We start from the raw sequence: 287,042 nt of genomic DNA, 5'->3' as shown, positions 1-287,042 counted from the left end.
CCCCAGTTTTTATCCCACATTTTTATGTCATCTCATTAAAGTGGTATTATCGGGGAATATTAGTAGATGTTGGAAAATAAAGTCTCAGATAACGTGATTTATGTCACAACGCAATTTTTTATTTGGGCAATACTAAGTACTCCCTTACTGCATCCATAATATTAAATTTGGGTAGGTTTATTTATCATCCCTTCATGAGCTTTTCATCAGCAGGTGTGCAGAACTCTATCAAAGCTGAAGTTTTGATAGTTTAGTGGTCTGTGTGTGTTAACACGGTGCCAAGAAGGTATGACATAAGCAATGGCTTTGGACAAATGTTTCTACTGCATAGTTATCTGGAAACGATTGTAAAACCATTTTGAAATACACTCATGGCCATTTTATTAGCTAAACCAGGTTAGATATTTCAAACCGGTTGAATCACATAACCCAGAGTTTCAAGTGGAATAAGGTTTTGGTTCTGTAGGTTTAATAGCAACAACAGTAATAAAAAACAAACAAAAAGAACCCTTACAGGTATTGAAGTATTGTGCACTGTTCAGTAGCGGAGAGCAGGAAAAAGCCTGTGCAACTTCCAGTTACAGGAATCTATTTGCTTGAGGGAAAATATAAATATGAATTCCTGTCTGAGCTCCTCGTGTCTGTGGATCTTTAATGAAGTGGCTGTTTGTGCTGCTGAACGTGAGGAAATAAAAGGGTCTTCCTTGGTTTTTATCTGAATCTCTTTGCCTGCTTGCAGCTAGGAGCGGCTCTTCTTCTCCTAGATCAAGGAAAAACCTGACATAAACCTGTATCATAATATATATTTCCTGAGACGTGTTTTCTCTTTCTCGTTCTCCATTTCTGTGACATTCACTGGCGCAGTCTGGGTGTGCTTGTGTGAAATCACATAAACAAACATCAGCACCGCACATCAATGTGGCTCAGAGCTGCAGCATGTTCAAGCTCAAAGGTGAACATCAACTATTTATGCAGGTACTGCACGAACTTTGGTCTGCAGCATTTATTATGTATGAGGACAATACCGTTGCTGCAAGTGTTGCAATGCTTTGGGAGAAAAATAATTCATTAAAAGACACGTTGGGTGAAAGTTGGACCGGCCGGGCCGCTCTGATCAGCTGCTGGGGAGGAGCTCCTGGCTGGGGAGCGTCATCGCCCTTCGGGAGCCGCTCACCAGTCGGCATCGATCCACCTCCCCGGTGTCGGGTCCCGCAGGGAGGCGCTGCTGTAGTAAAGGGATATTTCAGGGTTTGTTTTTAAAAGCGGGCTTGTTTCGAGTACGCATGAGTTGTGAGAGTCTCACCTGCAGCAGACGTCCACTTTTCATCATCTATAGAAACTTTATAAAACTTTTATAAAATCTTTTAAATTTCACAGCAGCAGGAAAAGGTGGAATTAATTGTTTTTTTCTGTTTCATTGTGCCAAAAAGAAATAATCTAAGACACAATAATGGACCAATACAATGAGATTAATCTGAATGAAAATTCTTTAACACGTCCATCAGATAATCACTGCTGGAGGAAACAACCAATGAACCCATTGAGTTATGAGCTGTTCTGACCTCTTATAAGCAGTACTGGAGTTGAGGGGGGATGAGGGGGGATGGCATCCCCCCTGAAATAAAAACGGTCAAAATCATCCCCCCTGTAAAAATGCCATCCCTCCTTTCCATCCCTTATGTCATTTCATCAATGAATGTGGTTTTACTGCTATTTCAACATTTAGAGTCATCACCAGAAAAATAACACCAGAAAAATAACTTATATGACAATTTTCACCTGTTTCAAGTAAATTTTCACTTGAAATAAGTAGGAAAATCTGCCAGTGGGACAAGATTTATCTTCTCATTACAAGCAAAAAAAATCTTGTTCCACTGGCAGATTTTTCTACTTATTTCAAGTGAAAATCTACTTGAAACAGGTGAAAATTGTTGTTTTTTCCAGTGATGAGTCTTGTTTTAAGTGTAATGAGATTTTTTTTACTAAAATGAGACATTTTAACTAGAAATAAGACAAATATTCTTGTTAAGATTTTGTGTTTTTGCAGTGATCCATTTTACTTATCCTGTGAAGGACAGAGTCATATTGATAAGTTCAGAAAACTGTTTTTTATTTTTGTGTTTTGATGTATTTGATGTAAGCCCAGTGGATATTTAAAGCTTACAGAAGGCTGCATTTAACTGCTGCTATGTCATTCCTGCAGTATTTCTTCAGGTGTTTTGCTCAGTGCTATTATTTGTAATATATTATGTTATTTGTAATCAGCACAAATTATCTGTCCCCATATGATGAAATCCACCATCCCCCCTGATTTTATTTTACAACTCGAGTACTGCTTATAAGTTCAAGTGTTTTAGGATGTTTTTGTAGCCCTGGAATAGACCCGCACATCGTTCTTGAGGCTCTTCTGCAGGGCGTCTGCTGTGAAAGGCTCTCCTGACCTCGTGCAAGGCTTCTCAAAGTTAAGGTCTGGGATCTGACTGGCCAGATGTTCGTCTTCTGAAGCCATTCCGTGGGGAACTTCCTTCCATGTGGAGGTCGCTGTCCAAGCAAGCCCAGATCAAGGTGTTCCCTCCACCATGCCATACCATCGGGGTGATGTTTCAGTGTTGAGGGTTGACTTATCCTTCATCGCCAGACTGATCCAGGACGGTGATGAGTCGCCGTACAGACAGGAAGTGGAACAGATGGTCCGGTTGTGCAGTCGGAACAACGTGAAGCTTTAGATGACCGAGGACTTTAGGCGGAAACCTCCACCTCTCTCTCCCCTCGCCATCCTCAGCAACACAGTGTCCACTGTGGACACTTTTAGGTTTCTGGGATGCACAGTTTCCTGGGATCTGAGTGGGACCGCCCACATCGACAGAGGTTGTACTTCCTGAAACAACTCCAGCCCCAGGACCAGCTCCCGGAGCTGCTGGTCACCTTCACCTAAGAAATAGATTGATGTACTTGTTGATGGTTTTTATAAGAAATGTTATTATTACAAAAATGCCAAGACTTTTGTATGGAAAATTAACCTTCGGCTCAGAAACTCATAACTATTCAACAAGACATGCTGCTAGAGGTTGCTTTACCTTACCAAAATCTAACACATCTGCTGGCACAGTGATATACAGAGCAATGAAGGAGTGGAATTCACTTCCTGATTATATAACGCAACAGAAAAATATGCTAAGTTTTAAAATGAAATTAAAAGATTATTATTCAACACAAAACTTTAAGGATTAATATTTAATACATTAATTAAATAATTAAATATTTAACTCATATTGTTGGGTCATGGCATCTTTGCAAGGTAACAAAGTATTCGTGATGATTCAATGTAGGAGCTTGTCTTGTCTTGTATATTTTCTTGTTTATATGTTTTGTATGTGTGAATTTTTGTGTTTTTGTATATATTTGTGAATTAGTATTTCTTCTGTTTGGTCTGTATTATGTGTACACTGTATTGTCACTTATGAGTGTATGACGACCCCAGGAAGAATAGCTGCTGCTTTTTGCAAAAAGCTAATGGGGATCGTAATAAAACAAACAAACAAACAAACCTGTTTGTGTTCCTGTCAAACATCGTCAGTCGCCCCTGAAGTCCGGATCCAGATGTGTTCAAGCTTCACCCACTCCTTTCAGACGGAGACGCATCACACATTACAATCATTCTCACTTCAAACGTGTGGTTAAGTTAACCGAACTATACTATTTTACTCTGTTTGACACCTAATGCACTTTATTATAACAAGGCTGCAATTCTAAACCCACTAAAAACACATCATATAAATAAGAAGATAATAAGAAATAAGAAAACATTTTTGACAGGAGTCCATGGTCACATTGCTCAGTGTTTTCTTTCATGTTCAGTTAAATTATGTTAGCTGGTAGCTACGCTGTGCTCAGCTCCAACAGAAGACAGTCCGACGTGTGTCTGTTATTCTAATTTGAATGATTAGATTGTCTTTTTTGAAGCACATTAATACAGAAAACCAGTAAACTCCAGGTGGTTCAAAGCCTCATTTTGACCATTTATCAGAAGTTAACACCACATCACAGTTCCAACACCGACATCCTGACATCCATGCAAGTGAGCTTACCTTTAAATGCACGCCAGCATCTATAAATGCACTTATTCACTAAAGCAGATGTCAAAAGGCGGCAATAACAGCATAAACTAAGCGTCTGCAGGCGAGCTTCCATCAAAATCTAAAATGTGCAAGTTAAGCCTTAATTTTGGACCGCTCAGCAAAATAAAATGTTAATCAGTGCTTCTCATGATGGCTTTCATTAACTGTTGTGCTTTTATGCCATGCATGACCTGCATTTATTAAAAAGTCAAACCTCCAATACCTGGAAGTCTCCCACAGAGGAAATGATCAGTGTATTGATTCATTTGGACTCTTCTAACCTCGATATTACGATGACTCTGCCATATTTTTTTGCAGCATTTGCACTCACTCAATGCACAGTCTGAAAATAAGCAGGGAGCTGAGAGGCAACTAAAGACAAAAGTTTATGAAAGAAAGATTGGTTTACGGAGGATTTGAACAAACTGCCACTGCAACGTGGTCTTGATAAAAAGACCTGTGGTGTGAAAAAAAGGGTTTTATTACTGCAGGTAATCACCCTGCTGTGCTGACTTTAGCAGACAAAAGAAGACAAGATGGGCCACTGATGACAAAGTACCCAATTTTTCAGTAGCAGAGGAGCACATTGTCCTGTAAGGGCACCATTAAAATCAAATACCGGATGATAGCTGCGACAGAGACAGAGGGGGGGAGCGAGGAGCCGAGCCGTCGGGTCCTGGCTGAAGGACAGAGGCAGTAATCCAGGCAGAGGAGGGATGCTGATGCCTGTACGTGGAGCTCTAGCGACTACACTTGGACACCAGATCCACGCTGAGATGTGAGTTGGTCAGAGACTGAGGTGCTCGGTGATCGTAAAGCCTTTAACAGCAGCCTCAATCACCGTCAGCCGCTGCAGATTGAGGTATTCTTGTTCAATGAACATATTGAAAGGACGCCTCAGTGAAAGTAATAAAAGTCTGTCACTATTGCTACTTATTTCTTCTACTTTTCCATCCACCAACTCTGCTTTTCAGAGTTGGGGTCATGGCGGCAGCAGTCTTAAGCCAGGAGGACTAGACTTCCCTCTCCGGGCCTACTCCTGCAGCGCTCCTTCTGGGGGATCATTCTCAGCCCGTCTCTCCAGCAGAAGTGGACAGAGTACTCGACCCCAGTACTTGAGTAAGAGTACAAATACTACTGGTCAAAATTTACTCCGTTACAAGTAAAAGTAGCTCAGTCAAAATATTACTCGAGTAAGAGTAGAAAAGTACTTGCTTTTAAAGGGATTGTGACATGAAACATGTGTTTTGTTGGGTGTCTTGACATCAATTACACCCAAAAAACAACGAACTTTTAACATTCAGTGTATTGTGTGCTTTCTGGGATTTTCCGCATAACTGTGCAAAAACGGCTCATCTGGTTTGCTGGCGGATCGTTACGTATAGACCCGCTAAATCACCGCCCCCTCCACCCAGCTCCCTGCCTCCTCTCCTCTCCAGCGCACCATAAAGGCTGATTTATGGTTCCGCGTTACACCGACGCAGAGCCTACGGCGTAGGGTTACGCGGCGACGCGCACCGTACGCTGAACCTTACGGCGTAGACTCTGCGTCGATTTAACGCGGAACCATAAATCAGGCTTAACACGGAGCTGTTTAGAGCCTCTTTTGTTCTAATCACCGGAGGAAAACTGCTAAGACCCGCGGCCACTGACTGGACTTAAGATAAGGAGACACTGCTGCTTGCATGCCTTTATTTTTATGATTGTTTGCGGTGGACTGCTCGCCGTGCTGCTTTTCCGTGCATGCTTCGCCTGTCGCTCCCGGCTTAACTCTCCGACGCCGCTGTTAGAAGTCTGGTTCGGTGTGCGCACGGACTTCATCCCCAGGCTGTAGTCGCCCTGTCTGGGCTGTGTGTGTGGGTGTTTGTGGAGCCCATGGTGTGGAGACGCCAGCAGAAGTGTGTAGCGGTTGGTTGGAGGAGGAGCGGGGCAATGATTGACAGGAAAGGGGCAAAAGGAAGCGTTTTTCACGGCGCAAAAAACCACTGTAATAAAAAGCCAGGAATAGAGTACTAGAGTGAAGTTTTTCTTGTTAAAACCTTTTAGACACATTTGAGGGATGTTGGCCAAGACTTTTAATAGTGTTAAAAGCATTTTAAAAATGATGTCACAATACCTTTAAAGGTACTTAAGTATCCAAAAGTAAATGCTTTTAAATTTACTTTAAGTAAAAGTAAGAGTAAGAGTAAGAGTAAATTTCTTATTTTCCACATCAGTAAATTACTATATTTTTTCTAAATTAATTTAAGGATCTTTTAACTCTTGTTTCTGAGAATTAACTCTTTGAAACCAGCTGCACTGATGTGCTGCTTTTAGAACCACAATGTTATATAAAACCTGCAGAAACACCAAAAACAAATCAAATGAATGGGATCATAAGAGGACAGCAGATGATGCAGAGTTTATTAACTTTCTTCTCCCGACGCAGGCGTAGCCATTGTTGCGGCTATGTCTTGACTTGTTGCGGCTCTGTCTTGACAAACACAGGCTACTTTGGCGGTATCGTTTTGAGGAGGCTTGACGTATTTCAGCTTTACGTACATCCCAGTGGAGAGCGTGCACTGTGATAGGTCTCCTCCTTTGACAAAAACAGCTTGTGTCCAATAGGATTTTAGGGAAGAAGAAAAAAGAGCAGACCTGAAAGTAACGAGTACTTTTCAGCCTTCCTACAAATTTACTCGAGTAAAAGTAAAAATATTTGTCTTGGAAATGTATTCAAGTAAGAGTAATGAATACCAAAGAAATCTCAAGTAAAGTACAAATCCTCTGGATATGTACTTAAGTACAGTACTCAAGTAAATTTACTCCGTTACTGTCCACCACTGCTCTCCAGCCTGTCCAGGTCCGTCCCAGGGCTGCCACTCGGCTGGACTTCCCTTAAAGACGTCCCCGGGAGGCGTCTCACCCAGATGCTCCAACAGCCTCAGCTGCAGCTCTACTCAGGACGACCAGCCATCGCGTGGAGGAAACCCTTTCCAGCTTCTCGTATCTCATTCTGTCAGTCTCTACCACACAGCTCGGGACCGTAGATCCACCAGCATACTCTAGACTCTTGTTTTCTTGGCTCACAGGGCAAAATTTCATCCACATTACTGTGTTCCTGTCATGTAATGATCAGAATTGCCTCGTTTTGCTTTAAAAACATGAGGATTAACGTGAAGCGATAGTCAGAACTGCACTGATGCGTGGAGGATTAGACGCACGAGCCCGGCAGCCAGATCCACGTCTCCGACTACCACTTTGCCCCCCAAGACAAAGGTCACCGTATTGTAACTTGTCATGTAAAGCCGACCCTCTAACACAACAAGCCCATCTTTAATTGGTCAAATCCTCAACTAATTGCCTGTCAGATCTTCATAGCATGAAATCGAGTGCATGACACAGAAGGGGAGAATAAAGGGATGTGAGAAGAGATGAGAGATGGACGAGGAGGAGAAGCAGAGACGAGCTGGGGATGAGCTTTAGTACTGCCGTCTCGGCTGCTGATTAGACCGTCAGACGGCCCCTCGTCTGATTGTCTGCCAAATCAAAGATCGCTAAACAGCCACACGCTGCAGCTCGGCAGAGGCTAATTGAAAAGCAATTACAGTCGTCCATCACTCCACACCATCAACGCGGCTTCATAAAAACACCACACACTCATTTTCCTCCTTAAGTCGTCCCCCTTAACTTTTTTATATTATCGACTTTTTTTCCCATTACTGATGCACGATGTTTGACTTTTAACACCTCGGATGTTAAACTGGGTGCAGTCGCCGTTCTTATTTATCAGAGTAGGGGAAAAAAAAAAAAAGATTTATGCTTGTTTTTTTTAGGCCACAATCTATGAAAATCACAGTGCAACCGATTTAAATGTTACAAAAAGAAAACCTAGATTTAGAAACCAATCAGACTGTTATGAACCAACCAATCCAACATTTACTAACCTACATACTTATTGTTGATTATAAAGCTATTTAATAATGTACAAAGATGGCCTTCCTCACTTTATTCAGAAACTGTTTGAAATCAGTCGGTTTGAACTCACGATTATTCAAAAAGATCCAGATAAAAAAACAAACTCAACGAACAAAAGTGAATTTGTAGAATGACAAAGAGAATGAATTAAAAACGTGTTTAAAAACATGTCCATTAAATATAATGAGCACTTTGTCTTAATGGAAACGTTGAAACCTCAGATTCAGGTTTCTGGTATGTTTTGTTCATTTAATGTTTAACTTTCAAATATTCTTATCCCTCTTCCGTTTTGTATAACAGGTTGATGAAAGAGCTACAGCTTCAACCTACTCCTTGTTGTTTATGATTTGTATGCCTTTACAAGAACCTTGTGCTCTAAATAAATAAATAAAATCCTTAAAGTTCAGTCAGCATTCAGCCGGATTTTCCTCCCACTGCTTGTGAGGAAACTTGACACCCGGGGACGTAGAGTATTTTCACAAAAGACCGTCAGACATTTCATTAAAATATAAGGATATTGTTGATGTTGAGAGTTTATTTTCAACTAAAACCTGTGTTTTCTTTTGTTTGTTGTGTCGTGTCTTGGTTGTTTTAAAATTACACACTCCTTTATGAGTCATTGCACAAAGCTCACCCCCAACCCTGCTGTGATTGGTTCAGCTCTGCACCGGTAGAAACAGCTGAGAAAGGGAGGGTTCAAGAACTGTTTACTACTACCACTACTACTAATAATAATAATAATACCACCAGTGTCAAGAAGATGCTTTTTTCCAAAGCGACTTACATCTGAGAGAATGCCACAAGCAGGAAATTAAATATTCATTTGATATTTCAATATATTCAAACTTTGCTGTTTCCTGAGGGAGAGTTATTGAAAAGTTTGGGTCTGGCTGGCCAGTCTAGCGTAAATGTGGTGAGGATGTACTAAGGTGATTTTCTTTTTCTTTTTTTTCTCAGTCTTTAAACTTGACCCACTTGTCATGTAAAATGAGTGATTACTCCACTTTTAACCACTTTCATGGACATCTGGATATCAAGGATTCAATGCCACAGAGACAGTGAAGAAGAGCAATTAAGTTCCACCCGCTCCAGAGAAGAAAGCAACCTCTCTTTACACTTATCATTTTGTTGGAAAAAAGAGTGCATTTAGATAAAGATAAATCTGAGCCTATAAAGTGGTAATATTATGCTCCATATTTATTAATCCAAATCTAAACTTTCATACCTCTAAAGTAGCTTTGCATCCAGCATAACTCGAAAAGCCTGTTTTTCTTTTTAATTATTATTGTAGAACGATACAGATGTGGGAGGTTCTTCATTAAAAATTGAGTAGATTTGGCCAAAGTGTTCTCTGATTGGTTGAATTCCTGGAGTTGTACCAGTGGGCGGAGCTAATAGATTATGACAAATAGATTATACACGATTCCTTTTGCTGGTCAGGCGTTCATTTGACGCGTCGACGTGCACGTTCTCAAAAAGACACTGAACACGTACACGACCTGCAGTTCTCGCTCTAGCCGCGTGGGACAATGGCCACGGTTACATGATGTTTTTTTAATTCAGAATTCATTATTCCGAATTAAATAATTCCGAATTAAACTATTTTCCTTCGAGTTTACATGGAAATACTAATTCCAAATTGAGGTTCACATGGAAAACACGTTTGATCGGCTTTATCCAATTCCGCTTAAGGTCTGGGGGTTGGGAAGGTTCTGATTGGATAAGGGGGCGGACCGGAAGTTACATCTACCGGAAATTACATCTACCGGAAGAAAAACAAACAGCCGCTACAACTTTGAAAAGCTCACAATTTTTATGTCTCTTGCCATCTGTTTTAATTATTTCCAGGTCCTCCAAGCTATTTATTAAATAAATCGTCTCTGCTCTTGACCACCGTTTACTGCGTGCTGCCATCTTGAAACTTTGTTTCGAAAACAAGCCCAGCGCGGAATATAAGCGTCATCGCGACAGACCGGCGAGGGAACGAGCAGCGCAGAAAGACCGGAATTAATTTAAAGCGGAATGAGTGTATACATGCGGAATTATTCTATTCGGATTTAAAATCGGAATAAACCAGCCACTTACTTCGGAATTAAGTTTAATTCGGAATGGCCATTTTCATTCGGAATTAGGTACATGGTAATTTTTACTCATTTTAAATCGGATTTAATTTTGATTCTGAATTAAACTTCCCATGTAAACGTTGTCATGTCGTGCGATTGGTGCCACCTACCTGACAGTCAGTTCATGTGAATGCCAGGATGCAAGTTTCAGCAGCAGAATATGTACTAAAATATTATTAGCAGTGTTTACTCACATTACCTGGGACTACTACTGCTACTACTACTACGACCACCACTGTCATTTAGCAGATGCCTTTATCCAAAGCGACTTACATCTGAGAGAACACCACAAGCAAGAAATCACGCAGGAGGGTCCAGCTGGATCAGAGCTGGTCAGACTACTGAGAGTCCAGTTGGACACAGGTTGTTAAGATTGGTTAGCTGAGGACCCAAGCGCAGGAGAGCAGAGTAGGAGGCCGGAGGCAGGAGTTCATTCACAAAAAACAAGAACTAAATGCGCTGCAGAGCAGGATCAACAAAAAACCAGGATCAGAAAAAACTACAAGGAGACATGGAGGAAGAACCAGTACGGACCGACAGGGAACAAAGGAATGACAAGACCAGATATACACAGGGGATAACGAGACACGACGAGACACAGGTGCAGACACAATCAGGGCAAATGGGAAACAGGAGGGACAGAACTGAAACTCAAACTGGGAGGAAGTGTCAAACCCTGACACAGGTGCTTCCAATGCCAATGTTAGATGATTTCTTTGTTCTGGCAGCGGTCCGGGCAAAGGCAGCTGGTTGAGGGTTGGTTAGTGGTCCGGTTAGTCTAAAAGGGTCCCGGCCAACCTAGAAGGTGGCTCAACTGGAGGATCCAGTGCTGCCAAGGTTAGCAGCTCATGCACTCAGCATAGTTCACATACTTTTTATTTCCACTGTAGCTTCTGAAAAGGAAAGACATGTAAAATAAAAATATTTGTATCTTTTTATTTATTGAATTGGAAAGGAAAAAATCCCTACACTCCGACTTACAGCATTGGGTTTGATTCAAGTCCCTGTATCATGTCTGAGTGTCTTGAAGTGTCACCAGGGATAAGTCGGTTGGTGTCCTGCAGTATTCACAGCACATGTTTTATTTCAAACACAAGCCGACTCATTCCACTCTCATCATGTTGCTTTTCCGAGGAGTCATCACAGATCACTTTGGGTTATCTTGACCTCAGAGACTCACTTCCTGCAACATTGGAAGTTCATGTAGCCCTCCATCTCTACTGTCTCAGTTCTTTTTTTTTTTTACCTTGTCTGCACACATATTCATGGTTAATACCATGCTGGTAAAAACCTAAGGCATATATATGTGCATTGTTACTATATTTAATATATATACATATATATACGCATACACATACATATATATACACATACAAACCCAGTTGTTGTTTGTTTTTTTTTGGGGGGGGGGGGGGGGTGACATCCGCTGCTAAACCAGGAAGCAAGAACACATGGAGGCACACGTCAAGCACTGGAAATCTGCAACAAAAACCACAAACGAAACATGAAACCGACACGGAACCGGCAAAAACAGTTCTTTTCCTCCACAAACTGTCCTCTTTCTTCCTAACATAACGGCCTTCTTCTTCTTTGTCTAACGCCTTCTTCCCAGAAGCTTTTCAATCAACTCCAGACACGACTGCACAACTACCTCACCACCTCCCTTAAAACTCTCCCTTCTTTCTTCTGGGTTTGTTGTAGCTGATTGTTAGAGAGGTTGTGTTCCAATTAGAAGATCAGCTTTTCAATCCCCAACATCGCCGCGTGTTCAAGAGTCTACAGACGCAATATTGAACCCTTTTCTTGCTTCCGACGTGCTCATCGGCGCGTGATTGTAGAGAAAAGAAGCCGGTGCTCATCTCGAGGCATTCTGAATTTTCCCTTCTTTTCTATCAAGCTCCATTTTTCTGCATCACATCTCTCTCCATTACACGGTTTACACCCCGAAGGGTTTCACTTAAGATGCCTTTGAGTGTATCATGCTTGCATAGAGGTGGAAAATTAAAATGTAGCTTTCCTGAGCAGTCACAGGGATTTATAATTTGTTTTAGAAAACATGACGTTGGCATCAAAAACCGAAGATAGATCACCAAACATGTGGATTGTTATTTATAGTGTTGATTATTCTGAGCATTATTTGCTTTTCAGTTTAGTTGACACTTACGTCCGGAGCAGATGGAGGCTGATTATCATTTCTTGATTATGATTTATGATTGCACATGAACATCCCCAACTTACCACTGACTTCTAAAAAAAAACGCTATGCTTCATATGCATTTGTATCTCTGTAACACTTGTTTAAAACCTAAAGTCTAGAACTGTTAGTTTGACCATCAAAGACCGATTTCTTTATTTTTTCCAAGTCTAATAGTAAAGTGGCTGTATCTTTCTTTTCCTTATTTTCTTACCTATTTTCTTTACAATGTTAGCAACATGCCCAGATAGTGGGTTTTCAGGGAGCTGAAAGAACTTCATTCAGGAGAATTTTTGGTCTTTATGACATCAGAGGGTAAAATTTCCTTATATGGTCACATTTTTCAGGCAGTGTGCATCCAGTTAGATTCAGCAGCGATTTTTAAATTTACAAAATTAAATTGAAATTACAACTCATTTAATCACTTGGGCTTATTACTACTATTATTATTTTTTAAATTCTTTTATTGATATATCCCTGTTGAGACTGCTGCCCCCGCGACCCGGTTCCAGATAAGCGGCGGAAAATTGATGGATGAATGGATTGATATATGTAATTCAAAAGTGCCTCCAAGGAAATGGGATTTTAGTTGTAAAGGATAGTTGGGCAGCTTTTTGTCAGTGGATGTAGTTTATTTTTCCACACCATCAAAGAATTTTATATTTTCATATAGCTGCGACACGTAAGCGCTTTGTTTCATGGACACGGCCCAGTATGCTGCTTAACTTGCAGGGAGACGACAGTGTGGTGTTCCAGTAGTGAAAGTTCATGAGTCTGATGAATGCATTTTAGTGCAAACATTGTGGCTGTCACAGTTTTGGTTAGTTAGGTAGGAAGCAAGGGAAAGACGAGACAAGATATAGACAGAGGGCTTGACGAGCAACAGGTGCAAACAATCAGGGCAGATGGCAACAAGGGAAGTCAAGTCAGCACTGAAACACAAGGACATGGGGTTTCAAAATAAAACAGGAACCTAAATACCAAAACTGTGAAAAAAACGTGACATCAACCCAAAAACCGTGACAGTGGGTATATTGACCATAGTTGCTGAAACTCAGTTTTATCCAATCCCCTTCAATGCATGTCTCATACAAACAGTAACCAGTTTTACTGATTATTATCCCTAGACAGCAGTGGCGGCTTGTTAATAGGGGGCGCCGCCCCCATTAAAATTACAGGGGGAAAAAAAACAAAGAAATGTACTGTAGCAAGGCAAGTGCTACGGGGCCCGACCGACAGGATAGAGAGGACACGGAGTTTTGTGCAGAACCCTTTGTTGCCAAACACCCAGGACACACGTGCACAAGCACAGATTCACTCAGCTTCAGCTTCAGTCTGCCCCCCAGTCTCAGCAGCAGCTTCTCCTCTTATAAGGCTGGCAGGGTGGAGAGGCTGACGAGCCACACCTGTGTCCCGTCAGCCTGAGTGGCTGCACCTCCACCCTGCCACATGTACGTTTTACGTCTCATTTATTCATTCACACATGCACTAATATACTTGGGAAACAGTTAGGCACCGAATATAATATATTTCATTTTCTGAGAAGGAAAAAATAAGAACTTTATTGATCCCACATAGGAGTAATTCATCTTATGTAAGCTATAGAGAACAAGGTAGTGCCGAAAAACAGTATATATCCCCCCTCACAAAAATAAGAAAAATAGAGAAACATATTTTGTCATCAACAAAAATTTTTTTAAATTTTTCAAATAACAAAATAACATATTTGAACCATTTTTCAGACAATATCTGTCAATATCTCTATATAATAACTAAAAAAATCTGAAAAATGGTTCAAATATGTTATTTTGTTACTTGAAAATTTTTTTAATATGTTTATGTAAAATATGCTACATGTATATGTATATGTATATGTATATGTATATGTATGTGTATATGTAGTGATATGTAATAAAAAATAACAAAAAAATGTATGTTCAAGTAGAGTTTATAGTTGTGTTGTAATCCCCACTCGCCACTCGCCCAAAAAATTTTATCACCAGCCGCCACTGCTAGACAGCCTCAAATGCTAACAACTACAACATTAGTTTTTCTATTTCATGGCTGCTGATGTTTTCAGTCAGGGAGCACTTTAACACACCTGCCACATCTAATTATCAAAAGTAAATGACTGAAAGATTAAATTATCTTTAATTAATCTACACAACAGCAGGTCAAAAACACTTGAGACAATTCTGTTCAGTTTCTAGAGGAAACACTTGCCACGATTTGGTCTTTGTTATTCTGAAATAATTGCAGTGTTCTAGTCATGCTGGGTGCAAAGCTGCTCCAGAGTTACCCGAGAATAAAATCAACTGATTGAAATGAAACCAAGCAAAATACTTTATCTTCAAAGACTCTGATTGTTCTTACCTCAAACTTGACATTCATTATTGTTTTTGCCCTCCTTTCTAGCCTGTATGCAAAATAATTTTTACTTTTTGTAAAACCTAATCAATGAAAAGCAATGCATGCCCCTCAGCTGGCCTCCAGGAACTGGACCAATCAGAAAATACTTGAGGCAAATTGTCTTGTTGTTCATGAGGAGCCTCTCCTGTGATTCTCTCTTTACCATTCCTAAATGATTGCAGCATTTTGTAGTTATGCTGGATTCAAATCTACTTTATAGATACCATAAATTAAAAATGACCACTTTAATCAATTCCAGCTCTGATTGGCTTTGATGGCAACATATCATCTTGGTGCATCCACTAATTATTTTCAACGTGGATGCTGCACTTGTGAGCAGGGCTCACATTTCCTTTGGAAAAACACACAATAACTTACAACAATGTCTCACATGGACTTCCCTAAAACTGACAACAGTAACTTCCAGGAAAACAGGTTGATTTATATGGAGCCAAATCAAGGCCAAAAGTTTTGCTAATTTGAAAATAAAATTTGAACCTGAAAATTCTTTTTTACAGTTTCAATTTTATTTTTTTCAGTATCAGATCTTTTTTTCAGTTTCAAATCTTTTTATTTCAGTTTCAAATCTTTTTTTCAGTTTCAAATCTTTTTTTTTCACTTTCAAATCTTTTTTTTTTCAGTTTAAATTTTTTTTTTCAGGTTCAGACTTTTGGCCCCGTTCTGGCGTGGGGGGCGTGGCATCAACTGAGAGGGGCGTGGCATCATGAGTGACAGCAGAACAGAGAAGGCGGGGGACGTTCCTCAGTCATGTTGCCTTCAGGAAACGTAGGTTGCAGAAGTTATCAGTAGAAGTATGATTCAACACTGTATATACACCATATTCACGTGATTGGCAGTGGAAAAAACTGATATTAGTGACACATTTCTGTTTAAAAAGCTGTTTTAGACCGTACTTGGCACCAATCGCACGCCCCCCACGCCAGATCCGGGCCAAAAGTCTGAACCTGAAAAAAAAAATTGAAACTGAAAAAAAAGAAGTGAAACTGAAAAAAAAAGATGTGAACCTGAAAAAAAAGACGTGAAACTGAAAAAAAAGATTTGAAACTGAAAAAAAGATTTGAAACTGAAATAAAAAGATTTGAAACTGAAATAAAAAGATTTGAAACTGAAAAAAAGATCTGATACTGAAAAAAATAAAATTGAAACTGTAAAAAAGAATTTTCAGGTTCAAATTTTATTTTCAAATTAGCAAAACTTTTGGCCTTGATTTGGCTCCATAGATTTAGCCCATCTGTAAGACAGCAGCTCATCCTCAGTCCTGCTGCGAGAGCAGAGACTTAGCTGCTGGCCGAATTATCTCAGAAAGTCATGCTTATGAGGAAATGGTCCAAGACAACCTGTAGGACCTTCATTTTGTAGACTCGCTCCGTGGGAATTACTTAATGTTACTCCAGGGGCCTCATGTACAAAGACTTGCGTGGATTTCCTACTGAAACATGGCGTACGCTTAAATCCAGAAAACGTCCTACGCACAAATAAATCCAGATGTATGAAACTGTGCGTAGGCATGAATCCAAGCACATTTCCTTTGTACATCCCAATCAACGTGGAATTGAGCGCACATGTAGGAGTACCACACTCCTCCCTGTCCACGCCTCTATTTAAATATGCAAATGTATTTAAATAGGTCCTCGAGGGCCGGTTTCCCTGTTTAATTGCACCATGATACAAGGAGCTGTGTCATCAACAGAACTATCCAGACTTTGATGACAAGCTGGTGACGATCATTAATTAGAATCAGGTGTGTTAAAGCAGTGAAACATCTAGACATGCAGGACACCGGCCCTTCTGGGATTCTGTTTGACACCTGTGACATATTTTTTTATTATATTCTTTATTTCATTCAAAAAAATTAAATAATTCAATACAAATACAAATGTTCTTAACTCGTGAATGAAAAGCAAGCAGAAAAAAGAAGAATCTTATCTGATCTGCCCCTTTTTCCAAGAAATAACTTCACAAATAACATAAATTAATCATATAATCTGTACATTAATGGAATGAAAATGCTTCCTGTTAACGTACACATATTCATCCAGTGATGGTGCTTTTATAGCAATGTGTGTGCAGTCGATAGCTCCGATTACATTAGGAAAACCGGCTAAATATTCTTTCTCTTCTTACTGCGCCATTTGCGATATCTTCTAACACTCCCAAAGCTGCCCTTGTTGTTAACGGTATTTCTGCACCACTTTGCTTTTATATCCACTCGTGTAATTGCAGACAGGTGAATGTGTTAATTGTTCATCAGTGTGTCTCTGATGTGCACATCACTCTGAGGGCTAATTGTTTTCACACTATTAACAGTTTCCCAGCATCACCACTAAGTGTCGCCAACGGACCAATAGCTGTGGAAACGTGCGTACGCCAGCCATGAAGTTGGCGTCGGGCACCGCACATTTCCACGGTCATTTCACTCTTGATTCATCTGAACGTTTGCGTGGAAAAGGGCGTACGCCATGTTTTTGTGCGTACGCACCCTTTGTACATGAGGCCCCTGGTCTGTTCGTGCTTTCTATCACTTTGTAGAGCACTGAAGGAAAACATGCTACTGCTGGTAAGGATATGCGAGTTTTAGTGGCTGAAAAAATGGTAAAAGTCTTCAAAAGAAAAAGCAGTTAAGACTGATCTGATTATTTTCCCCCCTTTTTTCTTCATATTCTCTCTCTTTCCCCCCATTATAATCAGCGCCTACCTTTCTCTGACCTGGAGCACAATAGAACAGTGAGAAACATGATTTGACCTGATTTTCTTTTATTTATGTAATACTGCAAAGTCCCAGAGAGCAGTCGACCATGTCATCACTTATTCATGAGTCTCCAAACACAGTGTCTGCATCCACGGACATGCCAGCCTTGGATCCTCATTCTTAGCCTGAAAATAAAACACAAATTCAAGGTTTATGACACAGCAGGTGAGGTATGTACAGGATATATAACAGACTCACCAACAAATAAAGATGGAAAAGCAGGTTCTGTTGAACAAACACGCTCAAAGAGGTTGTATGTTTTCCAGACTACAGCAGCGAGTGAAGCCAGAGAAGCTCGTGGAGGGCAGCTGAATCATGACAAAATGAAAAATCAACTGTAGGAGTCCTGTGAAAATTAAATAGTTATTGTCATGGTTACCAAAAGTAAAGCTGAAACTTAAGACGATTAAAGCTGATCACAATGCAACACCAAGGAGGTCAGAAGATGTTGACGATGCAGAAGAGTTCATTCATCTCCAAGATCTCGTATTGATCCCTGCTGGAGAGTCAAACTGCTGCCTAAAGTCTTCTGCATGACATCCCAGAGATTCTGAAAGTCTGGACTCTGTGGCAGCCAGACGATGTCTGAAAATGTTTCAAGCTTGACTCCGATGACTTCCGGGATCTTCGTCTTTGGAAACGCCCACGCCATGAAGACTGGGGGAAAAACAGCTCCTTCAGGACTTTCAGGGAGTCTGCTGAGCTCATTTTTTGGGATTTACTAAGTGGTTTTCTTGAGCCTACAGAGCTGTTCAGTCCCAATACTTTGAATTATCTCCACATTATACCTGTGGAAATGCTCCTACTTTCACAATTAAACATACTGTAGCTGTGAGCTTAGATGTCAGATTAAAGTCGGGTCATTCAACTTTGTTTTTTCCTCCTCCAACCACATTTTCCTCGGATGATGCTTTGCCGCTGTCATTCAAGGTTTTGAGAATAGAATGTAGGTTTTAGTAGTGTCGTAGTAGTGTCAGTAATCTCCGTTATACCGTATTTTCTGGACTATAAGCCGCTACTTTTTTCATAGGTTTTCAACCATGCGGCTTATACAAAGGTGCGGCTATTCTGTGGATTTTTCTTCCACCGCTCGGGGCGCTCTAACCGGAATTAGAATCAAAACTAAGACAAAATAAATGCAAAGAAGAATACGCTACTTCTTCTTTAGCAGATAGAAGTAGAAGCAGATTTCAAACAGATAAATAGATACATAAATAGCGGTTATTTTCTCTTGGTTCTGTCCCGTTTTAATCAGCAAAGTTGCTGCCGTGTTAAAAGACACTGTTAGGAAAGGATCTATTTAGGTACAAACATGTACATCATTTACAGTTCAAAATCCTTCTGTACATGTAGTAAATATCTAATCTGACAACAGAAATATCTGGGGCTAAATATCTTTTTTTTTTTTTTTAAATAGAGCGGATGCGGCTTATATACAGGTGCGGCTTATAGTCCAGAAAATACGGGTAGTTGTTTTGACTGAGATGACAAATGTGACCTTTTGTGGGAATGAGGAAGATTAACGGTGAATAAAGATGTCGAATATTTTAAAAAGATTGTCCTGATTTGCAGTGATGCTGATGATGCTGATGACGATAACATGGTGTCCAAAATAAATGAAGTAATGATGATGGGATTATCAGTGATGATGCCAGAACGATCAACAAATCCAACTGCTTTTATGATGAGGATAAGGATGATAAAGCAGATAAATCCCTTAATTATGGAGAGATCCAAATGCATAATAATAACTGTAATATAGCATATAAAAGACTTTTTGTTTTCTTGTAGTGGACCGTTTGAGTTTCCTCGGGTAATGGTTGCTCTTCCCGAGAATACAGAATTTATGACGACTGATTAGTTCATAACAGCAGCAGCACTTGAAAGTCTGCCGAAAGCCAACTGGGATGGTTCTGAAATTTATTTACAGAAGTGTCAGTGTGCATTAGAACTATAATTTAAAATCCAGTACTGGAGAGGAAGTCATTTCGAGGCATCAATTCTGGCTCTGACCGTAAGCGTACATCGTCTGAAGATGGAGAAGGATTTTCTCAGTGGGGATTACTCGCCTTTCAGGCTGCGACGATGTTGTGCAGAGTAATTGGAGGCACAGTAACAGGGAGCAGAGGCTGTAAATTAATAAAGACTGGGATAATGACATGACCCGTCACCGTGGAGAGCTGACGCTGACCCCAGGTGCGCCATCAGGAGAATTGAAAAGGACACAGTTTGTTCAGGAACAAGGTGGACTGGAACAAGCTGACCTTTTAATACCAGCTGGAAGTAAAAGGCCAAGAACAGACAGAAAGGACATGAGATAGAAACAAAGAACGCAGACTTCATCTGAATTTTCTCCCCACTCTCACATCCAAATTGGCATTGTGTCATTTTGAATCTTAAAGCGGCTCCTCTGCCCTTTTCTGAGTACTAACTGTGAATGAAGGGGAAGGTTCTGTGGCAACAAGGTAACAATAACAAATATCTTTTGTATCAATTGAACTTATGAATTTACAAGTTTGTTTTATTTCTTGAAGAGAACATTTCTAGTAAAGAAAGTGATGCATTTTTTTGAATTTTTAAACTCAATTTCTGGTGACTTCTCTTGTCTAAGGCTGATTTTTATGAACCAAAATGCAAACTGGGATTTGTTTGTTTCAGCTGTGATGCCGCTCATGTTTCCAAGTTGCCGCCGGTACGTTTGCAACATGTGTTTTTACCCAACACCAACATTCAAACTTCCAGAACGAACCAACAGGGAAGAAAAAACTGCAGTTCATTGACTTGGAGCTGGCTCAAAATGTCCAAAATGTCTTCACAGCAAAAGTAAACATATTTACAGTCTGTTACAAATAACAGCTAGATTTAACATCTATGACAAGAGGAGTACATTTTTTTGTAATCAGGTAAAACTACGTAAAATAAACACAATTGACATAAATTGATAAATTGACATGGAAAGCTCATATATCTCATGTAAAATCAAAAGTGTGCAAAAATATTTTTGTTTTGAACAAGGCTAAGTTTGTGTTAAATTATACAGTAATGAGAATCTTATATTGTTCATTAATTTTGCCTTATTTATCTTATTGTGTTGCAATCTGGGGCAACACATATCCAATGAATCCTTTATTTTTATTACAGAAAAGAGCACTTAGAGTTATTTTCAATACACATTACAGAGAACACACCAACAGATTATTTTTTGAATCAAGATTACTGAAACTTGATGATTTGGTTAAGTTACAGACACTCACAATCATGTACACAGCTAAATGTAAATTATTACCAGAAAACTTACAATACATGTTTACTTTCAGTTTAAATAACGAAGATAGTCGCAGAAAATTTAATTTTAAACATTTATTTGCTCGAACAACCTTAAAGCAGATGAGCACTTCAATTGTTGGAATTAAGTTATGGAATTCATTAAATTATGATTTAAAGTGCTGTATAAACATATTTCAGTTTAAATATAAATTTAAAGAGAAAAAAATAGCAATGTATGTATGAAATAGTCTAAATATATAATATATGCGTATGGAGACAGACAATTTATTTTCTTGTTTTTCTTTCCTTGTGATATTAATTAAGTAATTGTGCAGACCATCTGTTATTATTGTTCAGTTTTCTTTTGAGGGAGGGGCAGGTATAATAAGATTTTCTTCTTCCTGCTCCTTTCTGGTTCTGGAATATGTTTTTGATTGTGTTGTCATTTTACTTGCTTGCTTTTTTTCTTTGCATATTTCCATGACCAGAACAAATAAAAATGAAATGAAATGAAATGAAATTGCATGTAATTTAGGGGCGTGGTCATTAGATCAGCAGGCAGCACAGCCAATGGCTAGCAGTCAAACATTTGCTACTTACCGCTGTATAAATTGTCATTAATTTACGAACGGACCACTGTGATTGGATACGAAAGGGTTTGAGGACGGAGTTAGGCAGAGAGCAGGCAGCTTGGGCTAACCATGCTTTGGCTAAATGCAGCAGTCGTTTCTGATTTCGGCACAACAACATTTGATGGTGCAAATAATTTCTAGTGGTTTTATATCAGCCATATCTTTGATCCAACTTGTGGATCAGCTAAAGAAGCGGGAGCCACAGCCGCCTAAAACTAGCTGCTTTGAACACAGCTGCAAAGACATCTTTGAAAAAGCTGCTTTTGTGCTGTCTCTCTGGTATTAGGGTAGGTTGGGGTTACAGCCACAAACATTTCAGTAGGGCTTCTTTAACAGAAATATTTGCACTTCTCCTTGAGTAAAGATTGTTTTTGTACTTTTGTCTGCTCTTTTCATGTAAAATTTATTCAGGTCTAACAGATTTTTTGCTCTGCCTTTGCTCCTTTTTGAACCGAAAGAAGCCTGTCCACTCCCATTTCAGTCTTATGTCTCTTTTTTGTTGATAATTAAACTTAATCCATGCATACACAGGAGCTTTTAGAGCATATCCACACGGCACAGTTAATATCCATCCATCCATATGGAGACGGAAAATATACCAACATGTTCTACTGAGTCGGCTGTACAGGGTACAAGTGTATCATACTTGTCCTATTATCTTCCATACCTCCAGCCTTGACAGTGCAAAGCCGTTCCTGCAACTTTTCTGACACAACTGACAGGCAATGTCTCCGGGTTAGACGAAGCAACTCACAGCAGTTTCTGAACAAACAAAGGAGATAATGGCACATACTCTGACATCTTAGAACTGCCTTCGCCGTCTGCATGACAACGCGGTGAACAGTTGCTAAGTATCTTCAGGCTGAATGGTCTTCCTAAAGATTCAATTAGAACAGCGTGAGACAACTGAAGCAAAACTGAGCTCCAGTTTGTTTTTACCTGTCCTTTCTTCTGCTTCTATAAAGAGTGTACCATACGCATCCCTTGTCACAACACGAGACATGACGGAAGGGAAACAGGAGTGCTGTTTTTCTCTCGCTAGCCAGAATGTTGTCTGCCCTTGAGTGAGCTCAGGTGTGTGTCGAGGTTTCGCTGCGATGCAGAGAAAAGGGAGGTCGAATCACAACAAGGCCTCTCTTTAAAACCCTCTGACAGCATTTTCTTTTTCTTTTTCTTCATGTTAATGCAGCTCAGCTTTCCCTTCCAAACCGGATCCTTTATCTGTGGAATGAAAGCATGCAGGCTGATGAGATGTGACATTTCCTGACAGTGAATAATTTATCATGTGGTAAATTGTCAAGTCTCTGATTTAAGGCCTTTCTTTAAAGCTCAAACATATTCTGCTGAAGCTACACTTAGCCACAACAGTAAATCCATGGACATGCCATGTTGTGCTGAGATAAATTAGGTTCTGACAGTCAGGGAGATTGAGTTGTTAACTGTGCCAAAAAAAAACAGCTGGATAAACATCACGAATACCCAAAATAATTGATCCAGCACCAAAAAAGCCCTGATTTTAATTTGTACGCCGCAGATTCAAAGCGGTCAACCCTCGTCAACATACATGTTTAACATATTCTAGCCTGGTTCTTTAGGTTTTCCTCCACGGAGCTCATTGTGGTTAAAAAAGGTGAGGGATGAGAGGGCTTGAGATTGGAGCACAGCTTGGATGTTTTTCTTGCCTCTGCCATCCACACTATCCTTCTAATCATCATGGATTACATTTCCTACTCACAGCCTCAGAGGTCAGCTGACGATGCATCTGCCAAGCTGCTTGAAGATAATAAGGCATGTTTCCTTTGCTGCGTGAATCTACTCCCAGGCAGTACTGGAGTTGAGGGGGGATGAGGGGGATGGCATCCCCCCTGAAATAAAAACGGTCCAAATCATCCCCCCTGTAAAAACTGCCACCCACCTTTCCATCCATTATGTCATTTCATCAATGAATGTGGTTTTACTGCTATTTCAACATTTAGAGTCATCACCAGAAAAATAACACCAGATAAATAACTTATTTGACAATTTTCACCTGTTTCAAGTAAATTTTCACTTGAAATAACTAGATCTTATCTTCTTATTACAAGCAAAAAAATCTTGTTCCACTGGCAGATTTTTCTACTTATTTCAAGTGAAAATCTACTTGAAACAGGTGAAAATTGTTGTTTTTTTTTTCCAGTGATGAGACTTGTTTTAAGTGTAATGACATTTTTTTTACTAAAATGAGACATTTTAACTAGAAATAAGACAAATATTCTTGTTAAGATTTTGAGTTTTTGCAGTGATCCATTTTACTTACCCTGTGAAGGACAGAGTCATATTGATAAGTTCAGAAAACTGTTTTTTATTGTTGTGTTTTGATGTATTTGATGTAAGCCCAGTGGATATTTAAAGCTTACAGAAGGCTGCATTTAACTGCTGCTATGTCATTCCTGCAGTATTTCTGCAGGTGTTTTGGTCACTGCTATTATTTGTAATATATTATATTATTTGTAATCAGCACAAATTATCTGTCCCCATATGATAAAATCCACCATCCCCCCTGATTTCTTTTTTACAACTCGAGTACTGCTCCCAGGAATGATCCGGCAACAAGGATTTTCAGGAAGTCATATGTAGTCGACAACACTCGCTGCCTTTGGTTTGGTATTTCAGCGCTGCTTCAATAAACTCTTGGGAGGAACCTGGTATTGATTCGACGATTGAGTGTACCTTTGAGTTCAAGTCTTCTCTTATTCAGCACCGCCACTGCATGCGTGCTAACGCGACGCAGACATGCAGGAACCGTTCCAGCTCGTCCCATCCTTATCTTGTTCTCGTTGTCCTGTTAACTTCGTCGAATTGCGATCTTGGGTTCTGTGGATGGTTGATGAGGATCACCACCTCCAAATCTGAGGGCAAAGTTCTCAGTTGGAAAAGGGTGGAGTGCATCCTTCTCCTCGGGTTTGGGATGAAGTCAGGCCTCCAGTGGAGGGGTTCAGGTGTCTCGGTTGTCCCGTTCATCGGGCAGGGCGGTAATGTTGACTCTATACAGCCGTGTTGTCAGACTCTATTTCACCCAGGGCCACATGAATATTATTACTACGATAAAAGCGCCAGTTATATAGAAACTGCAAGGGGATTTAAATGTCTCTGCATTCAATTATTAATAAAAGACATAAATTCATGACTTTCACAGTTGTGTGATGGATGAATCTCACCTCAGACAACTAAAAACACTGGTGAGATGCGCCATATCACTGTTGCTGGTGCTTTCATCCACAACTAATGGAAACGTTGCGTGACTGATTGCTTCCTCAACCAGTTGTCTGGCTTCTCTGCAAGCTTCTTGGACTTTATCATGCTGTTCTTGGTGGCTAGCATTGGCATGGTTAGCTCCTTGCTTGGTGCCAAAAGCTCCATCAACTGTGTGCTTTGGATGCTGCTGTTGCCCAAAAGTAAAGAAAGCATACTAGCTAAGCAGGAGCCTTTTTTTCTTCCTTTTTACTTCCTTTCTTTAAGTATATTTCCCTCTTTCTTGGACATGTTTGCCTCAAACGCATGACCCACCCATCCAACATTATGTGCGGTCCAGCTGATGTAAATTGGCCAATAGGAATGAATGGGCGATATTACGATTACCGTTCACGATAAACCGTCAAAAAAATTCCCCACGATAAGAATTTGTCATCTTGTGGTAAAAACGATAAATTCCCGTTGATGACGTTTTTGTGTAAAGCTGATTTATGGAAGGAAGGAAGGAAGGAAGGAAGGAAGGAAGGAAGGAAGGAAGGAAGGAAGGAAGGAAGGAAGGAAGGAAGGAAGGAAGGAAGGAAGGAAGGAAGGAAGGAAGGAAGGAAGAAGAAAGAAAGAAAGAAGAAAGAAAGAAAGAAAGAAAGAAAGAAAGAAAGAAAGAAAGAAAGAAAGAAAGAAAGAAAGAAAGAAAGAAAGAAAGAAAGAAAGAAAGAAAGAAAGAAAGAAAGAAAGAAAGAAAGAAAGAAAGAAAGAAGAAAGAAAGAAAGAAAGAAAGAAAGAAAGAAAGAAAGAAAGGAAGAAGAAAGAAAGGAAGAAGAAAGAAAGAAAGAAAGAAAGAAAGAAGAAGAAAGAAAGAAAGAAAGAAAGAAAGAAAGAAAGAAAGAAAGAAAGAAAGAAAGAAAGAAAGAAAGAAAGAAAGAAAGAAAGAAAGAAAGAAAGAAAGAAAGAAAGAAAGAAAGAAAGAAAGAAAGAAAGAAAGAAAGAAAGAAAGAAAGAAAGAAAGAAAGAAATGAGCCTGAAAGAAAAGAAAGAAAGAAATGAGCCTGAAAGAAAGAAAGAAAGAAAGAAAGGAGCCTGAAAGAAAGAAAGAAAGAAAGAAAGAAAGAAAGAAAGAAAGAAAGAAAGAAAGAAAGAAAGAAAGAAAGAAAGAAAGAAAGAAAGAAAGAAAGAAAGAAAGAAAGAAAGAAAGAAAGAAAGAAAGAAAGAAAGAAAGAAAGAAAGAAAGAAAGAAAGATGAGATAGATTTGTAGTTAAAAAGGTGGAGTTGAATTGTTTAGTTTTTTTTTATCCTCATTTTTATCGTTATCGGGATAAATGCCAGAAATTATCGTGATACATTTTTTAGTCCATACCGCCCATCCCTATTGGCCAAATGGGGCTAATTGGGACTGTCCACAGTTCCACATTGGTTCCATATTGGCTGCACATGAGTTGCCCACTTGGGGTTGTGTGTGAGGTTGGCTCAAGCGGGACCCAGATGAGACAACCATTTTAGGCTCATTGTGCTCCCAGATAGAGTTAATATGGAACCCTACCGGGTACTATTCATATCTCAGAAGAGCCAACCATTTAATGCTAGATGGGGAAGTAATAAAAGAAATGTATATGGTGGAATGTGTAGTCATGGTCCCTGGACGTCTATGATACATCAGCAAACCTGGATTCCACAGCACATACTGTATAAAGTATATTACTACCTCTGTACACTCTTGTGGGCCAAATGAAATGAGGTGGGGAGGAGGGTGTGAGCCGTGGGCCTCGAGTTTGATACGTGTGATGTTGGCTCTGAGCACAGTAATCTGTCAGGAAATTAAACACTGCAGACCATTTCCTTTCCACGTGAAATATGAAGCACCTTCATTCCTCTGTAAACTCCCCGTCAGGCCTGATGAAGCCTGTCCAGGTTAAACAAACATAAACTTGCGGAGGAGCATGGGCAATCAGGCAGCTGGGGGACTGGGAGAAGAAAAATCATGTGAGATTATGCAACAGGAGGAAGTGAACTCCCCGGAAATTAGAGTGTCAGTCAGTTTGTGGCTGCATCCTCAATAATAGATGAGATACAACCAAAATTCAATGCCTTTACAAGGACGTATAGCATTGTGAATACCAAGTACTCCTGTGTACCTTCATTTTGTTCACCGTGTGATCATATGCAGCCCACCTTGTCACCCAAAAGCCAGCTGCTCATCGAGAGTTATGCATCTCCTCACCTGACCGGTAAAAGGGATCTCCTGCAATCTAATGAGCTTGCTGCTGCTGTCACATAACAAGAGGCTGTTTCTATTATCCACAATATATATATGCCATCTTACTATAGCATCCCAGTGATAACCACCTGTTTACTTATTCATACAGCACGTATGAGGACTGTATATGGGGATCTGAGAGGCATTAAAAGTCTATCCGGTCTTATATTTTCATTCCTGCTAGGAAATCCTCTGATCATAACACTGTTAAGGAATAAACTACTAAAGCTCTGAAGATGCTCTTTTTTTTTTTCCTTTTTTTTTTCCGTCTGTCACCAAATGCCTTGGCATTGGACGTTTTTAAGATAAGAAATTCAAGCACAACGTCCGGTTAAAACGTGCACATTCCTCCAACCTCCGACCTGCAACACAGTTACGTGTTCATTGTAATGTAAGAATTAAATGTCATATCAAGACACATGTGCAGACAATCAGGACAGACTGGACAGCAAACGAAGAGCATGAAGAAGACTTCCAAAATATAACAGGAAGTCAAGAAACAGGAAACAGGACTGAAAGATGGAAAAACCCGATATCAAATCCCAAGGCCATAACAAGTAGATCTTACCAAGGATACGTGTGATTGTGGTGTGTTAGCACGGCACCGCCCCAGTGGCAGCACGCTGCAGCGGGGCTAATCCTAATAATCAGCTTCTTCCTGTCAAAAAAATTATTTCTGAAAAATATGATATGTAATCCTGAACATGTTCCTGCGAAGGAGCGCCTCTGCACCCCAGGGATTAAACTACTGACTGAGTTCCTGTTCCCGTCGGCTACTGAGCGAGCTCACCTGTGTAACCTGCCAATGCTGCATGCGATGTCATCAGCTCCCTGGTTACTAGGCAACCAAAACAAAACCCAAGTGCTTTCATAGGGAAGTCTGGAGATTTCAGCCTCTCTCTGCTGCAAATCCGACTTCAAAAGAGTTTTTCAGAATTGTTTTTGCATTAATTTTGCATTTATTGATAATTTCTCTATTAACATTGTTACTCTTTTCTGGTTAAAGTTTCATTTTTGCAAGTTTGATGCACATCTAGTCAAACTGAATGCCATTAACCTTTTGGGGGAGGTTCTCCGTGAAGATGGAGAACCTGGTCTATTGCTACAGGCAGTCCCTTCACAAACAGAGCCAGGTTTGGTTTGTACTAGTGATGCACCGAAATGAAAATTTGTGGCCGAAACCGAAACCGAAAATAATAATAAACACTTGGCCGAATACTGAACAATACCGAACATGGTTCTTCGCAGTTTTTCATTTATTTTGCCAATTTTTTCACCATTGCATTAATCAAATAAATTTGATTTATGCATGCTTTTAAAAGAAAAAAATCTTTTACAAAATTACAAGTTAGAAAACATTTGTTGAACATAAAAAACTGAACATCTTTTAATTTCCCAGCATTTCTTAAATATTCCAGCAGACATTATACCAGCAAAGAACAATAACTTAAAATAAATAAATTAGCAAAATAAATTTTTTGTCCATCTTTGAGCTTACGTTAGGCTTAACTGACTGAACATTGTAACATAGGCCTTAAAACAGTAAAAATGCATTAAAGCGCTCAGGGTTTTTTTATCATTTCAAATGATAAATCAAACTTGTAGTGCTGAAAGACTTTGCAGATGTGCCCCCTCTAGATATTTGAGCAGAACATTCATTGCAAACAGCCATTCTTGTATTATTCTTTGCCACTCTAAAATACTTCCACACTGCTGACATGTTTGCACCGCACCACTTCACTCCACGCTCTTCGCTGTTTGATTTCGTCATCTAAACGCACCTGTAATAGATTGATTTATGTTGTTTTGGTTCCACCTGCTGGTGAATGTTAGGTAAAATTCTCATGTGGTTAGTTTTTGGTTGGCCAACGATTTATGTTTGTGGTGCGCAACAGTTACGGAGCGGCCAGTCTATTTCCTTATATTACAATGCCGTTATTAATTGTTTCGTTTTTTTTCCCACTTATTCCACAGAACACCGAAAGTGTTTTTTTGCCATTTTCGGCCGAACAATTTCGGTTACCGAACAATCGGTGCATCACTAGTTTGTACTGCCAGTAGTGAGTTCTGGGTGGGAATTCAACTCCATTGGGGTTCCACTTTGTCATAGATTCTATATCTAGGTGAAGACAAGGGGGCAGTAGGGATCTGGTTTGGAGTTTGGAGTCTCTTTTTTTTAATAAAAGAGTTCTTCTGGCTTTGCCTTTTAAAAAGACAGCTAAGGAACTTCCTCCCACCATCTCCCGTGAGTCAAAGCAAGCTGGTAAGCTGGAGATGAATATTAGTGGCCAGCATGAAGCCCTGTGTTGGTCCGGGGACCAGTAACCACCCACTTTGAGGCCTGGTATGAGCTAGTCAGGGGGACTAATGTAGACAAAGCAGGCCTTCTGGAGCTGAGAGGATGTGGAGGGCTTGTTAATGGAAACCTATGCTGTCCTTGACAAATGGTGGGGTTGGAGCCAGCAGTCACACAGTTGCACTCTGTGGATGCAAATGCCATTTCACCTCATGTACTCATGTATAATGTATACGCTTTCACCGCCACACAGATTTTGTGTTTTATCTTGATATTTGTCTTTTTTTTCTGGACAGACAGTAACACGGTCCAGGAAAAGATGAGGTCGCTGCTGGTCATACAACTTTAATGGTAATCTGACTAAACTACAATATGCTATTCACAGTGAATCCAAGCGTCATAGATCCAGCCAGATAAAAATCAGATTAGCAAAGCTGCTATTTATAAATATTTCTTTTACATCCTTTACATTTTGACTGCAGTGTTAAACCACTGAAAACACTGGGCTGACCAGTGGTGGATGGGCTACTGAGCCTTGTAATACAGTTTCTTCCCACTAGAGGTGATAAATCATCAGAGTGTTCAGTCTACCTAAATTTCATATAATGAAATGCAGAAAAACAAATTACACCGGTGTTCTAGAGATGTCTAAATCCAGTCTTTGAAAAGACTTTGTCCCATTCATTCAAAATTTAGCAACTTTTCAGACCCATATCTAGCGGCTTCTATCTGTTATTGAAGACTTTTGTAGACTCTGACCTGAAAGTGTGTCGTTCACATTCTTCTCAGCGAGCAGCCGGTGCTGCCAGGGGTCCTTCCTTCGTATCAAAACGCTGACAGGCGGCCCAGTCCTGCAGCGTCCACTCCCAGCTCCAGCCAGAGATGTGCACCAACTGTGTTTGTCCACACAGCAAATGACTCGCGCGGCCATGAAGCCGCCATTGGCTGATCCTGCACCCTGACTGATGATATCATGAATTAATTATCATAATAATTCAATGGCACTGCATACATGGTCAGGACAAAGCAGGGCTGGAATTGTGACTTTTTTTTAATCGAGAAAACGTGTGGTTCCAAACGTATTCCGGGTGTTTCTTTTACTCCGTTTTTATATCTCCCATGACTCCTCTCTTCTACAGCATCCATTACAGGAACATACAAATCACATAGAACTCTTACTTTTCCTGCTTAAGGATAATTAATACTAATATTTTTGTTTTATGTAACATTGACAATATATCTGTACCTCTCCTTTTTCTGTTCTTCATTCTCTCTTTCTGATCTCCCTTTTCCTGCTTTATCGGTCGGCTCTATCAGGCTGGTCTTCAGCAGGAGGGTCCCCCCTTATGAGCCACATGCTGCTAAAGGTTTCTTCCCTCCTAAAGGGGAGTTTTTCTTGCCACTGGTTATTTTAAGGTTTTTCTCTCACTAGGGGAGTTTTTACCTGCCATTGTTTACGTTTATGTTGTGTTTATGTTAATGTAATATTTGCTCGGGGGTCATGTTCTGGATTTCTGGAAAGCGCCTAGCGGCAACTTCTGTTGTAATAGACGCTATATAAATAAAATTGAATTGAAGTGAGGAGTTGGCAGCACTGCAGCCAGAAACAGATTTTTATGCATTCTGTATTGGCAGAGATGTGCTTCCTTTGTATTTTATTCTAGGAAGAATGTTTTAATAGTTGATTATCATGTTGTGGAAAAGAGGAGCTTTCTCAAAAGGCCATGCTAGTTTATGTATAGTTGTCAATACATTTGCAGATATAAAGCTTTTCTAAATAAACTTCCATTGTTTGGCAATGCAACTTACCGCTGACAAAACAAACCAAAAAAAGATTTTCTTCCAAAAATAGGTGTTATAATTAGTCTGTTTATGTCATTATCTACGTGCACAAATGTACAACTATCGGGTGCTCCTACATGGCCAGAACTAGTTGTTTGGGTTGATCAGGCAGTGTGACAGTGGGAGTTAGAGGGATCATGCCAAACATCTGGAGCCACCAGGGGAACCACCGTTTGAGCTGCAGCCAATGAGAGAACAGGGGATGGGCTCCGAAGATCTGCCAAGATCTTTCTCACAATACAGAATAAAAGTCTGACATGCATCACATCTGGAAGGTAAATGTGCAAAAATGAAACAGAATAGCTTCATCAATAATACACAGAAAGTTGTTTCTTTTCCTCAAAGTCTGCCGTAGCATCCAGATCAAACGTCTACATCTCTGTTTAGATTGAAGTGGGTGTTCAAAAGAGGCATTTTCAAGATCATTTTAAATGAGGGAAATAAACCATTATTGTGATGTTGTTTTTTCTTTTAAGACTTTTTTGCAGATCTAGTGGCCTTTATTCAAGGTGTAAACAGGAAGGGGGTACAGAGAGACAATCGGGACGACATGCAGCAAAGGGCTGCAGGCCAGGACCCGAACCTGCGACTGCTGAAGGAGGACTGCAGCCTCAGAATATGGGCCGCTTGCTTTAACCACTGTGCCACACAGAGTTTTTTTCTTAAAAAAAAAAAAAAAACACCATCCAGTAATACCTGTGGATGTGCTGACCAAACAGTCACTGACAATACTGTGGTAATGAGTGAGACCGGGCCTGGCAGCTGTTGTAACCACTGTGTCCCACTAGAGGTGCACTTTGTTGCATCTTTCAATAGGGGCTGAGGCATGAGCTCTCTTGTCTTATGCTGCCCCCATGTGGCCAGAAGTATAATTGCTACCTCAAGTGGCTTTAAATTCAGGGAATCTTTCAATTATAGTAGACCTGCTGATGAGAGTTTGCTGTGAATAGCTTAACAGAAGACCATCTGCAACTCCAAATTGAAGTAATTAAAAATGCCATTTAAAGTCATCATTGTTTCATCGTTGCTTCACCTTCAGGATATAATTCGCATCACTTTTTACTGTTCCAGTCTGGTGTGTGTTTTCATCTCTGGAGTTTTTAGTCTTATTCAGACTAGAAATCCTGATGGTGCAGTAAGGACACACCTGATCAGCACAAATATTATATTGGCCAACCGGTATTGTGCTGAGTAAAAGTTTGTAGCAGTGATAATGCATATATATTAATCAAGTAGAAATCATTTGGAAACTTTTTTTAATGTACTACTTACTGGTGCACTAGAGGGAAGTGAAAACTGGACATTTAGTCAATTCCATTGTTGTTTCTTTTTCTTTCTGGCGAGGAAAAAGCAAGGCACGCAGGCAGGATTAGAGGAGAAGATGTATTGCTACTAAGAGTGGGCATTGATTGTTGGCTGTCATGCCACACATCATTCAGATGGGATGCACAGAAAAATAGCTGCGCGAAGGCTGACACAAACACACTCAGCAGGAAAAACAAATTACTGCTCTCCAGTACCCCCTATCCCCTCCTGCAGGGCAGCGGAGCGGCGGAGTGATGGACGGCTGGCTGTAAAAGACTCCACACCATTAGCTTCATTGATACCTGCCAAATGGCCGGGAAGCGGGGTGGGCCCGGAGGCGGCGCTGACAGAACACTGTCACAACAACATTATAAGGATGTTACCAGGAAGCATGAAGCATCCTGAGCCGACAGGCTCATATCACTCACCCTGTCATCCCCACCTTGCCTGCACAGGATCATCACAGCTAATAACCCCTGCTGCTCCGTCACAAGCTGCAGAAAAGCCACCCGACATCCTCAACGCCGCATCAAGATCACCGGGGAGGGGAACGCGAGCCCCACACTCTGCAAATATCTGTCACTTTGCATCTTTCAGATCATTGTTCAGCTCGTTGTAGTTTATTTTATTGTGGTTCCCTTGTGCCTCGGTCCTTTTGTAGTGCACGTAAGGCTTTTTGCATTTCTTCGCACATGGCTCGTGTCTCTGGTGGCGCTTTTGTGTCTCTGTTGTTTTGCTTGTCATAGTTTTGCATCTTCTTTTAGTGTTTTTATTGTCTGTTTGTGGTAATTTTGCATCTTTGTGGCGTTTTTTTCTTCCCCATCCGTTTCAGCTTTCTCTTTGTCTCTCTCTCTCTCTCTCTCCGAGGCTGTGTTACTTCTTTTGGGGATCATTTTGCATCTCTTTGTCATTAAAATTAAGGCTTTTTCAGGCGTTGCTATTTTGAGCCTATTTGGATATGTTGCTGTTTACTCTCTGATAATTTCTTGTCTCAGTCCATTATCGTGATTTAACATTTTTTCAGCCTTTTTCATACGTTTTTGTGGCTGAGCTGCTTTTCTTTGTCATTCGTTTAAATCTCCCAAGGTCCTTCTTTTTCTTCTCTGGTTATTTCATGTCATCTTGTAATCAGTGGGACTGACTTTGTTTGTTTGGGTGTTTTTTGTTTGTTTTTTTCAATTCTTTGGTTCAGCCATTTTTCTGTTTCATCTCACTCTTTGTCTTTTTTCTTGTGCAAAGTTTTTTTTTTTCATTTTTAAATTCTTTTGTGCTCTCTTGTTTGAAGCTGTTTTCCGAGAACATTTTGATTTTGTGGTCACTTTGCATCTCAGCTTGTCTTTCTTTCCTGAGCGGCTCTGCTCAGGCATCCTCCACTTGAGCTCAAACAATGTGTCCTTCAGCCGAGAAGATGCAACAGATATGATTTTAGTGATGAAGGGACGAGGCCAAGGCAGTTGCGTCTCACGTCCTCTTGTCCTGCTGCTCTCCTGGTTGTGTTTTGATATTCAAAAGAATGAGAATCCTTTGAAATTAACTGGTTTTGTTTATAACTGTCCATAAAATGTGATCTGCGTTTCATGCAAAAAGGAGATTCCTGAAGTATACAATCAAAAGCAGTGCCAAGCTGCACGAGACTATAAAGGGATATAAACTCACCTTAAAGTGTTTAGGCATCCATCGCTCCACAGTTAGAGAAACTGTCTATAAGTGGAGACAATTTAGTGCAACTAAGCTGCAGCTACATTTCCTAGAAATGGATGTCCAGCCTAAATGACTCCAAAGACACAACGTGGAGTCTTCAGGGAGGTCAGGAAGAACCCACGAGTAACAGCTAAAAGCTTGAAAACATCACTGGAGCACCTCTGTCCATGACAGGAGTCTTTGAACAGACAGGAACACCATGCTGAAGTTGGCCAAAGAACACCTTGGCAATCCACCAGGGGACTGGAAAAACTGTTTTTACACTTTTTGTCTTCCTACTGCAACAAAAGAAACATGAGTACTATAAGTGAGGTGATATCTCCTCTGAGTCATCTAATGGGGGGCTGTTGCAGGACAGTCACATTCAAGAGGACATCAGAGGCAGGAGAAGAGCTCAGATTCCCTGATGTCAATTCAACCTTCAAAAGGAGGTGCAGCAAAAGCTGTTATCAGGCCGCATCTGTAGCAGTAGTATGTCAGTGTAACACAGGGCGCTGGACAGCTTTTCATTACTATCTTATAATGTCAGGAGAGGAGGGAGGTTCCTTCAGAGCTGCCTTCTGTGCTCCCAGACTGCTCTCTAGTGGTGGACACATGGAACTGCAACGCTTCATCTGTGACTGATCCTGAGAAAAGAAAAGAAAATCAAATCCCGGTAGATCAGCTCCTGAAATAACAGTTAATGGTCCCACTGCTACATAATGATACTATAGATGAACCAGTATTCAAAGGACCTGATTCTGACACAAGGACATTTTTAGAGAGTAATATAGGAATGGGCGATATTTTACCGTTCACAATATACCGTCAAAGAAATTCCTCACGATAAGAATTTGTCATGTCGCAGTAAAAACGATAAATTCCCGTTGATGTTTTTGTGTAAAGCTGATTTTTGGAAGGAAGGAAGGGAGAAAACAAGGAAGGAAGGAAGGGAGAAAACAAGGAAGGAAGGAAGGGAGAAAACAAGAAGGAAGGAAGGAAGGGAGAAAAAAGAAGGAAGGAAGGAAGGAAGGAAGGAAGGAAGGAAGGAAGGAAGGAAGGAAGGAAGGAAGGAAGGAAGGAAGGAAGGAAGGAAGGAAGGAAGGAAGGAAGGAAGGAAGGAAGGAAGGAAGGGAGAAAAAAGAAGGAAGGAAGGAAGGAAGGAAGGAAGGAAGGAAGGAAGGAAGGAAGGAAGGAAGGAAGGAAGGAAGGAAGGAAGGAAGGAAGGAAGGAAGGAAGGAAGGAAGGAAGGAAGGGAGAAAAAAGAAGGAAGGAAGGAAGGGAGAAAACAAGGAAAGAAGGAAGGAAGGAAGGAAGGAAGGAAGGAAGGAAGGAAGGAAGGAAGGAAGGAAGGAAGGAAGGGAGAAAAAAGAAGGAAGGAAGGAAGGAAGGGAGAAAACAAGGAAAGAAGGAAGGAAGGGAGAAAAAAGAAGGAAGGAAGGAAGGAAGGAAGGAAGGAAGGAAGGAAGGAAGGAAGGAAGGAAGGAAGGAAGGAAGGAAGGAAGGAAGGAAGAAAAAAGAAGGAAGGAAGGAAGGGAGAAAACAAGGAAAGAAGGAAGGAAGGAAGGAAGGAAGGAAGGAAGGAAGGAAGGAAGGAAGGAAGGAAGGAAGGAAGGAAGGAAGGAAGGAAGGAAGGAAGGAAGGAAGGAAGGAAGGAAGGAAGGAAGGAAGGAAGGGAGAAAAAAGAAGGAAGGAAGGAAGGAAGGGAGAAAACAAGGAAAGGAGGAAGGAAGGGAGAAAAGAGGAAGGGGAGAAGGAAGGAAAGAGCAGGAGGAAAGGAGGAAGGAAGGGAAAAAAGAAGGAAAGAAAGAAAGAAAGATAAATTCCCGTTGATGACAAACATGGTGGATCTGAGAGTGTGATAGATTCATAGTTAAAAAGGTGGAGTTGAATTGGTATTTTTTTTTTATCGTCATTTTTATCGTTATCGGGATAAATGCCAGAAATAATCGTGTGAATTTTTTAGTCCATACCGCCCATCCCTAGAGTACTATCCTTGTTTGACAGCTGGGCCTCAATCACAGAAAGACATGCAGCGTTTAAGTGGATGGTTATTTTTCCACCTGCAGCAGGCAGATACCAGCAGCACCAACCAGGTGCACCTCATTTCCACTTCCGTCAATACCGATATGAATTATGGGCCGTGATCCAAGATTTCTTTACGGATCGGTTGGGTCAATTTAAATGCTAATGATGCAAAACTTTAATGCCAACTTGTTGCTGTCATTGGAAAGAAAATATTCTAAAAGCCTGCACTTGCTGCCTATACTGTTTCACTGCATGTTCAAACTGAAAGAAGTTTAATTCGAATCAGTTTCATTGGCGTAGCACCTAATCAGGACCAATGTCATCTGAAGGTACTGCAAGAACACAATTCAGCTAACTCCCACGAGTCCAGTTAATACCAAGCTGATTTAAAGTAAATAAATGAAACAGATTGTAATGAGACATTTCTAAATGCCCCGTCCTCAGAAAGCACACAGCGACTGTTGGGGGAAAAACTCCCTTTTAACGGGAAGAAACCTCCAGCAGAACCACACTGAGGAGGTGCAGCCATTTGCCTCCCCAGACTACAAATCATACCTGAACATTTTCAACAAATATGAAGAATCAAAAATGAGCGGAAGGAGGAGCTTCACAGTTATGGAGGTTCTTGTAGAGATGAAGGGACTTGTGGACATTTGACATGAGTGCAGAGAAGTAAGTTAAAACCACGACAAGTGAATAAAGTCGCTGTGTGAGTTCACTCATACGTTGGTTTGAAGTCTTTTTATTATTGCTCTTCTTTATTTTGGACCTGTGGAAACCATCATGCTTGATGACAGTTGGGACATGTCCACCGAGCCTCAATACCCACCAGCTCATGCTAACCTATGATGCTAACCTGTCCTACATTTCCTTTATTCTGATGGAATCAGGCCATCCAGCCGGTAACCTGCTCTGAAGTGAGGCCAGGGGGAGAGCCGGACAAGCTCTGCAGGGACCCTCCGATACTGTTACTGGAGCGCTGAGGGCCCCAGGGAGAGCTCGGTCCCGGTAAGGGTCAGGGCAAAGTTAAGCTTGAGTTATGGTTCTGCGTCAAAACGACGCAGTGCCGACGGCGTGTGGTACGCGTCGACGCGTACCACACGCCGTCACTGACGTGCACCCCCCGAAAATTGTAACTACGCGTCGAGGCGACGCAGACCACACGCAGACGGAAAGGGGTGTGATTGGTTCGCTTGGTAGCAACGCACTTCCGGTTTCCGGTTTGAAGCAGTCGTGAACTTTCAGCGCTCTTTTCTTCGTGTATATGTGATTTTTTTTGTTTTTGTTTTTTGCACAATAGTTGTCCTTATCTCTTTGATTCACTGTGACCGGAAAAAGTCAGATAAACCATTCAGGAAAAGATTGCGAATTAGCGGTCGCGGGGGTGCACCGCGAAGAAATGGAGTGACGGAGAAGTCCGAAGAGTTCATGACGGCGTCACGGCGACGGCGTGTGCTCTGCGTAGAACCATAATTCAGGCTTTAGTCCCTCTGCGAAGGTCCAGACCAGACGTGAGGGGGGCTCAGCTGGAGGACCCGGTTCCTCTGGTTGCTGCCAGGCCTGGAAGCCAATGAGCTACAGGATGTCCTCTGGTTACCCGGGGTAACAGCCATCAGCCACGAGCTGCTACCGCTGCTGCTGCTTAGCAAAGCTTCAACCTCGAACCCTTCCAGGTCGACCCAGAACCGTCACGGTGCTCTGTTAGAGCAATTACGCGGGACAACAAGCCCTATTATATCTGAAATGAGAATGATTCAGCTCATGCAAGGTGATAATGTTTTGCTTTATAAATTCCTTCTTATTGTTTGAAAAAGGCAATGAAGTAAAAAAAAGAAAGGAAATGATGCTTTATTAACTCTTTAGATCTGCATTTGCTGCTCAGAAGTCAAGTTTACCAAAACTGCTGATCACAAAGCAGCTAAAGTGATGACAGCTGGTCACTCAAACAAAAAAACCTTAGTTATGCAGAAGGTTGTAGTTCTATGCACTTTCCCCTGATGAGCTACGAGAATATTCCTCTTTTGTACAGCTGTCATGGATGTGAAATCCAACCAAAGGCTGTAAATATGTTTGTTTCCTCTGTAAAGGTCGACCTCCTCGAGCTCAGTGGAAGTGGTCTGGCTGTTGAGAGCCGGATGTTGCGTGGGCTGCAGTAAAATGAAGGATTTTTATTTCTTCTTTTGAGTTTTAAATTGACATAAAGATACTGTGAAAGTGTAAAAGTAGTCAGTCCAAGAACTACAAGCTTCCTTCCTTCCTTGTCGGCCTCGAGCTGGAAGCCTGTGACCTCTGACCCCACCTGTCTTGGGCCAAGTAAACATTTGAGATGCGCTCTGGACAGCTGTAACAGCAGAGCATCATTCCCTCCTGGTTTCACCGTCATCGGCCACCGAAACGTTGAAGTCGAGCAGCAGAGCTATAAGGAAGAAGCAGAGACGGCTGTGAGTCATCGCTGCAGGTACAACAACAGTCAGAGCACGTCTCCTGGCCCCGACGGCGTATCCACCAAGCAGTCCCCAACAACAGAGCTCACCGCTCCTCATTCAGAGACCTCAGAGAGGAATGAAGACCAACCGTCGTCTAGGAAACTGGTTACTGAATCCATGCTGCCTGATACCATTACTGGTGAGTCCAGCTGTCACTCAACCCACAAAGGTAAGCTTTAAATCCTTTTGCACTAGTTAAGTGACTTTCTTTGTCCTTGTAGTCAGTTTCAGCAGCCGGAGATGAGATGACCAAGGCCTCGCACCGGATGACAGCTCAATCCATTTAACCTGGAAACCCAATGATGCATCCAACACGTGGTTTCCTGAGGAAGGTCCCGTGTAAACTGTTCCCCTGAGGAAAATGAATGAACGAGGCTTTCACCAAGGTTTAGCCCCGCAGTGATGAGTCCCACTGTTCTAACCCCAACCCCAACCCTATCCACGTGAGAATGGGTTCAACAGTGTTGTGTAAGCTCTGTTGCCTGTTAGTGGAGAAAAACACACCAGGGTGCATCAAATTAAATCAACCCTTTTGCAGGTGAGAAATTTCTGTCAACATCATTTTACATCAGAAGGAACTTTGCAAAACAATTTCTCCGTAAATTGCGCTGTGATGGCCTGGAGCCTGTCCAGGCTGTACCCAGTACTCGAGTTGTAAAAAAGAATCAGGGGGGATGGTGGATTTTATCATACGGGGACAGATAATTTGTGCTGATTACAAATAATATAATATATTACAAATAATAGCACTGACCAAAACACCTGCAGAAATACTGCAGGAATGACATAGCAGCAGTTAAATGCAGCTTTCTGTAAGCTTTAAATATCCACTGGGCTTACATCAAATACATCAAAACACAACAATAAAAAACTGTTTTCTGAACTTATCAATATGACTCTGTCCTTCACAGGATAAGTAAAATGGATCACTGCAAAAACTCAAAATCTTAACAAGAATATTTGTCTTATTTCCAGTTAAAATGTCTCATTTTAGTAAAAAAATCTCATTACACTTAAAACAAGACTCATCCCTGGAAAAAACTACAATTTTCACCTGTTTCAAGTAGATTTTCACTTGAAATAAATAGAAAAATCTGCCAGTGGAACAAGATTTTTTTGCTTGTAATAAGAAATTAAATCTTGTCCCACTGGCAGATTTTACTACTTATTTCAAGTGAAAATGTACTTGAAACAGGTGAAAATTGTCAAATAAGTTATTTTTCTGCTGTTATTTTTCTGGTGATGACTATAAATGTTGAAATAGCAGTAATACCACATTCATTGATTAAATGACATAATGGATGGAAAGGGGGGATGGCAGTTTTACAGGGGGGATGATTTGGACCGTTTTTATTTCAGGGGGGATGCCATCCCCCCTCATCCCCCCTCAACTCCAGTACTGGCTGTACCCCTGCCCTTCATCCTAACCAACCTCGGATAGACTCCAGCAGACCCTAAATAGGAATTCAGAGGATAGAGATCAAGTTCCAACATTCAAAGTCCAACGTTGAAGCCAACAAGGAAGTGGGGGAAATCACAGTTCCTCTATTGACCACTGGGAGCCGGCTCCAATAACTCCAGAAAAGCTACATGAGGTACCTACAGAGGGTTTGTCACGCTCTTCTTAAGCAGATAAGATGATGGGTGGGTGAACTTTGGCCTCTTGCAGGCAGGGAAAGCTGCCTCTCGAAACAAAAAAAAACAACTCTATTATAATTCAGTACAGCACTAATGGCTTTTCACTTCACATTTCCACAAGTAATGTACAGTACCTTGAGACACCCGCAGCCCCAAGGTTACGCTCAGAAAGCTGAGAAGCTTTCAGAAAACAGTGCTTAGTCTTCAATAGTTTCATCCTCTTGAATAACTCGGAGTGTGAAAGGGGAAAAAAAGACGGTTTAATCCTGGCCTTGAGCTCTGTTTAAAAATAGTGCTGGTAGTAGAACGCAGGGGATTAGGCCATTGGATTATCTCTCCATTTGTTTTTTAAGAGCATCTGCTGCTGGATGCAGGAGAGGAGAGGAGAGGAGAGGAGAGGAGAGGAGAGGAGAGGAGAGGAGAGGAGAGGAGAGGAGAGGAGAGGAGAGGAGAGGAGAGGAGAGGAGAGGAGAGGAGAGGAGAGGAGAGGAGAGCTCCACAGTAGCATTGAAAAGCCTGATGGCAGCAGGGATGAAAGTCAATCAACGTCTCCTTCGTCTTACTGGTGTTCAAGCGCAGGGGGATGTGCTCACAAAGTCCATGATGGCCGACCTGTACTCCAGATCGCTCCCCTCAGACACATGTTCACCTATTCATAAACGCAGAAAACTCTGTTTTGGTGGCTCTGATGTCAACGTAAGGCGCAGAGTCATCTCGGGTATCGGCGCTGATTTGACACTTTGACACTTGAAAAATGGAGATGGTTTTAGAAATGATGGCAGGAAAAGAAAACTGTAACTGAGAAATTATTGCACTCATTTAGTTTTAATTTCTTGGCTACAGATTCTGGGTTTTTCTTCTCAGATTCTGGGTTTTGGTTCTCAGATTCTGGGTTTTGGTTCTCAGATTCTGGGTTTTGGTTCTCAGATTCTGGTTTTGGTTCTCAGATTCTGGGTTTTGGTTCTCAGATTCTGGGTTTTGGTTCTCAGATTCTGAGTTTTGGTTCTCAGATTCTGGTTTTGGATCTCAGATTCTGGGTTTTGGTTCTCAGATTCTGGGTTTTGGATCTCAGATTCTGGGTTTTGGTTCTCAGATTCTGGGTTTTGGTTCTCAGATTCTGGTTTTGGATCTCAGATTCTGGGTTTCGTTCTCAGATTCTGGTTTTGGATCTCAGATTCTGGTTTTGGATCTCAGATTCTGGTTTTGGATCTCAGATTCTGGTTTTGGATCTCAGATTCTGGTTTTGGTTCTCAGATTCTGGTTTTGGTTCTCAGATTCTGGGTTTTGGTTCTCAGATTCTGGGTTATGGTTTGCTGGACATTTGTTGTTGAATTCACGTGATAATCAGAGTCCTACAGAGATCCTAAATGTCATAATTTTTTTATGTTTTGTGATGTTTTAGATCTAAAAGAAACTTGTTTCCATTGCTGTTGATACACAAAAAAAATCAAATAGTCAGGAAAGCCACTTGTCAAGTGATTTTTCTTAGATTTATGTATTTCCATAAGGTGTATTTTCAGTTCCAGAGGTAATGGAAAGACATCTTCAGTTCATCCTGGCTCTCTTGTGTGTTTTGTTGTTTTTATTTCACTCTTGTGGTTTCGGGACTCTTATTTTTTTTGTCTGTTTTCTGTTGAATCACTTCCCTCTCTGTTTACCTCTTCCTCCTGTTTGTCATCACCTGTGTGTTTTTCTCATCACAGATTATTTCAGCGGTTCCAGTTGTTGTCCTGTGTTTTCCTGGGAGCTTGTTGGCCATGCATCTCCCGCTGCTCTTCTGTCATCTATCTGTTCTCCTGTTTGCTCTATTCAGTTCATCATTGGATTTCCTGCAGCGGCTGCACTCCTTTTTCTCCTGGATTTTGGCTCCTCCTACGCCTTCCCTTTTCATAAAAGAAAACTGTTCATCAAGCCAGTCAGGGGCGAAAATCCCGGGGGGGACAGGGGGGACAAGTCCCCCTCATTAGTAAAGCTGTCCCCCCCTAGAATAATTTGAGACAGAATTAATAATTTTGGAACAATGCAGTAGTATTTAGTAGTGATGCACCAAAATGAAAATTTGTGGCCGAAACCGATATCGAAAATAATAATAAACAGTAAAATCTCATTACACTTAAAACAAGAGTCATCACCAGAAAAATAACTTGTTATTTGACAATTTTCACCTGTTTCAAGTAAATTTTCACTTGAAATAAGTAGAAAAATCTGCCAGTGCGAAGATTTATCTTATAAGCAAAACAATCTTGTTCCACTGGCAGATTTTCTACTTATTTTAAGTGAAAATCTACTTGAAACAGGTGAAAATTGTTGTTTTTTCCAGTGATGAGTCTTGTTTTAAGTGTAATTAGATTTTTTTTAACTAAAAATGAGACATTTTAACTAGAAATAAGACAAATATTCTTGTTAAGATTTTGGGTTTTTGCAGTGTATTATGTCAGATGTGCTGTATTATTGCCACCTTCCACCTAATACCATTGTTTTGTATTGCTCTAAGAAAGGTTTCTGCCTGTTTGCGAGATAGAGTTGAAAATGTCAAAATGCTGTATTAAAGGAAGGCTAAAACTTTTATTCCTTGTCCCCCACTGGATTTATTCTCTAAAATTTTACTGTTTATTGTCCCCCCCAACTATGAAACGGGATTTTCGCCCCTGAAGCCAGTGAAACTATTGTTTCAAAAGATTAAAAAGTCCAGACAGAAACAAAAAATTGACTTCTCAACCTCAGAACAGGACAAACATCAGATTCTGAGTCTGTTCTGCATCTTTCCACAGCTGTAAACTCCCTTACAGCCCTCCATGGATGGTCTGCTGTCCGTTTTTGTAATTGTAAATCAAAGTCTGCATCTCTACGTTCTTCCTGACCTTGAAGGTGGTTGGACAGACAGACAGACAGACAGACAGACAGACAGACAGACAGACAGACAGACAGACAGACAGACAGACAGACAGACAGACAGACAGACAGACAGACAGACAGACAGACAGACAGACAGACAGACAGACAGACAGACAGACAGACAGACAGACAGACAGACAGACAGACAGACAGACAGACAGACAGACAGACAGACAGACAGACAGGCTTCCACTGTACTGCACTTTGGATCAAAGTGAACAAACCTGTCATCTAACATCTGTCCATATCCTGTCAAGCTCCATCTTGATAAAGAGCAGACCCGGGCAAAGACAGCTGAGCCACAAATGCTGTAAGGCCCCTCAGCTCCCTGATCCTGCTACAGTGGCATGAAGACTAGGGTCGCCACCCGTCCCTTGAAATACGGGATTGTTCCGTAATTGGGAATTAAAAGTTGCTTTCCGTATTGAACCAATACAGACATATATTATGATCATGATGTACAGGTGAAAGTCAGAAAATTTGAATATATTGCAAAACTTCATTTGTAGTAAAATCCACTTACAAATATATTATTTCCCACTACATGCAAAGTGAGATATTTCAAGCCTTTATTTGTTATAATTTTGGTGATTATGGCTCACAGTTTATGAAAACCCCAAATAAAAAATCTCAAAAAATTAGAATATATTATGAAATCAATAAACAATTCAATCATCAAAATTATAACAAATAAAGGCTTAACATATCTTGCTTTTCCTGTAATGAGACTATGTAATATACATGTATTAGTTTCACCTTTTAAGTTGAATTTATTGAAATAAATGAACTTTTACACCATATTCTTCACCTGTAGGCTATATTCTACATCTGGGCTGATGTGGACATACAGAGCATTTCAGTTGCTAGTATGTTTGGCTGCCTGTACAGTCATGCAAGTTCAATGCTATTAAAGCACTTTAAATCAAAGCGTTTTGTTTTTTCATATCAAATAAATACATTTCTATGCATTTAGGAAGTTTTGGGGATGTCCCTTTTTTTGGTGCCTGCGCTGCTGAAATCGGGGTGTCCCTTATTTCTGAAAGGTGGCAACCCTAATGAAGACATACGTGAACCTCCTGGAATTACCTGCTTTTCCTGCATTAATTTGCCATGAAAAATATGAACTGATCTTCATTAAGATCACAGTAAAGGACAAGCATAATGTGTCTTTGTTGAAAATGCAACCACATTATTACTAGGGTAACCTGAATTCACACTGAAAGCGTCAAAAATCGCCTGCAGTGGGCGGGGCTTTCAAGCTGCGCTGCAGAACTGGAGGGAAACAAAGTGCTTATTGTAATGTTCCCGGAAACATCAGCAGAGGAAAAGAGTCAGGCATTTCCAAGGATCCACGTTTATTAGACAGCTTCAGCCAGACACAAGTCAAAAGCACTCATCCCCAAGACTCAACGGTCGGAACTTCCCCCGGCACACACAAACACTACCGATTCAACCCGTGTCTCTTAGCAACATAACGGCTCCCGGAATCCCGCCTTCAGTCACTCTTAAAGGGGCCGTGTAGCGGGCCGTCTAGTACTCTAGTCCAGTGATTCTTAACCATAGGGCCGCGGCCCACACTTGGGCCGCGAGCGCCATCTAGTGGGCCGCCAAAAAAAATTCAGTTTTGTACGTGTGGGCCGCGAGGGCCGCGGGACTGCATAGCAACTCCCGACCAAATGAGGAGAAGACACTCAGCTAGCTGTACGTGTAATAGTAAGAGAAATGGTGTGTCTTTACAGAGAAAATCCTTCATTTTGCACAGAGTAGGTTTAGATCCGCCACGATTAGGGATCGATTAATTGGGTCTGCGCCCAGAGCGAGCGAGCACGGCGTGCTCATTTATCCCGGCGCGTCCCCGCGGCCGGGGAGGTCGGCTGAGGCTGCCGCGGTGCAGAACCACAAAGGTGGGCTCCGTCGGTGGGCTCGGTGGGCTCCGTCGTTACTGCTGAAGGATGGTAGATGTAGATGCGTGGGAAAGTCGGAAAGCATCGGAAAGTAACTGCTGCAGCGCGACCAGAGAGCTGCGGTGCGGGCTGTGCCCGTCTCAGCTGATCAGGCTCGGATGAACCCGACACACTGAGTCCTGACAACTTATTAATGTAAATAACTTAAAGTAAAATCAAACTAAGTTTTGTCCTCGCTGTATTTTTAAATATGCAACCCGGAATGGACAAATTCATCCTGTCCAGTCTTCCCACTGGGACAAAACCAGTGTCTCATACGTTCAGAGACCGTGGCGTTCAAAGTGCGAAAGTGAAACGCCACTGAAACAAAACACAAAGTTTTTCATCAAACTGTATCTGGGTCCAGATACAGCTGTGAAGCAGCTTTCTCCACAGTGAACATAATTAAAACTAAATATCGTTTCAGGCTCATCAATGAGCACCTTTACATGCATATGAGAACCTGACACCATCCAGACCAGATTTAAAGTCCTGACAGGAGAAGTTAGAGCTCAGTTCTCTCACTGAACGACAGAAAGTGGGGGCATAAGATTATGAGAGGAAAAAAGAGAAACTGCAAAACTGTTAAATTGTTAAGATGTGTTTATATTAATTTAGTATAAAAATGTGTTGAGACAATTAACAAAGAAAAGGGGAAATTCAAACTGCTGGTAGAGAAATAAAATAAGATAGCATTTGAAAAATAAAATAAAATCTACTTTATTTTTAAGAGAAAAAAATATGTTTAATTCAAGTTAAACATGTTAATTGGCAAATATGTACTTTTTTTAATATAACAGTCAGATGCAGATGTTGATACAACTATGAGGCTACTTGAATATATACACACACACACATATATATATATATATATATATATATATATATATATATATATATATATATATATATATATATATATATATATATATTATGATGTTCTGGACCTTCGCTTGAGTAAATTTTTAATGGGCCCCGGGCCACTCTGTACTGAAAAAATTGGGCCCCAAGGTCAGAAAGGTTAAGAACCCCTGCTCTAGTCTACAGCAGTGATTCTTAACCATAGGGCCGCGGCCCACACTTGGGCCGCGAGCGCCATCTAGTGGGCCGCCAAAAATAATTCAGTTTTGTACGTGTGGGCCGCGAGGGCCGCGGGACTGCATAGCAACTCCCGACCAAATGAGGAGAAGACACTCAGCTAGCTGTACGTGTAATAGTAAGAGAAATGGTGTGTCTTTACAGAGAAAATCCTTCATTTTGCACAGAGTAGGTTTAGATCCGCCAGGATCAGGGATCGATTAATTGGGTCTGCGCCCAGAGCGAGCGAGCACGGCGTGCTCATTTATCCCGACGTGTCCCCGCGGCCGGGGAGGTCGGCTGAGGCTGCCGCTCGGGCGGTGGGCTCCGTCGTTACTGCTGAAGGATGGTAGATGTAGATGCGTGGGCTGTCGTGTCTGCTGGACTGGACTGTTTGGGCTTTCGAAAAAGCATCGGAAAGTAACTGCTGCAGCGCGACCAGAGAGCTGCGGTGCGGGCTGTGCCCGTCGCAGCTGATCAGGCTCGGATGAAACCCGACACACTGAGTCCTGACAACTGATTAATGTAAATAACTTAAAGTAAAATCAAACTAAGTGTTGTCCTCGCTGTATTTTTAAATATGCAACCCGGAATGGACAAATTCATCCTGTTCAGTCTTCCCACTGGGACAAAACCAGTGTCTCATACGTTCAGACACCGTGGCGTTCAAAGTGCGAAAGTGAAACGCCACTGAAACAAAACACAAGTTTTTCATCAAACATATCCACTCAAGTCTGAACTGAAGTCACAGAAAAATAAACTGACCATCTTAAAACATCCTGCCCATGTTTGGGTCCAGATACAGCTGTGAGGCAGCTTTCTCCACATGAACAGAATTAACACTAAATATCGTTTCAGGATCATCAATGAGCACCTCCACATGCATATGAGAACCTGACACCATCCAGACCAGATTTAAAGTCCTGACAGGAGAAGTTAGAGCTCAGTTCTCTCACTGAACAACAGAAAGTGAGGGAATAAGATTATAAGAGGGGAAGAAAGAAAAACTGCAAAACTGTTAAATTGTTAAGATGTTTATATTAATTTAGTATAAAAATGTGTTGAGACAATTAACAAAGAAAAGGGGAAATTCAAACTGCTGGTAGAGAAATAAAATAAGATAGCATTTGAAAAATAAAATAAAATCTACTTTATTTTTAAGAGAAAAAAATATGTTTAATTCAAGTTAAACATGTTAATTGGCAAATATGTACTTTTTTTAATATAACAGTCAGATGCAGATGTTGATACAACTATGAGGCTACTTGAATATATACACACACACACACACATATATATATATATATATATATATATATATATATATATATATATATATATTTATATATATTATGATGTTCTGGACCTTCGCTGGACCTTCGCTTGAGTAAATTTTCTCTAAATGGACCTCTTAAAGTTTTAGTTAAATACCCCTGCTATACAGTGTTTATGTTTAATGGGCCCCGGGCCACTCTGTACTGAAAAAATTGGGCCCCAAGGTCAGAAAGGTTAAGAACCCCTGGTCTACAGGACTGTCTCAGAACATTTGAATATTGTGATAAAGTTCTTTATTTTCTGTAATGCAATTACAAAAACAAAAATGTCATACATTCTGGATTCATTACAAATCAACTGAAATATTGCAAGCCTTTTATTATTTTAATATTGCTGATTATGGTTTACAGTTTAAGATTAAGATTCCCAGAATAGGCTATTCTAATTTTTTGAGACAGGATATTTGAGTTTTCTTAAGCTGTAAACCATGATCAGCAATATTAAAATAATAAAAGGCTTTAGTACTCACCCGTTTTTAAGGAGTTATTTTCGGAGTTTCTTTCAGGAGCACGGGCGGGTGCTGCAGTGAATAAAGGCGGATTTATGGTTCTGCGTAAAATCGACGGCGTAGCCTACGGTGTAGGTTACGCGGCGCACGCAGCGTTCTGTGCGTCGCCGCGTAACCTACGCCGTAGGGTCTGCGTTGGTGTAACGCGGACCCATAAATCAGCCTTTTAAAAAGCGAGTTTCAGCTGTCAATCAAAAGAACGTGGGGGGCCTAAGGGGTTCGTAATTATAAGGCTGTGGCCCGTCATATTGGTGTGAATACACATTCACAACCTCTTCAGTGTCACAAATAACATTAAGATCCACTATTTTTCCTATTGTTGAATTCACAGCGCTCCCCAATGCGACGTCACTTCCGGTTCAACTTTTTCAGATGCGGAAGTAAAATACTCTCACAAAAACAACTCCGGAGGTCACTGTAGTATATATTTATGCGTATTTCAATGAAAATTCAGTTCCTACATTATTTTCCTACACATTGATTCACAGGGGTCTCCAACCTGCAATATGCTCTTTAATGCCCAGCAGCATGTTTGGTAAAACACAGTACCGTATTTTCGCGACCATACGGCGCGCCGTGTGAAAAGGCGCAGCCTCAGTTATGTGTGTCATTTCTGTATTTAAAACACATACGGCGCACCAAACGAAAAGGCGCCGTCTACACACACACATGGCGCGCCGCCTTACAACAACACACACACAAGCATACAAGTGTGCGTATTTAAAAATAGAGCGGGAGCAAAACTGAGTTTGATTGTGCTTTATTTAAGTTATTACAATCGTTATTGCATTAATCAAACCCATCGAAGTCCTCATCCTCCGTTTCTGCATTAAACAGTTAATGTTCTAGGGGGCCGTTCCTGGTACTGGTGACACGTGCCAACGATCCGGCCCCCGAAAAATCTACCCGGAGCTCCTGCTGTTGGAAACGTGCCGTATGTGTAATTTAGGATTGTCATTAATGTCACTAATGAATCCATATCTGCCGTCTGATGAAATGTCCCTTCAGCTCGGATCAGAGGACCCTGTGGAGAAGTCTGAAACTGAAAAAGTCAGTAAAGTTTTGAACCCCATCAAAAGAAAAATTTGAATAAGAAGATTTAAAACCTGAAACTAAAAAAGTCAGTAAAGGGAAAATAATTAGTGTAACTAGGTGCAGTTAACAGTTGCACCGAAGCAGACCTTTTGTAAGAGTTTAAGTATTATTCAGATATAAAGTTAATGAAGTTTACTGACATATCTGCAGGCTTTTAGTTGACTAACCAGAGCGTTTAATAAAAATTCTAGGTTAATCGCTGCCATTTATGGCTTTTATGGATGGACCACATTACTCATCAAGTCATAGCTGGCATTTCGTAACATTAATGGACGTAATCTTAATGAATCCGGGATATTGAGGCCATTAGGAGCTAAACTGTCTGCTGCCTCACTCAGTGCTGATTGAAGTTTTTCTCAGCCTGGCTCGCCAGCTGGACTGATACTTCTCAAAACCAAATATTGCCAACGATGTATTTTTGATCAAATCCAGTTAAACTTAAATACCCAGTCAGGCGAGCGAGTTGCTATCAGATCTTGTGGTGTGTGACCCTCTGCTTGTCATGTCATCTGAACAGGGAAGTCCTGTAATCTGAACGGACCAACAATCAGCAGACTCTGAAACCCATGTAGTCTGAAAAGATGTTCACCAGATGGGCTCAGATTTCCCTCCAAAGTACTCTGGTTTACAGAGGAGGTCACATTTGACTGGAAGGCATTCTAATCATTTGTGTGCAAAACAAACCTAATCAAAGCTGGGAGCGATGGATGACTGAGGGAGAACACAGTTTTACAAAGAGTGGAAGGCAGCAAGTTACGCCACAGTTTGCAAATGGATTGTTGATGCGTGGGCTAACGTGTCTGCTGGGTCTGTTGTTCGAGCTTTCGCAAAAGTCGGCATTTCCGAGGGGCCGCACGGCACGAAAAGTGGCCTTGTGTAGATTGTATGTTTAGATTGTATTTTTTGAATATATATATATATATTTTTACATTGTTTGCACTGTTATTGGAGTTGGTGTTTAATCTCATAGTGACAATAAAGGCATTTTATTCTCTATTCTATTTGAGAAGTGTTATCATTGTCAGTAGCTCATGAAATGGTACCATTTTGCAGTCACTGGATTCTCCACTTGTACATATCCACCATGGCTTGGGAAGTTTTTTAGACATAAAATATATTCATGAAAGTAAACTGTTATGTTTTTCATAAGGAGCTATGTCACTATTTTTCATCTTTAAAGTGTATGGAGAAGAATAATGCTGTGAAACTTTGCAATTTAGTAGAGGAACTTAATCTTGCAAAGTACCCTTAGCTGTCTTTTCTTTCTTTTCTTCATTTATTTTCTTTTAATTTATTTGAATTTGTAATATTTAATTTCATTTGATTTCCATATTTCCTTTCACTCTCTATTTTACTTCTGTACTGTCTGTTGCCTACCTACGTGCTTTCTACATTGTACCATGCCATTACTGTTTGTAAACTTGTTCAATTTTGCTAATAAAAAAAATAAAATAAAAACAACATATCCACCATGGTGCACTGTAGAGATGATCACGTCACAGCCAAGCGCCATTGATGTTCACGGGGAACTAAGATTGGTTGAAGTTCCTCAACTGGCCACTAAAGGCTGATGGCAAAACTGAGCTCCTATAATAGAACTATTTGTAATAGCATAGTCACCAACATGTAAACTTATCTGAGGGTTTATGCTTGTTAAACCATTAAAATGGTTCAAAATTACTTTAATTTCATTCATTTGAAATAATCTTTCCCATAACAGATTCACCTTTTTATTGTTTTGAGACTGTACTGCGGAATGTATTATTATTATTATTATTTTTATTATTATTATTATTATTATTATCATTATCATTATCATTATCATCATCATCATCATCATCATCATCATCATTATTATTATTATTATTATGATTATTATAATTATTATTATTTCAGCACACACAGCTGCTCACCTCCTTCCTTGTGGGGGGCACTGGGGCTGGTTCAGGGGGACTTGGGGGCCGACAGACAGCTGCTGCTGCTGGTGCACTTGACCCTGTCCAGAAAAATCATTTTGACAACAGGGGGTCAACTTTTATTGAATAAGAACAGCTTGATGAATGTTTTACTGGATTTATTATTTAACTTATATACCAATAAAATGTAAAAATCCAGAGTTTTCTTGAGCTAATATGGTGAGAAAAACCACATACAGGGACAAAGTTAATATGCCATAACTTTCCACCACAACTAACAAACCCCCCTTTTTTGGGGGGAAATACTGGGTGACACTGTCGACCCTTCAACTCCTCCTCTTTTCATTTCTTTACTTTTCTGCCTGATTTTTGAGGCATAGTGCTGTCTCCACCTCCTCACCCGCTACCTGCAGCTGATCCAGCTGGACTACTCCAGCCCAATTTAAAGGTTTCTTACTTGAGTTTAAAGAGTACTTTAAATCCCTTAAACTAATTGACACCAAACTAAATATATCATCCACTGATAAATACCAGAAGTTTTTTTTAAAGATGAATACTGTATTTACATTTTACTTGTTTATTTTTTCTTTTACTTTTTTTCCTTCATATTTTATTTTTTCACCCTACTTCTGCAAATGTTTATTGGAATTTTATATTTATTTTTTTGTTACAAATATATTGGAGCGTTGTCTGATGTTCTTTGTATATAACTTCTTCTCAATAATAAAAAAAAAAGATCCAGCTGGACTAAACCATTTTACCTAAATAGGGGGGGAGGGATCTGCAGTTTCCGGAATCAGAATCAGAATTATGTTTATTTGGCCAAGTCAGGTCAAACAAGACATGGAATTTGACTTGGTTATTTTCGCTCGCTGTACAGTAAATAGGCAATTAGGCAAATTACAGCTCTTTTAGGGGATTAGGGGCCTCTCTGGGCCCCCCTCAATCATGGGCACCTAGAATCCCTCTCCTTTACCACCCCCCCCCTTTCGGCTCCCCAATATATACTTATATATACATATATTAATAGTAGTATTATTATCTTATTTGTGAACAGACGCGCCAAATGCCCTCTATTTCCTCTTTTCCTGCCAATATTTTTGCCCTCGGTGACGTGCTGTGGTCCCTGGCCACGCCCGCGGCCTATAAAAGGCCAGTGCGCAGGCGCCAACAGTCCTCTCTACGTCAGCAGGGATCAGAGTCTGTCACCGAGCCGGAGCCGCACTATCACGGTAATATTACTATCTCTGTAATATTACTGTTTTATTCTCCTCCTCCCGCTGTAATATTGAAGTTTCTCTGTTCGATGCGGCTCGTTTAGACGCTTGTTGGGGATAAGCTTGATTAACTTTACACCGGGGTGCTGCAAAGTGGTGCATGTGAGTAAATCCCGGTGCGTTTAAAAGGTGAACCAACCATTAGGTTGGTTCACCTTTTAAACGCACCGGGATTTACACCGGATTTTCACTCGGGTTTCCCGCAGCGAGACCACGCGGCTGTCGGCCCGGGCCCGACCCGACTTGACGGCCTCCGGACCCAAGTGCTTGGTGTTCCTGGTTCCGTTTAAAACAAAATGACGAAGATCTTTTTTTTTGTGTCATTTTTGCTGAGTTTTTGTGGGTGCGTGGTGGGTTTGCGGGGCGCAGCTCGGTCCCGGGGCCCCTGGCCCCCCGGGCGGCGCTGCAGTCAAACACCAGCGACTTCTGCCGCGTCATCCTGGATCAACCTCTGGGGGAAACGTGTCCTGCAGACAAAAGAAACACTTCTGGTAGACTCCAGACGGCGGGATCTCTATGAGCAAGCCGTTTTTTTTCTGTGATTATACATACATATTTTGTATATTTTTTTTGTATTTTTTATATATTTTTTATTTCTGACTTTTCAGTCTTTTTATCCCTCCCCTGCATGTGTGTGCTAAGTGTACTGCTCAGGGGCGAAAATCCCGTTTCATAGTTGGGGGGGGGGGACAATAAACAGTAAAATTTTAGAGAATAAATCCAGTGGGGGACAAGGAATAAAAGTTTTAGCCTTCCTTTAATACAGCATTTTGACATTTTCAACTCTATCTCGCAAACAGGCAGAAGACCTTTCTTAGAGCAATACAAAACAATGGTATTAGGTGGAAGGTGGCAATAATACAGCACATCTGACATAATACACTGCAAAAACCCAAAATCTTAACAAGAATATTTGTCTTATTTCTAGTTAAAATGTCTCATTTTAGTAAAAAAAAATCTCATTACACTTAAAACAAGACTCATCACTGGAAAAAACAACAATTTCCACCTGTTTCAAGTAGATTTTCACTTGAAATAAGTAGAAAAATCTGCCAGTGGAACAAGATTTTTTTGCTTGTAATAAGAAGATAAATCTTGTCCCACTGGCAGATTTTACTACTTATTTCAAGTGAAAATGTACCTGAAACGGGTAAAAATTGTCAAATAAGTTATTTTTCTGGTGATGACTCTAAATGTAGAAATAGCAGTAAAACCACATTCATTGATGAAATGACATAAGGGATGGAAAGGGGGGATGGCAGTTTTACAGGGGGGATGATTTGGACCGTTTTTATTTCAGGGGGGGATGCCATCCCCCCTCCCCCCCTCAACTCGAGTACTGTCTATAACGTCACTTTGACTAGGCAGAATGGTAGTTAAAGATATCTCCAATTTGACATATCTCTAATTAAAATTAATTTAAAGATATCTACAATTAAATTATGGCTATTCCAGTTTGAGATATCTACGTCATTTGGACTAGTCATAATTCCAGTTCAAAATATCTACAACTTGGTTCTGACTAGTCAAAACTTTATTTAAGATATCTAAAAAGGATGATGTAGATATCTTGAATTGAGGGGAATTAAAGATATCTTGAACTGGAATTATGACTATCCAGAATTAAATTGTAGATATCTGAAACTGGAATTTCAGCTAGTCTTAATTCAGTTGCAGATATCTGCAACTAGAAAACCCATACACAGGCAGAATGACGTTGTGGATATCTGAAATGACAATTGTGGACAGGAAGAATGTAATTGTAGATATCTGAAATGCTCGTTTTAACTAGGAAGAATTGAATTGTGGATATCTGCAACACGTATCCAGTCTAGCTGTTAAATATTAAAATGGCTTGCCATAGGATTTCCTACAAAGACATTTAAAATCCTATCAAATGACTTGTATGTGACTATTAGAAATCAGTGGCGGCCCCTACAAAGGGGTGTAACGGTACACAGAATCAGTTGGGTACAAGGGGGGTGGGGGGTGGGGGGGGGGAGGTAGAAATAATATTTTTGTCCTTTTTTAATTTTCAAAAATGGAACCATCCAACAATGGCTTATTGGTCATAAGTTTTAGTGAAGCAGTTCAGTTCAACTGCAGTGGAAAAAGAAAACTGAACATAAAGTAGGGGTTTAACATTTCAACAAGTCCACTGTTACTTTGTATTGTTTTACTTCCTGGTTTGGGTTCAGTTTATTTTACACATTAGAGAGAAGAAAAACATTAATATTTCCATTGTTCTGTCTGGAATTTATATTTGAAAAGAGAGCGTTCTTTTCTTTCAGATATTTCATCAACAAATATTTCAAAAGTAAGTTTTATTTAAAACAAACATAAAAATCTGGTTTGTGTAGTTCAGTTTCCAGTTTTTCTAAAAGACAAGGAATGAATTGTCCAATTACATTAGATAATAAAAAAAAAACATACGAGTACGTCACAATAACTTGAGTATTACGAATCTAATTCAAACCAATTAAAAGAATCCTCAGGTCACATGCTTATCAAATGTTGGAGAGTCTACACTGGATTCTGTTTGACCGGTGCCCCTTACTTCTGGGAGTAAATAAAATAAAAAACATTTTGGAACCAAATAAATATTTAAACATTTAATTACTATTGACAGTCACTGACAGACTGAAATAACACTTAATAATTATATGCATCTTACAGCATGTTTTTTTATTTTATTCTTCTCTTGATTTGATGGGGGCGACGCCCTAGCGCCCTCTACTGACCAGCCACCACTGTTAGAAATTAGTTTTTACGGTTTGGGTACTTTTTTTTTTTTTTTTTTTTTTTTTTAAACTTTGTTTGGCCTCAGCTGTGAAGGCTGCTTGTAGAAATGTCAGTGTAAATGCTTAAACAAAACCTTTATTGGAAATGTATCAATTTTTTTTCTTGGAAACGTCAACCCCAACATGTCCAAAATAATGAACTTCACTCTTTTTTTTTTTTTTTTTACCACCTCTGGTCACACAGGGGCCGTGTAGGGAGAATTAAACCGACTCGCCTCTGTTTGGCGCTTTTCCACTAGGGGTCTAACCGTGCTGAGTAGACACTTTTTCTGGAGTAAGATGGTTGGCCCTTGTGTAAGACGCAACATACTGCGTCTCCAGTGGACTAAAATGGCATAAAATAAAAATAGTCCCACTCATTAGCCCCCGTGTGGTCAGAAGTGGTACTGCTGTCTAGGGCTGCACGATTCTGGACAAAATGAGAATCACGATTTTTTTTTTGCTTAGAATTGAGATCACGATTTTTTTTTTCCAATCTAAAATTTATTGCACTTATTACTTTAACTTTGCAACAGCTGAACAAAAATATAAAAACAATAAACATCTCTTGTCTTCTTTACACAAACCTTTGAATAATTTAAACAATAATAACAATTTTGAACAATATTTGTTCCTCCCTGAGTTGAACACCCTTTCAGAAAGGGGACTTGTAACAGATCCTGTAGTTCTGAGGCAACAAATTATTCCTCTGGCTGCTTTTTGCTGTAACAGCTGACATTGAACATAAAAACAATAAACATCTCTCGTCTTTAAATAATTTTAACAATAACAATTTTAACAATATTTATGTGTCAGGTGATGAGAAAGGTAGATGTTTCTCCAAATGTAATCCACAATCATTAACAAAATATAACAAACATGACAACATGATAGTTGACCATGACAGGACTACAACAACCTAGAACATAGGCCTAGTCCTTTTTTTATGCAGCCATCTTTAAAAAAAAAAAAAAAAAAAATTTTAAATCGTCATCATTTGGAAATGAGATTGCGTTCAAGCATGAATCGAGATCGCGTTTTTTTGTTTTTTAACGATTAATCGTGCAGCCCTACTGCTGTCTGACTTTGGAACTTCTCCCTGCTGTTGTCTTGACTTCCTGCCAGCTGGAGCTGTTATAAAGGGGTTAGTCCCGGCTGCGTGCAGGAGCAGACCGTGGTACTCCCGCACCTCGTTCCAGCCCTAATTAAACTAAATCAAGTTTCTGGTGGCGTCTTTGTAGGAAATTCATGCAGGTCCTGGAAAATGTGCACAGCTCATTAAAACGTCTGAGAATAAAACATGCTGGATTTATCGCTGCCATATTTAGTGTGCTGCTTTTTATAAAAGGCGGGTTAATGAGCCCTGGGTGTTATTGTTGGGCTCCGAGGTCGGTCCGTGGTTAATTGGTCTTCTGTCCTCGTGGAAGTCGCAGCGGGTCAGGCGGTACGTGTGAGAGGCTGGCTTTACGAGTCAGATTAGACTTGAGCTCACGGCATCAGAGGAAGGTTTTAAAACTGTGGACCCTGGATGGTGAGCTATAGCAACCGTGGGGATAAAGGTCTGACGCGTGTGGGCGGGGTTTGTGGTCGCCGTGTCCTGTTGAGGTGGTCCACTGTCACCTGGACCGGATGACGCTTGGGTGTCGCGTGTGATGGGGTCGGCAGCCGCCAAAGCTGGCCCCACAGCTCCTTGTGCCAAATGCAGCACAGCGGCGCCAGCGTGAGTGACTGACGGCCGTCGCCTTCCTGCAGGACTCCTGCTTTTATTCCTGGGTTTTTTTTTTCTTTTCTTTTTACACTTTTGTAAGGTTTTTTTTTTTGGTGTTTGTTCCAGAGTCATGGCAGAGCTGCAGGAGCGTACCTTCATTGCCATCAAGCCCGACGGCGTCCAGAGGGGCATCATCGGCGAGATCATCAAGAGATTCGAGATGAAGGGCTTCAAACTCGTCGGCATGAAGATGCTCCAGGTAAACATGAGTTTTGTAGATTAAAGTCTCACGATTGTGTGAAATAGGGCTGGGCGATATATCGAGATTTTAATATATATTAAATAAAAATTTATGATTAAATTTAATATATATTTGATATATTTTCAAACGCGATATGGTACGAGACAATATATAGTTTATATCGATTTCAAATTTTTTATTTTTTTTATGATTTTGATATAGCTTATTTTGTGACAAATTGACTTGAATGTTTTATTTGAGATTTGCACAAATGTTTTGTTATTTGCACAACTGTCAACCTCAGTGGAAAAGTCTGCCTGTTACTGTCTACATTGTATTAATTGCACAGTGTATTTTAATTTAATTGTTATGCAGGAAAGGGATATTTGTTTTATTTTATTCAAGAAGCATTTTATTCTATATATGCAGGCAGTTTATTTTTATTTCATTTGTTTTATACATTTTGATATTGTGCAGATCTCTGTTAATAAAGGAACCTGTGTGACATTTGGCACGAGGCATTGTATTAAAACTGACTTTTTTTTTAAGGGTTTGCCTCAGGAAAAAATGAAGCTAACAGAGATGCTATGCTATAATGCTTTGGGGGAAACTCCAATTAAGGCACAGAAAAAATATCGAGATATATATTGAGTATCGCCATTCAGCTAGAAAATATCGAGATATGACTTTTGGTCCATACCGCCCAGCCCTATGTGAAATGTGGTTTTATATTAGTGACTGGTTGTGAAAGCACAACGGTGAGTTTACAGGCCGATGTTTGAAAAAGCTCATTAGCTCACTGGAGGTTTGATCTGTTCCTGGCTGATCACAGCTGATTAGCTCTGAACCCGAGGTCTTCTGATCCCTGGACATCTGAGCCGAGATGAGAGGCTGCTTACCTCACCGGGGGAATGGGTTCGCTCACGTTCAGGCGTTGTGTAAGGCCGGCTGCTTGCAGGATGGTGTAGCTGAGATCTTCTGGTCCGGTTCTGGTTGTTACTGCATCAGCGGGTACATTCATGCTAGACCCGGGCGATTTGGGAACCTGTTGAGCAGCGTTTTCTTTTTCTGACACATTGTTCAACATTCATTCTGCGTTAGATTTCTAACAAATTCAACGTTTGGAGGATCAACTGGAAGTCTGTTATCACAGTTGTGGTTCAGCCATCAAATGTCACGTTTACCGTCAAATTTTTGATTTTCTGTACGTCCTTTATAAAGTTCTGGAGGCCTAAAGACTCAGTTATGTGTGAGGGAGCGTAAAGGAGTCTTACTTTTCTGACTTTGACTTCCCAGAGGAAAAATAAGTTCAAATGTCAAAATGTGTCCTGCATAGTTTTTTTTTTTTTTTTTTTTTTTTTTTTTTTTTTTTTAAATGTGACATGAAACAACGTGATCTGTCTCGTAGTGTTTCTAGAGCGCGTTAGTTTGGGATTTTTCCTCATTGCTTTATTTGAAGTCTTGATTTAGTATTTTCTGAACTATTCAGCCTTAGTTTGTGGACACGTCGTCATAATCACATGATGTCGTCTCGGTTATGTTATGTCCACTTCTGATAACTGATGGTTGCTGGTTCTAATGGCGACGGAGAAGGTTGAAGGACGAGGTCCCTGTAGGGTGAAGGAGGAACCAAAGAAATGCAGATATGGAGGTGATAAAAGGTTTGGACGGGACGAACTTCACCGGGCAGCGTTGACTCGCACTGAACCAAAGACGAGCCGACTGGACTGTTGATGTGAACATCCTGATCAGGATATTATGTCGTGGACTTGGGACCACCGACGGGGTTCTCTGGTGCAGCGACTGGGGTCAGGGTCCACATTTCAGAGACCTGAGGATTTCATATTGCAGAACTAGGGCTGTGCGATTAATCGATTTTAAATCTAAATCGGATTTATTAATCAAGACAAGGAAAATCGGAAAATCGATTTTCCTTTTTTGCAGCTGGCTGCATTACAGACAGAGCTCGTCTAGTCATCTTTGTTTGGTCAAGAAAATTGTAAATGTTGTCACTTTACTAAACTCAAGGAGGATTTACAGTATCTTTCAATTGCACTTCATTCCCAATAGGGAAATGTTTGCTATTTTTCTTTAAAAATAAAGAGAAAATATTTGAATTTATTCCATTGTCTTTTGTAGTTTTACCAAAAAAATCGAAGATCAGGATTTTATTTTTGTCCAAAATCGCCCAGCCCTATGCAGAACACAGACATCTGTTGAATTGCATCATAAATATCGGTGTGCGGTCGCTGTGACGGTGTGGTCGCATGACTTGAGAAGGTGCTGGTTGGTGGAGGAGGAACTGGAAAGTCCTCCTGACTGTTGGGACTTCTCAAAACTGCATTTAAACAGAACCTGGTTGGAGATTTGACCACATGTGCTGGGTGGTTGTTGCTGCAGGTGTCTATATTTTATTGTGTTGGACTTTAAGACTTTAAAAAGATAAATTTGTGTTGTGAGTTTTGAAGAATGTGATTGATTTACCACCGTTCACCTGACGTGTCTCTGTCCTCCAGGCCTCTGAGGATCTGCTCATGGCTCACTACATCGACCTGAAGGACAGGCCCTTCTTTCCCTCCCTCGTCAACTACATGGGCTCTGGTCCAGTTGTTGCCATGGTAAGAGCGCCCACCAGTCGCTGAATCCCACTCTGCCGGTCCTCGCCAGCCGTGACCCGGTGCTCCTTCTCTTCCAGGTGTGGGAAGGCAAAGGCGTGGTGAAGACGGGCCGCGTGATGCTGGGCGAGACCAACCCCGCCGATTCCAAACCAGGAACCATCAGAGGAGACTTCTGCATCGACGTCAGCAAGTGAGTGTCGTGTTCCTCAGACCCAGGCCGGCCTGGTGGCGGCGGGTTCTCACCAGTTCCCTCTGCTCTTCTCAGGAACATCATCCACGGCAGCGACGCGGTGGAAAGCGCCAACAAGGAGATCGCCCTGTGGTTCAAGCCCGAGGAGCTGGCCAGCTACACGAGCTGCGCCTTCAGCTGGCTCTACTGAGCTGCTGCAGGGACCCTCGACTCAGACTCCCGTCTGTCTGCAGCGTGGACGGAGCCCCGACTTCACCCCCATTCCATCCACATTCCATGCTGTACTCAGACTCGTCTGTGTGTAGTTGCCGATCTCATTCCTGTAGAGACGTTCCATCAAACGGTTGATGACTTGAAACTTGTCTTTGACTGTAATTTTTTTTGTTAAGCAGCTTTCCAATAAATGCACACAAACGAGTTACGGCGTCTTTCATTGGACACATTCAGCACGAAACTTGTTGGTTCACACTAGGGATGGGCGATATGGACTAAAAAATGTATCACGATAATTTCTGGCATTTAACCCGATAACGATAAAAAAATACCAATTCAACTCCATCTTTTTAACTATAAATCTATCACCACATTCAGTCTTTGGAGCCAAATCACTGCTTTCTTTTCTGGCTCATTTCCTTCCTTCTTTCCTCCTGCTCTCTCCTTCCTTCCTTCCTTCTTTCCTTCCTTCCTTCTGCTCTCTTCTTCCCTTCCTCTTTTCTACCTTCCTTCCTTATTTCCTTTCCTTCCTTCCTTCCCTTCCTCTTTTCTCCCTTCCTTCCTTCTTTCCTTGTTTGTTTCCTTCCTTCCTCCTTCCCTTCCTCTTTCCTTCCTTCCTTCCTTCACATATGTTGTGCGTGGATTTAACGCAGAACCATAAATCAGCTTTACAGAATAACGTGACTTTATCGTTTTTACCGCGAGATGACAAATTCTTATCGTGGGGAATTTTTTTGGCGGTTTATCGTGAACGGTAAAATATCACCCATTCCTAGTTCACACTGACCTTTTTTGCATCATGTTTGGGGCTCCAATCACAGCGAGCCCTGAAGAATTTCTTCATGTAGCAACTGATGTTTAAATTCACATTTGTTATTGCAATGTGGAGAATTAAAAGTTTCAAATGTTTGACAGCTGCACACGGCTCAATTAACCCCTCAAACACGGACGAGCCAGTAGCTGAGCATCAGCGGCATTCAAACTGAGGAATAAAAAGATTTAACTATGATGCATCACACTTCTGAGCACACGGAGCACATCCAGAGGAAGTTGGTATAAGATGGTTTCTCAACCCAGTTCCTGCACGTTTGGAAGCTTCCCTTCTCCAAGACGCCTGATTGGATCCCTCAGGTGTCGTCAGGCTCCAAGCAGGTCAGTGGTCCACCGCTTAGGGGCCAGGTGTGTTAATGCAGAGCAACATGGGAAAAGCGCTTAACTCCACTTACACGGGGGTCACACACAAAGATTATCGGGCTGTTTTTGTCCCGTTATTCCCGACCAACTCCCGATTATCTTAAATCTTAGATTATCAGATTATCCTGTGGTCTGAGGTGTTAAGAATGAATTTGTCTCTATAATCTTACTTTTTTTGGCCTGTCAAGGGTTAAATATTAGGCTGCTTATTGGTTCAGTGCAGTCTTACGTATAGTACTGGTCAGTAATGTTTAAATCTGCTTTATAAATACATTTTACTTGAAAATATTTTGAATCTGCTGCAGGTTTCAGTTTACATGAAAACGTCCGTGTGCAGGTTGGCCTCAAAAGAATCACGTACTGAAAGTTTAGTCATAAGCTTTTTTTATTCAGTGTAAAATTCTGATCTTACAAAAATCACCAGATAAACTTTCACAGCCATGCGGAAACTGTTTGCAACACACTTGTAAACAATGAAGCCGTCCATTACAACCAGAATGATCAAAACATGTGGCTTTATTTACAAAGTCTATCAAAGCTTGATCACAGCACAAATTTACCATATTAAAGAAACTGATATACGCTGTCAAAAAGTACAAACTTGAAACTGCAGTCTAATGTACCTCAATGGTCAGTGTTAATATCAATAGATTTATTACTATCAGATTTTTTTTTTCCTTTTTTCTTTGTATCCAAAATAGATTTTTGCACCATAACGTTCTCAACTCACGATTATTTTCAGACAATTCAAATACGATAAGTTATTCTTATCAAATATATATGTATATATGTATATAGCACCACAATATAATGGTTTAATAGAAGTAGGTGGAGTATCACATACAAAAGACCCGTGTTAGTATCCAAGGGGTTAAAAAGGGTTTACAAAAAAAAAACGCCAGCATGCTTTTCAGAACCAAAAGTGAGGCATTTATGGAAACCCATTGGATGCCCCTCCCCAAAAAAAGCAGGGCACAAAGGACTTGTTTTGACGCAAAACGGGGAAGTTCAATCAAAATTTAAGAAAATTGTAGAATATATAAAAAATAAGTGACTTTGATTCAGTCAGCCAAAATGGTAGAAAGTCAATATGGTTTAATTTGGCAAAAAAAAAAAGCATGTTGAAACTTATATGCAAAATTTGGGTCAAAATGTCAATATTTATCAGAACTGTTAGAAAGTTGAAGTCAGAGTTTTAGATTTTTTTTTTAAAGTTGCATTAAGTAAATGTATTTTTTTGTAATTCTTGGCATTAATGGCCTTCTTTACCCTCCTGATCGCAGCTAAAATGCAGAAAGACTGAAAAACAACCTTTAACAACAACAACCCAGCAGCTCAACACGACGCTTCTATCACATGCACACAAGCGATCACCTGATCAATCCCGCCTCCTGCTGCCCAGTGACACAAACAATGTTGGAAGGAGCGTTGAAGGATCGAGGCGAGAACGTTTTATCTACAAGGAGTTATGAACCGAAGCTCCAAAAACTGGACTGAAGAGTTCAGGTTCACGTAGAGGAGGGTAGCAGCACTGAGTTAGTCCATAAACAGTCATCATCTCTATTTTTGTATAAAGATTTTAATGCAGTTTGGTCATAAAGTACTAAAATGCTTTTCTGTGCTCAAACATCAGAGAAATGCAAGACCATAATCTGTCACTTGTCTACTTCACATGTTTTCTTCTATTTTTAAGTTAGAAGCTGAATCTGATCAGGAGGAAACTGCCAGAAAATGTAAAAAAAAAAGAAGCTACAAAAAGCGGCATGAACCAGAAATACAACAAGCTTGTTTTGTTGCATCATTTAAACTGTAAAAGTTCGACAGACATTGATTACGCGACCAAAGACCTTTTTGTTGTTTGTCCTGCTGTCGTTGGGAATCTTGTCTAAAGCAGCCGAGTCACTTCTCTGAAAAATGCAACTACAATTTAACACCCACTGGAAACCTTGTTTATATATTTTTTTATTTTAATAAGGAGCTTATTTGTGTTATTTTACATGGAAATATTTTCTGTTTGCATGAAAACTAAAACTCTAATTATTTTCCCACAATAATAAGATTACATTTGCGGAAACACATTGAATTTCTCTGATTTTCTTCTTAAAAAGGCAGGGTAAGCAATTTGTAGATGTTGAAATCTGTTGATATCTGAAACAAAACAGAGAGCTAGCTCCTCCCCTCTCTCTGTGAACTCAGAGAAAGAAGCCCCTCCTACTTTTCAGGGATTGGCTGGAACAATGTTTCCTTGTTTATGTGTTTGTTTCCAGTTTATGGAGGCAGGGCCACCAGCGGAGCTTTGGTCAGAAATCGCTTAGAACTGCTTACCCTACCTTTAAGGTTAAATTACTCAATTTGTAAATAAATCTTCCAGACTTTCGTCTGTGTAAATTTCAAAATTAGATTAAACATTTCAACATATTATTTGATTAGAGACACTGAACAATTCTCGACACTCAAAGGAAAACGTTTGTGTCTTTCAAATCATCCTTGAGGTTTAGTGTCACAGCTCAAAACTGTAATTATTATCGCTCATCTTTAAGAATAAATCCCAGTGACGAAAAAGAGAACCTTCCTGAGAACTGAACCGTGAACCTTGCTGGCAGAAAGCGAAAGCGTAAATCTGTTATCACTGAGAAGTTGAAGTCTGCTCTGCGTTTCAACACAGTGAGTAATTCAATATGAAAAAAAGAAAAGAAAATACAATAGTTATACATTTGCCTTCTGTTAAATTCTCTCATCTGTTCATTATATTAATGTAGTGATCATGACATTTGCAGTGCGATACATTTTATTTAAAATAGCAAAATAATATGGGATCTGTTATTGCATAACATTCAAATTAGAAGACTACCTCGTGTGCTGTGATAAAATTTCTCCATGTTTTGGTGTCTAGTCTTCAAGTGGATACTTTTTTAAAGCCACCCGATGTAGTAATGTAACCTCTGAACACATGGGGGCAAACAAAAGTACTGCTCCAGCACCAGCGGTGCACGTCATCATATCTTACAACTTTCTTGTGAAGTGCTGCCCCCATGTGCTCAAAAAGTGTTTCTACATAGCGTGCCTTTAAGTTATCAATATTTATTTGCATATGCGAACACACTGCCATCATCTATTCCACACTCTTATTTTAGCTAAATGCCGCCAGCGTCCGGAGGTAGTGAACTGCAGAAATTGAGCTCCAAGAATTAAAGTCATATTTTCTATTTCTGACTGAGGATTTGTAACTCCATAGAATCTCAGTCCCAGAGGAATAGATTTCAAAGATAATTAAATGTAAATATATTTATATAAAATATGTATTTATGCCACTTGTATTAAATGAGTGCTGCCGTCGGAGGCGAAGAAAAGCAGTGCATGGTTTTTGTTTCATCTGTCATTCTGCGGCTCAGGTGAATCTTTAAACTTGCATACATGTGTCTCCAACGTGAGAACGACCTTACAAAAAAAAAAAAAAAAAAGTTTCCGCATATCAACAACAACAACAAAAAAAGGTTCAATATAACATAAAATAAAACAACTTCTGGACATGAAACTGTCTGATTGTGAGTCTAACTGATGAAGGTTCTCCAAACATGACAGGAGTCCAGTTTCTTCCAGCTGAGGGAAGGTTGATGCTACACATGCTGATGGTGGAGTCTCCAGCGAGCCACGGCCGACAGTGTTCCACTATATTCCAAACTAGATTCCTCTCCTTCTTCTTCTATCCCCACATCTGTCCCAGTCAGAGTCACGGGGAACCCGGCCAGCCACATCTGGGAAATTCTCTCTTGTTAAATGGGTCCCAACATTTTATTTATCTTTTTTTTATCCCCTTACTGGTAAGAACGTACCGAACGGATCACAACAGGCTTTATTTGATGACTCATACAGGAGCCACAATTCAAAACAATCACAATATCTGCAGGACCCACCTGTGGGTAAGCCCCGCCCCTCCGTAGTTACTGTTGCTAACACGGTCCGTCTGTTTTTAGACACAGGACGGCCGCCTCCCTCAACAATCTGATTTAAATATGTCGTGGGGAGAAATGTATGGAATCTAACAATGGATACGGTTGTCAATAACGTTAAATTTGAGATGAGGGTTTCCAGAGGTTGGTGGTTGTCACGATTGCAACATCCAGGATAATTAAAGTAATCCGGACGGGTGGCCAGGCTGGTTGATCCCAGGGTCGTAAAACATCCCCTCCTTTCAGTTGGATGTGACAGTACAACAGAGCACCGTGTTGGCGGCTCGCTGAAGACTCCAGGAGAAATAAACGAGTGCTTGTCCTCCTCTGGATATAAATACAGCAGACGTGGTCCAAAAGCCATCAAAAATACGGACTACCGTGCCGCCGCTGACAGAGCGACACCTCCTGAAAAACAAGAGCTGGTTCCTGCCGTGGCGTCACCTGGACCCGAACCGCAGGGCCGTAACTTCCCATGTGAATGAACCCCATCATACCAGTAAAGGTTTGCTGCTCCGCACAGTCTCGCCACACTTATCCGTCTCCACACTCCCCTAAAATAAGCGTTGTTTTCTTTTTTCAGTATTCTTGTTTCCACAGCTTCATCATTACTGTTCCTTTGACTGCAGGAAGGTTTTCAATCCTCTTCTCCGTACGGAGTGCTGCACTGTACGCCTGTGTATAATGTGGAATGTGCGCTGGTGTTTTTGTGGATTTGTAAACCTTCGATGAGATGTGCCGCCGTTTAAAGCTGCGCCAAGGACTGGAAAAAAAAATCTAAGGTAAAGAAGTCAGTGGATTAAATAAACGTAACACAGAGGAGGAACTCCGCCGTCACATCTTTAGTTATCTGAAGGCAGGAAGTCGAAAGACGAAAAACCTGCTAAATAAATTAGCGTTGCACCAGATGAGCATGTTGGTGACGTCGAGCGTAAGTGGAGGTTTTAGTTCTGTAAAGACGGAATCAGGAATAAATGCTGCTGTGGGAACAAAAACGGCTCCTCGCTCTCGTAAATCTCAAATCTGTGATATCTACACGTTGTCGCTCTGTCTCAACAGGTCTCCACATACTATATGAATAAAATTACTTTATGGAACAATGCACATTACGTTTCCCCACACATCCACCAAAAATAGAAATGCAACAGAAGAACATTTAGACAGAAACAACCCCAAAGTCAATACAAAAGAACTTCAAGTACTATTAACAAAGTAAAAGTCCACCTGGCGTCGCTGTGGTTCCGAAGGAAACGATGAAAATGTACACCCCTCCGCTCCTCCCTCTGCGCTCTCTTCAGGCCGTTCGGTGGCTCGCTTTCTAACCTGAACACAAACTGAAACAAAACCAAAAAAAAACTAAAAAAAAACTCCAGACCTGGCTCAATAAACGGTTTTCACAGTTTTCTACAGGTCTCTGTGTGAGGGCCGCGTGGTGGGAGAGGCAGGATGGGCCGATGTCCACGAGCCCGACTCTCCTCTCAGGGGGAAGAGCTGCTTCATCCATCCGGTTTTCAGACGACACCAAAGGTGGTACCAAAGAGAATGCCCAAACATCCGTGACCCAGGCCCGACTCTGGGTGCTTCCCAACCCCATCATCCCAAGTTTTTCCGAGTATGTGCACACACAGCTACGAGGCTGGACGGCGGCTTAGAGGGATGTTCCTCCCAGGACCCCGGACCGGCCTCCGCTCCCCGTGACCGCTGCACCGGCAGCGTGTGGCGGTGGTGCGTCAAAGTTCACATTTCTGATCCTTGGTCGGGGTTCCCCAGAGGTGTGTTCTCGTCTCGGTTCCTGCTGCTCCTCGCCGTCCGTGTGACCTCAGGGCTCCTGTTTGATGTAGTAGCTGCCCGAGCCGTTGCTCTCTTGGTCTGAGGTGCCCTGCGAATACGCAAACTCGTCCACTTCCGCCGCCTCCTCCTTCATCCGCAGGAGAGACTCTGCAGAGAGAAGAGCAGCAAAGATGAGGGGCAAGTTCTCGCTCTCGCACGTCAGAAACAGTCATGTGCACAGGTTAGTACCCCTTCTTTTAATGCTTAATTGTTTTGTTTTTTTTTGGTGCAAAACTACCTGATTGTAGTTGATCTTAGACACATACAACCCCAGATTTAAAATGCTCAGCCAAGGATTGTTTTTGCTTGGGGTAAATTTACAGGGACGTCCACTTTTGGGAAGACTCTTGTTAACAATCCACATTATTTGGAAACTGATTCTCTAATGGCACTTTTCCACTACTCGGCTCGCCTCCACTCAGTTTGGTTCTTTTCCACTAGGGGTCTAACGTGCCAGGTAGATACTTTTCTGTTTCTACTCTGCCGAGGTTCTAAGCGGCTGAGTCAGGCTGCATCTGACGTCATCACACTACAGGACACCGATTGGTCGGGGGGTTGGAGTCAGACGTCTGAGTCAGGATATGACATCAGCTAAATAGCGACTCTGACGGATTCTTGTTCATTTTATTCTACCAGCAATGGCAGCAGAAGTCTGTTTGGTGATCCAACTCTGAGGTGCAGATGTTCATAAACCTGGTGGATGAGGAGAGAATAAAAAAGGGATCTAGACGGGCGATAAGGAACGACCAGATCTACTAGGAGCTCTGTCACTTTATAACTGCTCTCGGCTAACAAAAGGACTTTTCAGCAGCATTTTTTAACTTGATATTGAACACAAGCCACAGACCCAGCAGCACATCTATCATCTCCTCCAGGTTCTACATCTTTAGTGTTGTTGTCTTCTTTGTTTAGATCACACAATCAAATACGTCACAGCAGCTTCGCTCCAACCTCTGCTCCAGGTGCTGAATTGTTATGGAAAAGAAACCAAGTTGAGCCGAGCTGAGATGAGTAGAGCCGAGTAGGAACTAGTGGAAAAGTGCCATAAGACCGCTGCTTATGCCTTTCCCTCTTGGCATTGTGTTACATAGCAGAAGGCTCCAGGAAAGCAAACGGCAGAATCCGACTGGATCTTACCTCCTTAAATCCGGCAGAAGCAGGTTATTTTTTTGTATTTGTTAGATATTTTCAGAGTAAAACAGTAAAACTTGTGGGTTGTCCGAGGTTCCATTTTCCTAATACAAAGACCCACTACAATCAGATGAATTTGATTACGTTTTCACACAAATATTAGATTAGAAGGGGTTCCAACTTGCACACAGGACTGTACAGGCGGAGTGTTTGGTGTTAATATTAAACCCGCATGCATGACGAGCATCAAGAGAACCATGAACTAAACATGCGCGGTGGTTGCTTCGAGGTGGAGACAAAACACGGGAAATGCCAAAAAAAACCAGTCGCCCCTGTGAATTAAACAAACAAGTGCAGTACAAGTCCAGGCCACGTGAGAACAATGAGAATAAACATGTCCAAACAATGGTTGTTTTAACATCAGAACATGCAGCATCAGCAGCCTGCAGTTCCACGGCGAGGCCCCGGGAACGGGACTCACGGGACTCGGCCCGGTTACAAACACCGCCGAGCTGATTTCAGTGTGGCGTTACCTGATTTGTGGGTTTGGTGGAGGTGGGTTCGGGGCCGTGTGGGCCCCTGGGGGTGGTAAGAGGGTGGACTCTGCTCTTCGTCCCCTGAGAAGCTGCTCCTCCTCCTGCCTGCCTGACTGAAGGGCCGCCGACCAACCGGAATCTTCCTCTCTAAACACCAAGCCAGACTCGGGTCAGCTACCAGGGGCTCATCACTCAAAAGGATCAATGCAACTTGACTGTGTTCTCAGTGTCTTTAGGTTACGGTTCAAGAAGGAAAGTTAAAAAGTCAGAGCTGAGGGTGAAACCTTTGATTTAAACTCGCACTTGTTGCCCCTCTGAATAAGCCCCTGGTTAGCTGTACTCAGACTGCCACAACCAAGTAAGACCACCGCGACAGCGACACCACCGCCTGTGCAAGAGTCTGAGGTGCTCCAGACGCCTACCAGTCCCACTTCCAATTAAAGAGCAGTTATATGAACATTTGGAAGAAAGAAACTGAATTTTCACATTCAAAAGCAAAGAAAATGGAAATCTAAGTTCGGAATGATCTTTTCCAAAGATCATTTTGTTTTCCAAAAAGTTTTAATTACCATATTTTCTGGACTATAAGCCGCACCCGCTCTATTTTTAAAAAAAACAATAAAAAAAAGATATACAAGCCGCACCTGTATATAAGCCGCATCCGCTCTATTTTAAAAAAAAGATATGCAAGCCGCAAATATTTATGTTGTTAGATTAGACATTTACTACATGTACAGAACCATTTTGAACTGTAAATGATGTACATGTTTGTACCTAAATAGATCTTTTCCTAACAGTGTGTTTTAACACGGCAGCAACTTTGCTGATTAAAACTGGACAGAACCAAGAGAAAATAACCAGTATTTATTTATCTGTTTGAAATCTGCTTCTACTTCTATCTGCTAAAGAAGAAGTAGCGTATTCTTCTTTGCATTTATTTTGTCTTAGTTTTTATTCTAATTCCGGTTAGAGCGCCCGAGCGGTGGAAGAAAAATCCACAGAATAGCTGCACCTTTGTATAAGCTGCATGATTCAAAACCTATGAAAAAAGTAGCGGCTTATAGTCCAGAAAATACGGTAAACATCTGATTGGAATAAAGAACAAAAAATCAAGATTAAAATGGATATAATTCTATGATTATGTACGTGAATGGGATCTAATTAAAATTCTCGACTCTTGACAGAAAAATTCATATTAAGTTAAGTTTACTCATGTAGGGCCGATTCACCGCCAAAGTCACATGACGACAATTTAGCGAGAAAGTAAAAAAAAGTTCACAAATCCTGTTATTTTTCAAATTAGAATTGTAACAATCCATACATCAGCAAATTATATGACTTTATTACAATAGTTTTTTTTAAATACATTTGTCTTTCTCTTAAATCCTCATTCTGAACGAACACATAAAACAAGCTCGGTCACCACGGTTACTACTCTCAAAATAACAAAATACATTTCACAGCGTAAAATGTTCCTTTCGCCAATATGCGAGGACAACTAACTTAATTTGTCAATAAAACGTCCGTGTTGTTGCACGTCGGATGCCCACAAGCAGGATTTAAAGACACGATATGTAGTAATACCACTTCTGACCACACAGGGGCAGCGGACCACAGGCGAGCTCAGTGACGGAGACCCCTGGAGTTTAGCATTAGCTCACTACTGGAGTCTGAGCCCTAGTGGTCATTAGAGGAGCTGCAACCAGTTCAGCTGATTATTGGTGGTTATGTTTTTCCCTCTCTAAACAACACAGCACAGCCTTGTGGTCAGAAGTTGTATTACATACACACCGTGGCTGTACTTTAATATTTACTTTATAAAATCAGTCAATAATGTTCAGCTAAAAAGGGCAGAAACAGCTCTAGTATCGTTGTTTCTGTGGCGCGAGGCAGGATCCAGCTCGTACGTGTGAGGCGTCTCAGAAAAACAACACGTGCAGCAGACCCTATCCCAGTCAAAGAGAACGGCACCGCGTGATCCCACGGTGGTGGGAGGGGCCAAACTGGACAGGTGACCAATCAGAAATAAGGAGCTTCCACCAGCAGGAGCAGTCAAGAGAGAGGAAGAGGAGGAGTAAGAGGCGAGAAGCAAACCCAAGAGCGGATGGAGAGTACTCACTCTTCTTTGGGCCTTTGTACTGTTGGGCCTTTTTCTTCTGCTTGGGTACAGACATGGACATGTCTCTGTTACCTGAGGAGTAAAACAGATAAAACACAAATCATGAGACTTTATAAAGTCCAAGTACCGAGTACCGGTATGTTTTGGTACCAGTATGTAATTGGATCAGTACTAGGGGTGTAACGATACACTAATCTCACGATACGGTACGATACACGACATTGAGGTCACGATAACGATAACGATACGATATTATAGCAGTATTTTTTTAACAACCTTGAATGAGGAAAATATGACTGGAAAAAATTGTCTTTTATTTGAAAGACACAAAATACAAAACAATGCTGTTCGTTTGCCCTATTGTTACAGTTTGTAATGCTTTATAACTGTTTAAGTTTTAAAGAGAAAGCCAGGCCAACCATTTTCCACAAACTGAACTAAAAGTAAATGTCAGGTTTGCATTATGCATCTTCAGTTTCATACAAGTACAAATATTTAGACACAAACTGAATAGTTTCTCTCATGTATGATTTGACTTTTTTCTTTCTAATTTAACAACTAAAATTAAATAAATAAATAAATAAAAGTAAATAAATACATACAATTTTACATCATAAAAAAGATTGATTCATGCTCACCTTATAAGTGTAAGAGATTTATTTTAGTTAAGAAGGTTATTTTGTTAATTCAGGGTTCATTATTTTATAAATATATTCTTTATATTCTGATGTAAATCAGAGACTATAATGACACTAGTCAGTTTATCTGTAGTGATTAGTCTGTTTTAGATTGGGCGGAGTGATACGCCACAGTACGGCACTAGGTGCTGTGTTGATGTTCTAAAATCCTACGCTGTTGAGCGGACATTAAAGTACACTGGAACTCACGCAGAAGTTGCCTGCGCGTTTATCCTACTCACGACCCGAAAAAGGTTTAATTTAATAAGTTAAGGCTTAACTCTACACCAGCCTTACATTAGTAAAAGTTCAGAGCTCAAAACAGGACCGCAAAACGGGACTAGTTTCTTCTGAGCGCAGTAAGATTTCTGTCCGCGGGTCGAGGTGCGGTCGCGGCCGGATGCGCGTTTCTAGTCAACACAATAGATTAATATTAATAACCCAATATCGCAATACAGTTTGTCACCTCCACGACACGTATTGTGACGTTTTTGTATCGCAAAATTTTGTGGAACGATATATTGTTACACCCCTAATCAGTACCAAAGCAGTTTCTACATCGTTTAACTGAGACATTGCTTCATTTTTACAGCCTTCTACTGATGGCGTAGCGTTACCAAGGTTTGACATGCGTTTGTATCCGTGCAAATGTAAACAGTCCGTTCGTTTTCCTGTTAACTTCTGAGAATCACAAAATAATAAAACTGCACTTCTTCATGTCATATCTTTAACTTTTGTTCCAAATTATACAGATAAGTATCAATAAGAGTACTGATTACCAATCGTATTGATGAGCAGCGTTGGTATCAGTATTGTTTTCTAATCGATTTTTGAACCCATTTTTAAATTTTCAAGGATTTACATGATTAAGCATCATCCCTGTTGGCGTGGAAACTTCAGGTCGTCCAATGAGAACGGAGACCGTTTCTGAGGTGCCTACGTCGTGTTTACCCCCCACGGACGGTGTTTCTGAGGTACCGTCACTGCGTTCACCCTTGATTCAGGCATTTGAGGACATGTGTCTTCCTTCACATCTTCAATGTTCTTTTATCTTTGTTTCACTTTAATTTTTATCTTTGATTTTCATTAGAAAAGTTTCTTGGACAACATATTTCTACAACCAAGTCTCTCTTCAATCAGATCTGAGAGGCGCTCATGTAAGATTATGTGTTTACATTTTGTTGCATAAAGAACTTCAAGGACAAAAAAAAAAGGAGTATAACACCGTTGAACCATGTGCACACAACTGAAATTGTGTGGATAAACGTGCGTGCCTGCTGTAATTAATCATTCAACGAAGATGAGTGAGGTACAATCACGGTCACACCAGCTGCTCATGTGTCAGTTTTACTGAAACTTCCAGATGACACACGGCAGCTGCTCGATAAACTGAATTTATTCAATAATCCATTACTTTAATTAACCTCTTCCTTTTTACGGGTTTCATCTTTTCTTTGAATAAAAATGTGGAGACTTTTTCAGGAAGAGAGCAGAAACAGCAACCACCAACGGCGGCTCACAGGGAAGCTGACTTGAAGACGTGCAGTCCGGTTAATTCGCTATGATGCAAATAACTGAAACGCTTGATCGTTGCTGGTGGTGCAACTGTTCACGTCACGGATCATCTACAATGTTGAGTTTGAGATTAATGAGGAGCGAAGGAAAGCCCACGTTTTGGCAGGGTACCGCATGTTTGTCAGTCGTAAAAGTAACGGGGTTCATTTGGCTCCCAAAACGGAAATGAAGGTGAGCGTCACACAGCTGGGTGCTTAACGCTTTATCAACAAAGACACAGAACACAACTGCTCTAGGGCTGCTTGATTTTGCCCAAAAATAAAATCTCGATTTTTTTTCTCTCAAAATCCAATTTTCGATTACGATTATTTTGTGAATTGACAAAAGGCAAAGAAATGATTTCAAATATGCAGTTTTTTTATTGAACATTTGCCCCATTGGGCTTTAAGTGCAAACTTTGCTCTTATTAAACCAAAAATTAATGAATAAAGTGCAAAACTCTGTAAAATAAGTTGAAAAAAAGTTTTAAAAAATATAATAAAATATAAAGTTTTATCTCTGAAAAAAAAAAAAAAAAAACATACAGTAAGTTATATTTCCAATTAAATAAAACAAGACATTTTCTAATTAAACTAAACTGGGTCTTTGCATGCTAAATAATAATGCAACCCATGAAGGAGGTAGAGGTGTGTAATGTCAGTCATTACATTTGCTATTCACATTTGCAAGTTTTTTGCAAGGAACACGAGCCGGTCTACCTGGTGGCATGTTACAACGCCCCCTCCTACACTAAAGAGCCTCTCCGATGGGGCACTTGTCGCAGGTATTGAGAGGTATTTCCATCAATCATTATGGTATCAATCATTAATATGTGTGCAGACAAGGTTAAAAAAAAAAAAAAAAAAAAAAAAAAAAAAGAAGTAAAACATCGATTTTACGAGTTTCACGTTTTAACATCGTTCTAATTACATAATCGCGATTACGATTTAAAATCGATTAATCGAACAGCCCTAAACTGGTCCTCTAAATGACAGAGATTTAAAGGAGGACAAACAGCAACAAGGATTGGGGTTTATGAAATTGTAACCACACAATGATAAATATCTTTTGTGCGAAAGCAAATGTTCCGCCTCCCGAAGACACGGAGCGAGTTGTGCTCTTACTTTGCGCGGCTGGAGGCTGGAGCTGGTAGCCCGTCAGCTGACACCAGCCCACCGGGTAGAGGTCGGCTGACTCGCAGTCCACCCATTGGTCATACTCGTCCTCCCAGCCGTCAAAGTGGATCCTTAGCAGCCGGTGCACGATCCTCGTCACCGTGGCAACACACACCAACCGGGGCTCCATTAGGTCGACGGCCTCCAGCTTCATGCCCTGCCTGAAACCGTGGTTGGGAACCTCCTGGAAGAGGAAAAAACGAGAAAACAGTCAGCAAACGAGGACAGAGCTGAACAACATCCAAACTCTGAACAGTGAAGGTGCAACGAAAGCCAACGTGAGGAAGAATCAAGCCCACCTTGTTGAAGAGCCTGACGGGGGCGGCCCTGGAGTTGGTTTCTCTGAGGTAGTCAAACCATTTAAATGGCAGTTTAGTGTAACCTGGAGGGCAGAGTGAACGTCAGGGCAAGACACAAACAACCCAGAAACTGAGGCTCATACAGAGTTTAACCTTGGTTTTTGTCTAAAAACATAACAATAATCATCTGATTGCAGCGGGTTTCACTATGAGGCAAATACAAACTTCACTTTTCCCCCCCTGCAGCATTAGTGGAAGTTCAAAAGTAAGTGATCATGTGGGGAATCCTAAGTACCCTCATAATTTATCACGTAGAACTGCTTTTAGAAACAAAAACTTCTTCTCGTCTTTGCACGATCACTTCAGATGTCGAGGTCCCAGAGCATCATTTCACTTGGATTTACTTTGGGGGGTTGGAGGAGGTCACTTCAAAGGTGATAAAAAAACAGCTGCTTTTATAGTAGTGATGCACCGAAATGAAAATTTGTGGCCGAAACCGAAAATAATAATAAACACTTGGCCGAATACCGAACAATACCGAACATGGTTCTTCAGCAGTTTTTCATTTATTTTGCCAATTTTTTCACCATTGCATAAATCAAATAAATTTGAAAAAAATATTTTACAAAATTACAAGGTAGAAAATATTTATTGAACATAAAAAAATGAACATTTTTTAATTTCCCAGCATTATGTTGTTTTGGTTCCACCTCCTGGTGAATGTTAGGTAAAATTCTTATGGGGTTAGTTTTTGGTTGGCCAACGATTTATGTAGTGCGCAACGTTACGGGACGGAGCGGCCAGTCTATTTCCTTATTTTACAACGCCGTTATTAATTGTTCGGTTTTTTTCCCCACTTATTCCACCGAACACCGAAAGTGTTTTTTTGCCATTTTCGGCCGAACAATTTCGGTTACCGAACAATCGGTGCATCACTATTTTATAGGCGTCTGCAGAGCATCCAGGGCCGATGCTTAGAAGCACCTGGAAGCAGCAAACCCGCTTTAATCATGTCAAAGCAGTAAGGGGGTACTTAGTATTGCTCACATGGTTTCAACATTTGATGCAACAGTAGGAAAAAAGAGTGATGTTTTTCACCGGGGGTTCAATTTTCGTAATACTAAGAATAATTATGATCAAATGACTTTTATTATGTTTTTACACAAAAGCAAATGTAAGATTAAAGAGCAGGTTCCGACTTGTGCAGGTACCAGACAGGACTGAGTACCTCTAGGAGGCGTTAGTTCAATGTTGTTGATTTCACAGAAGCCAACAGGGAAGATAGAGGGGGAGGTGGCGTGGTAGCAGAACCAGTCTGATCCATCCGCGGCCTCTGAGCCGTCAATGCCGATCATGAGGTACCCGTCTGCCAGCACCTGCGCAGCAGAGCACAGCTGCAGTTAGTCTGGGGTAGGAAAACGAGGACTGGTGCAGCGGCACAGACGCGCTCACCTTTCTTACAGTGGCTACACATATAGCTGAGAGGTTGAGGGGGTCGATGGCTTCCAACTTCATCCCGTCTTTGAACCAGTCCCCACTCGGTTCCACGTCTCTCACCTGAAACACACATGAAATCAGGCAAACCGGTGTTAGCAGCAGGCTCGTATTCAGAAGTAAAAGCAGCATGAGCCGCGACTGCAGTCCATAATATATACTGCAGTAATACTGTTGTAGTTTAGTTGGAAACAATGCACTTTGTTATATATTTGCTAACAGTCAGAAATGACTGGGGAATGTGAAAACTGGGACAATTACTCCAAAATAAAAGCATCAAATCAGAGAAAAGGGGTTGGATGCTGTGGAAGACTCAAACACAAAAGGACAAAGAGCTGAGGAGGGAACCAGACACCCATCGCTTTTTCTGTTGGAAACTTTTGTAGAGGGAAACACAGCGGTTCATTTACTGCTGCTGAATCGCTCGGCTCTGCACATCCAAGCCACGGATCTCAAATAAGGAAAGTCTGAAGTGGAGCATTATTGGCTTTTATAATAAAAGTCCTGGTGTGCCGTGGAAACGGGACCGAAAGCATCTTTAACACGCACTGATCGGTTTGATAAGAGGGTTTATGATCTGGCAGATCCAAACTTTGATGATACGTCCCCTCTAAGGACGGAGCAAAAGCAGAGCCATCCTGTGGCAGTTCCTATCCCGCTGGGACTCGGGGCTTAGGACTTGGAGGGACCTGAGAATAAATGTGCACCATGATCAGAGGAATCAGTTCTCCAGCTCATTGTTGGAAGAAACGGGCGCACTGTGCTCCAGACCAGAAGAACCCTCCAGACCATTACTAGGATGAAGTCCTACAGCCAGCCTTGTTTTATTTTCCTTTTCAAATCTCCCCAGAACAAGATTTTGTGAAGTAAAAGCAAGAAATCTTTATTCTGAATTACCTTTTGGAAGATCTTCTCAGGAGCATCTACTTGACCCTCACTCTTCTTCGTACAATCTGAAAGTTGAAGAGAAACTTTGAGATCAACGAGACTCAGCTGAGTGTCACTTCAACTATGTGTCTCTTTAAAAAAATTTAAAAAAAACTTGACACATCTAAAGCATTTGAGCTAAGATGGAATTAAAACTGCACTTTTACAAGGTTGCAGATTTAAATGACTGAACGTGAATTCAGGAGCCTGGACAGACCTGAGCGTTTAAAGCGGTGTCCGATGCTCCGGGACCAGCCGATGTTGTGGATGAGCGGGCTGTACATGTGGCACCAGAAGTCGTCAGAGTTGTCCTGACTCTCCTCGTAGACCAGCCGGAGGCGACCTCCGATCACCTCCTCCACCAGCGCCACCCGTGTCCTGCACAGGTAGTTCTTATCCACCACCTCCACCCGCATCAGCTTCTTAAAGGGGAACTGCATATTCTCATGTACCTTCAGAGAAGAAAAGGAGAAAACGTTATGGGAGAAATGTAGTCGTGTTTAAACGACGAGAAATAGGGGTGGGCAAAAATATCGATATGGCAATATATCGCAATACTTTTCCAGCCGATTCAATATCGATATTAAAAATTTAAATATCGATTTTTTTTTTAAATATTTTTTCCCATTATATCACCCAGTGCTCCTACCTAAGTGACAGTCCTGGGCATTGCCACTCTCTACCAACCCTGGGAGGGCCCTGCACTGAGCTCAGGTTTTATTTCACGTTTTATTTCATTTTATAATTTATTTTTTATATAACACAATTGCCTGTCCTTAAAAAATGAAAAATAATGGACAGAGGTTTATTTATTTATTTATTTATGGATTTATATCTATACTGACTGATCACTGTGCCTGTCCTTGGTTTTAGTACCATCTTTTTTGTGTTTATTATCATTTGCCACATAATTAAAGCAACCTCATACTAAATTTAATGTTCATTTCATATGATGTAAATAATATGAAAAACATATACAAATAAGTTGTAACTTTAGCTTGTATAGTTAATAAAAGATAATAAAACATATATACAACTTGGATTTTAAGATGTGTAATGCATTTTTAAATTTTTCGGTGAACTATGTAGAATATAATAATCGGGATATCGCAATGTGTATCGTATCGTGGCTCAAGTATCGTGATGCGTATCGTATCGTGAGGTCCTTCCCAATACCCATCCCTAACGAGAAAACAACATTTAAATACTTACAGTCGGGATATCAAAGCTGTTTATTTCTAATAAGATCATACATTGTTCAGAGCGGGCCGCGGTCCGGAGCAGCTTTGAGCCTCACCTTGGTATTGAAGTCAGGTGGCAGTGTTTTTGCTCCAGTGAGACGCTTCACAAGAAAAACTTTCCAGTTTGAGCACTTGTGCTGTATGCCTGGAAGGGAAATGACAGCTTTGACTGCAGCAGCCACCAACAAGCAGGAGCACGAGCGGCTCCACCAACCCGACTCTGGCACGGCACTCACTTTTAGGAGGTACGAGGGGTTTGCTATTGGAAGCGCACCAGCCCACCGGGTGCACCTCGGGGATGCAGAGGTTACACCAGAAGTCTTTGCTGCCGTCGCCGTCGAAGCCCTCGTACCGCAGGAGGGCCTTGAACCCTGCAGAGACAGAAACGCGCCGGTAAGATGGCTGCACGCTGCAGACGCCACTGAGGAAACAACCGCAGGACCACAACCACTTCCTGTTCCCTCTCTTCCAGACATGAGTTACCGTGTTATTACAAGACCCTGACAATCATGAGGACAGATCCGGGTAGTTGCAGGTCATCACCACTTAGAGGCAGAGACGGAACCACACATCCAAAATTAAAAACAGGTTACTTTGTGAAATATTTATTTATTTACTCTGAGAAAAAAATTATATTTTTCATGTTTTCATGTTTATCGTTGAGACAAATTTTAAAGACATGACAACATATATATATCTAGAATACGTGAGAGATTATTCAAGTGACCAGCATGAAATAGTTCACATGAAATAAATTTGAAGACATTTCCGATACTTTCTGGATTCTTCTCTTTTTTAACCGTCTTTTATTGGATCTCACAGAAAAAGCCATGTTGTTAGTAGATGCAATCCAATGACAAAAAATAAAATAAAACAAACAAATATTATTTAAAATGTTAAGAAACTCTTCTGACTTGTAGGCTTATATCAAAAAAAGTAGTTTTTTGTTTTAAATCAGCTAATCCACCTCATCTAAAGCCTGTAGGATGGGTGGAGGACCAGAACCACCACCCCTTTCCTCTCATGGAGGAGCTTTCAGCACAGCAGACGGATCATTACGGAGGGAATTCCAGGAAGCCTTTCAGGACACCAGATTCAGATTCAAATTTTCAGATTCAGACGACTTTATTAATCCCTTTGGGAGGTTCCCTCTGGGAAATTGACATCTCCATCTCACTCACACAGCACTGTGCAGACACGTACATTACAGCACTCTACAGTAATGTCTTAGGCTTAAATACTCTGCCTCCAACCCCAGACCCATTGCCTTGGCAACGCCCTTGATTAAAAGGTAAACTTTGTGATCTGCAGCCACAGCGCTGCACAGATAAACGGAGAGCAGCCGACAGCGCTGGCATAGATGTTTGGAAAGCTGTGATAGGTTTAATGTCAGCCTGCAGAATGTAGATATTAAACAGATGAAAGATTTGGTTGAATAGTATCCGTCTGTGGTCTTTCTAGCCCAGGGGTCGGCAACCCGCGGCTCTAGAGCCGCATGCGGCTCTTTAGCGCCGCCCTAGTGGCTCCTGGAGCTTTTTCAAAAATGTTTCTCCTTTTTTTCTTTTTTTCCCCCTTTTTTGCTTCTTTTTTTTCTTCCTCTTTCTTTCTCTTTCTTTTCTCTTTTTTTCCTTCTTTTCTTGTTTTTTTTTTGCTTTTTTTCCTTTTTTTTCCTCTTTCTTTGTCTTTATTTTCTCTTTTTTTCCTTTCTTTTCTTGTTGTTTTTTTTTCTTTTTCTTCTTTCTTTCCTTTTTTCCACTTTTTTTTCTTCCTTTTTCCTTTCCTTTTTAATCTCGACATTTCGACTTTTTTCTCAACATTTCAACTTTTTCCTCGACATTTCCACTTTTTTCTCAACATTTGAACTTTTTTCTCGAGATTGTACTTCAAAATTAATCTCAACATTTTGACTTTTTTCTCTAAATTCTGACTTTTTTCTCCACATTTTGACTTTTTTTCGACATTTCTCCTTTCACCATTTGTCTTCATTCTAAGGCTGATACAAGACCTTTCATTTTTTACGGCTCCAGACATATTTGTTTTTGGTCCAATATGGCTCTTTCAACATTTTGGGTTGCCGACCCCTGTTCTAGCCTCTCACACTCTACGGGATGAACTGTCTGTGTTTTACTATCTGCTGGTGGATCTTCAGAAGTGACTTCTGTGAGTGACCCAAGTGCAGCCAAGCGATGAATGCAGATTTTACGCTTCAACGTAAACTAAACCGGTATTGTTGCCATGGTGACTACCATACCCTGTGATTTTCTTTTAACCTTGAAAAGCAGGTTTGCTGCTCACTAAACCAGGTAAGTGATGAAGCCCGTCTCCTGTAATCCCGCCTGTAGGTGTGTACAATTGTGGCAACAGCGGAGGAGGCAGGTATTACGCAGACAGACGGAGGGTCGCTGTGTTCGGATTTAAAAGGTTGTGAGCCAGAAAGTCCTACCTGCTAGCTTTATGATCTCTGCTATCCAGTACACCTTTGCAGAGAGGTTGGTGTCAGAGTTGGGCACTTCAATCCTCACGCCTTCTTCTATGTCTCCCCAGCACGTTCCCATCGGGGCCTGACGCACAAAACAACCAGCCTTTGAGTTCCCAAACCTTAAAAATAAGGAATCAGCCGCCTGTCTTGAATCAGCTTCTACTCACGTGCTTGAAACAGCTAACGGGCGCTCCGACCGTGTTATTGCTACAGATGTACTTCCCCCAGTCAAAGTTCTCTGCAGGGACAACTGAGGGAAACAGGGGAGGGTGCAGATCTGCCGTTAGTCCGGATGCTGGCGCTCCGCTGCCCATCACGACTGCCTCACTGTTCACCACTTACCAGCTTTTGACTTGGCCTGGTTCTGTTGACTTGCTTGGTACTGAGCGTAAGCTGCCAGCTTTGCCATGAGAGGCTGTTTCTGTAGGACCTTTGCCTTTTTCGTGGGAGGTTTGCCCTGATAAAGGAAATAAATAAATAAAGCAGAGGTTAACATTTGTATAATCTGAGAACAAAAGATCTAACTTCTTGGTTGAATCAATCTAGGAAATAAGGGAAAGTGCAGTTCATCAACTGACCACTAGATGCTGGATCCTTAAGCACTTTAAAGGGGATCTATTATGAAAAACAAGTTTTTTCTTGTTTTAACATACCGTATTTTCGCGACCATAAGGCGCAACTTTTTTTTTTTTTTTTTTTTTTTTTAAATGTGCCGGGCGCCTTAAGTAACGGTGCGCCGTGTCTATTACCTGAATTACGGTAATGTCAGGTCGGCCACCAATAGAAGGTAAAAAGAGAAGGGGGCGGGTGAAGCTGAATGAGACCATCCACTGAGCTGTTTAATGCGAAACAGATGATGAAGACTTTTAAGGATTTGCTTGATGTGTAAAGTGAAATAAAATACAATCAAACTAAGTTTTGCTCCGCTCTATTTAAATAAGCACACTTGTGTGTGAGTGTTCTGCAGCGCCGGCCGGTCGGAACCGTCCACATTCCCCGGTTAAAGCAGCGGCTGCAGCAGCGCGGTGATGGTCGCTGCTGCGGCCGACTTCCTGGTTCCCCAAGCGGGTCCGATGACCTGGTTCCCGGCCGCTTTAAGAGCAGAGATTTCTGGGGTCTGTCTCAGGTCAGATCAGCTTCACTTTCCGAGATTTGCAGCCAAATCTGTCGGTTACAAACCCGGTACCGGATCCCGACATGCGCGTGTGTGTATTCGCGGCGCGACACACAGATTCTCATGTAGGCTATGTGGTGCTGGACTGGCGCAGCTGATGGACAGAAACTTATGGTGATTTTTAAAAGAAAAACTTTGCATAAGAGGTTTCCAGCCGGAGTCATTATAAGGGTGAATGAAAAGAGGGGGCTGGATGAAGGGATGATGATGATCAAGAAGCTGAGACAGGTCTGGAAATTTCGGACTGGCGCAGCTGAATTAACGGAGCTCCTGTCGGATACAAACCCCGGTACCGGCTCCCCGACTGCGCGTGTGTGTGAGCGGGTCCAGCGCGAGGGTCCCGGGACGCGGGACCCGGGACCGCCGCGGGACCAGCGCGGGGGGGGGGGGCGGACCGGGTCCGGGACCGGGACCCGGTCCGCCGCGGGACCAGCGCGGGGGGGGGGCGGACCGGGACCCGGGACCCGGTCCAGCGCGAGGGAGCAAACGGGGAGCGGGACCCGGGACCGCCGCGGTCGGGATTTTTAAAAGAAAAGCGTTCCCTAAAGAGACTTTTCCAGCCAGAGTGAAATGAAAAGGGCTGGATGGATGAGGAGATGATCAGTGGCTGAGACAGGTTTGTGCAGCAACCCGGTGGTTTTTTAAAATTCTTTAATGCAGAAACAGAATATGAACCTTTGAAGGGTTTGATTGATGTGAAAAGTGAAATAAAATATCAAACTAAGTTTTGCTTCTGCTGTATTTTTAGCGCGTGTGTGTTTTGCAACGCGTGTCTGTGCAGCTCCGTCTCCGTAGACGGCGCCTTTTGGGTCGGTGCGCCGTATGTGTGTTTTAAAACCAAAAATGACACACAAAACTGAGGGTGCGCCTTTCCACACAGTGCGCCATATGGTCGCGAAAATACGGTATATAAAGTGGTCTCCCCTCACCCTGCCAACACAGGGAAGATGAAATCCCATGAATTTCTGCAAGGTCTGTACCCCCGCCCTGCAGAATCTTCCAGTGTCATGTGACTTTCTACAGGCCGTTCTGAATCTGCGCCCGTCGTGACGTCACGACGGGAGCAGATTTCCATAGGTTCAGCCTCCGCTGCTGAAACCACGCCCACAACTAACTCTCTCCGCCGGCTGGAGCTTCAGCCATTGTTCAGCAGCGGTGAATCGTGTGGCTGTTTCCACAGCGAGGGGACAGTAAAAATGAGGTTTTGCATCGACATTTACCCTCATAAAAGGATCAGTTCCAACAGTACGGACCCGGCAACTGCACACGAGTCAGCGGTAAGTGACGTTAATTTTTTATGTTATTTATATTTGTATGATCTTTGCATGGGCAAGTATTTAGCTTAGCTCCGGAGCACCGGAGCTGCTCACGGACCGGACCGTCGAGGAGCCCCGAGCCCGGAACTCCGGGCCCGGAGCTCCGAGCTCCGAACCCGGGGACTCCGGGGGAGCTCCGGGCGCCGGCGGCTCTATTAGTACCGTAATAGATTTTTCTTCTGTGGTTTCAGATCTTCCAAGCACCTGAAGCTGTTCAACGACACATTCAGAAGACGAACGGTCCTTCCTTGAGCCAGCAATAGTGCATAAATGTTATTTATATATTTTAACAATAAAGTTGCCATTTGTGAAAATTCAGTGTTGTGATTTCTTTACAGTTAACATGATTCATTTGTCTTGTAACATCAGAATGAAGCACAGAAAAAGACTTTAGAAGCGGTAAAACTAGAGACAGGGCCCACAGGCTGAATTTCTGATTTATGTAGAAAAAAAACAAGCTTTAGATTGTTTTTAAGACATTCAAGGCCTGTTTAAAATATACATTAATTGCCATAATATGTCCCCTTTAAAGCAGAAGAAAACACATACAGGACTGTCTCAGAAAATTTGAATATTGTGATAAAGTTCTTTATTTTCTGTAATGCAATTAAAAAAACAAAAATGTCATACATTCTGAATTCATTACAAATCAACTGAAATATTGCAAGCCTTTTATTATTTTAATATTGCTGATCATGGCTTACAGTTTAAAAAACTCAAATATCCTATCTCAAAATATTAGAATATCATGAAAAAGTATACTAGTAGGGTATTCAACTAATCACTTGAATCGTCTAATTAACTGGAAACACCTGCAAGGGTTTCCTGAGGCTTGAAAAACACTCATGCAATTTTTAAATTGCATTACAGAAAATAAAGAACTTTATCACAATATTCTAATTTTCTGAGACAGTCCTGTATATGCTCTGGTTCTCCACAGCTAGATTTCAGTGAGATTCTGCGTGAAGGTTTGTGCAATAATTACACAGTCTGTGGTGTAATCCCATATTAATCTTAGACAACAGGTAAAGAAAGATTTAATATATTTACCTGGAGTCTTGCCAAGATGCTAGCTTTTTTAGAATTTGAGGAATAACTCCTGGAACAAGACACGCTGCAGAAACGCTTGGTTTTGGAATAAAAAGCATCTCGTACTCCAACCATTCCACACATCTCGCAGGTGGCTGTGAAGGACAGACAGAGGAGTCAGAGTACTACAGAGTATTACAGAGTACTAGGGCTGGGCGATATGGACCAAAAGTCATATCTCGATATTTTCTAGCTAAATGGCGATACTCGATATATATCTCGATATTTTTTCTGTGCCTTAATTGGGGCCTTAATTTCCCCCAAAGCATTATAGCATAGCATCTCTGTTAGCTTCATTTTTTTCTGAGGCAAACCCTTAAAAAAACAATCAGTTTTAATACAAAGCCTCGTGCCAAATGTCACACAGGTTCCTTTATTAACAGAGATCTGCACAATATCAAATGTATAAAACAAATGAAATAAAAATAAACTGCCTGCATATATAGAATAAAAATGCTTCTTGAATAAAATAAAACAAATATCCCTTTCCTGCATAACAATTAAATTAAAATACACTGTACAATTAATACAATGTAGACAGTAAGAGGTAGACTTTTCCACTGAGGTTGACAGTTGTGCAAATAACAAAACATTTGTGCAAATCTCAAATAAAACATTCAAGTCAATTTGTCACAAAATAAGCTACGGTATATCAAAATCAAAAAAAAATATATATATATATATATATATATATATATATATTTTTTTTAATCGATATAAACGATATTGTCTCGTACCATATCGCGTTTGAAAATATATCGATATATATTAAAATCTCGATATATCGCCCAGCCCTACAGAGTACTATAGAGTACTACACATGAGCAAAATACAGTCTTGTACTTACCCATCCCGGCTTTGCCGTCGGGGTAGGTGTAGACCTGACCATTGTTCTTGATGATGGGCAGGCTGGCGGGGATGGAGGGCACCACCTCATCCTCGCTGTCCTCTGAGCTGGAGCTGCTGGTGGACTCCTCACTGCAGCTGTCGTAGCCATCAAACATCCCGAATGAGTCTCTCCGCTTCCGCTCTGAACGTTGGGTGCGTTCAGCCTAGATGGAGGCGAGAAAATAAGAAAAAAAAAAAAAGGTCACGAGTGCTGAAATAAACCAGAAAAAAACTGCAGACGGGACGAAGAATTCTGCCGAAATAAACAAGTCAACAAGCTTGTTAAAATAAGTATCTAAAGAATAATAAAACTGGATGTCAACTAATGTGTTTTTTGTTTCCCGTGACCAACGCCAACAGTTAGAAATCAGAGGGACCAATGACGATTTGTGATTTTTTTTTTTTACCAAGATGTTGGACATATTTTCTTTTGTTTCTTTTCCAAACTATAAATTTACAATATTCTAAAAATAACAAAGGATGCATACATTTCCTTTACTTAAATTTCATTTTAAGGTTTAAAACCCTTGAAAAAAAAAAAAGAAAAAAGGCTTATAATCTTAAGTGTCTTCCAATGCAGATTATTCAAAACTGGGCTGAAATTATGCACATTTACGTATTCTTCAGCATCAATTCAAAGGGTTATTTGTATTCTTCAAATATTAAAAATGTATTTAAATTTTTTTTATGATTTCCGCTTCCTTTTTCCAAAACAGGCCTGGTTTAAAAAAAATAATTGTCCCCTTTTATAAAGTACATTTAAAGTCAGCTTAAGAAATATAAAATTTAATTAAATAAAATGTCCTGTCTGGTGGTGTTGTCTTCATTACACATGTGCTTAGGATTTTTTTTTTCTTAAATTCAACAAAACCTGGAAATCTTTTTGAAAAATGAATAAAGCAATACATCGGAGTCTTAAAAATAAAACTTTTCGAGAAAAAATTGGAACATTGATACCCCAGTTAAATTAAATGGCCTTTAATCAACTTGATCAGTTTTTCTCCAGATGTAATAACGAGTACCGGTTGTTTAAGGCAGTGTTTCCCAACCCTGGTCCTCGAGGCACATGCATGTTTTAGATGTTTCCCTTCATCATCACACCTGATTCTAATTAATGGTCCTAATTAGCTTGTCATCAAGGTCTGCACAATTCTGTTGAGGACACGACCATGTGTGCCCGGTGTGCTGAAGCAGCGCAACATCTAAAACATGCAGGACAGTGGGCCTCGAGGACCAGGGTTGGGAAACACTGGTTTAAGGAAGTGGAGGAGGGTGTGGACAAACACACATGGCGTGTAGATGCGACAGTTCCTTATTATGATAATTTAGCAACACAGTGGAGCAATCCAGAGGGGACAGAGGGTTGGATCTGACCAAGAAAACTCACAGAGCCAAGTGTGAGTTTGCCGTAAGGAATCAAAAGATGTTTGTTGCAGGGGACGGGGCAGCAGTTCTTAACGTGAGCAGTGTTCTTTCACGGTGGCTGGGCAGGTCTTTCCATTTTTTTTTTGTCACTTTCTCAAACAACTTGGACTCATTTCGAAGTTGCACAACAAATAAACCACACCTCCATTGAGATTAGAGAAACAAACCGTACAGACAACATTTAAAACAGATGACTGTTTTTTTGCACCCATGTTCCACGACAGAATAGTAGAACATTTTTGTTGGGTTCTGCTCCACCCTGAGATGAGTGCTAGCTGCCCTGGATGAGCCGGTGTTGTAAGCAGGACAACATGTTGTTGTACCCACAACAGGAATCAGAGTTGTATTCCTGGTATTATTGGTGGTATTCCTTTATTTGTCAGAAGCGCAGAGACACTGGCTTTTGGGCCGATGCTTCTCTGAAAACAAATCCCAAATAAACTGAATACCAAACATGAAATCACATCTATCGTGGATAACCCGGAGCTCCCTCTCCTCCGAGCACCAGAGACTGCTACAGCTCCACCGTCTGGTGACTAGTTCAGGAAATCTTCCCTACCTCACAATATAACGCTATAATCTCTTGCCTCTCTTATTTAATTAATATTGCAAATGTTTCACACCTTTGTAGAGAGGCATCTGAGAACCGTGTATGTGTAGTTTTATATACTTATTGTACAGGTGAGCTTTTGTATCCGGTATTGTGATAACACTCACCAGTCACATCATTAGGGATACCTGTTCAATTGTTCGTTAACACAAATAACTAATAATAAAATTACATGGCAGCAACTCAATGGTTTTATGGATGTTGAAACATCCGAGGTTCAGGTCACACTTGGCACTAGAACGAGGTAGAAAATGGTAACGCGCCGGTGTTGTTGGAGCCAGACGGACCCGCCGGGCCGTCTGAGTATTTCAGAAACCTCAGATCAACTGAGATTTTTCATGCACAACCATCTCAAAGGTTTACAGAAAATGGTCCGAAAAAAACAAGATATCCAGTGACAAGCAGTTGTCTGGATGAAAATGCCTTGACATCAGAGGAGACTCGACATCATAGACAGGCAACAGTAACTCACGTGTCCAATCGTTACAACCAAGGTCAGCAGGATACCATCTATGAAAAGCTCCCTGGAACCTCGAAGCAGAAAGGACCACAGGATCCCTGCTTTAAACCTTTTTCAGAGGGCCCTTTTATCCTACACACACACAAATTATATATATATATATATATATATATATATATATATATATATATATATATAATATTGCTGCTAATTCTGGCTGCCTTGTCCCCATCTGTATTATGGCCGTTACTTTTATCGTTTTCAACTCTCTAAATTGTATCTCTTTAGTGAAGGGAATGCCACCCTGGAATTTCTTTTTGCTGCTGTCTCAAGTTGTTTACAATGATTTTGCTCCTCTGCTGCTTTGTTACACCCTGCAACATTTATGAGAAAAGTGACATAAATACTTTTATTATTCTTTTAATAATCATCATCATCATCATCATCATTAAACAGTGGCCAACCCCGCTGGTGTAACAGGAATTTCTCTGTTTAGGATGAATAAAGAAAATCTATCATAATGGTTTTGCTTTCTTTTTTGCATGTGTGTAAATGAGAAATACATATAATGTAAAATATCATCATCAGGAGTCCTTTTATGTCGGGTCAAAAGCATACCCGTCAAGTATCCCGTTTTGGCTGGGAAACTACCGTATTTCCCCCCTCTTTCCCACCGTCCTCCCGTATTAGTATTTCCCCGTAAATTTCCTGTTTTATAATATAATTTAATAATATAATATTTAATAATTTAATATAATAATTTTTAAACTGCAAACTGAATTGTCACTACTAGCCTCGCGAGAACTGCCCCATACTGTAGCCTGGATGGAAGTTCTCGCGAGGTTAGAGGCGACAACGGAGCAAACTCGGAACAACAAATCAGAGATGGATGGATGTAACGAGAGAAAAGACATTTCTGCCAAAAAGTGGACTTCGTGGAAATATCTCTAAAAATGGGAAACCGAATTTACTAAAGAGGAGCAGGATGGGGGGATTTTAGAGTCTCTCACGGGGGAAGGACCGATGTCCGTCAGCAGCACCAGAGAGCCACATGAGTGAAAATGACAAATTAAAAGAAAATTTAAATGTTTCACTTGAAGACAATTAATGTGTATATTAACTGAATATATTTAAAATAAATAAATGTGATTTAATTCACCTTTTTTTGCCTATTGTAGGAATTACACACATAGGAAGTACACAGCATTTCAGATTCTGGAACATAATTGTAGTTTGTAAGTGGTTGACAGGTAGTTATTTTAGATTTCTCGTAAATCTTTCTTAAAATGTAAGATACTGGACCTCGGTTGGGCTGGTGGGACAGCGGCGGAAGATGTCCTGTATTTTTGAATCCAAAACTTGACAGCTACGGTGTTGTGGCAAAAAGTGATTGCCTGCCAGAATCTGATTTCTTCTGATTTCTGGCCGCGGGAGCGCGCACAGCAGCCCGTTGAGCGACAGCGCTAAAACGTCAGATTTTCAGATTATGAAGCTCAATAATAAGATCAAGTCATATTTAGGCAGAAACAACTTTCCTTAACTGTATTTGGCCTTCAATCAATTTTTGGCAGGTGATGTGAAAATGCCTATTTTGTGTTGTAATGGTCCTTTAAAAGAGTTAAAAGCAATCCTGTGAGCTCTAGTGTTTATATTATTATATGATTGCTCGTATAGATATAGTGTCGAAAAAATGCATAATAAACTTTCATGGATGAAAGTCAATGACAGACTAGCATGTAGCCTGACACTGTTTTAAAAAAATATTTACACATGTCATACACCAAATTATCTCTTTTCTCAGTTGCTTCTTGCTAGTGATAGCCACAGCTATCATACTAGACATGCCACGAGAGGTCATTTCACCCTGCCCAAACCTAAAACCCATGCACTAAAAAGAACAGTAATGTACAGGGCAGTTACTTACTGGAATAGACTTCCAGAAAATCTTATTTCAACTAGTGGCAGAGTTGGCTTCAAGAGGAAACTAAGAAAGGAAGTTCAAAAGAAACTGGTTGTTTTAGATCGTGTCTAATGGTTTTAGCCATTTTTTTGTTTTTGTATTTGCCTCATTTAGTATGAACTTATTTATCTTTAGTTGTACTTGGATTTATCTTTAATCTATCTGTTTTTGGTTGTTATTTGTTTTTTTCATTTAGGAAAATTAATTTTCTTTTTTCTTTTTCATTGTTTTCTGCTTCTTATTATCTTTAGTTTTTGTTTTTTGTCTTGTTTTTCTTTTTAGTTGTTGTTCTTTGTATTTGTTATCTACTTTGTTTTATTCTGTATAACTAAAATTTTTTATTGTACTGTAAAAGTTTTTTAGAAATGTATATTTGTACTGTTGGACCCCAGGAAGAATAGTGGCTGCTGAGGCAGCAACTAATGGGGATCTAAAATAAATAAATAAATAAATTATGAAGCTCAAGAATGAGATCAAATCATATTTACATAGAAACAACCTTCCATTAACTGTATTTGGCCTTCAATCAATTTTTGGCAGGTAAAAAAGACCCATTTTCAGGGGAGAAATCAGATTCTGGCAGGCAATCACTTTTTGGCACCACACCGGTCCAAAGGGCAGATATTGTTTTAAATGCGCGCTCCCGCGGCTGGGGCGCGTTCCACTGCGGGTCGCTTTTTGCGGCACAACACCGGAACAATATTCAAGTGTTTGCTGTTGTCACAGCCTCTTTACTTCCTCCTCAGATCAACACAAGTCGCATTTAAACCCACCTCAGTCCAAAACCAATCAGCACAGATCCCAAAGTGCAGCAGTAACAGGCATATATAGTTTATTTTAGAAACAGCTTGTAGTGCTAGGTGTGCTAATGCAAGCTAGCGGAAACCTGTTTTTCCAGATATTATCAAAAGCGTTTGAGCTCTTCTAATACGTGCAACACCCCTGCGTTTTTTTAGTGTGTAAAATAAAGCAGACCACAGGCTGGTTTGTTTGGTGCCAGTGGGTGTTTTGGGGGGGGTTTGGTGAAGGAGAACAAGCGATAACAACAAAGGAGCTAGCTCCGAGTCCGAGGCTCGCGGCCCGAACAAATGTTTTAAAGTCACTCACCAAATCCCTTGTGTCTTCCATCAGCCCGTCACATAGATGAAGATGTGGTGGACTCTGCTGCCCGATGCAAATAAAAGCCCCACGCTGGGGGTTTTAGTTCGCGGGGGAATATTAAAGTGTAAATGAATACAAACCAAGCTCGATATCAACAAATTACTCCGCCGCCACTGCGCATGTGCGAGCGTAACCTACTTTCTCGTGATTGGTCCGTTGGGAAAGGAGGTCATCGACTGGAGCAAAAACAAAACACAAGTCTGCAAAGAAATGAATGAAGACCCATGAAACCTCTGCCAAACTACAAGTATTTCAGTTTTTAAATGTCTAATAGTCAGAGGAATGTTCTTTTTTTAAGAAATTCACATTGCAACAACACATTTTCCCCCTTGGAGCTCTATAAATATACTTTTAACAGCATGGAAAGATTTTAAAAAGACAGAAACAGTGCAAATGAAATAAAATAGAGTCTTTATTGTTATATATGGCAATATAACATACTGAAGAAAAAAAGAAAAGTTCTTCAACTTATAACACAACAAATGCCATATTTGTACACTGAACACAATCTGAGAACCACATTCAATAATTATATTTTCATTTTCAAAATATTATAACTTCTGAATTCTGATATATTCAACTTAAATTAGCATACAATTAGAGAGAAAAATACAATTTTTTAAAGGACAAACCCGTTGTCTCCCGGCTGTAACCAACTAATGTCACAGTGTTTTTCAATAATACTGACATTCTCTTTTTGTTTCCATTTTTTTGTAGGCGATTTAATTTTATGAACACAAAATATAATAACATCACATTTAAACAAAGCAGCACTGGGTACAAGAGATGTTGTAAAGGCAAAACAAAGATGTGAAAATGGCTGGAAAGAAGCGAGGCACGCTCAAACCGATGCTGGTCCACCACGAGGATTTATCCGGTTGAGTTTCAGTCGGACAAAGAAACATCTTTCTCTCAACAGGACCAAAGCGGAGGAATGGATGGTCAGTGCTGGCACAAAACAGAGGGTAACGTCATAATTTTACCAGATACAGATGTGGATAAAGTTGTTGGTATCCTTACACCTACTCAAAACAAATATTTAATCCATCTGAGGAATGATTAATAAAAAGCTCTCCTGTGTAGTCTAGTAGACTAGTATGTGGCAGAGTAAACCAACAAAACTATGAAAAGACAGGATTTAATCTGTATTTTACAAGAATAACCTAAAACACAATCTGGACAAATGTATTGGTGCCTGTGAAAAAGATTTTAGAGAAATGTCACGCTGATTTTTATCCTGAATTAGTATGACAGGCATCCTTAATATGCTTACCAACCATTCACTACATCCAAAGAAATAAAACTCACCAATGTGTAGATTTGTATTAGCATGTGCTCAACAGGTGAAAGCTGTCTGAGGAGCTCAGAAAGACTGATAATAAATGTATAGGCTAGAGATCCATGGCCAAGCAGATTCCTGGTTCCTGTGACTAAAGCTGTAAATATTATCAGAAAGCATGATTTGGACTTATTTATTGAGCTATTCTTTAACCAGGAAGGTCCCACTGAGATCCCAGATCTCTTTTTCAAGCAGCGGCAGCAGAAGATCAGACAGATACGAGGCAGTTACAGTTAAAAAACATTGGTCCACGGGCATGTAGCCAACCTGTCTGGATGTGGCTGCAAGAGTAAATGCACCTCCACGTTGATAATGAAGGAAAACCTCCGAAGACATACAAGCTGAACTCCAAGATCCAAGGAGCACTCCGTTATTTAGAAAGAAAAGAAAAGCTAGAATGGAATATGCTAAAAGGCTCGTTGACAAGTGACAACATTTCTGAGGAACATCTTTTGGACTGACGATGTAAGAGCGGAGACTTTTGGCACATCTCATGAGCCATTTTTATTTATTATATAAAATATTCAGCTAAACCAAAAGTCAAAAGCAAAGTCTGACTTGTGTTAAACATGGAATAAATAAAGATAGACGTCCCTCAATTTGATCAGATCCCGTTATGGGCGGAGGTTGTTTTTCATGAAAGGATGCCAAGAAACGTGTCCACATCTGTACATCATTCACTCAGCTGCCATGAAACAATAAATACCTTTATTTGTCTCTTTGGTCTCCGAGCAGATCATCGTCTATGACATCATCAACACTTCCTGAGATTGAAGCAGCTTCTGAGGTACCAAATAAATGAAAAGGAAACACACACAGGTTAAACACGACTCAACAGCTCCAACAACTAGACTGTTTGTTGTGTCTGTCCGGACTGGACCGGGTCTGTATTTTTCACAGATGTTGTTCTTCACCATTTGTAGCTAATGTGAATTTATTTTTGAGTTTTTTTTTTTTTTTGCAGTATTCAGGATCCTTGATAAGATCTTTGTTTGCAACAAGGTCCTGCTTTCTTCCGTGGCACTCTGGCCCGTACAAAAAAAAGGAAAAAAGACCAACATCACATCGGATTTAAGATGTTTCTACTCACCTGATAAACTGATGCAAGAGAGACTGAGCTCTGATGACGCTCCTATCACATCATTCTGCAAGAAAAAATGAAAGTGGTGAAGATATCTTCAAATTAAGTTAAATATAAAGCAGATGTATGAAGTCTGAACTTCTGACGTGATGGCATCATTTGATTAAACATCTCAGTCAGTCTTCACGGCACGCCAACGGTTATTTTTCACGGTTCAGACAGGGTGACGGAGAGAGAGCTCATCAGGCAGAGGGCTGTGAACATTTCACTTCCCTTTTCTGCCTCGTCTGTGATCAACTTCTCTGCGGTCGCCTCTCTGAAAACAAAGCACCGATCTGAGCTGAACAACGGACGCTCAGAGCAACTGGAACGAGCCTGCAGCTGTTTTTAAAAGATATGTAGAGCAAAACAGTCCGACTGCAGCACCTGATAAAGATAAAAATCAAACAGACTTTGTGTTTATTGCCAAATATCTGCACTCTTCTGTTGCGATATTTAAAAACATATTGTTTTTAGTGGTGGTAAGTAATCACGCTAAAATTCTGACTGAAATATGAGAAGTTGCAGTTCATCGACTGAGAAAAAGCTCCAAGAAAAAGCCAGTCTTCAGTGAGCTCCATGTTGAAATGTTCAACATTGTGTGTAACTTCACAAATGTACGGATAGGGCTCTGTGACATGTTACTTAGCACTTCGGGTGAATAGTTAAATATAATCCCACTCACCAACATCCTTTGCAGGGAGCCGAGATTGTCGCCTTCAGCGCCCCCGTTCAAATCTTCCTGGAAGCCGACGGCGTGACCCAGCCGTATAAGCTCCTCACCGATGTCCAACACCTGCAGGGGGCAGGTTTCTTTTCTTAAATATCATGTATGAACAGACAGATGTGTAGGAATCCAAAAAAAAGCCAGCTCACCTGTCCCTCGTTGTCATACAGCTTGACAGTGGGCCAGGAGGACACCTCCGAATGGGAGTAACTGCAGACTTTGGCCTGCAGGGGCCGCCAGGAAGCACAATATGTCAGCCGTTCAAACTCGCCCAGGGCTTCCTCGGTCCACGCCTCCCCTGAAACGGCAGCAGAGCGGGTTCAATCCACTCATACCGATTGGAAAAGAGGCTAAAATTAAAGTGTGATATCTCAGTGAACTGCAAGAGATTATTTTGACACCTCTGCCATATTGTCAGGTTTGTGTTTGTGCGATTTGATTATTTCAACAAAGCCTTTTACCTTTTGGTCTCACTCCTGCCAAGTTGCACTCAATAGCTTGGAAAGGCAAGCTGAGGAAGTCGCTCCTGAAATTTGGATGCAGCAAAAGCAGAAGCTGTTAATAACTGCTCATGCTGCGCAAAACAACAAGCCCTCTGCAGCAGCAGCATGAGCACAGCAGAACCCTCAGAAACAGTTTAGAGATGCCATAAATGAGAAGGACAGACAAGAAACAGGAACACATCACAGACGTCAAAAACATTTATAATAAGATTTCTATTTTCCTCCCCGCTTCTTACAATTACACCTAACATGGACAGGAAGCCAGCGAAGTGAGGATAAAACAGGAGCATTTCACACCAGCTGCAGACGAGACGGGGAGGACCTGCTACAGAGAACTACAGCAGGGGGGCATGGCAGTCACAAACTGAAGTCTATCACATTTATTACATCTGCCAGTCAGCTGCTGCTCCACAGGAGCTTTTTAGTGCAACTTACATCGTGTGCAGGTCTTTTGACTGTCAATAAAAAACTCTGAGCTCAGCATCAGCACTTTACCTCTGAGGTGGACTGTTGGTGCTCGCTGTTCTAACTGAAGGGATGTAAAAATAGTTTTAAATATATCGAGTTGTTCCAATTCCAACATGATTCTGACAAAAATAAGGGTGTCAGTGAGATTTTTTTTTTGTTTCCTTGCTGATCATTTGTTTCAGGCAATTTAATTCAAAGTTAGAATTAAGTTTTCTTCTGTACTGGCTGAAAACACACCAGTTTCTGGTCTGTGGTTCTAAAGGAGCTGCGTTTGCTCCATCTGCTATAACTTATCCTTTCATGCTTCTGATGATTCTTATCATGTTGACGATATAAACAAGTTAACCCGTATGTGCTCCCTCTCCGCTGTTTTCCACGTATCTGAGCGGCGGGTGAGTCTGTTTGCTGCACATCAGGGGCCTCATGTACAAAGGGTGCGTACGCACAAAAACATGGCGTATGCCCTTTTCCACGCAAACGTTCAGATGTATCAAGAGTGAAATGACCGTGGAAATGTGCGGTGCCTGACGCCAACTTCATGGCTGGCGTACGCACGTTTCCACAGCTATTGGTCCGCTGGCGACACTTAGTGGGGATGCTGGGAAACTGTTAATAATGTGAAAACAATTAGCCCTCAGAGTGATGTGCATATCAGAGACACTGATGAACAATTAACACATTCAAATGTCTGCAATTACACGAGTGGATAGAAAAGCAAAGTGGTGCAGAAATACCGTTAACAACAATGGCAGCTTTGGCAGTGTTAGAAGATATCACAAATGGCGCAGTAAGAAGAGAAAGAATATTTAGCCGGTTTTCCTAATGTAATCAGAGCTATCGACTGCACAAACATTGCTATAAAAGCACCATCACTGGATGAATATGTGTACGTTAACAGGAAGCATTTTCATTCCATTAATGTACAGATTATATGATTAATTTATGTTATTTGTGAAGTTATTTCTTGGAAAAAGGGGCAGATCAAATAAGATTCTTCTTCTTTCTGCTTGCTTTTCATTCACGAGTTATGAACATTTGTATTTGTATTGAATTATTTTATTTTTTTGAATGAAATAAAGAATATTAAAAAAAAAATTAAAAAAAATGTCACAGGTGTCAAACTGAATCCCAGAAGGGCCGGTGTCCTGCATGTTTTATATGTTTCACTGCTTTAACACACCTGATTCTAATTAATGATCGTCACCAGCTTGTCATCAAAGTCTGGATAGTTCTGTTGATGACACAGCTCCTTGTATCATGGTGCAATTAAACAGGGAAACCGGCCCTCGAGGGCCTATTAAAATACATTTGCATATTTAAATGGAGGCGTGGACAGGGAGGAGTCTGGTACTCCTACATGTGCGCTCAATTCCACGTTGATTGGGATGTACAAAGGAAATGTGCTTAGATTCATGCCTACGCACAGTTTCATACATCTGGATTTTTTTGTGCGTAGGACGTTTTCTGGATTTAAGCGTAAGCCATGTTTCAGTAGGAAATCCACGCAAGTTTTTGTACATGAGGCCCCAGTTCTCTTCAGTCACGTAATCTTCAGTCAGGACTACAGGAACAGTTTTCTACCCAGCTTCTCCTACATGTTTTGTTTCTTTAAATAAATTAATCAAACTCTCTTGATAATCGTGTAGTTTTACTAAAGATGCAACGACTGATTGGTTCGGGATGAAATGGGCTGATTTATAAATAAACCAATGATCCCGATGAGTCCCACGTTGTGGTCCAAAACGAGAAAACGGACGTTTTTCAGGAGACAAATGTCTGTTTATGCCCAAATTACGTAGAAATCCTTTTATCTAGACTTTTAAAGCATTGTTATAGATTAAGGAGGGGTATCCTGATTTTTTTTTTTTTTTTTTTTTTTTTTTTTTTTTAAATCAACCAAAAATAAAATATTAATTCTTTTCAATTTTGAATAAATCTCTTTATCAAGCATATATATATATATATATATACATATATATATCTACCGTATTTTCTGGACTATAAGCCGCACCTGTATATAAGCCGCATCAGCTCTATTTTTAAAAAAAGATATGCAAGCCGCAGATATTTATGTTGTTAGATTAGATATTTACTACATGTACAGAAGGATTTTGAGCTGTAAATGATGTACATGTTTGTACCTAAATAGATCTTTCCTAACAGTGTCTTTTAACACGGCAGCAACTTTGCTGATTAAAACGGGACAGAACCAAGAGAAAATAACCGGTATTTATTTATCTATATGTTTGAAATCTGCTTCTACCTACTTCTATCTGCTAAAGAAGAAGTAGCGTATTCTTCTTTGCATTTATTTTGTCTTAGTTTTTATTCTAATTCCGGTATATATATATATATATATATACATACACATATACACACACACACCACACCTCAGGCGTCGGAGACCGTCCCTGGGCAGCTCCCCGTTGTCCCCAAAGTCTACGTAGTAAAGGTCCACCAGTCCCGAGCCCAGGACTCCCAGCACCTTTGCCCTGTTCCACGTGCCGTGGTTTTGGTACGGCGCGGCAACGATGTCCCCCACCACTATGGTCTCCACCCGCTGCTCCTGCAGACCCACAACACCAGCTGGATTAAGACAAGCTAAACGACGTTTAACCAACTCTAAATGTAGCAGGGTTGCAGGATGAGGAGAGTGATAATCAGGTAGTTTGTGTGTTAAATGTGTTCTATAAATGCTGTTTGCAGCCGTGTTTGGACGCAGCGGTTAAACTGTGCAACAACGACCTTCAACTGCAGACTGGTGATATCCATGAAGACAACCAGGTCTTTGGTGCACTGGGCTGCCTTACTGTTGGGTTTCCGCTGCTGTAGAAGCGGTTCATCTCCTCCGTCAGCTTGTCCAGCTGGAGCGAGCGGACCCCCAGGATCTGGATCCAGAAGTGGTTGGGGTTCTCTGAGGCAGAAACGTAGACCTCCAAGTGTTCGTCAGGCTGGAAGCTCAGGTCTGGGCTGGAGACTGCCACACAGAGGGAGACGAACGTCATCCTTCAGATGAATAACTGGACTCAAAGACACATTACAGACAACCCCAACAACTAACTTTCAAACTTTGACGTGTCGGTGGGTGACTCTGTGGAGAGACTCCTTTCTTCTTCTTCCTCCTCTTCCTCCTCCTCCATCTGGTCAAGTATATTTTGGGATTCTCCAGTGTTTCCATTAGCATGGACCCGTCCATTCTTCTCTTTTAGGCAGATGGGTTCGTTGTTGTTCAGGCGCAGCAGCAACGGCGTCTCCACAATGTCTGGCTTTTGATTTTCAACAGTATGGCCGCGTTTGTGACGAAGGGCAGAAGACTCAGAGATCTTCGTCCTCACCATCACATCCTCTCTGACTTTTTCTAGAATCATCTCCTGCAAACATCAGAACAGAAATCAAGAGTTGCACTTGAGCGGTAAGAGAACATCTCATTGAGCACGGCCAGATCTTCCAGATGAGAGTCCTCCTTCACCTTGGCCTGCTTCACCTCCTGTCTGGTCCCTGTGATGGTTATGTTGCCCTTCGCTCCCGGGCCATGTGTCTTCTCCTTGGAACAGGCCACCTTGGCTCCTGTCGTCCTGGTGATCAGCTTCAAACTTGAACCGCCGCGCCCTGAAACACACACATGTACGGGTTCGTGTCCTGTCAAAACCCACCCTTCATGAGAGGAACCTCCGCTCTGTTTGATCTGATCTGAACCAACAACTACGAGCTGTGTTCAGCTCCACTGTTGTCCAAGACCTGTTACATCCCCATGAACATATACAGTACAAATAGCTAAAAAAGGTATGAAAAGGAGATGTCTCCATCACTGGAGTTAAATTGTGGAATAATGCCAACATAAATTTAAAAACATGTCATTCTTTTGTTGTATTTAAGAAAATGGTTTGTAAAGCTATTTTTGAAGCTTATAAGTGCAATTGACCATCTGTAAATGTTTCTTTGCTTTTCTATTGTTTCTTTGCCTTTTGTTGTTTCTTTGCTTTTCTATTCTCTTTTTGGTTTTCTGAAGGTCGGTAGCCAAAAATAGAAAGTTGGTACTATAGGATAGGCTTTTATAAGCATTTTGCTTCAGCCTATGCCTTTTCAGTTATTGTTCAACACATTTTTTTGGTTTTGTATGAAATGTTAATGCTGTGTACAATGTTTTTTTGGTGTTGTTTTGTGTTGCAATGACTGAATAAACTTCATTCATTCATTCAACATTCTTCTAGTTTATCTGGACTCAAAAAAGAGAAACACACGATGAGCATGTCAGCTTCTTTCACCAGTCACTTCCCAAACTCAGCATCCATATACAACACTTTTAATGCTTTAAACTTTTACTGATATGGTACAAAATAAACAAACTACCATCAGTTGTCATGGATGTGAAATCTAGCGATGGGGACCCGGGATACGCAGGTAGGGTTAGAAACAACCCGTGATCATGCAACATTTTCAACCAACTCGACCGCAACTGGAAACAGAGATTTTGATAAACACAAAGTATTACCGACCCTACGGGAATGGCAGTTTATTTCTCTAAAAAATGAAATAAATAAAAGTTATGCTCTCGATTTATCTTTACCTTAAGGTTGTATGAACAGCAGACAGATGACATCAAGTGTTTATATCTTAAGGCTGAATTATGGTTCTGCGTCAAAACGACGCCGTGCCTACGGCGTGTGGTTTTTGTACACGCAGAGGACACGCCGTCACCTGCGCCGTCACTGACGTGCACCTCCCGAAAATTGTAACTACGCGTCGAGGAGACGCCGACCACACGCAGACCGAGAGGGCTGTGATTGGTTCGTTTGAAAGCGAAGCATTTCCGGTTTCCGGTTTGAATCAGTAGTGAACTTCCAGGGCTTTTTTCTTCGTTTATATGTGATTTTTTTTGTTTTTGGTTTTTGCACAATAGCTGTCCTTATTTCTTTGATTTACTGTGACCGGAAAAAGTCGGATAAACCATTCAGAAAAAGATCGCTAACTAGTGGCCGCGGGGGGTACTGCACCGCGACCAAATGGAGAGACGGAGAACTCTGAACGATTCGTGACGGCGTCACGGGTGCGCCGTGTGCTCTGCGTGTGTGTGACGCAGAACCATACCCGCACCTTTAACGTGCCAGTGTGCATGTAGTCTACATATTTCACCACATAAGCAAGGCTTTACATCTTGCGCCAGCAGAAGTGAGAATATTTGGATTCATTCAGAGTCAACACACTCAAAGTTGACTGAACTAACTCCAAACACCTGATTTAAAACAAGAAACACAGACTTTCTCATCGCAGCGTTTTTCAATGTTGAGTTTATCTTTTAACTAAGACTTTGTTAAACCTCATGTCTGAATTAAGACAAACAAATGTGGTTGAGATGAACTGAAAACCTTTGGGACTCATTTTCATTCATCTACAAGGAGCCCATGCTACTATAAACCACGGATACTTATCACTTAACTTCCCACCTAACAGTTTACTTATTAAATTAAAGACTCTCAGAGATTTGGCTGACTTGAAAACCATTCGAATCATTATCAGAAATGAAACATCTGAAGAAAACAAAACTGCCTGTGATTCAGGGGATTTACAGTTAAAGTGGAGAAATGATGGAACAGCAGCGTTAGTTGTTTAGTCTTATTCCAGACAGATAGTAGATATAAGCCACGTATAGTAGTTTATATCAACAGGATTAGAGCCGCTGGTGTTAGATGAAAGGAAACCATCATCGTATGGGATTCATTAGACCAAAAAAACATCAGCTTTATCTTGACATAAGTGTTCAAAACAAAACTGATCTAAAGAAATCCGACACGGTTGAAATTAAAAAAAATACCTATTATCCGTCCAAAGGAGGCTTGAGGAACCTCCAAAACCTCTGTTGCTGGCTCACAGTTGATAGCCAGGTTCTCCAGGACACAACGAGCCAGCAGGACCTGCTCTTTTAAGCCCTGAAGAAGAAAACACACAGTTTCCTTGGATCCAGGCTCCTCCGACTTTGACAAAACCGTCACGTGAGCTCCAGACTTTTGAGTTACCTGAAACAAACGATTACAGAGGAAAAAAACTCAGCAAAACAATTCAATCAATAAACAATTCAATCAATCAATCAATCAATCAAAACAGAAATGTGATTAAATGGACCATGAAGTTCCTACGGCCTTCTATTTTGAAGTGGAAAACAAATACAGAACCAGAAGCTATGAAACAACAGAGACCACATCATGTCTGAATGGGGATCAAATGTTCCCTTCAGCTTCCCGGTAGGAATGGATGATATTTTACCGTTCACGATAAACCGTCAAAAAAATTCCCCACAGTAAGAATTTGTATCTCACGGTAAAAACGATAAATTCCCGTTGATGACGTTTTTGTCTAAAGCTGATTTATGGATGGATGGATGGAAGGAAGGAAGGAAGGAAGGAAGGAAGGAAGGAAGGAAGGAAGGAAGGAAGGAAGGAAGGAAGGAAGGAAGGAAGGAAGGAAGGAAGGAAGGAAGGAAGGAAGGAAGGAAGGAAGGAAGGAAGGAAGGAAGGAAGGAAGGAAGGAAGGAAGGAAGGAAGGAAGGAGCCACAAAGAAAGAAAGAAAGAAAGAAAGAAATGAGCCAGAAAGAAAGAAAGAAAGAAAGAAAGAAAGAAAGAAAGAAAGAAATGAGCCAGAAAGAAAGAAAGAAAGAAATGAGCCAGAAAGAAAGAAAGAAAGAAAGAAAGAAAGAAAGAAATGAGCCAGAAAGAAAGAAAGAAAGAAAGAAATGAGCCAGAAAGAAAGAAAGAAAGAAAGAAAGAAAGAAAGAAAGAAAGAAAGAAAGAAAGAAAGAAAAATTCCCGTTGATGAGGTTTTTGTGTAACAAACATGGCGGATCTAATAGATTTATAGTTAAAAAGATGGAGTTGAATTGGTATTTTTTTTATCGTCATTTTTATCGTTATCGGGATAAATGCCAGAAATTATCGTGATACATTTTTTTGTCCATACCGCCCATCCCTACTTCCCGGGCCTGTTCATTCTGTCCATTTGCAACCTGGTGCCACACCATATGAGCAAAAAAAAGGCTTTAAATTCATTCTTTAGAAAATCTGTGGGTTCGTCCAGTTCTTCTAATGCACGTTTTCCATCATACAGTTTCCGACTCTACCCACGTTGGTCTCAGTCATTTTCCATCACAGTTCAGTACCACCTCACTGTGGGTGGGGCCTTCAAGGCAGGGCAGCCCGAAACACGGTGGCCCGTCCAGCCTCCTCTGGACGTGGCCGTCGGCAACGAGGCACAGAGTAGGTTTGCTCGCCATTTTTTCGCTGTACCAAAGTTTAGTTGTAAAGTAAGTATCGTGTTGCTGGGTTTTAAATATGGCGGGTGGGAAGAGACATGAGACATTACTCTCTGGCCAATCACTGGCCTGCAGCCTGGTGAATTTGCATTTTTAGCCCCACTAAAGTCGAGTGGAGCCAAGCCAAGAACAGTAGGTACTAGTGGAAGAGCCCAGTCTACAGTCGTCGCAGTGACAGACCCAATAGGATCCACTGACTTAGAAAACTACCATGCCATACCACTTGGTGGCAGTGGCGCACCACTTCCCATGTTTGCCAGCCTCCAATAAATAAAAGGATAAACCGACCTAATAGAAGAAGTATATAAAACTAGAATGACGAGATGGACACTGAAGGAGCTGAGATGGTTTCTGTGTTCATGTATGCAATGGTGGCTAACAATGACAAGACTGACTTTCCTGTAAATGCTTTTGGGTTAGAGCCACTTAGGTTATAAACCTGTAAATTATATTATGTTTTATTTTATTTATTTATCTTATTATCATGTTTTGTTTGTTTAAACTTTAAATCATGCTTTTTTTGTATGTTTTAATGTCTTTGTAAAGCACTGTGAATCACCTTGTTGTTGAATTGTGCTGTAGAAATAAACTTGCCTTGCCTTATAATAGACATTGAGGGCTGAATGATGTCATCTCCTGCCTACATCGTACCCAACAAGCACAGGGTCAACAAAACAACCCCACCCAGCGGTTTTTCGAGGCTGCAAAACTACACATCCCTGATTATACAAATCAATCTTCGTACACCACATTTGGCAGTAAAGACTTGATGTGAAGGGATTCTGTATGAATTTATCAATCTCTCCAATGTTTGTGGAGGCTTTTCAGTCCACTTTTCTTTGTAATATCCACTCAGTACATTGAGGCTTGCACACGTTTGTTGATGCACAAACCTTTCAAGCTACCATCACATGTTTCAGTTGGGTTGAGGTCTTTAAATTCTTCAGCAGTTCTGAAGTAGATTTGCTAATAATATTAGCAACATATGTTGGGATCATTGTTTTATTTGAATGATCAACTCCACCTGATGGAGAGATGGTCTCACATCTCACTCTAGAATATATTCGTAGATAATCCAGTGCAAAGCTGACTCTGCAACTGCAAGGTCTTCTGGAAATACACTTCTTCTGCATTTTGTCTTTGATTTTCACAACGTAAAAGGTGGCATGGTCAAAAATGCAATGAGTTGTTTATGTGAGGTTGTATTTACCCAATTTAAAGACCTGGGAGTACCCGATTATTAGGGCCCGAGCACTGTCAGTGCGAAGGCCCTATTGTATCTGTAGGAATTTACATTTCTTTTCTTCCAAAGAAATGAGGGCCTTTTTGCCCCCCTAAACGTGCCCCAAAAGTCACCAAATTTTGCACGCAAGCCAGGCCTGGCGAAAAATTTGATATTTAATAGTTTGCATTAATGGGCGTGGCCTGATGGCTCAACAGCGCCCCCTAGAAAACTTCGTGCCTCAAGCCCCACAATACGGTTTGACGTACATGCACGAAAATCGGGACACACCTGTATCATGTCGCAACTTAAAGAAAAGTCTCTTGGCGCCATGGCCGAAACCGAACAGGAAGTCGGCCATTTTAAATTAATTGTGTAATTTTGGCGAAATTTATGCCATTTTCACGTGTCATACTTTAACGAACTCCTCCTAGCAGGATCGCCCGTTCAACATAAGACTCGCTCAGGAGACACAAAAGACGTGAGTTTTCGTGAAATGCCGTGGCCGTGGCGCCGCGTCAAACTTCAACATTAAACAGGAAGTGATACTAGTAGTAGTTACTATTTTCTGACATAACTTTTGAATGGTTTGACATAAAGAGTCGTGGGTGGTGCCATCGGACTCGGTTTTGAGTCCTTGACCTTAATTGGTGCAAATTAGCCCCGCCGCTTCTTCTGATTGGTCGATATTTGATAGTTACTATTTTCTGCCATAACTTTTGAATGGTTTGCACGTGCGAGGGCCCGTTCATCGCTGCTTCATGTTTTGTTACATTAGGATACACACATATTTAGAACTGAAAAAGAGTGTACTGTTTCCCCATTTGATTACAAAAAAAATATGTGCTCATAAGTTGGAAAAACCTTTACTTTTGATATGTAAATGTTGAATGAATTCAGTTCATCTGTTTACTGGAGCAGCGTCTTTTTGGCAGATTCAGATTGTCGTCATTGTTCTGAGATCAGCTAAGTGGCTGGATTTAGTCTGAGTTGTTTAGCCTGCTTGTGTAAAAAGCAGGAGACATGTGATCAACTATAAAATCCAATTTTTGCATCCTCTTGTGACTCTGTTTGCATGCACAGACAATTCTGTGGGGCATTTCACTCACTAAACACAAATTAAAAGACCATCATGAGCATTTTCAGCCCTAAATAGATTAGGGATTTAACTGCTTCAAGGTAAAGATGTTCCTATGATGTGTATCTCCAGGACATGTGCACGCCGCTCTCTGCCATCAGCAGATGAGCTACATTTATAGTTTGTGGTGCATTGGCTTTGCTTGCTGGGTCGGTTTTTACTGGATCCCATTAGGTTTGTTAAGTGAGATGTTTGTTCAACTCCTGTATCTTACTATCATACTTTTTTTTTTTCTTTTTAATCAGCAAGTGACCAGTTTGTCCATGTTAGCAGAGAAATGAGGTATGAACTACTCACTGTATCCAAAAACGTGGACTGACTTCTGGAAATGTTCCTGTAGACTTCGATAGGAAGGGACATTTTGGAAACCTCAGTGTTGTCTTCCTGACCTGTTCATGGTAGTTATTATAAACATTACAGGAAAATATACAAAAACATGCAAGTAGTCCAGGGGTCGGCAACCCAAAATGTTGAAAGAGCCATATTGGACCAAAAACACAAAAAAACGAATATGTCTGGAGCCGTAAAAAATGAAAGGTCTTGTATCAGCCTTAGAATGAAGACAAATGGTGAAAGGAGAAATGTCGAAAAAAAGTCCAAATGTGGAGAAAAAAGTCAATATTTAGAGAAAAAAGTCAAAATGTTGAGATTAATGTTGAAGTACAATCTCGAGAAAAAAGTTCAAATGTTGAGAAAAAGTGGAAATGTCGAGAAAAAAGTCGAAATGTTGAGAAAAAAGTCGAAATGTCGAGATTAAAAAGGAAAGGAAAAGGGAAGAAAAAAAAGTGGAAAAAGGAAAGAAAGAAGAAAAAAGAAAAAAAACAAGAAAAGAAAGAAAAAAAAGGAAAAAAAGAGAAAAAAGAGAAAATAAAGACAAAGAAAGAGAAAAAAAGGAAGAAAAAAAAAGAAGAAAAAAGGGAAAAAAAGGAAAAAAAGAAGAAAAAGCAAAAAAAAACAAGAAAAGAAAGAAAAAAAGGAAAAAAAGAGAAAAGAAAGAGAAAGAAAGAGAAAAAAAGGAAGCAAAAAAGAAGAAAAAGGGGAAAAAAATGATTTTTTTTTTTTGAAAAAGCTCCAGGAGCCACTAGGGCGGCGCTAAAGAGCCGCGGGTTGCCGACCCCTGAAGTAGTCAATTCAACACATTGGGCTTCTTACAGGAACGTCTGAATTGCAGATACTTACTGCTGCTGGTGGTGGTGCTGTTTATGTGGCGGTAGACGATATAGCCGACCGTGGCCCCGACAGAAAGCCCCGCAGCAAGAGCAACCATCTTCCCTGAGCTTATGCTGCTCTTATGACCCTCCTTCACTGCTTCCATGATCCGCCGTGCACCCAGCAGGACGCCCCACCTAAACCCAGATATAACAAGTGTTTGTCCAGCGGCCGTGTCTTACAGCACATTTAAAGTGTTCAGCACTTGTCACCTCTTGAGCCATATTTAACAAGTTCTGTTCATGAAATGACTTCACAGGCCACTTGTTTTTTTGCAAAATATAAAAATAGCAAATGCAGAAAGCATTGGCTAGTGTCAAGTACAATCTGTTGAGCAGCGTTGTGGTCATGCGAGACGGAAACGAAAGCAGCAGCCAGCCTGAATTCAAACAGATTAGCGACTCCTTACAAATAACTTCTGCACATGTCAGTCGTCTGCAAAAGTTATCACCACCTCTTTTAATCCTGTTATTTTTGTATAAAAACATAACAAAAACTGTCTGTTTGTAATGGGTCTTAGAATTCAACGAACAACACGTTTTTTTTTTTTTGCTGAGCCAATATTTAACAAAAATAAAGCTAAAAAGAAAAATGGGCAATTTACAACATTACACACCTCTACCTCCTTCATGGGTTGCATTATTATTTAGCATGCAAAGACCCAGTTTAGTTTAACTAGAAAATGTCTTGTTTTATTTAATTGGAAATATAACTTACTGTATGTTTGCAAGTGCTGATTTGCTGATTTTTTTTTCAGAGATAAAACTTTATATTTTATTATATTTTTTTCAACTTTTTTTCAACTTATTTTACAGAGTTTTGCACTTTATTCATTCATTTTTGGTTTAATAAGAGCAAAGTTTGCACTTAAAGCCAAATGGGGCAAATGTTCAATAAAAAAACAGCAAATTTGAAATAATTTCTTTGCCTTTTGTCAATTCACAAAATAATCGTAATCGAAAATCGGATTTTGAGAGAAAAAAATTGAGATTTTATTTTTGGGCAAAATCGAACAGCCCTATTTTGAAGTGATCATCAGCAGGACGGCAGACCTCATAAAAGCAGATGTTTTGGCCTGAAGTCTCTGCATCATGTTTCACAAAACGAAACATTTCAGCAGAAACACTTACTGCCAAGCACAGCGGTGGAGGTGAGATGATCTGGGCTTGTTTTTGCAGCCACTGCTCTGTACACCAGAGGAGTCGTAGACTGATGATTTACCTCATGGATTTAGATACTATTTTGTTAATAACTCTCAAGTTCATAGTTATTCAACCCGACAGATTAAGAAACTTCATCTTCCATTGTATAAAACATCCCGTGGTCAGTTTTCTATTAAATACCGTGCAGTTATCATGTGGAAAGATTATGTACATTTAATTGATTTATCTTTGTTACTGTCCATGTAAAAAAAGAAACTTAAAAATGCTCTGCTCTCTAAATCATTTGATTTAGAATAATAGGACCCCTTATTTTTTATTTTTTTTCACTTTTTCCTTTAGAGGAAATGTTCAGTTTGTGCATTTAATATGTAATTGTGATTTTTATATTTGTTAATATTTTAACTTTAGTATATTGTTTGGGTGTGGTTTTCATATAAGTCTATAGGCTTCTAACGACTCCTCACACATATTTCTTCCTGTTGTTTTGTTTTTTTAAATATTTTCCTTATGTGATTTTTTTTCTTCTGTTTTTTTCTTTTTTTTCATCCTTGTATTTGTGTGAAACAAAAACGTGGGCAAATTTAGGTCACAATAGCTAAAAAAAATAAAAGAATCAAAGTTTTGGATTGACCTTGTCAAAGTCCTGACCTCTGCACAATTAACCCATCAGTAAGTCCTGCCAACTCAGACAATCCATCAACACTAAATTTAAGGTTATAACTTTACATCCGGTCTTCGGTAGCTCCATAATCGGAGGTTAACTCATCAACTCTGGTGATTAACACTGACTAACTGTAGTACAAGCTAGCAAACGTATCCGAGGTAAGGTCTGTGTTTCTTCATAATGACTGTAATTAAAGAAGTTTACGTAACGTTGGCGGAATTATTTTTATCAAATATAGACATCCTTGTTGATCGTCTGGATGTTAAACTGACAGCTTAATCCAAAGTGGTGAAAAAAAAAAAGAAAAGTCATACTGTGTTGTTGTTCATCTGAGGTCGACTTTGGCTGAAACGAAGACCCATACAACAGAGGATTTTAGTATATTTTTAGAAGAGAACATGGGATTACAGAGAGTATTAACTTCTGAACAAAACCTTAAAAGCCAAAAAAAAAAAGAGAGAGAGACAGACAAATTAGTTTCATGAGCCGTCAATGGCTCTGATTTCTAAAAACTGGCATCAGCCTGAGAAGAACCGATATCAGTCAACCTCTGTTTACCAGTAACGAGTAATGCTGTTGTTGATCAAACTAGTTGAAAGCTGAGCTTCAAGATGCATCCAGAAAAACATCCATGTTGCTGAGAGACATCAATAATGGTGGAAACAGCAGCTAAGAGACAATTATCGCCTTCTGACAATGGACAGCTACTAAAATGACGCTGACGCCATTAAAAAAAGATTACATTTCCACTTGCTCCTCCATTCCCCTGCAGGTCTGCGGGACCCAGTTTGAAAACAACTGCAGATACTGTTTCAATGTGCCCTTTCACTCAGACTAAAAATCATTTGCTCGCAAAAAATTTGCACAAGCAATTCAAATCACATACACACAAATTCACACTAAAAGGCATTCAAAGCCACACTGAAGCCTGTCTGTGCATTAAAAGCTCCTGCAAGCAGCAAATAATGCTCACTGTGTTTGGGCGAGCCAAGGACATGCTTCTAGATGTCTCTGAGACTTTGGGCTGCTTAAGCTAAAACTCAAACAATGCAGAGGAGGTAAGCCAACAGAGAAGAGTATGGGGGGCCATGCGGGATGAAAGAGAGGAGCACACAACACCAGGATGCACATGCGCCTCACTGGGAGAAGAGGGCTCTGGGGTTGTAGTTAACAAACACGTGGGACTCGGACACGCCTACGTCCATCTCAGGAGAATCGTGAACAAAAACACACAAATCCTCTCCAATCCCAGCTCTGTTATTTGTTTACAGCCAAGTTCAGGACTGATGACAGACAGGAAGAAGGGGAAAAAAATGTTTCAACGTTTTCCGGCAGCTGCAGATTATTTCACAACATATGATAAGAAATCTACTTACTGGACAAAGGACCTTACAGAAGGAAGAATGCAGTAAAGTACATAACATGGCTGGTCAATGCTGCATTACTGGGAATTCTGTTAAACTAAACCCCGTCTCTGGTAGCCAGGGACCCGACCCACATGGCCCCTCCAGCTGGACCTCACGGGTAAAGGCTGGGCAGTCAACAAAGAGGCCCTCCCCAGGGCACGGTTCCTCCAGGGGGCTCTGGTTAGCCAAGTCCGGGTGAGAGGTAGCAAGCTCTTGATTTTTGGGTCTCTGTACAAATCTCTGCAATCACCCCTCATCTGGCCCACTCCCGGGACCAATGGACGTATCAGATAGACTTCAAATACAGAAGAGCCAATGGCTGCTGAGTATCAGCTGCACAGCGATCAGAGCCCACACATCTGTACATTTCAATTTGGTAGCAAAACACTGGAAGGTCCCAAACTCTCCATGAAAAAAATAAATAAAATGTGTGTGGGGTACTTGTGATACTGATTCCAAGCATTCTGGGATGAGCTGCAAACCTAACACTCAACAAAGATGTCTGCATATTAGGGCTGTTCGATTAATCGATTTTAAATCGTAATCGCGATTATGTAATTAGAACGATGTTAAAACGTGAAACTCGTAAAATCGATTTTTCACTCTTTTTTTTTTTTACCTTGTCTGCACACATATTAATGATTGATACCATATTAATGATTGATGGAAATACCTCTCAATACCTGTGACAAGTGCCCCATCGGAGAGGCTCTTTAGTGTAGGAGGGGGCGTTGTAACATGCCACCGGGCATCCCTCAAGCCAGATGCGGTAGACCGGCTCGTGTTCCTTGCAAAAAACTTGCAAATGTGAATAGCAAATGTAATGACTGACATTACACACCTCTACCTCCTTCATGGGTTGCATTATTATTTAGCATGCAAAGACCCAGTTTAGTTTAATTAGAAAATGTCTTGTTTTATTTAATTGGAAATATAACTTACTGTGAGTGCTGATTTGCTGATTTTTTTTTTTTCAGAGATAAAACTTTATATTTTATTATATTTTTTAAAACTTTTTTTCAACTTATTTACAGAGCTTTGCACTTTATTCATTCATTTTTGGTTTAATAAGAGCAAAGTTTGCACTTAAAGCCCAATGGGGCAAATGTTCAATAAAAAAACAGCATATTTGAAATCATTTCTTTGCCTTTTGTCAATTCACAAAATAATCGTAATCGTAATTGAAAATCGGATTTTGAGAGAAAAAAATCGAGATTTTATTTTTGGGCAAAATCGAACAGCCCTACTGCATATATTTTAAGGTAACTGGTTACTAATAGATCAGTTTACCTTTGGGAACCCCACCAGGAGTAAATGGCCTTGGACATCCTAACTCCTGGGATTACTTGGGCAAAATGAATAAACAAATAAAACCGTCAATCATAATAAGGTCACAACTCAAAGAGTTGAGAGTTTGGAAGGGAGATGCTGCCTCAAATGGAGAAACTAAGTTTATTGGGGTGTTGTGCCTGAGTGAGGAAACAGATCAGTGCTGCATCTGCAGTGGTGTGGACTCTGTACTGGTCTGCTGTGGTGAAGAGAGAGCTGAGCCAAGGGGCAAGACTCTCTGTTTACTGAGGGAAAAAAATGTTGCAGCAGCATTTATATATATATATATATATATATATATGTATATACATACACTGCTCAAAAAAATTAAAGGAACACTTTAAAAACACATCAGATTTCAATGATGAAAAAAAAATGTTGGATATCTATACTGATATGGACAGTTTAATGTCTCAGGAACTTTTTCAGCCTACAGAGGGCTCAGTATATAGACACCCCAAAACTCAAAGTGCTCTGGAGATTGTACTGGGAGACACATCAAATCTTCTTGCAACAGCACGCATGGATGTGCCATCCTGAAGGAGTTGGAATATCTGCACAACTTCAGGAGGGTTAAGAAATCGCCTCATGCTCCCAGTCGTGATAATGACTCTAGCTAAAGCCAACACTTGTGGAAAAACAGTTAGGAAAGATCAAGAGGGAGGAACTTGAAATGGCCTCCACCTGCAAAACCAGTCCTGTTTTGGAGGCCATCTCGTTGTTGACCCTCTAGTGCACCTGTTGTTAATTCCATCAACACCAATGCAGCTGAAACTGATTAACAACCCCCTCGGCCACGTACCTGACCAAAACCTTATCAGAAAAGTGCAGTTGAATTCATGCCATACCCTGATAAAAAACTGTTCCTTTAATTTTTTGAGCAGTGTATAGGGTTTTTCATATATATATATATATATATATATATATATATATATATATATATATATATGAATGGAGGGATGGATCCTGTTTCCTCAGACATGTTATGTGATTTTTCTAGCATCAGTGTTCAACTGGTTAAACTACCCTCAGAGATACAGTAGAAAATCAAACTTTGAACCTCGTCTACACACCATCGCTCATAGCAGATCAATCTAGTCAGCCATTTGGCTTCACCTCATCCCCTCACCCTTCCATCCCGCTTTGCCATCACCTCCGAGGCAGAGCAAATCCTGAATGATGTGAAGTTAGATAAAGACGGGATGCTGGGTATCTGGGTGTGTGATGTCAATCTGAACTGCTGACTGTGTTATCTATTTTCACACAGACACGGGTCCAAACAGAGTGAGGCTGTTTATGTTGGAGTTTTCCAGGCACAGAAAACTGGATTTTTCCCATAAAGCCCCCACTTTTTCTTCTCTAATGACAGCCATAGCTCAGTGTTTCCCAGCCCTGGTCCTCGGGACCCTCTGCCCTGCATGTTTTACATGTTTCCCTGCTTCAGTAGCTGTTTCACCAACAGACTCGTGCAGATCTGGATGAGGAGCTGATGAGGACCATTAATTAGAATCAGGTGTGTTGATGCAGGGACACATCAGAAACATGGAGGACAGTGTCCTGAGGACCAGGGGTGGAAAACACTGCCATATCATAATGTTCATACTTGGACTTGCCACGAATCCAGACTTTAACTTAGTGCAATGATGCCAAAGCAAAAGTTAAAGATGATCTAAAAGCCTTTTATTTCACTTACAAGTTTATGACTAGTTTGCAGCCAGCGGATGCTATTTCCTACAAGACGACTTAAAGTGCTTGGTTTGGTCTCTCATAATAAAGTCGAGACATAATACCAAATGTACGACGGAGCCAAACAAAAAAACAAAAAAAGGAAATTACGAGAATAAAGTCATAATGTAATGAGAATAAAGTCATAAAATTACGAGAATAAAGTCGTAAAATTACGAGAATAAAGTCATAATATTACGAGAATAAAGTCGTACTATATTATAAATATATAAATATAACTTCACAAGATGCTCAATATTCCTCATTTTAACACAGGGAGAAGAAGCCCTTTCCTGTTAGTTCTCATAAATTATATTCTCATAACATTACGACTTTATTCTCGTAATGTTACAACTTTATTCTCGTAATTTTACGACTTTATTCTCGTAATATTACGACTTTATTCTCGTAATGTTACGACTTTATTCTCGTAATTTTACGACTTTATTCTCGTAATTTTACGACTTTATTCTCATAATATTATGACTTTATTCTCATAATATTACGACTTTATTCTATTACGACTTTATTCTCATAATATTACGACTTTATTTTCATAATATTACGACTTTATTCTATTACGACTTTATTCTCGCAACATTACGACTTTACTCTCGTAATGTTACGACTTTATTCTCGTAATTTTACGACTTTATTCTCATAATATTATGACTTTATTCTCATAATATTACGACTTTATTCTATTACGACTTTATTCTCGTAATTTTACGACTTTATTCTCATTATATTATGACTTTATTCTCGTAATTTCCAATTTTTTTTGTCTTAGTTTGGCCCTAATACTCCGTCGTACAAATGTTAAAGCTTTCCTTAAACAAAAAGCATACAGAGGGATGATATCAGAAAAAAATGTGATTTTAATATTGGCATGTTACCATTACCATTGCTGGTATTTATTATAAATATAAGTTAACGGTTTATTATAAATATAAGTTAACGGTTAACCATAAATATTACTATATACATTGTTCCTGGATTTGCACGCATTGTGGCCATGAAATGCATCTGCATTTCATGGCCACTGTGTGTGTGAATTTAGGTGAGGTGAACTGTAGAATTTTTTTTTTTTTAAATATAATTTGATATAGGTCTTTTTTTTCATTTTTTTTTGGTTCAAATGTTGAGACAGGAGGAAGCCTTAAAAAAAGAATATGTCAAGTTGTTAATGAGAAACAGGGGTGGGATTAAATAAGTTTTCTTCTTCCCACTCCCTTTCGAGTGTTGACGAATTAATTTGTATTTTGAACCTGCACCTGATAAACCTGATAAAAGGTATTTGTTTAATTTTATGTAGCACGCAGGTCATTTATGTTATGTTCATTGCTCGAAATAAATATGAATTGATTGATTGATTGATTGATTGATGTTCAGAGTTGAGGGTCTCTTGCAACAAATCCAACAAAACCTAGGATTTATGCGGCATTTAACAAAGCCAAATATCGTTTCTGACAGCGAGAACCAAATCTTAAATGCCAGTTTGTTCGTGATGAAATGAGAGTCTCATGAAACGACATAAACACAGCTCAGCTCTGAGCTAGTCAGGGCTAGTGGCTAGGCTACTGGTCGCCCTGACATGTGGGGCGTTTAAAAGCGGCTCAGAAACACTGGCACACGCAGGTGAAACGACCTGTCAACCATTTGAAGGGTAACATTATTCAGAATGAGCGGCGATGACATTGAATGAGACTTACAGACTCCGACTCCTCTTCTAATCGACCCTGTGACACTTGTCAAGTTAACTTCAGGATCACCGTCCGACCGGAAATGAACTTCTGGTTCATAGTTTAGTAAAATAGTCAAACCCGAGTCAAAGCCAGCTAGTAGAATTATGGTAATGATAGCTAAATAGGCAGATAATATACTGAATAAAATAAATAACACAGTTAATCGTCCATATCCATAATCCACTTTGATATAAATCAACCTAAATGTCCAAACCTAAAATCTAAGCTTTTACTTTGAAGGGTGATATATAACCTTTATTTTTTCATTTCCTGTTCAGGATTATTGGGATGAATTCCATTGCAGATGTTCACAGCTGTGGACCGATTAAGCTTTTCCTTCACCTGAAATTTAACCCTATAATGCCATATATACAGTACTCGAGTTGTAAAATAAAATCAGGGGGGATGGTGGATTTTATCATATTGGGACAGATAATTTGTGCTGATTACAAATAATATAATATATTACAAATAATAACACTGACCAAAACACCTGCAGAAATACTGCAGGAATGACATAGCAGCAGTTAAATGCAGCCTTCTGTAAGCTTTAAATATCCACTGGGCTTACATCAAATACATCAAAACACAAAAATAAAAAACAGTTTTCTGAATTTATCAATATGACTCTGTCCTTCACAGGATAAGTAAAATGGATCAGTGCAAAAACTCTAAATCTTAACAAGAATATTTGTCTTATTTTTAGTTAAAATATCTCATTTCAGTAAAAGAAATCTCATTACACTTAAAACAAGACTCATCACTGGAAAAAAAACAACAATTTTCACCTGTTTCAAGTAGATTTTCACTTGAAATAAGTAGAAAAATCTGCCAGTGGAACAGGATCTTTTTGCTTGCAATAAGAAGATAAATCTTGTCCCACTGGCAGATTTTCCTACTTATTTCAAGTGAAAATTTACTTGAAAAAGGTGAAAATTGTCATATAAGTTATTTTTCTGGTGATGACTCTAAATGTTGAAATAGCAGTAAAACCACATTCATTGAAGAAATGACATAAGGGATGGAAAGGGGGGGATGGCAGTTTTACAGGGGGATGATTTGGACCGTTTTTATTTCAGGGGGGATGCCATCCCCCCTCATCTCGAATACACACACACACACACACACACACACACACACACACACACACACACACACACACACACACACACACACACACACACACACACACACACACACACACACACACACACACACACACACACACACACACACACACACACACACACACACACACACACACACACACACACACACACACACACACACACACACACCCTTATGGACCTTGACAGGTGCTGCAAGAGGAATGGGCAAAACTGCCCAAAGATAGGTGTGCCAAGCTTGTGGCGTTATATTCAAAGACTTGAGGCTGTAATTGCTGCCAAAGGTGCATCAACAAAGTATCGAGCAAAGGCTGTGAATACTTATGTACATATGATTTCTTTGTTTTTTATTTTTAATAAATTTGCAAAAATCTAAAAAAAAAAACTTTTTTCACGTTGTCATTATGGGGTGTTGTGTGTAGAATTTTGAGGAAAAAAATGAATTTAATCAAATTAAGAATAAGGCTGTAACATAGCAAAATGTGGAAAAAGTGAAGCGCTATGAATACTTTCCGGATGCACTGTAGCACCAAATCTCTGCCTCGCAGGTAATTGTTTTTCCTTTTTTCCAGGTATGAGGACTTTTCCATTCAATGACAGTAATGTTTATTAAAGTGCTGGCGGATGCAGTTTCTCTGTGTTAAAACAAAATGTTTAATATCCACAGTAAATGAAAATTGTTACATTAATAGTTTAAGCTTTGTTTTTTAGTTTTTCTTTCATAAATTGTTTGATCAAGGTGCAATGGGTTAAAAATGTATTACAGGAAACCACAGACGGGATTATGTGCCAACATGTTGGTCAAGTACTCAACCCCTTGTACAGCCCCTTGAGGACTTCTGACTCGGAGAATCTCAGATCCGCCTCTAGTAAACTCTTTTGTAAAGTAATGGCCCCATTGTCCTTTATTTGTTTCTTCTTTTTTTTCTCCACATACTCACATACCTTCCAAACTGGAAGTGTATTTTTGGGCTTACTATTGTCGTGCATTTACCAACATTGTGTAACGTCTTTTTTTTAAGTCACTGCTTGGCGATCGTTAAACAAGTGCAGTGTTCATTCCCATCATCTTATGGTTAGCATCAAAACTTCTCTACTTGTTTCTTTCTTTTGAGCCACTTTGTTCATTTTTTTGCATCATGTCATCATGTTTAAAGCTTTCGGTTTAAAGTCTGGACCCTGAAGAGAAGAAAACTAAACTCAGGGGTGTCAAAGTCATTTTAGTTCAGGGGCCACCTATTTGATTTCAAGTGAGCCTAACTAGCAAAGTAATAGTTAAATAACCTATAAACAACCACAGAAATAGTCATTTTTCCATGGAAAACTACACTCCGTCCACTTTTATCCTTTTTGATAGACATTTTGGGGGGTAAAAAAAGTGCCAAAGAGGGTAATTATGTCAGCAAAAGAGCTGGGGATGAAACAAAACTGCAGTTTATGTACCCAGACGGTGCACCGTTGTTTACTTGTGTTGTGTTGGATGGGCTGGTCCGACTAAAACTAATTCCAGTGGATAAATTGAGAATTACTGTTGCATTTATTAAAATTGCAGTTAATAGCTCCTTTTACATTGCCGGATACCTGGTGTCTATTAACACATTTTAACTCACACAGCGTGTCACCCGTCCTTTTTACATTAACTAACACAGGTCAGGTGTCGAGCTGGCACCCTGCAGGATGAAGCAGGATGACATGGGATGGAACCGTAACATGCAACTGGCTACTAAAATATGTGATAGTGGCTATGCATATAGAAAAAAAGGAAACTCAGATCATGGACAAACTGAAGAGCTTCAGAAAGGCGTTGTAACGGACCAACGATCTAAGCAGCAGCAGAGGCAGAGGCAGACTAGACTGGTCACATTTCGATGTGTGCTACTCAATTTTGGGGGATAGCCACTCCCCAAATCCCATTGTTATTTAGGGTAGCATGGATCCGGCTCCAACTCCTGCATCCAACGCTGCACCAGCCAGCTCTTCTGATACTGGTGAGGTTAACCGAACAGAACGCGACTCATGACACCTCTGGCCTCCCCTCAACTCGGCTTCTGGCACCGAGGAGGCAATAACACCCCTTACATTTACTTCCTCCAGGGACAGTAACAGGGTCTACTCTTTAAAGGTCTATGGTCTTCTATGTAATTTTCACACTTGGAAACATCGTCCCGTGGGCCAGATTGAATTAACTGACATTTGACACCCCTGACTTAACTTTGTAGATATAATTAACTGGGAAAACAATCAAAACAGCTTCAGATCATTACTTAAATGTACACACACATACAGTATATTGAGTGTCACAAAAAGACATAAGGAACTGCAACATCCATATCACCTATCCAGGGAGCAACTCAGATTGATAGTTTGTGTACAGAATTGATAAACAACCCTCTTTTACCCTCAGGAACCAGGTGAGTTTTTACAACACCAGCTGGTTCATCGTGTGCGTTTTCAAGTGACTTTTTAATCGGTCCTGCCGGCTAAATCTCTCACCACATTCCACACAGCTGAAAGGCGTCTCCCCCGTGTGGACTCTTACTTGAGTCTTGAGATGCTCGTTTTGGCTTTTCCCAAAGTCTCCACAGCCAAAAGCCTTCTTTCCCGTGTGCACTCGCGAGTGTTTCTTAAGCTCCATCTCCCTGCGAAACCTTTTACCACAAACGTCACAAGCGAAGAGTTTGTCGACCGTGTGGACGATCATGTGTTTAGAGAGAGCTCCCTGGGTACCGAATCTTCTACCACAGTCGCCGCAGGCGAACGGCTTCTCTCCCGTGTGACCTCTCATGTGTCTCTTGAGATTTGTGCCAAGGCTGAATCGCTTCCCGCAAAGCTCGCAGCTGAAAGGCTGTTCCCCCGTGTGGACTCTCGTGTGTGCTTTCACCTCTATCGATCTGCGAAATCTTTTACTGCAAACGTTGCAGCTGAAAGGCTTTTCTGCTTTGTGGATTATGGCGTGTTTGGAAAGAGTTCCTTGCGTGCTGAACGGTTTGCCACAATGGCCGCAGGTGAAAGGTTTCTCTCCCGTGTGGACTCTCACATGCGTCTTAAAGTTTGTGCTTTGAGTGAATCTTTTCCCGCAATAGTCGCAGCAAAAAGGCTTTTCTCCTGTGTGGACTCTCATGTGCGTCTTCAGATGTGTGTTGCGGCTGAATTTTTTATCACAATAATCACACGCAAAAGGTTTTTCCCCCGTGTGGACTATCGTGTGCGTCTTAAGCTCTATCGTGGTGCGAAATCTTTTACCGCAATCATCACACTCAGTCGGCGTGTCGCTCGTGTGGGTTATCATGTGTTTGGAAAGAGTTCCTTTCACACTGAATCTTTTACCGCAGTCGCCACAGACGAAGGGCTTCTCCCCTGTGTGGATTCTCATGTGTCTCTTGAGATTCGTGTTGAGGCTGAATCTTTTTCCGCAAGCGTCGCAGTTGAAAGGCTTTTCTCCCGTGTGGACTCTCCTGTGCGCCTTCAGCTCTATCATCCTGCGAAACCGTTTACCACAAACGTCGCAGGCGAAAGGTCTCTCCCCAGTGTGGATTCTCATGTGAAGTTCGAGATCTTTCTTCCGACTACATCTGATACCACAGACGTCGCACCTGAACGGTTTCTCGCCGGTGTGGGCTCTCATGTGTCTCTCGAGAAAGCACTTGTAAAGAAACTGTTTGCCACACTCACAGCAGCTGAGAGGCTTTTTGACGTTGTAGGAGCATTCGTCGTGATTTACACCCGGCACAGGTACGACTGTCTGCTTCCAATCACCTTTAGGGTCTTCGGTTTCAGGTCCAGAATGTGAAGATTTTTGCCAATAATCGTCATCACTAACTTCAGTGTCAGAAGAGTCTGACGTTTTTAGATCTGGGATCCTGGCTGGTTCTTTTTCATTGGTTCTTTCAGTTTCCGTCTCCGTCCCTTCAGCTGAGCTGCTGGTCGAACGCTCCGTCTCTCTGTGGGGTTCATCTTTGAGTTGCTCAGGTTTTTCTTCATCGTCTTCTTTTTTCACAGTCTCAAACTGAAACCCAGTGATTTCCGCCTCATCCTGCCCATGAAGCTGATCTGCCTCCTGACTGGTCCTCAGTTCCTCCTCTTCCTCCTTTATGAGAAGAGCCACTGGGTTCTGTTGGTCCAGACTGGAGCTCCAGGGAACCTCGTCTTTGACCACCAAAAGCTTCCGGACATCTCCCGACAATACTGAAACAAAAGCATCATGTAAGTATATTAGTGGTTCTTTATTCAAGTTATTAATGTACTCATCTTTAGTCACTGCTCACGTGTGTGCACGCCGTTACATTACAAAGAAATTACACCTTTAAGGATGTACTTGGGTAACAATTATTGAAAAATAGATTTTATTTAACTAATAATGTACCTTTAACTAAACTAAAGTAGTTATCAAGTTAACGGATGATCAGATCCTTTTTGATTTCATTTATAAGTGGCAGGAAAAGCTTCATGCCAAACTCCATTTGTATCCCACAATTCCATGCAACCAAAACAGTAAAAGTGAAACAATTTCATCCAGTCAAAGCAGCTTTTTTCTTGTGATTAAACGGAGGACAGGAAAGTTAGTGTGAGCTGTTTTTGTGACATCATCTGTCAATTTTGTGGCTTTATAATTTTAATTGAGTTACCTTAACACTGAAATAATATTTCATAATAAAAAAAACAAAAACATAAAAAGGTATCTATATTAATTTATTTTATTTCTCTCATACATTAAGACGTAAAGACTGGCCAAAAGAGAAGGATATTGCCCCATAATATCCTTATTTCCTTACTGTCATAACTCTTACATATTTTTTTGTTTTTGTTGGATCCATTTTAATCGATATCTTAGACGATCAACTGGTGCATCTTTAGTAAAAACAGTCCTTTTTCTATTTTTTAGATGTTGGTCCAAAACAAAGGTTTAGGCTGATTTCCATCTAACTTTAGACTTAATTTATGTTTAATTTACAAAAACTGTCCCATCAGGTCAGGTAGGTTTGGTGCTCGGTAGCAATGGGCGATATTTTACCGCTCACGATAAACCGTCAAAAAAAATCCCCACGGTAAGAATTTGTCATCTCGCGGTAAAAACGATAAATTCCCGTTGGTGACGTTTTTGTGTAAAGCTGATTTATGGTTCTGCGTTAAATCCACGCACAACGTACGTGAAGGAAGGAAGGAAGGAAGGAAGCAAATGAGCCAGAAAGAAAGAAAGAAAGAAAGAAAGAAAGAAAGAAAGAAAGAAAGAAAGAAAGAAAGAAAGAAAGAAAGAAAGAAAGAAAGAAAGAAAGAAAGAAAGAAAGAAAGAAAGAAAGAAAGAAAGAAAGAAAGAAAGAAAGAAAGAAAGAAAGAAAGAAAGAAAGAAAGAAAGAAAGAATAAATTCCTGTTGATGTGTGTAACAAACATGGCAGATGTGAGTCAGTTTTGCAGTACAGGTGGACTCATTTAATTGGTTTTTATTAATTCAATTTAATTGGTGTAGTGTAGTAGCATTTAGTATTTTTTTTTAGCAGTGATTTGGGGGCTCCAAAGACTGAATATGGTGATAGATTTATAGTTACAAAGGTGGAGTTGAATTGGTATTTTTTTTATCGTAAATTTTATCGTTATCGGGATAAATGCCAGAAATTATCCTGATACATTTTTTAGTCCATACCGCCCATCCCTAGTGATCGGACAAGTTCAACTCTTCAGCCACAGGAAGCTTTGTGTCAACCCCCTCTAACAGGATGAGTGAACGTGCCAGGGCTGTTCGATTAATCGATTTTAAATCGTAATCGCGATTATGTTATTAGAACGATGTTAAAATGTGAAAATCGTAACATCAATTTTTCACTTATTTATTTTATTTATTTTTTTTTTTTTACCTTGTCTGCACACATATTAATGATTGATACCATATTAATGATTGATGGAAATACCTCTCAATACCTGCGACAAGTGCCCAATCGGAGAGGCTCTTTAGTGTAGGAGGGGGCGTTGTAACCATGGTGATATACTAACATGCCACCGGGCATCCCTCAAGCCAGATGCGGTAGACCGGCTCGTGTTCCTTGCAAAAAACTTGCAAATGTGAATAGCAAATGTAATGACTGACATTACACACCTCTACCTCCTTCATGGGTTGCATTATTATTTAGCATGCAAAGACCCAGTTTAGTTTAATTAGAAAATGTCTTGTTTTATTTAATTGGAAATATAACTTACTGTATGTTTGCAAGTGCTGATTTGCTAATTTTTTTTTTCAGAGATAAAACTTTATATTTTATTATATTTTTTAAAACTTTTTTTCAACTTAATTTACAGAGTTTTGCACTTTATTCATTCATTTTTGGTTTAATAAGAGCAAAGTTTGCACTTAAAGCCCAATGGGGCAAATGTTCAATAGAAAAACAGCATATTTTAAATCATTTCTTTGCCTTTTGTCAATTCACAAAATAATCGTAATCGTAATCGAAAATCGGATTTTGAGAGAAAAAAATCGAGATTTTATTTTTGGGCAAAATCGAACAGCCCTACGTGCCACAATAAAGACAAACTTACTGAGATCTTTGGTGTGTTGTGTCTCCAGCAGCTCTGGCGTGGATGGTCCAGGTCTGGAAACCTTCAAACCGGCTCTTCTGGGTTCATCTGGTGGAAGTCTCCTCCTCTGAGACATCTCTGCTACACTTGTGGTCTCTCCTCTTCACAGCTCAGAGATGTCTCTGCAAGTTTTACAGATCTTAGGATGTAAACGTTGAATCTTCTTCTGTTTTTATTGAACAGCTGTCTGAAACACAAATGTCAACCATTCAGGCAGTAAACCATTAAAAACAACTGACACCCTTGAACATTTAAATATTGGCATGTCAAAACTATTCATTTTAGTAAAAATATTTGCAGCCGTGCAGTAATTTAAACAGGGAGGCTTTAATAGTCTTCAGCTCATCAACATTGCTCATTTCATATCAGCTTCACACATATCAACATTAAAAAGATACCACATTATGAAGACAAGGGATCCTCCAATGCTCCTCTTGACAAATGCTGGTTCTAGATGTTTGATTCATTGGTTTCAAAGAAACTGGCCGCCTTTTCCTGTTTTCGTGATTTCTTTAGACTTGGGATGAAACTGAAAAACAAATCTGTTTTCACAGCCGAAAAACATTACCTTTCCCTGGTGGGCGGGCCTTGATGAATTCCAAGCACCTGATTGGTTGGTAGGCTCTTCCGGCCGTGGTTCAGTCTTCAAAATAAAAGCTCAAGCGCCTCAACTTTATACACGAAGGCAAAAGATACAGACTGCCATATAAAATTTATTACAGGCTCTAGACCCAATATCAAGACGTACAACATAAAAAATAAACAACTACATAAACACATAAAAACACACTCTTATTCATGAGTCTTAAAAGGCACCCATACCAATGTTTCCATAGATATGATTGATATCTGACCGAACTGCACCTGGGGCTTGTGAGCTTCATTATAATACGGTTTTGTGACTCAATCAAGTCGAGACATAAACTGCCATACTTTTACGGAGGACCAAAACTAACATAATAAAAGCAGAAATGTATATATATAGTTTTTCCTTTCCTTATACGTGCATTTTCACAAAGAACTGTATATTTTGTTTTTCCTTTTCCTTATACTGTACATGCATTCCTTGTTTTTACATTCCCTCGTCTCCTCTTTTTACTTTACCATATGCATTTCTGCCTGATTATGTAAATGAGGGAATTTAAAAACAAGGAATACATGTATAAGGTAAAAGAAATATACATTTGACGAAAATGCACGTAAAGGAAAAGGAAAAACTAAATATATATTTCTGCTTTTATTTATTTTTATGTCAGTTTTGGTCCTTTTTTGTCTAACTTATACCCAACCCAATAAAGAGTCAGAACACTTAAAAGAACATTTAAATGCATTATTTGTATTTCACCAACATGGCTTTTATTGGAAAAACAAAACAAAAAAAATTCTGACATTTACTTTACTGGCAACTTAAGTTAATTTGGTTGCATGGCAACAATTGAGAAAAACATATCGTTACCTTACAACATTTTTTTTGCCACCTTAAACAAAAACATCGTTGGATTTTTTTTGGAATATAATTATTAAATCAAATAACGTAAACCCATCCATCCATCCATTTTCTTCCGCTTATCTGGAACCGGGTCGCGGGGGGAGCAGTCTTAGCAGAGATGCCCAGGCTTCCTTCACCCCAGACACTATAAAATATACTAAATAACGTAAACATAATATTTAAATCCATCTTGAAACTTCTGTTATTGAAATGGTCTCACCTTTGCTCTGGTTACCATGTGGGTATGTATGTAATGTGGTATTAGTCTTTGGTCAAAACAAAAACAAGAACAAACTACAACAATGTATTTAAAATGAAATGACCTACCAAACTCTGATCCACAGGGTCCATACCTACGTTTAGGAGCAAGCTAAAGACTCAGCTCTTTAGGGAGCATTTCTGCATCTAGTAAACTTCTCTGCTCATCAGAATGAGTTAGAAGATTTGTCCAGCTGTTTGCAGCTGAGAAAGCTGCATGCACCTATGACAAGATGATCGCATGATGGTGTAGTTTAAGACCTAGTTTTCCTGTGTATAAAGACTTTTGTACTGGATGGGAAGAGAACACAAAACAAAAAAAGCTCCTAACATTAGCACAGTAGCACCTGTGTCCAACTGGACTCTCAGCAGTCTGACCAGCACTTCTCCAACTTCTCCAGCTGGACCTCCTATGTGATTCTTTCTTGTGTTTTTCTCAGATGTGAGTCGCTTTGGATAAAACCGTCTGCTAAATGACAGTAATGGTAAATGGATAGGTGAACACACTGTATGGTTGGTACGTCATTTACTGCCGACTGCTTGTCTGCACATACATAAATACATGAACATAAATGTGTAAACATACGTATGTGAAATATTATGGTATGTTCTTGGCTTGGAAAACATTTAAACAAGTGCTTTACTGGCAACCTGTGACAGCTTAATTGTGGGGCAACAACCAATCACAACATCTTCATGTCATGCCTTTAAACCCTTTTTCTTTTTGCCATTTTAAATAAAAGCATCAATAAAAGCATCTGCTTGAATTAAAAAAAATGAAGATCTTTAAGTACGGTAAGTAAAAGAAGAAAACGAATTCATTTCTGGTTACCAAGTAGTTGTGTCTGGACATACAGAATTGGGTCGCCGACAAACCAAAAAACGATCACAAAGACCATCGTATTCAGACGTCAGCATACATGAACACACGGCGTATTCACCCGTTACAATGGAAGGATGTTTCTGCCATACATTTTTCTCCCATGCTTGTGTGAGCATGAACGATTATGGCAAGTTCTTGGTTAGGAAAACGAGCATATTTACTCTGGTAGGTTTTAAACATGTGCGTTGGCATGTAACAATGTTTCCTGACATACTGAAGAGTCTCTCTGAACTACCTGCAGGATTACAGAGATCTTCCTGGCAAGTTTAGTCAGCTGTGGGTAGCTGGTGAAGTTGCCGCCAAGCCAGAGGGTCCGCCTCACCATCGGTGGTAAAACACAGAAAATACCTGTCGAGCTCAGCTACCACGGCTTGTGCCGGCTGTACTGAAGATGAGAAACTTGCCAGGGACTACTTTGGTTTCTTCAGAGAGGGTGGTCGTTGATCCTGGGCCTCTGAAGAAGTTTGACTTCCATCCTAAAATACAGGAAAATAGAACAGAAAAAGAATTTGCACCATATATAACATTATCGTTGTGTCACACACATTCATAACTACAAGAATTACCTTCAGTGATGCTGCAGGAGCGTTTTTATGTCTGAGACCGTTCCTGGGTTGCTGAGTGATCATACTGTGCACATGTGATCCAGTATTTTCATCTTAATAAGTTTTGTTAAGTTGCTGTCTCCTTCCTTCTTTGAAAGAACTGATGTTTTCATCAGATGAAAGTTTGGTTTCACATAAGAAACCCTTTCATAACTCTCACCTGAGAGAGCATCTGTAAATTCTTGCAGCGACTGAAGCTTGGTTTACTGACTCCAGCACATCCAGGTCTTGCCAGGCGGGAACCAAATGCCTTTATTTTCTGTCTGCTGAGAGCACGGCGGATAAAGCTGGCTGTTGTTCCGAGGATTTTGGGTGCTCTGGGAGGTTGTGCTCCTGTTGTGCCCTTTTCAATGCCAAACTTTCCAGCTATGGCAGAAATGCCCGACCAACTTTCTGCACAGCCCAACAGCTCCAGCAATGTGCCAATCATCTTTAAGAGCCTTTTCTGTGAAGTCGGGAAGAGATATAACAAAAATTAAACATCTATGAATTTAAAACATAAACCAAAACAGCAACATATACAAAAGATTTAAACTAATTAACTATTATAAATTAAGAGTACAGAACTTACTAAACAAAAACTTTTTTGCCTCTTAAATTAAAGCAAACTGTCATATTGTAATCATATTATGGTTTGTTTTATCACATTTACCTGAAGACAGCCCAACCGTCATTATACTAAAACATTGACAGGGAAAATAAAACAGATATGTGAACACTTACCACCAGCAAGATGCAGCCTTTGACCAGAACACTGAGGTCTGACCCCGTCGCTGAGGTCCGTGGCCTTCGTGATGTTTGTGCCGTTGTCCGTACTCACACACACTTGCTGGTTTTTGTGTAGTCCCCAGCTAGCTAGAACCTCACGTAAGCAGCTCAGCAGCAATGTTTTCTCCGGTGTGAATCCAGGAAATACAGAGTGTCCAGATATCCTGCTTTTAGTTCAGTCTTCGTTGGAAAAAAAAAAATGCACGCAGGGCAACTCATGTAGGGCTCAATCGTTGGACAACTTGACTCCGCTCACATTTAACCATCTTCCGGCACATCTCCTACATTTGTGGAATGGCGACTCAGTGAAAAAAAAAATAAAATAAAATTCCTTCGGTCAAAAGTGTTAATTAGACTCATGAAGCCTTCTCTGATGACTGTATTTGTGGGCACCATGTCCATCACCAAACGACACTGTTTTCTTCTCATGGGGAGCAACAATGGAAAAACTTTGATGAACAGATCTTTGTTTGACTGATGAGCCGCTACCCGTGGCTTTTTTAAATGTTTATATTGCTCAACGTGGTGGTGTTGTAGATGACTGTGGAGATTACTCCCGTTTCCTCGGGTGGTGGCAAGAAAAATCTTCGGCATGACTTGCAGATTACCCGTTTTTGTAGCACATCATCCCCTTTCTGTAGTCATTTTCCTCGCGCCTGCTCTGTCCGCACTCTCTCACCTTGCTTTCACTTGTACTGTAATTGCAGCTAAGGATCATAGTTGTTACATCTCAAACTTTAAGACTACGATTCATCAAATCTTGGGCAAGACATCAAGAATGGTATGTGCACATTGTATGATGATGCTTCCTTGTGTCAGGCTGCAACCTGATGCAGACTCATGTGGGACTGTGACATCAGCATGTCCTGCCGGCAAACAGAAAAAGCTTGAAAATAAACTGCTCTGTAGTACTTTCTATGTGACCAAAATACTTAACAAATAAGTGGCAAAGGAGAAGGTGGTGGTTCTGGTCGTGATTTGGGAGAACAGGCCAACTTGGAATGCCGGTTTTGCAAAGAGCTCAGAGGAAGTAAAACTGTCATGTGACCCAGCTTTCAGATATAAACAATATGAGCGATAACTTGTATGTTATTTTATATTAGGTGTCAGTTAATTGCCCTTTCTATGAATGGTGTCACCAGTAGAGGGCGCCTAACCTTCAAGGCAACACAAAATTCTTGCGGCAGGCCCAAAAGAAGCAGAGCTCACTTAGATGAAGCCATGAAAACGAAGTATAGCATGGGACCACTTCAAACTCATTAATTATGACAAAGAAGCCAAATATATATTATGTGATGCTAAGTTCGAGTACAGCGGCTCAACAAGTTCTCCAAGTCACCACCCACATAGTTTGCATGCAGCTGTGCCGCATGGAGCGAGTGGATTATCTTCACAACCTACGAGCACCAGTGTTTTATCCTGATTAATTAGATGTAGATGTGCTATAACACAACTGGATATGATTCTCAGTCACCCAAAACATGGGGTCCCAAAATAGTAAACAAGATAGCAACTAATGAAAGGTTAAATGAAACTTTCAAAATGGGAGACAAACCGAGAGGCGACATAAGGTTGGCTATATTTATCTTTATGTACAGTCTATGGTCAAAAGTGCTCAGATTTAGATGGTTCAAAGTTTATTTAGACGGGACAATGCATATTCATGAACACTACATTAAGCAGTGTAAATACACCGGGTTTAGCAGAAATGCTAGTTTTCACCCGCAGTCCCCACAAACAACCAGACACACTCACACTCACACCTACAGGCAATTTAGAATGATCAATTTACCTAGCATGCATGTTTTTGGACTTGGACTTTTGGATTGTTCATCATTTAGGAAATAAAGTTATGTGGGCTTGAAATTAAAGTGTCTTTTTCCCCCCTCAAGCTTTCTTTTCTCTGTACTTATCCAGACCTAGAAAACACTCAAATCAAATCATCAGGACCGGATGGGAACCCTTGTTAGTGTGTTTGGACACGGACTGCAGTCTGAGGCGATGAGCGATCACGTGACTGTGATGGACGGTTACCAAATGTGCTGAACTCCTTGACCTTGAAGTGTTTAAAGAGTCAAGAGACAATTCTTCTCATCTGTAACAGGAACGGTAAGTGTTACAAGTTTTCAGCCTAATCAAGGAGGATCTTGTTGCGAATAACGTTTATAAACAGATTGGACAGAATCTCCCTCCGTCGGACAGCACCAGACCACCTTTTCCCGCAGCTGTGATGAATGCTGATCTTTTTTATCCAATTTATATTCCTCGCATAGCACCAATTAACAGAAAGATCATCTCTAGGTAGCTAAAGAGACGTAGAAATATAAATGTACTACCTTTACCTCAATAAACTGGCTAGAGTGTAAACTTCAAATATGCTGGTGGTCAAGGAGATGAGAGTCAGACTGGACTTGAAACTCTGCAAGGAAGCTCAGACGGCCACGTCTTCAGGTTTGACCTCAGCAACTTCTTTTACCGAGTGGGTCTTCAGGTGATTTAACAGTTTGTCCTGCTGGCTGAACCTTTTGCCACATCTGCCGCAGCTGTACGGACTGTCTCCGGTGTGAACGATCATGTGCTTTGACAGATTGCCATGAACGGTGAACCGTTTTCCACAAACATCGCAGCCGTAAGGCTTCTCCCCCGTGTGGACCCTCATGTGGGTCTTCAGAAGTGTGTTTTGGCTGAACCTCTTTCCACATTCGCTGCACGCGAAAGGTTTCTCGCCCGTGTGGACCCTCATGTGGATCTTCAGACGGGTGCTTTGGCTGAAACATTTCCCGCAATCGCTGCAGCAGAACGGCTTCTCTCCCGTGTGGACTCTCATGTGCATCTTCAGGCACGCGCTTTGGTTGAACGTTTTACCGCAGTCGCCACACAGAAACGGCTTTTCTCCGGTGTGGAGCCTCATGTGAGTCTTCAGATTTGAGTTTCGTGTAAACTTTTTTCCACAATCGTCACACGCAAAAGGCTTCTCCCCCGAGTGGATTTTCGCATGTTTCTTGAGCTGTGTTTTCTGGCTGAACCTTTTACCACAGTCGCCACAAATAAAAGGTTTCTCTCCGGCGTGGACCTTCATGTGTGTCCGGTAATCGGACTTTTTCCAAAATCTCTCCTCACAAACTTCGCAGCCAAACGCCTTCTCACCTTTGTGGATTTTCATGTGAACTTTTAGATCTTCCTTTCGACTACACTTCGTGCTGCAAACGTCACAGGCGAAAGGTTTCTCCCCCGTGTGGACTCTCCTGTGTGCCTTTAGATGCGTCTTTTGGTAAAACCTTTTCCCACATTCGTCACAGCTTAACGGTTTCTCTCCCGTGTGTACCGTCATGTGCTCTCTAAGGTAAGTCTTTTGATAAAATCTCTTCCCACACTCGTTACAGGCGAAAGGCTTCTCGCCGGTGTGGAACCTCATGTGTATCTTTAGGTAAGTCTTTTGGTTGAACCGTTTATTGCAAACCTCGCAGGCGAACGGTTTTTCGCCCGTGTGGACCCTCAGGTGGGCCTGGAGATTTGTGTGTCTGTTAAACTTTTTCCCACAGAAGTCACAGTCGAAGAGCTTCTCTCCCGTGTGGATCCTCATGTGAGTCCTTAGATAAGTGTTGTGGTTGAATCTTTTTCCGCAGACGTCGCAGGCGAACGGTTTGTCCCCGGTGTGGATTCTCGTGTGCAGTTCCAGCTCTTTCTTTAGGCCAAAACTTGAACTGCAGACATCACAGGCGAAAGGTTTCTCTCCCGTGTGGAGCGTCATGTGCTCCCTGAGATAAGTCTTTTGATAGAATCTCTTTCCGCAGTCAGGACAAGCAAACGGCTTCTCGCCGGTGTGGAATCTCATGTGTATCTTCAGATACGTGCTTTGATTGAAACTTTTTCTACAAACCTCGCAGGCGAAAGGCTTCTCTCCCGTGTGGATTTTCATGTGAGTCTTGAGATTTGCGTTTCGGTTGAAATTTTTCCCACAAACTTTACAAGCAAACGGCTTCTCCCCAGAATGGATTTTCATGTGTTCCTTCAAATTTTTCTTTCGGCTAAATTTTGTGCTGCAGACGGCACAAGTGAAAGGCTTCTCTCCGGTGTGGACCACCATGTGCTCTTTGAGATAAGTCTTTTCATAAAACCGTTTTCCGCAATCACTGCAGGCGAAAGGCTTCTCTCCCGTGTGGATCAGCATGTGCCTCCTGAGAGACTGCTTGTACTGAAACGTTTTGCCGCACTCAGCGCATATGAAGGATTTCTCAGTGCCCTTACCGCCTTGGTCGCCGTTTACACCCGACTGAGGCGCGCTGGTCTCCTTCCAGTCGTCGTCATTGCTGTCGTCTGTTTCGGGTTCAGAATCTGAGGATTTCTGCTGATACTCGCCATCGCCGACTTCAGCGTCTGAAGAGCCTGAAGCCTTGTCATCAGTATTTACCTTTAAACTACTGCTTGGTTCTGGTCTTTCACAGTCTTCGCCAGCAGTTTCAGTTTTCATCCGTTTGCCTGAGTTGCTGGTTGGAGACACTGCCTCGCTGTTACCAACAGTACTGCTCTGATGAACCTGGGAGGACCCAGGCTTCTCCTCTTCCTCCTCCTCCTCTTCGTCTTCACTCTTCACAGTAACAACAATAAATGGGTAATTGCTGTCATCAGTCTCCTCCTCTCCATGAACCGGCTCCTCCTCCCGACTGGTCCAGAGCTCCTCCACTTCCTCCTTTATGCGTACTGAGTAAGGGGGCTGCTGGTCCTGACCGAAGATCGGAGGAACCTCCTGTGTCGTCACTGACGGGCGCTGGACATCCCCAGATAAAACTGAAAAACAAATAAACATTACAGACAACTCAAATGTTAACATGTATTTAATATGACTTTCAGTTATTTAAATGTTACTTCTTCTATAATAAACGTTTTCAAAATGCAGCAAGATGTAACAGGGCCACGAGGATCACAGTGATGGTAGCAGATGGCCCGGTGAGCCTTCCCCTAAGTCACGCCAAGTCAAACTCTGGCCAATTGACATGCGAGCTACGGAAACACAGGTCTTTTTTAAGCATGGAGGCTCCTGCGTGAGTTCAGAACTAGCGCCAAACTTAGAACCAGTTTTTAGCTTTTTGACTGCTGGCCATGAAGGTTCAGAGCCAGAAAAACTGGTGCCAGAACCAAAACCTTGCTGGGGTAGATGCAAGAACCAGTTACGTCAGGGACAAAGTGCGGGGTAATCTCACCAACCACACCGGCCATCACTCCTGTTGTTAAAATCATGCCTGCATGAAAGGAACTAATGAAAAAGGAATGAACAATTAAAATGATGTCAAAATGAAGTGGAGGAGACCGTCTCCCTGAACCATGTGAGAGAAATCTAAATTTCAACGTTTTTAAAATAGAAAATGGTGTTTGTTCCCCAAAGTGCTGCAGAAAACAAAATTCACAACAGCCTTTTCGAGCTGAATTTAAAAACAGTCAGTACGTTTACATGCAGCAGTTCAATCGGGTTTCCCGATAACCCGTTCACAGTTGGAATGTTAACGCCATGTATACGGGGACATCGGATATTGCAGTCTGCGCATGCTCGAGAATTTCCTCTGGGGGGCATTCATCCGGAAGTGAAAGGAGGACGGGGACGGAGTCACACCGGAGCGGATCAAAATAAAGGTGAGTTGCTAACTTAGTTGCTAAAACTTGTTGTTTTTGTTCAAAGAATGTTTTGTTCTGTATGTTCTGTAATGTTATGCACTTTGGATAAAAGCATCTGCTAAATAACGATTTACCTGTACATTTACATTTAACCCTCAAGCGTGCGGGGGTGAGGGGTTATTCAATGTAACTTATGCTCATGTTATGTTTGACTACTAATAACACATTACATAAATTATAACCTAATTCTGTGTTAAATGTGTTATTATCCAACTGCATTCCAACTTTACAGTACTTTTTTGGGCCTTATTGTCTGACTTTAATGAAAATGCGTTTATATTATAACACACTGATCAGGTTTAATCAGAATACTGATTTAAAACCAATCACAGCTGTTTTCCTGGGTCAAAATGAACCCGGTGTGACCGTTTATAAAACAAAGTACCTAAAACCTGGCCATGCCATTTATCTGATCTCTGAACAGCATGTAAACTCAGACAAGTGATCCGGTCTTCTGGATGTCTTTATCTGATACGAACGGAAATCCGATCTCCTTGCTGCACGTAAACGTACTGACTGTTTGCTTCTTGGTTGATAGCTGTCGTGGGGTGCTTCAGCGCCACCTGCTTGCGGTCCTGGATCCCACTCAAGCATTTACAAGCATGTTCCTAACAGCGTTCATAAATACCAGTTTACTTTTGGAGAAACAGTGTCACTGAACGCTGCTTGAAGTTCTGCAGGAAGCTTGTTTCACAGTTTCACACTGAATTAAAAAAATTGTGTTTGCATTTTTATTAATCCAAACTTGAAATGAATACCTGATGTTTCTGTATTTTAAGCTGCAGTTTACAGATTCTGCTTAAAACAGCAAATATAACTTGTAACTTGTATAACTAACGTGATATAAGTTACAGGGAATGTTATTATGCTGTGACACAGACAAATGTGTGTTACTTACCAAAGTCTTTCTTGTCTTCTGTCTGCATCAGTGATGTGGGCGGTGCAGGTATGGGGGGAACCGTATTGAACCCTCTGGGGTCATCGGGTTGAAGGCCAGTCGTCTGATCCATCCCTGCTCCGCTTGGGAGTTTCTGTTTTACAAATTTTGCTTGCAGCTCAGAGAAGTATCTGCAGGGTCTTTTCAGATTCTTGGGTGTATACATTGCATCATCCGTGGTTTTCCTAATACAGCTCTCTGAATCTGGACCACAGCATGTCCCATACATCACACACGTGAACATACAAAGCAAGAAATAAATAAAAAAGACAAAAAAAAAAAAAAAGATGTTAATCTGGAATTTTTTTATCTTCAATAAAACATGTAAAACAACAATTATTTCACCAAGACGACTGACCTGCCTTTCGTTAAGAAGTATCCATGCCGGATATCAATGCACTCCAGGAGCTGCAACTGCAAAGGGTTTCCTCTTCACCAGAGTCGATGTTGAGACACGTTTCTCACAGCTGGGGAAACAAACGACAACAGTAAGACAATCGGTGCGCTGCAGGATGCCGTTAGACACTCCAGTTCAATTCAAATATACTTTATTAATCCCCGAAGGGACATTAAATATATCTCTGGTTAACAAAAGCTCATAAATAGGTATAATGTTGGGCACAGACATAATCCGGGAAAACTGACTAAACTGTCAGGAGACTAAATGTTACTATGCTCCATTAAATTACACAGTTAAGTCCAAACATTAATGGGACCTTTTGATAATACGTATATTTGTGTAAAAACAAAGTAATCTGAAATATATATCGACCTCATATAAACAACATAGATCTTTCTTATTGTGACATATTTTATTTTACAAAAATTTTGCATGAAAAAAAATTAAAAAAAAATAATGTGGGCAATACCAAGTACCCTTTCTGCTTTCATAGATTCAAGACCCGATTCAATTCTAACCAAGTGCTGCTAATAATCAATTCTTCATGAATTGATCATCTGCAGGTGTGTAAACCTTTGTAAAAGCAGAGGTTTGAGCATTTTGCTGGTCTGGAGCATTCACGTGTGTTTAGACAAAATGTCAAGTGGGAAAGACATCAGCAATGGGCTTGAAGAAAGGATTCACATCAATCTGGAAAAGGTTATAAAAACATCTCCAAATAATTTGAGTCCAGCATACTAGAGTTAAAGAGTTCTGCCCTCGTAATATTTTGTGAATTAAATTATTAAATGGTTGGGGGGAGGGGAAACAAAAGTTGGTGGGAAAGTTTTAAAGTACACAAGTGGACTGGTGCGTACTTTGAAAGTAAAATATATGTGATGTGTTGCTTATAATATCTTGAAGGTATTTAACAGTGAGCGTACTATTAGAAATGGTGTTGTAATGACACCAATAATTGGAGTCTGATGCTGCATTCCATTGCACATCGAAAGTTGACAATGGCGAGGTATTTTTTACCGACTTCTGACATAACTACATGGGAAAGAGCGCTGTTTGCTGAAAGATACTTGGTATACCATCATCTTTCAAGTACATGAGCTGCCATGTCGTTGTGATGTCAGGTCACCTGACTAAATGGATCTTGCTCAGGTAAACCCTGTTGTATTGCATTTTTCTGACGCCTGAGTTCTGAGGGAAATTGAACACAGCAGCATACATGTTGATTGCCAGAACCAGTTGGAAACAATTAAAGCTCATCGCATGGCAAATGTGTTAAGTGAAAGAACAAACCAGTATTTTAATCCAACTTTCCCATTTAGCTCCCTTGATGGACACTTTATTTTCAAAGATTATAGACTTATCTTTTCAATATAAGCTGCAAAAATGTAAAAAAAAAAGAAAAGGTTTTTTTTTTAGCAATATAAACTATTTGCAACACTATCTTTGAAGAAATGACTGGAGTAGCAACAAAACATAATTTATAAACCCCATGCGGAAAATGTTTTTCTAACATTTCCTCACTGTGATTACTTTTCTATAACCTGAAAAACCTGAAAAACATTGCTAGAATAAAGGAGATTCTGTCTAAACAAGACATGGAAAAACTTATTCCTGCATTCATTTTCAGTAGGTTGGATTATTGCAAAGGCATCTTTACAGGCCTTAACAATAAATCAATCAGGCAGCTGCAGCTGATCCAGAACGCTGCTGCCAGAGTCCTTACAAACACCAGGAAACTGGACCGTATTACACCGGTCATGAAATCACTACACTGGCTTCCAGTGAGTCAAAGGATAGTTTAAAATCTTACTGCTGGTCTACAAAGACCTGAATGGTCTTGGACCAAAATACATGGTTGATGTGAAGCAGCGTGAGGCAGCGTTCAGTTATTCTGCTCCTCACCGGTGGAATAAACTTCCTGTAGACCTGAGGTCTGCTCCAACTGTCAGCTCCTTTAAATCAGGCCTAAAAACATTACTGTTTACTGAAGCGTACTCCTAAATTAAATAACTACCTGCTGTACTCTACTGCCCTTATTTTTTCACAACTTGTGCTATTATTATTTTACCTCTTTTCTTATTTTATTTAATTTTATTTGTTATTTACTGTTTAATTGTGTCTTGCCGCTTTTAATGTTGATGTAAAGCACTTTGAATTACTGCGTAACCTTATGCACAGAGATGTATGTGCAGGTTGTCGGACTCTGGGAACAATATAATTTTCAAACTGACTAACCCTGCACAGAGCTCAGTCAGGTTCTTTTCCAGAATCTGGAATCATTGGCGTATCAGCCTTTATGTAAATATGATGTGATTACTGTGGATTTTATCCTTATTTTTTGTACCCTTTGTCTGTTGTCTGTTGTGCTATGGACCCTGTGTCCTTAATAAAGCCTATTATTATTATTATTATTATTATAATTATAATTATAATTACCTTGTGTTGAATTGTACTATACAAATAAACTTGCCTTGCCTTAAGAAGACATTTCTTACAACGGAGTATTAGGGCCAAACTAAGACAAAAAAAAGGAAATTATGAGAATAAAGTCATAATATTATGAGAATAAAGTCGTAATATTACAAGAATAAAGTTGTAACGTTACGAGAATAAAGTCGTAACGTTACGAGAATAAAGTCGTAACATTACGAGAATAAAGTCGTAACATTACGAGAATAAAGTCGTAACATTACGAGAATAAAGTCGTAACATTACGAGAATAAAGTCGTAACATTACGAGAATAAAGTCGTAACATTACCAGAATATAGTCGTAACATTACCAGAATATAGTCGTAACATTACGAGAGTATAGTCGTAACATTACGAGAGAATAGTCGTAATTTATGAGAACTTTATGAGAAAGAAGGAAGAGCAGTCTTCTCCCTGTGTTAAAATGAGGAATATTGAGCATCTTGTGAAGTTATATATTGGTATCGGTTTCACAAATAAGGAAATACTTAATCTTTTGGGATATAAGCATCAGTATAAGGACTTTAAAATGATTGTGCAAACGACTCGTCTATTTCAAAGAAGGAACCACACAGACTTGGAAGAAATTGCGTCTTTTGTGGAAGAGGAAAATCTTTATGATCATCCTCATTGTTTCCTGAGAAACAACAAAACCTCTTTGAATGGCACGCAGATGTAACCACCTTGCAGTCGACCACTACTATACTGTAGTATACTATACTATACCAGACAGCTGCTCTTCCACAAAAGACATATGTGCTCTTTCTGTTAGAGTTTTCATAAATTACGACTTAATTCTGGCAACATTATGACTTTATTCTCGTAATTTTACAACTTTATTCTCATATTATTATGACTTTATTCTCGTAATTTCCCCCAAAAAATGTTGTCTTAGTTTGGCCCTAATACTCCGTCGTAATTTTTTCATCAATCAGTACATATTTGTCTGTTTGGGAGTTTTTTTCAAACATTTTCTCTGGAAAGTTGATTGAGTGACAACATAGTTTCAACACAATGTTTCTGATCTTTTTGTTGGATGTTTTGTTGCTGATGAAGGACACTCATCGTCTAGACAGCAGCTTCATTTCAGTTTTCTTACTTCAACACACATGTATTTATATTTAGCTTTACACACTGAAAACCATAAAAAGACATTATTTGTTGGACCTTATTTCTTGATGTCACCTGGATGAAATGGTCTTAACAAATTATATTAAGGAATTCATTTAAAAACATAGAAAGAGTTTTATATTTGGTAAACTTTTATTTGTTGAAATATAATGTAATTGTAGTCAAAGGAGGCCAAAGTTGGTTTGACTGATTTCAGCCTCAGCAATAAGTTATTTAGTAAATGAGCTCTATAACTCATATATTGGACGACTACACGTTCAGTTTGTCCACTATTGTCTGTTAGACTCTCTAAGTCCATTAACAGCGTCTGGATGACATGTTTGAAGGTATTAGCTGTTAAGTTAACTAATGTTTCTGAAGATGTTTCATTCTTGCCTATAACGTAGGTAAATAGCGTTATTTGCTTTTTTTTTTTATTGTTCCTTGACTTTTTGAGTTTCTAAACCACTGAAGATCAAAGTGAATTAAAGTAAATTAGAAGCCAGTAAACGTGTGGACACATCTGCTGTGCAGCTGGAGCTGTTATTGTTTCTGTTTATCAAATCAAAGCTTTTGCTTCACGTCCAACATGGCGGACCCACTGATGCTGCAGCTACGTTTAAATCAGTCAGCTTTGCTCAATAAAGCTACCAAATATAAACTACGGTCAGGTTGAAGGTTAGATTACCTGTCCTGCACAAAAACAGACAATTCTGCAAATATTTGACCCCGTTAGAGATTTCCACCATGAAAAACAACAACGTTTATCCTCGTTTTCCGCCGTCGTCTTCCCCCGGTTTCCTTGTGCATCCTCAAGGACGAGGTTTCATGTTGTTCACCGTCTTCGTCTTAAACTATTGTAGTTTCCCCACTTGTCTAAAAACAAAAATCGCAATAAAACTTCTCACATCACAAAATGGTTTGATAGCAGCAGCTATTTCTTCTTCTTTAGTTTTCTGAGCGAAACTGGGAATCGGCGCTTTACCGCCACCGCCTGGTTTGGAGGGGAAACGCTGAGAGAGAGAGAGAGAGAGAGAGAGAGAGAGAGAGAGAGAGAGAGAGAGAGAGAGAGAGGGGGGGGGGGGTCTTCTTCTTCTCTGTTTTATTGGCGGATCGCAACCAACTTTAAGGTGCATACCGCCACCTACTGTACAAGAGTGTGTAAAATCATTTAATTTAGCCTGTTTACTGATTTTACTGTTTACTACATTGTCCCATGGATGTATTATAAAACGCATTGTCCCCACTGATAATACAATGAATATCTGCTTGCAAAGCTTTCTGGCGACCTCTCCTGGATGAAAAAAGGTACTACAACTGTGAATTCGCCATTGTCATATTCCACTTACCACAAGCTCCCACAAATATTACTGGTGTTATTGGCTTTATAACATTTTAAGTAGATTCAGGGGCAACAGACTCCGTGTTGAGGGGATTGTCCTCTGCAGCCAAAGCAGTGGACGGTTTGTTCATTCAGTTTCTGCAACTGGTCATGTGGTGCAGTGAGATGGATCACTTCTTTTTGGTTTCTAAACATTGCCCACTTTTTCTGATGGGACAAGATTTAATTCATGCTTTGGGTTTGTCACTCATTTTGGTAAAAAGGTAAAAAAAAAAAAAAAAGGTAAAAAAAACTGAATGTAAATGATGAGAACTCTTGTCTGCTTCCCAGTGGCAGTTTCAGGTGCAGAGCATCTGCTTTGGGCTACAAGGAGTGCGGTCCCACCAGGGCTCCAGAGTGCGACCTATTAGGTCGCATATGCGACCTAATTTATTAAGGTGCGAGTTAAAATTTAATGAGGTCGCACCGGTGCTACTTGCAAGAGGACTAGTGGAAAAAAAAAAATATATATATATTTTTTTCACTCGGCTGTGTTAGTGCATTAATGGAGTGGTTGATAATACAATCTTACTTTCTGGCTCATTCCTGCGAGTCCTATTTCTCCTCTCTCTCTGTCTGACTGCACCTGGTACGGTCTGCGCACGTTACGTGCGTACACGCAGCGCGCTCAAAAAAGTAAACAAAGCGCAGTATGAAGCGGTCTATAGTCGATTATTTTAAGAAGAAAGATGTGCCAGAGGCTGGTGGAAGAGGAGGAGAATGGTTAGCAGAGGGAACGACAAGAATCGGATTCTTCTTCTTCTGATGAAGAGAGTGACAGGTTGGCGAAAGACCCGGGGGAGAGTGGGGAGAAGAAAAAAAAGTACAGCTTCCAACAACAATGGCACGGTTCCCGTGGTTAAGATACGAGGGACAGGCCCAGGCCCGGTTCTACGAGGGTGCATAAGCAGTTTATGCGTTTGCTCAGCTGAAAAGACGAAAAGAAAACTGATAAATGCGCCCGCGTTAAGCCTCATTTATGGTTCCGCGTTAAATCTACGGCGTCGGGTACGCGGCGACGCGCGGGGTACGCACCGTCCCCGCGTATCCTACGCCGTAAGATCTGCGTTGGTGTAACGCGGTACCATAAATCAGCCAGTGTCCGTCACTCATTTGCGTCCAGCGCGCAGTTTCCTGCAGCAGCAAGACGCTGCTCTCTGCTGCTCCGTTAACACAAAGTAACGATGGATATTATGCTGCTCCGTTAACACAAAGTAACCATGGATATTCAGAAGTGGTTCAAGCACAACCACGCCAGCAAGTTTACAGGACTGTCTCAGAAAATTAGAATATTGTGATAAAGTTCTTTTATTTTCTGTAATGCAATTAAAAAAACAAAAATGTCATACATTCTGGATTCATTACAAATCAACTGAAATATTGCAAGCCTTTTATTATTTTAATATTGCTGATTATGGCTAATAGTTTAAGATTAAGATTCCCAGAATATTCTAATTTTTTGAGATAGGATATTTGAGTTTTCTTAAGCTGTAAGCATGATCAGCAATATTAAAATAATAAAAGGCTTGCAATATTTCAGTTGATTTTTAATGAATCCAGAATGTATGACATTTTTGCATTACAGAAAATAAAGAACTTTATCACAATATTCTAATTTTCTGAGACAGTCCTGTATATTAATGGTTATATTTATTTCTGTTGCTAGATTGTCTGATGGGTGAGGTAGCCCAGACTAAATGTAGCATTTTCTTGGTTCTGCAGCGATATTGCTGCAAAAATGCACTTTACCATAAAGTCACCTTAATTAGCCTAACATTAGTTAGTACATTAACATTACTAAGCATTTATATAAATTATATTATCCAACTTTTAATTTATTAACTAACTCATCACATTAATTAGCCTAACTGTAGGCTATATGTGTTTCCTATACATAATGATTGTTAATCTGTAAACAGTTAATTAATGCTTAATAATGTAACTAATGTTAGCAATGAAAAATATGGTGCTACCTAATTTGTTTTGGTGCTACTAAATGAAAAGCTAGGTGGCACCAGTGCTACCTGTGAAAAAGTTAGTCTGGAGCCCTGGGTCCCACCGACAAGTACTTTGTGTCAAACGTTACACTCCATTGCACTTCACATCTCAGTGTTGGGGTGATAATGAATATGAACAGCTTTGGTACTGTGTAGAATCTTGTAGTGAGAAGTTAACTCAGTACTGGTCCATGCATATTTGTGCTTTGTCTGTTGCACTGACTGCTTCACAGGAAAAGCTGTATACATCCTCACAATCACAAGCTGTATACAGCTTGTGATTGTGAGGATGTTCATGTGTGTTACTCTTGTCTGGATTAAATATTTAATCCGCGGTAAATGAGTTAAAGTGGGCTTGTTAGATCTGGTTCAAAGGTCTGCACGTCCTGGATATTTTTTAGATGATCTGAGATTTTGGTGATCTCAGTTTCTATCAACATTGCACCTTCAGTGACAAAAAGAGAAAAACAGGCTTCAAAAGGACTCTTAAAGCCTGAGTGACGTCACCGGGGGTTTGTCCAGTTTTAGGCGATGGTTGACCCTGGATTTGGACCAGAACTATTGTGCCTTTTTAATAGAAAAAGGATGATCTGTGTTAATTACTTGAGCAAAGATGAAACGAGGAACAAACTCCTGGTGGGGTCAGATGTTGAGAATCCATCCTTGGTGTCTTCCATCAGGGGAAAAAAAAAGCTTCATCACCTGCTGCTGAGGGTTCATCCAAGTGTAATTAATCTGACCTTTGTTCTCCTTTCTGGGACAGTTTGAGTTTGCGCTGACGAGGTGAACAACAATAAAAAAAATAAATTCCCACTTCATAAAATGGTAAATTTTTCACAAAAGTGTGTATTTCTGCCTTCATTAATCCAATGTGAAAGTTACAGTTAGATCTGCAGCAGAAATCAGTGAAAGGTTAACTGATTTCAGATTTTGAAGGGGGACTAAAGTGAGTTTTGTTAAATATGACACTGATTTATGAGCCTACAGAGAGGGTGGAGTCAAGTGTCAGACCCCCCCCCTAAAAGCTGCTACTATAAAACGGTAGCATTTCAGCACTTGCGTGAATGAGCTTAAAAGTGAAACATTGACAAATTCACTTTAATCTAGATTTCCAGATTTAACACATTTCAGATGCCAAACTCAAACAAACAGACATCAACTGCATTTCCGTCATGAACACAAACAAACATCAACTGCATTTCCGTCATGAACACAAAACTTGAGAACTGGCTGACGGATGTTCAAGGGATCTAATTCTCCTCTTTCATTCTCCTTTCCGACGCTGCTGCTTACGTCTTAATATTCCCCTGCCTCTTCCTCTCCTCCATCATCAACGCTGTCAACTCCCACCTCCTCGTAATCCTTCTCCAGAGCCGCCATGTCCTCCCGGGCCTCGGAGAACTCCCCCTCCTCCATCCCCTCCCCCACGTACCAGTGGACGAAGGCCCGCTTGGCGTACATCAGGTCAAACTTGTGGTTGAGCCGAGCCCAGGCCTCGGCGATGGCGGTGGTGTTGCTCAGCATGCACAAAGCCCTCTGCACCTTGGCCAGGTCTCCCCCGGGAACCACGGTGGGGGGCTGGTAGTTGATGCCCACCTTGAAGCCGGTGGGGCACCAGTCCACGAACTGGATGCTGCGCTTGGTTTTGATGGTTGCTATGGCGGCGTTGACGTCTTTGGGCACCACGTCTCCGCGGTACAGCAGGCAGCAGGCCATGTACTTGCCGTGGCGAGGGTCGCACTTCACCATCTGGTTGGCCGGCTCGAAGCAGGCGTTGGTGATCTCAGCTACGGTCAGCTGCTCGTGGTAGGCCTTCTCCGCCGAGATGACGGGGGCGTAGGTGGCCAGAGGGAAGTGGATCCGGGGATACGGCACCAGGTTGGTCTGGAACTCCGTCAGATCCACGTTGAGGGCGCCGGCGAAGCGGAGGGAGGCGGTGATGGAGGACACGATCTGACTGATGAGTCGGTTCAGGTTGGTGTAGGTGGGACGCTCGATGTCCAGGTTCCTGCGGCAGATGTCGTAGATGGCCTCGTTGTCCACCATGAAGGCACAGTCGGAGTGCTCCAGGGTGGTGTGGGTGGTCAGGATGGAGTTGTACGGCTCCACCACCGCCGTGGACACCTGGGGGGCCGGGTAGATGGAGAACTCCAGCTTGGACTTCTTGCCGTAGTCCACGGACAGACGCTCCATCAGCAGGGAGGTGAAACCAGAGCCGGTGCCCCCGCCGAAGCTGTGGAACACCAGGAAGCCCTGCAGGCCGGTGCACTGGTCCGCCTGTCCACAGAGAAAACCGTGAGGAAACAGTCGATGCCTTGGAGGTGAAAACCGTTTGAGGGGAACTCACCAGTTTCCGGATCCGGTCCAGAACCAGGTCTATGATTTCTTTCCCGATGGTGTAGTGTCCGCGGGCGTAGTTGTTGGCAGCATCCTCCTTGCCAGTGATCAGCTGCTCGGGGTGGAACAGCTGACGGTAGGTCCCCGACCGCACCTCATCTGAAAGAGAGGGGGGGACAAAGGCCAAAAAAAAATATATATATAATTATTTAGATGGTGTTGGAGCCAAAATATTTTGATTTATTTTGTTTTATTCATTTAAACTGAATATGAATTGTCATCCCCCTTATGGTGACGTCATGTTTAGCCTGTCAATCAGTCTTGGTGGGTGGTTGTCATGGTAACTATTATTACCTTCCTGGGTGATGATTGCACTCAGGTGGGACAGGGGGAAGACAAACAGTTTTCGACCGTGCAAGACGTGCAAGGAGGGCAAGACGTGCAAAGGCGTTCTGTCACTCACAAGTTTATGTTAAGTTTAAACAGTGGAATTATGTTTGCTTTGACTGCTGCTGCATACGGAATAAATGGATTGGCATATCCGACCCGGATCCTAAGTCTGAGCCTTTGAATCAGTTTGAAGCACGCGTCATAACAAAAAACCTATACCCTGCAGTATAGCCTATTGGTACAGGCTCTACAGATGGGACAATGCATATTGATGGCCACCAATCCTTCAGATTTGTTCACAATAATTCTGTTATGTTCTGTTCTGTAAATGTTTTCCAATAAGTTATGCTCTGTGTCTTAATTCATAATAGTAATTTATTTTAAAATTGTAAAATTGAATTTGTGTCTGAGGTTGGGCCCGTGGGGAGGGGTTAGTTCCTACAAGAACTTTATCCTACTTTCACCCCTGGTCAGCAGTTTCAAATCATTAAAATGTGATCTGCTCAGACTGAAAAGCAGCAGAACTGATCATCACCGATGACGGTGGGCTCCAGGTCCACAAAGACGGCTCTCGGCACGTGTTTTCCAGCTCCAGTTTCACTGAAGAAGGTGTTGAAGGAGTCGTCTCCTCCGCCGACTGTCTTGTCACTTCGGGTCTGTCCGTCCGGCTGGATGCCGTGCTCCAGGCAGTAAAGCTCCCAGCATGCATTTCCAATCTGAACACCGGCCTGGCCCACGTGCACCGAGATACACTCACGCTGGGAATTTCAGGAGAAGACAAGAGAAACACTTTAGACTGAAAGATTATACGCAAAAAATTTAAATTTCTATAAAAAGAAAAAATATACATACAATATATTAAAAAAAATTAAATTAAAATATAAAATTAAAAGATTATACGCAAAAAATTTAACTATAAAAAAAATTATACACACACACACACACACATATATATATATATAAAAAAAAAATTGCTGTTTTCTGAATTAACGAGATAACATTTTATTTAAAAAAATAAATCTGCTCTGTTTTTCCTCAAAACTTGCAAGAAGCTTCATTCACTTGAGAGCTCGATTTCATGGAAGCAAACATGTTCCTGTCCAGTTTAATCCAGTTTTATTTTGGTTTGAAACATTAGGAGATACTCTTGTCTTTAAGTTATATAGATGGTATTGTTAAACCTCAGGACTTTGCGGATGTTCAGACGGAAAGCCCATTCTGATCTGCTGGAGTAGCAAACAAAACAAACCTTGTGCCTCTTTTATCAGCAGGTGCTTTTTGTGTCAGTTAGGCTTCACTTTAGCATCAAGACACTTTCTACTGCCGTTAAACTTTAACCGGTAAACTTTAACCTTAAACTTTAACGTTAAACCTTAACCATTAAACTTTAACCGTTAAACTTTAACCGTTAAACTTTAACCGGTAAACTTTAACCGTTAAACTTTAACCGTTAAACTTTAACGTTAAACCTTAACCGTTAAACTTTAACGTTAAACCTTAACCATTCAACTTTAACCGTTAAACTTTAACCGGTAAACTTTAACCGGTAAACTTTAACCGTTAAACTTTAACCGTTAAACTTTAACGTTAAACCTTAACCATTAAACTTTAACCGTTAAACTTTAACGTTAAACCTTAACCATTAAACTTTAACCGTTAAACTTTAACCGGTAAACTTTAACCGTTAAACTTTAACCGTTAAACTTTAACCGGTAAACTTTAACCGTTAAACTTTAACCGGTAAACTTTAACCGTTAAACTTTAACCGTTAAACTTTAACCGGTAAACTTTAACCGGTAAACTTTAACCGGTAAACTTTAACCGTTAAACTTTAACCGGTAAACTTTAACCGATAAACCTTAACCGGTAAACTTTAACCGGTAAACTTTAACCGGTAAACCTTAACCAGTAAACCTTAACCGGTAAACTTTAACTGTTAAACTTTAACCGGTAAACTTTAACCGGTAAACTTTAACGTTAAACTTTAACCTTTAACCGTTAAACTTTAACGTTAAACTTTAACGTTAAACTTTAACCGTTAAACTTTAACCGGTAAACTTTAACCGTTAAACTTTAACCGTTAAACTTTAACCGGTAAACCGGTAAACCTTAACCGTTAAACTTTAACCGTTAAACTCTAACCGATAAACTTTAACCGTTAAACTTTAACCGGTAAACTTTAACCGTTAAACTTTAACCGGTAAACCTTAACCGGTAAACTTTAACCGGTAAACTTTAACCGGTAAACTTTAACCGGTAAACTTTAACCGGTAAACTTTAACGTTAAACTTTAACCGGTAAACTTTAACCGGTAAACTTTAACCGTTAAACTTTAACCGGTAAACTTTAACCGTTAAACTTTAACGTTAAACCTTAACCGTTAAACTTTAACCGTTAAACTTTAACCGTTAAAGTCCGAAGCGCTGGATGTTTACAAGGTCTCGGCGAGACGCCTTCAAAATAAAAGCACTAAATAGCTGTCTGCTTAATACATAATAAAATAAAAGCCTGGCTTTAAAGAACGTTAATAAGTTAATAATGTAAATGGCCTTTAAAATGAGTAGAGTATTTCTATAAATGTGTTTTATGTTTTCTCATTAACGTTCTTTAAAGCCAGGCTTTTATTTGTTATGTTTTAAGCAGACAGATATTTAGTGCTTTTATTTTGAAGGCGTCTCGCCGAGTGAGGAAAAACAGCAGATTTTCTTTTCCATTAAAATGTTATATCGTTAATTCAGAAAAACAGAGCAATTTGTTTTTTCTCAAGTGAATGTAATACATTTCCGTAGGAAAGTTCTCATGACTAAACTGAAATTTAGGCTTTGGCCTTTTGGGTGTTGGTTTAAAAAAATACATGAAAAGAAAAGCATCCATCTCTGTATCAAACACGAACCCTGTTTAACAGCAGAGAAATTTAATTTTACATTACGTTATAATCAGACTCAATGTCAAAGAAAAATTGATGACGCATTTTAACAAAGAAATTGACACGAGGTGAGAAAGTTTCAACTTTTGAATCGAAATAAACCTGACAATTAAGAAACACTTACCATGTTTGCTGTATTAAGGTGGAAAAAAGGCAAGTAGATAAAAGTTTCGCTACGCAGACAGACTTTAAAGCGTCTCTATGGCAACTGTGACTGGAACCGTTGGGCGGAGATATTTATACTCGCCCAACAACCGGAAGTTCGTTCTTTCACCTGATTGGTCGCTGTTTCTTTGCCGTTAATTGCATTACGTTAGTTACACGTTAGTTACATTTACACTGCATCTAACAAACAGCTTCGTAGTTCCCTGGTTGCTGCAGCATGAAACAAAGAGCCACATTGTTGATTTATAATATCTTTCGTTTTAAGTTGTTGCCGTCTTATTTCTAGTTAAATTGTCTCATTTTAGTAAAAAAATGTCATTACACTTAAAACAAGACTCATCACTGGAAAAAACAACAATTTTCACGGGTTTCAAGTAGATTTTCACTTGAAATAAGTAGAAAAATCTGCCAGTGGAACAAGATATTTTTTGCTTGTAATAAGCTAAATCCCACTGGCAGATTTTCCTACTTATTTCAAGTGAAAATTTACTTGAAACAGGTGAAAATTGTCAAATAAGTTATTTTTCTGGTGTTATTTTTCTGGTGATGACTCTAAATGTTGAAATAGCAGTAATACCACATTCATTGATGAAATGACATAAGGGATGGAAAGGGGGGATTGCAGTTTTACAGGGGGGATGATTTGGACCTGTTTTTATTTCAGGGGGGATGCCATCCCCCCTCATACCCCCTCAACTCGACTACTGCTTAAGACACTTTGAGCTGACAAAAGCTTTTGCTCGGAAGGTGAAACGTCTTCAAGAACCAAGAAAGAGAAGTCCATTTGCCTTCTGACATTAATTTGAGGATTACATCTTCTTAGAGTTTTATATATTCAATCAGTCAGTAAATGAATGCTTATATTGTTTCCTAATGTGTCTCAGAGGGCCCTCGTAAAGTAGCGGGCTAGGAACTGTTGTTGCACTGTGTTGCAAGGGGGAACTAAATAGTGACCCACCCGAGCCTGTCAACGCTGCCGTCTCTTGCATGGTCTCTTGTTTTGATTTTTTTGTCGCTTGTTTTCGGTTTTCACGAATGTTTCATTTAAGAACAATTTCTGCCGCTGAAAAACACGTTTGCGTTGTGAAAAGTTCAAGACATTTAAATGAGGCATAAATCCTCCTCGCTGACAAACGAAAAGGAGAAAGACGGAGGCAGAAAGATGGATAGATGTTGCTTTTGTGGCTGAAAATCACCGATGAACGTCAAATATTTCCGGAGTGACGCCGGAGTTTGATGTCTTTCTGCTGGACAGGTAATTGAATCCAGCAATGTAACATTCATCAACACAATAAATCGTTTTGTCCTCGTCTCACTTGACAGCAGTGCAACAAAAACAGAAGATTCAAGCTGAGAAGTATTTGGACAATTACATAATGCCCCCAAGTCTCCTTTCAAAGCCAACTCAATAGATTGGAAGTTAAACAATAAACACGTGGTCAACGTGTAGACTGTCAGCTTTAATTTAAGTGGTTTGATTGAAATATGCCATTTACCATTTAGGAATTACAACTATTTTAAGCAAAATACCTCAATTTTCAGGGGCTTCAGTGATGTAAATGTAAATATAACTTATTTTTTTATCAGTAAAACTACAAAAAAGTTGCACTGCTGTGTTGATATCTGGCGACCGACCCAATCACAGAAGAATATTCAGTTTATTTGCCTTCTTTTAATCAATAAACACCAGTGAACCCAGACACCTCCTCCACTGCGTCTGACACAGGATGTGGTCAGGGGTTGCCAGATCTCAAAAGGAGAATAAGCAACTGGACCTCTGAAAACAAGCAATACCTGAATTTATTGCTATTTATATTAAATGGACATGGGAAGTAACATGAAGACCTGTGGCCTCAATCATTTAACCTGGCCCTAAAAGCTGAATTCAACTTGTTGTCCATTAAAATTATGGAATTAATTTATAAAATTGAAAGTAGAAAGTGTGGTGAATAGCGAACCAACCTTCGAACTGAACATAAACATAGTTATAAAAAGCATTTCATTAGAAGTTTGCAAATGTGTAACAAATTGATAAAGACTTGCTTTCAGTCGGGGATTTGAATGATGAAAACACTACGTTTTTCCGATCCTAAACTTTGGTAACATTTTGAAGGCGGTCACGTAAAGCAAGTCAATGACGATTCAGTCAGAGATGTAAAGATGTAGCAGACTGTCCTTGCGACTGAGCCCCAAGGACGAATGGCAGATACAACCAAGCCCACAATAAGCCACGACTCCGAAAAAACAATCTCCTAAAAACGCAACCTGAAAAAAGGAAGAGCCCAAAGTCTCCTAAAAAAGTGGCCTTGGCAACCATGGATGTGTTCGCTGTGGACCATGAGTTGCTCTTTTCCTTCTCCAGACTTTTCTCTTCCATCCCTCTGATACCATGTACCAACAATTTTCTTTTAGGTGTCTTTCCTGTTCCTGAACGTGTCCAGAGGTGTGGTTCTTGTAAACTCTCTGTATTTACCTTCTTTAAGGCATTTCTTGATTGTTCTTCAATATTTTTTGAGTTGCTCAGTTTGCCAGTGCTTCCTTTCCTTTAAGGATGCACCAGGCCACTCTTCAGTTTTATATTTGTCCCTCTCTTTGACTTAAATTTTCTTTTTTCAGCCTGTAACGCTCAGCCTCCTTGAGGAAGTATTACCAAAGAAATGGGGCTTTTTCCTGCTCTGAGTCAACGAAACGTGTTGTAGTTGATGGCTATAAGATGAATTATCACAGACAAAAACTTACATTTTTTCACCCAATATCTATTTAGACCATATATACAAATAACCACAATAAATGATACCCCGTCACCAAACAACCACATGTCCTTGAATTCAGTTCAACTCTGTTTACACAGAAATATTGCTTGAAATACCTCTCATTTTTTTCCAAATACTTCTGGACCTAATTGTATCCCCTAAATTCTGAAGAACATGCAGATACATCTCTGAGCTGTGAACTGAGGGTGAAGTGGAGCGGGGATGCTTCACAGGAGTGTTGGGCCAGATGAACCCAGAGGACTCGGTTTGGTGGCCCCCAGACCTGCAGGATCCACATCAGAGCTGCTGAAGACAGGAGACAGGAAAGACCTCAGTAAGTGAAACATGCTTGTCCAGATTATAGCATATCAGCTCACCCTGGGACTCATAGATCACCATGACCAGAACTGATCCTCGCTGTTTTAAAGACCTGAAAAGTTTACAAAAAGAAAAATATTCTGTCCAAACAGCAGCATTCGCCAAGTGTTTGAATAATCTTGCGATAAAAATGTCTATTAATACTAACAAAAGGCCTCAGGGATACCTGCTTAATACAGAGCACCGTTTCATGACAAAAAAAAACGTTACTTAACTTCAATTAAAACATAAATTCAAGGGGGAAAAAAAACAGTAATAAAAACAGCCAATAGCATTTCCCAAACACTTAGGGCCTGATTTACTAAAGGTTTGCGTGCGTAAAAACGTGTGCAAACTTGACATCACCCCCAAACCAATGTGCAAGCTGATCTACAAACAGCGTGCAAAGAGGACTGCGCCTCTCAAATGAGCAAAATAGCACACGCTATTCATTTAGTACTTTTGCCCTGATGAATAATCAATATGGGGCGTACCCGCCAGAAATCGCTAAATACTGGGAGGGGAAAATGCAAATATGTCCATTTACCACGCGCAATGAGATTTACCAAGCCTGAAAGTTTTTGCGGGGATTGTGATTGCGTCTGTATTTAATACGTTCGAAAGGAAGGTGCTAATCTGCCCAGCATTACGCACCAATGCTTGTTGGTGCCTGATTTGAGGACTGGGATGGGGATGGCTCAACTTATTGTGAGGATTCTCCACATGCAAAAGGAGAAATATTTTATTTGAATGTTAAATCGAGTATTATTCAGCAAAAGGTTGCCACAGGAGGCACATTCATTGTTTTATTTGTGATAATAAATAAATCACGTGTTTTCATGGAGAAACAAGTGTTTCTTATTGTGCGCTTATACTTGTTCTGCATTTGTCATACCCCGGTGTTGTGCCGTATTGAGCACCCCTGCCGTGAAAAGCACCCCCTCGTCTGACAAAAATGATATTCTCATTCCGTGTCACGTTCTGTTTAGCGTCCAGTTTTGTGTTAATGATTCATGTTTAAATGCGCTCATGGATTCCACAATAGTCATACTTTCCCACAATCACAGTCACAGATAACAAAAATCACTTAAATGGTTATTGATGTCATTAATTAATAGCCTACTTACTGTGTTGTCTTCCATAATATTTGTAAATATATATAATATAAACTCCTAAGTATGTGTTTGTGTGAGTGTGTATATATAAATATATTGAAGTGTCAGTGTGTTGTTTTTTTTCTTGGTCTACTTATCATTGAATATACGAGGGGGTGCTTTTCACGGCAGGGGTGCTGAATACGGCACAACAATTTGCCTCTTTCACTAATATCTCTAACTCCAACTCGCCAAATTTCATTTTGCGCTCGCAAACCGTAAGACACGCAACACCTCATTTAAATACTGAGGTTTGCACCTGTTATCAATTGCGCACGCAATCTTAGTTGATCACCCGCAAAACACACAACAACAGCACTTGCAAACTTTTTCAGTGCACACGCAGTTTAGTACTCTTTATTTAGGATCTTAGTAAATCGGGCCCTTAGAGGAGTTTTTACGTGTCAATTAAATAAAATCTTGAAGTGCCTTCAGCGTATTAGGTATAATTACCCAAATCAGACATTTGATCATTAATATTCATCTCTTGGGTGAATTTAAAAGTTTGTTCCTTTGTCCCATTCAGCAGTATTAATGTATTTTTCCACACTATCCTGCTTAATGAATCTTTGACCATAAAGCTGTTGTTTATTTGCAGATTAGTGCATTAAATTTGCAGATAAAGCCGCTTCTCACCGTACGGTTCTCAGATGACTCCCCTTGAGATATGTACTTAAGTAAAAGTACAGATACTTATGTGAAAATACTATGATAAAAGTAACTTCTTTAGTTAAAGTAAAAGTAAAAAATGCACTTAAGTAAAAATGTATTTTTGCCATCAAAGATTCACATCAAATCTTTTAAAGCCTTAAGCCAAACAGTGGCAAGGAAAAACTCCCCTTAAGGAGGGAAAAAACCTTGAGCAGGACCTGGATCATAAGGGGGGATCCTCCTGCCGAATGCCAGACTGAACTGAACTGAGCAGAGCTTCTGCATGAACATTTTAAACTGCTTTGGTATTCTCAATACTATACTTAACGTAAAGTACTTATAAACAGTACTTGTAGTGTCCTCAGAAAGAAACGTGGGAGTCTTCAACTGATGTTCAGGAGTTTATTAAGTTCCTTCACACCGTAAGAGCTGCAGTAAACAGATATTCATCTAAAAACACTTCAAACAAATATTTACAAACGTATTCATGACAATATCACCTTTTCCTCTCCTTCTTCCTCGGTGCTAAAATAACATAAATCATAAATATTTATACAAGAGAAGTAACCGAATAAAGAAATGACCAAATAAAGGCAATTGGTCCTTTTACAGTACTTATAACACATCATCATCATCATCATCATCATCATCATCATCATCATGATGATGATGATACTTATAACACAATTTGTATATTTTAAGGATGACCAGATCTTTTATTAATTATTGACACAGAAGAAAGAAATGGGCCATCACTTCTGTATTTTCAAATACCCATAAAATACAATTTCAATTCATTTCAATTTATTTGTATAGCGTCAAATCATAACAAAGGTCAAAAAACAATGTGCATGTGTTTCAGGACCACACAGTAAACCCCAGTCGGCCCGGAGCTCCAGTTTCAACCAGCAGGAACCAGAGTCCTTCATTGTAAAAGTGGAAGAGGATGAAATCTGGACCAGTCAGGAGGATGAGGATGATGAAGAAAAACCTCAGTCCTCCGAGCTGCATCAGGTCAAATCTGAAGACAACACGGACATAGAGACTCAAACCAGCAGCTCCGTTGAACGGATGAAGCAGGAAATCGATGGAGGGGGTTGTGGAGGACCTGGACCAACCAGGAAAACGCGTCCCAACGGTCATTCAGAACCGGACATGCACGGAAACAGTTCAGACTCTTTGGAGACTGAAGTCAGTGATGGCGATTGTTGGCAAAAAGCTTCCGATTTTGGGCCTGAAACTGAAGGCGGTGGTAATGCAGGGAGGCAGATCAGGTCAGCTGAGTCTGGAGGAAATAACAGTTCAGGTTGTCACGCTCCAAAGAAGTCCTTCAGCTGCTCCGAGTGTGATAAACAGTTTACCCGCAATTACAATCTGAAGAGGCACATGGAAGCGCACGCCAGAGGGAGAATGTTTGTCTGCAGCCACTGTGGGAAGACCTTCGCCCGAGAAACGCATCTCGTTACGCACACCATCATCCACAGAGCACAGGAGTCTTTTGACTGCAAACTTTGTGTAAAAACGTTTCACACATCTGGGGATCTTGAGACGCACATGAGAGCTCACAAGGGAGAGAAAATGTTCAGCTGCAGCGATTGTGGAAAAAGATTTAGCCAGAGTACGCACCTTAAGAGACATGCGATCGTCCACACTGGAGAAACGCCTTTTATATGCCACGTTTGTGGCAAAAAATTTCGCAGGATGATGGACTGTAATACGCACATGAGAGTCCACACGGGGGAGAAGCCGTATATCTGTGCCGACTGTGGTAAGAGCTTCAGCCAGAACTCAAATCTGAAGACGCACATAAGAGTACACACGGGGGAGAAACCTTTCAAATGTGACGTTTGTGGTAAAAAGTTTCGTCGAATGATCGACTGTAATACGCACATGAGAGTCCACACGGGGGAGAAGCCGTACGTCTGCAGCGTTTGTGGGAAACGGTTTAGCCAGAACTCGAACCTCAACACTCACATGACGATACACACCGTAGAGAAATCTGGCTGTCGGGATGTTTGTGGAAAAAGAACCTATGAGAACAAGAGCGCGCTCAGGAGGGAAACCATTTAGCATCGTCTTTTCAAGACCAAAGACTCTGCGGAGAGCTGGACTCACCAGGGGTCTACTTGTCTTCTGCTTCTTTGCAGACAGTAGAAACTCTTTTGACTTAATATTTATGTCTTTCTTTTCACACCTGTAATATATTCCCTGTAAAAAGTTTGTAGTAACTTAATACTAGTATGTAAATGTAGGTAAAAAGGCAAAAGATTAAGTCATTGCTTACAGTTGATGTTAACATTTGATTGTGATATTGATTTGGCACTGAAGCAGCATCCATGTAAGATCAGCGGGAGACGATCGCCACTTGGCCAACGAATGTGTGAGAAAACCATTGAATCATCAAAACCTTTGAATATGTTTCCCTCAACAGTGCAGATGTAATTAAACCACTAAAGAAGTCTGAGTTGGACAGCTGTTATGCCACATGAGAAAGTTATTACTAAGGTAAACTCTGTTGAATTGCATTTGTAAATGAAACTTTAAACTTCTCTGGGCTACAACAGAAACCCTTACATGAACTTTTTCCAGAAGCGGCGCTGACGTCTCTGAGCTCGGAAGAATCTGAGATGGAAACGCGTCGCGGTCATATGAACTGGACAAATGACAGAAAGGACCAGACTGTCATCAGCAGGAAATCCAGACCAGATCGGTTCTGCGGGTTGTGTTGGTGCCCTTGGCAAAGCTTATTTACACTTATTATTTATACGGAAAAGGACACGGACATTTTAAAGCAACATGCCCAAAACGTTGCATAATGTGGCAGAAAATGCTATTTTATGGAGAGAATGTGGATGGAGCAGGCAAAACGTAAGATATATAACCATGTGTAGGTCTTAACTGAAAAATGAGCTGTTCAAGAACATATTAGATCTGAATAAGTTTAATCTCTCCTTTTAGCGGCAATGATGTCGTTGTAATATGTCCTCACGTTCCCATTATTCTTTGCAAAACGCCTCCAAGTCCTGGAAATTCTTTGGTTGTCCTGCATGAGTCGGGTATTTTAGATCTATCCAAGGTGACTTGAAGATATAGAGATCAAGAGACTGATGTTCACTGCAGAACCTCCACCTTTTTCTTCTGGAACTACTAGCGGGTTATTTTGGCCTTGACCCCTAAGATCATCCCACTGAAACGTCAATTATGTCCCATGCGCAAATGATCTTCCATGATTTTCCGATGGCATGCTGCATTCATCTTGCCATTAGCTTTCACTAGACCCCTCTTGCCTTTTAGAGGTCACACACACACTATTCTTATAACCGCCTGCAGTTGAAGCCTGTACAATTTCACTACGTAGTTAAACAACTGAAGGACGTTTGTTTTTTTCATAACCCTCATTAATTTAAAAGCCAAGCATAGCCATGTAAGAAGAACTGGATACATTCTCTGTGATGTCATCCATGGGAACTCTCAAGAGTTGTCGGCTGCCCTCTCCCCCCCCTCACGGACATTTACACCTCCCGCTGCCTCAGCAGAGCCACTAACATCATCAAAGACAGCTCCCACCCCGGCTCTGACCTGTTTGACCTGCTGCCTTCAGGAAGACGCTGCAGAGTCATCAGGTCAAAAACAAACAGACTCAAAAACTGTTTTTTCCCCAAAGCCATAATCACCCTGAACAACATGTGAATTATCCTCGTTACTGTTTTTTTTAACTGTGCAATACTTCTCCCGCAATATTCCTACATATGTATATACTGTCATCTGTAAAAAAAACAACAAAAAAAACGATTCAAATGCACCTTAACCTTTTTTTATATTTTTTATATTATTTATATTTCTTATTGTTTTATATTTCTTATTGTTTGCACTACTGATATTTGTCTTGCACTGGAGAGGTGATGCTGCTTCAAATCTCACTGTACCCAGGTACACTGACAATAAAGTATTCTGATTCTCTGATTCTGAAGAGTGCTTTTTAAGTCTATTTTTCCTTGTGCTGTGCTGTGCCATGTTGTAAATGGTTAGAATGAGCAGATTTCCAAACCAGCTGGAATGCATTTTAGTATTTGTTAGTATTTAAGTCGCAAATAGCCATTTTATCTTATCAGGCTTACGTTATGCTAGTTTATGATGCAAATGAATACTAGTTTCCACTAATTTTTATCAAATCTGTCCATAAGTCCTCATTTCAATATCCGAGTGCTACCAGAGTTGAAATGAGGACTAGTGGAGATCCGCTGGGGCCTCCTTCTTGTTGACCCCCCAGCCTCTCAGTTAGAACCGGTGTCGTCAGGACGGTTGATTGGCTGGAGGTTCCAGCACACTTCCATCTGCTCAAATGATCCACCGTGGTTCCTGGTTCCTTTAGGTGCAGAAGTGCCATTGAACATTGTTTTGGTGGCGGTGTGACTGCAGTGTTGAGTCAATTCATGATTAGATAGATAGATAGATAGATAGATAGATAGATAGATAGATACTTACTTTATTAATTCCGAAGGAAATTTAGGGCATCCAGTAGCTGAAAAAACACTTTACAATAGACAAGCTGCACAAGCTGCCTCCTGCCTAGCTAAGCTTTGGGCCTGGACCCTTCCAGACAAATCCACGGCTAGTCGAGGTCGTCTGCAAGTACAAATAAAAGCACAACAAAACATGTTCTCTGTAAAATATGAATGATTATGCTCTGTTAGATCTTTATTAGCTCAGAAGTCTAAGTGCTAATTAGGAAAAGTGATAAAAGTTAGCCATTGGCTTTGCTGACTGTCAATCAAAAGCCCTAACTATGCATCACTGTGTTGCTTTAATTTTAACTGACAGTGTACAACACTTGTACAGTTGCCATGGATGTGAAATCTACCTATGGAGACCAAAACTGTTGGCTGCTAATCGATTTTATAAATTTTTTGTAATCTTTTTATCAGACCGTGTATGTTTATTTCTTCTGCAAAGTTAGACATCTTAGCATGGAGGCCATCAGCTTTTTGAGCCAGTTCCCTGGTGGTCAGCACTTGTTCAAACTGGGCCGGGTGTAGGGTTGCCACCCGTCCCGTAAAATACGGAATTGTCCTTTATTTGAGAAAAAAATGTTGCGTCCCGTATTGAACTAATACGGGACACGATTTGTACCGTATTTTCATTAACTTTTACACCATATTCCAGTTGAATTATTGAAATAAATTAACTTTTACACCATATTCTAGTTGAATTATTGAAATAAATTAACCTTTACACCATATTCTAGTTGAATTATTGAAATACATTAACTTTTACACCATATTCTAGTTGAATTATTGAAATAACTTAACTTTTACACCATATTCTAGTTGAATTATTGAAATAAGTTAACTTTTACACCATATTCTAGTTGAATTATTGAAATAAATTAACTTTTACACCATATTCTAGTTGAATTATTGAAATAAGTTAACTTTTTCACCATATTCTAGTTGAATTATTGAAATAAATTAACTTTTACACCATATTCTAGTTGAATTATTGAAATAAATTAACCTTTACACCATATTCTAGTTGAATTATTGAAATAAATTAACTTTTACACCATATTCTTCACCTGTAGCAATATTCTACACCTTGGCTGATGTGGACATACATAGAATAGGAGGCTATTTCAGTTGCTAGTATGGTTGTCTGTCTCTACAGTCATGCAAGTTCAACGCTATTAAAGCACTTTAAACTTTAAATCAAAGCATTTTATTTTTTCATATAAAATAAACACATTTTTATTCAGTTTAGAAGTTTTGGGGCTTTTTTTTTGGCTCCTGCGGTGCTGAAATCAGGGCGTCCCTTATTTCTATTTCTGAAAGGTGGCAACCCTAGCCGGGTGCGAGGATTTGACCTCCAAACCCGGGTTGCCCGCTTAACCAGATGAACTTTCTATTGAGCTAATTTTTGTTTCTTTATAAAATAGACTGTGTGCAATTTCTCCACCTCTTAAGCAGAAACTACTGTGTGTGGGGGTGTCATGTCAAATTCTGGGGTAGGACGTTTAGTTGGTTGTATTGTGTTGCAAGGGGGAACAAAATAAAGGCAGCACCGCAGCTGGTCGGCAGCTGTCACTGCCGTTTTCGACTCTCCAGAAACATTTAATTTGTCTTTAATGAACAAACAATGTTGCTGCATAAGTATTTTTTTCGTGAACATTTTTATAAGATATATCATGACACAATGGGGCGTCATTACAGCTAAAAAAGCCAAAGTGAGAGCTTGAATCCTCGTCGGTGAAGAAACAAAAGCAAATGTCGGAGTTTGCTGTTCTGTCAGCTGGACAGGTAATTAAACTCACAACGTGAAGGAAATGTACAAAAAAAGACGTCTAATTTTCAATGGAGACCTCTGAGGGAGAGTCCAGCCTTCCTCTGGATCTACAATCATTGTTATTGATCTATTAATTGATTTATCTGCTCACTACCCACAGATGAAGGTAAACAGTCTCCCTCTTGGAGTTTATTTTACTGTCGACGCTTTGCTGTTAAGTGTTAATGTTTTTGTAGTAATTGTTCTTCATAAGTAAAGAAAAGAGCAAATAATAAAGTTTATTTGCCATTTGTACATTGGTTAAAGTACATAGGAATCCTTTTCAGAGGATTTTCAGAGTACAAACATGAGAAGGATTAAACAAGTAAACTAAAACAGCAAATAAAATAAAATAAATAATGTCAATAAATAAGGTCAATAAAATAATAATAAATATCAATAAATAATAAATATCAGACAGTCTACACTACACCTAAGCATATTGCACAGAGGTAAGTTAGTCAAGAGGACGGATGGTACTTTGCTTTTGCCCTCAGTCTCACTGTAGCCGGAATAAGATGTTGTAAAAGCGTGTTTAAGGCTGTAGTAGTATAGGTAGAGTGTTTAAAGCTGTAGTATTATAGGTAGAGTGTTTCTGCTGGAGGAGGTTGTGCGCCGGGTGATGTCTCTGATGATGCAATATGTGCAATTTAACAACAGTAAATCTCAATTAAGGAAGGTGAAATGTGGGGTGCCTCAAGGCTCAGTTCTGGGACCATTGCTGTTCATCCTATACATCAACAATATATGTGAGGTTTCAAACACACTGAAAATGATTTTATTTGCAGATGACACTAACCTGCTATGCTGTGGAGATAATTTAGAACAGCTTTTGGACACTGTGGCAACTGAATTAAAAAGAGTGAAGAGTTGGTTTGATTCAAATAAACTCACGTTAAACCTTAATAAAACCAAGTTCATAATATTTGGAAAACAATTGATAAACTCACAAAAGAAACTTATGATAAATGACATAGAAATAGAGAGAGTAAATGAAATTAAATTTCTTGGAGTCATAATAGACAACAAACTATCCTGGAAGCCACATATACAGTACATTAAAGGCAAAATATCCAAATCAATTGCAATATTATACAAAGTCAAACACCTTCTTAATCAATCATCACTATACACCTTGTACTGCTCCTTCATACTTCCATATATGAGCTACTGTGTGGAAGTATGGGGGAACGCATATAAAACAAACACGGATACAATATTCAAACTTCAAAAAAGAGCAATAAGAATTGTAAATAATGCGGCCTTTAGAGAATCAACAAACCCACTCTTCATCAAACTGAGAACACTCAAATTTAAGGATTTGGTCGACTTCAAAACTTTGCAAATCATGCACAAAGCAAATCATCATCAGTTGCCACAAGACATCCAGAAGTTGTTTCAAATAAAAGAAAATAAACACAATCTCAGGGGAATATGTAATTTTAAAAAACAACATGTACGAACAAACATCAAAACCCATTGTGTATCAGTGAAGGGAGTTAATCTGTGGAACAACTGTAAAGACGAAATGAAATCATGTAATTCACCAAGTAAGTTGAAACGAATCTTTAAAAACACTACTCTGTATGGATACAAAACGGAAATGGACACATGAACTGACAGCCAACGACCAAAGTGCCTTGCTCAGCTGAACCACTTTTTCTTTTCTTTTATGCTTTTCTTTTGAAGTTGTATGAAATGAAGAAATGGTAAAAACAGAACATTAGAAGGGGTAGGACTAGAAAAGTTTTTTGAAACTTCATCCTACACCCTTTCAAACAGGAAATATTTATTTACATATAGATTTGTCTCTTTAATTTGCTTTGTTTTGCTTATGGTTTTCTTTGTTGTTCTTTGTTTTTTTTTTTTTTTTCGGTATATACATTTTATGTATTCTGATTATTTTGTTTTTGTTTTAACCTGTTTGAATAAATAAATAAATAAATTAAATTAAATGAAATGCCTTCTTCGTGCAGCGTTGTGTGTAAATGGTGTCCATAGAGGGAAGTTTTGTTTTTATGATCCTCTCTATAATAAATAAATAATGCTGTTTTTCTGCACTAAAATCTGCCAGATACGTCTCTGTAAACACGGATTGTGAAGAGGAGGATCACGAGTAGAGGCCAGATGTCTCAGAGGAGGAGAAGTCAACCAGATGAAGCTGGAGGACTCATGCCTGCAGCATCCACATCAGAGCTTCTGCAGACACCAGACAGGAAAGGCCTCCGTAAGTGACACGCGTGTTGAACAATATTATATTGTTATATTGTGGGATTTTTTTTGTTTCTTTGTTTGTGCCTCATCAGCATAAATAAGCCTCTCTTGTTAAATCACTGTTGCTCCCCTTTAAAAACTAAATCAGAGCAGATGAAGGCGGCGCACCACTAAATGCTTGTGGGCATCACAGGGTCTGAGTGACGGGAGGGTCGTCGGTACGAGCCGAGAGTACCAAAACACAGACTCGCTGTTACACTCAGTGCTCATATCCTCCTGTCTGGTTCACCTCTCTTGTGCAGCACAAGCTTCATATCACCTCCCAGACCCCCATGGATGATGTCACAGAGGGTTTGTCCAGCTATTCTTATACAGGCTTCAAGTTGGACAACAACGGGTAGTAATTTTAACAAAAACATCCCCCCATGGGGCTGTTTTGTATCAGGGACTGCAGGTATGAGGATTTAGATTGAAATTGGAAACTACCTTGTACATATTTCTACCGTATAAACTTTAAAAAGCTTTTATTTTACGACTCGTTTGTGATACAACAATGCTGATATATGTGAGTCAAAAGTTATTTTGTCTCTCCAGTTATAAAAACTACCGTATGACCATGTTCTTTTGGGCTAAAATGTTCAAAGTAAAGAAATAGTTTGGTTATTTGTTAGCACTTTATAAATCTTGTCGGTTAAACTGTACTGTACTACTGACCACTAACACAACCCAAATATATAATTTCTTTTAACCTAAGGTCTGTTGTTTTTGCAACTCTTTGTTTCTAGTTAACAACATGAACCTGACAGATCTGCAACCGAGTCAACCATAAATGACCGCCGCCGACAAAGGTTAAAAACAAACAAACTGTAGTCTCCTTTATTTCCAACATGTCCTATAGAGAGTCTGTGTAGAAATGTATCCAGCAGTTATGGTTGAAAATCAGTCCGACAGCACATGAAATCAGGTCACCTGACTCCAGCATGTTGGGTGTCGTGTAAAACTAATCAAGCTCCTTCTTGAATTGTAAATACTTTAATAATCCCAAGGAGAAATTATTTTTGTCACAAGCTCCATATATACATACAACATGTATTAAGAATAATGAATGAATATCTATATAATAAATTCTTCTATTGATACCAAGCTTTACATAACCGGATCTAAGCAGGTTTCACCAGCTTTAAAGAAAAACATGCAGCCACACAGAGGATTTTACACTTGCTGTGTCAGATTCAGTCTTCATGTCCCAAATAAAAACAACTGATGCTGTGGTTTCCGTGTTTGATACGCTAAGAAAGCGTCCTCAACCTGAGCTTCATTTCTGGTCTTTCGCCATCTTGTGATTGTTTGGGGGTCTTTTATTTATGTTTTATTCACATAATTCAGAGTCATTGTACACTTAATGAACTGTTTCTAATAGACTTAAACCAAAGTGTTTCTTCACCTGCTAACTTCTCTCACCACAGAATTCAATGTCATCTGCAAACATAGTTCACGGAGAGTCATGTGTGTCCTCGTCTGCTCAGGGCCAAACCTTGATGGAGTTCCACTTTAACCTGAAACCCCTCTGTTGGTCCTACTTCACACCTCACTGCTGCCATGCTGCCCTCATACATGTCCTCTTCCACTTCAATGTACTTTTTTATTCTACTGCTGACTTCCTCTTGCAATACGATAATCCCTCCCTCAACACTCGAGTGTACAATTTCTTGATGGAGAACGGTTACAACAGTGTCAAGCGAGGAACTTTCTAGACCTGCAGAGACTGAGGCTAAACACAAAACCAATTCATAGTTGTTCTTAATGAACTTAATGCACATAAACCAAAAAACATGAATTATCTGTGGTGATTTTAATATTGACCTATTGTAAATCCAACTAAACTGAAAATTATAGATGACTACTTGGACACAATGTATAGTATGTTCCTTTATCCAACAATAACTAAGCCAAGCAGAATAACATCACACAGTGCCACAATTATCGATAATATCTTTACTAACATCATGGGAAATCTAACCACCAGTGGCCTGTTTATATGTGACATCACTGACCACTTACCTGTGTTTATTCTGTTTGACTGTGAAGTGAAGAAAACCAAAGATGACACGAAAGTTATCCATAAGAACCGAAGAAACCATCAATGCCTTTAACAATAGTCTAATGCTCCAGGATTGCAGTACAGTCTACAGAGCATCAGAGGTGGACAGTGCGTATGAACATTCTTTAGATGAACATTTTTTAGACATATTCACTTCTCTGTATAACACACACTGCCCGGCTAAAGAATGCTATATAAAGAAAAATAAAATAAAAAGTCCTTGGTTCACTAAAGGAATAATAAATGCTTGTAAAAAGAAAAATAATCTTTATAAACTTTTCCTTAAGGTAAAAAACAAAGAAGCAGAACAACGATATAAGATCTACAAAAATAAACTAACAGATATAATAAGAACTAGCAAAAAGGTCTTTGTTCATTATTTTAGTTTAAATGTTGAGACAGGAGGAAGCCTTAAAAAAATCTGTCAAGTTGTTGATGAGAAACAGGGGTGGGATTAAATAAGTTTTCTTCTTCCCACTCCCTTTCGAGTGTTGACAAATTAATTTGTATTTTGAACCTGCACAGCTACTGTTAAAGGTATTTGTTTAATTTTCTGTTTCATGCAGGTCACTTATGTTATGTTGCATTGTATGGAGGTAGATTTGTGTCTTAATTATTCAATCAAAAAAAAAGATTGCTTCAATCAAAAAATATATTTTCAATTAAAAAAAAAAGCTCTTCAATCAATGAAAATTATTTCAATCAAAGAAAAAATGTTTGAATGCATTTGAGACTCAAAAAAAGGCATTTGAACACCCTTTTTTCTTTGATTGGAAATGTTTTCTTTGATAGAAGTGAAGGTTTTTTTGTTTGAAGGAACTTTTTGATTGAAGTAGTGTTTTTTTGTGTTTGGGCCATATTATGGGTAGGACATTTGTGTCTTTATCATTTAATCAAAAAAAGAAGTTGCTTCAAAAAGGAAAAAAATATTTTCAATGAAAAAAAATCACTTCAATAAAAAATCACTTCAATAAAAAAAAACTTTTTTCAATCAAAGAAAAAAGTGTGTGAATGCAAAAAAATATTTGAGACCCAAAAAATTGCATTTGAACACTTTTTTGGATTGAAAATATTTTTTTCGATTTGAAGTGATTTTTTTTTTTTGATTGAAATGAAAAAAGTTTTGAAGTCTTTTTTTTTTTTTGATTGAATCATTTTGACACAAACATCCCGCAGTGGGCGGATGCTTCCCCATTGGTCAGGCATGTTTGAGTGACAAGTGTCTACACCAACCACGTCTTTCTGACAAGCAAGTTATGGTCGCCAGCAAGACCTGCGTGAAGCTGCCCCGCCACCCCACGCAAAACTCAGTGAAAATATTCTCAATCGTTTGTGCTGGTCAAGTGTTCAAATGCATTTTTTTGAGTCTCAAATATTCTTTTGCATTCAAACACTTTTTTTCTTTGATTGAAATCATTTTTATTGATTGAAGTTAATTTTTTTTAAATTGAAAATATATTTTTTGATTGAAGCAATCTTTTTTTTGATTGAATAATTAAGACACAAATCTACTTCCATAGTATTGCTCGAAATAAATATGAACTGAACTTGTGTTTCAGGACTACTTGGTAAAGCAGAGGTGTCCTGGAGACCCAGTTTGAACCAGCAGGACCTAGAGACCCTCCACATAAAAGAGGAAGAGGAGGAACTCTCTTGTCAGACGAGTGAGCACCTTATTGAGCTGGAGGAAACAAATATCACGAGGGTCTTTTTCACTGCTGTTCCTGTGAAAAGTGAAGATACAGAAGAAAAACCTGAGTCCTCTCAGCTTCATCAAGTTAAAAGTGAAGATGTTACAGACAAAGAGACTCCAACCAGCAGCTCAGCTGATCAACTTAAGATAGAAACCAATGGAAATGACCAGAACTGTGGTGGACCGGAACCAAATCGTGACTTGGAAGCAAATGTTTTTGGGAATGCTCCCGACTCTTCTGAGACTGAAGTTAGTGGTGATGATTATTGGCAAAAATCCTCGGATTCTGAACCTGAAATTGAAGATGGTGATAATAATTTAAAGGAGAGTGGGGATCCCGAGCCAAGTGTAAATCAAGTAGGGTGTGACACTGCTAAAATGACCTTTAGCTGCTGTGAATGTGGCAGACAGTTTTTTTGCAAGTATAACCTTAAGAGACACATGCAAGTGCACAGTGTAGAAAAACCTTTTGGTTGTAAGGATTGTGATAAAATATTTCTTCGGAAGACGTATCTTAAGGCACACATGAGAGTACACAGAGGTGAAAAACCCTATGAATGTGATGATTGTGGAAAAAGATTTTGCAAAAGCTCAAATCTCAAGAGACACATGGGAGTTCACACGGGAGAGAAGCCGTTTAACTGTAGTCATTGTGGGAAGAAATTTACCCGAAACTCAACTCTCACAGCTCACATGAAGGTCCACACAGTAGAGAAACCCTTCCCATGTAGCATCTGTGGCAAAGAATTTACTCGACATGACAGATTAACGAGTCACTATAGAATCCATCAAATAAACCAAATAGTTTTAATAAAATCTGATCTTATTCCGGTAAATCCAGCAGTGCTTTTGTAAACCTACTTACAAACTATCTATGTACTTTTCTATGGGGATGATAAAAGTCAAAATCCAGTCTTTAATACACTATATCTGCTGTAAATTCTTCACTATGTACAGAAGCGTGAGTTTCATTAAAGCTACTCTTTGTAGTAATACCATTTGTGAGCCCAGGTGCTCGTCTTCGAGCCCCAACCCCAGGCCTGGCACCAGGGAGGGGCCCCGGTGACGCCGACCCGGGCGACGTAACGGCCCTTGATTTTCTGTTTACCATGAACTTGTGAACCGGTCTTAGTCTGGCCCGTCACCTAGGACCTGGTTGCCATGGGAGACCCTACCAGGGGCGTAATGCCCCTGACAACATAGCTCCTAGGATCATTCGGGCAACACAAACCCCTCCACCACAGTAAGGTGGCGGTTCAAGGAGGGGTGAGTTGAGTTACAGCCAATTGGTGTTATATGGCAAGTCTTCAAAATGACCACAAACTTCGCCGCATCATTACGGTCAAGCTCTCTGGTAAAAACGTAAAAGCTTTGCAATTTAGTGTTGGCCATGTGTCTAGATTGTACAAAGTTTCGAGTCTCTAGGAGTTCGTTAAAGTACGAGGCCTGGAAATGACTCAAAATGCTGGACTTCCTGTGTGAGTTAGAGCATGGGTCCAAGAGACTTTTTTGTAGGTCTTAAAACACTACAGATACAATAAGGTCCTCGCACTCTCAGTGCTCGGGCCCTAATTAAAGTGTCTTATCCATTGTGTCATCAATAAAAACAAGTACTAGAAGTCAGAGTGGCTTACTGGTTTATTTATCATCTGAAAGAGGAAGGGGCTAATTATATAAACACAACATGTTTCAGTCTTTGTACAAAATTTCTCAGACACAAAAGTAGCGGTGCTGGGTAGCAAGCATGTTTCCTCTGCCTCAGCACGAGGACTCGGGCCACATCATGATGCAGTTCAGGCGGACGTGTCAAACAGCTTCTCGATCATCTCTTCCACTTCCTCCGGCCGATACTTGTGATACTTTTCAGGGTTCTTAGTGAAGGAAATGTTGGCGCATCTGAAAATCAAAGATAGGAAGCTCTATTGGTGAAAAGGGTAGGAACCTTAAAAATACTACTGAACCACTGTGGGCCCCTGAACAACTGCTCCCCAAGAGCCAGAAAATCACAGCCCACTGCTCCTGGTGTAACTAGTAATCAGTTAAAAGCAAAGGACTAATTTCCCTAGTATCTTTAGAACAGGGGTCGGCTAACCCTAACCCAAAATGTTGAAAGAGCCGTATTGGACCAAAAACAAAAAAAACAAATATGTCTAGAGCCGCAAAAAATGAAGTCTTGTATCAGCCTTAGAATGAAGACAACACATGCTGCATGTTTCTATATTAGTTATAACTGGCGAAAGATGTTTTTTTCATTATGCACTTCGAGAAAAAAGTCAAAATGTTAAGAAAAAAGTCGAAATGTTGAGGAAATAGTCAAAATTTCAAGAAAAAAGTCGAAATGTCGAGATTAATGTTGAAGTACAATCTCGAGCAAAAAGTCGAAATGTCGAGAAAAAAGTCGAAATGTCGAGAAAAAATTTGAAATGTTGAGAAAAAAGTCAAAATTTCAAGAAAAAATTTGAAATGTTGAGAAAAAAGTCAAAATGTCGAGAAAAAAGTCGAAATGCCGAGCAAAAAGTTGATATTTCGAGACAAAAATCGAAATGTCAAGATTAATGTTGAAGTACAATCTTGCGAAAAAAGTCAAAATTTCGAGAAAAAAGTTGAAATGTTGAGAAAAAAGTCGAAATGTTGAGAAAAAAGTCAAAATGCCGAGATTAAAAAGGAAAGGAAAAAGGAAGAAAAAAATTAGAAAAATGGAAAAAGAGAAGAAAAAAAGAAAATAAGAAAAAAGAAATAAAAAGAAAAAAAGAAGAAAAAAAAGGAAAAAAAGGTCAAACATTTTTGAAAAAGCTCCAGGAGCCACCAGGGCGGTGCTAAAGAGCCGCATGCGGCTCTAGAGCCGTGGGTTGCCGACCCCTGCTTTAGAAAAAGTTTAAAAGTATCTTTAAAAACACACACACACACACACACACACACACACACACACACACACACACACACACACACACACACACACACACACACACACACACACACACATACGATGAGTGCAACAACCGGCCCAACCTGTGCAGGAAGGCTCTGTAAGCATCAGACACCACTTTCTTCTGAGCATGCCGGATGAAGTCTCGCTGCTCTTTGTCCGGGATGGCCCAACCCTTCTGGATCTTACCGAGCTCCTCCAAGCCGTCATTAAAACCCTGAAAAGACGCAAGTCAGATTTATAGTCGAGACCTGTCTGATTATCATTATTTTAAATTGAATGGCTTACCTTGAATTTGTCTTTAATCACTTGTCGCTCTTTATCTTTAAGCTGGAGGAAGATGAAGATTTCAGTTACAAAACACATTTAAAAACAAAGATTGACTGTGATGATATGACAGTCCATCATCAGAGAGTCTTAGGTGTATTTATTACACAGCTAATTTTGTTGTTGCAACCCTTACATTTTCGACTTCAGTTGTGCTTAAAGTTGAACATAATTACACTTTCACAACTAAGACAAGTTCAGCTAATTCACAGTTAAACTGGATGGAAAACAAAAACACTACAGTGTTATTAAAGGCACAGTGCTCGATCTTAACATATAAACTTGGCTAAAATACAAGCAATATAATTGATCAACAGGGTGAACAATGTAACTACGTCTATGGTGAATTATGTCAAACAGCTCCGCTACAATATTCATATTTTTGATTGCCATTTGGATCAGTATCAGTTCTTCCTTCAGTATTACAAAACTTGCTTTCAGTGATTAATTTCACATTTTGGTACTAGAGGTGAAGCTGAATCGTTTTCTCAGTGACAGATAACTTCCTGACCTTGGTGCCAGGCTGGAGAATAGGCATGTTCCGGTCCGTCAGATGCTCCGTAACTTTCAGCCAGCTGCAGCACACAAACATGTCAAGGTCAAGCCTACTGGAAGTGAAAGACTCAACGTAAAAACTGTTGACATGTTAGGCTTTACGCTTACCTGCGCTGGTAGGTGTCGATCTGCTGCTCTATAAGCTCTCTGTATGAAGTCTCAGCTCTCTTCTGAGTCACTGTGACCAGCTGGATCAGCTCGGACCTGCAGGCATCCACATGTGAGGTGTCATTTATGTGAGGAGACAGAGTTATCTACCAAAATAAAACATAATAAATAAGATCTCTGTATGTTCTTAGTCATCCACGTCATAGTAATTCCAAAAAGCTTGTGTAGAAGGCAATTGGATTTCTCTTGCTTTTCACATCCCAACTGTGTCTGCATTACTGTCCTCGAAATGATTTTCTGGACATATACAGTAGTTTAAAAGAAACCATCTACATAAAACAGGTAAGACCATCATTAAACGGAAGAAGAAGCCTCAGATCTCACTTATCCAGCATGGAGTACAGGCTTTGCTGTCTTTAGTTTCAGCTGATGCTTACATCTGTATTTAATATTAATTCAACCAATCACATTCACATGCACTGATGGTGCCGTGATGTGGGTGAAGATCTTTTCCAACATGGAATTCAAACACTGGGATGAGGGCAGATTGGTTTCGTTTCAAAATAGTGTATGAAATGGCACTAATATGGATGTAGCCTTATTCATGTGACAAAACATTCACAGTTTGACCAGTTTGACAAGGGGATGACCGGAAAACCTTGATGACCGGAAGGAGGTACAGGATCAGTTACATTTCAATCCTACTCAAGCATTTGGGAAGATTTGTTTCAGTGAGAGATACAGAAAGTGCAGATAGAATGAATAAAGTGAAACAAAGTGGTAATGGTGTTTATCATCATGCTGTAGAGACACTGTGAGAGGTGCTGACTTCTCAAGAGACTTCAGGATGTAGTTGTAGTTGTTGTGCAGGAAGATGGCGCTCAAAGCTGTATCCTCGTAAACCTTGGATTTACTGAGCAGGTTTAACTGCAGGTTTCCTAAAACTTTACCTGAAGAAACATGGAGATCATTAATCAGTTTTCAGAAGAAAATAACTCGCGGTGAAATGATGGAGCTCCTGTACTTACATATGTATGTGCTGAGGAGACGTTTGCTGAACTCAGATGTGTAGCTGCTCGCTGAACTTGTCTCTGGAAAAAATAAAGGAGCAGTCAAGAACAACCATTCACACCACAATAATACTTATATACAGTACAATCCCAGGTGAGAAGAAGCCGGGACGATGTAGGAAATGCAAAACCTGCATCAAGATTTACAAATACCGGTACTCATTTTATTTCTTTCTAGACAGTATGAACCCAAAAAAATGTTTCCTCAACATAATTTCAATTGTCAAAATACATAATTTTTTCCATGTCAAGCCTGCAACACATTCCAAAAAAAAAGTGGGGACAGGGAAACTTTTACCACTTTGTTATGTTATAATTCCACTTAACATTTAAAAGACGTTCTTGTATTAAAGATGTAAAATGATGACAAGTTCCAGGTGTTTCTTTGTCCCATCCTTCTTGAGAACACATCTTCAGGTGTGTTAATGTTGCATTTCCTTTTTGAAAGTTCTCCATTTGTTCTCCTTTGAGGACTGCAGGCAAGCTAGTGTAACTGTTTATCATTCATTCCTCAGCCAGGCCTTTGTAATGTGTGCAAGGATGTGGTTATGCATTGTTCAGTCAAAAATATATGGACCTTATGATGCAAACGATGCTGTTAAATGTCACTGTGCTATGCATTAATAGTGCTATCAGAGGTATAAATTAGCTTTGTAAATGCACACTGATACAAACCCTTACCATCACATATCCTGGCTTTGAACTTCAGAGTTTTCTGCTTGATAAAGTTTTAAGTGGCATTTGTAGATGTAGTCCTGCCTGTATTCTAGTGCCCTCATCCAGTGTTCTTCAACCCTGCATGTTTAAATGTGTCCTTGCTCAAACAGACCTGATCGGATCCCTGCACTTTCAGATCAAAGAACGGGTTCTAAATGTTGTTTGTGCTTATGCACCATCCTTCTTGGAGTCCTTGGTTGGTTAGCTGGAAAGTGCTTCTAAAGGGAGACCCTCTTGTTCTGCCGGGAGACTTCAATGCTCATGTGGGTCACCACATGATGAACAACACCTCTGGTCTGAAGCACGGGGGTGTTCTGATGGTGGACTTCTAAACAAGCTCCAGTTTGTCCATAACAAACACCATGTTCAAAGTTAAGGACACCCTGGGTCAATGATTGATTTTTATAATTGTAACATCAGATTTGTGGCCACGTGATCTGGACATCCAGGTGAAGAGATGAGGTGAGGTGTCAACTAGAGATGCACCGAACAGGATTTTGAGTGCCGATCACCGATCTCGAAAACCAGTATCGGCCGATCCCGATTTTGCCGATCACCGATCACAGGGTGAAATCCATAAATTCGTCAATATTGTTGTCTCATGTACACGACACTGACATTGTATTATTAGGTATAAAAATTAGGAGATTAGGTGTAAACTCGGCTTACAAAGAGTAAGTGCAGTTTAGTAGCTTCAGCTTTCCTGTGGTAATAATTATGTACATGTGACCAACACAGAAACAGCAGACATGTCACTCTCTTAAAGTTGATAGAAGTTGCGAACTATAAACCTTAGTTTTCCTGTGGAAAGAGGAATTAAATCTTAAAATAAAAATTAATTATGAATTATTAAGCTTTGTGAAAGCTTTAGTGATAGCATCCGCCGCGTGTGAGGAAACTCTTGTGAGTGAAGCAAAACTCTTCACACTAGAGCTCGTGAAGCGACTGACACGATTGTCGTCCTGCATGAGGCTTTGGACTGTTTATAGTTTGGTAAAACTCCGACAGGATTTCATCAGTGAAATATTTACGAGGCGGCAGCGCGCACCACGGCAGCGCGCACCGCGGATCCAAGCTGCAAACGTGTTTAAACCTGATGTCTGCTACAACAGAAAGCGGCTGATGAGCAAAGCATATGAATTCATTACCTTACGATGTAGTTCTTTATTTTTGATCCTGTCGTTTATAAGTCTCTGTTACAGGTGTTACAGCTGAATTAGTGACGTTGCGCGCGCTCCTTTTTTTCTCTCCCCTTTTTCTGCGGCAGCCAACTTTGAAAACTCAATATAGCCTACTCCGTCTGAAGAACTTTCAAATGTCTAATAAGCTTTGTTATGTTGTGATTCTTTTGTAATATTACTCCTCATGGTATCTCCTATGGACACACTTTGCAAACTGCAAATTTGTTGTCCTTTTCAGACGTTGTAAAACTCCCGCACCGGCGAGGCCGGTCACGCTCCCTCAGGACCGCTCGGTCTGAGATGCGGGAACGCGGGCGGTGTTTGTTGTTGTAAACGTCATCAGATCGGCCGCTCTGAACTATTATTTTTCCGATGTCCGATCAATGCCGATAGGGCCATTATCGGCCCGATCCCGATCGGGGGCCGATCGATCGGTGCATCTCTAGTGTCAACTCTTTGATGGTGAGGTGGATTTGATGACAGAAAGAAGGAAGAGAGTCGAGTCCGGTCCAAACATACAGTGATGGTTTGCTGTGAATGTCTTGTAGAAGAACCTGTCAGAAAAGTCTCTAATGCTCACCTCCGGGTCCTGTTCCATGCCTCTATTGTTGAGGCGGTTGGCTGGAGCTGTGGCTGTAAAGTCATCAGTGCCTGATGTGGCGGCAACTTACAGACTTAACTTTCCATGACAAATACTCTTGAACCAAATCTCGTCATTTGTTTAAAATAACTTAATTATTTATTTATTTTAACCCATTCACCTCCTTACTAGCTTTAAATCTGCCCCATCGCACCTTTTTGGAACCTGCTGCAGGCCTGAAATTCCATCTCTTTGGTTCAAACTGTGCAAAGAAATAAGATAAAAAGTTTAAAGGGGACCTATTATGGCATCTAATACCTATTTTAAACAGGCCTTGAATGCCTTAAAAACAAGTTATTGATTGTTTTTGCTAGATAAATTAGAAATTCAGCCTCTGAGCCATGTCTTTATCTTCCCATTCTCTAACCTCATTATCTATGCAGGATTCTGAGTGGGCGGGGCTATGATAACGAGGCACTGTGCTGATTGGCTGCCTGAATGAGGCGATACACCGCTACGAAAAAATGGCGGAAGCTCCGGCCGGCGGAGTTAGTTGTGGGCGTGGTTTCACGCATCGGAGGCCAACCTAAGTAAATCGCATTTTCGTTACGTAACGACAGGAGCAGAATCTGAACGGCTCGTAGAAGCCACATCACACTGGATGGCTCATCCGGGCGGCTGTACAGACACTGCAGAATTTGGTTGCTTTCCTCCTTCTCTGAGTTGGCAGGCTGAGGGGAGACCACTTTATATATGTTAAAGCAAGAAAAAACGTGTTTTTCATAGTAGGTCCCCTTTAATTATAATCTATATATCCCACATTTTTCAGATTTGTGGTCGTAAAATAATAACATGCACGTGACAGGTGTTGCTTCGGATTAACTAGCTAAGATTACAGTTTGAAACTGTTGACACAACTTCATAAACATTAAGAATCCAAACCTGGACATAAAGGGCCTACACAGTCTTGTGCTTACCTCGGGGGTCTAAAGGTATATTGTAAGTGTCCCCCAGTACTAAAAGGGCCAAGGCAAGGCAAGAGAGAAGAGACAAAGAGGCACAAGTGCAAAAAGGTTAAAAGAGAGATTTGTCAGTGCAGAGTAAGCAAACAGTCATCAGCCAAGCAGTAAGGCTTTCAGGATTTGGAGAGAGGAGAAGCAGCTAACAACAGGTTTCAGAGAACAGCCAGACACACAGGTAAAGTTTCCTGAGAGCTTTCTGAACTGGAGGAAAAGTGTAGCACAAGGGCTTTGTGTGAAAGCAGAGAGAAGAGGTCTGAGGCTTCTCACAGACAAAAGGGGCAGAGCCAGAAGACGGGAAACAATCTTGCAGTAAAAACTTGAACTGGGAAAGCAGACTGTGTGCAACTCAGGCAAGTGGGATGCACAGCGTTGAAAAAGGTGCAACCATCCAAAGAATCACACTGCATAGAAATGATCAGTAGTAATCTGAACTGTTTTAGAAAAATTCTGTCCAAATATCAGTTCCCTCAGGAAATGTCATGATCATCTGACATGTACAACAGAAAGTTACTGAACCTTCACTGTTGTGAATTTAAAAACGTACTCTATGCTTTGTTTTTTGGTTAAAGGTTACAGTGGTGGCACATTTATACCCTTTAACTGTTCTCGTAAAAAAAAAAAAAAAAAAAACATATCTGCAAATTAGGGATGGGCAATATTTTACCGTTCACGATGTACCGTCAAAAAAATTCCCCAGGGTAAGAAATTGTCATCTCGCGGTAAAAACGATGAACGTACGTGAAGAAAGAAAGAAAGAAAGAAAGAAAGAAAGAAAGAAAGAAGAAAGAAAGAAAGAAAGAAAGAAAGAAATGAGCCTAAAAAGAAAGAAAGAAAGAAAGAAAGAAAGAAAGAAATAAGCCTAAAAAGAAAGAAAGAAAGAAATATATGATCCTAGAAAGAAAGAAAGAAAGAAAGAAATATATGATCCTAGAAAGAAAGAAAGAAAGAAATATATGATCCTAGAAAGAAAGAAAGAAAGAAAGAAATGAGCCAAGAAAGAAAGAAAGAAATGAGCCTAAAAAGAAAGAAAGAAAGAAATATATGATCCTAAAAAGAAAGAAAGAAAGAAAGAAAGAAAGAAAGAAAGAAATGATCCGAGAAAGAAAGAAAGAAAGAAATGATCCGAGAAAGAAAGAAAGAAATGAGCCTAAAAAGAAAGAAAGAAAGAAATGATCCGAAAAAGAAAGAAAGAAAAAAAAGAAAGAAATGATCCGAGAAAGAAAGAAAGAAAGAAAGAAAGAAAGAAAGAAAGAAAGAAAGAAAGAAAGAAATGATCCGAGAAAGAAAGAAAGAAATGAGCCTAAAAAGAAAGAAAGAAATTATCCGAAAAAGAAAGAAAGAAAGAAATGATCCAAAAAAGAAAGAAAGAAAGAATGGCGGAAGGCGGATCTGAGAGCGAGGAGCTTGAGTCATTCCAGTTTTGCAGTACAGGTGTAACTCATTTAATTGGTTTTTATCAATTCAATTTATTTGGTGTAGTTTGTTAGTATTTAGTATTGTTTTAGAGCAGTGATTTGGGGGCTTCAAAGACTGAATGTGGTGATAGATTTATAGTTACAAAGGTGGAGTTGAATTGGTATTTTTTTTATCGTCATTTTTATCGTTATCGTGATACATTTTTTAGTCCATACCGCCCATCCCTACTGCAAATAACGTCAGAGCGGTCAGTAATTTCTGTGCAGCGTTGCAGCAGCAGGGAGATGCTTCCCTGACAATGCTACACTCACAGTACCTTGTGAAGCTAGCATGGCTCCTGCTGTCTCGTGGAAGTCCAGCAACTGCTGCAGGAACAGGATGGCCTACAGAGAAGAGGGGAGAGATCAGCTTGACTTGTCCAGCTGTTCTCCAGGAGACCACTAGGACCCCCTTACTCGGACAAATATAAAGAGTCCTCAAGGAAAAGGGGTTGAGACTTGAAGTGTGATGACAGGAAATAATAGCAGCACACAGAAAATAGAACTCACATTACTGGTTAGTTCATGGACTGTTCCATCTTTGGGCATGTTGTACTCTTTATCAGGATCGTTCTGTAAAGAAAGTGGGGATACAATGAGTGATTACTGACTGACAATGATTGGTAAAAGATTGAAATGTTATAGTCATGCCTTGATGCTGTCTGCAAACTCCTCCAGAGCTTTGGCCCCAATCGTCTCCATGGAGGTGATCAGTGCAGGCAGCTTGTTCTTGGTGCCTGCAGCTGTGCCCTGCTCACAGTATGAAGTAGAATACTATGTTATTATATTACTAATTCTAAGTAAAACACTAGAATACTATTCTTTATATGAGATTGTGCTCAGACCTGAAGCGTCGCGTCAAACTCTGATTTGTTCATTTTCAGGTGCCTGAGGATAGGGAAGATGGTGAGGACGGCTGAGTAGTCATGTCGCATTATGGCCCTACGAGCTGCAGACACGATGTTGTCTCCCTCCAGCATCAGGTTGTCTAGTGCTTCCTGTTAAGAACAAAACAAAATGACTCAACTGACTCTGCAGACAACTGCTCTGGTGGTCTAGTATCTCCGGGCAGCTTGCGGGTTCTGTGCAGTATTTTGATGTGGCTCGGACTACGCCCTTCTGGACAAGGGAGCACAGCTCCAAGTGCTTCAGTTACTTCAGCCCACTGCTCCTGGTGTAACTAGTGATCAGTTAAAAGCAAAGGACTAATTTCTCTAGTATCTTTATCCCGATTCCTTGAACATTTGAAATATGTCTCTAGGATAAAGTATGGCTGAGCAACAGGCTGCCAAAATCCACTCAGTTCCTATCTCGGGGACTTTAACCCGGGTCCTGCAGACCCAAGCCTATCTCTGTCACTATTGTCAATATTTCTGCAAGATGACGGGACTCCTACTTGTGCTGGAAGTCAGAGATGTACAGCATGAAGAGAAATGGTGTGAGTACAGTACCCTGTGGTGGTCCGGTGCTGAGACAACCATTCAGTTTTGTTCAGAAGTGCCATGGCAAATCATAAAAATACTGCAACTTTGCCACCACAGCCACATACAATGTTCAAGGGTTATATTTTACGACAATGTGTCATCAAGGTGTGAATCATCACATCTTCTAAAGTCCAGACAAGAGAAGAAAATACTGTAGGTTGGAGCAGTAAATCACTTCTTGTGATCGGCCACGCTGTCACAGCCACACCCCTAAGCGTACGCTCACTGTTATTTTTGTGACTTTTATAATATTTTCTTTAAAAGGTTTCACATGTCTGTGATCATTCTGAGAACATTGACAGTCTGGAGTCTTGGGTACACTTGGCCATTTTTGACTAATTTTGAATTTAGCTCTATATTTCACCTTAAAACTAGAGCTGGGTATCATCACTGACCTCCCGATACGATACGATACCGATACGATACGATATCGATATTCTGGTTACAATAAGGGAATAACATGATCCTTCCACCTGCCACGTCCGGCCAGAGAAACCCCACCCTGTCTGGTGAAAAGAAGCAGCCTGCTCGCTCCTCAAGTAAGGAGGAGACTTGAGCTCAGTGCAGGGCCTCCCGGGGTTGGTAGAGGGAGCAATGCCCAGGACTGACTTAGGTAGGAGCACTGGGTGATAAAATGGGGGAAAAAATCTGGATTTTTTAAATCGATACTTGGATTTATGTATCGATAATCGTTCCTACACATGCATATCGATAAAATATCGATATATCGATATTTTTAACCCACCCCTACTTAAAACTGTTCATCTTGCCTTGCTTGGCGTCATTCTCAGCACAACCTCACCTATGTGAATTTACAGTTTGTCATTTTGACAAACTGTAATTGGACAACTGCCACGTGCTGGACGACCTTATTTGCTTAAAGTTGATAATCGCTCCAGGTGAAGCTGCGTCCAGCTGTTATGTCATAAACTGATCAAGTGCTTTGGACGCGCAGCTGCAGCCGTCGAACCCTGCGAGTTGAGACTGTTTTTTTCCTTTCACCACAAGGTGGTGCTATAGGAATGATTCATGGATCTCTGTGCAGGTGGGGGCAGTCACATGACACACAAACATCCTTTTTTTATACACATCTGGCAAAACCATCCACTTCCTGTTTCACGGTGAATGACATAGATAGATGTCCATCCACAAAACTTTGTGTTGCATGACAACAGTTTTGAGTATGTTCAGTGCGAATCTCATGCTGATCTGATTTCATTTATTTATTTATTTAAAAAAGGGACAACGCACATTAATTAACATGAGCACTTGAGTCCATCATGTAAATGTGCCAGATTTAGCCATACAGGCTAATTTACATCTGCGGTCCCTGGCAGGTTGATGGCATATATAAAAAACATTGAAAGAGAACACACTAAAACACTAGAGCACAGAGTACAAACAATTAGTAAAACCATGACATAACTCCGAATGATGACAAACAACATAAATGAAGAACAAGAGCACACAAACACATTAGCTCACACAAAAGCACAAACAGGTAGTAAAAACAATAACCTGACCCCTATACCAGATTATGACAGCATGTTTGATTATCAAGTAACCACTGTTTTGTGTTTTTAGAGAAGGAATAAAGAGACGTGATGTTCCTTATTTCTATGGGTACAGTGTTCCAGGTATGAGCTGCTCGATAGGAAAAGGCTGACTGCCCAAAGGCACTTTTTCTATGTGCTGTGCATGAAGTAAATAGGTGGCGCTATGGAGTTCATCCAAGCTTGTCATATCCACTTAAGGTTCAATAAGGTTGTCAGTGTAAGCAGTAAAATCATCGGGTCGGCTCAACAAACTTTACAAGAACTTTATAAAAAAAACAGCTGATCAAGAAGGCAAACTCCATATTGTCTGATTGCTCACATCCCTTACATCAACAGTTTCAGTTTCTACCATCAGTTACTGCTTAGACTCCCTTTTGCAAATACAAACCGATATAAACACTTCTTTGTTTCCTCCGCTATTGTTCTTTTAAATGCAGGAAGGAAAAGGTAGTGGGTGAAAAAGCCTTCACTCTCAAACTTAGGTCTGTACTACTATTGTAATTTATTATGTATATTTTATGTATATTTAACATTGTGTGCTTCTCCTGTCGCGTAACTAATCGCCCCCTTGGGGACAAATAAAGTAATTGATTGATTGATTGAAGTGACTCTGAATCTGGCATGGTTGTTGGTGCCAGACGGGCTGGTCTGAGTATTTCAGAAACTGCTGATCTGCTGGGATTTTCAACTGCGTGATGCCATCATGTCAATATGGACCGATCGCTCAGAGGAAAGTTTCCAGTACCTTGTTGAATCTATGCCACGAAGGATTAAGTACTAGGTACTAGCAGGGTGTACCTAATAAAGTGGCCGGTGAGTGTATAGGGAACAGAATTGCCATGGTGAATGATCATTATTCACAGCGCTGCCAGCATCGCCAGATTCAAAGTAGAAAAATTATAATTCACAATATTGCATTATCAAGGTGTGAACCGTCACGTCCTGTTTTATTGCTTTAAGAGAAGAAAATTTGTTGGAGCAGCAAATCGCTTCCTGTTGTCCATTAGCCAAGGTGTAACAGCTAAACATATACTCACCTACTTTTAAGACCCAATCGGTCTTTTCTTTTTTTAACCCATCGCTTTTTTCCCCCCTTCAAAATGTGTTTTTTTATCACTATAAAAAGATCTGGCAAAATATGTGGTTTGGCACCATTTTTGAAGCTTGATTTCTGTAATTCAATGACTAAATGTTTTAGAAACACTGCTGTATTAGTAATAGAGGAGTGTTTCTAAAACCTTTGTCATCACTATTTGACCCTTTGATCAGGGGACTTTTAAGAACAATTAAAGACAAAATAATACCTTTATTATGCGCTTAATTTACAATATTACTGTTGTTGAATACACTGAGGTAGACCAAAAATAACAAAAAACCCCAGAAAAACAGAGCTAACCTGAATGAGGGAGTCAAAAGTTTTCTTCTGGTGGTGTTCGGGGATGATTTCTGTCAGGAGGGCATACTCGCTCTGGGCCAGCTTGACGAAGGCGCTGATACAGTGGATATATGAATCAATCTCAATGTCCAGGACATCATCCTTCCCTGGGAGGTAATAAGAAGAGCTCCAGTCAGCCTCTAAACTAAAAACATTTAATATAAGACATGGACTCCGGTGCTTTGGTCGACATATTAAAAACACTTTGAATCAAGATGACGAATCGAGACTACTGTGTTTATCTCCAGGATATGTGTTGTATTTGCAGGCTACAACTGTATTTAATGAGTAAATCGATGAAATGTGTTGAAGATGCAGTAGGTAAACTCTGTAAAAAAGGACCACCTCTCTAAACAGCTTATTTCCCTTCCATTGACAGCGTGTTCCTGTCACTCACCTGTGACAGCCCCATGCTTCTCAGTCAGGGGATCAGAGTGGTGTTTGACCCACAGGTCGTAATCATAACCTGGTGGGTGGGGCAGGGCAGCAAGGACACTAGTCAAACCACCGGGGTCATGACGAGCAACAAAGGGGGAGACAATCCTGACTCTGGAGCAGCTGTACTGACCACCACCAAGCACCAGCAGGGACACCGGAGAAGAGGAAGGGGACACCCGAAGCTGGGCGGGGGAGGGGCCAAACGTTGTGTGCATTGAATGATGTTGAAATCAGTCAAAGATAAACTACGAGACAGAAACCAGCTTCAAATGTCACAACAGCTTTCACTGCAGTGATTGGTAATAAACCACATCCTCACACACTGAAATCACTCTGAATCCATCTCACAGGCTCTCAAAGATCTTCTAAACTTGCTTGATTTATTTTCTTTTTGGTTTCTGCAGAAGCTACTGTGGGTCTACTGCACTGTTTTGAAAAGTTTAAGCTCAATAACTGCTCATTTTATTAATGTCAGTAGCTGAACAGCACAAGTTGAAATAATTATAATTGTTTTTTGGTTATTTATGCACTTAATTTATCATTGAGTCCAGGAATCCCAGGATTTTCTAACTAGTGGCAGATTTTCTTGGCTGTACAGACTGTGGTGTGTATGCGGTCATTGTGACTCTGCACCGACGCAAGGCCTGCACCTGTTAAAGCAATCAAACTTAGTTTAATGCTTGATACATTTTTTGATAGGCACTTTTCTCTTAAAAAAAAAAAAAAAAAAAGTTCTATGAAAGCCATAATATTTTTTGTCTCACTGTCTGAAGTTAGATCCGACTAAACTTCTAGTGTTTCACATCAGTCAGGATTTCCAAAATTATTTAATTTTGCTAAATGCCACACTAATGAGAGAGAGAATTTCAAGTTACTTTCTTTGAGGTCAAAAGTTTAATTGTGTGTAAATAACGTGGGGGAAGCCCGGATGATGATGTCATTCGTTTGGAAGCTTCTGGTAGGTTAACTGACAACATGACAACATGTGAGTTAATTGAAGGCACACCTGGGGATGTCTTTTAAGGCCACGCCTCCAACACTCTGCTTCCTTGAAATCATGGGAAAATCTAAAGAAATCAGCCAAGAGATCAGGGAGAGAATCGTGGAGCTCCACAAGTCTGGTTCATCCACGGGTGCAATTTCCAGATGTTTGAAGGTGCCACATTCATCTGTTTAAACAACTATACGCATGTATAAACATCATGGGAATGTCCAGCCATCACACCACTCAGGAAGGAGACGGGCTCTGTGTCCCAGAGATAAACGTGTTTTGGTCCAAAATGTGAGAATCAACCCCAGAACAAAAGCTAAAACCTTGTGAAGATGAATGAAGCTGGTAAGAAAGAGTCCACAGTGACACGGGTCCTGCACGGACATGGGCTGAAAGGCTCAGCGAGAGAGAAGCCATTACTCCTAAAGAAACATAAAAAAGCCAGATTACAGTGTGTGTCCAAGACCTTAACTTCTGTAGACATGTCCTGTGGTCTGATGAGGCTAAAGTGGAACTGTTTGGCCATAATAACCAACGTTACATCTGGAGGACACGGGGGGGCGTGTAGACCTGAGAACACCAGACCAACTGTGACGCACGGTGGGGGCAGCATCATGTTGTGGGGCTGTTTTACTCCAGTAGGAACTGGATCTCTTCATGAAGAAAGACGTTAACATAGAAATATTAAGCCACATCTCAAGACATCACCCAGGAAGCTGAATCTCTTCCAGGGGAACTATGACCCTAAACACACTGCCAACAGAGTTAAAAAGTGGCTTGAGGAAAACAAAGTCAGGGTCTCGGAGTGGCCGTCACAAAGGCCTGATCTCAATTCTGTCCAAAATTCGTGGGCAGATCTGAAAAGGCGTGTGTGAGCGAGGCGAGCGGCAAACCTGACTCGGGGCCGGTTCTGTCGGAAGGAATGGACCAGAACTCCAGCAGAGTCCCGTCAGAAGCTTGTGGAAGGTTATCCAGAACGTTTGACCCAAGTCATGCAGTTCAAAGGCAACGCTACTAAATACTAAGGAAATGTATGGAAACTTTTGACCTCAAAGAAAATAATACAACATTCTCTTGCTCTTTGTGTGTGTGTGTAATATATATATATATATATATATATATATATATATATATATATATATATATATAATATATTATATACACACACATACACACACACGGGTTAACATTCACTGGTAGCACCACTGAAAGACAGCAGGGACTGCTGGCTTTTGGTTGCTCTCCAAATTTTATTTTTAAACTTATGGCCTTCAGATTTTACATTCAGCATTTTCAGCAGGGTTTTGACTCTAGTTCCTTGTACATTTTAATTTAACTGGTATACAAACTGCTGTCTTGAGGAGTCAAGATAATCTGCGTTCATTTCATATTTGTTGGTGATCTTAACTGTTGGTGATCGTACCTTAACCAATTATTTCTAATTCAGAAAAGATTCTTGAGAATTATTTCATTTTCTTCTCATCAAGCACCTTCTGCACCCTTATTTAGCAAATTTAAATTATTATCAATTTTTCTATTAATAAGTTTCAAACATGCCTGTTTATGTTTAAGTTCATTCATTTCAAACAAGACATTCCAGGCACTTTTCATAATTTTTTTCTGTTATCATCAGATATTCATTCTTATTCATTTAGAGGTGGGAAGAACTTTCATTTACCTCTTTGTCGTACCTGCAGTCACCAATCCTTTATCAAATTCCATGGCCCCTCAACTCTGGAACTGTTTAAATAGATCTCTTAAGTTAGTGTCATCCTTAAAAATGTTTAGGACCAACTTAATGGGGTATCTTTTATATAGACAAAATTAACAGGCTATTCGTACTAAAATGAAATTGCCATTTCATAGATATTTTTGTTTGGGTGTTTATTGTATTTTTCTTTGTTTCTTTTACTTTTTCTTTTCCTTTCTATTCTTTTTCTATTGATTGATTTGTTTTGGAGATTTTGTATTGAGGGGGAGGATTTTTTATAAGCCCTTCGGGCTTCTTTTCCTCTCCTGCACAAATTATTTGTCCTTGTATGATAAAAAAAACTTTACTGTTGTCATTGTGCAAATAAATAAATAAAAAAAAAAAATAACTGGATTTTTGAAGCCTTGCAGCATCTAAAAACTGTTGTGACTCTGTGGAACTGAAACTGATGGAAGAAGAAAAACAGGCGGTGAAGAAAAGACCAAGGTGCTTTACCTTCCAAAGGAGTGAGGTTAGAGCCCCCCTTTTTCCCATCCAGCCCATGCTGTGAGTACTGTTTCAGAAGGTTCTGAGCCTTGCGAATGGTCCCTGGTCCCATAAACACAGAGACAGAGTCCACAGGAGGGGGAGCAGCCAGGTCCAGAGAGCCAAGAAACACAAGAAGGAAGAAGAAGAAAAAGAAGAAGAAAAGGGAGATCTAGAAAGTGAGTGATAAAACACAGACACCACATCCCTCCACCACCAGGCAGCCAGCAGAGGTTTCCATGTGGGGAAGGGGGCGGGGGGGGGGCACAGCCTAGCACCACAGCTACACAACAGGAGCAGTGAGTAAAAAGTACAGCACTACAGGGCAGCTGTGCTGACACAGTCCCAGGGTCATGGAAGAGAATACACAGGTTAGATCAGGTATAAACAGCCATCACAGTACATACAATCAACACTGCATCACTCCAAAATATTCTGTTACATGGTTTAGGGATGCAAAATCTAAAACACATTAAGAGTAACAAAAATCTAAACACAAAGTCTAGGTTTATCAGAGGGTTAGTAAATATGTGGGACATTTAAAGCTGCACTCATCAGTTTTTCTTGCAATGCAGAAAGCTGTCAATCACAAATCAGACAAATCACACAAAGCTGTAATGCTGGGCACATGAATAAAAACATCGTTATTGATCTATGGGGGTCACGCTGATGTTTCTGGCCAAACAATGCTTACGGGATTATTTGAGCAGCTCAGCATTTGCTACTTTGGCCTGAATAATCTCAATGTACTATGAAGTTCACATTTTAAGGGATTTTCAATATTTTTATATCAGGTTTGATGAATGCAACATGCCTTTAAAGTTAACCCATACTTGTTTTAAATAACTGCCAAGTATTTTGATTGTGGACCAATGACTAATGGTGATTAGGTTTTTTTTTTTATATCCCAAATTTGTATACATGACATAAAAAACTAAGCTGCCCCGCTCACTGCTCAACAGTTTACTGGCAGATAAATGTTTGTCACTTATTTTATTGTGTGGTGTCACTGGTCAACCAAAGAAAGGCCTGCTCATGAGAGGAAGTGGAACATATCCCCACCAATCAAGGCACTCGCCTCCAGGACACTGAGGCCCCATCCACACGAAGACAAGCTCAGGCCTAGACGTAGAAGTGTTTTATAAAAACCCAGCCGGTGTTTGGGGGTGTGTAAACCATCATTTCTAAAACCAGGTTCCAAAGTGGAAAGATTTGAAGACGCCGTTTGAGTATATGCATGTAGGCCAGGGGTGGCCAGTCCTGGTCCTGGAGAGCCCCCATCCAGCAGGTTTTACATGCTACCCTGCTTCAGCACACTGGCCACGGTTACATGATGTTTCATAATTCTGAATTAATTATTCTGAATTAAACTATTTTCCTTCGAGTTTACATGGAAATAGTAATTCCGAATTGTGGTTTACATGGAAAACACGTTTGATCGGCTTTATCCAATTCCGCTTAAGGTCTGGGGTTGGGAAGGTTCTGATTGGATAGAGGGGCGGAAATTACGTCTACCGGAAGAAAAACAAACTTAGCCACTTAGCCGCTACAACTTTGAAAAGCTCACAATTTTTTATGTTTCCTGCCATCTGTTCTTTTAATTATTTCCAGATCCTCAGGTCCACAAGCAGTAGAAAAAGCGCATGTTAACAGAACTTCAGACTCAAGCAGGTCAACATCACAACAAAAATAAGCTTGTTTCATTATTCAAACTGTGCAAGAAGAAGCAGATGATCAGCCGTTAGTTAACCACAGACTCCTCTAACCACACAAACCCACCAAGACCGAACTACTGAAAACTTCAGAGCCTTGGGTTCATGGCAGCAGAGATACATAACCTCCTTCATCTCCATTATCATTGTTCTACTTATTAATACACGTTTAATTTAAAGAAATGAATCAGCATTTCTCACTGACGTTAGATTAAAAGCTGTTTGTACTTTAACTGTTTGAAGAAATGTGGACTACAGTGGCTACATGTTTTGTTCCTGACTGTTACTAAAAAAAAAACACAAATGGGACAATCTAGCTGGGCTCAACAAACCTTACCCTAGCTCAAACTAACTCTAGAGGAGACACCGGCCAACAGATCACTTCTTATCAACACCTCCCTTCAATTACACACCAGCCTTCCGTCTTTGGGTCTCTGCAGGAAGTGAGATAAGTGTCCGTTTATGGACAGCAGACCATAAAACGTTAATATAACTGATATTTGATTCTCACTAAGAAATAGGATTAGTGCAGCTGATTATACAAAGTAATTGTCTTTAATTCTGTTTTGTATTAAACTGACAGATAAGCTGTAAATCCATAGAACTTGGATTATTTAGGCTGCGATTTTCAAACATGAACACGCCTGAGCAAAAAGTACTTTACATTTTTTTTTATTTAACTTCCTCTGTGGTCAGTAAAATACATCACAGTTCAAAGTTCACTTAGCTTGAATTTATGAACAAACAAAAAATATATAATAATGTCTCCTAGGCAACACATAAAAAAAAAAGAAAAAGGGCATTTTGTAAAAATGGAACAAAAATGACCCATAAACACACACCTCCATGATTACTACATCAGGAGCGGTTTATTATTCCAACAGTTGACCCAGTGACCTCCAGCAGTGAAGCGAGGCTTGAGCAAGATGTTTCTGCGTTAACACGCAGTACACATACTGAACCAGCAGAGGTCAGTAATGATGCACAGAATATTATACTCTGGGTACTATCTGCTTTTTCAATCATTTTATGCATTCCTTTTGTTTACAATCACTTCATGAATTCTTTATATAATAAATAAGAAATTCCATAATATAGATTCATTTTTTCCTGATATAAAATTATAAATATCACTATGAAAGACTTCATATTTGCATTTATAAATCAATGAACAATGAGACACTGATGTTTACTGATATTTTCCTTTAAGAAAGGAGATTGCTGAAAAAGGATAAAATGTGTCTGCTGGAGTTCAAATAACTGAAATGAGTTTATGGGATCATTTGGAACATGGATTTTTTATTTAGTCCCAAACCAAACTGCATTTTCCTGCTGCAGATGCTGCCATGAAAATCAAGACCTACACACTGAAAATATCCAACTACATCCGACCACAGAACAAATTAACCTCTAATGTCTGTGAATGTGAACTTCAACTGTTAAAACAAACAAAACGTACTCAAAACGTACGTGTTTCTCATTGGTTGTGAAATGTGGTATCCAATGCAGAAGCAAGCATGATGCACACACTAAAGCTTTGTGTTTACCTGGGATGTAGACTGTCATCGCAACATAGGGATTATAAGAGGAAAGGTTGAAAGATGGTTAGACAAGACTGTGAAATCACAGGCATATAGTGAAGGTGCACCATGGTTCAGCATGTAGAACATCCGTACAGGTTGTGGAGGACACCTGAATCTGGACAACGTGGCTGGACAGATTTAATCAGACAGTCTCTGAATGTGGTGAAGAGTGCTCACTCAGTGCATTCAACATCACACAGATTCATGCTGTGTGTTCAGTAAGGGTGCTTTCACACCTGTCCCGTTTGGAGCAGTTGTTCCGAAACAGGGAGCGTACGGAAGAGGAAACTCCTTCCGCGTTCATTTCTGACCAATGAGAGAACAGTTGGTTCATGCATGGCATTTGTTAACAGCTTTGAACCGGACGGCTGCCTCGTGAACACAAAACGCCACAAACAAAAAACAAAACAACTGTATCGATTTAGCCCCTGAATCGGAACAAAACAAATGGGCCACAGGTCTGAAAGCACCCTTAATCTCTGAGGAAAGGGTTTGTGCTTCGGGTTTGTGACCGCAGGCTCAAGAGGTGCATTAACAGCTGATGTCTGAATGATGGGAGAAATCCTACTGACCTGGTCTCTTGGGAGCTTTTTTAGTGGGCGTATCTTTGCGTTTGGTTTGAACGGCAGGTGAGTAGAGGATCCCGGAAGAGGCACTGTTCTTGCGGAAATGTTCCTTCAGGCCTTTGATAGAGCGATCCAACTGGTTGGACCTGATCTGGTAGTACACATTCATAAAATCTGGAGAGGACAGAGCAAAGATGGGATTCTACAATTACATAACCCTCTATCCCTTTATAGTTTCCAACAGAACTACAGAGTAATATTCAAATCAAAACTGAAGAGCTTATACTGCTCATTGATGTACAAATCATTTATCCCAGAAATATTCTGAAACATCTGGGAACAGCTTAAATAGTTTTCTATTCAAATTCTTACTGCAGTATGAGCATTTCAACTGACCAAGCTCTGCCTCATAGGAAGCAGGACTGAGCCGATCTTTAAAGCAGGTAGATGTCAACACTTTTCAGCGATTCAGAATCAACTAAATCACAAATACAGAATTACCCTGATTACGTCCGTATTCCACCAGCCAGCCAGCGATGCAGATGATGTCCTGCAGCACGGCCTCAGGCAGGTGTTCAAGGACTATGTCATCCGCCTCCAGCTCCTCATCAGTACCGATGGCATCCAGGATGAGGATGGGGGGAACGGGTTTACTGTAGCGGGTTAGGAGGCTGCGAAACTCGGCCTCCAGCAGCTCTTTCCCCTTCTCAAAGCGAGCTTTCTGCAAAGAAGCAACAACCATCTACCGTCAGCAAATGACTGGACAATTTAGATGCATGACCCGTTGAAAAGGCAATAAACTTAAAACAGGAGACAAGGAATCAGGATTTCATGGAAAACAATCAGATGATGATAAACTTTCATGTCATTGGAACTATGTTTATTCATCTTGAAAAGTGTTTAAATTCAAATCAGTTGTCTTATGTAAACCTGCATGTTGTTATGTAATAAATCCAAAGAGAAAGTAATGAATGAGCATGAGAAAGAATTAGGTTATTTTGGAATGTTTTAAAGTCTCAGAGACTACGTTTACATGCAGTCAAAATTCGGGTTATTGCTATTATTCCGGTTACTGAGACATTTGGAATATTCCGTTTACATGGTAATTAATCATTTGGGATATCTGGATCAAACCAGCAACGCGTGGAGAACGTCATGACGCAATTACCGTCATTTCCACTTCTTCCTGTATCCAAATTCAAAACAAATGCTGCTTCGCGCAACTTTTTGCTCACCTTCTTGTAAATCTCGCTATCCCCGTACTTTCTACAGTCTAAAAATGCCAAACTGTTCATATCCTTCATTACATTTATAAAATGATTAGTCTCCTCCTCATTCCAAAAGTGTGGCGTGGTCTTGCGTAGGGGTGGGCAAAAATATCGATATGGCAATATATCGCGATACTTTTCCAGCCGATTCAATATCGATATTCAAAATTTGAATATCGATTTTTTTTTTTTTTTTTTTATCCCCGATCTTTTTCCCATTATATCACCCAGTGCTCCTACCTAAGTGACAGTCCTGGGCATTGCCACTCTCTACCAACCCTGGGAGGGCCCTGCACTGAGCTCAGGTTTTATTTCACGTTTTATTTCATTTTATAATTTATTTTTTATATAACACAATTGCCTGTCCTTAAAAAATGAAAAATAATGGACAGAGGTTTATTTATTTATGGATTTATATCTATACTGACTGATCACTGTGCCTGTCCTTGGTTTTAGTACCCATCTTTCTTGTGTTTATTATCATTTGCCACATAATTAAAGCAACCTCATACTAAATTTAATGTTAATTTCATATGATGTAAATAATATGAAAAACATATACAAATATGTTGTAACTTTAGCTTGTATAGTTATAATAAAACATTGTTTTGACTCAGTTTGTCCCATGAATTGTCACTATAATCTGATGAACGTGCAACTCGGATTTTAAGATCCATCACTATCATCTGATGTACATATATACAACTTGGATTTTAAGATGTGTAATGCATTTTTAAATTTTTCGGGGAACTATGTAGAATATAATAATCGGGATATCGCATAATCGGGATATCGCAATGTGTATCGTATCGTGGCTCAAGTATCGTGATGCGTATCGTATCGTGAGGTCCTTCCCAATACCCACCCCTAGTCTTGCGTTTCTCCATGTTTAGAAGTACGTCCTGGACTCAAAAGACCAAGATTCCTTGCGAACAGAGCATGCGCAGAAAACACATTTTTGGGGGCGGGCACTCCTCTGATGCCGAGTTGCCTTGCAATTATTTTACCTTATGAAGAACTTGCTTGCCAGTTACCTGGCTGTGAAAAAGCGATGCAGGGATGCTTAGCTCAAGAATGAATAGAGAATGATACTGTACCACGGTGTTGAGTTCAGGGCTGTCAGGGTTGTTGTCTTGAAAGTATTCCACAGCTTTCTGAATCTTTGCGATACAAGCAAGATACTCATCCAGTCTTCCAGTAGGTCTGGGACAGAAAAGGGAAATGATGATGCATCAAAAGTTGATTTTATCCCTTCAAATCTGTTTGTTGTGCTTACCCCTCTCGAATGATCCTGTCCGTGTCTTTGGCCACGTGGTAGTAACTGATGACGTGGTCCATACAAGACAGAGTTTTGTCCACGTTCTCCTGCAGCCGCTGCAGGTTCTCCGTCTGCTTGTGGACCGGGATGATGGAGTTCTCCAGCTGCATCAGCCGACTTTCGAATGAAGAGAGGATGGAAACCTTCCAGGACAACAAATAAAAGCACAGGTTAAAAACAGAAATAAGACAGTAGCCTACTAAAGAATTAATTGTTTGTGTGTATAACAGAGTGTTACAGCAATAAATTGTCTAACAATGTAGTTGCTTGGGTGCTGTGAGGAGACAGACTCACTCACATACAGTAAATAGGTAAGTAGGCATATGTTTGTATGTGTTAAAGCTTTTGCCTCTTCAATTGTGTATCAAACTTTTGAAAACTTTAAAACCACAACCAAATAACTAAATGAATGCATTTGGATCACATTAGACCTGGTCGTACACAAAAACTCATTTCTGCTTGTTATTTTCACAAGGTCAGACCAGTTCTGACCCCATTAGAAAAACACGTCACACCCGGACCGAGGCATTGAACCCTGTTAGAAAACAGTTTGAGAATTTTTGAAATGACTAAACCAGTCTGTCTCACACAAACAAAACTAACTCGGTTACGGTTGGATGTAGTGTTTCTTAAGCTGGAGTGGTATATTCAAATTCAATGAACTGGTGGACTTCAAAACTGCACAGATTATGTTCAAAATCAACAAGAACATGCTGCCAGACTGCATCCAAAACATGTTTAATTTAAGACAAAGCCACTACAACCTCAGAGGGGAGAGCATATACAGGAAATCAAAAATCAGAACCAACACCAAACTGAGATGCTACAGTGGCAGCGGTGGATGTATGGAATAAGTTGGAGAGGGATTTGAAATCAAGTAGAACCTTATTTTAAAAAAAACATTGAAAAGAAGGATGATTTCTCTATACCAAAGTAATGAGTGGTGATGCTTACTATGTTGATTTGGGTATTCATTTAATTGGTGATTTGATTATTCAAGGATGAAGGAAACATAGACTGCACCTTTTTTTTTTTCCTTCTTATTTCTCGAGGAATCTTTGTTATCCCCATGGAGGCAATTTGTTTTACTGGCAGTCTCAATCTCTTACTTCTTGTTTTTATTCTATTACTTTAAATAATCCTTTTGAGCAGGGGTCACCAATCCTGGTCCTCGAGGGCCGGTGTCCTGCATGTGTGTGTGTATAACAGCGAGTGTTACAGCAATAAATTGTCTAACAATGTAGTTGCTTGGGTGCTTTGGTGTCTGGCAGTGCTGTGAGGAGACAGACTCACTCACATACAGTAGATAAGTAAGTAGGCATGTGTTTGTATGTGTTAAAACTTTTGCCTCTTCAATTGTGTATCAAACTTTTGAAAACTTTAAAACCACAACCAAATAACTAAATGAATGCATTTGGGTGCATTTGCATGTTTTACATGTTTCGCTGCTTCATTGCACCGTGATAAAAGTGACTGTGTCGTTAAGAGAATTGTGCAGACCTCAATGACAAGCTGATGACGATGATTAATTAGAATCAGGTGTGTTAAAGCAGAGAAAACCCTAAATAAAACATGCAGGACACCGGCCCTCGAGGACCAGGATTGGTGACCCCTGCTTTTGAGGGTAGGCAATGAATAAGCTTTGCTTCAGCCTACACCTTTTTTCGGTCTGGATGTTATTTGTATTTTGGAAACTTTTGTTTCTTTTTTTGTAATGTTTTCTTTTAACAGTGTATTCGTTTCCTTGTTGTCATTTTTAATTTTGTAAAAGCTATTTTGATGTTTGTCTTATTTTTATTATTTTTGTTGTGATGTCATGACCGAAATAAACAACTATTTCCTGGTGAGGGGGCAGTTAGTTTTCCTGTCATCGTACCATGCCTTTGGTCAACTGGTCGCTTTTCTCCATATTTTCTCGGATGAACGACAGCGTCTCTTGTTCCTGTAGCATCACACAAAAACATACAGGTCACTGATGGCACACATCCTGGAGATACTGGCATGCTATGGTCAACATGTTAAACTAGTGATGTTTTCTACAGGGACAAACGGAGCTCTGCTCTCCTTCCTCCTCCATGTCCGACCTGCTTCAGTTTCTCCTCGATCTCCCGCTTCCTCACGGCCGCATCCTCGCTGGGAATCATCCTGGGGCCGATTCCCATCGAAGGACGGTCTCCACTCGATCTAATGTGATTAATTGGCCTATTTAGGACAATAACACACACACCCAAGCTGCTCTGGTGAACGGCAGACAGCAGCTAGGATAACCCGGCAGGTGATGTGCAATCAATAAGCGGCTTCCGGATGTAATTTCAAAATAAAGGTTTTTTTTTTTTTTTTTTTAAAGCAGAGCGATAAATATTTTACTGTTGTTCTCATCTGCTTGTACACTTACAATGAATTGTACGTCTTAGAAAAGAAATGTAGAGACATCTGGGAACATTTATGCCGCGTTCCATTTGTCCTCGGAAGTGGGGATTTCCTAGCTCCCAGTGGATTTTTCAACTGGAACGCCCCTCGAAGTGGGATTTCCCACTGGAAAAGTGGGAGAGTCTTCACCACCCCCGAGTTCACATTCCAAGATGGCTGCCCCGGTTGTAAACAGTAGAAGAGAGCTCTGTAAAAATTCGTAGCACTTCATTCTAGTTTTGGTCACACTAAATCAGTCGTATACAAGTATTGTTCGGCATATATATATGCATATATATATGCTGCTATAGTGTAATTTACATTTTTCATGTGGTATATGCGAACTACAAACTTGTTTACCTACTTTGTAACTGGAACGCTGATAACTCGGCTGTGACGTCATTCCGAGTTCCGACTTCCGAGGTAAATGGAACGCAGCATTATATCCCATGTGTTCCTAATTCTAAACCAGTTTCAGGATTAGTATTGCTGGAGACAGAAAGTTGGGTAAGAATGTTTTTTTTGTGTTTATTTTAGCAGATGTTGAACTTTGCAATGTTACAACTGAATCTTTTAATAAAACCTATCAGCGCTTCAATCTGAAACCAATAGAGGCACAATTACATATTTATTATTTGTATGTACTTTGATTTTATCTGTAAATTTCTGTGTCGTAGCCTACTACTGTTGGTTTCAAAGGTATCGCCATCGTGAACTTACTTTTATGACGTGATTGTGTATTAACTACTAGACTGTGTGAATACCAAAGAGAAGTGGAAAGGCACTTTTGTACGCAGCCAGTAAAAACATTAGCTGTATATTTGTTTTTCTTAATTTGCAGTTATTTAATTGCGCTCTAATTTACAAGTTTCTGTGATGAAAATACATTCTCTCTGATTTGATGTAATATACTGTAATCGCTTCCACAATACATTTAGAAAAGAAGGGAAAATAATCTATTGTATTTCTTTTACAGAAGTATAATTCGCATGAATTAACAATCACAATGTTTTGACTTTTTCTGTCAAAGAAACACCATTATTTTGGAGGGAACGAACATTTCTGATCAGATGTGTTCTTCTCTTCCGCATCAAGATTTTATCCTTTTTTCTCAACAGAATTGACAACTTCTTCAGATTAATACAATTCAAAGTTGAAAGTTCTTTCAATAAATAATAAAGTAATTTTGCACTTATGTAATAACGCTACCTGCAGCACCGACAGAATGGTTAAACTGGTGAGGCATGTTATGTGCCTGGAATAAACACAGAGGGTCGCTGTTGTGTTCAATATGAAATGACACCATTAAAAGCAGAGACATTAGTAAATACATTACATTTTATGTATTCTGATTATTTTGTTTTTGTTTTAACCTGTTTGAATAAATAATTAAATGAAAAAAATAATGAAATACACTTTGAGATGTTAATTGAAAAGAATTGTTAGGTTCTTAAGGTCAAATTGTCCCTTCCTTGAACCGCCACCTTACTGTGGTGGAGGGGTTTGTGTTGCCCAAGTGATCCTAGGAGCTATAGACAAGTTTACGCGCCAAAACACGGGCGCTGCCATTCGTCTGCATAGATGCGGGTCATTTCCGGCGGAAGGGGTTTCCGCAGCCTTTTACCTGTATAAACACAGCGGCGTGGACACGGCGTGGACACAAACCTAAACGAAATACTTGCTGTTCGTGTGTTTTTTCTCTCGACAACTATGTCTTTGCCATGGGAACACGGTTCTACGACTTTAACTGGAGGTGGCGTTACTCTCCCGACCCGAATTCAGTGCAGAACTGGGATGATAACGTGATGACAGCAGCAGAACTGACAGCTGATCTGCTCCCACTTCCTGCAATCCGCAATGGACAAACTGAAAGTTTCTGAGGTTTATCAATATCTGCACAGAGACAAAGTCGGTTTTGTCATGTCATACAAACATGGTCGTTTTGTTTATTTGAAAGCAAATGTCGAACCTGGCCAGTGTTTGAACAATGCGGGGCTTAAAGCTCGGCTGCTGTAACTGAAGCTGGAGAAGTCAGACCTGCGGGATGTTCGTGTTTCTGGACCTGGAGATCGTGTTCCCATTCAGCTGCGATCTTATGGAAGGTAACAAGATTATTTGACATATATGTCTTCATTTTTGCTATCCGAACTACATCATAGTCTACTTGGCTTTTTTTTTCTTTAGGTAGAAAATGCTGTGAGACGGGAAAACCGGGCTTGCCTGCACTGACAGAAGAGCTGGGTCTGAAAGAAATGCTGGTCAGAAGAAGATGAAGTGCAGGACTGTCTCAGAAAATTAGAATATTGTGATTTTCTCTAATGCAATTTAAAAAAACAAAAATGTCATACATTCTGGATTCATTACAAATCAACTGAAATATTGCAAGCTTTTTATTATTTTAATATTGCTGATTATGGCTTACAGCTTAAGAAAACTCAAATATCCTATCTCAAAAAATTAGAATATTCTGCGAATCTTAATCTTAAACTGTAAACCATAATCAGCAATATTAAAATAATAAAAGGCTTGCAATATTTCAGTGGATTTGTAATGAATCCAGAATGTATGACTTTTTTTTTTTTTTTTTTTAAATTGCATTACAGAAAATAAAGAACTTTATCACAATACACACACAGGAAGGATCTTTACCAGCCGTCACCAACAGCATCTTCTACCACTCCAGAACCGGCACAGGAGGTGAAACTCTGTAGGACTCATGAAGAGTGGAGGACCAGCCCTGGGAATATTCTCCTGCAGCTCTGCCTCCCGCCATCACCCAACCAACTTCACATACTCCCAAAAATTGATGATTTTGTTGAGGGAAGGTTACAGTTCTGCAGTAAATATCTCAGCATTTTAAAACTAAAATGAATTATTTAGGAACCAACAGATGTTTGTACTGTGAAAATAAAGTTTGATGAAACTTAATTTCATTTCATTATTGCACTGAACTACGATCAATGAATGATAGGCCTTATCTTCCTTAGTGTGTTACAATGTCTTTTAACAGTTCATCATTCATAGTAAGCTCATACTGTACATTAATAATGGATGAATTTTGAGTTTTGAGGAAACTAAACAAATGGCTTCAACAAGAAAATTCATATGTTTAATCTTAACAGGAATAAAAAAAGTAAAATATGGGGTAAGGGAACTGTCAATCGAATTTGTGCACATAAATCAAATGTGTGCATATTATTCTACAGTTATGCATAAATAAAAAATTTAAATATTTGTCAAATCATACATATAGTGTGTATTTTCTCTGTAATCCATGTTCATAATCTTCTAATCACAGAGAAAATACATTACATATTATATGTTTGATTTGACTTAAATGTTTACATTTCTATTTATTTATGCACAACTGTAGAATATGCACACATTTGATTTATGTGCACAAATTCAATTAACAGTTCCCTCACCTCCATAGTAAAATACAAAAGCATCCCACACAATTACATCACTATAAAAACTATTCATATATAATATTAAAAAATACAATGCACACAGTATTTGTTGTTTATCTTTATTTAATGAACAACATCACTTGTGTAGCAGGCTCGGCCTCAGGTGACAGGTTTCAGGACCATCTAAAAAAAGGGGAAGAGAAAAACATGGAGCAAAATTAATGCAGAAAATCTCATTACACTTAAAACAAGAGTATTTACCAAAAAAATAACTTATTTGACAATCTTCACCTGTTTCAAGTACATTTTCATTTGAAATAAGTAGAAAAATCTGCCAGTGGGACAAGATTTATCTTCTCATTACAAGCAAAAAAATCTTGTTCCACTGGCAGATTTTTTCACACGCAGGCACACACACACACACACACACACACACACACACACACACACACACACACGCATCTCAAAACCATCAACTGCCTTATAAATATACCAGTAGCAATGTTAGTGTATGACAACTTCTTCAGTATTAACAGTAGCTACTGTCAGCTTCACAGCTAAAGTTGCTGAACTTACCCTCAGATCCGTGTTTGTTTCTCCGGGGGAGACAGCGGATCCGCCGGCTGAGTTTACTCCTCTCTGGCTGGGGAGAGCGATTATAAACCAACCACAACTCAGGGAATGGATTATCCTTTGTTGTTTTTTTGTCAACAAAGTGGTGTGAACAAACAAAAATGTTGCGCGGTGGTTTTTTAGATGTAATGCCTCCAGCCCGGTCCGTGGCTTCAGAAAAAAAGTAAACAACGCAGCGCATTGGACGTGTCTCTTTGAAGCTGGTTTGTGGTTGCAGCAGTCTCTATCCAACCACTCCTTCAGGTGCTTCCTAGGCTACGTTCACACTGCAGTCCTTAATGCTCAATTCCGATTTTTTCCCATATCCGATTTTTTCGTGTGGCTGTTCACATTATCTTTTAAAATGTGTCCTATATCCGACTCGAGTGTGAACGCATCGCGGCCCTGAACTGACCCGCATGCGCAGAGGCGTGTGATGATGACAATGATGGATTTGCATCCAACAGGTGCCTGTGAACTGCCAATTATCCACCAAGCTCCACAATTATCATGTTAACATTAAATCAGATAGATTTGTCAAGGACGTTTCTCTTGCATCTCTATCATTATGCGGACATGAATTTTCAGAGTTTTGCGGGAGCGGGCGGGAGTGGATGTAAGCACTGCGGGCGCGGGCGGGAGTGGAACACACACGTTGCGGGTGCGGGATGGTCAGAAATGCAGCGGGAGCGGGATGAAGAAAACAGTCCCGCTATAGCAGGGCTCTAGCTCCGCTCCCCGGAGTGTCAGCTCTGCTCTCCGGCGTTCAGCTGGGTTTATCACCTAACACACGGTCCAGCTCGTTGTAAAACGGGCAGGTTATGCGACCACGACCGCTTCGCTGAGTTGAATCCTTGGCTTCTTTATTTAGTAATGCTTAAATTCAGCGGGTTGTCTCGTCTGATCTGATGTCGTATAAAGAGGTGAGCGCGGAGGAGGGGATGAGGAGAGGCGGAGGAGAGGAGGGGGAGGGGAGGAGGCGGCCCGGAGGGACCCCCGCCGTCTCCCGTGTCTCCCCCCCGCGGCTCGGGGCTCTGCGTGTGACGTCAAAGTCGCATTAATTCCGACCTGCCTGTTCACACTGAGGTCGCATTGCAAAACATCAGACCTGTATCCGATTTAGAACCACATATGGAAGCGACCTGAATCTGATTTGAAAAGATCAGATTCCATGTGACTTGTGCTGTTCACACTGTCATAAACAAATCGGATCTGAGTCACATATGAGCAAAAAATCGGATCTGGGTCACTTGGGAGCTGCAGTGTGAACGTAGCCCTAGAGTTACTACATCCAATATGATATATATATGTGCTGCTGAGTCTGTGACTTGTGTTCGATATCAAGTTAAAAAATGAGAGTAGCTTCAAGCGGCAACGCTTTTTTTTTTTTTTTTTTGGGCTCTAGTGGCCCTTTATTGAGATGCAGGCTGGAAAGGGGTAGAGAGAGAGAACGGGGAAGACACGCAGCAAAGGTGCGCGGGCTGGATTCGAACCCGCGACCGCTGCAGGAGGAGGGCTGTAGCCTCAGTATATGAGCTGCCGCTTAACCCACTGCGCCACCGAGTGGCCCTCGGCAGCAACGCTTTTTAAAACATTTTGTTTGTCTCAGCGCTGCTGAAAAGTCAGCTTGGAGCCGCGAGCAGCTATGAAGTGACAGAGCTCCTGGTAGATCTGGTCGTTCCTTATCGCCGTCTATATCTCTTTTTCTCCCTTTTCTCTCCTCAGCCACCAGGTTTATGAACATCTGCACCTCAGAGTTGGATCACCAAACAGACTTTTGTGCTGCCAAGAAGATGGATGGATGGATGGAAGGCCAAATTGTGTTACAACTCCCCCATAAAGGATAAATGTTATCGTGACTGACAGTTTTTTTTCCTGAGAAATTACGAAATTATACATATTCTTGCCTCATGATATACAGATGAGGCAGGAATGTTTCTCACTTGTCATGAGGGCTGTCGTGGTGTGCACGTGTGTGGGTCACTGGGGCTCACTGATTTCTTAATGCATATCACCTGCATGAATCTGCAAATCTTTTGCTTGGTATATACATTCATATATATACAGACACATATTATGTGTGTGTGTGTGTGTGTGTGTGTGTATATATATATATATATATATATATATATATATATATATATATATATATATATATATGGTTCATAGACATATATACGTATATATGTCTATGGTTAGGTTGGCTGAGAGACACGAGTTGAACCGGAAGTGTTGTGTGAGCGGGGGTCAGTTCCGACCGTTGAGTCTTGGGGATGAAGCTGTTTAATAAACGTGGATCCTTGGAAATACCTGACCTTTTTCCTCTGCTGATGTTTCCGGGAACATTACAATATATACACACACACCCACACACACATATATACAGGGTTCATACACATTTTAACCAACACATTTCCATGACTTTCCCATGTCTTGGCAGCAAGTTTCCATGACTATACATGACCTCTAAAACATCAATGTATGAATGAAATATAGGAATAAAACTATGTAAAAAGTCACTACAGTGGAGATCTAATGACAATTCTGGTTTATACAAAACATTTGTTTAAAGTAACACTGATATACCAGCAATATGTTGTAGTATATGTATTATAGTTATCTAATATAACTGTAATAACTGTTGGAGAATGTGGTCACTCGATCCGATCTGCATGATGCGCAAGATGCTAGGCATGTCACGCGTGAGACTTTTCGATATGAAATATTTATTATCAATTTTAAATCTACCTTACAGGCTGTTATTACTAAATGTTATTAAGTGAGAAAAATAAATTCCATGACTTTTCCAAAACTTTTGGAGCGAACTTATTTTTCCAAAACCTTTCCAGTCCTTCAAAATTACATTTTCAAATTCCATGACTTTTCCAGGTTTTTTCAAAACGTATGAACCCTGTGTATATGTATGTATATATATATATATATATATATATATATATATATATATACACCCGGCAACAATCTTTTGTTGCCGGGTAAGATTTGAGATTCAACTTCAAGCGTTCAATGAATGCGTAGCGAAGGTAACCTCAGGTAACACGCACGCACGCACGCACGCACGCACGCACGCACGCACGCACGCACGCACGCACGCACGCACGCACCACAAATATATTTACACAACAGATGTTCTGACATAGTTTCTTTACTTACATATTTACATATTTCTCAGAACACTACACAGTTGGTGCACACAAAGTGTACACCAACACCTCTCAAAAACTTTGAAGGTTTGATTAACTTGAAATTAAAACCCAACCTAAGACATCTTTAGACTGACACAAACTATTTCTGGGCTTCAGTTACTGAAACTCTGACAGCTCTACTGAGTCACACATGACATTAAAAAAAAAGAAAAGGAAAATGATGTTACTTTTAGTTTATGTGGAAAATATTGCCAACTTGGTATAAGAATACATATGGTAGCATTAAAAATAATGCAAAGGTTAAAACTGCAGAGCTTCTCTCTACGATTCCTCTTCTTTAGACAGCGTCTGTGGATGACATGCATTGGAGATGTTTCAGACAAAAACAGACAAAAGGACCCTTTTGGGGTTTTATTCAGAAATCGGCTTACCTGCTTGAGGAACTGTTGCCCAAAATAATTGGTAGCCATTTTCTTTAAGCTCGTCTTTCCTCCTACTTTACATCGCACGTATCCATACAGGTTGGCCCCTTGCAACACCACACCCATGATGACTATGGGCTGTGAGGAAGGAGACAACTTTATTATTTAAGATCAGTGAACTAATTCTTCACAAAATTTCAAATTTCTCTTTTTATAAAGAAGTCTCTCAGAAAATCAAAATTAACAGTTGGCAATTTTTTGTAAATCGAAAAAAGTTGCACTTTAAAAAGTGTTGACAGGTTAAAAACTGAACATTTTACCTGTGTTTTTTTTATTTATTCTCAAATCAATATTAAAAAACCAACCAGCTGACTTTACACAGAGAGTCACTGACTGGCAGGAAAAACCAAGGAGAAATTGGATTTTTTTTTTTTGAGGATTCTACTGATAAGTACAAAGAAAAAGTATCTACATTTATCTGACAATGTTAACACTTTACCATCCATTTGATCCTGAATGAAAACAGTGTGCTGAAGGAAAAGATGACCCAGATGACGGGGCAAATAATCAGTCCCAGCCAGAAGATTCTAGAATCTGAAGCTTCCTGCTTCCCAGTGCCCTGATGGGAACAGGATATTCTCACAATTAGGACTTCTGTGAATACCACAATGCTGGCTGACAAGTAAGTCTATTTATCAACATCACACAATGCAAGAGGCCAGTATCATGCAAGGTTAAGGACCACCAAATTATGTCAACAGAGCGATATGGAGGACGCAGAGCTGCATCTCACCTTCCTCGACTCAAACACCCAGTGGCTTCGTCCATCATCATCGACCTGGTTCCACCAGCGCAGACCAACCAGCAACCTTCCAGTGATGTTCTGAAAATGGAGATCAAGTTTTATCTCCAACACACCTTCACACCTTCTTTGGCATCCCTAATTTACAACCTACATTAGCTAAAATAATTTTTTTTTTAATGAAAAATCTAAAAGTTCAAATTACTAGTATATATATAAAATGTGAATGAACCATATCTTGGAAAACGTACTCCTGAAAATGAAGGTAAACATTAATCAATCTATTTGTGTAATCCCAACCCATAACAATCAATTAATCTCAAATTCTGAGCATAAACTTTGATTCTACCATTATGTTGCCATGTTATGGGATTCTCTTCCCCATAACACATCAGTTATGGAAGATATCAGCAGAACATTTTACTTTTTCACATGTTTCTGGTTGTTGAATCATACCCTTGATACTTCTCTTCTCAAGGGTTTAATTGTACTGACAGTAACAAGCATAGTTATTGACAACTAAGTTTGAAACTATATTTTTCACTCCTTGAGCTCTTCTCCAAAATCACAAGTGTGTGTGTGTGTGTGTGTGTGTGTGTGTGTGTGTGTGTGTGTGTGTGTGTGTGTGTGTGTGTGTGTGTGTGTGTGTGTGTGTGTGTGTGTGTGTGTGTGAGACATAAGAAGCTAGAACACAAGCCAAAATCCTGCAATACAAATTCAAAAGTTTTTTCTGTTTATCAGAATCAGAATCAGCTTTATTGGCCAAGTTTGAACATGCCCGACAAGGAATTTGACTCTGGTTATTTCGCTCACTGTACCCAGATTTAAAAAGTAGCAAAACAGTAATAAACAAATGTGGCACTAATTAACATATATACAATTAAAAGTGAAAGGTGCAGCAGTATGAAGTAGTCATGGTAATGACAGCTCTTAATAACATATATACAATTTTTAAAAAGTGAAAGGTGGAGCAGAATGAGGCAGACATGATTATTATTGGAAGGTCCATTGTTAAAGCATATGATAGTGTTATTATAATTACTGGTATTATTGTTATTGTTATCATTGCACAGTGATTGATTTCTCCGAGACTATTAGTTGTGAGAGTTCATCAGAGCAACAGCTTGGGGGAAGAAACTTTCTCTGTGTCTGGAGGTTTTGGAGTACAGTGCTGTGTAGCGCCGTCCAGAGGGGAGGAGGGGAGGTATATGTGTATATATGGTATATGTACTTAAAGATGCTTCTTAGTATTAGATTCCATCACTCAGAGCTGAAGAGTACCTCTGATCGAAATGACAGACTTCTACATGCTTTGCAAGTGGAAAAACGTGGAAAATAGGCAGTGTATCAAATACTTGCCCCCCCTCACTGTATAAACACTTGGCTTTGCTGTTCATATAACCTTAGGGCAATGATTAATCAAGAGTTTATCTTATCTATTTTATTTTTGAAAGAAAAGAAAAATCTGCGGGTTGGGTATTATTTTGTGTTTATCAAAATTTGCGGTTCCAGTTGTGGTGGGGTTGCCTGAAAACGTTGAGACGATCGTGGGTCATTTCTAAACCTACCGGTCCATCACTGTCCTGATACAATGATGAATGTAGCAGCTGCTGTGTGAATCTTATCCTAAATTTTCCACACCGTCTTGGGCAATCAAAGCTCCAAGTTATGCACCAGCAACCCTGGCATGCAGTGCAACGCAGGAACATAATGTTGGACTGACAGCCTTATTTGACAACAATTAAGACAGTTTGACCAAAAGTCTGTCTTGACAGTCTGGAACAGAGTTTTCAATGTCAATTTACAAACCATCTATAAAACTGTCTTCATGTTACTGATGGGGTATTAACCAGAACTAGAGCTTTGACAGACACTGATCACTTAAAGCATCCAAATTGGCTCAAGCCATTTGTAGTCATAATAAAATTACACTCATTCATAGACAAGGATTTTAGAGAATATGGACTTTAAAGCTCACCTTTACTGTCCAGAAGTCACATGAAAGCAGGAGGATTATTGTGACCATGCAGGCGATGAAACTGCTACTAAAAATCTCACAGAGTAGATAGACGAGGGTGGCGCAGACTCTGAAGAAGAGATGGAAGAAGGACGCCACCGGATGCCTAGCAACAGATTTACAACACCGTTTATGAAATGTAACCATCTTCTAAACTACAACAATCATTAAAGCACCAAAGAGTTGGAAATCATTAATACCTCAAATGCTAGTTTGTAAACTATAAATAATACAATTCAAAAGAATGTGCAAACATCATGAACAAAATTGTTTACCAATGTTATATAGTAGTCAGATGACATATAACAAGTATTACATCTTTACATTTTAAGACTTGGAACCAGACAACAGACCCAACAAATGTGTAAGATGTAAGATGACTAAATCCAAACACTGAACAATTACAATATTATTTATATAATTTATTATTATTTATCTTAACTGTTAACATTCTTTTTTATACTATATATCAGAAGCAAGTTAAAACCTTCAGGACTCGGCAAACTTACTTAACACTTGTATTCGACCTTTTCCCAGCATCCTCTTCGGCGTCAAACAGAGAAACATCTTCGTCATTGGTGTCCTGAGATAAATAAGGAAAAGACTTAACCACAAGAGAATGAAAATCACTTCAACTATCAGATCAGTGTGTCTACCATACTGCCTCTACTCAGGGCTCACAAGACCTTGAATGATGGTTTAACATGTCCCTTCTGTGCTCAAAGCTGAATTTTAAGTCTGACTGTATCAACATTCCTAATTGTTTTTTTTAATATGATGTTTTGATGTTCTGTGGGGAGCATTGAACAACAAAATGACATGCACCATGTGGATAATCAGTAATTTCTCAGTACTAAAATGATGAGTACATAAACACAGCCGCAACAACAACAAAAAATGAAGGACTTCGTGGTACATGTATATAGCCTACATGTCGCATCCTTTGAATTTCATACAACCTACTGGTTCATTATTTTGATCATGCACATGGTCAAACTTTTCCACACCCCAGACTCCAAGCAAAAGCATTGAGCGTCGGAGTGTCTTGCTTTTGTGCTCCATAAGACGGTGCACGGTGCTCTACTCCACACACTCAACATCCCACTTTTTAAACCCCAACCCCATCCACATTTAAAAAAAAAAAAATCATTGTTTCTCCTCGGCTGTTCCTGTACATGCGGCCATTTTCACACAGAGGCAGGTGCGATGACGCCATCGACGAACAGCACAAATCTCTGCCGTGCCCATATTTATATTGTTTCTACCGACATACCGTGTATACTGTGCAGCTCTAATATATACATAGTGTTAATTTTTTTGTAGTTATTTCAGTTTATATATTTTAATTCATAAATCAGAAAATCTGCAAACTTAAAACACAATACATGTACTATCACAACATTCTGCACAATAACTGGAATTTAACTTAACCAATTTAAGATCAATTTAAGATCAAATAAGGATAAAGTATTTCAGTATTTAAAATTGTCATTACCAACTTCATTGAAGCGGATGTGGGACAAATGTGTTTAAATTGCTTTATCTCTATCAGGTCCTGGATCATATACTGAATATGGTGTTTACAAACATCAAGAACAATAGTTGTCCATGTCTCTGTACATATATTCATTTAAGCCTCCAGGTGTCAAAGCAAATATGTTCATCTGACTCTTTATACTTGAATTATTTCAGCTTCTGCGAGCTTCACGCTGTAACTAGGAGTTCAAATAGGGCCGTGTGTCCCTGGTTTCTGGAGAACTTAATATCCAACATCAAACTTTATTGTTGTTGTTGTTTTTACACAACACACAACCAGTAATCCCAACGACGGTTTGACTTTACAGGTTCAATTACATGCTTTCTGTTGATTGAGAGGTTTAAATTAATAATTATAATGAAGTATAATAATCTCCTTCAAGTCTGCCCTAAAAAGCCACCTACAGGAGGCTGCTACTCGTAACTGGGAATAATCAAAGCCTTTACTGCACATCCCGCTGTTCCTTCTGATTATTGTTTCTTGTTTTTTGTTTTGTTTTCTGCTTTTGTTTTGTATTAACTAGCTTATTCTATTTGTCTCATCACCTTTTTAGTCTCTCTCGGTGCAAAATAACAGTAATTCCCCCCTTTTTTTTTTTTTTTTTTACAATCTTCCCTACAAAGTACTGCTTCTTAACTGTATGTCATTCAATGTTATATGAATTTAAAAAAGGTCTCCAATGTAAACAAGTGTAATGCTTTCTTGGAATAATGCCTTTTAGTTGACTTTGTATCAGCGAATCTGTACTGTCATGAAACTGTACCTGATCCTATGCAATTCTTCTAATAGATTCTTCAATCAATCAATCAATCAAGTAGCTGTAATAATATATATAGCTAAGTATATAGCTATACCTGCGGGTTCTTTATCAAGAAAGTCGAAGAAGTGTCTTTTTTGTGTGTGTTGTTTGTTTTTCTTCACTATTCAGTACAGATGCGGCTAACCCCTCAGTCCAGAGCAACTTTAACGCATTTGTTTCGTTCAGGAAACCGGAATAAAACGACCATTAACGAGAAGCTAAGGTTAGCTCCCGTTAGCCCCGAACAACCAAACCTGAAACAAGTGGGGAACCGGGTTTAAACATGTCATAGTTTAAATAGTGGCACAAACAAACAGTTCTGTCGTTGAGTATGAAATAAAACAGTTATTTAACGTAATAAGCTACGTGTTTAAGATAATTTAACGTCAATGCTGCAGAAGAACAACTTCATCTAGCAGACTGGTTATATTAACAACAGCAGCAATGGGGAACTGTTCACCACAGCTTGAAAACATTTCACTTCTCTTTTACATCAATACATTACATTTTTATCACAGTAAGAATAACGCACTTACTCCAGTTAGCATGTTGACACTTGTATTGGTCAGGCTCTTCCGGGTCACATGCTCCTGCACACGTCACTGGACACGTCACTGGACACGTGACCAGAACACCGGAAGCCCCGCAAGTTCCAAAACAAAGCCGCGCTGTCATGTTAGTCCGTTATTATTAATTTTTATTTATTTATTTATTTATTTATTTATTTATTTATTTATTTATTTATTTATTTATTTATTTATTTCGTGCATGGTGGTCAATATACACACCCATGACCGAAAAGGAGCAGGATGAAGACAAGTCTTATTTTACCTGCCCCTTATTAAATACCAAAACAAAAGGAACAGTCAATGTAACCAATATTTACAAAAATATACACTTAAATCGAACCAACCACATATATTTATAATACTGCTTAAGTCCCAGTCTATTCATGATCATATAACTTAAATATTTTATCTTTATACATTTTTTTGAACCTAAGTAAATTTGTGCATTCCTTTAAATCATTCTGTAGAGAGTTCCACAGTTTTACTCCCACAACCGATGTACACATCTGTTTAAGAGTGGTCCTTGCATGCTGATGTTTGAAATTATATTTCCTTCTATGTTCTATATCTTCTGGATTTGAAAAAACAAACAACTGCTGTAGATTACTTGGTAATACTTTTCTTTTACTTGGTAATACTTTTCTTTTATCTATTAATAGATCCATGTGTTAGTCTACTATGGGACTGACACAACGGAGTCCTATGGAAGTGTCGCCAGCCACTCTGTTTTATCCACTGCTCTGACCAGAACAAGCTGCTGGTTCTTCTATTTAATGAACTTTTGATAAATAGTGAAATTATATGCTTTACCGCCACCTAGGAGCGTGGTCCAAACTACATGTTCATAGAATTAAAAATAACTCATAACCTCTGACCCAGTTTGGTTTCTCTAAGATTCCTAAATAGAAGCATTCACTTCTTTTGTAAAATATCAATTAAATAAAATGTTACTTTTATTTTCTTGAGCCGTTCAACCAGAATTCTTTCTTCCTCATATTTCTGACATTACATAATGTAACATTTATCTCTTGTCCATACTCATCAGTATCTCCCTGCGCTAGCCTATATGATGTATTGTTCAGTACTGCATGCCCAAATCTGATTCTGGACATGAACCTGCTTTGTTGCTAGTTTTTCTACCGGGTACTCCGGCTTCCTCCCACAGTCCAAGAACATGCATAGTAGGTTAACTGATGATTATAAATTGCCCGTGAGTGTGGACTGGTGACCTGTCCAGGTGTACTTCTGCCTCTGACCTGAAATTAGCTGGGCTAGGCTCCAGCAGACCCCCGTGACCCTGCAAAGGCTAAAGCGGGTATAGATAATGGATGGATGGATGATTAAACCATCATCCTTGACTCTCCTATTCACATTCTTTGTCATCTTTCTTTTAGTTTTTGATTAATTTCATAATCTCAATAATCATTTTGTTTGTGATATGGTATGCTTTTATTATGCTATGTTGATTTCATGGTAATGTTTCTTTTTAAGGTGAAAAAACTTTTTTTCTGCAAGCTGCAAAAAAATCATATGCAGAAATTTAAAGAGTGAATTATGGTTCCACTATATACAATTTGTTAAACAGGATGAAGCTTAGGAATCTTTTTTAAGATTGCTATCATATATGTTATAATTCACATATGCACATTTTTTTTTAATAACATCTAAAACTGTTTAACAAATAAATAAATAGTAGTATATGTTTGCAGTGCTGCAGGAAAAAGTAAGCGAATCGTTTTTGAGAAAAGAAAGTCAAACAAAAAGATGAGTGGATAATTGTTGGAGTAGTGAAGGTTGTGGAGGGGAGCTTGGCTGAAGCCTGCAGAAATCACCATTAATCCATTGGGATGTTGTGCTAATTGCCTGGCAACAAGTGAGCAGATGACATGGCATGCAACATCAGGAGGTGACACAGGTGAACTCTCTTAGTACAGCATGGACCAAAACCTGGAGCCAGCAGTTCAACATCTGGGATGCATTCATACAAAGTACTGAGTATTCTTCCTGAACAATTCAATTTTTGTTTGGTCAGATTACAAAACATTTTCCCAGGTAGCATTGCAGATTGCAGAAGTTTGGCAGCTGACAGAAAAGACTGAATTCTACTAATTGCGCTCGACAAATAAAACTCCCACTTATCCATTTTCCTGTTTGTGGACATCCTTATGTGAAAGAGCTCTGTGAAAATTCAAAACTTTATTTGCATACAGAAAAGATAGAGCATTTCCAGTAACAGTTCTTCCAATGTCATGTGTATGCATAAATACAAAGGACACATCAGATACACACAGTATATGTTCTTCGACAAAGATAATCTGCTGTAAACAAGCTAAACATTTCTTTATTATTATTATTTTATTATTTTAAACGCTGACAGGTCGCAGGTTCATGTAGCAAACGCTCCGTTTCCAGGTGAGGTGGGAGGGGAAGGGCTTTTTAGAGGTAAAGGTTCCCCAGGTGTCACCAAGAAAACAATGTTCTCCTTTTTGGGCAGCCAGCAGGCTGGATACAGAGGCTCCCGGAACTCAGCCGTGTACTTGTGGATGAGTGTCATGGTGACATCCACCCCATAGAAAGCCAGCAGCCCTTGCATATAGTCTACATAAACCCCAATACGAGTGAACTTCTCCACATTTAGTGGAGTTTCTACGTCGCTGTGCCATGCAGAGAAAGTGCGTCCAACCCACTGGAGACACCAAGAGAAGTTGTTTCCCGTGATACAGCTGTTGCTCTCGCTGCCCTTGCGGTCGATGCTCTTGTAGGTCAGGCCGATGTGCGTCCCTTCACCGCTGATGTCTGCTTCAAAGTAGTGGCGGCCCAGGTAAAAGCTCTCTGCAGCCAGGACCTGCCGCCAGTTCTCAAAGCGCTCGGGCTGACTCTGATAGGGATGCTGCCAGGGGGTGGTGTTTGTCACCTTGCGGTTCTCCTCGGTCAGGCGGAGGAACTTGTGAGCCGTGTCAGCATCAAAACTCACTTGAGCAGCATCTGCATAGGGTTGTTTCAGCATGTCAGCAATTTTGCATAATAGGAAGAGGAAGTAGCACAGACAGTAGAGAGACTTCCTTTATACGACAAAGCAGATTTACATCCAAGTCATGGTGGAGCGTTACAGAAATATATTGTGTTTATGTTAACAAAAACACATTTTTTAAAGAAAACTGCATCCCATTAATTATAGTTTTTAAAGGGACCTCGTTTTAAGGTCATTTTAAAACACTAAATGTTAAAAAGAAAAAAAAAGAATGACAGTTGTGGCCAGTTTACCACCTGGACACCTGGAATTTGGTTTGAATTGCTAAAATAAATTAGACCTTCTATAAAGAAGATATTATGCTTTCTTTATGCTTTTATCAATTAAATATAGGAATTAACTGATTTGAAAACATTTACCTTTTATCTTCATTTACATTTACCTAAAATCTCTCCCTGTTGCTGTGGATTTGAGGGAATCCCTAAATTCTTGACTACACACTCATCCAGCTGTCCCACATAAGACTTACATTTGAGGAAGTCATCGCGCGTCTCAGGATCAGGGATGGACATGTTGTGTTTGGCTGCAACAATTGCATGGACTGTTGTCTTTATTCCCATTTTGTCTGAAATGGAAGACAACAACTTTGATTTCTGTTAGAAGCTGCAATAAACACACATCCCAGGTAAACACGTATGTGCAAGTCTTCCTGCTTCTGCAATTTACTCTGTTTGGATGTGACTCATGCCACTGGTAGCTCTTACTGAAGCACTGAGACATGACTTTGTCTAAAAATTCCTCACATGTGTGAACATGCCCTGAAAGTCAAAGGCAAGTCTATATCTGTAACTTACTGCAGGTAAGGGTGTGCTTTCCTCAGTCAACATCATTGCTTGATGCTTTTACTTACCGTTTTTGCACGTCTCTTTGACTTTTTCAGTGTACGAAGAGACCAGCATTCCGCAGAGCTCCTGAGTGGATTTCACAATCACGTGGCTGAAGGAGTTCAGACAGTCCATCAGGCCTATGTAGACCCCAGGAAGGGAGTTATCAGTGGCTTCTTTCTTCCACTCTGCATACTCCTATAAAACAAACAGTGCCACTCAGGAATGAGAACAGGGGAGTGACGATGCCTTTGGGCTTTCATAACTTAAAGCGCACAAATCACACTGGACTTAGTTTTTGGATTCCCATCTGTGATTCAGACAAGTGAAGTAGAAGATCAGGGGTCAATGCATTTTTTGGGGGGTTTCTGTAATAAACCATACCATTGTTTTACAAATGAGTCCAAATTGTAATCTTGCTCTGTGACTTCCCTGATTAATTTACTGTTTCATCATTTTGTATTTTTTTTCACTGTATTTTACAAACAGAGAAATTGTCTCCCAAAAAACAGATGTAATCTGACAAACCCCGTGGGCATAGTCGCTTGAACTGTGGGCAGTTTTTGAAGCAAAGACCCGTGGGATTGAGAATATTTTAGCTCTGCTCATTGATTTTTTTCATGTTTTAAACAGTAAAGCAGATGTTCCGTATTGAGAATGTGTTATTATAATGAATTATTATTATAATGAATTATAATTCACTGTAATGAATATAAAGCCCTCAAGTTGAGGGCTTTTCTCAGCAATTTTTAGGTGCGATTAAAAAAGCGATTAATTAGATTAATTACAGATCTTACTTAATTAATCGCTCAATTTTTTTAACCGCTTGACAGCACTAAATAATAAATATAATAACCCTGACCCAGAAACTCAAAAAATTAAAAAAGTTCAGACCTACAGTACAGTAATGCCGCTCAATCACTTTCTCTGTGGCCTGCTCAGTCAGAAAATGTCATTCACTGTTCATAATTGCATTTGAAGGGTAATGTGACATGACAGACATTAGTACCAGTTATCCATATCCCTCATCTTTTACCTCCATCTAATTACATATTATGTCAAAACGGGCACATTGTGCAGACCTTTTTTTTTTTAAGCACTATCTACAGTGAAGTATAGCCCAGCCGTGGATTTTGAACACACCTGCAGGAAGTCCACATCATTTTTATATCTGGAGAGTTTCTCCATTTGCGCCTGAGTCTTCTTCAGATCTGTGCACCTCTGCTCCAGGTGAACCCTGATGCCCTCGGCCTGCTTTAGTGCCTGCTGCTCCTCCACTTCCAGGATCTCCTTCACCTCCCTCTTGGCTTTCTCCACCACTGCTTGCAGCCGCTCGAACTGGCTCTCGATCACTGCTTGCACCTCTGTCACCGAGTGCTAAAAAATGCAACGGGAGCAGATGATTATGTTACATAACTACAACCTTGTGTAGGGAAGCCCTTGTTGCCTCAACACTACATAACAAACATGATTATTCTCACGCCTCAGAGTAGCTAGTTTGGCTTCAGTGACTCCAGACCTCTGGGATCAAAAATAGCTGTTGCACACTCCTAATTAATTAAACTATTGCAACATTTGTGGGACACTGTGAATTACATCTACTGTATGTTGTGTTTACCTCGATAGAAACTGTGTTGAGGTGGAGTTTGTTGATGGCATTCTCTGCTGCTGTCACCGTCTTCACCATCTCTGTCTGTTTCTCCCTCAGCTCTCTCTGTGATCATAAAGCACAAAAACAAACTTCAACACTCACTCTGCAATTTGCTCATGGAAACCACAATTCAAACTGTAATGCTGAAAATATGTCAAACTCTAACAGACACGAGGTTCTCCATGGAAGTATTTAGCAGATGTAAACATTTAGGTTTTTTTGGGGGGTTTTTTTTGCAGGAAAATCAGTTTGTCTTTTTTCCTTCTTTCCTTCTAACTGTGCAGGTCACACATCTTGTTCTTCTAGCTCACATCTGTGGCTTTCCAAGCGTTGGGTTGATTTTAGTGTAACAAGTCAGGTCCAAATACCTCAGACAAGTTGAGGTGGCTCATGAACTGAAGCTCCTACTCCAGGCAATAATTTCACATACATTTCAGACCCTGAGGGCTCCACATCCCTTTTTCTCAGCATGTCTGTGGAGATGAAAACCAGTCAATAGCGCAAATTAAAACTGTACTGCCTATGGTCTTTATTTTGGAAAGGTGTCCAAGATAGGTACATCATCAGCTCTGCTTTTTGTATAAAATATAATGAAATATATCAATCAGAGAAAACGCTTATAATTATTCCCAGTAATTAAGGGGTGCAAATGTAAATTGGCAAGCCTCTTATTGCTCATATTTATTCTTCAGGATTCTGTATACTTCTTCTGCCGCCTCTGGACAGATTTTGAGAAAACCAAACAAAAAGTACATCTAAACAACCGGCTCAATGGGACGCAGTGCGTCATGACTTTTGTTATTGATTCATCAAACGGTATTCCTGAAATTCTCTAGAATCTTGTTTTAAAATGCAATACACACTGAATGGGATTTGGCTGAGAGACTTAAAAAAAAAAAAAACAGCCCTCTTTGGAGACCTATTGCTCAGCCATAGTTTGTCGTAGAGAAACCATCGAACTTTAACATCACTTTGGACTATAACATATTCAAACGATGGGTCTCAGTCTACGGTCTTTAGAAATGGCTGTTTAAGTTTTATGATTTTTCCAGACTCTCACACGCTAGCTGATAAGGATCTCCATTCTATATATATATATATATATATATATATATATATATATATATATATATATATAAAAAATCTTTAAAATTCTTAAACAAATCTCTTTATCGCCCACACCTTCTACTCAACCCCCATAAATTATATATTTAAAAAAAGACATTTTTGTTGGCTTTTACAAGATGTAGCTCTTGTGGCACTGCGCATTTTATTTTTATTTGAAATCTCTCTTTAAATCATATAAACCAAAATATTGAAAAAGATGTCTCTCTCGTACAGCAGTGACCTCTCTGCTCTCAGTTGCGCTAAATACACAAACAGGCAGTAGCATTGGGACCCCTTCAAAATTTCTTCAGAAATGATTTAGTTTTATTTATTATTAATATTATTTACATGCAAATACTAACTTTAGCTGTGTATAGAAGAATTCAAAGAGTAATGATTCAGTTAAATTGTTGATTAAAATGTTAATTTGCAACTTTTCCATTTTTTCCGCTTTGTTTTTAGTACTTTTGTTTTCAGTACTTTACTTAAACGTTGTGAAAATATTCTGTGATCCCAGGTTGGAAAGTGTAGTATAATGTAGTGGACAGACCACATCTTTCAACAAAAACACTAAAGGATGTGCTCTGCTGTCACAGTCATTTTCTCTGTCATACCTCTGCTTTAGAAGCAACTGTTTGTCTGTTGTGTTTCTGAAATGACATCAAGGAGACTTCGAGTTGAAAAGACAGAAGACAAGTTCATGGAAGGAAGCTGCTGTGGTACAAGTCCCACATGAACTCATTATTTCCCTTCAATTGAGTTTTCATGCTTTGACTTCAGCGTATCATACAAAATAAATATAAAAACATTTAACATATAATACTATATGATATTATTGCATGTTTGTGTTATATATACACAGTATACAATACATCTCTACGTAAAAAGTTTTAAAACTTTCTTCTTGCGAGAACACTATCTGTTGTAAACGCTCTTAAACTTTCCAAACTGCACTTGAATGACACACACACACACACACACACACACACACACACACACACACACACACACACACACACACACACACACACACACACACACACACACACACACACACACACACACACACACACACACACACACACACACCCCTAACGCAGGGACGTTACTGGGTTCTGCTGGAGTCTCTCTCAGCTCTGTTCAAGTGAAAGGCAAATACACGCCAGACAGGTCGCCTGTACAGACGGACCACAAATAGACAAACAACCATATATTCTTACACTAGGGGGGCAAACATCTACCACATGTTTAAGGATAACAGTAATTTGTCATAAATTAACCCCTGTTTTTTTCCGCCTGGTTTTGTCAAAGGAAAACATCTTGAGAGTTGACCATCTGGATGAGAAACTATTCAGCCTGCAAAATAACTGTACATTTAAGGAAAAAAACGGCTCTTTTGTTTTATATTTCGATCATAAATTAGTAGTTAATGTTTATTTATCTTTTTTTTTTTTTTTTTTTTTTAAATACAGTCGAAGAGCATTAATGAGTAATTCCATCTTACCTATGTGAGCTGCAGAGTGAAGTTTATAGCTTTTGTAAATTGGAAACAGTGTAAATGCCTTGAATGAACAGTACAATTAGAAAAGTGTGACATGTGTAATAACGTTTCCAGTTAGACAATGTGGAAGATGAGCTCTCAGCAGATGTGGAAAATATTGTTGTATTTTCATCACGTTATTGTCGGTGCTTATTTCTAGTAGAAATAATCCTTTTCCTCAGTTAAAGAAAAATTCAGTTAAAGAAAACACTCCACATGCAAGGAGCTACTGAAGCTTTTTCACCGGGGTTTTCCTAGCAGCCACTTGCTCTGACAACAACAGGTGCCTCTGCAGGAATGTGGACTGGAACACTTTAACCTGAGGGTCATAGACAGCCCCTCGGAGACTAATAACCCTGCAGCTTGATCCGATGGATCTCAGAGTGGACACTGAGACATAGCAACTGTTAATATTAAATTAAGTGTCCATCTGGACATGCCAGAAGATCTGTGAAGCCTATCCTTATCACATATCACTTCAGTTTTTTAAATTAACATGACTCAAAATATCTGATTTGATGCTTTTTTATGTATAAAGTTGTGATTTTGAAAAGATGAAACACAAGGTAATTGTGGATAAAATATTAAAGTAAGCCATCATTTGAATTTCAGCAGGTAGGCTACAACAATCAACATTAAAAATAACTGCTTTATACATTAAATATTTAACTGAAATATCAAAAGTGTTGAAAAGTTAAAATTTAGTATAAAGCCATTCGTTTTTTAGGCTACATGCAGCAAGAACTAAATTAACTTTAGAATAAATGTGAGCGATTAATGGATTTAGAACATTTCCATCTGTGACATTTATTTTAATCTGCTGACCTGCTTGACGTATTGTGGCAGAAAGATTTTGATTTCAGTTTTCACATGAATCTAAAGTTCTGAAATGTGCCAGATGGCAGGGAGAGCAACGTGCTCTCAACACTTGCCTCAATCCGACTCCGAGCCTCCACCACGGGAATGGTGCTGTGGCCCCGGTGTTCCTCTGTCACGCAGTCCTGGCAGATGCAGCAGACATCGGCACAGCAGAAAAGCTCCAGCGGCCACTTGTGGCTCTCACAGGTGCGCCTTTCGATGTCCCTGAGAGGCTCTACCAGCCGGTGGTTCTGAAACTTTGGGTTCTCCAGGTGAGGCCGAAGATGTGCCTCACAGTATGACACAAGACAGGTGAGGCAGGACTTGAGGGCCCTGCGGGGGCTCTCAATGCATGAGTCACACACAACATTGTCGGGACCCAGAGTTTCCTCCTTCTCCTCTTCTTTATTCGCCATTCCGCCTGCATGTGGTTCTCCATCCTCAACAGGCTTTTTGGGGTCCTCGGACTCGTTCATATCTTCTTGGATTTTCATTTCTGTCATCTTTGAGTCCTGACTTTGTTCCATTTTGCTCTTGATCTCAGGAACTTCAGCTGTGCTCTTCTGCTCAGGACCATCAGAGGTTTCAGGTTTGACAGGAACTTCTTCACTTTTGTTTGTACCGCAGGAGACGCAGGCGGAGTGACTACATACTGCCGGATCATCCGTGCTGAGCTCCCCTGAACTGATAGTGCACAGCTGCTGCTGTTGGATCACGGGAGCTGGCTGGGTTTCTGGTGTATCTGCCATATTTCCAGTTTTCCTCTGCCTGCCTGCTCTGCTGCTGTGCTCTTATGATCCCTGGAAATAACTGGCTCTGCAGCATTTGTCTGCCGGCATTTCCTGGATCACGCTGAAGAGTCTTAAAAGCCACACCTTGACGTCAGTCAGGGCGCATAGTTTCAGTGTAGTGCCACACACCCCTTCTGCACTCATGAGAACAAAAAAGCCCAATCCCCAATCACCACTCTCCATTCAGCTGAGGAGCAGAGAAAACTGTGGGCGGAGCTCACCAACACTCGGAGCTAAAGTTACACTCCACCATGTGATTCTCATTCTGCTTCAGCACAAACAGGAACTAACATCAGTAAAATCTCTGCTGTTCAACCTGGCCTGCTGATGAAGTTTACCCTGCAGTGTCCTGATACTGTTTCTTTATACTGGCACACAGTATAAATATATCTAAATAAATACAAAATTAGAAAATAGAATACAATTTTTCAGATGGGTGGGGGAAGGGGGTTTAAATACTCAGAGGTGCCAGCAACAACAGGCCAGAAGCCTATAAGCCAATTTTCTCATCATTTTTCAGTTTTTTAAATTTACATATGAGGGGTGTAGGAACGGGGGCTCATCTGATCTGCTGCAAGTCTGAAATGAGTGATACACACTAAACATAACATAAAATGGCTGGTAAAAACTCCCCTAGTGGGATAAAAACCTTAAGCCAGGCAGTGGCAAGGAAAAACTCCCCTTTAAGAGGGAAGAAACCTTGAGCAGGACCAGGATCATAAGGGGGGCTCCCTCCTCTATCCCTGAATTCCAATCTCCGCCCTAAACCCTCAAGCCCTGAACCCTCACAGACTTCAGTGACGTCAGCTGGAAGTGATCAAGTGTGAGAGAGTGTGAGGGCTCCAAATGGTAGAAATAAGAATGGGACAGCACTTTATCAGAAACCGGAAACACGTCAGATCAAAATGTTACGTACTATAAACGGTATTATAAATTTGGGAATGATCATCCTACGGATGTTTGAAAACAAAGTGGTAGGCTATATAAAGGAGCATAAAATTCAACAAAGAACACAATTTAAATATGCGCACAGTACAATATGTATTTCCTTGTTAATGTAGTGTCTTTCTTTCAATCTACCCATACCAGCGCATCCAGTATGCCAGGCTCAATCGCCGAGTAATTTCATTTTTGTAAGAGCGTGTAAACTGATGGTATCCTGAGTTAAATATCCCAGCTGTGTTATGACCAACTAATATTACTTTCCATTTTCAGCATGATGTCATTTCATATTTGTAAGAGAGCGTATACATTGATGGTAACCTGAGCTAAATATTTCAGTTATATTATTACTATTAACGTTTTTGTTCAACTTGCTGAAATTGTTTAAATTTTGTGGTCATGAATAAATGAATAACCAAATTACTGCCTGACTTGTTTGTGTTGGATCTAAAACTGTCTTGCTAGTATTTACATGTATGCATTTCTGTTAACATAGGGAATCTTAATTCAAACACTGTACTCAGATTAAAGAAAAGCAAGTCTTGTTTATTCAACACCAGGTCAACTGAGGATTTGTCTAATATAAAATGAAAACAAAAGAAATTGAACCTCAAATTATGAATAAAAAAATTATGAAGAAAACTACATTTTGTCCACCATTATTACGCAAAAATGTCAATTGACTTAGATAACTGGTCATCCCTCTTCTTGTCCCTCTCCTCCTCCTTTTCATCCAGCTCCCTCAGCCTCTTTTCTTGTCTTTAGTCTTGAAGAAAGTCCAAAACTTCATTTGTCCTTTTTTTGGTTTTCTTCCCTCCGTTTGTTGGTCGCTCCCTGTTAGTAAAGGATATAATAGGGCAGTTGAAAAATCATCACGGGACAACAGTTTCTGAATTTAAATCAACAGTGGGCTGTATTTATACTTACAGGTGAACTTCTTTCTTCTCGCAGTCGCACATTAATTCTTTTCCTCCGCCCCCTGTTTTGTTTACATTCTCCCTGGTAGCCTCCTTTTATGTCACAACACAATGAACTGTGGGTAATTCCCTTTCCAAAAGTCTGCGGAGATGCTGACTTATGGTAAGTGAGCAGTAAAGGCTCAAAATATCTGCCGGGAGCCCTCGCGCACTTAACGGCTTTAGGAATGGGACAGCCCTGAACCCTTACGCAAGCACGCCTCTAAGTGTGTGAGTCTGTGCGGGGGCACATTGGAAATCTAGGGTATGAGTCCTAAAGGTCATTGGACAGGCTAACAGACCATCAACTTCTATAACGACTAGGGCTGCAATGATTCCTCGAGTACCTCGATTACAAAAAATTATCGAGGAATTTCGAAGCCTCGTTTAAATAAAAAACAAATTTAAACTTCATGTTTCGCACGAGTTCTTTTTAATGTGACACAACGTGCTAACACGTATGTGTCCCTTATAAAGCGGAAGAAGACAGCGTCATGCTTTTCGTGACGTGTGTGAACAGTTTAGCTGCTCAGACGCCGGCCCGGGACTGACAACAGTGACAGTGCCAATGAGAAAACGCAGCAAAGCGAAAGTAATAAGAGGAAGAGAAAGAAGATGACGAAGCTGTGAGATCATTTTAAATTAAAAATGAAGGCCCTGGTCCACATGGTATAAGACTCTGGTTGCGATTCCCGGACCACAGCCTGTTTCTTTTAAAACCTGTTGGTTCTTGTAGCCAACTCGTGCTACCGGGATATCCACACGTGGGTTAGCGGAGAAATGGTGGACTTTATTGGTCACTGTTGGTCCGATACGTATACATACACACACAGCAGCCGTCATGTCCGTCTCTCAGGCGGCTCCGTTTCATCACCCTCCGTCTCCAGGGCCCGTACACTACTGAAGTACACAGGCAGGTAGAGAGATTGATTAGACACACCTGTGCACAATCAGCTGTTCCAAACCGCGTCACCTGTGCGCTACTCCCCCGCACTCCCTCTCTCCCCCGCAGACTACGCCCCAATCCTGCACCCTGCCACATACCCCCATCGCCCGACTCAGGCCGGGGACTGTCCGGCCTATCCAACGTTGTCATATGTTTAAATATTTTCACTATCACCAAGAATCCAAACTTGCAACTTATACAATACAAAGTTCTTTACAGAACACATTATATGGGACAATCAGAATCAGAATAAGAATCAGAATCAGAATCCTGTTTATTTGTCCAAGTCAGGTCAAACAAGACATGGAATTTGACTACGTTATTTTCGCTCACTGTGCATTAAATAGACAAGTCCATCAGAGCAACAGCTTGGGGGAAGAAACTGTCTGAGTCTGGAGGTTTTAGCATATAGTGCTCTGTAGCGCCGTCCAGAGGGGAGGAGTTCAACCAGACTGTGTCCTGGGTGTGAGGGGTCTGCAGAGATGCTACCTGCCTGTTTCCTGGTCCTGGACCGGTACAGGTCCTGGGTAGATGGGAGGTTAGTCCCAATTATCCTCTCCGCAGACCTAATTGTCCGTTGCAGTCTGTGCTTGTCTAGTTTGGTGGCCGATCCGAACCAGACAGTGATGGAGGTGCAGAGAACAGACTGTATGATGGCAGAGTAGAAGGTGATCAGCAGCTGCTGTGGCAGGTTAAACTTCCTGAGCTGACGCAGGAAGTACAACCTCTGCTGAGCCTTCTTCCAGACAGAGTTAATGTGGGTGGTCCACTTCAGGTCCTGAGAGATTGTGGTGGTGGTGGGGGGGTGGGGGGGTGCGCAGGGGTTTTTCCTGAAGTCCACTGTCATCTCCACAGTCTTGAGCGGGTTCAGCTCCAGGTGGTTCTGACTGCACCAGTGGACCAACTGTTCCACATCCTGTCTGTACACGGACTCGTCACCCTCCCGGATCAGACGGTGTGGTGTCGTCCGCGTACTTCAGGAGCTTCACAGAAGAGTCCCCTGAGGTGCAGTTGTTGGTGTAGAGGGAGAAGAGCAGTGGCGAGAGGACACACCCCTGGGGGGCGCCAGTGCTGATGGTCTGGGTGTTGGATGTAATGCTCCCCAGCCTCACCTGCTGCCTCCTGTCACTCAGTTTCAATTTTATTTATTTATTTATTTTATTTATTTAAAAGGGAGAACGCACATTGATTGACATGAGTTCATCATGTAAATGTGCCAGATTTAGCCATACAGGCTAATTTACATCTGCAGTCCCTGGCAGGTTGATGGCTTATGTAAAAACACACACTAAAACCTTAAAACACAGAGTACAAACAATTAGTAAAACCATGACACTCCGAATAATGACAGACAACATAAAAGAATTATAGCACACAAACACATTAGCTCACATAAAAGCACATAACACAAACAGGTATAAAAACAATAAACTGAGCCCTATACCAGATTATGACAGCATGTTTGATTGTCTAGTAACCACTGTTTTATGTTTTTAGAGAATGAATGAAGAGATGTGATGTTTCTTAGTTGTACTGGTATAGTGTTCCAAGTACAAGCTGCTCGACAGGAAAAGGCCGACTGCCCAAAGGCACTTTTCCTATGTGCAGCTCTACGATCTCCTCTGGTGGCAGCTCTGTTTAATAAACCCATTGAGTGGAGGGGGGGCCAGACCATGAAGAATTTTATAAACAAGTAAAATGTCTGCAAACTTAACCATATTTCCCCAGTTTAAAAAAACATATTTAGTTAAAATATTACAATGATGATATAAATTAGACTTTTTGTCCAATGTTTTCAAAGCCTGCTTATAGAGTTTTTCCACTGACTGTAACACGGTCCTACCTGTCTGCGACCAGCTGGTAAGACAGTAGTTCATGTGCGAAGGAATCATAGCGTTTATGTATAATTTTGCAGCCTCAGTTGTTAGATTATTCCTGATGTGTTTAAAATTTTACTTGGGTTTTAAATGTGAGTTGTGAATCTATTACAATGCCTAAATGGGGCGGCAGTAGCTCAGGTGGTAGAGCAGGTCGTCCAATGATCCGAAGGTCGGAGGTTCGAATCCCGCTCTGTCCCAGTTTGCTGCCGTAGTGTCCTTGGGCAAGACACCTTACCCACCTTGCCTCGTGTGAATGTGTGTGAATGTGTATGAATGTTGGTGGTGGTCGGAGGGGCCGTTAGGTGCAATATGGCAGCCACGCTTCCGTCAGTCTGCCCCAGGGCAGCTGTGGCTACAATGTAGTTTACCACCACTGGTGAGAATGTGTATGAATGAATAATGATTTCTGTAAAGCGCTCTGGGTGCCTAGAAGGGCGCTATATAAATCCAATCATTATTATTATTATTATTAAATATTTGATCTCATGGGCTATTGAAAATCTTTTCCCTGCTACAAAAACATCTGGATCTGGATCTCTATTTGCAGACTTTGAAAAAAACATACATACAGTTTTATCAACGTTGAGGAGTAAACGAGAATTTGTCAACCAATTAGTGATATTGATCATTGAGGCTGTTAGTTCCTCTGCAGCTTCCTTCTTATTTTTAGCATGTAGATAAATCAAATGACTGTGTCGTCAGCGTACATCTGACAAATTACCGTAGGTGGACAAACTTCAGGTAAGTCATTAATATACAGACTAAACAACAAAGGACCCAAAGTTGAACCCTGAGGTACACCGATATTATTATCAACAAATTGTGAAGTTTTATTGTCAATGCGAACACATTGCTTTCTATCTGTTAAATATGATTTTATCCATTTAATTACATTTGGTGAAAAATTAAACTTTGACAATTTGGTAATTAATACCTCATGATCGACTATGTCAAAGGCTTTCTTTAAATCAAGGAAGATGGCGCCCACCACACCTCCCTTGTCCAATTTAGCTTTAATATTTTCCAGAAGAAAACAATTCGCAGTTTCTGTAGAATGATGTCTTCGAAATCCAAATTGCATAGGATGCAGTGAGAAGGAAGTACCATTCAAATATAATGTTATCTGTTCAGAAATCCATTTTTCTGCAATTTTGGATACTGCCGGAAGAATACTAATAGGTCTGTAATTACTAATAGCCATATGATCACCTGATTTAAAGACGGGTGTAATTATTGCCGTTTTCCAGGCACCTGGAAACACTCCTTCATTGATGGACCAATTAACAATATTTAATATAGGGGGAATGAGTGCGTCCTTATGAGTTTTGATAAAAACTGTATCCATCCCATATACATCCTTTGCTCTTGAACATTTGAGAGAGGAAATAATCGCAAGTACTTTGGAGTTGGTCACTTCTCTAAACGATAGACTGGGAGCATCACTATTTAGAGGAATAACAGGATAAGTTGAACTAGAGAAATTCTGAGTCAAACTTTTTATAGAATCAATAAAATAAGTATTAAATGCCGCTGCCACTTTACCTGGATCACTGATCACATTTCCTTCTATATTTAGTTCAATTGTTCTATTACTGATGTGTTTCCCTGTTAATTTCTTCAAATTCTGCCAGATTTCTTTGGTATTACCCCTCGCTTCACTAATTGCATTAATGAAAAATGTTGCTTTAGCCTTTCTGAGTTCTGTTACAACCTTATTTCATAATGTGGTGAATAAACGCCTCTCATGTTCCACCTTATTCTTGAGAGCCATCTTGAGAGCATGGTCCCTTTGTTTCATGAGTGACCGTATTTTTTCATTTAACCATGGTAGATAATTTCTTTGGCCTGGTTTAAGTTTTACTTTCCTCATAAAACTGTGCATAATTGTGTGAAGTTCAGCCATAAAAGAATTACAGTTATCCTCCATATTTATGTGTACAAGATGCTCATTCCAATTTATTTCTTTAATTGCATTTTCAAGATTGGTTATATGAGAATTAGGGATTTTATACTGTACTGATTTTGTGTAAGCTGGTAAGTGAAATCTACTTTTTGTGAGCTTTCTCACAATCAGAATCATATTGTGGTCAGACAATCCAGTAACCAGACTGTAACACTTCTTCATTCTTTCTGGTCTGTTAGTGAATGCCAGATCAATAAGCGTTTCTGAAGAACTAGTTATCCTGGTTGGTCCTTCAATAACCTGCTGAAAATCATAATTGCTTGTCACACATTTTAACTCTTTCCTTTTTGCTTTATCATTCCAATTTATATTAAAATCTCCTAATAAAATTACCTCACTATTAGTATCACACTCTTTAATGAGAGCATTCAACTTATCATAAAACACCTTTTTAGCAGATGGTGGTCTATAAATTCCAATCATAGTAAATGACATTTGGGTTGAAAGGGTTAATTTGAGGCCAATACATTCCAAGTCGTTAATACAAGACCATTGTATCTGCTTACAGTTTATACTGTCCTTGACATAAAATAACAAACCCCCACCCCGGCCCTCAGTTCTGTCCCGTCTGAACATATTATAGCCGTGCACTTTTAAAACGTCAGCAGGGGAGTTTACATGTAGCCATGTCTCTGATAAGCATAGGAAGTCCAAGTTTGATTCATATAGAAGATGTTATTTATATTTAAATGTCCGCCTAACAACCCGCTTGGTTTAGCTCGTGGGTCCCACAGAATACGAGCCTGGTTCACTGTCCTTAAAAGTTTAAAATTCAATTTTATTTGTATAGCGTCTAATACAACAGATGTTGTCTCTAGACGCTTTCCAGAGACCCAGAACATAAACATAAACCCCCGGGCAATTATTACATAAATAACACTCAGGAAGCTAGTGATCCACTGACAGGTGGAGGCAGGCACTGTGAACTGGGTGAGCTTCAGAGACTTCACACAGCTCCAGGGACCGGTTGAAGATCCATGTAAAGGTGGGAGCCAGCTGCTCGGCGCAGGCTCTCATGCAGGAGGGGGACACGCCGTCTGGGCCTGGAACATTCCTGGCCTTCTGCCTCCGGAACAGCCAACACACCTCCTCTTCACAGATCTGAAGTGCAGGCAGGGTGCCAGGTTGGGGGGGGCGGGGGTGGTAGACAGAGGTAGTGGGGGTTGACTGTGGTGAGGTGAGGCAGCCGTACAGCGCTGTCCGGGATGAGATCACTGAGCCAGTTTTCAGTGAAACAAACAGCGGCATATCTGCTAAAGTCCAGGGGCCTCATTTATAAAAGAGTGCGTAGGATCTATACTAAAAGTGTACGTGCGCTCAAAAGCTGAAAATGGCATGCGCCCAAAAAAATCCTGATTTATAAAACTGTGCACACGCACATCTGCACGCAATGTTCTCTTTATAAATCACAGTCCAGCTGGAAGGTTGCACACATGAATTCGCCTCATATCCCGCCCTCTACATGCCCACTTTATACCTTGAATGGTCAATACAAAGTACTTGATGACTGTATTTGCATATGAATGAGCCTGCTGAGCATGCGCAGCGCCTGCCTGCAGTCTGTTTCTGCTGTGCGTCAGGATGAATGAGACATGTGTCGAGCCATGCCACCGTGCCACTAAATTTCACGGAGATCGAGAGAAGTTATGGATGAGGTGGAGGCCAGGAAAACGACATTATTTGGTGGTCACAGTAGTGGCATCACTAACAAAAAGAACGCGAGTGATTGTCAGCACGTCCTTGCTGCGCTAAACGCCGTGAGTGCCACGGACAGATCTGTGGCAGAAATAAAAAAGAAGTGGTGTGATTTGAAGGTGGAGGCCAAGAGGAGAGTGGCCCGGCACTTATTTGTTATGTCCTCAGTCACTCTACAGTTGTCGCGGTGGGTGACGAGGATGTTCCCGGCAAGGCGTGTCCTGGCACTGCGGCTGCAGCACCAGCAGCACCAGAGCGTCCCAAGCGCATGGCGCACCTGGAAGTGGCCGTGTCATGACTGACGCTGTGCTTCAAACACAGAGGGACACGATCAGCGCTATTATATTATAAGTCTGATATGTGATGACATTAAAAGTATGACATGAATCTGGCTTCATTTTACCACCTCACCGTCTGCGTCGCCAGTTCCCCATATCTTCAAAATGTTTGTGCGCTAGGATCAAAGTTTGCATAAATATACGCACATTTTCCCGTTAAGTTTTTTTTTTTAAATCCCAACCTTTGTGTAGAAGGTGGTGTGCGCATCTTTCAAGCCCTGTTTCGTGTGCACGCAAGCTTTATAAATGAGGCCCCAGGTTTTTAGTGATGAGTAGCAGCAGCTCATCCATCTTGTTCGCTGGGGAGGTTACATTCCCCAGGTGTATTGAGGGTAGCGGAGTACGGAAGACTCTCTCCCTCAGCTTCACGAGTGCTCCTGCTCGTTTTCCCCATCTGCGTCTCCTGCGAAACCATAGAGAGCCGCTGCTGCTCCGACCAGAATCTCTTTAAAACTGTCCGGTTCCGTGAAAACCAGGTAAAAAGTTCTGTGAGAACACCCAATGTTTAGGAGTTGTTATCTGCTGAAGGTGACCCGTGGTGGGCAGAAGAGAACAGGAAATATACACAAAATGCTAAAAAGTAGCAGAGAGCAACACACCGTGGCGACCGTCCGCGGCACCATCTTGAATCAATCAAGCGCAGTGCAGCTCCCATACTACACTGTTGCACAAGAGGACAGAGGATGTGTCACGGTTTGTTACTTCCTGTTTTATTTTGAAACCCATGTCTTTGTGTTTGAGTTCTTGTTTGACCAGCCCCTATGGACCCAGCAGGAGAGTATATTACTCTCTTTGAGTTCTTCCGCCGAGAGTCAGAGAATAATATGTGTCGTTTTGAGGAGGAGCAGTCCCCATTCTGGGGAACCTGCCTGGCTCGAGGGGGGCCCAGGTGTTCACAGCCCCAGGGGAAACGACGGTAGCGCCAGCCCTAGCCTGTTCCGGTGGGGGTCCTGGACACACCTCTTCCTGTTCCCGAGGTGGTCCCGGACGCACCCGTCGCTGTTCCCGAGGTGGTCCCGGACGCACCCGTCGCTGTTCCCGAGGTGGTCCCAGACGCACCCATCGTTGTTCCGTAGGTGGTCCCGGACGCACCCGTCGCTGTTCACGTGGTGGTCCCGGGCGCACCTGTCACTGTTCCCGAGGTGGTCCTGGACGCACCCGTCGCTGTTCCCGAGGTGGTCCCAGACGCACCCATCGTTGTTCCGTAGGTGGTCCCGGACGCACCCGTTGCTGTTCACGTGGTGGTCCCGGGCGCACCTGTCACTGTTCCCGAGGTGGTCCCGGACGCACCCGTCGCTGTTCCCGAGGTGGTCCCAGACGCACCCATCGTTGTTCCGTAGGTGGTCCCGGACGCACCCGTCGCTGTTCACGTGGTGGTCCCGGATGCACCTGTCACTGTTCCCGAGGTGGTCCCGGACGCACCCGTCGCTGTTCCCGAGGTGGTCCCGGACACATTTCAGCCGACACCCAGGCCCCTGCCAAGGACCCGGTGTCCACCGAAGCCTGCCCCTCGGATTCCGTCCGCCCCGAAGCCGAACTGTCGCCGGTCTGCACGCCCCCGAGGACGGCCCCCTGAGCTCTGAGTATGTGTTGCCCTAGGCCCCCCTCCGGACCCCCTCTGCCCAAACTGGTTTGTTATTTTGGAACATCTGGGATCTGTTCCTTGAGAAGGGGGTAGTGTCACGGTTTGTTACTTCCTGTTTTATTTTCAAGCCCATGTCTTTGTGTTTGAGTTCTTGTTTGACGTTCCTGTTTCCCATCTCCCTTTCATCTCCTATTTCCCTTGCTCCCTGCTGGTCTGTACTGTTTGTTCCCCCATGTATTCTGCTCAGGTTTTTTGTATTTTTTGATTCTTGTTTTACGCCCTGGTTTTTGTATCCTGTTCGGCAGCGCTTTGGTTTTTGTTTTTGTTTTTGTTAAATAAATCACCTTTTCGAAACTCCTGCCTCCTGCATCTGGGTCCTACTCCAAACGCACCGTGACAGGATGCTCTCTATTGTCGCTCTGTAGAAGTTGGTCAGAAGCTGAAGGGAGATCAAGGCCACATTAAATATCAATATCAGCTTCTAGCTGGCAATAGATGAGGATAATACTGTATATAAGAAAAGAAAGATCAGATCAGAGATGCCATATAGAAGCACAAGAGGATCCTGGGGTGGAACCTCCATCAGAATAACATCACAGAGATCTGGAGTGGGACGAGGACCATCAACTTTGACTCTAGAAAGCAGACACAATAAAAAAAGAAAACCTGCACGCCCAGAAAATATGGAACCATACTTTTCAAAACTTTCAGCTGATCTTATTGCAAAACCTTTGACTGGCATTTTTAACCTATCCATTACACAAAATGTCATCCCAAAAGTGTGAAAACCAGCCCATGTAATCCCCCTGTTAAAAGGAGGAGACCCTACATCACTCAACAATCCATCCATTCTTCCGCTTAACCGGGAACCGGGTCGTAGGGGCAGCAGTCTTAGGAGAGATGCCCAGACTTCCCTCCAGCTTTTCTAGGAGGAGTCTGAGACGTCCCCAGACCATTCGAGAGACATATGGCGCTTTTCCACTCGTACCTACTCAGCGCGACTCGACTTGCCACACCCCCGTTTTGCGCTTTTCCACTGCGGGTGGAGGCGGGTGGAGGCGTGCCGAGCAGATACTTTTTCTGTTTCTATTCTGCCGAAGTTCTAAACGGCTGAGTCGGCCCTGTATCTGACATCACACTACAGGCCCCCGATTGGTCGGGGGGTTGGGAGTCAGACGTCTGAGTCAGGAGGCGGAAATCAGCGAATGAGCGACTTGCGGCTTCTTGTTCATTTTATTCGACAGGCAATGGCAGCGCAAAAGTCTGTTTCCTGATCCAACTCTGAGGTGCAGATGTTCATAAACCTGGTGGCTGAGGAGAGAATTAAAAAGGGATCTAGACAGGTGATAAGGAACAACCAGATCTACCAGGACCTCTGTCACTTCATAGCTGCTCGCGGCTCCCAGCTGACTTTTCAGCAGCGCCGAGACAAACAAACAAAAGAATAAAGCGTCGCCGCTTGAAGCTTCTTTCATTCTCATTTTTAACTTGATATACACAAGCCACAGACCCAGCAGCACATATATATCATCTACTCCATGTTCTACATCTTTAGTGTTATTGTCTTCTTCGTTTAGATCACACAATCAAATACAGTATGTCACAGAAGCTTCGCTCCAACCCGCCTAATTCTCATCTGGGTATTGAAAAGAAACGAGGGCAAGGCGAATCGAGTCGAGACGATGCGTGGCGAGTCGAGTCGGGCTGAGTAGGTACTAGTGTAAAAGTGCCAATAGTCTATCCAGTGTGTCCTGGGTCTTCCCCGGGGTGTTCTCCCGGTGGGACATGTCTGAGCACCTCTATAGGGAGGCGTCCAGGAGGATCCGATACAGATGCCCAAGCCAACTCAGCTGGCTCCTCTCAATGTGAAGGAGCAGAATTCACTCAAAATCACTCAACAATTACTGTATAGACCCATTTCCAGTTTAATCTATTTTGTCAAAGGTTCTTGAGGAACTGGTGAGCAATCCGTTGAGAGATACTGAATGCTAATCACATTCTCTCTTATTATCAGCAAGGCTTTAGGAAACAACACAGCACCACCACAGCGTCATTAAAGGTTGTGAATGATGTTTTGGAGGCACTAAACAATAAAAAAAACTTGGGCTGCTCTTTTTATTTCAAAGGCCTTTGACACTGTTATTCATCACATCCTAATGCAATGACTTATAATTATTTGGTTGTCTGAACAGGGTACAGGCTTGTTTGAAAATTACATTTCAGAGAGAACTATGTGTCAAACATGATGCTCATCTCTTGCATTTTTAATGTTACATCAGGGGTTCTGCAAGGTTACATATTGGGTCCACTTTTATTTAGTATTTATGTCAACCACCTGGGTCAAAATATTTCAAATACACAATTTCATTTCATGCAGATTATATTGTGCTTTACTGTTGTGGTGCTACACTTGTTCAAGCTTTTACATACTTGCAGTGTGCTTTTGATATCATACAGTCCCAACAGCTTGATTTGGAATTAGTGCTGAATGACACTAAAAGTAAAGCTATGTTGTTTTATAATGCTAGGAAGGCAATTGACTGTACCCCCAACATTAAAACCTAGCAGGGCAGTCATATCGAGTTTAATTGATGGACATTCGACTTTTAAGTTACATATTGAAAACCTTTTGAAGAAACTTAAACTAAATGTGGGCTTTTATTATAGAAATAAATCCAGTTTTTATTGTGCCAGACAAAAAGCTAGCCAAAGCAACTTTCCGCCCTGTAGGAGCAGGGATGTATTGTCTCACCTTGTCACCATGTAGTGGGTGTCGGTGTGCCTGTGTGTCTGTGTGTGGCTGTGTGTGTGTGTGTGTGTGTGTGTGTGTCTGTGTGTGGTGTGTGTGTGTGTGTGTGTGTGTGTGTGTGTGTGTGTGTGTGTGTGTGTGTGTCTGTGTGTGGGTGTGTCACTGGGGCAGAGTGGTTGACTGATTAATATCACCTGCACCTGCAGTGGATCAGTTTGGTTTGTTACAGTCAGTACGTGCACATGCAGCGATTCAACCTGGTTGGAGATCATTTGCACACATCGTACTGACTTTTAAACTGCATGTGAACACCTTAAGTCAGTCCAGTCAATCTGATCAGACCGGATTCATCAACCCGCTTGCAGCACCTAGATAAGCCAGTCGCAACCGCCTTGTTAATGCCATGTGAACGGGGACATGGATATTGCAGTCTGCGCATGCTCGAGATTTTCCCCCGGGGGAGGAGATTCACCAGGAAGTGAAAGGAGACGACGCGATGCTGCTCAGTAGTAGCACGTCGTAGTAGCAGCAGTGTCGTCAAAATATTTCCTATTCTGACATTTCATATATAAATACTGTATTTTCGCGACCGTACGGGCGCCGTGTGGAAAGGCCTCAGTCTTGTGTCATTTCTGTATTTGAAACACACGGCGCACCGACCGAAAAGGCACACACACAACAACAGCACACACACACAAGCACACAAGCGTGCTATTTAAAAATACAGCGGGAGCAAAACTTTGTTTGATTGTAGGCTACTTTATTTCAGTTTTTACATTAATCAAACCCATTAAGTCTCATCCTCTGTTTCTGCATTAAAGAGCTGCGCTAAATCAGCTGTGCCAGTCCGAACTCCTCGCTGTCAGAGTCTCGTTCCGTGCACTGCGGCGCCTCGGAAATGCACGCTTTTGCAAAAGCTCGCAAAATAGTCCCAGCAGACACGTTAGCCCACGGATCAACAATCCATCTGCAAACTGTGGCATAACTGGCCCGGCGTTGCTTTCACTCCTGGAGAAACTCTTCTCCCTCTTAGTCATCCGTCGCTCACACGCCGCCTGCAGCCTTAAGGCTGATTTATGGTTCTGCGTTAAACAACGCAGGCCTTATGGCGTAGGGTACGCGGCGCACTCACCGAACGGTGCGCGTCGCCGCCGTAGGCTACGCCGTCGATTTTACGCGGAACCATAAATCTGCCTTTATTCACCCGCCCGAGACTCGCCTTTTATTCTCCCCACCAACCGCCCTGCGCTCCCTTTGCCAGCTCCCTGGCGATCTCCCTCCAGCAGCTGCAGCTTTATTGAGGTTTTTGTAGTGAAATGAGGAGGTATCATAGAGATAACTTCTCATTTCAACTAACTGGATCAGCCGTTCCTCATCATGACTGTTTCCTACAGCTTTCACCGCAGGCGGCAGGAAGAGAATAGAAGCAGGTCTAACGTCCGACCAAAGTGGGGAAAAAAACGAACAAAATAACGAGGGTTTGACGCAATCAAACAGCGAACAGCTGGAGTGAGCGGCGTGTTCGTGGTGTTAAATGCAAACATGTCAGCATGTCAGATCATTACTGGGATGTGGGGAAAAGCAGAGGACACGAGAAATGATCAAATAGGTACCAGATCTTGTTGGATCCGGCACAAATTAAGCCCAAATAAGATTAAGATAAGATTCTTATTATATCTTATTATTTTATCAGAACCTTCCAGCCTGGCATCTCCCTCCAGCCAGCTGCCACTTTATTGAGGTTCTTGTATTGAAATTACTGTTTCCTACAGCGCTTTACACTTTTTTTTTCCAACTTTCAACCGGCTTTCAACGCGACCGACAGGAAGAAAATAGAAGCAGGGCGTGGGACAAAAGTCCAGCTCAAAACGGCGCGCCGCGTCGCTCGCAACCAGTGTAGACAGTGCAAATAAAAAATAAAGCAATGGAACTGTTTTTGACGCTGACGCTCGCTCGCGTCGCATGCAGTGTGGACACGGTGTAAGATTCGCATTTACAGCCAGAGCGATGCAGCGTGGTTTTTAAATTATATTTTACTCTGGGGTGTCGTGAGATTTTATTCACTTTTGAAAGGTGTCATGACTGAAAAAAGGTTGAGAAAGGCTGTTTTAGACAGATTATTAATAGGAAAGCAGTGAGAATACACTTTTTCCTTTCCTTGTTGTTGTTAAGCGGAGGTCAACCGGAAGTGGCTCTTTGTTGAAATGGTTACCATGGTTACCTCGGGTACAGCGCCACCTAGCGTCACGGAGTCAGCCATGCTCTGGTTACAGTGGCTTATTCAATCTGATCCAGTCTGATCTCAGAACAGCATGTGTAATCAGATAAGTTGATCCAATCTTCTGCATGTCATTATCTGATCAGATCTCCAACCATGTTGAATCGCTGCATGTGCACGTACTGAGTGAGGGTGAGGCAGGGTGCCTATATTTTCTGTTGACCGCAAAGACAATATGAATGTAAGGCTGACAGTCTAATTTCACCAAACGGCACAATAAAAACCCCATTGATCTGGCAGCATTGGCTTGCATTTTGCTTTGATCGAAGTGTGTCGGACAGATCCCTGCTTTCACTCTCTCAGTGACTAATTAAAGGTTGATAGTCACCAGCAACATTGTCAACAGAAAATGGCTACAGATCAGAGACCCATCTGATACTTTGCGCATGTAAGACAAGCGACCACTATGGATGCAAACCGTGAGTAAAATTGAATAAAGGATGGATCGCAGCACCGCCCATGGTATGTGAAACTCAGTTCATTCATGCTGTGAAGTTGACTCTTGCTTGGACACAGTTGATGCTGGTTACTGCTGCATATTGGATGCACATGGATACTGTGGCTGCTGAGTGATGTCATTATCACCATATTGCTCAAAACTGAACTAACCTGTGGAATGAGAGGATCAGCAGTTTCATGCACATTAAAGTAACAAGTTGGATGTGGATGTTTGATGCTTTGCTGCTGTTGCTCAAGTGTGGACTGTGAATTTAGAGACAATATTGGATGGTTCATGTATGGAGGAACATATTTGCCAAGAACAAGTAATAAGGTGGACGTGGATTGTGGCATATGTTCAATGAACTTTTGTGGTACACATTACTGGATGTCAATATGAGTGGCTCAAAAGCTAGTTCATGTGTGAGTGAATTGAAGGCTGGTTCAAATGCAAATGAAACTGATAATGAAATTGACAAAAGAAAACCCATTCTCACTGAAAAGGCTTTGGCGTATGAAATTGGGAAGATTCAGAAAGACCGCAAAGCAAGAGTGAATAAAATGAAAAGTGTCATCATTTCTTTAAAGAAGCTCATGGGGAATGATGCTAACACTTCACAGGTGCAAACTCAGTTGGACACTTTGATGCAATTGCATAATGACGCAATTTCCCTACACACGTCATTGATTGACATAATACCTGAAGAGGAGCAGGATAAACAAAATATCTGGTTTGCAAGCATCAATAAACATAACAAAGGACAAAGGGTTCAAGGCCTGCAAAATATCACAATCTGCAGAAACTGCATGCAAATAAGGAATGTGAAAATCCTCCTAGCTTGTCATTGCATGAGCTACAGCTTCATAGCAACATGTCCCCAGACAAGGGACAGGATGAGTTTGCTGGAAAAACACATAACATTGAAGAGAATGCCTTACTTGGAGCAGTACATGATGACATTCAGCCAAATTACAGTATGTTGGAAGCAAAAGGTATGGATCAAAGGCTGGGACGTCAAGAACTTCTAGGACTTCAAGCTCCTCTACTTCCAGCTTAACTTACCAGTTCTCAATTTCCCAGTACAAATGCCCAAACACCGGTTAGTGATGATGGCAACATCATGCTTTCCATAATTGCAAGGCAGAATGAAATTTCTGCTCTCCTGGCACAACATAACATCTCTCATTTGCCACAAAGAGAAATCCAAGTGTTTGATGGAGATCCACTTCACTATCATGCCTTTATGAGAGCATTTGAACACAATGTAGAGGAGAGAACAGGTGATGCGAGAGACTGTCTGCACTTCCTGGCACAGTACACCAGGGGGCAACCGCGAGAGCTTGTTCGAAGCTGTCAACAAATGCCGGCAGACAAAGGATATCGAAAGGCCAAGGCTTTGTTGGAAGAACATTTTGGAAGCGAGCAAAAGGTTGCTTCAGCTTATATGGACAAAGCACTCTCATGGCCTGTAGTTAAAGTAGAGGATGCCAAATCTCTACAAGCATATGGTCTCTTCTTAAGAGGATGTTGCAATGCGATGGATGAAGTACTGTACATGTCTGGGCTTAACATGCCTGCAAACATGCTGACAGTTATAAAAAAGTTGCCCTACAGATTAAGGGACAGATGGAGGACAGTGGCCTGCGACATTCAAGAAACACATCATCGTAGAGCTACTTTTCCTGACATTGTGGCTTTCATTGAGCGTCAGGTCAAAATTTTAGTTGACCCCGTATTTGGCAATATACAGGATGCCCCAAAGACAATGAACAGCAAAGACGGAAGCAAAGATAATTATCAACATCGCACACGAACCCAAGGGAGTAGTTTTGCAACTACAGTCGCTGCGGTTGATGAAAGAAAGGCCCATGTGAGGAAGGAAGTAGCCTCACTGGACAAGATCTGCCTGTACTGCAAAGGTGAACATGCACTGGAGTTGTGCCCTTTACTGGGAAAGAGGGCACATAATGACAAGATTGCTTTCCTGAAGGAGCATGGAGTCTGCTTTGGATGCTTGTGCATAGGGCACATAAGTAAGGATTGCAGGAGGCGACGGTCATGTAAAGTATGTGGAGCTAAACATCCTAGCATGCTTCATATTCACGAAAAACAAAGAGCAAGATAAAGGTCAAGCAGTTGCAGTGGATACAAACACACCAGTGGGCAGCTCTGTGGTGGCAGTCCAAAGTAGTGGTCTTACTGGGGCCGGCGATCATGACTGCAAACTCTCCATCGTGCCAGTCAAGGTCAAGTCTAAAAAAGGTCATGAAATTGTGGAAACGTATACCTTTTTGGACCAAGTGAGCTCAGGCTCGTTCTGCACAACAAGTCTGATGAATAAGCTGAATGTTCCAGGAAGAGGAACTACGATTCTCCTGCGTACTATGAGCCAGGAAAAGATAGTTGGGACATGCATTGTATCGGGTCTGGAAGTAGCTGGTCTGGAAAATGGTTTCTATTGTGACTTACCAGATGTCTTTACACAGAAGAAATGTTTTTTTGTTTGATTCAGTCTGCAAATGATGACGTAAAGCATTCTGGGAAATGTTTCTAGCCCTTGGTCGTCGAGTCAGCATCTGAAATCCCTCGCTCTCAAGGGCGAGTTTGGACATTTCTTGTGCAGTGCCACATGGGTGGTGTTAGGACCCCAAATTATTTATGCAAAGTATCAAATACTTTGGATGGATGGGTGGGTGATGTTGTGATCGAACCTGATCACCCCGAATCTGGAAAAGTTAAAGGATTTTAAGGTTCTTTTACTAGTTTTTAAGTGTCTTAATGGTCTTGGGCCTTCTTATCTCTCTGCACCACTTTTACCCTATCGACCCGTGCGGACCCTGAGGTCCTCCGGTGCCTTTTAACAATACCAAGAGTTAGAACCAGGACACACGGGGAGGCGGCATTCAGTTATTTTGGTCCCCGATTGTGGAACAGCCTCCCGGAGAACCTCAGGGCCGCAGAGACTGTTGATGTTTTTAAAAAGAGGCTCAAGACCCATCTCTTTAATCAGGCTTTTAAGTGACTCATTTAACTCTTTATAATTTTTTATGCTCACCCCTATTTTTATTGGATCTTACTACTCTGTTTTATATTAATCTTTAGTTTTTCCTGTTTTATCATATTGTATTTTCATTGTTTTATCTCAATGTTATATCTAAATGTTTTAGTCGTTATTTATGGTCTATTTTATACATTCTACTGTCTTATTCTTTTAGTTTTTAATGTCTTGCTTTCTAGACATACTTTTAGGATTTTATGTTATGTTATACTTTTTAAACTCTATTAGTGTATTTTATCCTGCTTTCTTGTAGCTTTTAGCTCCAGTGTTTCCTCATGGGGAGTCTCCATGCTGGGAGTGACTCTGGCCTGCAGGGGGGTCGTCCTGGGGGTCGTTCTGGCCTGGATGGTTGTGGAGATCTGCACCACGGCTTCACCGCTGTGGTGTGGACTCCTCTATCCGTCCGGGCTGGGATGGTCTCTGTGGGCCCCCCCCCCCCTTGTAGCTGCGGGCTATGAGACCTCCTGGCCCGGACGGCTCCCTGTTTCCATCCTCAGTGCTCAGCCATGTCTACACCGTGTGTCTGCGTATGTTTCTGTGTGTGTAAGTTGGGTGAATTGTGGTGTGCTTGTGTCTGTCTGTGTGTGTGCGGGAGGGGGGAGGGGGGCAGGGCATTAATACGTTTTATGTTTATTTGTTTTATGTAAAGCACTTTGTGTTGCATTTTATGTCTTAAAGGTGCTTTATAAATAAAGTTTGATTTAATTTGATTTGAGAACAGAACACTCAGAATTCAGTTAGGCCTCTGCAGAGGGAGAACCAGCCAAGACAGACTCCGCAGCCTGTCCTGTCAACGCCCTGCTGAGTTCTGACCACTCTGTGGGAGGGACTAGGCTTTAGTGCGTTTTCAAGGTCAGGAGGATGAAACCTGTTATCTCTCGCCTGGTACAGCATGTTCCTTTCAGTGAGAAGTCAGGGTAAACTCACAGTAAGCTTAGCACATACACACATTACGTTGATCAGCATATGCAGTTAAGTTATGAATTATTTTATTCAACAGTGGATAGCTTTATTCATCCCTGAAATTAAGTTGCCATAGTAGTTCGGTATGAATAATATAGGGATACAATAGCAATAATTACAATACAACAGTCCACTCACTATTCATCCTGCGACCTGTGAAAGAAAAAGCCGTGGTATACATGAGTCTGAACTCCTGATGGAGCTGAACATTTTCATGAGCTGACATTGGATGCCTGACTATTCCTGTCCTTTAACCAAAAGATGGCTGAAGTGGTGGTTTGAGCTGTTTGAAACGGATAGAGTTGTTATGGAATTTGAATTTTAAAAATTCTGTCTGTATCTGAGTTAGTGGATATTTATCTGCCCAATGAGCAGGATTAAGTGTAGCTCGTACCATGAAGTCCTTTATTGGCTCCTTGACTTTTGGGGTTTGATGTTTGGCTTCTGGTGGTTAAAGAATTGAAATATAAATATGATAAAGTGAAAACTCTTATTAGTCACTTATGGTTCATATTGACTTGATGGAGAAATCTCCATCCTAAGGGGAGATGAGATGTGGTTCACATCTTCAAGGTCACATCATGTGTCAGATATTGTTATCCATGGGACTTTTCCAGAACCCTTTCTCATCTTAATGTTTAAATTACTCATCTCATATTGTGGGGCGGCACGGTGGCTTAGTGGTTACTACTGTTGCCTCACAGCAAGAAGGTTCCCGGGCCCGGCGGGGGTCTTTCTGTGTGGAGTTTGCATGTTCTCCCCGTGCTTGCTTGCTGTTCCATGTCTTCCCCTCAGGAAGAAGGTACAGGTCAACAACACCTCCCCTCCCCCCTCATACACTAAGCAACCATTGTCATGCTTCTTTTGAATTTGCTGTTCATGCTGCTACTTAGTTATTGCACAATAAGTACACCTGATAAACGCTTTTAAAGATTCTTATGCTGCATTCAGAGCACATCTGCTCTAAATAGTGTTTATTTATTTATATATATTCTGTGGTTTTTTTTTTTATATTTCATTATTTTTTTGTTTGAATTATGTTGCCTTGCTGTCTTGTTCACTAGACAATAACAAAGATTTGATTTTATTTGAGGTCATTTTCCTGGTTGTACAGATGTTATCCCCTCACATGTAATGGAAGTAGGAAATCTGATTCAGTACTAGTCAGAGGGAAATCTTTTTCAGTCTTGCATAGTCAAAGAGTAGTTTTTTTCCACCACACTATTCATTAAGTTAATATTTAAAAAAACAATTACTCAATCATGATTTAATAGAACTACATATTGATTCTGTGCTTATGCTGTGCGCTTGCGGCTGTTTTATCCTGCATACACGAGGCTGCAACTGGTCTGTAGAAAGGCTTGTGATTCAAAATGAATAGTCCAAATAGTTTCTCCCACCACCCCCTCTCCATCACTGCACCCCAACCAGCTCTGTGATGGGGGGAGCAAACACCATCAGCTCCTGGTATTTATGGAAGAACAGCTGCAGGCGGGATAGGTAGCTGTCTTCCTGGTATGGAAGCTTCTTCTCAGTCAGGTACTTGGACACAACAGGTTTCACCTGGCGAATGCAAAACAAGACATGAGAACAGTTTTATAAATAAATACTACAGTAAGTCAAATGAGGATTCAACTCTTTCTACTTACTGGTAGTTTTATCAAAATTGGGACTATGTGAGGTGTGAAATTTACTAATGAAGCCTACCTTCAGACACATATTGTCTGATAGAAAGGGGAAGAGATGGTGCTCCACATGGCAGTTGATTAGTGAATGTCCAAATATCCAGTCCAGCAGAGGGTTACGGGGTAGGTTCAGGACGCCGTGGGTCATTTGGAAAATCCTCTTTGGTCGGCCGGATGGAGAAAACATTGGGAGACCGATGTGCTATGAAGATAATTTTAATATTGTAAATTTCATACAGAACTCACTTTTCATTCCTATATTTATGGTGATGGGTACATGATGGGCAGTTGATGGATAGTTGGCTACACTGGATCAGAACATCCTGATCAGAATTATCCACATTTGATGACTTTCTTCAACCAGTGAGTATGCAAAAATATTTCAGAGTAAAAAAAACTATTATGAAGTTTTAAAACAGTTTTCAAAAAGGCTGTGTTGAATGTGAATGCAAACAGAATCTAGAGAATAGATGGGGGTTGGGGGTTATTGGGACATGAGCCAATGGTGCCAGGAAACGCTGGACAACATGTCTCCGCTCCATCTCGACATCAGTAACATGTGTTACATAATCCATCTTTACAAAGTTTGACCAGAACAATGTACAATGACCTGCAGGATTCCTTCTAGGAAACTCACAAATTAATTGTTCTTTTCATCTTTTTAGTTCTCTAACTGGGACACAAAGCTGCTTTCAGCAGGAAACTCGCAGGGGGCCTTTAGATCACCATGCTCTTGTTTTTTTTGCTTTTCCGATGAAATGAACACATACAACTCTGTAAAAGGTGAACATATGGGATGAGATCTTTATGAATCAAATTCACATTACTCTACTCTACATCCAAGGTCAGAGCTTGGCCCACATTGTTGGTTGTAAGTTGGACTTGTTTCCAGTGGGGGTTGAACTTCAATTCTGTCCATTACTTTTATGGACATAATTTTTAGGCGCAACCGAGGAGTGGAGGGGGTCTGGTTTGTTGACCTTAGAATTGGGTCTCTGCTTTTTGTAGATGATGTGGTTCTGTTGGCTTCATCGGGCCAAACCTGCAACTCTCACTGGAGCGGTTCGCAGCCGAATGTAAAGTGACTGCGATGAAAATTAGCACCTCCAAATCTAGGACCTTTTTCTTATATTTTTGTTATATTTGACAAAGAACATGGCTTTGAGTTGGAGAAAAAAATTGCATGTGACATACAGTTCATCTCATGTTAACAAAAAACAGAATATTTTCTGTTCTCACCTGAAAGATGTTGACATGAATGTAAGGCACGGAGAACATGGCTCTACACACCAGCATGCAGAGCAACGTGCTGTGCATTGACCTGAACCCAGAGATGTTGATGAGCAGCCAGAACTGTGAATACAGGCCCAGTGTTACCATCAGGACCGTCCTAACCACAGGGATGAAAGAATGTCCCTTAAGATGAGCTGCAAAACCAGAAAATCACAAATCATCACATGCATGAGAGTCAACTCACACTGAGGTGAGAGACTCAAGGTAACATGAACGCTTGAAGAGAACCAGAAAACTGTCTCAGCTTCATGCTAATAATCACATTTAATGTAGAAATATTGTATTTGAGGAAGCATAGGTCTGTCTCACCGAGGGCAACAAGAGGAGTGATTACAGGCAGGGACAGAGGGGCTACAAACAGGTAGATGGTGCGAGGCAGGAAGGGGGCCTTCCATACGCTGGAGTCACCCAATCCAATGACGTTTGTGTGAGCGTGATGCAGCTTAATGTGGCCATGGATGCCAGCTTGTGATGAGAATGAGCCACAGACCTGAGTGGATTAGCAGAGCATCATATCCTTGAACAACGAACACACCTGATACCGATGCAACATATTTAGAAATTCAGTGCGGACAGATCATGCTTCCCGTAATATGCACATATGTAAGACTCTATATGCGCTGTAGGAGCTGCTGTAGGGCAGAGGCTATACAATCACTTTATTTTTAATGAGGATAGTCCTTGGTAAACATCCGTATTTGAATTTACATAAGTACATAAGTTAAAACAGATGAAGACAGATTTTTCTGCCACTTTGGTTACTAAAGGTTATTAGGGCCCGAGCACTTACAGTGCGAAGGCCCTATTGTATCTGTAGGAATTCTTTTTTTCTTTCTTTCTTTCTTTCTTTCTTTCTTTCTTTCTTTCTTTCTTTCTTTCTTTCTTTCTTTCTTTCTTTCTTTCTTTCTTTCTTTCTTTCTTTCTTTCTTTCTTTCTTTCTTTCTTTCTTTCTTTCTTTCTTTCTTTCTTTCTTTCTTTCTTTCTTTCTTTCTTTCTTTATCCTTCTGACGAAAGGAGGGCCTTTTTGCCCCCCTAAACGTGCCCCAAAAGTCACCAAATTTTGCACGCAAGCCAGGCCTGGCGAAAAATTTGATATTTAATAGTTTGCATTGATGGGCGTGGCAAAATGGCTCAACAGCGCCCCCTAGAAAACCTTTCTCTGCCATAACTTTTGAACGGGTTGTGATAAAGACATGTGGGTGGTGTCATCGGACTCTGTATTGAGTCCTTGACCTGTCATTGGCCTGAATTAGCCCCGCCCCTTCTTCTGATTGGTCGATATTTGATAGTTCCTATTTTCTGCCATATTTTTTGAATGGTTTGACATAAAGAGTTATGGGTGTTCCCTCGTCGGCCTGGGACGGGCGGGTCGCGGTGCCCGGGCCTGGCGGGGCTCGCCGCGCAGCCTGGATGGATGAATGGGATGCCTGGGTCTGGGGCCCTCCGTTGTTGGGCCCGCGCGGGTGTCGTCCTGTTGGGGGGTTCCCTCTATCCGGGCCCCCCTCCTCCAGACATATACAGACATATACACACACACACACACACATAGCCACACGGACACACACACACACACACACACACACACACACACACACACACACACACACACACACACACACAGACATATACACACACACACACACACACACATAGCCACACGGACATATACGCACGCACGCACGCACGCACACGCACACACACACATGCTTACTCTGTAGTTTTGGGGGTTAGTTAATTGCGGTAGTTTAGCTCAGATTGTGATTGGGTCTCAGGACCTGGGACGGTTGCTGCTCGTGTTTCTGCCGGTTCCGTGCCTGTTTCGTGTCTGTTCTGTTTTTTTTTTTGCAGATTTCCAGTGCTCGACGTGCGCCTCCATGTGTGTTCTCGCGTCCTGGATTAGCAGCCCCCCCCCCCCAAAAAAAGAAAAAACTGGCTTTGTATGTGTATATATATGTATGTGTATGCGTATGTATGCATATATGTATATATATTAATGAGATAAATATATTAACAATGCACATATATATGCATTAGGTTCTTACCAGCATGGTATTAACCATTAATACGTGTGCAGACAAGGGGAAAAAAAGACAAAAAAAAAGAAAAAAGAGTGGTGTCATCGGACTTAGTTTTGAGTCCTTGACCTTTATTGGTGAAAATTGCACGCGCGAGGGCCCGTTCATCGCTGCTTGCAGCTTTAACTGAACATTGTTATTGAACATTGTAAAGACGAATTTGTCTCATTCACTCTTGTGGATGTTGCTGTTTATGGGCTCAAAATCCAAATCTGCCACTACATATTTGGCTGTTAAGTATGAGCCCTTTTCAGTGGTATCTTTCAGTACACTGCTAAAGATCTGGATAACAGTCCATTTCTGAATAAACTGTGCCTAAATGTTCTCAGTGATGGTCCTTGATAAGTTAGTTCACACCTCACCTCGATGATGAAGACAGCCCAGAACTTACTCCAGGCTTGGGATTCGCTGAAACCCCCGTGGCTGGCCAGATGTGCGCCTTTGATAGTGATGACGGCATGAGCCACGCCCATCAGTAGCATGCCCAACGAAAACCACAACAGTTGAGAGGAGCCCAACAACAGGAAGGCTACAGAATGGAGGAGCATAAATATTACCTCAGACAACCCTTAGCTTTACCCCACATCACTTACAGATCCCCCCTCTCATATGTTGCTGTAGACTTTCAGTGATCCACATCATGGTGATAGAATAGGATATGGATGGATGGATGGAGTAGTTTGGACTTTTTTTTACATGCATTGCTGTTCAATCGATTGATTAGGATTAAAACAGCTCAGCTCAGGAGCGCCTTGGAGCATTTTCAAAGACAAAATATCCCCATAAGCATTTTTACCCCCTGCTGGGAGTCTAACTGTTGTTAGATTATTTACTGTATAGACTGTTATGATTTAATTTTCCTTTGAGGGAATACATTATTTTGAATTGAATTGTGGGATGTCTCATATTAGCAAAGTAAAAAATATAGGTGATGTTGATATAAAAAAGTACTTTTAAACCAGTGGCAGCAGGTCAAATGAATGGTAATCAGTTTAACCTAATTAAGTAGATGCGTAAAGTCAGAAACAAATGTGTGCAAAATGGCTGTACTGTACTATCCCACGACCTCTTAACTATGGTAAATATTTGTTATGTCCCTTATCCAATGAAACTCTTATAAATATGGCTTGCGTCATGTTTCAAAGAGGCACCTACTTGAAAACTGCGCTACACAAAGATAGACGCCTCCTCAGATTCTTTCAGAGTTTATGTTCATTTTAGAAGACAACATTCTTGAAATATGCGAAAAGACTTCACTTCATAGGGAAAACTTGAAGAGTGCTACAGCAGAACTACTCCATATTAACTACACTTCATATCAATTGCTTATCCACACTTTTCTCCAATGGAATATATTGAATCCTGTTGTCACTAAAATGTTTTACAGCAGCACAAAGGACCAAACCCATCAGTGCAGAGAAATTACAAACTTTATGAAGTACCGTACATGAAGACTGATGTGCAATTACAGTTCAGTGACCACAAATTAACTCCACAGGACCTGAACCCAGTTCGGGCTCCTGTCAATCTTCCCACAGCAGGCAAAGTCCAGTCAGATTAACAAGATCATTTTTGTGTGGGGTTGTGTTTCTGTGCTGTGTAATGGTCCTGCTGAATAAATAATGCAGAAAAAATAAAGTACATTTCTAAAGGAGCACCCTGCATGGAGCTAAATAGGAGTACATATTAAAAAAAAAAAAGGTTGTGGGCAGGTTGAGATACATGTCTCGCGTTGTTAAACATCTAGGTATTGGTGCAAAGTTTTTTTTAATTTCCTTATCACTCATAACGAAGATCCCAGTTCAAGCAACTTTTTCCAGCAGTCTTTTTAATTTTCTCCTTCCGGCTTAAAGGTGGCCACTCATTTTTTATAGTTTTTTTCTTTATATTACTCAAATGGTTAGGATTAGTTGTTTGAATACATGGCTAGGGTTCAAATGTATGTGTATGGTATTTAAATACAAAATACATGGTTATGTTACAACTTTTTACGAGTTATGGTTTGTCCCATAATTCCTGTCCACAGTGTTACACTACTGTGAGACAAGGAAAACTGAAATTATTATATGTTGTTGTGTTACACCAACGGGCAAAACAAGATAGGTGACGTCAGACTAGGATAAAGGGCAGATAGAGGCTTGTTAATGAAAATAATCATTAGGTCAAGGAAGGATTAATGGGCCATGTCAGAGTTTAATGTCTGTTTTAATCACTGAATTTTATCCTGAGAAATTGCAATAAAAATCAGCATAACTAAAAGATGATCAGAACAGTTACACACGTCAGAACACTGGGTACAGAGTACACATGTCTATGTTGAGCAATGTATCCCTCCACTTTTACCACAGGAGAAGTGATCTCTTACCAGGTGGCAGACAGAGGAATGCTGCTGCTAAGGTGCTGCAGTCTACTCCCCTCCTCTCCCACCAGCTGCTCTCCTTCACCATCTTCTGCACCTGCCTTGTCAGCTCCATCATCATCGACTCTTTCTCCTCTCTCTCCTCTCTCTCCATTCCTTCCTCTCCATTCTTCAACTTTGAGTCTCCTCTGCTTCTCACCAGCTTCTGTTCATAACCTACTGGTGTGTCATCCCAGGACTCCCTCTCCTCCTCCGGTACACTCTGCATGCTGATGAAAATCCCTGTTCAGTCTGTTCCCAACCTGCGAGCAGTCTGTACGGAACACGGCAGCCTCACAGCTAAGTCCACAGGGTCAAAGTCAACATTGAGAAACTTCATTGGCAAGGATAAGGGAAGCACCGCCCCCTTCCTGCTGCCTCAAAAGCCTCCTACTCCCTCTGCTCCTTTTTCTTCTTCTCCTGTCAGCTGACTCCTCATGCAGCTCCGCAGACGTGGCTTTTATTGTCCCACACCCCAAAACACAGTACAACACCGTCCCAGGACCGGATTGACGGACCCTCTTTAGCCCTGTTCACCTCAGATGCGGCTGTCCTTCCTCCTCCTCTTCTGCATTCTGCATGTTGCTCACCGCCTCTCTGGTTCCCGTCTTTGTGTGGGCTTCTCACCCCCTCCCATTCTCTGTTGGTAACCTTTGCAAATGTCCTGGGAGAGGGAAAGAAACAAGCACCAGCTAACAGTGCTGTTCAGCTGTTTCTGCTTTGCACTGTGGGACGACGTTTTAGATGACAATAAAAAGAGGATTTGAAAAAATGTGTTTGGATAGTCAGGGTTTGTTTATGTGTTGATGCAGGTGAAATGATTTTCTCTGGAGTGAGTTCTGGCCTGAGGCCATGTTGTCTGCAGCTTGCTCTTTAAAATATATGCTGTAAAATGTTTCCACTTGATCGCATAGCAGATCTTGCAGAGAGGAGAGCATAAGAGCACCAGCTCTTACATCCTGCCACAACCTCAGCTAAAGCTTTATAATCATTTGTAAATGCCAGATTATTTTTGTCCACACAGGCCAGGCAAGAGCTCATTAAATGGGGCTGAACTGAAGGATAGAACAAGAAATAAAAAGTCAGAAATGTGTAAAAAAGCCTTTTATTCCATGTACTTCACAATAAACCTTCTATCTTTGGAAACTTGAACAGAAAGGCAGACATGGATGGAAATGTGAGATGATAAAAGATTACAACCTAAATCAGATTTCTTTGGCAATCCAACAAGAATCCGACTTACCTTTTAGACTGTGTTTTATATCAGAGAGCTAATGAAAATAAACCAAAAGGGAGGGTGGTGAACTGGCTTTGCTACTTTTACTTTTGTAGCTACTTTTGTAGTAATGTGGAGCTCAGGTGCCAATTTTCAACAACTTACAAGAAAGCATCAGAGATGGAGGAGTCTAGTAGACCACTTTGTTTTAGCATCTCTCTATGCACTGTTGTCACCGTGTTGGCTCCCCGACATGTCAAAGTCATGCATCAAAACAGGACAAACTAGCCATTTTCTTGCTCTGAACCCATCAATTCCATCACTTTGCAGACAGTGTGCACATAATGAATCTTGCATACTACTTTTGGCTAAATCAGTTAGATAATTATACGCCATGTCCCTCTCCTTAGGACGACCATTCCACTCCCCCTTTTGGATAAAAACTAATGCCGCAAAATTATTAAAGCTGTAAGCTGGAGAAGCAAGTGGCATCATGTCTAAAAGTTGCTTTGTCACATTTTTTTTTGTCAAATAATAAATACCATTACAATAACTGACCAATGGACAAAAAACAAACATAACAGAAAACTAAAGCAGTTTTGTAACAGAAAAAGTGACAGGTGTCTTCTATTGTAGCGATCAGACCATTCAGAGTGAGACATCTAGAACATTCAATTAGAACCACATTCAAGACCACAATGCCATCCGGTACCAAACACACAAGACTACAGACTAAAAAGCCAAGAAGAGACAATTAACTATAATAAAAAAAGACCACTAAGTTAGAGAAAACAGCAGCATAGTGAGACAAATAGAATAGAATAGAATAGAATAGAAAGCCTTTATTGTCATGATAGTATAATGAGATTAAGCACCAGCTCCATAAAAGTGCACACATGAAAAGGCTATGTAAAAACAAAATAAGAAACAGACAATATAAATATATACACACTATGAAAATGAATGAATGAAAGAATATTGCACATAAATGGATGAAAGAATATTGCACAGTATGAGGTAGCCTATGGTGGTTCAGTGGTCAGTGCAGATATGGCAGTGCAGTTGTATTAGTGAAGATGAGTTCAGAATGTTCACAGCTTTGGGAAAGAAGCTGTCCCTGAGTCTGTTTGTTCGGGTCCGTATGGACCTGAAGCGCCTGCCAGAGGGAAACAGGTCAAAGAAATGGAGACCGGGGTGGGTGTTGTCTTAAGATGTTCCTTGCCCTGCTGAGACAACGGGGGCTATAGATATCAGACAGGGCAGAGGGCAGCCGATGATCTTCTGTGCTGTGTTTCCCCCCCTCTGCAGCCTCTTCCTGTCTGCTTCCATGCAGCTGGAGTGCCACACTGTCACAGCATACATACGTAGGTCAGCAGGCTCTCGATGGTGGAACGGTAGAAGGTCACCAGCAGCTGTGTGTTCAGGCGCTCCTTCCTGGGCACCCTCAGAAATATATCCACAAAGAAACACAAACATGTCAAGATACAAAAAATAACAAAGAAATGCAAAAAAGAAAAGAAACCCCATCTCTAACTAAGTCAAAACAACTGCAAAGAGATGCCTTCCCACTATAAGACCCAATTCATATGAGAAACTAAAATGAATGCAGAGAAACCCGAAACAAATAAATGCGCAATAAAGACCCACAAAATATGCTAAATGTTCTGAGGGAAATTAAAGACTTACCAAGCAGCTACCAAACAGAAACAATGCTACAAGACACAGACTGCGTTTTATCTTGATTGTGGCACATTCAGGGGGATTTTAGACCTAGTGTGAATTTATAACATCATAATCTGAATAAATTCCCACAACACTGATTAAAATATATTGAAAATTAAGTTTAATACGATCATTCTCCTTATAAAACCATAAAAATGAACATTTGTGCACAGTCATACTTTCAAATGCAGCAGCAGACAGCCATATAGTGAAACCAAATACCATGTGGAGTAACCAGAGATAGCAGTGTTATCTAACACACAGTCACGCAACCTCACCATGACACTCAACCCTTGACCGCTGTCATAGGTTTGCAGGAAGTCTGTGGATATTTTCATTCATTGCAAAAACCTTAGTCACCCTTCAGGACAGAACAGGGAGAGGTTATTCAAGTAAAATACAAAAACTGTTAAAAAAAATAAGAAAAATTAGGAACTAGATATTCAAACAGTCAGCTTGCTTTCTTTTATGGGAGGATAAGCCATACTTATTTTCCAGGTTTCGATTAGAAGCCAACTCCAATGATTGGTGCAAAATAACAACATATAGAGGGATAATCAATGAATGCTCTCCCCAATGTTAGTTTAGCTATCACATTAAAAACATAACATGTCTTAGAACATTCAAGACAGTAAAACTGAGTCGTGGATCATGTCTCAGCTTTGAATCCTGTGCAAGTATGCAAACTTGTCACAAGATGGTGCAATTTGTCCACAATTCTTATGTAATTTCTCTACCCAAATAAATGTGATAAGATAAGATAAGATATTCATTTATTAGTTCCAGGCGGGGAAATTCGCAAAAGACGACCACGAAGGGACTCGAACCCTCAATCTTCTGATTCGAAGTCAGACGCCTTATCCATTAGGCCACGCGGTCTGAGTGATAGGGGACAGTGATCCAGGCAATGCTGACAACAAATAAAGTGGTCATGTGTTTACCTGGTAGGAACAAGAGGCATAGAGTTGTTCTGGTAAATTTAAATATGAACAGACTGAATTTCAAAGCTCAGTGTCAACAATGGCCTCTGGTTCCTCTAGAGTATCCAGACGTTTCTTGCAGGCATCCAGCAGTTTTTTCCTGGGGCCTAAAGGAATGTGAATGTTAATGAGGTCCTGATCTGAACAAAGCAGCAGAGCTTCCAGGTCAATCTTTTCCCTTGTGAGGACTGGCATGAACTCACTGAGGCTCTGAGAAGCCAGGAAGGTCCCTAGAGGATTGTTTTGGGGCTCCATGTACTCGTCCAGCCCCGTCTCAGCGTCCCCCCAGAGTAACTCCTCCAGGTTTCTCTCATGCAGGCTCAATGCACTACCGATGCTATCCTCATCAAAGCTGGGTGTACGCCGAGGCAGCGGTCCACGCAGATGGACGTTAGGTGCTCGGCCGACAGGTTCACTTCCTACAACACTCCCTTCATTCTGTCCTTCTAGTCCAAACAAGCTCCCAGTCATATAGTTCCTCCTGAAAACCATGGTTCCAAGCCCGGGTCGGGTGAACAGGGAATCTCGTCCGGAATCCGCACTGATCTCCGAATATGCAGCCTCGTAGAGGCCTGGGTCGCTCATAGCACGGGGGGCAGTCTCAATGTCATTTTCAAGGGGAAACATGTCACGAATATTGGGACGGGATTGTTCTTTAGGGTTGGCATAGGTTCCTTGTCTGAGGAACATAACGTCACTGCCCAGCTGCAGGCCTGACAGTGAGCGCGCACTTTTCCTGCCGTCCTCAGAAATCTTGAACGTTCCATCAACCTGCTTCTTCTTCTCCAACTTTTTCTGTATTTTGGCCTTTCCCTTGGCTGATGAATGCAGGGTAGCCTGAGAAGAAAGTAGGAATTTAGAAGCTTTTAGACAATGTTCATATGGTAAATGTTACAGTTCTAGAAGACAGCGTCCTGGGCTTTTTCAAGCTGAAAAAAAAAGGCGGAAAAAAAAGATCAGTGTGGTCATGAGATTTTCTTAACTCTCACCGAATTATTCACACACTTTATGGTAAACATCTCAGCAACTTGCACTGCAAAGCTGTGAAAATATAGAAGACAAGAAGCTTTGAGGGTTAAAAAGGTTTACCTTGAACCACTTTTACTATGAAGACTACTGCTGATAAATGCTCAATTCGAAGTTGCTTTACTGACTGAAACTGAAGTTACTTGTGAGATAAAACAGGACTTTCATCTACAATTATTTTCCACATCAACACAAAAAGCAACCACCTGTGAGTATGGCATGCTCGAGGCGAGTGTGTTGAACTTGCGGCTCAGGGTGCTGCTGCTGGTGTAACTGGAAAAGCTAATGGCGTCTAAGTTGTCTAAAGCTGCTGATTCCTTCAAGAACTTCTTCTCCATACGCTCATGGTGTTTCTTCTGTAGCTTTTCACAATCCTTGATACGGCGCTCTGTGGCCCGAAATGCCCGGTCTTTGAGTTTGCCGACCAGCTTCGGGTTGAGGGTGATCTGCTTGGCAGCAATGGAGTCCAGGTATCGGACACAGTCCATGTGTCCCTTGGTGGCAGCCATATCCAGGGGGGTGTGGTAGTCGTTGTCCAGACACCACACATTGGCACCGAAAGCAACCAGGAAGGACATAGAGTTGTGGTGGCCGTTAGCAGCTGCCAGATGAAGCGGTGTGTTCCCCCAGATGTCACATTTGTCTGGATCACCTCTGAAGAAAAGAAGAGAAAGTTCTTTACACCTTTTGAATTATGTTCATATTTAGAGGGTTGTATTTGGGTCAGGTGGTTATACTGTAAACTGAAGAAACTGATTAATAGCTTTGTTCTTTATTCGTTTTTTCCAAAACTTTGCTGTTCAAACTATCAAATTGCTGTATTAGTCATTGGAAGCCTCAAACTGTTCACCATCTAGAGACAACTTCTGTTGTAATAGATGCTATATAAATAAAATTGAATTGAATCTTGCTGTAGTGGAACAGTCTAATTATTACTGCAGCATAAGCCACAGTGAAGTGGTAGTGTTTTTAATTATTGCTGCTGCAATAATTAGCTCTGTTTATAAGCCAACGTGTAGTTAGTCCCTCCTCTTCCTCCACATGGCTGCGTCCTATTTAATAATTGAAACCTGAGTGGGTTAAACACGACAGAGGTGGCTTTGCATTATTCATCCCACAGACCCGCAGTATTTTTTCACTGACACCCAGGAACACTGGTGCCACACATTCCCTCTGAGTCACCACCAGCATCAACACCCTGATTTCAGCTCCTGTTTGGGGTGCTTCAGCCTGGCTCAGCAACAACTGCCAATAGCTTTCAGATAATCATGGTAGGGCTGGGCGATATATCGAGATTTTAATATGTATCGATATATTTTCAAACGCGATATGGTACGAGACAATATCGTTTATATCGATTACTAAAAAAAAAAAAAAAAAAAATTATGATTTTGATATAGCTTATTTTTGACAAATTGACTTGAATGTTTTATTTGAGATTTGCACAAATGTTTTGTTATTTGCACAACTGTCAACCTCAGTGGAAAACTCTGCCTGTTACTACATTGTATTAATTGCACAGTGTATTTTAATTTCATTGTTATGCAGGAAAGGGATATTTGGTTTTATTTTATTCAAGAAGCATTTTTATTCTATATATGCAGGCAGTTTATTTTTGTTTCATTTGTTTTATACATTTTGATATTCTGCAGACCTCTGTTAATAAAGGTACCTGTGTGACATGTGGCACGAGGCATTGTATTAAAACTGACTGTTTTTTTAAGGGTTTGCCTCAGAAAAAAATGAAGCTAACAGAGATATAATGCTTTGGGGGAAACTCCAATTATGGCACAGAAAAAATATCGATATATATCGAGTATCGCCATTCAGCTAGAAAATATCGAGATATGACTTTTGGTCCATATCGCCCAGCCCTAAATCATGCTCTGTTGTTGGTTGAAAGGCCAGTTAAGCAGATCCTGTTGCTGGGATTAGATCACTGCAGTAACACAGAGAAGGAATCACACTTCAGGAACTCAGGTGTAACTTGACCACCTGCAGCAGCATGTCACAGATAATGGCATTCACACAATAAAAACAGAACTTACCAGAAACATGCAAGAATGGGGCCATAAGAATCCACATTTAAAGCTAAAGTAATTTTCCTTTCTCAATGAAGGAAACAGTCCAGAATGAAGGTTTTACCTTAAAAAACTCAAAGAGATTCGGATACTCGAGCACAGTGACCTCACGACTGTGAAATAGTGGCGGTCTGGAACTACCAGGACTCTTGTTGGCCATCGGGTCCTCCAACTGACCAGTCACAAAGCCATGATAAAACTCAAGAATGGGAATGGAACAAAAACGGCTTTATTCATGATTATTATCATTTTTTTCATTTTCCAGAACTTCTAACCGTGGTGAGTCACCTTTTTAAACATAACCAACCTAAGAAACTGCAGAAGACAGGAATTCAAACTAAAACCGAGTATAGACAGTAGCTTCTCAGGGCAGCACATTGGCTTAGTGGTTAGCACTCACATTAGGAAGGTTCCTGGTTCAATTCCCAGAGCCGGCAGGAGAACAGACTTCACATATGCTTGCATGGGTTTCCTCCGGGTGCTCTGAAAAAAATGTACGTTTGTGTCTTTGTTGCGCCCGGAAAGCAGGAAGGCCAAATGGGTGTGTTGACATTGATCCGCTATGGCGACCCAAGAAAATGGAGCTGAACGGTTGATTGTATCATCTGAGACTGTACCATTGCCCTCAGCAACTGATTAATGCTCTTTATATTGGCTTTGAGACTTTCATTTTTTAATGTCCATGTACATGGAAAAACAAAGAAGAGAGTTATGTCCTAGGAAACATGTCCAGAGACTATGCTTTTTAAGAAAATCTGACATGCTTATGTGAGACTGTTGGATAAAAAAGCCAGCAGCTCTAGTACGTCTGCAGACGTGCATAACTTACAGAGAAAACAAGCATTTCAGCTGGGGGACCCAGGTTCAAGCCCCAGAATGGCAACCAAGATTAACCACCTTGGGCCCCTGAGCAAGGCCATAACCCTAATTGCTCCATGGTGTGTGTGTGTTTCAGATGTAAGTCGCTTTGGATAAAAGCGTCTGCTAAAATGACAGTAGTAGCAGCCTCTTTGAGAAAACAAGGACCAAACGTTTGGATTGGTGAGGTTAGGGCTCGACTGTTGTCCCATCCCTACAGTAAAGCACAGCGTGGCAGCATCATGCTGCGGGTTTTTAAGCTGCTGATGCAGCAAGAATTGTTAGAACCTATGAAAGTGAAAACAATAGTTAGCCTATACTTAGTGTAACTCTAGTGTGTTAGTCAGAAGTCAGAGCTGCAGCTATAGAACAAGACTACCGTATAATAGTTAGTCTCAAACATAGCTTCATGGTAGATATGCTGCTATAGGCCTATGCTGCAGGGGGGCACCGACATGATCCACTGGGCGGTGCCCCTCACCCTTCTTCTCTTTCTTTTCTCAGTTATTAATTTGAAGGATCTCATAACTATCATTGTCCTCCATTGCTCTTTCAGTTTGTTGTGCTGGTTTACTAACACTAACTAGAGGTTTACTACCACTAACTAGAGGTTTACTAAACAGAAAGGTTTTAAGTTTGGTTTTAAAAGTGGCGGTGGTGTCTCTCTCTCTTTCCTGTCTCTCTTTTCCTGCTCTGCCCAGTTGGTCTTCAGCAGGAGCCCCCCCTCCCTTATGATCCAGGTTACTTCCCTCCTAAAGGAGAGTAATGATTGCTCAAGGTCATGTTCCAAGGGCTGTTTCACAAAACCAGGATAGCGGATTAAGCCGTGATTTTCCGGATGTCCTGGCTGAATTAAGCCTTGATTCGGCAGTAGCACACAAGTTACCATGGAGATATATCCTGTGCAGCTAGCCTGCTCCAGACCATGCCAACAGCAAGGCTTAGTTAACCCTGGTACCTAATCTGATCAGTCAGTGGTCACGTCGATCAGAAACCAATGTGTTTTGTCGGGATTCTGTTTTCTTATCCATTTGTTTTGGACTTTAAAAAATAAATAAATAAAAAAATCTGCCAAAATCAGGACTCTTGCGTAACTGGCGGTGACACACTAGGATAAACATACACACCCCTCACATTGGTTGAAGTGTATGTATAATGCTGCTCTCACTACCTTTTTGTTTACACAATCAGCCTCCCTGAAGACTGAATATTGTCTAATGGGTTCATTTATAAAATTATCTTTTAATGTCATGTGGTGTAGGGGAGGTCAACATTATAAAACAACCAAATAAGCTAGCATATTAACTATAACTGTGGACATTATTATTATTATTAGTTTCAGTCTTTAGGTTGTGCAACAGTCTTGATTTTGTCCCGATCCTGCTCCTAACTGTTTATTGACCAATAGTAGAGGAGCTGGACCAAGAAGGTATGCCCTCCTCATTTGCATAACGAGGCAGAAATGCATAAGGTAAAGTAAAAAGAGGAGATGAGGGAATGTAAAAACAAGGAATGCATGTTTAAGGAAAAGGAAAAACTACATATATATACATTTCCGCTTTTATTTTAATGATGTCAGTTTTGGTCCTCCATACCCAGATGCCTCTGAGCACACCAATGTGAGCACTGCCTTAAATCTATGTTTCTTTTTTAGCATGGTAAAGTTTTAAATGGCTTTGCTGAATATAAGAAAGGTTTCTCCACAGTAATTGCTTGTCCAAGTGATACCAGCTACTGATGGTTCCTTGCAGTGTTGCGCAGCTCTCCAGTTCAGGATGTGCCCTTGCCCTTTACTCCTCATTTCTTAAATAATGTCATGATATATGGAGACTAATCCCTTTCCATCTTTCTTTGACGAACATTTTATATCGGTTTTTATATGTGTGGGAGGAGTCTGATTTGTGTTTTTAAATGTTTAAATCTCAGGGCTCTTGTATCCACACTTAAAAGAGTACTGTGCTGTTTTTAAAATGTTTTGCCACGCTTCCTGTTGTCTTATTTTCTGTTGACATCCAATCTATTTATCACCTCGACCTTTTCCAGCTGCTGTAAGCTTCAGTGCATGCCTTGTAAACCTGCAGCCAGTTGTGTGAGAAACTGCACAGGCCCTGCTGTTAATCTGGCACCACAGCCAACAGCCAGTAAACATGGGGTACACTTAAAGTGCCTATAAACACTCTGCTTTGACCACGACTTACATAATCTGAATTCATTCTTAGTGCTAAAGCCACTAAATGAGTTTCGCTTCTATCAAAAACAAAAACAAAAAACAAAGAAGCCTGCTCTGCTGTGATGGATGAGCGGAGGCTCCATGTGTGGCACTCAGCCCAGTAACAGCTTATTGGGTGTACTGGCGTGTGAATGACCTTTCTCTCTGATGAGGTTGTTAAAATGAAAAGCTCTCCAGTCCTTGCAACCCTCAATCAATCAAATAACTTTATTTATCCGTTAGGAACTTTGTTTGTGTAAAAGCATCCGCATCAGTGCGTGTACAGTTAACATATGTGACAGGACAATACAAAAACAAACCACACAATCAATGTAAAGCAACATCCATTGGGCAATCACAAGTACTGCTTAAACTTGGATGCTGTAAACCATAGCATAGATAAAATAAGAGAGAACAAAGAGATACAAATAAGTCCCCCATTACGTGCATAATAAATACATTAAAGGCAATGATTTTATAAATATGTTTAAAAGCAGGTACAAAAAATAAATAGGTAAATCAGCTATTTACGAGTCTGATGGATGAGGGAACAAAGCTTGACATGGCTCCGTTTGTCCTGAATGTTGGAGGAGGTTATACTGACTGTAGAGTGAGTGTGTGATGTCTGAGGCTATTTGTTGTCCCTTTCGTTTAGTCCTTCTGTTATAGATGCCGATCAGTGATTCCTCCAATTATTTTACTGCTCAATGTAATAATTTTGTTTAATGGATTGCGGTGAATGTTAAATAAGGATCCGAACCAAGCTGTTATGTTGAAAGTTAAAACTGATTCAATGAAACACTTGTAAAATGCTGTCAGGACTGATTGGTGGACTTGAAGTTTACAGAGTTTTCTAAGAAAAAAGAGGCGTTGCTGGCACTTTGAGAAAATGGATTCAGTGTTAGGTTGGAAGGTGGACTTGTGGTCAATTACTGTCTCCAAATATCTGTATGAGTCAACCCTCTCTATAGGCTGATTGTTGACAGACAGAGTGGGGATGTTGGATGGACCTCTCCAAAAGTCAACAACCAGTTCCTTAGTCTTGGTTGGTGCCGAGGTCCAGACAGTTCTGCCTGCACCACTCTGCAAAAATGTTCTTCTCAGCCTGCAGCTGACTAGTTTCTTGATGAGGACAGGAGCATTTTTCTTTTAGTGTTCATGGGAGCAGTCACATTTAAACAGAACGTCATTAACTATTATATCTATATATAATCTAAGGGGAGAACTAAATTTTAGAAAACATAAAGTACGAACAACAATGAAAAGCATGTGCATATCGAACTGTGGAGTGACTCTGTGGAACAGTTTGGAGCAGGAAATGAAACAAAGTAATAACATAAATCTGTTTAAAAAGAAATACAAAAAAATATTTATAAACAGGTATATGGAAGAGGAAATGGGTTGACAGGGAGTGTGAGAAACAAACAAGGTGGGGAAAAATGGTATATTATACTTGCTTAAAATATGTTTAGATATTTATGTAGTATATATTATCTGTTGAGAGGGATAGTTGAAATTATGTAATGTATGTTATATATTTATTGGGTATGTAGCACATATATATTTGTAGGGATATTTATGTAGTTTATATAGTGTATATTTATATAGATGTATATAATAGTTGTATTTTCTAGATATTAATATAACATTTATGTAATATTTATATTGTCTATATACTTATATGGATAATTATGTAATAATAGGCATGTTTACAGAGTATTTATATAGATTATATTTATATGGATATTATGTAGATATAATACTGTAATAGCAATAATGTAAATCCATAGTTCTGCTTTTATGGTGATATGGATCCCCTTGGGTCTGAAATAAAGATTTAATAATAATAATTATAAAGGGGTAGGAACTAGGAAAAAGTGTACACTTCTTCCTACTCCTTTTAGAACATATGTTTATATGAAGATGTAAATGTTTATCTTTTTATTATTTTCGCTTTCATTTTATATGCATGTTCGAAATAAAAATTCATTCATTCATATCACTGTATATTTGTATAGATTCGTTGCTATTTTTCCAGTGAACCTGCCGCTTATGATGAACCAGTCTCTCCCGTCCTGGTGGTTCGGAGACAGACTTTTGTGGGTGCATTTCTCCGGACTCACCCTCTGCTCACGACCAGCCGCAGCGCCTCCAGGTTGCCGTGGTAAGCGGCCCATAAGGTCGGCGTCATCCCGTCCTCGTCCTCGGCGTTCAGCTCCCTCCGCGTCGCCTCCTTCAGCACGTCCAGGAAGCCGTCCCGGGCCGCGCGGTGGTACCGCCCGCTCATGGCCGTGCAATGGCTCATTTCCAGTGCGGCTTCATGTTCTTTTAAAGAGGGATCTTTCGCTCCAGGGCACCTCTGCCTCGGACCGCTTGCAGACGGGCTTGTTGCTAGGAGACGGACAGAGTTGTGTGTGTGACTGTCCTCCTCCTCCTCCTCCCCTCCCACGCGACAGGACACGCCCACACAGTCCACAGCCAGGCTCTGCCGCGTTCCATTTACCTCGGAAATCGGAACTGGGAACTGGGAATGGCAGCCATCTTGGAATGGTAACTCGGGAGTGGTGAAGCTTCTCCCACTTTCCCAGTAGGAAATCCCACTTCGTTAGGCGTTCCAGTTGAAAATTCCGACTGGGAACTGGGAAATTCCGACTTCCGAGGATAATGGAACCCGACATAATTTTCGGAGGCTATTTTAGGCGAAAAAAAACCATAAGAACATGCAACATTTGAATTCATGGAATTATGCCTAAAATGGAGAGAGAGACCTCAGCTTTTCCGGGGGGGGAGGGGGGGGGGGTAGTAAAAGTAGTAAAAGTCCATGGAAAAATATGACTTTGATGGACAGAATTCCAGCTTGGTGTCGGGTTCCATTTGTCCTCGGAAGTCGGAATTTCCCAGTTCCTAGTCGTAATTTTCAACTGGAACGCCCATCGGAGTGGGATTTCCTACTGGGAAAGTGGGAGAAGCTTCACCACTCCCGAGTTACCATTCCAAGATGGCTGCCATTCCCAGTTCCCAGTTCCGATTTCCGAGGTAAATGGAACGCGGCATTAGAATATTGTCATAAAGTTCTTTATTTTCTGTAATGCAATTAAAAAACAAAAATGTCATACATTCTGGAGTTATTACAAATCAACTGAAATATTGCAAGCCTTTTTATTATTTTAATATTGCTGATTATGGTTTACAGTTTAAGATTAAGATTCCCAGAATATTCTAATTTTTTTAGATAGGATATTTGAGTTTTCTTAAGATGTAAGATATGATCAGCAATATTAAAATAATAAAAGGCTTGCAATATTTCAGTTGATTTGTAATGAATCCAGAATGTATGACATTTTTGTTTTTGTAATTGCATTACAGAAAATCACAATATTCTAATTTTCTGAGACAGTCCTGTATGTCCACGTCAGCCAAGATGTATAATATAGCCTACAGGTGAAGAATATGGTGTAAAAGTTAATTTATTTCAATAATTCAATTTAAAAGATGAAACTAATATGTTACATAGTCTCATTACATGCAAAGCAAGATATTTTAAGCCTTTATTTGTTATAACTTTGATGATTTGAATTGTTTATTGATTTCATAAAATATTCACATATTTTGAGATTTTTTATTTGGGGTTTTCATAAACTGTGAGCCATAATCATCAAAATTATAACAAATAAAGGCTTGAAATATCTCACTTTGCATGTAGTGGGAAATAATATATTTGTTTCACATTTAGTTGAATTTACTGAAACGAATGAAGTTTTGCAATATATTCACATTTTCCGACATTCACCTGTATATTATGACATCAATAAATAACAGAGCGTACCAACATATGTTGCTGTCTTTGATGTATCCTGTCCTTTTTTTGGTTCATTATTGTTAGTTGTTCGTGTGTGTGTGTGTGTGTGTGTGCGCGAGTGTGACAGACGTGCATTGGACAATTGTGAAATACGGAATCAACTTGTTTTGTTTTGTTTATTTGTTTTCACATATAAAACACATTTGTAACACAATATAAAAGTAGAAAGAAATGTGAAGGAGAAAGCCTAAAAACTCTCCAGGGGCTTGAGAAGTGGCATTCTCCATTTACATACATCCAGAGCATAGGAAAGCAGATACAATTTATAAAAAATTTGGGGGGGGCGGGGGGGCAGAAACATTAAACAAGAATCAATAAAAATGATAAGATTGGGTACACCTGGTTAAGTTGGAAGACCGTATGGGAAGTATTTATTGTTTAAAAGAGTTGATTTTAGAGCTTTTTTTAATTGATTGGATGAGAATTGCCATAGGTATGAAGGTAATGAGTTCCATATTTTTGATCCTCTGAAACCAATATTAAACTGAGATTGTGATGTGCGAGTCTTTGGGGGTCTGAGGTGATTAGAGCTGCGTGTTGGATAGGTATGTACTTGTGAGTTGTGACTAAAAATATTATGGAAGAAAGGGGGAAGGGTTTTCCCCAGTGAACCATGAACAAACAGACCAATTTGGAGATGGTTCACCTGGAAAACACTGAGGACACCTTGATGACTAAATAAAGCCTGGGAAGAATGTCTAGGATGAACACAATGTATTGTTCTGACTGCTCGTTTCTGAAGACGGTATAAAGGCTCAAGTTTGGTATGATGGGTACTAGCCCAGACTATATTACAGTAATTAATGTAAGGATAAATCATGGAATAATATAACATAATGGCTACCTCAGAGCTGATCAAATGACGGGTTTTACGTAAAATACCAATACTCTTAGCAATCTTTGTAGATATAAACATAATATGTGATTTCCAAGATAATGATTCATCAACCATAATGCCAAGAAATCGTGTGGAGAACACATTAGTTATAGGGATATTATCGATATATATTTTAGAAGATTTGTTCAAAGAATGTGGTTTAAGACCAAAACATATGAAGTTAGTTTTTTTTATGTTGAGTGATAATTTATTAGACCGAAACCAAACAGACAGCTTACCAAGTTCTTCATTCAGGACGTTTATAATGGTGTCGGGATCTTTATGAGAATAAAGGACACTTGTGTCATCTGCAAAAAGGATTTTAGACAGTTTATCGGAGACATTTGAAAGATCATTAATATATATCAAAAATAACAAGGGCCCCAGAGTCGAACCTTGAGGCACTCCGCATTGCAAGTGAAGGGGTGGAGAATTAATTCCATTGTAAAATACAAATTGCTGTCTGTCTTTAAGATAACTCTTGAACCATAGAAATGCATTATTTTTTACTCCAATATGCGACAGTTTCTGAAGAAGAATATGATAATCGACTGTATCGAAGGCCTTGGACAAGTCCAGAAAGATACCAATAGTATTTTCCTTTCTATCTCTAGCATTATAAATTTCATTTACTAGGTGTATAAGTGCCATATATGTTGAGTGCTTCTTTCTGAACCCGTACTGATGTGTATAAATAATGTTGTATTTATTAAGATGTCCAATTAATCTATGATAAACAAGTTTTTCAAGTATTTTGGATATAGCAGGCAGAATCGATATAGGTCTATAATGATTAAAAATGGCAGGGTCATCATCTTTATGAATAGGGATGATCTTAGCTATTTTTAGTTCGAAAGGAACTATTCCTTAAACTTGCTCCTGGGATTGACAGTTGGAGCTCACATATACGTTTTAATGTAATAAATGTACTTGAGAATACTTCTAATAGCAGACTTAAAGCTTATCCTCCTCTCTTCAAATGATCTTTTCCTTTCAAGCCAATCTTCTTCAGTTCAGCTCATCTTTCTGTCTTCAGCTGATTTTCTTCTTTTTAACTGATCCTCTGCCGTGAGGTTTTCCTTCTCTCTGTTCAGTCTATCTCCCTGTCTTTTGCTGTTATTTTCCTCTTCAGCTGATTTTCTTCCTCTTTTCAATGTGTTCTCCAATCTGCTAGCACTCTCGTCTATAATTTGAAGAGTTTTCAGGTGGCTGAGTTACTTTTCTTCACATTTTTACCTGACCTTTGCATTTTTTTTACATTGTCAGTAGAGCTCTGCTGTTTCTTCAGCCGATTGGCTCCTTTCTTAAGCCGATCCTCCTTTCTTCATCTTGTCTTCAACTGATCTTCTTGTCCTTAGCTTTTATTCTCCTCTTCAGCTGATAATCCTGATTTAAAGTCAACTTGTTTTCTTCAGGTCATCTCCATGGCTTCAGCTGGTTCTTTCATCTGATCCAACTCTTTTGATGTCATCTTCCTCTCTTCAACTTGTCTTCCTGTCTTAAGCCCATCTTCTTCCCTTTAGCAAATATTCATCTTTTAGGTGTCTCTTCCCATCTTCAACTCCTCCTTTCTTCCATTATCTCAAGACTTTTCAAATCTTTCAGCTATGTTTTGCCATTTTTTTTTCACATTTTTGCCTGATTTTAGCAATTACATTGATTTTAATCAGTTTAATCAGCTTTTTTCAGCAATGTTTAGCTCTCATTCAGCTTTCATTCAGCAATCACAGCATTCAACCTTTTATATTGATTCTGTTTTTCCATGTCCTTGTTTTAATAAAACACCTGCATTCACGCACTTCCTGCTCCTCGGGTTCCGGTTGATTGCCCTTGGGCGGAGGCGCACGCAGCGCCACGTGTGGTTACCTTGGTTACCTGAACACAGCCCATAGTAGGCCCCTGGGGGGTGTAGTGTTGGGATAATGGTTTAAGCTACATTTTGGGAAATAACACAAGGGGAAACTTAATTGACAGTGTATTTGTTGGAAATGTTAGATTTTGTTTTTCAGTTATATTCTTGTGGTGGTCTGATAATTGGTTCATGTTCATTCATGGCCCTTTTCGACTAGTACCTACTCTGCGCGCTTCTACTCGCCACGCCCCCGTCTTGCGCTTCTCCACTACAGGCCGAGACGGGTAGAGGCTGGCCGAGTAGGTACTTTTTCTGTACCTATTCTGCCGAGGTTCTGAGCGTGCCGAGTCGGCCCTGTATCTGACGTCATCACCCTCCACGCCACCGATTGGTCGGGGCCGTCAGACGTTTGAATCAGGGTGTCAGAGCGAGAATGACTCGCTGCGATTTTATTATACAGCGCAAACGTCTGTTTGGTGATCCAACTCTGAGGTGCAGATGTTCATAAACCTGGTGGCTGAGGAGAGAATTAAAAAGGGATGTAGACGGGCGATAAGGAACGATCAGATCCACCAGGCGCTCTGTTTTCTTCTCAGCCGCTCGCGGCTCCCAGCTGATTTCTCATCAGCGCCGACACAAACAAAGGGGTTGCGCAATCGAGTACGTCACAGCAGCTTCACCCAAGCCCGCCCACTTCTTACCTGGGTGTGGAAAAACAAACGAGGACAAAGCGGGTGGAGGCGGTACGAGGCGTGACGAGGCGTGCTGAGTAGGTACTAGTGGATAAGCGCCATTAGTTCGTTTGAAATCCTCCTTTTGTGTTGGTTTGTCCCAATTGAATCAATTTAAGGCTGGCACTATTTAAGGGTGCCTGCACCCCAGTCTCGGGAGAGATGAGGCCGCTGGAGGGAGCTTCAGCAGTGCTGGTGGTATGAACTTGTTAGTCCGTTTTAGTTTTGGTTTTATTTTTCCATCCTCAGTTATGTGACTTGTGCACTATTTATGGACTGTCTGGTTTTCAATATAACAACTTCTTTTTTTTTAGTAAAAACCATAAAAACTGCCAATTCCTCCTAACTCCCCTAAACTAATTTCAGGCTGATCCAATCCTAAAATGGAGCGACCACTCAGTCGCTTACATGCACCTATCCACAATACCTGCTTTTGTTTAATTTGGATAATTTCAACACCAGACACAGGACTAAAAGTCATTTTGGGGCCCCGCGAGCATAAGCTCATGATAATACGCTCAATACATTGTACACATGCTAAATACATACTGTAGTTTGGAAATTGAAATCAGAAGGTTATGACCTTTTGAGTCATGACTGGCCAATCAATCAAATTTAATTGGTGCATTTCTGTCAGATGGGAGAATGTAAAGTGGGACAATCAGAGAAACTGTCATTGAGGAGTTCTTTTTACAGATACTTTGTTTTTAAAAATAGCAGGAACATTCTGAGGGCATACATTCTGAAGATGTCCTAAGTTTAAGTCTTAAATGTATGTTTCTGATCCATTTGTGAGGCCATTTTCTAAAATTTTTAAACACTAAAACAACACGGAAATCACCCCCTAGAAAAGTGAGTATCAAGCCACTCAAATTAATACTTAATCAATCCACTTTGATTTGGTTTCCATACATTTATTTCATATTGTACACATTGTTTACACTGCAAGTGTGATAGCGGTGTGGATCGCGAAGGGAACACAAAGAAGAAACTTTGTGTTGTGCGTTTGTCATTGTTGGCAGAATGAATACATCAGTCTTCAATAAATGTCACAGATATATGAATTTTAATTTCATTCATTTAGAAAGAGATGTTTATGCATTTCTATTCAGCCCAGAAATGTTGAAGAGAAACCTGCACAGTTTGGCCACATTTGTCTTCAGTAGCTTCTCTAAATCCTCTGGATCTCAAACAACTTTATGTCTGTGTCGTACCAGATTGGAGGGTCAACACTTCTGTGGAAAATTAGAACAAGCAAATTCAAGACTCAGAACCAAGATGGCTAAGATAAGGACCATTTACACATCAATATGTAACCGTAAGTAAGTTACCGTAAGTAGATGACCCCCCACATGTAGGTACGGAACCACATGGCCGTACCATTATTGGCCTGGTACTTCCTGATGAGGATGGGGTGAGGGACAGGCAGGAGGCCAACAAGTGTGCCGTGCTGCAGGAACTTGAGGATTTCTGACTCGTCTGTCAAACCCCTGAGGACGATAAAAGCTTTCATCTCATCTGGTTCAAACAAACATCTTGTGGCCACTGATCAACAAGCTTGATGTCTCACAGATGTTCCTCTTTTGGAGAAATAAAAGCTGCTTATAAATAATAATAGTTCACCTCTTAAGCTTATTTGCTCTACTTAATTACATGTAAATGGTGAAAATAAATGTATGATTAATTTTGTAACAAAAGTGGCACTTTTGTTATGTAATTAAAGGAAAAAGGAACTCTCTGATTTCATTAAATAATAAATTAAAAATGACCATGTAAACACCTAATTCCGAATGAAAATGGCCATTCCGAATTAAACTTAATTCCGAAGTAAGTGGCTGGTTTATTCCGATTTTAAATCCAAATAGAATAATTCTGCGATCATGTATACACTCATTCCGCTTTAAATTAATTCCGGTCTTTCTGCGCTGCTCGTTCCCTTGCCCGTCTGTCGCCATGACGCTTATATTCCGCGCTGGGCTTGTTTTCGAAACAAAGTTTCAAGATGGCAGCACGCAGTAAACGGTGGTCAAAAGCAGAGATGATTTATTTAATAAATAGCTTGGAGGACTTGGAAATAATTAAAAGAACAGATGGCAGGAAACATAAAAATTGTGAGCTTTTCAAAGTTGTAGCGGCTAAGTGGCTAAGTTTGTTTTTCTTCTGGTAGACGTAATTTCCGTCCGCCCCCCGATCCAATCAGAACCCTTCCCAACCCCAGACCTTAAGCGGGATTGGATAAAGCCGACCAAACGTGTTTTCCATGTAAACCTGAATTTCGAATTACTATTTCCATGTAAACTTGAAGGAAAATTGTTTAATTCGGAATTATTTAATTCGGAATAATTCATTCCGAATTAAAAAACATAATGTAACCGTGGCCAATGGGTCAAATATTCTACTCTCATTTCTAAAAATGTAAAGAAAAAAAAACAACAAAAAAGATCATTTTAATCTCATTTGGATTTGTGTGAGGTGTCACCTCAAAGTTGTGAGCTGGTATTCACCTACACGTCCACAGAAATTATTATAAGCACACAATAATGTGTTTTTTCATAATGTATCTCCTATAATCTTATTTTTTTTTTTTTTTATTATTTCCAAAACCTAAAAACATGACCCTAGTTCAATTGTTACCATTTTTGTTTCATTTTATTGTGTACATTTGTGAAAACTGTATAATCTCCTACTTGTCGATGCAAATCTTCTCCACCTGCGGCACCAGCACCTGGAGCAGCCGCATAATGGTCTGCAGCGGGAGTTTGGCTTTCCATGACACCATCTGCCCACAGGGAGGAGATGGAGAAGTCACATGACAGGAAACTTCACATAGAACTACGTTCAGATGTACTGAGGACCTCACCCAGTCGGGATTAGCGCTCCAGGCTGTCGATGACACACTTGACACTCGACTCCTCGATACATCTGATGGTGTATTGTAGGTCTGATGACAGGATAAAACTCTTAGACAGTCGAATGAAACAAGTAAACTGATACCATATACGATGAGACTCTATATACCTCATGGTCTCTCTCTGAGTTGGACTCGGTATCACTGGCTCTGGTGATTGTGCCGCCGTCGGCAGGTGCGTGGGGGAAGTGGGAACTCAGCACAGCAACCATCGTCCCATCCTCACTCACCCGAGACTTCTCTGTTATATTATCGATTCCTACGACACACACAATCCGTTCCTCACTGCAGAACAGAATCCTCCTGAAAATGTGTCTGGGAGCGAAAACCTGAAGCACCTGATGATGTTATGAGCTTAGCATGATATATATTAACGTGCATGTTTTAGATGATAGAGGCCCCCAGAACCCCGGCATGTAAGGCCAGTGTGCCTGCTTTCTGTCCGTTTTCTTGTTGTTTTTTTTCCCCTCTTTGACTGTATTGTTTATTTTTATAGTTACTTTGATCTAAATCTACATCTCATCTCATATCTCCTGTTACTGTCTTGTGTTTGTTTGAGTAATTTTCTTCCTTAATGTAATTATTTAGCCTCTTTTTATGTCCAGTCTGTGTATTTGAGGATGATTTTTTCAGGGTTTATACAGCAATCCTTATGTTAAATTTAATACCAATTTAATACCTTTTTCACTACCTTCAGATTTTTTTTGTGTTAATCACGAACCTTTTAACATTAATACAGATTTTGAACTATAGAACACTATACAGAACAGATTTATAGACTCATTGATGTTGACCAGATGTTTCACATTTATTTCACTTTGTGAATGACAATAAAATAGACAGCTTAAAATGTAAAAGGTAAAAAATAATACCAATTTAAAAAAAAATAATACCTCTGACAGTGAATTTAACACTTTTAATGGCCTTAAATTTGGCAATTTTCATTTATCACTTTTTAATACTTTTTAAAACCCCGCGGAAACCCTGTTTTTTGGCCTCACTACATTGCTATTCACACAAGCGTTCATAGCGACGGCGCTTTTTGAGCCTTCGATGTCGGCTCTTCCTATCATTGTGAAGCAGAATTCACCAAGCGTTGGATTGTTCACCCACTAATAGGGAACGTGAGCTGGGTTTAGACCGTCGTGAGACAGGTTAGTTTTACCCTACTGATTATGTGTTGTTGCAATAGTTGTGTTGTAACCAAGCTTTTTAACAGACAAATTAGTTATTTGATATATGTTCACTGTTGTCCTGTGCTTCCGGTATTTATTTACATCTAACTTACAAAAAACCCTTAAACTTTCTGTTCTCACTTCCATCTCCACCTTCAAACTACATCTTTTATTGAGTACAACCGACTCCTGCACTTGCCTTTAGTCCTCCTTCAGGCATACTGACTGTTTTACTTGATTATTTGTTTTATCTTTTGTATTGTGTTTTAATGTCTTTTTGTGTATTTATATAACTTTGTTTTTTCATCTTAGCTCCCTCCCCTTACCCCCCTAGGCTGCACTTGTAAATAAGAAATTTGTTCTTAATTTGCTTGCCTGGTTTGCCCCACCTGATTAAGAGGGGAGGTTTGCAATTAATCACAATGATAAAGTAGATTTTTTTAAACCTGACAAATCCTCCTTGACACTTTTCTCTCCATGAAATGAACAGACTACAGTTTTCAGAGCTAAATTTTGATCCTCGACAGGTTTTCATCTTTGATTGATTTTCTGTAGTTCAATTCCTAAATGGCCATGATGAAACTTTGATGGATGGAGTAATCTGACCTCCTACCTGGAGTGGCCTCTAAACTGGCCTTGAGTGTGCCAGGCTCAGCAGGAGCAGCAGCTCTGGAGCCTTCCATGGATTCATTGTCTGTAGAATTGATCCGGGAAATCCCCAACTTCTTCTTTTGCACGGCTTTTTGAATAGACAACACATCAGTTGGCAGGTTGGCCAGGTGGTGGAATACATTACGCTTACGGATGATGGCGTACACTAGGTTGGAGTTACCTGGAAGGGGGATGTTACATTTTCATGTGATGTCCTAATCAGCCCAACGCTGATAACATAACTTATATATATTTTCTCTTACCATCAAACTGATACTGGATGATGTTGTTAAAGACCTCGAGCAGGAAGAAGACCAGATGGTGGTTCTGGGAGGCCGACAGGAGGAACCAAGGTGTGGAGAAGGCCTCCAGGAGGTGGATCAGCTTGTTAGCTGCCACCATGGACAGACTCTTCAGGTAAGGTGAAACTGTAGAGACACAAAAATGTTACAGCAGAAATAAATTCAGGCACAGCAGCTCTCCTAATGCTCCACCAGGATGCAGCATGTCAGCTGAGATACTTGCTGTTAACTATGATTGTGAGCAGGCAGTCGAACAGCGGATGGAGTCGCTGGTGTCCGCTGGTGATGACTTTGTGAAAGATCTAAATACAAAAGGAATAACAGTTTCTTTTTAGAGTTGGCAGATTTTTGCTTTTCCTAAACCTTTTCATCGCGTGGTTTCTCACCACTATGAGCAGGTCAGCGTGGGTTCCTGTGAAAACAGGAATTTCCATGGGTACACAGAGAGTGTATGGCTTGTTCAAGCGAACGCCAAAGTTTCTCTCTCCACTCAACAACAGCAGGATGAACACACCGATGTGCACAAGGCCCATTCGAGCTGCAGATGCACAAAAAAGTTCTTCTACAGATTTTCTTTTTTAGTCACAATCCATTCAAGTGTATTAAGTTCATATCCAATTCAGTATAGGCTATCCTGCACAGAGGGTAAAGTGACTCACACTGATCTGCTCTGGCATCGTTCAGATAGAAGAGGATGGGAACCAGCATCTCTAATACATCACTGCTTTTCAGGACAAAGAACAGGAATTTCTAAAACAGACAAAACAACAAAAGTCGGCATTTTGAAACCCGTTTGAGTCTAGAGTGGAAGCATGGTGTATTCACTTTTGCAGTTTGACATAGTTAATGTCTTCAGATTTCTACCAAAACCAAGAACAGAGAAATGACCATGCACATTTCCTCTCAGCAGATTTTTCTCAACACAGCAAAACTGCATGGGGTGTTACAGATGTATTAATTTCTATATTTTATTTATTATCAATTTTGATAATATATAATTTATATAATACATAATTAATTATTTTCCCTTTGGGGATTAAAAAAAGTTTTTTTGAATTGATTTGAACCCCAGTACCAGGATATTTCAGATGGTTACCATTGGTTACCATTACTGTTAATCGTGTAATTACCAGATACATGTCAAATTAGCTTACACTGTTTGGTTACATTTGAATCAATATGCTCTGATGAGCCAGAAGTTCTTGTGAATAGTTTAGCAAATTAAAAATGATAAAGACAACATGAATCACTGTAGTGTATAAGGATTAACAGTAACTGTATTACAGTAACTCAGAATACTAGTACAGTGATGTTTTCCTGCATCTTTGCCATGTTAAGTATTAGAAAAATTTGGCACACTGCACTGCCATTTGCAAATTAGTGAAATTATATATACATATATAAATATATCTCCCCAGAGTCCGGAGGCTCTGATTAAATTCATTGTTGTTGAAATAATTAGTTGAGTGTCAACTAGAAATATAAATGATCCTAAGTACATGAAGAGACAGATGATGAAAACCGAGTGACTTTAACAACAATCATCAGACATAAAATGACACAGCTTGCATCTGTCATCTGTGTTTGCAGAAAAAAGATGCCCAGCACCTTGTTGAAGTCACAGAACTTCCAGAAGAGGATCAATAGCTCCTGGTAGAACTGGATCTTTTTGGTGGATCGAGGTAGGTAAGTCTGAACCAGAGGGTTGTTGAGCAAACGAGCCAGACCTTTGAGAATGAAGCTCAGGTCCTGACAAAATAATAAAAGGCAGACTTAAATCAATACTGTATCGTCACTAATACAACAATCAGCTGTTCTTTACAGTACCTCTTCCCTGTGTATCCTGGACAGATAATTAACAAAGAGGTTGTCAGGTCCAGTTGGCTGAAAAAAAAAAAAGAAGTGTTTTGTATTCTAAATGTTACAAAATACATAAATCATTCATTCTTTCATTTCCTTCCTAATATACCTCTGGCTCCTCTTTAGATGAAGGGGATGCGGAGGAATCCAGGGCTTGGAGGGCAGCACTTGCAGCGGATCCACCTTCATACTCCAGAGTAACGACGAGGATCTGCAAGGCCTGCTCCACCAGCCGCTCCCGGTGGTCGGCGAACAGCAGGTGGTTATATGGAATGCCGTACCCCACAGGATCATAGGCACAGACTACATTCAACAAGGATGTGAAAAGAGGCAGGGCATGTCTGTGGAAGTGATACAAGGTTGGAGGTCAGTCAGCGCTGTGTGGCTGCAACAAAGTTCAGGTAAGGTAAGTGAAGGGTTTTTCAGTGGTGCAGGTTTATAACAAGAGGATTGAACACTGACTAAAACTGTAATTTAAACTATACAAACACTTTCGTTTCCTGATTTCAACTTTAAATGCTACACTTCCTGCCAAAAACCGTGTAGTGACTGAAAGGACAAAATCGCGGATACAAGCGGCCGAGATGAGTTTCCTCTGCAGGGTGGCTGGACGCTCCCTTAGAGATAGGGTGAGGAGTTCGGTCACCCGGAAGGAGCTCGGAGTCGAGCCGCTGCTCCTTCACATTGAGAGGAGTCAGCTGAGTTTGCATCTGTATCAGATCCTCCTGGAAGCCTCTCTAGGGAGGTGTTCCAGGCATGTCCCTCCTCCCTAGGGAGGTGTTCCAGGCATGTCCCTCCTCCCTAGGGAGGTGTTCCAGGCCTGTCCCTCCGGGGGAAGACCCAGGACATGCTGGAGAGACTATGTCTCTCGGCTGGCCTGGGAACGTCTTGGACTCCCCTCGGAAGAGCTGGAGGAAGTGTCTGGGGTGAAGGAAGTCTGGGCATCTCTGCTGAGACTGCTGCCCCTGCGACCCGGTTCCGGATAAGCGGTGGAAAATGGATGGATGGATGCTACACTTCCTGCCAAAAACGTTCTTTTAGTCTAAAAAGGCCTAGCACTGGCATGGCAGCACCTGTGTTCAACTGGACTCACAGCTGTCTGACCAGCACTTATCCATGCTGTACCCTCCTATGTGTTTGTGTTGTTCTCTCAGATGTAAATCGCTTTGGATAAAAGCGTCTACTAGTATTAGTAGTAAAAAGGCTCAAACATCATTTGTGGGTTGTGGCCTGACTCACACTCTTACGCAGGCAAAGCCTGTATGATATGGAAGTATCATACACGTTTACATAGTTTAATCACTTGCAGTAGTTCCTTTATCTCAGTTTCTCGCCATCAGTTTAGCCAATTATATTGTAATAATTTATCTAAAAATTTGCATTTTTGTCAGTAGAAAATTATGATGCACATTCTGAGTTTGAAGAGCGCTATATAAATATATACGCTATATTGGGTAGCATGGAGGCGCTCATTTTAATATGCCACATAAGCCACATATGGGTTCTATTTTAGTATTTTGATGTTATGAATCAATGCAACAAAATTAATTAAACCAGACAGCCAGGGAAAAAAAATAAACTTTTAATCTTATTGAAATATGTGATCCGGGATCAAACAAACACTTAATCAGAGGTGGACAGAGTACTCGACCCCAGTACTTGAGTAAGAGTACAAATACTACTGGTCAAAATTTACTCCGTTACAAGTAAAAGTAGCTCAGTCAAAATATTACTCGAGTAAGAGTAGAAAAGTACTTGCTTTTAAAAGGTACTTAAGTATCCAAAAGTAAATGCTTTTAAATTTACTTTAAGTAAAAGTAAGAGTAAGAGTAAATTTCTTATTTTCCACATGAGTAAATTACTATATTTTTTCTAAATTAATTTAAGGATCTTTTAACTCTTGTTTCTGAGAATTAACTCTTTGAAACCAGCTGCACTGATGTGCTGCTTTTAGAACCACAATGTTATATAAAACCTGCAGAAACACCAAAAACCAATCAAATGAATGGGATCATAAGAGGACAGCAGATGATGCAGAGTTAATTAACAATCATGAACTGAAACCGAATGAACCTGCACCATCCAACTAAGTCTGGATCCCCCTGAAAGACCACTGCTTTACAAAAAACTACATCTCTGCTTTCAATAACTCAATGTTGAAGTCACTTAACTTTACAGGAAGGACATGTACCAGTACAATATAGCAATATAGAGCATAACAAACTGTCTCCCAATATCCGTCTAAAAATAGGATTTTGGGGAAGAAGAAAAAAGAGCAGACCTGAAAGTAACGAGTACTTTTCAGCCTTCCTAGAAATTTACTCGAGTAAAAGTAAAAATATTTGTCTTGGAAATGTATTCAAGTAAGAGTAATAAGTACCAAAGAAATCTAATACTCAAGTAAAGTACAAATCCTCTGGATATGTACTTAAGTACAGTACTCAAGTAAATTTACTCCGTTACTGTCCACCACTGCACTTAATGGAATAAAATAGTTTGAATATTGCTGTTTGGATTTTAAGTTTATTAGGTTGGACAATTCGAGTAGAAAATGAAATGAATTAAATCATTTTTTTATCGGTACTGCAGAATGGCAACTCTACTGTTGTAACCTGCAAAAGCAACAATTAACTTCTCCTCCATACTGTTTTGGCATTCATGCTAACGTGGAGCTGACCCTAAGGCTTCCCACTACAATGATGCAGGGAGCGATGTCAACTGTGACTGGATAACTGCCACACACTGGATGGCCTCATATGCTTAATGCTGATCATGGCTCCGGGCGAGGCTGCCTCCAGCAGTTACACCGGCAGTCTGATGACAAGCAATCAGATCTTCTTGGAGACATTGTATAATGGTTAAGAAAATTCATCCAAATTCAACCCTTAACTGAAAATTTCTAAAATAAAATCATGAATTATTTTGACATATACGGCTATATCTCTACAAAGTTTGATGACACTGATTGAAATATAACTTGTCATAAAAAATATATGTTTAGTGTCCAAAATTTTAAAATATCACTGTACAGTACATGTACCGTTTGACCAATTTGAATGAAACTCACAGGATTAAATGAGCTCAGCATCATGTTTGTGCTGATCCTCAAATCTCCCCTCCCAGGGACAAACAGATGACTTTTAATGAATTTTCTTCATACAGGTGTGGTAAAACCGTTCACTTTCTCTTAAATAATTATAAACATCGCAATTTCAATAGCGAAAAAATTTCTTCTGGGATCGTCATCCTGCAATCTGAATTAAAAATGATGAGACTAATACTATATTGATGAAACCGTTTATCTTACAATTTTGGAGGCATCTGTTCAATTAAAATTCAAGTAAACATTAACAAATACCTAATTAATCCCCAAAGGGAGATGATGTAATTAAACTGTTTAATTGGCAGTTGTATATTGAAAACATCAGATAATTATACCTTATGAAAGTTTGTTATTGAATCATTTAACATTTTTTTGCCTCAAGATTGATGATTGTTGTTTGTTTGTCTTCTAATAAAAACCAAACAAACACCTTTCTGTAAAAATCTTTCATTTGTTGATATTTGTCAAATAGTTTTTGATGTAAAATCATCTATGAACAAAAGATCAACTAAAGCTGTTGCATTAAAAAGTGCAGGCATAACCTGAACTGGTGGGAAGTTGTTCAAATTAGAAACGCTGAGGTGAAGGACAAACCTGAGGTACATGACCTTCAAGTCTTTCCTCACCTATTCTCCGTGGAGCAGAAGAAAGAGACCCAGGGGTTGAGGACTTTTCTGTCAGGGGAAGGAGGAAGGTACATGGCTTCAGAGAAGCAGGTGAGAAGCAACTTCAGCAGCTCAGTCCTTGAAAACATAACACAAGTTGTATAATTGCACAAGATAAGGTAACATTGCAAAAACATTGGTTCAGTCAGTATAATTCAAATAAATCATCTGACCAACTGGACCTCTATCCTTCTAAAGAGTTCATGTAAAAGAGTTAAAAAGAGATGAAACAATTAAACAGGAGGGAAAATAACTTTTAGACTGTGTGATTCAAGCTTGCTATCAGAAATTCAGCAATCAGTTCAAGTAGAAGTGAGCGATTCAGGTTACATGAAGTTAAACATATCCATAACTATTAAGATTAAGGAGCTGATAATGGTCCTTACACGTAGAACAATATTTTCTGAGTGACGTCCAGTGAGATATATTGACTACATCGAGAAAAAAATAAAAAACTTCCTATCAGTTTAGACTGAAATGACATGTTTGAAATAACAGATAACACACAAACAGATAAATGGAGCTAATAAACAATGAAACCTCACCTGTTGAGGTCGTAGATGTAGTTCAGAGGGGGGGACTGAGCGAAGCCCACCCCAGCTTCCCAGATATACTCACAGCTGTCTATGGATTGAAGTTCCTCAGCTGTGTCCTGCAGCAGAGATGAGCCGCATGAAACTCACTCATGCCTCATCAAGAAGGCAGAGTTTTATGTCATTATTAGAGAACAACACAACTTTTTAAATGTGTTTTGAAATACGGCTTTGGACAACCAGTTCATCTGAACTGAACTGCATGAGTAATAGTCAAACCCAGCGTTGAGCATTTTCATGAGTGGGACTGTCAGGTTTCTTCTAAATAAACTCTTTTACAAAGAATTAATGTACCGACTTATGTTGTCCTGTTAGCTTTGTTAGCTTTGGGTCTGCAGATGTGCATGTTTGCCTATTCAGACTAGTTTTTGGGTCAACAACACTAAAGCGCCACTTGCATAGCCATGTAAAATCAGACCAATATACTGTTGTATATGATGGGCGATGATTCTCCTGTAGTGTGCCGTCAGTGTTCTCATGCATCAGTGTACATATTTCTGGGTCGCATGCAGCCAGCTGACAGAGGATAGCCTCTGTCACCTTGTAGGCTGGTTTAGATGATGAAATTTATGTCAAACAGGCAAACAACTTCAGTAGCACGAACACTAAAATTGCAGTGATACAGAGAAGATTAGCATCGCCCCTCCATCCACAATCATATGCTGTAACAATGCACCTTTCAATATTTAACCATGTCTACCTCATACTGCTGCACCTTTCACTTTTTTAAAAACTGTATTAATGTGTTAATAAGAGCTGTCTTTTGCCTATTTACTGTACAGTGAGCGAAAATAACAGAGTCAAATTCCCTGTCTTGTTTACCTGACTGGGCCAAATAAACCTGACTCTGATTCTGACATGGAAATCATGGATTGTCTAACATTCTCCAGAAACCTCTGGCTCTGGAGCTGCAGGACAAACATGCAGCCTGTTCACTGGTGTAGCTCTCCTTTTCTCTTCTTTTTTCCATTTTCTCTCCTTTTTTCTCTTTTGAACTGTTTTTCTTTTCATGTCCCACACTCCTGACTCAAGGCAAAAGGTCTTCCTCCCAGAGGAACTGGGTGTCTCCCTGATAAAAGGGAGGTTTTCCTCCACACACATCAGATGCTGCTCATATTTAATTATCCAAGTTCTTTATGTTGGGTGCCTTGAAATGGCTTTGTGTCATTAAATGATATTTGCATCATAAAGAGTAGATTGTTGACAGGCTCACTCATAAATTATTCTAAAATCTCCCCTTTTTGTCAAAAATACTGGAACGTGTAGTTGCCTCTCAACTCAAGACCCATCTGATCTCCAACAATCTGTTTGAACCATTTCAGTCTGGATTCTTGTGTGTTGTTGACTTACATCCAAACAAAATACTTGACGAAGCACTAATACATTGAAATATTAGTATACTGTAGGAGAATTTATCCTTTAATATCCTCAATCCAATATTCATAAAACCAAAACCTTATTGGGATGAGTGGGCGTTACTGGCGGTTGAAAAATAAATACACTTTATATCGACAAAAACATCTTTTGACATTCAGGTGGATAAATCCTCACAAAGAAGTGAGAACTTAGTATGAAGCACTGCTGGTTTCCATTAACGTGCTCCTCAGTGCTCTTATTCTTCACGGGTCACAGACGCTGGTGGGAATAAACAACTGCTGAGTGGTATTTTCCACGGTAGCAGTGACGAGTACGGAGCGATTTGATTGTAGAACAGGTCCCAGGGACAAACGGTAACGGTGCATAAAGAGCAGGACCACCAGATTCCTGAACAGCTTCTATCTGTCAGCAAATAGACTGCTGAACAAGACCTAGTTCTGGTGACAGACTGAACTGAACGTGTCTCTTGCAAATAGAGATTTTTTATAAACACAGGCCCAAGACTATTTATTATTTTTCTATCATTTTATTCCACGTACTGTTTTATGTAGATTATTTATGCACTATGCACTTTGTTTTTTTGTCCCTCTATCTTTTTAACTGCAATGATGAGCCTGCACAACCAAGATTTTTACCCATGTTACTCAGTAATATGATGTGACAATAAAGATTGATTGATTGATTGATTGATTGATTGATTGATGACTTTTAAGGAATTTTCCAAACACTAAAAGCCCTCCTTCCCACTGAGCTGAGAACAGTCACTCATTAACTTGAGCTATTGCCTGAGAAGGCTGAAGGGAGGAGATACTGGCTCCGACTGGTGCTGCCACACAGCTAAATAACAGCGACTGACCTCTCAAATATGCAAGAACAGACAGTGCTTCAGCTTCAAGGATAAAACAAAGTCAACACTCTGCCGAATCAAGCCTGGTTTACCTTTTTATTGTGGAAAGATCACAAAGGAAATGCTGCACTTTGTGGAGCCGAGGAACCATTGAAAAGCTTGACCTGACTTAGCCAGGTGACCTTGGACATGGAAGACGGACACAAATGCAGCTCCACCCAAATTAATGTGATCCTTCTCACGTCTCTTTCAACTGCCGCTGGTCAATAATTCAGTTTGTCCAAAAGATACGATTTAAAGCAAAAGCCATGTCAACACACAAAATGAAGACACTGAAGACTCATGGGTCATTAACTCAGTATGATAACTGCACTAGCTTTAGTACCACCTGTAAATTCTCAGGAGCCACCGTCTCATATCTACAGACGCAGCGCTGTCAATCTTCACTTACAATATTCAAAAAAAGAAAGGAAAATCATAACCTCCTAAGTGTAATGGGCTGCACAACACTTCAAGACAGAGGTGGAAGACTGACCGGGCTGCTCTTCTTGTGGCTCTGGACGGTGAAGTCTGGACAGAAGAGCAGGTCAGCGATGGCTAAGAGCAGTGATTCAGCCAGTGGACGAACGTCGTTCTCGTCAACATCTTCATCCAAACACTGGAACACAAACACATGAGTTCAGGATCGGATTTTAATGGTGGTGTTTTTGGAAAAGGTCTGGTAAATACTTTAATTTTGTGCTGTGTTGTTGAGTCTTTAAGACTCATCTAGAGTTTGACCTTTAGAACCGTTATTTATAATTGTATTCTTTACTGTTCTTAATGCTTTGTTCTATTTTCTTTAGTTGGGTGACCATCATGACATTAGGAACCATTAAAATAGTCTTCAAATGTTTTCCTTTTTTTTTGTAGTAAAATAAAGGTTTATATTGATGTGAATTTATTTGGTTATGATTGTATTTGAATTTCAGTGACACGTGGTACTGCTAAAAATAAAACTAAGTGACAAGAACGGTGATTAAAAGAACACTGGAATCTAGTGATGCACCGATTGTTCGGTAACCGAAATTGTTCGGCCGAAAATGGCAAAAAAACACTTTCGGTGTTCGGTGGAATAAGTGGGAAAAAAACCGAAAAATTAATAACGGCGTTGAAATATAAATAGACTGGCTGCTCCGTAACTGTTGCGCACCACATAAATAGTTGGCCAACCAAAAACTAACCACATAAGAATTTAACTAACATTCACCAGCAGGTGGAACCAAAACAACATAAATCAATCTATTACAGGTGCGTTTAGATGACGAAATCAAACAGCGAAGAGAATGTTCTGCTCAAATATCTAGAGGGGGCACATCTGCAAAGTCTTTCAGCACTACTGAAATGATAAAAAAACCCTGAGCGCTTTAACGCATTTTTATTGTTTTAAGGCCTATGTTACAATGTTAAGTCAGTTAAGCCTAACGTAAGCTCAAAGATGGCCACAAAATTTATTTTGCTAATTTATTTATTTTAAGTTATTGTTCTTTGCTGGTATAATGTCTGCTGGAATATTTAAGAAATGCTGGGAAATTAAAAAATGTTCATTTTTTTATGTTCAACAAATGTTTTCTACCTTGTAATTTTGTAAAAGATTTTTTTCTTTTAAAAGCATGCCTAAATCAAATTTATTTGATTTATGCAATGGTGAAAAAATTGGCAAAATAAATGAAAAACTGCGAAGAACCATGTTTGGTATTGTTCGGTATTCGGCCAAGTGTTTATTATTATTTTCGCTTTCGGCCACAAATTTTCATTTCGGTGCATCAAATCTTTTGAATCTGACATCATGACCTGAGAACTCTCGGAAATTGTAAATCTGATAACTCAAACACACAAACATTTTATTTAATTTTTTCGTGTTTTGTGTGGTAAAGGAGTTAAAACTGAAATACTGCAGCATACAATTATTCAAAATTTGACAAGAAAAAAAAACAGAAGTAGAAGTCTACTGGAAGCTTATATCTGAGAAAAAAAATAGTCAGCACACAGAATAGCCCTAAAATTTAAGAAATGTTCCTCTGCACCTCTATAGCAGCTACTTTTCTTTCAGACAGGAAGTGCATGTTTCTGCTGAGCTCATCATCCAGGATGGAGAGAAATAAATGCATCGCTGAGAGAAGAGATGGTTTTGCACAAACTAAGCATGAATGATCAAGTTGTCTTTTAGCACTTCACCATTTAATTTGTCACATTGTGTAAGAACCACAAACTGAATTCATATGACTATAACAGCCCATCAAGCTGCTCCACCTGCAGCTGCTGTGCACTTCAATTCAATTCAATTTTATTTATATAGCGTCTATTACAACAGAAGTTGTCTCTAGGCGCTTTCCAGAGACCCAGACATTGTGGGACATCTCAGTCCCAAAATGTCATTAATGGACATTCAATCCCTCCTTAATTCCACCTTTGGCGAGGCAAGAGGAGATTTACAATATGGTCAGTGTTTCCGCTGTATTCCCCTGCTGACGTAACCAGAGAGCCAGAAGAGGAAGAGTGGGGTGGGGGGCTCTTGGGGGGGTACTCGGCTGAGCAGTGGCCTCAACATCAACAGCAGGAGTCTGTTTCATGGAAAAGCTTGCTCTGAAAGTCAGACATGACTCTTTTCTAAATCATGCAGTTATTATTGGATGCAAAGATCAAAAGGGCCTCAAATGATCAGTTGCCGATAGATGAAATTCTACAAAGTGTTTTCTGAAAGATAGATTCCCTGACCTGCTGCTTCAAACAGAAGGTTTTACAGACTGCTAGCAACAATCAGCTCACAGGTAAGTTTAAGAAAGTCTTTTCAAAATTACCCATCACAATCAAACATCTCAGTCAGAGAAAAAGCAAATCTTTCAAGACTGAAATACAGCAGATAAAACTACAGTAAAGCACACACTAAGGTCAGCACCAAGCCCGGATTACCCAATGGGCATTATGGGCGGGCGCCCAGGGGCCCACGCGCATCAGGGGGCCCGTGGCCGAGCCTCTTTTTTTTTTTTTTTTTTTTTTTTTAATTTATTTATTTAATTATTTTTTTTAGGGATTGGGGCAGCTAGAATTTGAGAAACCCGTAGACTGTATATAACCAATAAAAATCACGTAGATTTGTTTTTTTTTTTACTAAAATGGAATGTTTTGGTTGGTCAAACAGCTAGCAGTCGGACGTCACTGCCCTTATAAACGCCGCACTGACAGCTCCGAGTTGTGGGAGTGTAGGAGTTTGATTGGAGAAAGATGAGTGAGAGAAGCGGTTGTAGTAAAAGAAAGCGGAAAAGAGAAAAGGAGGAGAGGGAGGAAACTTTTTTAAAAAGTGTGCCTTCCATCCAACTTTTTTTCAAAAAGAAGCAGGGATGAGGAGGAAGAGCCGTCGTCGGCTCCGCCGGTACAGCCACCACCGCGCCAGCTCCGCCGGAGCCGGTCCTGCCGCCGGGTCCTCCGGAGGAGGATGCTGGACAAAGCGCGACACAGCCGGTTGCTAGTTGTAGCCACAGCGCGCCGGGGGATGCTGCTTGTTGGATGTACACGCCTTGTACATCCAACAAGCAGCATCCCCCGGCGCGCTGATGGCCATTGAGTCTCAGCTCGTCAAGAAGTTGGACTTTGATGAGATTGTGACTGAGTTTGCGAGTAAGAAAGCAAGAAACTAGTCTTTCTGAGAGAGTGATCATGAGAAAAGAAGATGGGAGTAAAATGGAGAAAGAGCTGAGAAGGAGAAAGAGAGAGATGAATGTGGGAAAAAACATTTAGAAAAAAAGAAGAAAAAAAGAGAGATGAACCAGAAATGAGAGCCACATTGAAATACAGAGGAGGAGGAGAAGAGAGAGAGAGACATTGAAACACAGAGGAGGAGAGGAGAGAAAGAGAGTCATTGGAACAAAGAATAGGAGGAGAGGAGAGAGAGACATTGAAACACAGAGGAGGAGGAGTGGAGAGAGAGACACACAGGTATTGTGTGTGTGTGTGTGTGTGTGTGTGTGTGTGTGTGTGTGTGTGTGTGTGTGTGTGTGTGTTTTAGTGTGTTAGGACAACCTATATTACATTTATTTTTCATTTTTATTTAATATCATAAGGCTTTTAGTCTAGTTGACCAGTGCTATTTTGCATCCTTTTTGTATTAGCAGAACATGATGACAGCCACACTGAAACACAGATGAGAAGGAGAGGACAGAGACAGACAGGAATGAGACAGCCACAGGTATTTTGTGTGTGTGTGGGTTTGTGTGTGAATAATGTAGGAATCTGACTCTGAATCCACAATCTGGACTTGTGGAGATGAAGCAGCTTTTGTTTGCAAATGGTAATGAGTAACAATATGCTGATAGTCTTGATATTGTAGCTGCTTGCTGAGGAAAGCATAGTTGCAAGTATGTGTAAATCCTGTATGATGGAGGATATCTGCAGGTGCCGATTTTGTCCATTGTAATCATACAGACAGTACCCTATCAGTGTAAATCCTGTATAAGCTACAGGTGTTTCCAACAAATAGCAGTCCATAATTCAAAACCCAGTTTGTTTGCTTGTTTGTGTGTTTTCGGGGGAGAGGGGGGGCCCATCAAGAATTTCTGCCCAGGGGCCCCTGCCCTCTTAATCCGGGCCTGGTCAGCACATAATAACATCAAATGGTATTTCACTAGTTAGTTAAAATCAGCTAACTATCAGCCAACACTGTAACCACTGATGAAACCTAGCAATTCCTGTATTCTGAACAGAAATAAGCCGACTGAGTGTCAGAGTTTTGAGGTACCCCTGCTCTGCTGGCTCCAGGGATGGTGGACCAGAAGAAGCCCCTCCAGTCAGCATCCTCAAAGATATAGGGCAGTACCCGGGTCAGCAGGCGGGTACAGTTCACCACAATCTGGTGCTCCTTATCTGAGGGGCAGCTGGAGTCTGCACACTGGACTAGTCTCTCCACTGCCTGAAACAAGAAGAACATGCCAATGAGATCAATGCCAAAATCAATATTCATTAAAAAAAGAAATCTCCCAGTCAGTCAAGCTGAATACTTTTCTTTTTTAGGAGTTTTGCCTACATGTACGGAAATTGGTAGGTTTATGTAAATTGGCGACCCACACAGAAAAGGACCCATATTAGTAAATGGACAGGAAGTCCACTATTTTGAATTGAATTTGTGATTTTGGGCTGATTTTTTTTTATTTGAAGACCTTGTACCTGAATGAACTCCTCCAGAGTTTTCATCTGATCAACTTTGATCTCAAATTGCAAAGCTTTTGAGTTTTTGTCTGGGGACTTGCCCATGATTTCTCAGCAAATTTTGACGAGTCCAGCTTTGAACAGATCCCTATGGTCACATTTAGTCATACTGAGCGCCTCCTAGTGGCAACAGGAAGTGACTCGCTTGACGTTTTTAATGTGGCTGTTCTGACATGATGGTCAAGGAGATGCCAAACCTCGTCAAATCCATGCTTTTGTTTGTTGATTGTAGAGAAGAGAGTCTTGGGTTTGGAGGAACCAGAGTGTATGACATGGGAGTAGTAGGTGGACCGGCCTGTGTTTAGAGCATTCTTGATGGGGGCACAGTGCTGGGGGCTGGGGACAGATCTGGCCGGAATAAAATAATCTTTCCACCTGCTACTTCCGGCTGGAGAAACCCCACCCTGTCTGGTGAAAAGAAGCGGCCTACTCACTCCTCAGGTTCAGGAGGAGACTTGAGCTCAGTGCAGGCCCCCCCGGGGTTGGTAGAGGGAGCAATGCCCAGGACTGACTTAGGTAGGAGCACTGGGTGAAGAAAAATGGGAAAAAAATCATGATAAAAATATTTAAAAAAAATAAAAAGTCCATGCTTAAGGAGGTTGATGAAGCTAATCATGAGATAAAATTGAGATTTCATCAGAGGACCTTCCCTTGGTGACACAGCGAGTTTCGATGCTTCACCATGAGTGGAAAACTTGTTCTAACTTGCCCATGTCCTGTCCAATCCGGACTAAAATTCATAGTTTGATGAAGCTTCCTTGCGAAACAAGTGGGTATGAACGGGTGGATATGACCACCTGGGATGAACTTGGATAACAAGTTTGTTGATACAATGCAGTCTGAGCTTGTATCCTAAAAAGACCAGAGCTTTTGGAATGACTTCTCAGTGCCACGTTAATAGATAACATATTTACAAATCTGAATAAAACTCTAAGTAGAATATTAATTAATGATATCAGCCATCATCTACCAGTTTTTGTAGTAAACGACAGCTGCTATAGAAAAGAGAAACAGGATATTGGACAATGATTTAAGGGAGTGAACACCAAGGAGACAATTAATGCATTTAAAGAAGAGCTGATTAAACAAAATTGGGAGTCAGTATTTCATGAAGATAACATTAATAAAGCTTATGCAACGTTTTTGTATACCTTTAAATTATTGTATAATAGGAATCGTCCAATAAAGAAATACATATTCAGACACCATGAATCGCAAAATGCCTATTAAAAAAACCGAATACACTATAAAAAACTAAAATACAGAACTGAAGAAGCTGAGAATAAATATAAAAATAAACTAACAACAATTTTACAGATACCCAAACAGGAATACGATAGTCAATTATTAGACAGGAATAAAAACAACATTAAAGGTATTTGGAATATATTGAACAATGTCATATGGAAAAGTTCTAGACAGACGAATTATCCACAATATTTGACCAATAATGATGAAATCATTACTGATATGAATGAGGGGGTTAATAACTACAACAGGTATTTTGGAGTGTTGAACCTGAGCTGGCAGAACACATGTGGTCCTGGATCAACTGATGGATGAACAGACTTTAATAACTAGAAATTGAAACTCAGTGTTTCTCTCAGCTGTGGAGGAGAGAGAAGTCATAGATTTTGTAAATACATGTAAAAACAAGGTTCCAACTGACTGTGGTGGTGTAGTCAAAAAGGTTATTGATTGATTGTTCAACCACTGACATACAGTTGTAGGGTGATGACGTCACTGGATGAGGACTAGAAGGACGTTGGGAGTCCGCGTGTGTTTCGGTTAGCCTTGAGCTGCCCCATGTGTTAAACCGTGGATAAGAGGTCATCGTGATGGGCCACATTCTCGTCCATGGGTCAAGTAAAGTTGAGCACGGCCGCTGCCTGGATGCAGTGCTACGGACTACCCAAGTGTCAGGCCTAAAGCTCAACAGAGCCAAGTGCCACTTTGGAAAGATTGAACTACAGTTCTTCGGGCACATCATCAGCGCTGATGGCATAAAACCAGATAATAGCAAAGTGGAGGCCATTTTCAAAATGCCCAGCCCCACAAATCTGGAGCAACTTCACCAGGTGCTTGGACCGATAAACTATGTGGGTAAATTCCTATCTGACCTGTCCACCATTCTGCACCCAATCACCAATCTACTCAAAAAAGAGACGATGGGGAGCTGCGGGCCATCGCCTTCTGTTCCCGCACTCTTACAGATGCCGAAAAAATATATTTGCAGATTGAGAAAGAGTGCTTGGCTTGCGTGTGAGCTTACAAGCGCTTTTCCTGTTACATCCATGGTATGGGTTGTGTCCGCCTTCAGACAGCCATAAGACTTTGGTGCCATTAATTAATACATATGACCTTGACAAAACCCCATTGAGGTGTCAGAGGCTGCTCATGCGCCTAATGTGGTTTAATGTCACCACTGAGGATGTTCCTGGTAAACAGCTGGTGGTGGCTGACCCACTCTCGAGGCATCCCCTGGATGGAGACCACAAGTCGGACACAGATGGTCATGTAAAAGCATATATGATCACTATAGTGACTAGCAAGCCTATCAAGTCACCCAAGCTTGAGGAGATCCGCAGAGCCACGCAGAACAATGCAGAACTTGAAAAGGTAATCACTTTTATCAGAACAGGGTGGCCTCAGAGAATGGCAGAGTTCTCACCCCTGCAGGGATTTCACGTAGCCAGGGCTCACCTTTCCAAATCAGATTGTCTAGTGCTGTACAGAGATCGCATCGTAATCCCCACAGCACTCAGAACTGATGTTTTAAACCAGCTGCACGAAGGTTACCAGGCCCGACTACTACAGCGGTGGCTACTCCACAGGGGCCATCACTGTTCCAGCCATCGTCAAATCCTGCCCAGGGTTCTCCTCTCCAGTCTACCACTTCCCTAAGACTGACTTCCAGGGGCCGGGAGGTTAAACTGCCTCTCAGATTTAGAGACTGAGAAAAATTGACACTTGACATTGTCATTAGTAGGTCTGTGTGGGTGTTTGTTATTTCTTACAGGAACCATGGACTGAAAGGAGACTAAAGTTAAGGGGTTAAGTGATGTTTACACTTACAATTTGGTTTCTATCTTTGAAAAGGGCAAAATAATCCCTTATCAGGACTGAGAGTAGTCCATCCCCAGCATGTCCAGTGTTCATTTGGTAACACCTGTTCGATTATGTGTTGGTGGAACAAAAGCTATTTTGTGAAGAAAAAAAAAAAAGAGTAAAAGGAGAGAGACTGAGAGAGATTGATTTTGTGAAAAAAAGTTGTATTTTACGCTGTTGAATGGAAATGGTTTACTGTTTATGAGGTTAAATAGTGACAAACGTTGATGTTGCCTTGCAAGTAGACAGTTTGAGAGGTTTTAGGATTTTGCAGTTGGGTGCCAAGTGGTAATTTCACTGATGCCTTATACTGTTTATTTTTCTTCTAAAAAGGGGAGATGTTGTGAGATCTAGCGTATTGTCTCTTTGGGGCAAATGTAGGGTGATGACGTCACTAGATGAGGACTAGAAGGATGTTGGGAGTCCGTGTGTGTTTCTGTTAGCCTTGAGCCGCGCCACGTGTTAAACCGTGGATAATAAAATAAAAGCGTTGTGAAGAATACAAGTTGTGTCTTCTCTCATATCATGACAGGTGGTTTTGGTGTCGGAATGAATGAACTCCATAGCGCCACCTTCTGATCAAATGAAAATTGTTTTTGTCACATTTCCTCCTGCAATTACGCCATGCTTCATCAGATAATTTGTAGTGAATGTTCTCAAAACTGTCCGCACGCAACACAAATATTTATGGCTAACAGCACCTATGTTATTCGCTGTGAAACAGGAAGGGGATGGTTTTGCCCCACGTGTATGGAAAAAAAATTCATTAAAATCACCTGTTTGTCCCTGGGAGGGGAGATTCAAGGATGAAATCCCTTACACAAAGGCAAAAATGTCATACACTGCAACATATGGGATATTAAGAAGGTAATCCCTTTACGTTTTTGAAAATATGAAATCATAACTGATTATCATATCTCTGCAATACTCAACTTTATTTTTATCCCGATTTTTTCCCCATTTTATCACCCAGTGCTCCTACCCAAGTCAGTCCTGGGCATTCCTCTCCCTCTACCGACCCCGGGAGGGCCCTGCACTGAGCTCAAGTCTCCTTCTTAACCTGAGGAGTAAGCAGGCCACTGGCAGAGGGGAGCAATGCCCAGGACTGTCACTTAGGTATGAGCACTGTGTCAGGGTTTGACCCTTCCTGTGTTATTTTGAAGCCCGTGTCTTTGTGTTTAAGTTCTGGTTTGACCTTCCCGTTTCTCATCGGCCCTGATCGTGTTGCACCTGTGTCTCGTTATCCCTTGTGTATATCTAGTCTTGTCTTGTCTTTCCCCTGCTCCCTGCTCCGTATTGTTTCCTCCCTCCATTTTTGGAACTCCTGCCTTCTGCTCTGTCCTACATCTGGGTCCGAACAACAACTGTTTCCTAACAGAACGGACCAGCCACCATGGACCCAGCAGGAGAGACTTTCAACTTAAGGGAGTTCTACTGGCAAATGGCGAAATGGATGGGGACCAGTAGGCAGGGGCAGGAGTCCCCCTTCTGGGTAACATGCCTGGCTCGAGGCGGACCCAGGCGTTTTCAGCCCCAGGGGGAACGACGGCAGCGCCAGCCCCAGCCTGTTCCAATGGGGGTCCTAGATGCACCTCTTACTGTTCCCGAGGTGGTCCTGGACGCACCCCAGCCTCTTCCCCCCTTCTGGGGAACACGCCAGGCTCGAGGTGGGTCCAGGTGTGTTCAACCCCAGGGGAGACGACGGCGGAGCCAGCCCCAGCCTGTTCCGGTGGGGGTCCCGGACGCCCCTCAGCCAGTGCAGAGGACCCGGTGTCCCCCTCAGCCAGTGCTGAGGGCCCGGCCCCTCGGATTCTGTCTGCCCCGAAGCCGGCCCATAGGACTCTATGTCCCCCAAAGCCGGCCCCTAGGGTTCTATGTACCCCCAAGCCAAGGCCCCAGTCCCGAGAACACCCCCGTGTTCAGTCCCGGGAACAACCCTGTGCTCAGTCCCGGGAACGACCGTCTCGCCCGTCTGCTCAGGCCCGAGAACGACCGTCTCGCCGGTCCGTCCGGCCCTGGGGACGGCCCCTGAACTGTCTCGTCGGTCTGGCAGACCGACGGGGGGTGGGGGGTGGGGGAGCGTTTGGGGACATCTGGGATCTGTCCCTTGAGGGGGGCAATAATGCCAGGGTTTGACCCTTCCTGTTTTATTTTGAAGCCTGTGTCCTTGTGTTTAAGTTCTGGTTTGACCTTCCTGTTTCCCATCTGTCCTGATCGTCTGCACCTGTGTCTTGTTATCCCTTGTGTATATCTAGTCTTGTCTTTCCCCTTCTCCCTGGTCCGTATTGTTTCCTCCCTCTGTGTTTTTCCCGAGCCCAGTGTAACCCGGGTGATAAATTCCCAGTTTTATTATATATTTTTATTATATTAATATATTTTTAGTACCTGGTGACGTCACGTCGGTCGACGTCATCACAGGCTGCGTATAGGAAGTCTGCCCCTGTAGCTCAGTCACTCAGCAGGAGCAGTGGGGAAAGCTGCATGAGAGACGAGCTACAGGTGAGTTGTATTATTTCACTACTTTTCTCGGTTCATGGTAATGGATGGCTAAACAATATATCAACTGTAGGAGCCTCTTACCGGGCCGAAACCTCCGTGCTGAAACCCGCGACGACCGAGTGATTAGCAGACGCATGTACTGGTGAGTTAGATTTGTTTGTAGCTTTTAGCCGGGGGCGCCCGTGGAGGTATGGTGGGGGCCTGGCCCTGCTCGGAGGGCCGGCCCCCGTCAACTTGGATGGCCGGTGGGGGAACGTGGGTGTCCTTCCAGGGCCGGCTCCGCTGGTCCTGCCTCGTGGCTTCGGCCTCCGCTCCCCCTCCTTCCCCCCCTTACACAACTCATACGCACATAGGCAGGGGTGGGGGGTCCGGGGCATGGGGGACATTGTCCCGTGTGGCCCGGCACTCCCCACCTCACGGTTTTAATAACACTGTAGACACTGCACATTCAACATTTAATAAATACATTTAACAAGGATACTTAGTTCTGGAGGGGGGGAGGTCATTGTCAGCATGATACCCTGACCTCCCCCTCCCTGTTTTTATGGCATTAATTACATGCACTCAACACCAGGGTCGGGCCCACATCACCCGCTGGCGGTGGGTTGAGAGGAGGGGGGGCAACCCCGCCACCCGCGAGACCAGAGGCCAACAAGGAAGAACCCGGAACCCAGGCCACCAGCAACCCCACAGAGGGCGAGAAGAGGGCAGGAGGCAACCCACCGCCCTCCCCCCCAGGGCGGCGGCCGAGGGGACCCGCGGGCGGGGCCCCGACAACACGGGAAGAGGCAGCCAGGGATCCCGCGGCGGCGGACGCTACCCAGGCGAACCCCGGCCACCCGGTCCGGGCCGGACATGTGGCCAGGAGGCCCTCACCCCCCAGGCTAACGACCCCCACCCGGCGAGGGGCCAGCCTGCCCGGAGAGACAGAGCCGCCCCGGCCGCCGACGCGGACAACAACCGTTTCCTAACACACTGGGTGATAAAAATGGGTAAAAAAAACCCCCCAAAAAACCTTGAGGCGGATGGGCTACAGCAGTAACACCGGGTGCCAATCCTGTCATCTAAGAACAGGAAACTGAGGCTACAATTAACATAGGCTCACCAAAGTTGGACAACAGAAGATGGAAAAACGTTGCCTGGTCTGAGTCTCCATTTCTGCTGCCACATTCGGATGGTAGGGTCAGAATTAGGCTTCAACAACATGAAAGCATGGATCCATCCTGCCTTGTATCAACATTTCAGGCTGGTGTTGTAATGGTGTGGGGGATATTTTCCTGGCACACTTTGGGCCCATTAGTACCAACTGAGCATCGCGTCAACGCCACAGCCTACCTGTGTGTTGTTGCTGACCATGTCCATCCCTTTATGACCACAGTGCACCATCTCCTGGTGGCTACTTCCAGCAGGATAACGCGCCATGTCATAAAGAATCATCTCAGACTGGTTTCTTGAACTTCACCTCTCAAATGTTCTCCAGTCCCCAGACCTCAGTCCAACAGAGCACCTTTGGGATGTGGTGGAACGAGAGATTCGCATCATGGATGTGCAGCCGACAAACCTGCAGCAACTGTGCGATGCTATCATGTCAATATGGACCAAACTCTGAGGAATGTTTCCAGAACCTTGTTGAATCTATGCCACGAAGGATTAAGGCAGTTCTCAAGGCAAAAGGGGTCCAACTGGTACTAGCAAGGCATGCCTAATAAAGTGGCTGGTGAGTGTAGTTTCAGAACAGACACCTCAGTCTGTAGAGACAACCTGATCACAGCTTGTGGTTCTGACTAGTGCTGGCGGTAAACGATTATTTGTAAAATGATTAATCGGGCGATTATGTTATTGATTAGTTGACTAATTTAAGGAGTAATTGGATGATTATTCTAACGATTATTTTTCTGTTGTTTGATTAATAAAAACCATAATGTATCAATAAATATAAAACATCCTTAAAAATATAATTTATTAAACAATAATTTTTCACAGCAAAATGAAAAATATAGAATAAAATTACACAAAATAAAAAAGCCAGCCTGTTTACCTATTTAACAGTCCAACAAAAATCTGAGAACCAACTGGAAAGTAGAAAACATTTCAGATATTCCCTTTCCTACCAATAGTGGAAGTGGAAGTTCTAGCAAGTTCATCTACAAGTGCCATGCCAGAGCTTTGTCTCAAGTTGAGTTAGCATGTTCAGTGTTTGAGTTCATGACAGTAACATTGGAAAACGTTTAAACAAGTATGTCTTAAAGAACAAATACAGTACAGCAGAGCATAGGTTTGCAAAGTTTCATGGGAACACACCTCAAAACCGTTTGTTCTGAACAGACAAGTACACAGTGGAGATGTTTGTCAAAAACTAAAAAGGGGCCCAGAGAGCCTGCAAGTGTTCTCCAATCAAATGTGAGGCCAACTGCCAGAGAGCTTAAACTTGGTTGGAATTGTGTCATGCAATTGAACATAATCCCAAACACACCAGCAAGTACGGGTCAGATTGGTTGAAAAATAAAAAAATCAAGTTGCGGAAATAGTCCAAACACCAAAGCTCTGTTCATAAATTAATATTTGCAAATTGTAAAGAGAAATTTCTCACACATTTACTTAATTGACATGAGGCTGATAAAGTAATACAAAAAAGGATTACTTCAAGTTACTGTGGCTAAAGGTGCTGCAGTTTTTTTCTGTCCACTCCCAATAATGGACGTTGATTGTGTCCCTCTCTCACGTTACTTTATCATGTTGTAATTTCTTGAATGCTATGTGGAGATGGTGTATGCTTTAATTCTAGACTACAACTTTAAATTCAAGTAAAAGTGAATCTAAACTTGTTTGTTCCACCTTCACAGATTGAATTAAACTGTTGCATCCTAACCCTTTCACAATAAAAGTTTAGCAATTTAAAAAAAAAAACTAAACATCAGCAGTTTTTGAAGTGTCTTGCAGGAAAAAATTGACGCACAAGCATATGCATTATATTCACAAATCTAGACCTTCTCTAATAGAACCATGCAGATTCAATCCAAAAATTGACATTCAACTCCTGTGGGTGAGTGCAACTTACTTTGTAGCAGAGTGTTGCCAGGTTTGAAGGAGACTCCTCTCTGACAGCTCTGATCTCTGCAGCAGGCACTAGGGAAAATATATCCTGGACGGTGATAGAGCCGGCCCAGAACTGGTCCCAGAACACATCGTCTGTGGCTTCAACAGGCTGCAGGAGAACAAACCCCCAAAACATCACTGTCCACACACATGTGTATGTTTTTCACAGGATTGGCCAAGTCACTGTAACCCTGCTGTCACTGTTTCACATATTGAAAACAAACATCACAGCTGGAAATGCAATTCAATTCAAACTGGTTGCAATATAAACCTGTTCTTTACACAACTGGGTTTGTTTTCTTTCATGTTGTTTTAAATAAACAAAAAACGTAATATTTTCATATTTAAATACTTTATTTTGTCAGACCAAAAACGATCTTATAATTTAATATTTCTATGTAAAAGCCTTTGTATTTTCTGGAAAATTAGATTATCAACACAGAATACAAATTATTTTTCTTTGATTCATCATATCATATACTGTAACCATATATGCATTTGAGCTTTAAATGTAAAAACTGAAATCTTGCAAATTTAACACTGTAATTAGAATGTGAAGCTAAACTATCAGTCATCAATGATGACCTTGGTTTGAAGGTTCATTAGTCTTTCCAATAATGTATTGACAATTTCCTCCCAAAACTGCATAAAGATTAAAATGGCTATTTAAAAACAGCTTCTGATGTGTAAATAAATAAATAAATATGGATGAAAAATGACCAAATAATAGAACAACATTCTACTGTTGTTAAAAAGTGAAAGGATGATGAAATGTTAGTTCTCACTCACTGAGAGAAGTCTGGCACGCCATGGAAACTAATGCTGTCGTCTCACAACTCATCCAATATTTTTCACACCACGTTACTTGTTCAACTTGTCAAAAGGGTAAAATTAACAACACTGGAAAAACTCAAGTCATCTTATGCCTTAAAAGATTGTCTCTGGTGCTTAAAACTGTAAAAAAAAAAAAAAAAAACACACAATCAACTGGAATTTTTTTTTCTTCCAAACATATGTTTCTGTTTGGTTATCTTGGATTATATGCCAATTCCTTTATTTCATGTTTTTCCTCTAGAGTTTTTGTTATCTGTACTGCAGCTCTTGCTACCATCTGGCACTGCAGTTTTATCTCCACAGGCTTCGCACCACAAAGTTAATTTAGGTATCCTTATTGCACCATTGGTGGCTTTCTGTAGAGAAACAGACCTGCGTTTTGGTTGTCAGCTGGATCACCGCCTTCCTGAAGTGAAGTTTGGTGTCTGCATTTCCCATGTTGTTTCGGACGCACCTGTTACCTGCCGAACGCTCGTCGTGCAGGAGACGGACTCCCTCATCCACTGGCGTGCGGCGTTCACAGACTGCTCGGAAACGTCAACATCAACGGTACGCATCCACTTGGCTCCATTTTTAAACTGTGACAATCTGCACTATTGCTGCCCTTGCTTTTAAAGGGTGAGCAAAATGTTTCTTTTTAATTTAATTTAAAGCAGCTGATAGTTTTAGTGGCCTTGATGCATTCTGGGAGTTTGTTCCACAGCTGAAGAGCATTAAATACTGTTCTAAGCAAAATGTAGCGTGAGCCTATGCACATTAACTATCTAATACCTGGAATATGACCATACAATTAAAATCTCAGGGAACCCTTAATATATATATATATATATATATACAGTACTCGAGTTGTAAAAAAAGATCAGGGGGGATGGTGGATTTTATCATATGGGGACAGATAATTTGTGCCGATTACAAATAATATAATATATTACAAATAATAGCACTGACCAAAACACCTGCAGAAATACTGCAGGAATGACATAGCAGCAGTTAAATGCAGCCTTCTGTAAGCTTTAAATATCCACTGGGCTTACATCAAATACATCAAAACACAACAATAAAAAACAGTTTTCTGAACTTATCAATATGATTCTGTCCTTCACAGGATAAGTAAAATGGATCACTGCAAAAACTCAAAATCTTAAGAATATTTGTCTTATTTCTAGTTAAAATGTCTCATTTTAGTAAAAAAAAATCTCATAACACTTAAAACAAGACTCATCACTGGAAAAAACAACAATTTTCACCTGTTTCAAGTAGATTTTCACTTAAAATAAGTAGAAACATCTGCCAGTGGAACAAGATTTTTTTGCTTGTAATGAGAAGATAAATCTTGTCCCACTGGCAGATTTTCCTACTTATTTCAAGTGAAAATTTACTTGAAACAGGTGAAAATTGTCAAATAAGTTATTTTTCTGGTTGGTTATGACTCTAAATGTTGAAATAGCAGTAAAACCACATTCATTGATGAAATGGCATAAGGGATGGAAAGGAGGGATGGCAGTTTTACAGTTTGACCGTTTTTATTTCAGGGGGGATGCCATCCCCCCTCAACTCGAGTACTGTAT

General features: G+C 40.6%; 14 protein-coding genes, 2 long non-coding RNA genes and 1 other non-coding gene across 30 annotated transcripts; 3 read left to right on the top strand and 14 right to left on the bottom strand.

The window, feature by feature from the left end:
• Nucleotides 1-52,161: 52,161 nt before the first annotated feature.
• Nucleotides 52,162-60,225, top strand: LOC133418817 (nucleoside diphosphate kinase B-like). The gene is made up of 5 exons (XM_061707671.1): nucleotides 52,162-52,226; nucleotides 56,886-57,018; nucleotides 59,517-59,618; nucleotides 59,696-59,808; nucleotides 59,884-60,225. The coding sequence occupies exons 2-5, from the start codon at nucleotides 56,890-56,892 to the stop codon at nucleotides 59,996-59,998; spliced, it is 459 nt and encodes a 152-aa protein (XP_061563655.1). The 5' UTR covers nucleotides 52,162-52,226; nucleotides 56,886-56,889; the 3' UTR covers nucleotides 59,999-60,225.
• A 1,368-nt stretch (nucleotides 60,226-61,593) lies between these two features.
• Nucleotides 61,594-90,826, bottom strand: mbtd1 (mbt domain containing 1). Of its 2 annotated transcripts, XM_061709238.1 has the most exons (17): nucleotides 90,657-90,826; nucleotides 85,054-85,258; nucleotides 84,168-84,301; nucleotides 80,970-81,084; nucleotides 80,795-80,877; nucleotides 80,592-80,709; nucleotides 78,385-78,519; nucleotides 78,205-78,293; nucleotides 77,125-77,359; nucleotides 76,878-76,933; nucleotides 75,939-76,043; nucleotides 75,715-75,862; nucleotides 74,487-74,569; nucleotides 74,137-74,371; nucleotides 70,782-70,853; nucleotides 68,660-68,809; nucleotides 61,594-67,103 (listed from the first exon to the last, which is right to left on the bottom strand). In XM_061709238.1, the coding sequence occupies exons 1-17, from the start codon at nucleotides 90,675-90,677 to the stop codon at nucleotides 66,985-66,987; spliced, it is 2,103 nt and encodes a 700-aa protein (XP_061565222.1). In that variant the 5' UTR covers nucleotides 90,678-90,826; the 3' UTR covers nucleotides 61,594-66,984. The 2 variants fall into 2 exon arrangements, with proteins under 2 accessions (XP_061565222.1, XP_061565223.1); XM_061709239.1 differs by lacking the exon at nucleotides 68,660-68,809.
• Nucleotides 90,827-91,104: 278 nt separating this feature from the next.
• On the bottom strand, nucleotides 91,105-92,906 carry LOC133419455 (uncharacterized). Its single transcript, XR_009770515.1, has 2 exons — nucleotides 92,756-92,906; nucleotides 91,105-91,658 (listed from the first exon to the last, which is right to left on the bottom strand). It is a non-coding gene; the product is annotated as an uncharacterized LOC133419455 (long non-coding RNA).
• A 210-nt stretch (nucleotides 92,907-93,116) lies between these two features.
• tdrkh (tudor and KH domain containing) lies at nucleotides 93,117-113,804 on the bottom strand. Of its 2 annotated transcripts, XM_061708642.1 has the most exons (13): nucleotides 113,740-113,801; nucleotides 108,708-108,850; nucleotides 105,711-105,877; nucleotides 104,829-104,920; nucleotides 100,680-100,881; nucleotides 98,337-98,476; nucleotides 97,929-98,238; nucleotides 97,678-97,844; nucleotides 97,258-97,433; nucleotides 94,358-94,422; nucleotides 94,046-94,194; nucleotides 93,855-93,965; nucleotides 93,117-93,194 (listed from the first exon to the last, which is right to left on the bottom strand). In XM_061708642.1, exons 2-13 carry the CDS (start codon nucleotides 108,770-108,772, stop codon nucleotides 93,132-93,134), a joined length of 1,707 nt encoding a protein of 568 aa, XP_061564626.1. In that variant the 5' UTR covers nucleotides 108,773-108,850; nucleotides 113,740-113,801; the 3' UTR covers nucleotides 93,117-93,131. The 2 variants fall into 2 exon arrangements, with proteins under 2 accessions (XP_061564626.1, XP_061564627.1); XM_061708643.1 differs by lacking the exon at nucleotides 108,708-108,850 and having other exon boundaries at nucleotides 113,740-113,804.
• A 3,425-nt stretch (nucleotides 113,805-117,229) lies between these two features.
• LOC133419265 (gastrula zinc finger protein XlCGF57.1-like) lies at nucleotides 117,230-121,691 on the bottom strand. Its single transcript, XM_061708333.1, has 2 exons — nucleotides 121,426-121,691; nucleotides 117,230-119,084 (listed from the first exon to the last, which is right to left on the bottom strand). Exons 1-2 carry the CDS (start codon nucleotides 121,538-121,540, stop codon nucleotides 117,319-117,321), a joined length of 1,881 nt encoding a protein of 626 aa, XP_061564317.1. The 5' UTR covers nucleotides 121,541-121,691; the 3' UTR covers nucleotides 117,230-117,318.
• Nucleotides 121,692-123,596: 1,905 nt separating this feature from the next.
• On the bottom strand, nucleotides 123,597-127,083 carry LOC133419497 (uncharacterized). The gene is made up of 3 exons (XR_009770525.1): nucleotides 125,423-127,083; nucleotides 124,661-125,144; nucleotides 123,597-124,570 (listed from the first exon to the last, which is right to left on the bottom strand). It is a non-coding gene; the product is annotated as an uncharacterized LOC133419497 (long non-coding RNA).
• A 214-nt stretch (nucleotides 127,084-127,297) lies between these two features.
• LOC133419458 (oocyte zinc finger protein XlCOF6-like) lies at nucleotides 127,298-136,993 on the bottom strand. Of its 2 annotated transcripts, none has more exons than XM_061708647.1 (4): nucleotides 136,743-136,993; nucleotides 132,433-132,541; nucleotides 132,036-132,278; nucleotides 127,298-130,255 (listed from the first exon to the last, which is right to left on the bottom strand). In XM_061708647.1, exons 3-4 carry the CDS (start codon nucleotides 132,238-132,240, stop codon nucleotides 127,899-127,901), a joined length of 2,562 nt encoding a protein of 853 aa, XP_061564631.1. In that variant the 5' UTR covers nucleotides 132,241-132,278; nucleotides 132,433-132,541; nucleotides 136,743-136,993; the 3' UTR covers nucleotides 127,298-127,898. The 2 variants fall into 2 exon arrangements, with proteins under 2 accessions (XP_061564631.1, XP_061564632.1); XM_061708648.1 differs by having other exon boundaries at nucleotides 132,437-132,541.
• Nucleotides 136,994-140,728: 3,735 nt separating this feature from the next.
• LOC133419546 (tubulin alpha-1B chain-like) lies at nucleotides 140,729-145,253 on the bottom strand. Its single transcript, XM_061708764.1, has 4 exons — nucleotides 145,210-145,253; nucleotides 142,695-142,917; nucleotides 141,780-141,928; nucleotides 140,729-141,709 (listed from the first exon to the last, which is right to left on the bottom strand). Exons 1-4 carry the CDS (start codon nucleotides 145,210-145,212, stop codon nucleotides 140,729-140,731), a joined length of 1,356 nt encoding a protein of 451 aa, XP_061564748.1. The 5' UTR covers nucleotides 145,213-145,253.
• Nucleotides 145,254-150,859: 5,606 nt separating this feature from the next.
• LOC133419638 (zinc finger protein 239-like) lies at nucleotides 150,860-153,033 on the top strand. Of its 3 annotated transcripts, XR_009770550.1 has the most exons (3): nucleotides 150,860-151,933; nucleotides 152,597-152,670; nucleotides 152,755-153,033. XR_009770550.1 is itself a non-coding variant. In XM_061708959.1 (2 exons), exons 1-2 carry the CDS (start codon nucleotides 151,237-151,239, stop codon nucleotides 152,605-152,607), a joined length of 708 nt encoding a protein of 235 aa, XP_061564943.1. In that variant the 5' UTR covers nucleotides 150,860-151,236; the 3' UTR covers nucleotides 152,608-153,033. The 3 variants fall into 3 exon arrangements, 2 of the variants coding, with proteins under 2 accessions (XP_061564943.1, XP_061564942.1); XM_061708959.1 differs by having other exon boundaries at nucleotides 152,597-153,033; XM_061708958.1 differs by lacking the exons at nucleotides 152,597-152,670; nucleotides 152,755-153,033 and having other exon boundaries at nucleotides 150,860-152,559.
• A 3,193-nt stretch (nucleotides 153,034-156,226) lies between these two features.
• LOC133419637 (zinc finger protein 3 homolog) lies at nucleotides 156,227-164,170 on the top strand. Of its 2 annotated transcripts, none has more exons than XM_061708956.1 (3): nucleotides 156,227-156,458; nucleotides 158,558-158,710; nucleotides 162,358-164,170. In XM_061708956.1, exons 2-3 carry the CDS (start codon nucleotides 158,611-158,613, stop codon nucleotides 163,344-163,346), a joined length of 1,089 nt encoding a protein of 362 aa, XP_061564940.1. In that variant the 5' UTR covers nucleotides 156,227-156,458; nucleotides 158,558-158,610; the 3' UTR covers nucleotides 163,347-164,170. The 2 variants fall into 2 exon arrangements, with proteins under 2 accessions (XP_061564940.1, XP_061564941.1); XM_061708957.1 differs by lacking the exon at nucleotides 156,227-156,458 and adding an exon at nucleotides 156,481-156,610.
• On the bottom strand, nucleotides 164,112-189,293 carry exoc7 (exocyst complex component 7). 5 transcript variants are annotated; one of them, XM_061708950.1, is made up of 21 exons: nucleotides 189,103-189,293; nucleotides 188,895-188,960; nucleotides 186,977-187,161; nucleotides 186,798-186,903; nucleotides 184,934-185,153; nucleotides 184,439-184,606; nucleotides 183,831-183,842; nucleotides 180,542-180,634; nucleotides 176,868-177,013; nucleotides 173,277-173,429; nucleotides 173,083-173,181; nucleotides 172,942-173,004; nucleotides 172,710-172,776; nucleotides 170,933-170,971; nucleotides 167,436-167,498; nucleotides 167,237-167,357; nucleotides 166,408-166,503; nucleotides 166,256-166,319; nucleotides 165,706-165,747; nucleotides 165,501-165,634; nucleotides 164,112-164,387 (listed from the first exon to the last, which is right to left on the bottom strand). In XM_061708950.1, the coding sequence occupies exons 1-21, from the start codon at nucleotides 189,178-189,180 to the stop codon at nucleotides 164,285-164,287; spliced, it is 2,118 nt and encodes a 705-aa protein (XP_061564934.1). In that variant the 5' UTR covers nucleotides 189,181-189,293; the 3' UTR covers nucleotides 164,112-164,284. The 5 variants fall into 5 exon arrangements, with proteins under 5 accessions (XP_061564934.1, XP_061564937.1, XP_061564935.1 ...); XM_061708953.1 differs by lacking the exon at nucleotides 170,933-170,971; XM_061708951.1 differs by lacking the exon at nucleotides 183,831-183,842.
• A 7,303-nt stretch (nucleotides 189,294-196,596) lies between these two features.
• tvp23b (trans-golgi network vesicle protein 23 homolog B (S. cerevisiae)) lies at nucleotides 196,597-202,859 on the bottom strand. The gene is made up of 7 exons (XM_061707992.1): nucleotides 202,727-202,859; nucleotides 200,364-200,437; nucleotides 199,816-199,960; nucleotides 197,829-197,918; nucleotides 197,535-197,654; nucleotides 197,045-197,173; nucleotides 196,597-196,961 (listed from the first exon to the last, which is right to left on the bottom strand). Exons 1-7 carry the CDS (start codon nucleotides 202,736-202,738, stop codon nucleotides 196,935-196,937), a joined length of 597 nt encoding a protein of 198 aa, XP_061563976.1. The 5' UTR covers nucleotides 202,739-202,859; the 3' UTR covers nucleotides 196,597-196,934.
• Nucleotides 202,860-204,940: 2,081 nt separating this feature from the next.
• On the bottom strand, nucleotides 204,941-212,689 carry trim16 (tripartite motif containing 16). The gene is made up of 6 exons (XM_061708675.1): nucleotides 211,845-212,689; nucleotides 208,233-208,328; nucleotides 207,758-207,991; nucleotides 206,641-206,812; nucleotides 206,260-206,355; nucleotides 204,941-205,744 (listed from the first exon to the last, which is right to left on the bottom strand). The coding sequence occupies exons 1-6, from the start codon at nucleotides 212,517-212,519 to the stop codon at nucleotides 205,146-205,148; spliced, it is 1,872 nt and encodes a 623-aa protein (XP_061564659.1). The 5' UTR covers nucleotides 212,520-212,689; the 3' UTR covers nucleotides 204,941-205,145.
• A 20,883-nt stretch (nucleotides 212,690-233,572) lies between these two features.
• fads6 (fatty acid desaturase 6) lies at nucleotides 233,573-240,266 on the bottom strand. The gene is made up of 6 exons (XM_061708617.1): nucleotides 239,772-240,266; nucleotides 237,769-237,935; nucleotides 235,641-235,821; nucleotides 235,278-235,465; nucleotides 234,061-234,240; nucleotides 233,573-233,916 (listed from the first exon to the last, which is right to left on the bottom strand). The coding sequence occupies exons 1-6, from the start codon at nucleotides 240,031-240,033 to the stop codon at nucleotides 233,767-233,769; spliced, it is 1,128 nt and encodes a 375-aa protein (XP_061564601.1). The 5' UTR covers nucleotides 240,034-240,266; the 3' UTR covers nucleotides 233,573-233,766.
• Nucleotides 240,267-242,882: 2,616 nt separating this feature from the next.
• ush1gb (Usher syndrome 1Gb (autosomal recessive)) lies at nucleotides 242,883-252,268 on the bottom strand. Of its 2 annotated transcripts, none has more exons than XM_061708027.1 (3): nucleotides 252,020-252,268; nucleotides 244,955-245,402; nucleotides 242,883-244,559 (listed from the first exon to the last, which is right to left on the bottom strand). In XM_061708027.1, exons 1-3 carry the CDS (start codon nucleotides 252,199-252,201, stop codon nucleotides 243,744-243,746), a joined length of 1,446 nt encoding a protein of 481 aa, XP_061564011.1. In that variant the 5' UTR covers nucleotides 252,202-252,268; the 3' UTR covers nucleotides 242,883-243,743. The 2 variants fall into 2 exon arrangements, with proteins under 2 accessions (XP_061564011.1, XP_061564012.1); XM_061708028.1 differs by lacking the exon at nucleotides 252,020-252,268 and adding an exon at nucleotides 247,230-247,251.
• trnar-ucg (transfer RNA arginine (anticodon UCG)) lies at nucleotides 243,549-243,621 on the bottom strand. The gene has a single exon. It is a non-coding gene; the product is annotated as a tRNA-Arg (tRNA).
• Nucleotides 252,269-258,266: 5,998 nt separating the features above from the next.
• hid1b (HID1 domain containing b) lies at nucleotides 258,267-285,971 on the bottom strand. 3 transcript variants are annotated; one of them, XM_061707822.1, is made up of 19 exons: nucleotides 285,847-285,971; nucleotides 284,603-284,749; nucleotides 275,471-275,641; nucleotides 271,232-271,354; nucleotides 268,425-268,531; nucleotides 267,841-267,957; nucleotides 264,221-264,452; nucleotides 264,079-264,135; nucleotides 263,860-264,000; nucleotides 262,911-263,001; nucleotides 262,638-262,789; nucleotides 262,475-262,553; nucleotides 262,213-262,377; nucleotides 261,912-262,130; nucleotides 260,234-260,382; nucleotides 260,076-260,156; nucleotides 259,903-259,994; nucleotides 258,547-258,705; nucleotides 258,267-258,450 (listed from the first exon to the last, which is right to left on the bottom strand). In XM_061707822.1, exons 1-19 carry the CDS (start codon nucleotides 285,910-285,912, stop codon nucleotides 258,387-258,389), a joined length of 2,412 nt encoding a protein of 803 aa, XP_061563806.1. In that variant the 5' UTR covers nucleotides 285,913-285,971; the 3' UTR covers nucleotides 258,267-258,386. The 3 variants fall into 3 exon arrangements, with proteins under 3 accessions (XP_061563806.1, XP_061563807.1, XP_061563808.1); XM_061707823.1 differs by having other exon boundaries at nucleotides 258,267-258,447; XM_061707824.1 differs by having other exon boundaries at nucleotides 267,841-267,888.
• Between the last annotated feature and the right edge of the window lie 1,071 nt (nucleotides 285,972-287,042).

The sequence above is a fragment of the Cololabis saira genome, chromosome 19 (genome assembly GCF_033807715.1).
Source record: "Cololabis saira isolate AMF1-May2022 chromosome 19, fColSai1.1, whole genome shotgun sequence".
NCBI classification, from domain to species: Eukaryota; Metazoa; Chordata; class Actinopteri; order Beloniformes; family Belonidae; genus Cololabis; species Cololabis saira.
Note: the sequence above shows the minus strand (reverse complement) of the source record. Positions and strands in the feature narration are given on the sequence as shown.

Excerpts from the sequence above, each read along its gene's own strand:
- LOC133418817 (XM_061707671.1), top strand. The coding sequence starts at position 56,890 with ATGGCAGAGCTGCAGGAGCGTACCTTCATTGCCATCAAGCCCGACGGC. Across the intron at positions 57,019-59,516 it reads TCGGCATGAAGATGCTCCAG|GCCTCTGAGGATCTGCTCAT; the intron begins GTAAACATGAGT and ends TCTGTCCTCCAG. Across the intron at positions 59,619-59,695 it reads CTGGTCCAGTTGTTGCCATG|GTGTGGGAAGGCAAAGGCGT; the intron begins GTAAGAGCGCCC and ends CTTCTCTTCCAG.
- mbtd1 (XM_061709238.1), bottom strand. The coding sequence starts at position 90,677 with ATGGAAGACACAAGGGATTTG. Across the intron at positions 80,878-80,969 it reads CCAGGCCAAGTCAAAAGCTG|TTGTCCCTGCAGAGAACTTT; the intron begins GTAAGTGGTGAA and ends TGTTTCCCTCAG. Across the intron at positions 76,044-76,877 it reads CTGAGAAGATCTTCCAAAAG|GTGAGAGACGTGGAACCGAG; the intron begins GTAATTCAGAAT and ends TGTGTGTTTCAG.
- tdrkh (XM_061708642.1), bottom strand. The coding sequence starts at position 108,772 with ATGGACGTAGGCGTGTCCGAGTCCCACGTGTTTGTTAACTACAACCCC. Across the intron at positions 104,921-105,710 it reads CAGCACCACCACCAGCAGCA|GTCAGGAAGACAACACTGAG; the intron begins GTAAGTATCTGC and ends TACCATGAACAG. Across the intron at positions 98,239-98,336 it reads AGGAGGTGAAGCAGGCCAAG|GAGATGATTCTAGAAAAAGT; the intron begins GTGAAGGAGGAC and ends TGATGTTTGCAG.
- LOC133419265 (XM_061708333.1), bottom strand. The coding sequence starts at position 121,540 with ATGTCTCAGAGGAGGAGACTTCCACCAGATGAACCCAGAAGAGCCGGT. Across the intron at positions 119,085-121,425 it reads ACAACACACCAAAGATCTCA|TATTGTCGGGAGATGTCCGG; the intron begins GTAAGTTTGTCT and ends CTTTTGTTTCAG.
- LOC133419458 (XM_061708647.1), bottom strand. The coding sequence starts at position 132,240 with ATGTATACACCCAAGAATCTGAAAAGACCCTGCAGATACTTCTCTGAG. Across the intron at positions 130,256-132,035 it reads AGAAGACAAGAAAGACTTTG|TTTTATCTGGGGATGTCCAG; the intron begins GTAAGTAACACA and ends TTTGTTTTTCAG.
- LOC133419546 (XM_061708764.1), bottom strand. Across the intron at positions 141,929-142,694 it reads CCTGGAGCCCACCGTCATCG|ATGAGGTGCGGTCGGGGACC; the intron begins GTGATGATCAGT and ends CCTCTCTTTCAG. Across the intron at positions 141,710-141,779 it reads TGGACCGGATCCGGAAACTG|GCGGACCAGTGCACCGGCCT; the intron begins GTGAGTTCCCCT and ends CTCTGTGGACAG.
- LOC133419638 (XM_061708958.1), top strand. The coding sequence starts at position 151,237 with ATGAAGCAGGAAATCGATGGAGGGGGTTGTGGAGGACCTGGACCAACC.
- LOC133419637 (XM_061708956.1), top strand. The coding sequence starts at position 158,611 with ATGTCTCAGAGGAGGAGAAGTCAACCAGATGAAGCTGGAGGACTCATG. Across the intron at positions 158,711-162,357 it reads ACCAGACAGGAAAGGCCTCC|GACTACTTGGTAAAGCAGAG; the intron begins GTAAGTGACACG and ends CTTGTGTTTCAG.
- exoc7 (XM_061708950.1), bottom strand. The coding sequence starts at position 189,180 with ATGGGAATCGGCCCCAGGATGATTCCCAGCGAGGATGCGGCCGTGAGG. Across the intron at positions 187,162-188,894 it reads ACCAGTTGACCAAAGGCATG|GTTTCCATCCTCTCTTCATT; the intron begins GTACGATGACAG and ends TTGTCCTGGAAG. Across the intron at positions 167,358-167,435 it reads TCTCCTCAGCACATACATAT|GTAAAGTTTTAGGAAACCTG; the intron begins GTAAGTACAGGA and ends ATGTTTCTTCAG.
- tvp23b (XM_061707992.1), bottom strand. Across the intron at positions 199,961-200,363 it reads AGGTCGAATACAAGTGTTAA|GCATCCGGTGGCGTCCTTCT; the intron begins GTAAGTTTGCCG and ends ATCTGTTGCTAG. Across the intron at positions 197,174-197,534 it reads CATTCAGGATCAAATGGATG|CCCATAGTCATCATGGGTGT; the intron begins GTAAAGTGTTAA and ends CCTTCCTCACAG.
- trim16 (XM_061708675.1), bottom strand. The coding sequence starts at position 212,519 with ATGGCAGATACACCAGAAACCCAGCCAGCTCCCGTGATCCAACAGCAG. Across the intron at positions 208,329-211,844 it reads AGGCTCGGAGTCGGATTGAG|AGAGAGCTGAGGGAGAAACA; the intron begins GCAAGTGTTGAG and ends TTATGATCACAG. Across the intron at positions 206,813-207,757 it reads ATGATGTGGACTTCCTGCAG|GAGTATGCAGAGTGGAAGAA; the intron begins GTGTGTTCAAAA and ends TTTGTTTTATAG.
- fads6 (XM_061708617.1), bottom strand. The coding sequence starts at position 240,033 with ATGCAGAGTGTACCGGAGGAGGAGAGGGAGTCCTGGGATGACACACCA. Across the intron at positions 237,936-239,771 it reads ATTCCTCTGTCTGCCACCTG|CCTTCCTGTTGTTGGGCTCC; the intron begins GTAAGAGATCAC and ends TCCATTCTGTAG. Across the intron at positions 234,241-235,277 it reads TTCATGTCAACATCTTTCAG|CACATCGGTCTCCCAATGTT; the intron begins GTGAGAACAGAA and ends TTATCTTCATAG.
- ush1gb (XM_061708027.1), bottom strand. The coding sequence starts at position 252,201 with ATGAGCCATTGCACGGCCATGAGCGGGCGGTACCACCGCGCGGCCCGG. Across the intron at positions 245,403-252,019 it reads CGGCTGGTCGTGAGCAGAGG|AGGTGATCCAGACAAATGTG; the intron begins GTGAGTCCGGAG and ends TCTTTTCTTCAG. Across the intron at positions 244,560-244,954 it reads CGAGCATGCCATACTCACAG|GCTACCCTGCATTCATCAGC; the intron begins GTGGTTGCTTTT and ends CTTTCTTCTCAG.
- hid1b (XM_061707822.1), bottom strand. The coding sequence starts at position 285,912 with ATGGGAAATGCAGACACCAAACTTCACTTCAGGAAGGCGGTGATCCAG. Across the intron at positions 275,642-284,602 it reads TGGCAACACTCTGCTACAAA|GCAGTGGAGAGACTAGTCCA; the intron begins GTAAGTTGCACT and ends TTCTTGTTTCAG. Across the intron at positions 262,554-262,637 it reads ACGCTGACCTGCTCATAGTG|ATCTTTCACAAAGTCATCAC; the intron begins GTGAGAAACCAC and ends TTTTGTATTTAG.